At 49.7% G+C, this 275,000-nt stretch overlaps 80 protein-coding genes across 80 annotated transcripts; 37 read left to right on the top strand and 43 right to left on the bottom strand.

Moving 5' to 3' along the window:
• Positions 1–75,885: 75,885 nt before the first annotated feature.
• CLAFUR5_09436 (uncharacterized protein) lies at positions 75,886–76,678 on the top strand (the record flags this gene model as incomplete). Its single annotated transcript, XM_047908584.1, has 2 exons — positions 75,886–76,294; positions 76,347–76,678. The coding sequence occupies 2 exons, from the start codon at positions 75,886–75,888 to the stop codon at positions 76,676–76,678; spliced, it is 741 nt and encodes a 246-aa protein (XP_047765856.1).
• Positions 76,679–80,476: 3,798 nt separating this feature from the next.
• CLAFUR5_09435 (uncharacterized protein) lies at positions 80,477–81,895 on the bottom strand (the record flags this gene model as incomplete). The annotated part of the gene is made up of 1 exon (XM_047908583.1): positions 80,477–81,895. The coding sequence occupies one exon, from the start codon at positions 81,893–81,895 to the stop codon at positions 80,477–80,479; it is 1,419 nt and encodes a 472-aa protein (XP_047766228.1).
• A 566-nt stretch (positions 81,896–82,461) lies between these two features.
• CLAFUR5_09434 (Dicarboxylic amino acid permease) lies at positions 82,462–84,099 on the top strand (the record flags this gene model as incomplete). Its single annotated transcript, XM_047908582.1, has 1 exon — positions 82,462–84,099. One exon carries the CDS (start codon positions 82,462–82,464, stop codon positions 84,097–84,099), a length of 1,638 nt encoding a protein of 545 aa, XP_047766227.1.
• A 77-nt stretch (positions 84,100–84,176) lies between these two features.
• Positions 84,177–85,801, bottom strand: CLAFUR5_09433 (Pantothenate transporter liz1; the record flags this gene model as incomplete). The annotated part of the gene is made up of 2 exons (XM_047908581.1): positions 84,177–85,469; positions 85,517–85,801. The coding sequence occupies 2 exons, from the start codon at positions 85,799–85,801 to the stop codon at positions 84,177–84,179; spliced, it is 1,578 nt and encodes a 525-aa protein (XP_047766231.1).
• Positions 85,802–86,444: 643 nt separating this feature from the next.
• On the bottom strand, positions 86,445–86,717 carry CLAFUR5_09432 (uncharacterized protein; the record flags this gene model as incomplete). Its single annotated transcript, XM_047908580.1, has 1 exon — positions 86,445–86,717. One exon carries the CDS (start codon positions 86,715–86,717, stop codon positions 86,445–86,447), a length of 273 nt encoding a protein of 90 aa, XP_047766230.1.
• A 1,720-nt stretch (positions 86,718–88,437) lies between these two features.
• Positions 88,438–90,719, bottom strand: CLAFUR5_09431 (AP-1 complex subunit beta-1; the record flags this gene model as incomplete). The annotated part of the gene is made up of 2 exons (XM_047908579.1): positions 88,438–89,229; positions 89,280–90,719. 2 exons carry the CDS (start codon positions 90,717–90,719, stop codon positions 88,438–88,440), a joined length of 2,232 nt encoding a protein of 743 aa, XP_047766229.1.
• A 425-nt stretch (positions 90,720–91,144) lies between these two features.
• On the top strand, positions 91,145–91,430 carry CLAFUR5_09430 (uncharacterized protein; the record flags this gene model as incomplete). Its single annotated transcript, XM_047908578.1, has 3 exons — positions 91,145–91,147; positions 91,204–91,284; positions 91,344–91,430. 3 exons carry the CDS (start codon positions 91,145–91,147, stop codon positions 91,428–91,430), a joined length of 171 nt encoding a protein of 56 aa, XP_047765867.1.
• A 593-nt stretch (positions 91,431–92,023) lies between these two features.
• On the top strand, positions 92,024–93,546 carry CLAFUR5_09429 (MFS transporter cpaT; the record flags this gene model as incomplete). The annotated part of the gene is made up of 2 exons (XM_047908577.1): positions 92,024–92,208; positions 92,256–93,546. 2 exons carry the CDS (start codon positions 92,024–92,026, stop codon positions 93,544–93,546), a joined length of 1,476 nt encoding a protein of 491 aa, XP_047766451.1.
• Positions 93,547–95,743: 2,197 nt separating this feature from the next.
• On the top strand, positions 95,744–97,070 carry CLAFUR5_09428 (uncharacterized protein; the record flags this gene model as incomplete). Its single annotated transcript, XM_047908576.1, has 2 exons — positions 95,744–96,352; positions 96,732–97,070. 2 exons carry the CDS (start codon positions 95,744–95,746, stop codon positions 97,068–97,070), a joined length of 948 nt encoding a protein of 315 aa, XP_047766739.1.
• Positions 97,071–97,619: 549 nt separating this feature from the next.
• On the top strand, positions 97,620–98,241 carry CLAFUR5_09427 (uncharacterized protein; the record flags this gene model as incomplete). The annotated part of the gene is given in 3 exon segments (XM_047908575.1): positions 97,620–97,968; positions 98,077–98,113; positions 98,133–98,241. 3 exon segments carry the CDS (start codon positions 97,620–97,622, stop codon positions 98,239–98,241), a joined length of 495 nt encoding a protein of 164 aa, XP_047766419.1.
• Positions 98,242–98,516: 275 nt separating this feature from the next.
• Positions 98,517–99,008, top strand: CLAFUR5_09426 (uncharacterized protein; the record flags this gene model as incomplete). The annotated part of the gene is made up of 1 exon (XM_047908574.1): positions 98,517–99,008. One exon carries the CDS (start codon positions 98,517–98,519, stop codon positions 99,006–99,008), a length of 492 nt encoding a protein of 163 aa, XP_047766421.1.
• Positions 99,009–99,125: 117 nt separating this feature from the next.
• Positions 99,126–100,928, bottom strand: CLAFUR5_09425 (uncharacterized protein; the record flags this gene model as incomplete). Its single annotated transcript, XM_047908573.1, has 1 exon — positions 99,126–100,928. The coding sequence occupies one exon, from the start codon at positions 100,926–100,928 to the stop codon at positions 99,126–99,128; it is 1,803 nt and encodes a 600-aa protein (XP_047766745.1).
• Positions 100,929–101,256: 328 nt separating this feature from the next.
• Positions 101,257–103,635, bottom strand: CLAFUR5_09424 (uncharacterized protein; the record flags this gene model as incomplete). Its single annotated transcript, XM_047908572.1, has 1 exon — positions 101,257–103,635. One exon carries the CDS (start codon positions 103,633–103,635, stop codon positions 101,257–101,259), a length of 2,379 nt encoding a protein of 792 aa, XP_047766746.1.
• Positions 103,636–104,028: 393 nt separating this feature from the next.
• On the top strand, positions 104,029–104,574 carry CLAFUR5_09423 (AP-2 complex subunit sigma; the record flags this gene model as incomplete). Its single annotated transcript, XM_047908571.1, has 3 exons — positions 104,029–104,063; positions 104,114–104,414; positions 104,473–104,574. 3 exons carry the CDS (start codon positions 104,029–104,031, stop codon positions 104,572–104,574), a joined length of 438 nt encoding a protein of 145 aa, XP_047766474.1.
• Positions 104,575–105,150: 576 nt separating this feature from the next.
• On the bottom strand, positions 105,151–106,758 carry CLAFUR5_09422 (uncharacterized protein; the record flags this gene model as incomplete). The annotated part of the gene is made up of 1 exon (XM_047908570.1): positions 105,151–106,758. The coding sequence occupies one exon, from the start codon at positions 106,756–106,758 to the stop codon at positions 105,151–105,153; it is 1,608 nt and encodes a 535-aa protein (XP_047766744.1).
• Positions 106,759–107,288: 530 nt separating this feature from the next.
• Positions 107,289–107,788, top strand: CLAFUR5_09421 (uncharacterized protein; the record flags this gene model as incomplete). The annotated part of the gene is made up of 3 exons (XM_047908569.1): positions 107,289–107,382; positions 107,441–107,556; positions 107,606–107,788. The coding sequence occupies 3 exons, from the start codon at positions 107,289–107,291 to the stop codon at positions 107,786–107,788; spliced, it is 393 nt and encodes a 130-aa protein (XP_047766415.1).
• A 1,012-nt stretch (positions 107,789–108,800) lies between these two features.
• Positions 108,801–112,223, top strand: CLAFUR5_09420 (Pro-apoptotic serine protease; the record flags this gene model as incomplete). Its single annotated transcript, XM_047908568.1, has 1 exon — positions 108,801–112,223. One exon carries the CDS (start codon positions 108,801–108,803, stop codon positions 112,221–112,223), a length of 3,423 nt encoding a protein of 1,140 aa, XP_047766417.1.
• Positions 112,224–112,603: 380 nt separating this feature from the next.
• CLAFUR5_09419 (uncharacterized protein) lies at positions 112,604–113,131 on the bottom strand (the record flags this gene model as incomplete). The annotated part of the gene is made up of 1 exon (XM_047908567.1): positions 112,604–113,131. One exon carries the CDS (start codon positions 113,129–113,131, stop codon positions 112,604–112,606), a length of 528 nt encoding a protein of 175 aa, XP_047766269.1.
• A 523-nt stretch (positions 113,132–113,654) lies between these two features.
• Positions 113,655–114,200, bottom strand: CLAFUR5_09418 (uncharacterized protein; the record flags this gene model as incomplete). Its single annotated transcript, XM_047908566.1, has 1 exon — positions 113,655–114,200. One exon carries the CDS (start codon positions 114,198–114,200, stop codon positions 113,655–113,657), a length of 546 nt encoding a protein of 181 aa, XP_047766020.1.
• Positions 114,201–114,424: 224 nt separating this feature from the next.
• CLAFUR5_09417 (uncharacterized protein) lies at positions 114,425–115,397 on the bottom strand (the record flags this gene model as incomplete). The annotated part of the gene is made up of 5 exons (XM_047908565.1): positions 114,425–114,497; positions 114,585–114,792; positions 114,847–114,986; positions 115,039–115,259; positions 115,314–115,397. 5 exons carry the CDS (start codon positions 115,395–115,397, stop codon positions 114,425–114,427), a joined length of 726 nt encoding a protein of 241 aa, XP_047766271.1.
• A 221-nt stretch (positions 115,398–115,618) lies between these two features.
• CLAFUR5_09416 (uncharacterized protein) lies at positions 115,619–116,388 on the bottom strand (the record flags this gene model as incomplete). The annotated part of the gene is made up of 2 exons (XM_047908564.1): positions 115,619–116,323; positions 116,377–116,388. 2 exons carry the CDS (start codon positions 116,386–116,388, stop codon positions 115,619–115,621), a joined length of 717 nt encoding a protein of 238 aa, XP_047766270.1.
• A 42-nt stretch (positions 116,389–116,430) lies between these two features.
• On the bottom strand, positions 116,431–117,124 carry CLAFUR5_09415 (Fujikurins efflux protein; the record flags this gene model as incomplete). Its single annotated transcript, XM_047908563.1, has 2 exons — positions 116,431–116,799; positions 116,915–117,124. 2 exons carry the CDS (start codon positions 117,122–117,124, stop codon positions 116,431–116,433), a joined length of 579 nt encoding a protein of 192 aa, XP_047766042.1.
• Positions 117,125–119,063: 1,939 nt separating this feature from the next.
• CLAFUR5_09414 (Tyrosinase) lies at positions 119,064–121,166 on the top strand (the record flags this gene model as incomplete). Its single annotated transcript, XM_047908562.1, has 5 exons — positions 119,064–119,376; positions 119,431–119,840; positions 119,892–120,324; positions 120,374–120,957; positions 121,008–121,166. 5 exons carry the CDS (start codon positions 119,064–119,066, stop codon positions 121,164–121,166), a joined length of 1,899 nt encoding a protein of 632 aa, XP_047766272.1.
• A 929-nt stretch (positions 121,167–122,095) lies between these two features.
• Positions 122,096–122,815, top strand: CLAFUR5_14674 (Ecp55; the record flags this gene model as incomplete). The annotated part of the gene is made up of 1 exon (XM_047913822.1): positions 122,096–122,815. One exon carries the CDS (start codon positions 122,096–122,098, stop codon positions 122,813–122,815), a length of 720 nt encoding a protein of 239 aa, XP_047766044.1.
• Positions 122,816–123,279: 464 nt separating this feature from the next.
• CLAFUR5_09413 (uncharacterized protein) lies at positions 123,280–123,813 on the top strand (the record flags this gene model as incomplete). The annotated part of the gene is given in 2 exon segments (XM_047908561.1): positions 123,280–123,293; positions 123,312–123,813. The coding sequence occupies 2 exon segments, from the start codon at positions 123,280–123,282 to the stop codon at positions 123,811–123,813; spliced, it is 516 nt and encodes a 171-aa protein (XP_047766052.1).
• Positions 123,814–124,398: 585 nt separating this feature from the next.
• CLAFUR5_09412 (uncharacterized protein) lies at positions 124,399–124,935 on the top strand (the record flags this gene model as incomplete). Its single annotated transcript, XM_047908560.1, has 1 exon — positions 124,399–124,935. One exon carries the CDS (start codon positions 124,399–124,401, stop codon positions 124,933–124,935), a length of 537 nt encoding a protein of 178 aa, XP_047766047.1.
• A 206-nt stretch (positions 124,936–125,141) lies between these two features.
• CLAFUR5_09411 (uncharacterized protein) lies at positions 125,142–125,638 on the bottom strand (the record flags this gene model as incomplete). Its single annotated transcript, XM_047908559.1, has 2 exons — positions 125,142–125,156; positions 125,213–125,638. 2 exons carry the CDS (start codon positions 125,636–125,638, stop codon positions 125,142–125,144), a joined length of 441 nt encoding a protein of 146 aa, XP_047766283.1.
• Positions 125,639–125,884: 246 nt separating this feature from the next.
• CLAFUR5_09410 (uncharacterized protein) lies at positions 125,885–126,214 on the bottom strand (the record flags this gene model as incomplete). Its single annotated transcript, XM_047908558.1, has 1 exon — positions 125,885–126,214. The coding sequence occupies one exon, from the start codon at positions 126,212–126,214 to the stop codon at positions 125,885–125,887; it is 330 nt and encodes a 109-aa protein (XP_047766282.1).
• A 694-nt stretch (positions 126,215–126,908) lies between these two features.
• Positions 126,909–127,464, top strand: CLAFUR5_09409 (uncharacterized protein; the record flags this gene model as incomplete). Its single annotated transcript, XM_047908557.1, has 2 exons — positions 126,909–127,097; positions 127,147–127,464. 2 exons carry the CDS (start codon positions 126,909–126,911, stop codon positions 127,462–127,464), a joined length of 507 nt encoding a protein of 168 aa, XP_047765786.1.
• A 112-nt stretch (positions 127,465–127,576) lies between these two features.
• Positions 127,577–128,311, bottom strand: CLAFUR5_09408 (uncharacterized protein; the record flags this gene model as incomplete). The annotated part of the gene is made up of 1 exon (XM_047908556.1): positions 127,577–128,311. One exon carries the CDS (start codon positions 128,309–128,311, stop codon positions 127,577–127,579), a length of 735 nt encoding a protein of 244 aa, XP_047766783.1.
• Positions 128,312–128,708: 397 nt separating this feature from the next.
• Positions 128,709–130,343, top strand: CLAFUR5_09407 (putative 26S proteasome regulatory subunit rpn3; the record flags this gene model as incomplete). Its single annotated transcript, XM_047908555.1, has 3 exons — positions 128,709–128,796; positions 128,864–129,159; positions 129,210–130,343. The coding sequence occupies 3 exons, from the start codon at positions 128,709–128,711 to the stop codon at positions 130,341–130,343; spliced, it is 1,518 nt and encodes a 505-aa protein (XP_047766605.1).
• A 216-nt stretch (positions 130,344–130,559) lies between these two features.
• On the bottom strand, positions 130,560–131,458 carry CLAFUR5_09406 (uncharacterized protein; the record flags this gene model as incomplete). The annotated part of the gene is made up of 2 exons (XM_047908554.1): positions 130,560–131,104; positions 131,164–131,458. 2 exons carry the CDS (start codon positions 131,456–131,458, stop codon positions 130,560–130,562), a joined length of 840 nt encoding a protein of 279 aa, XP_047766786.1.
• A 939-nt stretch (positions 131,459–132,397) lies between these two features.
• On the bottom strand, positions 132,398–133,084 carry CLAFUR5_09405 (uncharacterized protein; the record flags this gene model as incomplete). Its single annotated transcript, XM_047908553.1, has 1 exon — positions 132,398–133,084. One exon carries the CDS (start codon positions 133,082–133,084, stop codon positions 132,398–132,400), a length of 687 nt encoding a protein of 228 aa, XP_047766784.1.
• Positions 133,085–133,909: 825 nt separating this feature from the next.
• CLAFUR5_09404 (uncharacterized protein) lies at positions 133,910–135,286 on the bottom strand (the record flags this gene model as incomplete). Its single annotated transcript, XM_047908552.1, has 1 exon — positions 133,910–135,286. One exon carries the CDS (start codon positions 135,284–135,286, stop codon positions 133,910–133,912), a length of 1,377 nt encoding a protein of 458 aa, XP_047766785.1.
• Positions 135,287–136,230: 944 nt separating this feature from the next.
• Positions 136,231–139,308, bottom strand: CLAFUR5_09403 (Vacuolar segregation protein 7; the record flags this gene model as incomplete). Its single annotated transcript, XM_047908551.1, has 2 exons — positions 136,231–137,786; positions 138,075–139,308. The coding sequence occupies 2 exons, from the start codon at positions 139,306–139,308 to the stop codon at positions 136,231–136,233; spliced, it is 2,790 nt and encodes a 929-aa protein (XP_047766789.1).
• A 2,352-nt stretch (positions 139,309–141,660) lies between these two features.
• CLAFUR5_09402 (Mitosis inhibitor protein kinase wee1) lies at positions 141,661–145,173 on the bottom strand (the record flags this gene model as incomplete). Its single annotated transcript, XM_047908550.1, has 2 exons — positions 141,661–143,051; positions 143,304–145,173. The coding sequence occupies 2 exons, from the start codon at positions 145,171–145,173 to the stop codon at positions 141,661–141,663; spliced, it is 3,261 nt and encodes a 1,086-aa protein (XP_047766625.1).
• A 1,556-nt stretch (positions 145,174–146,729) lies between these two features.
• On the top strand, positions 146,730–147,106 carry CLAFUR5_09401 (uncharacterized protein; the record flags this gene model as incomplete). The annotated part of the gene is made up of 2 exons (XM_047908549.1): positions 146,730–147,011; positions 147,068–147,106. 2 exons carry the CDS (start codon positions 146,730–146,732, stop codon positions 147,104–147,106), a joined length of 321 nt encoding a protein of 106 aa, XP_047766787.1.
• An 827-nt stretch (positions 147,107–147,933) lies between these two features.
• On the bottom strand, positions 147,934–148,803 carry CLAFUR5_09400 (uncharacterized protein; the record flags this gene model as incomplete). The annotated part of the gene is made up of 1 exon (XM_047908548.1): positions 147,934–148,803. The coding sequence occupies one exon, from the start codon at positions 148,801–148,803 to the stop codon at positions 147,934–147,936; it is 870 nt and encodes a 289-aa protein (XP_047766788.1).
• Positions 148,804–150,818: 2,015 nt separating this feature from the next.
• Positions 150,819–151,921, bottom strand: CLAFUR5_09399 (uncharacterized protein; the record flags this gene model as incomplete). The annotated part of the gene is made up of 2 exons (XM_047908547.1): positions 150,819–151,552; positions 151,759–151,921. 2 exons carry the CDS (start codon positions 151,919–151,921, stop codon positions 150,819–150,821), a joined length of 897 nt encoding a protein of 298 aa, XP_047765783.1.
• A 235-nt stretch (positions 151,922–152,156) lies between these two features.
• Positions 152,157–154,305, top strand: CLAFUR5_09398 (uncharacterized protein; the record flags this gene model as incomplete). The annotated part of the gene is made up of 3 exons (XM_047908546.1): positions 152,157–152,166; positions 152,228–152,440; positions 152,600–154,305. The coding sequence occupies 3 exons, from the start codon at positions 152,157–152,159 to the stop codon at positions 154,303–154,305; spliced, it is 1,929 nt and encodes a 642-aa protein (XP_047765784.1).
• A 1,225-nt stretch (positions 154,306–155,530) lies between these two features.
• CLAFUR5_09397 (uncharacterized protein) lies at positions 155,531–156,762 on the top strand (the record flags this gene model as incomplete). The annotated part of the gene is made up of 3 exons (XM_047908545.1): positions 155,531–155,791; positions 155,846–156,013; positions 156,109–156,762. The coding sequence occupies 3 exons, from the start codon at positions 155,531–155,533 to the stop codon at positions 156,760–156,762; spliced, it is 1,083 nt and encodes a 360-aa protein (XP_047765805.1).
• A 535-nt stretch (positions 156,763–157,297) lies between these two features.
• On the bottom strand, positions 157,298–158,873 carry CLAFUR5_09396 (uncharacterized protein; the record flags this gene model as incomplete). The annotated part of the gene is made up of 2 exons (XM_047908544.1): positions 157,298–158,668; positions 158,751–158,873. The coding sequence occupies 2 exons, from the start codon at positions 158,871–158,873 to the stop codon at positions 157,298–157,300; spliced, it is 1,494 nt and encodes a 497-aa protein (XP_047765806.1).
• A 587-nt stretch (positions 158,874–159,460) lies between these two features.
• CLAFUR5_09395 (uncharacterized protein) lies at positions 159,461–160,309 on the top strand (the record flags this gene model as incomplete). The annotated part of the gene is made up of 1 exon (XM_047908543.1): positions 159,461–160,309. One exon carries the CDS (start codon positions 159,461–159,463, stop codon positions 160,307–160,309), a length of 849 nt encoding a protein of 282 aa, XP_047766245.1.
• Positions 160,310–161,580: 1,271 nt separating this feature from the next.
• CLAFUR5_09394 (uncharacterized protein) lies at positions 161,581–163,169 on the bottom strand (the record flags this gene model as incomplete). The annotated part of the gene is made up of 10 exons (XM_047908542.1): positions 161,581–161,684; positions 161,769–161,835; positions 161,890–161,927; positions 162,057–162,111; positions 162,225–162,312; positions 162,370–162,455; positions 162,655–162,700; positions 162,766–162,785; positions 162,865–162,939; positions 163,044–163,169. The coding sequence occupies 10 exons, from the start codon at positions 163,167–163,169 to the stop codon at positions 161,581–161,583; spliced, it is 705 nt and encodes a 234-aa protein (XP_047765817.1).
• A 3,021-nt stretch (positions 163,170–166,190) lies between these two features.
• CLAFUR5_09393 (uncharacterized protein) lies at positions 166,191–166,830 on the top strand (the record flags this gene model as incomplete). Its single annotated transcript, XM_047908541.1, has 3 exons — positions 166,191–166,215; positions 166,266–166,505; positions 166,571–166,830. 3 exons carry the CDS (start codon positions 166,191–166,193, stop codon positions 166,828–166,830), a joined length of 525 nt encoding a protein of 174 aa, XP_047765802.1.
• A 1,109-nt stretch (positions 166,831–167,939) lies between these two features.
• Positions 167,940–170,711, bottom strand: CLAFUR5_09392 (DNA mismatch repair protein msh-2; the record flags this gene model as incomplete). Its single annotated transcript, XM_047908540.1, has 1 exon — positions 167,940–170,711. One exon carries the CDS (start codon positions 170,709–170,711, stop codon positions 167,940–167,942), a length of 2,772 nt encoding a protein of 923 aa, XP_047766244.1.
• Positions 170,712–171,304: 593 nt separating this feature from the next.
• CLAFUR5_09391 (uncharacterized protein) lies at positions 171,305–171,740 on the top strand (the record flags this gene model as incomplete). The annotated part of the gene is made up of 2 exons (XM_047908539.1): positions 171,305–171,526; positions 171,582–171,740. The coding sequence occupies 2 exons, from the start codon at positions 171,305–171,307 to the stop codon at positions 171,738–171,740; spliced, it is 381 nt and encodes a 126-aa protein (XP_047765796.1).
• Positions 171,741–172,185: 445 nt separating this feature from the next.
• CLAFUR5_09390 (uncharacterized protein) lies at positions 172,186–173,850 on the top strand (the record flags this gene model as incomplete). The annotated part of the gene is made up of 1 exon (XM_047908538.1): positions 172,186–173,850. The coding sequence occupies one exon, from the start codon at positions 172,186–172,188 to the stop codon at positions 173,848–173,850; it is 1,665 nt and encodes a 554-aa protein (XP_047765799.1).
• Positions 173,851–174,389: 539 nt separating this feature from the next.
• Positions 174,390–175,509, bottom strand: CLAFUR5_09389 (Pre-mRNA-splicing factor srp1; the record flags this gene model as incomplete). The annotated part of the gene is made up of 5 exons (XM_047908537.1): positions 174,390–174,454; positions 174,506–174,902; positions 174,958–175,057; positions 175,113–175,169; positions 175,424–175,509. The coding sequence occupies 5 exons, from the start codon at positions 175,507–175,509 to the stop codon at positions 174,390–174,392; spliced, it is 705 nt and encodes a 234-aa protein (XP_047765883.1).
• Positions 175,510–176,639: 1,130 nt separating this feature from the next.
• Positions 176,640–189,989, top strand: CLAFUR5_09388 (uncharacterized protein; the record flags this gene model as incomplete). The annotated part of the gene is made up of 12 exons (XM_047908536.1): positions 176,640–181,482; positions 181,535–182,151; positions 182,205–182,346; positions 182,397–182,792; positions 182,852–183,247; positions 183,303–183,581; positions 183,637–185,510; positions 185,560–185,682; positions 185,736–185,880; positions 185,956–188,722; positions 188,776–189,097; positions 189,150–189,989. 12 exons carry the CDS (start codon positions 176,640–176,642, stop codon positions 189,987–189,989), a joined length of 12,744 nt encoding a protein of 4,247 aa, XP_047765880.1.
• A 477-nt stretch (positions 189,990–190,466) lies between these two features.
• On the bottom strand, positions 190,467–191,813 carry CLAFUR5_09387 (uncharacterized protein; the record flags this gene model as incomplete). The annotated part of the gene is made up of 3 exons (XM_047908535.1): positions 190,467–190,768; positions 190,802–191,599; positions 191,654–191,813. The coding sequence occupies 3 exons, from the start codon at positions 191,811–191,813 to the stop codon at positions 190,467–190,469; spliced, it is 1,260 nt and encodes a 419-aa protein (XP_047766721.1).
• A 660-nt stretch (positions 191,814–192,473) lies between these two features.
• Positions 192,474–194,091, bottom strand: CLAFUR5_09386 (uncharacterized protein; the record flags this gene model as incomplete). Its single annotated transcript, XM_047908534.1, has 2 exons — positions 192,474–192,846; positions 192,896–194,091. 2 exons carry the CDS (start codon positions 194,089–194,091, stop codon positions 192,474–192,476), a joined length of 1,569 nt encoding a protein of 522 aa, XP_047765896.1.
• A 1,361-nt stretch (positions 194,092–195,452) lies between these two features.
• On the top strand, positions 195,453–196,415 carry CLAFUR5_09385 (Fasciclin-like arabinogalactan protein; the record flags this gene model as incomplete). The annotated part of the gene is made up of 2 exons (XM_047908533.1): positions 195,453–195,920; positions 195,984–196,415. The coding sequence occupies 2 exons, from the start codon at positions 195,453–195,455 to the stop codon at positions 196,413–196,415; spliced, it is 900 nt and encodes a 299-aa protein (XP_047765943.1).
• A 454-nt stretch (positions 196,416–196,869) lies between these two features.
• On the bottom strand, positions 196,870–197,202 carry CLAFUR5_20083 (uncharacterized protein; the record flags this gene model as incomplete). The annotated part of the gene is made up of 1 exon (XM_059462927.1): positions 196,870–197,202. The coding sequence occupies one exon, from the start codon at positions 197,200–197,202 to the stop codon at positions 196,870–196,872; it is 333 nt and encodes a 110-aa protein (XP_059319113.1).
• Positions 197,203–197,205: 3 nt separating this feature from the next.
• On the bottom strand, positions 197,206–203,889 carry CLAFUR5_09384 (Adenylate cyclase; the record flags this gene model as incomplete). Its single annotated transcript, XM_047908532.1, has 3 exons — positions 197,206–202,632; positions 202,726–203,455; positions 203,729–203,889. The coding sequence occupies 3 exons, from the start codon at positions 203,887–203,889 to the stop codon at positions 197,206–197,208; spliced, it is 6,318 nt and encodes a 2,105-aa protein (XP_047766722.1).
• A 1,621-nt stretch (positions 203,890–205,510) lies between these two features.
• CLAFUR5_09383 (uncharacterized protein) lies at positions 205,511–207,356 on the bottom strand (the record flags this gene model as incomplete). Its single annotated transcript, XM_047908531.1, has 5 exons — positions 205,511–206,584; positions 206,639–206,989; positions 207,041–207,121; positions 207,175–207,244; positions 207,307–207,356. The coding sequence occupies 5 exons, from the start codon at positions 207,354–207,356 to the stop codon at positions 205,511–205,513; spliced, it is 1,626 nt and encodes a 541-aa protein (XP_047765892.1).
• Positions 207,357–208,109: 753 nt separating this feature from the next.
• On the top strand, positions 208,110–209,434 carry CLAFUR5_09382 (putative sugar phosphate/phosphate translocator; the record flags this gene model as incomplete). The annotated part of the gene is made up of 3 exons (XM_047908530.1): positions 208,110–208,532; positions 208,585–208,992; positions 209,051–209,434. 3 exons carry the CDS (start codon positions 208,110–208,112, stop codon positions 209,432–209,434), a joined length of 1,215 nt encoding a protein of 404 aa, XP_047765890.1.
• A 1,142-nt stretch (positions 209,435–210,576) lies between these two features.
• On the top strand, positions 210,577–212,270 carry CLAFUR5_09381 (uncharacterized protein; the record flags this gene model as incomplete). The annotated part of the gene is made up of 6 exons (XM_047908529.1): positions 210,577–210,807; positions 210,862–210,904; positions 210,963–210,980; positions 211,032–211,143; positions 211,196–211,451; positions 211,509–212,270. The coding sequence occupies 6 exons, from the start codon at positions 210,577–210,579 to the stop codon at positions 212,268–212,270; spliced, it is 1,422 nt and encodes a 473-aa protein (XP_047765895.1).
• A 940-nt stretch (positions 212,271–213,210) lies between these two features.
• Positions 213,211–214,311, bottom strand: CLAFUR5_09380 (Inositol phosphoceramide mannosyltransferase 3; the record flags this gene model as incomplete). The annotated part of the gene is made up of 1 exon (XM_047908528.1): positions 213,211–214,311. The coding sequence occupies one exon, from the start codon at positions 214,309–214,311 to the stop codon at positions 213,211–213,213; it is 1,101 nt and encodes a 366-aa protein (XP_047765894.1).
• Positions 214,312–215,353: 1,042 nt separating this feature from the next.
• On the bottom strand, positions 215,354–219,110 carry CLAFUR5_09379 (Putative coatomer subunit alpha; the record flags this gene model as incomplete). Its single annotated transcript, XM_047908527.1, has 3 exons — positions 215,354–215,596; positions 215,646–218,659; positions 218,711–219,110. The coding sequence occupies 3 exons, from the start codon at positions 219,108–219,110 to the stop codon at positions 215,354–215,356; spliced, it is 3,657 nt and encodes a 1,218-aa protein (XP_047766749.1).
• A 1,076-nt stretch (positions 219,111–220,186) lies between these two features.
• Positions 220,187–220,921, top strand: CLAFUR5_09378 (uncharacterized protein; the record flags this gene model as incomplete). Its single annotated transcript, XM_047908526.1, has 1 exon — positions 220,187–220,921. One exon carries the CDS (start codon positions 220,187–220,189, stop codon positions 220,919–220,921), a length of 735 nt encoding a protein of 244 aa, XP_047766750.1.
• Positions 220,922–222,218: 1,297 nt separating this feature from the next.
• CLAFUR5_09377 (Spherulin-1A) lies at positions 222,219–223,188 on the top strand (the record flags this gene model as incomplete). The annotated part of the gene is made up of 2 exons (XM_047908525.1): positions 222,219–222,695; positions 222,781–223,188. The coding sequence occupies 2 exons, from the start codon at positions 222,219–222,221 to the stop codon at positions 223,186–223,188; spliced, it is 885 nt and encodes a 294-aa protein (XP_047766754.1).
• A 685-nt stretch (positions 223,189–223,873) lies between these two features.
• On the bottom strand, positions 223,874–224,769 carry CLAFUR5_09376 (uncharacterized protein; the record flags this gene model as incomplete). Its single annotated transcript, XM_047908524.1, has 2 exons — positions 223,874–224,299; positions 224,353–224,769. The coding sequence occupies 2 exons, from the start codon at positions 224,767–224,769 to the stop codon at positions 223,874–223,876; spliced, it is 843 nt and encodes a 280-aa protein (XP_047766756.1).
• Positions 224,770–225,011: 242 nt separating this feature from the next.
• On the bottom strand, positions 225,012–226,394 carry CLAFUR5_09375 (uncharacterized protein; the record flags this gene model as incomplete). The annotated part of the gene is made up of 1 exon (XM_047908523.1): positions 225,012–226,394. One exon carries the CDS (start codon positions 226,392–226,394, stop codon positions 225,012–225,014), a length of 1,383 nt encoding a protein of 460 aa, XP_047766757.1.
• A 955-nt stretch (positions 226,395–227,349) lies between these two features.
• On the top strand, positions 227,350–228,912 carry CLAFUR5_09374 (uncharacterized protein; the record flags this gene model as incomplete). Its single annotated transcript, XM_047908522.1, has 3 exons — positions 227,350–227,419; positions 227,802–228,101; positions 228,569–228,912. 3 exons carry the CDS (start codon positions 227,350–227,352, stop codon positions 228,910–228,912), a joined length of 714 nt encoding a protein of 237 aa, XP_047766758.1.
• Positions 228,913–229,152: 240 nt separating this feature from the next.
• Positions 229,153–229,604, top strand: CLAFUR5_09373 (uncharacterized protein; the record flags this gene model as incomplete). The annotated part of the gene is made up of 2 exons (XM_047908521.1): positions 229,153–229,222; positions 229,270–229,604. 2 exons carry the CDS (start codon positions 229,153–229,155, stop codon positions 229,602–229,604), a joined length of 405 nt encoding a protein of 134 aa, XP_047766751.1.
• Positions 229,605–229,786: 182 nt separating this feature from the next.
• Positions 229,787–231,721, bottom strand: CLAFUR5_09372 (Quinate permease; the record flags this gene model as incomplete). The annotated part of the gene is made up of 7 exons (XM_047908520.1): positions 229,787–230,012; positions 230,070–230,544; positions 230,604–230,845; positions 230,896–231,162; positions 231,220–231,450; positions 231,501–231,577; positions 231,629–231,721. The coding sequence occupies 7 exons, from the start codon at positions 231,719–231,721 to the stop codon at positions 229,787–229,789; spliced, it is 1,611 nt and encodes a 536-aa protein (XP_047766752.1).
• Positions 231,722–233,631: 1,910 nt separating this feature from the next.
• CLAFUR5_09371 (MFS-type transporter) lies at positions 233,632–235,071 on the top strand (the record flags this gene model as incomplete). Its single annotated transcript, XM_047908519.1, has 1 exon — positions 233,632–235,071. The coding sequence occupies one exon, from the start codon at positions 233,632–233,634 to the stop codon at positions 235,069–235,071; it is 1,440 nt and encodes a 479-aa protein (XP_047766753.1).
• Positions 235,072–236,783: 1,712 nt separating this feature from the next.
• On the bottom strand, positions 236,784–237,959 carry CLAFUR5_09370 (Aquaporin-3; the record flags this gene model as incomplete). The annotated part of the gene is made up of 5 exons (XM_047908518.1): positions 236,784–237,059; positions 237,114–237,155; positions 237,219–237,467; positions 237,523–237,873; positions 237,933–237,959. 5 exons carry the CDS (start codon positions 237,957–237,959, stop codon positions 236,784–236,786), a joined length of 945 nt encoding a protein of 314 aa, XP_047766296.1.
• A 1,053-nt stretch (positions 237,960–239,012) lies between these two features.
• CLAFUR5_09369 (Putative RNA polymerase II transcriptional coactivator) lies at positions 239,013–239,663 on the bottom strand (the record flags this gene model as incomplete). The annotated part of the gene is made up of 3 exons (XM_047908517.1): positions 239,013–239,294; positions 239,348–239,449; positions 239,505–239,663. The coding sequence occupies 3 exons, from the start codon at positions 239,661–239,663 to the stop codon at positions 239,013–239,015; spliced, it is 543 nt and encodes a 180-aa protein (XP_047765852.1).
• A 421-nt stretch (positions 239,664–240,084) lies between these two features.
• On the top strand, positions 240,085–241,987 carry CLAFUR5_09368 (Granaticin polyketide synthase putative ketoacyl reductase 2; the record flags this gene model as incomplete). Its single annotated transcript, XM_047908516.1, has 7 exons — positions 240,085–240,174; positions 240,234–240,818; positions 240,875–240,923; positions 241,011–241,310; positions 241,401–241,664; positions 241,717–241,807; positions 241,867–241,987. The coding sequence occupies 7 exons, from the start codon at positions 240,085–240,087 to the stop codon at positions 241,985–241,987; spliced, it is 1,500 nt and encodes a 499-aa protein (XP_047765851.1).
• A 203-nt stretch (positions 241,988–242,190) lies between these two features.
• CLAFUR5_09367 (uncharacterized protein) lies at positions 242,191–243,199 on the bottom strand (the record flags this gene model as incomplete). Its single annotated transcript, XM_047908515.1, has 2 exons — positions 242,191–243,098; positions 243,157–243,199. 2 exons carry the CDS (start codon positions 243,197–243,199, stop codon positions 242,191–242,193), a joined length of 951 nt encoding a protein of 316 aa, XP_047765846.1.
• Positions 243,200–244,470: 1,271 nt separating this feature from the next.
• CLAFUR5_09366 (uncharacterized protein) lies at positions 244,471–245,382 on the top strand (the record flags this gene model as incomplete). The annotated part of the gene is made up of 1 exon (XM_047908514.1): positions 244,471–245,382. The coding sequence occupies one exon, from the start codon at positions 244,471–244,473 to the stop codon at positions 245,380–245,382; it is 912 nt and encodes a 303-aa protein (XP_047765845.1).
• Positions 245,383–245,986: 604 nt separating this feature from the next.
• Positions 245,987–246,684, top strand: CLAFUR5_09365 (uncharacterized protein; the record flags this gene model as incomplete). Its single annotated transcript, XM_047908513.1, has 2 exons — positions 245,987–246,057; positions 246,123–246,684. The coding sequence occupies 2 exons, from the start codon at positions 245,987–245,989 to the stop codon at positions 246,682–246,684; spliced, it is 633 nt and encodes a 210-aa protein (XP_047765844.1).
• Positions 246,685–246,921: 237 nt separating this feature from the next.
• On the bottom strand, positions 246,922–248,068 carry CLAFUR5_09364 (Neutral protease 2; the record flags this gene model as incomplete). The annotated part of the gene is made up of 2 exons (XM_047908512.1): positions 246,922–247,786; positions 247,839–248,068. The coding sequence occupies 2 exons, from the start codon at positions 248,066–248,068 to the stop codon at positions 246,922–246,924; spliced, it is 1,095 nt and encodes a 364-aa protein (XP_047765843.1).
• A 1,501-nt stretch (positions 248,069–249,569) lies between these two features.
• CLAFUR5_09363 (uncharacterized protein) lies at positions 249,570–250,058 on the top strand (the record flags this gene model as incomplete). Its single annotated transcript, XM_047908511.1, has 1 exon — positions 249,570–250,058. The coding sequence occupies one exon, from the start codon at positions 249,570–249,572 to the stop codon at positions 250,056–250,058; it is 489 nt and encodes a 162-aa protein (XP_047765850.1).
• A 2,406-nt stretch (positions 250,059–252,464) lies between these two features.
• On the top strand, positions 252,465–253,350 carry CLAFUR5_09362 (uncharacterized protein; the record flags this gene model as incomplete). Its single annotated transcript, XM_047908510.1, has 2 exons — positions 252,465–253,082; positions 253,138–253,350. 2 exons carry the CDS (start codon positions 252,465–252,467, stop codon positions 253,348–253,350), a joined length of 831 nt encoding a protein of 276 aa, XP_047765849.1.
• A 239-nt stretch (positions 253,351–253,589) lies between these two features.
• Positions 253,590–255,335, bottom strand: CLAFUR5_09361 (Acyl-coenzyme A synthetase ACSM3, mitochondrial; the record flags this gene model as incomplete). The annotated part of the gene is made up of 2 exons (XM_047908509.1): positions 253,590–255,018; positions 255,070–255,335. 2 exons carry the CDS (start codon positions 255,333–255,335, stop codon positions 253,590–253,592), a joined length of 1,695 nt encoding a protein of 564 aa, XP_047765848.1.
• A 583-nt stretch (positions 255,336–255,918) lies between these two features.
• CLAFUR5_09360 (Alcohol dehydrogenase 5) lies at positions 255,919–257,118 on the bottom strand (the record flags this gene model as incomplete). Its single annotated transcript, XM_047908508.1, has 3 exons — positions 255,919–256,065; positions 256,119–256,858; positions 256,920–257,118. 3 exons carry the CDS (start codon positions 257,116–257,118, stop codon positions 255,919–255,921), a joined length of 1,086 nt encoding a protein of 361 aa, XP_047765847.1.
• A 449-nt stretch (positions 257,119–257,567) lies between these two features.
• Positions 257,568–258,980, bottom strand: CLAFUR5_09359 (DNA replication regulator SLD2; the record flags this gene model as incomplete). The annotated part of the gene is made up of 1 exon (XM_047908507.1): positions 257,568–258,980. One exon carries the CDS (start codon positions 258,978–258,980, stop codon positions 257,568–257,570), a length of 1,413 nt encoding a protein of 470 aa, XP_047766488.1.
• Positions 258,981–275,000: the final 16,020 nt, after the last annotated feature.

Genomic DNA, 275,000 nt, shown 5'->3' with positions numbered 1-275,000 from the left:
GAGCCTTTTTATATTGTATCGTTACGGGTAATACTATATAAGGGTGTATAGCTAGTTATTATACATCTAGTATATATACCGATATCTTAAGCTCCTTACTATAGTCCGTCTCTTATATTCTATATCTCTTAATCTTATACTCTTTCTGTCTTAGAAAGTTCGGTTACTAACCGCTATCTACTACGCTTAGGTAGCGGTCGTACTATTTCGCTATTGCTAAAGGTCGGTAGTAAGGGAGCTAAGGTTCGGGTTAGCGTTCGCGTTATTTCGTAGACGTAGAGGGCGGTAGTCGCCGTCGTAACTATATATCGGGTATTTAGGGTTCGTTAATACGTACGACCCTATACGGTAGCGGTAGTACTTACCCTACTTCTTAAGGTCCTTACGCTACTTACGGTTTAATAAAGGCAGGTTCTATAAGTAAACCGGTAGGTCCTCCTTCTTCTTCGTACCTACGTATTATAGTAGTCGCTAAACGATTATAGCGGTCGTACTAGTAGCTACGGCGCCTACGGTATTACTACCGCCCTATACGCCGTTATTGTTCGAATTAGGGTTGCTACGTAGGCGCTCCTTCTATAGATATAGTCGCTCGGTCTCGTAGAAGCTCTTATCTAATACCGTATATTCCTTAATAACATCCTATATATCGTATAAGCGTCTATCTACTTCCCTATCGCCGAAAGTCTTAATAAAGTACTTACGGTTTAGGCGGTTACGGAATAGTATTAGCTCAGTCTCGTCGGTCTACTCTATCTAAGTACGTAGCTTCGAGTAGCGAGCGTAGAAGGTAATAAAGGTCTCGTTCTACTCCTACTTATAGGTAGCGATGTTAACTATAGCCTTAGTTCCTTCGTTACGGGTACCGTACTAGCGCGTTATCTAATCTAGTAGTTCTTTACTAGTCTTAAACTCGTTAAATAATTGTTGTCTAGGTACGGGAATCCTCGGCTTAATACTTCTCTAAGGGTTACCCTATGTCTATCTATATACAAAACGTAGGCCGTCTACCTCGGATCGGAAAGTAGTTATAGTTAGCTTAAGAAGCACGCTACTATACTAACTATCGAAGTTAGGGTCGTTATTGTTCTTAAAGTGCTTCGGGTTAGGCACGCCCTTACTAACCTCGATACCGCGTATTAGAGTACGGTTAATAGTAAATAGGCGTTCTAAAAGTTCGGTTAGGGGAGTCTATATATAGGTATTACGCGCTCGAGAGTCGCGACCGTTATTATTATTAGGTCGTAGACGGTTTCTATTACGTCCTCGGTCGTTATTACTATTACCGTTATTATTATCGTTACTACTACCTCCGCCGCCGCCGCCTCTACTAGTAGCTTTACGATACTTACGTATTAGCTACTCGAGTAAAGTCTCGCGCGGAGGTGAGTAGGAGGGTCGGCGACTAGAGCGACCCCTACCTCTATTCTATATAGTGTCTTTAGTAGCTTAGAGTCGAGTCTTTAGATTGTTAACCTCCTTCTATAGAGCCTAGTTCTTAGCTTCGGTATCCTATATCTTCTTCTTCTCCTTTTCGTCAATCTTGCTAAATTGCTTATATAGGTTATTAGCCTCTCTATACTTCTTCTCCACCTCTTACAACTTTACTAGGTTTTAATCCTTCTTACTTTTTAGGTCTACGGCCATCTTCTATATTATAGCCTCCTCGCTTCGTAGTATCTTATAGATACGGTTATACTCGGTATATAGCGTAGTATACTAGGTGTTCTAGAGGTTATTAGCTCGCTCTATTATATCGAGTTGTCTACCTTTAGTAATCGCTATATTTACTACCTATAGTACGAAGTCGTAGGTAGTCTTCGGGTACTAGGATACGAGGGTCGTAAGTTTGTCTAGTATAACATTCTAGTATTCGGATACGAGAATGTGCTCTACCTCGTCGAGTAATAGGTACACCTCGTCTAGGTCCTCTTCGAGCTTAAATTCGAATAGTTCTATAAAGTCAATCTTACTACCTTCTTCTCGCTCGAAGGCTTTCTAGTAAGCTTTATTAATTTCCTATTATAGCGCGATACCGGTGTCTACTATAACCCGCCGGTTATTATCCTATGTCTAACTCTAAGGAAAAGAGGAGAGGTCAGGGAAAAGAGACGTACGCTACTTACCTTTACTCTTAGGCTTTAGTAGCGGTAGTATACCGCCGTTTGTCTATAAAGTTATGTTATCTAGGTTCGGAGGAGGCGTAGCGAGGCCTATTTCCTAACTGTCTACGAGCGCGCGACTACCTACTAATAATGTCGCCGCGTTACGTTCTCTAGGCATTTACGCGCTATACGCCTTACCGTGTTCTATATTCTAATACGACTCTACGCGTTCTTCGAGTTCTATAGTTCTGTCTATTCCTATTATTACGCATCCCTTACCTCGATCCGCGATCTAGATAGGGTAGTAGAACAAACTATAAGGGCGCGCGTACTATAGGGTCCGAATAAGAGAGTTATTATTCTACGAAGCTACGAAAGAGGAGCGCAAGGCGCGGCGAAGTTATAAAGTAAAGCTAAGCCGCGCTAACCCGATACGGAAGGTCCGCGGTTTACCCGGGCTAACGTAGCTATAGTAAGGGGTCGCGGGCTACCCGTGATATAAGGTTGCCTATTCTACTATAGAAGCTAAAGGTAAGTATTCCTCGTCCGAGTAGTTACTTAACTCTTATACTTCATTATATATAACTGACTAAGATTTACTATTTAGGACACTAAAGCCTCTTTAAAAGAGGAAGTAGATCAAGGTTAGGGGTGGCTATCTATAAGCTATATATATAGGAAGTATAGTAATAGGTAGTCCTTCTAGAAAGTAAATTGTCTTAGAAAATGTCCTGTTTGCTCCTAGCCTTAGAGTTAGTCTTGTTTTATAGAATTAGTTTTGCTAATAGTTTGCTATCTAACTACCTAGTTTTACCCTAAAATCCTTGTCTAGTAAACCCGTTGTCTAGACTAAACTTCGAGGAGGAGTACCGTTTATCTACTCGATCTCGGAAGCTCTTAAGCTATAGTATACTAGTATACTCTCTTAAGAACGTGACGGTACCGCTATAGCTAATACTAAGTCCGAAGATTAGTAGGAGCTATAGTATAGAAGATATGTACACCTTAGTAAGGGACTACTAAGAAACCTTTATAGAGTTACTAATAAGAAAGCTCCCATCCCTATTCCTTCTAAACACCTAAGTTATAAGGTATGCTCCCTTACTAATATAAGGAAGTTTAAGGGACCTACTATAGAGAGAAAAGGAGAAAGGCTAGCCCTTGTCTCTATTAACATCTATAGGCCTTTTTAGGGCGTAGTCTCTAGGCTAGGATATAAATACTAGCTTAGGATTATAGACAACTTCTCTAGGAAGAAGTGGGTAATCCCTTTAAAGGCTAGGAGCGACGCTCCTATAGCCCTACGGGATTAGAAGGTCTAGGTAGAACGGTAGTCAAGGTACTTTCTATCTACGATCCGTAGTAATAGTATAAAGGAAATTTTCGCCTTACTAAAAGAGTAGGAGAAGGAGTTTAGTACTTAGATAGACATAACTAATACCTATAACTCCCTTTAAAATAGACCTATAGAAAGGTCAATTCAAGCCTCTAAGAATATAGTCCGGGCTATACTTGAAGACTCTAGTATACTAGTTAAGTTCTAGCTAGAAGCTTTATAAGTATAGACTATAATTAGAAATAGACTACCTAATAGTCCGATTATTAATAACGTGCTTTACTACCGAGCGGGCTATACTACCGAGAGGGCTACTTTTACTAAGAACTGTATCACTTCTATAGATATAGCTATATAACTACTATTATAGCGTATATTATCTTCAAACGAGGCCAAACTGACCTTAGCTGTCTAGGCCACGAAACGCGACGCGACAATCACGAATTGACTTGCTATAAAGGTATACGACGCGTCTCGAACTATACTAGGGTATCGATTGAATAGACGACCTCCTCGGGGTGACTACGAGCCTAATTCGAAGAAGCTTATAGAGCTAGAAGAGAGGGTGATACTTACGTATATACTCGAGCTAGATCTTAGAGGTTTCCCGCTATTAAAGGCTAGTATACGAGTAATAGCCGATTCATTACTATAAGAGAAGGGTCTTAAGCCCGCTAGTCTCAATTAGACAGACAGGTTCATTAGGCGGTATCGTGAGCTAAAGGTTTATATAACACGTAGATACGATCGTTAGCGAGCCCTAATAGAAGATCTAGACGTTATCGAGAGGTAGTTCTTGCTTATACGTAATATAAAGGAGAAGTATAGCATCCTAAACTAGGACACCTACAACTTCGACGAGATAGGGTTTATAATAGGTATCATTACGTCTTAGAGCGTCGTTACGGGTTTAGAAAGCCGTAGTAGAAAGAGGAAGGTCGTTTAATAGAGTAATAGAGAATAGGTAATAGTGATTAAGACTATCTATATAGACGGAATAGCGCTCCTAACCTACGTTATCCTTATAGGCAAATAGTATATTAGTACCTAGTACTAAGACGGCAACTTGGGTCTAGACTAAACAATCGGGCTAATAGAGAACGGCTAGACTAATAATGAGTTCGGTATACGGTAGCTAGAGCATTTCTAGAAGTATACTATAGCTCGTACGACTAGGGTATAGAGACTACTTATTATCGACAGCTACGAGAGCTATAACTCGAAGGTATTCTAGAATCTATATAAGGAATATAAGATCTTGGCCCTATATATACTATCGCACGCCTCGTACTTACTCTAGCTATTAGATATAGGTTGCTATTCGCCTTTAAAGAAGGTATACGGTACTTAGCTCTCGGGCTTAGTACGCTAGCGTTTCACTTCTATCGATAAAGTAGAGTTTCTACGCGCCTTCCCGGTAGCCTATAACGCTATATTTAGACAGGAGAACATCCTATCGAGCTTTAGAGGCGCTGGTTTAGTTCTATTCAATCTATAGGTAGTAATAGACAAGCTTAATGTTAAGCTACGTACGCTAACCCCTTTAGCTCCGGACTCTACCCCTTAGGAGTCGAAGATACTACGAACTACAAAAGAATTCGACTCTTAATCGACACTAGTAACGAACAAAATGCGTGCCCGGGCAGGTTTATCGCTAAACTCGTTATAGGAAGGGGTATATCAGCTTATAAAAGGGAGTAGAGAGATAGCGTATTAGATAGCTCTTATACGAAGCGAGATTAGTAAGCTACGTAAGTCTAACGAGGCCCTTATATAGCAAAAAGCACGAAAGCGCAAGTATATTCAGTCTAGAGGGTCTCTAACATTCGATAAGGCGTCGTAATTAATACCTCTAGAGTGACCGTAAGGATACTAGGAGGTAGAAAGTGAGTAGAGAGTCGCTAGATAGTGTTCGGCTAGTACTAAGGCTATAACGCTATAAGCGATATAGCGAGTCGGGGTATAACGTACGTACCTATTAAGTAGACTTACTAGATAGCGAAGAATCTAAAGAGGAATTGTCCTCCTAGTAACGATTCTATAGGATGTCGTCGTATTAAGATACCGTCGTAATTAAAGTAGAAGTAGTATAGTTCTTAGTAAAAGTGGCCCGCTCGGTAGTATAGCCCGCTCGGTAGTAAAGTACGTTAGTATTACTCTTTTACTAGAAGAAGCCTTTACTAGCTAAGTACCGTTAGTCGACTATTTCCGCGTCTAGAGATATAAAGCTATAGCCTATATAGACCTAAGAGCCTAACCTTAAGGCTTAAGGAGAGACAAGTTAATAAACCGAGGGAAAGAAGCCGTGTTTATAGGCTACTTAGAAAACACTACAAAACAATAGCTATTCTAGGATCCCGACATAAAAGCTATAAAAGCGTATAGTCACGTCGACTAGTTTAAGAATAAGAAGGAGGGAGATATAGATCTTAGTATCACCTTTACTAACTAGCCGAGTCGAGCGCTATAGCGTAATCCTATTAGGAGGAAGCCCTTTAGGGCGAAATTTTCCGATAGGGGATTATTAGAGATACCGTTACGAAGGCTAGGAGAAAATATTAAGGCGGTTTTAATACTATCGAAGGCCGATAAGGGTGGATCTATATAGGACCTACCTAAGTCATTAATACTATAGTAACCGCTATTTATATAACTTTCCCCTCCCCTAAAGGATATTAGGGAATACTAGAAGTTTAGAGATTAGGGTACTCTAATAAAAGAAAAAGAAGATGTCGTTCAGTTCGACCTATCTGAACACCTAGCGCTACCTTAGGTTATAGGTAGTAAGAGGTTAAGGGGGGACGGAGATAATAACTCTAAAGAGTATAAGGCTAAATACTATAAGGCTCTTATCGCCTAGATGTTCTATCTAGACCCTATAATAAGCTAGGTAGAGGAGATTCTAAATGACGTAGAAAAATATATACTTACTACTATTAGGTAGGCTATAGCCTATTAGTAGGAAGTGCTAATCCTAAAGTCCTATAAGGTAGCCGAATTTAAGAACTAGAAGCTAAGGTATAGACTAAGGACGGCGATACGGAAGATGCTATAGTAGAAATCGAGAGCCTATAAGAGGATAATAACACTTAGCGTAGGTTAGTCGAGAGTCTAAACTAGCGTATCAAGGAGCTCGAAGCACTTTAGAAGTAATAGTAATACCCGGAGAGACTAACGACACTAGCTCGCTAGCCCTCTAAGCTACGCGCCCTCCTAGATTCACGAAAGAAGGACGTAGGAAACACTCTAGGTGTTCGCGTCAATACGTATATAGAGAAAGTCCTACTACGAGGGCTCGGAACTACGCTACTATAACGTATAGCTAGCGCGCTAGGCGGGCGTAGGTAAGAAGTCGAATTTATAGGTATTAATAACTTCGAGACCGCTTACGACGATAGTATCCGCAATATACGTACATCGACTCTATACTAGTTTATATTAGGGGGTCTCGGTAGGTTCGGCGACGCTAATAATACGCCTAATCTATACGCGCGTCCTTTCACCCCTACCCTAACTCTGGGTACGTAGTCTATAAAGTCTATTAATATATCTTAGAAGAACCCTATTAAGGTCCTACCTGTCTTCTACGCCGACCTAAAGGAAGACAAGGTCAGCTATATTAAGTAGCGTAAGAAGGTTAGCGAGTACCTACTTATATAACCTAATCGATCGTATACCGAATTATATATTATATTCTACGGCCTAGTAGGTACGAACGCTCTCGGCTATATTCGACCTTATAAGCCCACTATTAAGCATTAGAATAAGGCTCTCGAGATCCTCGACTTATCGTATAGCGACTACTTTAAGAAGCGTCGTCGCCGTAAGGCCTTTTACGAACTTAAATAGAAGTAGGGTAAGAAGTTTGACCTCTTCTATACGAAGTTTTCCGAGTATACGTACTACCTTAGGAAGTATACTACTAAGGACGGGCGCGAAGAACTAATAGAGAACCTTAAGGAGAGGATTCTTCTACGTCTACGCGCGAAGATCGCGGGTATACAGTTTAGGAGCCTAACCGAGATAGAAGATGCTCTCCGTAATATCGAGATCGACCTCGACGATATATCGCGCTAGTAGTAGCAACCACCCGGTAAGAAGCTAAGTAGAGGAGGCCAGACCGGTAGCTAAGGTAACGCGCGACTAGGTTCCTCCGGTAGTACTAGAGGCGGCGGCGGCGGTCGAGGACCTATAGGTAAGCCGCGTAGCGAGCGTATAGACGAGAAGGTATACTAATAGTACGATATAGTAGCCGCTAAGCGTACTAGCTTGACATATCGTAAGCTCACGAAGGATAAAGCGGCGTACTAGAAGGACAAGACGTTCTACTACGTATATAAGAGCCCGGACTATAACTAGTAGTACCGATCTTACGAATAGTTCTAGTTCCGTAAGGGTAATACTAGAGGTAACGTAGCTACTACGGTCGACTAGAACCTTATCGACTTCGAACCCTAATAATAGGGAAACGGGGCAACTCTAGACTAAGGCGTATAGTTTAGAGTATAGCTATTATTACTATAGCTAACATTACGCCTAGTAAGGATCCTCCTAAGAATATCTACGAGTACCTTACGTTAGAAGAATCGAGTATATATCCGTTAGGTAAAGGCCCGCTAAGGATGTTAGAACCTACGCTAATACCCTAGTAACGAAACAAAAAGGTCAACCTACTATAGCGGTAGACTTCGGAGGTAGATATACCTAAGGTTATAGATATCGAGACTATAAAGGTCGGAGTAATTAAAGTCGACATCCCGCTACGTAGTAATCGTCTTATTATATACGGTACCGTTAAAGGTAAGCCTACTAGATACCTAGTAGATCTAGGCGTATAGTCGATCTTTTATAGCACGAAGTTTATAAAGGATTATAATCGGACAAAGCTACCTACTCTATTTAGAATCGGTATAGTAGACCCGTCTAAGAAGAACGAAGCTACGGAGTACGTAAAAGCGACTCTAGACCTAAACGGTTACGTCGAAGAATTAGACTACTTTATTACCGGCATTAAGTATAACTTTATTCTTAGTATACCGTAGGTATAGAAACACCTACTAGACTTCGGGAACTAGACGAACACCGTTACGTTTACGTCTTACTACGGAGACTATTACGAAAGAATACTAACGACGGTACGCTATTAACTAGAAAAACAAGTACAAGCTCGGTAGTAATAGCGTGCCGATCGGACAGACGTAGCGGTCATTATAGGCATTGACATCTCGTCTATAAGTACTACGGAGGCCGTAGAATGTCTAGAAGATTGGCTTAAAGAGTACTAATAACTATAAGAAGGCTACCTAATTTAGGAGTAGAATGACGACCCGCTACCTATAACTAAGGAGGAGGCTATAGAAGAAGTTAGTATATAGCTTAGCGCTATAGTAGCGTCCGACTTCTAACAATATATAAAAGGCAAAGACGAAGTAGACCCAGATATATCGCTTCCGCGTAAATTCAAGTCGCGACGTAAGGCCTTCGTTCTACGTATAGGAGACGATACCTTACCTCCTTACCGTAAAGGAGACGACCTCGCTATCGACTTTGACCTAGGTACTAAGCTGCCTTTCGCTCGACTATATCTAATAAGCCTATAGGAGCTCGAAGTCGTAAAGAAGTATATTAACGACTTAAAGACGAAAGGCAAAATTAGAGAAAGTACCTCCCGTATTACATCGCTAGTCATTATTATTAGAAAGCTAGGTAGTAGACTACGCGTCTACGTAGACTATAGAGTAGTCAACGCTATTACGATCAAGAACCGATACCCTATCCCGTAGGTTCGAGAGACACTATAGCGACTAAGCGGGTACTAATACTTTACCGTACTCAATGTCGTTACTACCTTTAATAAACTACGTATCCGAGTAGGCGACGAATAGAAGACTATATTCACCTTACGGTATAGGACCTTTAAGTACCTAGTAGTGCCCTTCGGATTATATAACGCTCCTAGCGTCTTCTAGGCCTATATTAATAAAGCCCTAAGGCCTTACCTTAACGACTTCGTTACCGTATACCTTAATAATACGATCGTCTTTAGTAGTATAAGAGAGGAGTATATAGAACATGTGCTTAAGGTACTAGACTGCTTTATCGATACTAGACTACTATTAGACATCGCGAAGAGCAAGTTTTTCTAGAAGGAAGTCAAGTACCTTAGTCTAATTATTACTACCGAAGGTATTAAGATAGACCTAAAGAAGATCAAGACGATCCTCGAGTAGGAGACACCTAGAAGTATAAAGGACGTCCTTTCCTTCCTCGGCCTCGCGAACTTCTACCGAAGGTTTGTAGAAGGCTTCTCGAACATCGTACTACCTATAACTACTCTTACGAGGGGGGTCCGTAGTAAGGACAAGTCAAAGCGACCTACAAAATATACTTAGAACTAGACACTAGAGTGCTAGCAAGCTTTTAATAGGCTTAAGGCGGAGTTTATAAAGCAACTAGTACTATAGCACTTTGACCTAAGTAAGCCTTACGTTATTAAATACGACGCCTCTAATAGATATACCGGTAGCGTTCTTTTATAGATCGTAGAAGACGGACAGCTTTACCTAGTTATATACTATTCGTAGAAGATAGATCTAGCCGAGTGTAACTATAAGATCTACGACAAGGAGCTTATAGCTATCGTTCGAGCTTTTAAGGAATAGCGGCTAGAGCTAATAGGTAGTAAGACTAGGGTGTTATCTAATTACCGCGGTCTATAATACTTTATAACTACTAAGTAGCTAAATCGCCGACAAGTACGATAGAGTAAATTCTTGTCCGGGTTCGATTTCTAGATCGAATACTAACTAGGTAAGCTAGGCGGTAAGCCTAATACCCTAATACGCCGTACTTAGGACATAGACGTAATAGACGATATTAAGAATAGACAACAAACGGTCTTAAAGGAACGTAACCTCGCCCCTAAAGTATAGGAGTCTCTTAGAGTGTTAGTGATAATAACGTATACGAACGCTCGCGACTAATATTAGCTCGCGCTTACCGTGCTTAACGCGAACGAGGCGTCTATTAAGGAAGAGATCTAGAACGCCTACGATTAGGACGAGCTCGTAGTAGCAATTAAGAAAGGCCTATAAGCTAGTAATAGTCGGCTACCGTAGAAATTAAGTACGTATATCAATCTTAGCGAGTGCGAACTAGAGCACGACCTGATTTATATTCAAGGCCGCCTCTACGTGCCTAATAGTAGCAATATCCGCGAAGAACTTATAGCCGCTTATTATAATGCCCCTATAGCCGGCTACCCGGGGCGCGAGAAGATATACGAGCTAATAACTCGTACGTACTATTAGCCTAGTATATAGGCTAATATCGTACGATATATAAAGAACTGTTATATATATACTAGAACTAAGGCTTTCTATAATACGTACTAGGGCAACCTTAAGCAAATCCTAATACCTAACGGTATATTCGAGGAAGTAGCCCTAGACTATATTATAGCACTTCTAGACAGCTATAGCCCGGAGGACGTTAAGTATAACAATATCCTTACCTTGACATATCGTCTTATAAAGCGTAAGTACCTTATATTAGTCGTCGATATAGAGCCCGAGATAGCTATAGATATAATATAATCATCCGCTACGTTATTAAGGATTAAGGCCTATTCCGCTCTATCTACTTAGACCGCGGCTCGTAGTAGGTGAGTCGCTTCTAGAAGACGCTTTACGAACGCCTAGGCATTAAGTATAAGATGTCGACGGCATAGTACCCTTAGACCGATAGTCAGTCCGAACGTACGAACTAAGTTATAGAGTAGTACCTACGTATATATATCAATTACGCCTAAGACAACGAGTACGACTAGCTACTAATAGCGGAGTTTGCTTTAAACAATATAAAAAGTACTGCCGGCGTGTTACCGTTCTTCGTAACCTTAGGAAGAAACCTAAGAATAGAAGTTCTTAGTAGACCTACCCGTACGGACGTACTACTAGCTACGTAGAAAATTAGCTAGTAAGATATAGACGCTTTCGCAACTTATATAAGCCGTGTATATATAGATTATATCAACTAGCTTAAGTATATATAAGTATAGCTTAAAGCCGACTATTATAAATATAGCCGGAGACCTACGCGGTTATATAAGGTAGGAGATAAGGTTTAGCTCAATTTACATAATATTCGTACTAAACGACTAGCGAAGAAGCTTAATTATAAGAACGTAGGCCCCTTCACGATTATAAAGAAAGTAGCGACCGATATCTACGAACTCGACCTGCCTACGAGTATAAGAATATACTACGTGTTCTATACTAACCTACTATAACTATCCGCCGAAGACCCGTTCCCTTTATAGACGTACGAACCTACGCTTACCGAAGTCGATAGCGAAGTTAAGGAATAGTACGATGCCGTAGTAGTAGTAGACAGTCGCTAGACTAGAAAAGTAAAGAAGAGTATTAGCTATACTATTAAATAGGCAGATAGGTTATATACTAAAGAACCTTATATCAACTTAAAAGGCACTATAGACGAACTTATAGCAGACTACCATTATAAGAACCCTCGCGCTCCAGGACCTCTACGCGGATAGTAAGCACTAGAGCCTAATATAACCGAGCTAATAGACTCGGCGGATAGTACTAGCGATACTAATAACGACGCGACCGTTACCGCCGACGCTAAGTACTAGTCACGATATAACCTAAGGCGTACTAAGGCATAATAAACAGTCACTTCGTTTCTACGATCTACGCCTAGGACTCGCTACCGCTAGTAACGTCGCTTTACTCGTAGCTTAGGCTCGTCTATAGTCGTATCTTTTTATATACCGGAGTTTTAGATTATAGAGTTAGATAGATATACCCTATAGAGCATTACTTATTTTGAATTGATAGATACCGCCTCGTAGGCGCTTAAGGCGATTTGAGAAGGGGGGTAGTATTACGGTGTAGCCCTACGGCCTACGGCCTACGGGTCACGTGACTTCGTAAATATAATATAACGCCTCGGCTCGGCGAACGTCGCGCTTATCTTCGATACGCGCCTTAGCTAGAACTTCTCTTCTCCGTAGAACTTATTCGATTACTTAGCTACGACACCCTTTTACCTACCGAGAGCAGCCTAGACCCGTATTACCTATAGTACGCGCGCCCTTATAGTTTATTCTACTAGCCTACCTAGATTACGGATCTAGGTAAGGGACGCGTAATAATAGGAATAGACTTATAGAACTAAAGAACACGCGCCTACGAGCGGGTAGTAGAACACGGTAAGGCGCTAAGTACGTAGATACCTAGGGAAGTTAACGCCGCGAAGACCTTAGCGATAGCGATAGGTCGCGTTAATAACTATACTATAACGAGTTAGTAGGACTTATAGACCTAGAACGGTATACTACTACCGGCAAAGCCCTTAGGTAAGCGTATATCTCTTTTCCTAGATCTCTTATCTTTTCTATAGTCCTAGACTTAAGATAACGACCGGCGTATTACGATTAATACCGGCGTCGCTCTTTAGTAGGAGTTAGATATAGTATAGGAGAAGGTACTCGATAGGGAATAGAGAGGCGCTATTGACTTTATAGAACTCTACGAGCCAAAGGAGTACTAGGAGAAGGGTAGCGACGACATACTACCTATTTACTACTCCCTCGACGAAGCCGAACATATCGCCGCTAGCGATTTCTAGAACGTCGACGCGAACGACCTCGCCGAGTTAGTCCGAGACTATACTAAGACTTTATACGACTTTATCCTACGAGGATTTAATACCGCGTAGACCGCTACTAAGTAAGTCGACGTCTTATAACGTATAAACGCCCTCTAGAACGACTAGTACCGTAACCTCTACGCCGAATACGACCGTATCTATTAGATACTTAGAACCGAGAAGTCCGCCTTATAGAAGATAGTATAGGATCTTAAGAACGTACTAGAACTAGCTAAGATAAAGGAGGTCTAGGATAAGTATAAGTAAGCTAATAATCTATATAAGTAATTTTACGATCTTAGCGAAAAGGAGAAGAAGAAGGTATAAGAGGCTAAGAAGAAGGCACAAGATACTAAGAGTATAAACTAGGCGTTATAGAAGGAGATCGATAACTTAAAGACTCGACTCTAAGCTATAGAGGACAATACTACTAACGATAATAGGCGTCGAGGCCGTAGTCCGTTACGCTCGCGCTCTTACCCGCGAGAGACCTCCCTCGAGAAGCTTTAGTATATATATTATAAAGCCGCTACCGGGGGCGGTAGGGGTAGTAGTAGAGATAACGATAATAATGACGGCCTAGGCCGTAGCGACAAGGATAAGGATCGAGGCCGCGATAATCGCCGCCGTAACTAGCGCTAAGAGATAGTACGTACTAGAGGAGGACGTACTAATCGTATATAGATACCGCTAGTAGACCTCGCCGAGCGTCTTATTAACATCGACCGTACCTTAGAGCGTAGTATAGAGATCGGTAAGGGAGTGCTAGATCCTAAGAAGTTTAAGAACGATGCCGACCTATCTTTTAATAGTTAGTATACGAGTATCCTACTAAAGCTTATAGTAGCGACCTTCCGTACTAACTAGGATACCCTCCGCTTCCTATATAGATAGACTAATAGTAAAGTCTAGACTACTATTAAGCTACGCATCCCTATCCTAGGACATTAGTTATATAACGAGTTCAGTACCGGCGAGGAGCTACTTAACTAGATAACTCGTTAGTACGGTACCCGTAACGAAGCTATAAAGGCTATAGTCGATATTATAACCTATAAGTAGTAGTAGAAGGAATCCTTTATCGTATTCTTCGTACGTTACTCGAAGTTACGTACCTAGATAGACTAGGGGGATAATACCGAGCTAATACTTTTCCGTAACCGCCTAAACCGTAAGTACTTCGTTAAGACATTCGGCGACCGAGAGGTTAACCGTTACCTAAATAGTATATAGGATATTATTAAGGAGTATACCGAGTTAGACGAGACCTTCTACGAGACCGAGTAGCTATACCCTTAGTAGGATAATAACCGCCCTCGTAGTAGCGGCGGAGGAGGTAACTAGAACCTAGGCCCTACTAGTAACGTAATGACTACTATAGCTACCGTAGCTAACGCGACCGGCGCGATCGTATAGCGCCTACTATAGTACTTAGGTATTAAGAAGAAGGAAGAATTGCTAGTACACCTTTAGAATCTGCTACCGCTTAACCGCGAGGGTCGCGAAAATTTAAAGAAGTAGGGTAAGTACTTCCGTTACCGTACCGGACTATATATTACTAGTAACCCCGAGTACGAGATATACGGCTACGACGGCGACTACCGCCTACCTCGACTACGTAACGTAACTCCGAACTTAAGCGCCCTCGCTACCGAGTAGGGAAATGCCGGGGCTACTACCTAAGTATAGTAGATAGTAGTTAGAATAAGAATTAGAAAGAGTATAAGATCGAGAGGTATAGAATGTAATAGACGGACTATAGCGGAGAACTTAAGATATCGGCCTATATATTAGAACTATAGTTACCGGATATATACCCTTATATAGTACTGCCTATAATAATACAAAATGGAAAGGTACGAGGCCTACTAGATTCTACTTTAACCTCTCTCTTTCTCGATTAGAAATATATACGTAAACATAACATCCCTCTAATACCCCTAGTTTAGAGCAAGAACTTAATACTAGGCGATAGGAAGGCGAGTACTAGACGTATTATATACGTAGCCTTAGTCGACGTTGTTATCGGCGGTCATTATTACGAGCAAATAATATACTACGTAACCGACCTCGAATACGAGATCGTCCTCGGCCTACCTTAGTTAAGCTAGTACAACCCTAACATCTTCTAGGAAACCGGCGAAGTGGCCCTTAGATCAGACTACTACTTTAGTCACTGTCTTCGTAGGAAGACCTCGATAATAGTTTAGTCCCTAAACTACTAATACCGGTAACGTACGAAATACGGACTAGAGCCCTTTACCGGGGAGTCGCTAGGATTTACGGTAGGAGGGGCGGAGTTGAACGTCTCGTCCTTATATATAGACGACGATAAGAAAGTGGACTATTAAGGCGTTAGTCGTTACGCTTAGGAGATATATACGTACCGGCCTAGAGCCGAGTACTTCTATATTCTACCTACTAGTAACGAGTCTAGCGAAACGGATAGTAACGGCGAGTTAAAGCTAAGCGTAATGTTAGTTAACGACCTTGATCAGTTCCTAAATAAGCAATTTAACTACAACCCGAAGGAGAAGCTTCCGCCCGAGTACTATTATATTACGGACGCGTTCTTAGCTAAAGACTATAAAGGGCTCCCGCCTTATAGGCCGGGCATTAACTATAAAATCTATATTAAGCCCGACGGCCTATAAGAGCCTCCTTACCGCAAACCCTATAGGCTTGTACCGTAAGAGAATAAAGTAGTCAAGAAATAGGTTACTAAGTAGGAGAGCGAAGGGAAAGTCCGTAAGGCTAGTTAGAAGACAAGCTAGTCCCTAGCTCCTATTCTAGTAGTACGTAAGCTAGGAGGAGGACTCCGAGTATATATTAACTATCGAGGGCTAAATATAATAAATATTAAGAATAGGTACCCTATACCTTTGATCTAGGAAACCCTTAATAGGATATATAGTAAGAGGTACTTTACGAAGCTAGACATCGTCGTAGTCTTTAATAAGCTTCGTATTACCGAGGGGTATAAATGGCTAATAGCGTTCGCTACGTAGTACGGAGTATACGAATGTCTAGTCTTACCGTTTAGTCTATATAACGGCCCGGCATCGTTTTAGTTATACATCAATAGTATGTTATAGGAACACCTTAACGACTTCGTGTCGGTATACCTAGATAATGTACTAATTTTTAGCGACATACTCGAAGAGTATATCGAGTACGTAACGAAGGTTTTAATAAAACTACGTAATACCGGGTTAACCGTAGATATTAACAAATGCGAATTCTATTAGTAGAGAGTTAAATACCTAGGCCTAATTATTACGCTAGAAGGCATTGAAATAGACCCCGACAAGCTAGAATATATCTAAAGCTAGGAGGCTCTAACTAACCTAAAGGATATATAAGCGTTCCTAGGCTTCGCTAACTTCTATAGACGGTTTATCGAAGCGTTCTCGCGACTTATATCGCCGCTAACCAACTTGACCAAGTCCGATAGCCCTAGTAACTATAAGAATAGAAGAATCGATTAGATACTAGGGTGCTAGAAGGCGTTTGACGTATTAAAGGTAGTATTTAGCAAAGCGGGCATATTAGTATATTACGTACCGGGGAGGTAGATAGTCGTTAAGACGGACTCCTCGGATTTCGTTAATACCGGCGTCCTCTCCTAATATAACGAAGAAGGCGTCCTATACCCGGTAGCGTTCTACTCTAAGAAGTCAAGTCTATAAGAGTATAACTATAAGATCTACGATAAGGAGCTATTAGCTATTATAAAGGCGTTTAAAGGGTAGAGGCCTAAATTGGCCTACGAAGTAGATAATAATACTATCGAACCGGTCAAAGTGTTTATAGATTATAAGAACCTAGAGTACTTTATAACGACGAAGTAGCTTAATCGACGTTAGGCGAGGTAGGCTAAGTTCCTCTCTTAGTTCAACTTCCGTATCGTCTATAGGCCCGGTGTTTAAGGCATAAAGCTAGACAGTCTAACGAGACGTAGCTAGGACCTTCTATAGGGGGTAGACGATCCGCGTAATTAGTATTAGTACTAGACGTTACTACCGCCTAAGCGATTCCTTAAGCTCGACTCTATACGCATAACCGTAGAAGATGTTACTAAAGAGACGGAAACTCCGCTAAACCTAGAAGTAACAGAATTTATACTAGCCGAAGCCGCTATACCGGTAGAAGCTACTACCGTATCGAAGCCTACGATAGAGGCTAATTACGAGGCTAAACTCGAGTATCGAATAGTAATAGCGTACGCCGTGGACTAGGAGCTTAAGGTAGTAATTAAGATGCTATAGAAAGGTGACGCAATCCCGCTACTTCTTTAAAAGGCGAAGGTATACCTAGTATACTACGAGGTAGAAGGAGATATACTCTACGTCCGTAATTAGTACGGCGACTAGAGCTTATAGGTACCGGATAACTAGAAGCTACGGACTCGAATAGTAAAGATGAACTACGACGTACTAGTAGTAGGCTATCCTAGTAGAGCCCGTATATATAAGCTCGTAGTACGTGAGTTTTACTAGCCTAGCTTAGTAAGATTAGTACGTAGATATACCGTAAATTACCGAGTATACCGTACGACGAAATCTCTATATACCTAGCTACCTAGATTATTACATCTACTTTCTATACTAGAACGACCTTAGCGCTATATATTAGTCGACTTTATAGTAGACTTACTAGATAGCGAACTTGATAGTATAACTTATAATAATATTATGACCGTTACGAACCGCCTAACGAAAGAAGTAGAACTTATTCCTATTAGAGCTATAACGGCGAAGAATGTAGCGCGTCTATTCTTAAAGTACGTATTTAGTCGACGTAGGCTCCCGGACACGATCACCTCTAATAGAGAGAAACAGTTTATCGCAACTTTCTAGAAGTAGCTATATAGATAGATAGATTTGTCATTCCTATATTCTAGGATCCTATCCGGCCTATATAGGTATATATCTATTATTATATATAAAGGGAAACCCAAATAGGTGAAAACCCTTCCCGCCCCCGACTACTCCTTATCTAGTTTAGCTTTCCCTCTAAACGTACGTAGTCTATATTACTACCCCGTTAGCCCCCGCTCCTAGCCGGTCTCGTCGCGCTACGTCGTATCCTCTCTTCCTATACTACTCCTACTAGGCGGTACTATTCTAGCTAGCCCTTCTCTAGTATCTAGTTCGTAATGCGCCGTAGGTCCTTAGCGTTATTAAGAGGTGCCCTAATCGTCCGGTTCCTCGCCTTTACTATCTACTCCCCCCTTCCTAGCGACCACCTCGGATAGATAAGGAGTACGTGCCGTACGTTCTAGGAGCGATAGCCGTAGGGGCAGCTAGTATTCGTGTATCCTAGAACCTTCCTCTATAATAGGTACCCCTAGAGGCCGATATGTTCGCTTCGTAGTTAGGTTACTATACTACTCTATACCCTCGTAAGGCGGTAGTAGATAAGCTTCGGGGGGTACTTGACCGCGGATTTTGTAGCTAACTATTCCTTAGGTTGTCCCGCTAGCTAAGGGCGTCTACTATACCCTACAACCTAGTTGTTCTACCTCTCTTTCTATAGTTGCTCTATAAACGATTTCTTACCTTCCTATTATATTACTAGCTATTCGTCCCTTACCCGGTAGTTCGGCTCGTTTCCGGGTCGAATGCCCCTATACGCTAGTACTAATTCGCGGGCCCTTACGACTATACTAGCGATAACCTTCTATACTAGGTACTATGCCGACTTGCCTAAGTAGGAGGTCCGTAGTCCCTAGATATATAGGTCGATCGGCGGTATAGCGATCTCGTACTTAAGCATCCTCGTTAGTATCGACTTATATACCCCGGTGACCTTCCTTAGGCATTAGTTTTAGATCTTTGCTAGCGGCGCGACGAGTCCCTTCGATAGGTAGGCCCTCTTACCTAAGGACTACACTTGGCTACTATAGGTAAGGACTGGCCGTATAATAGCCGTATATAGAAGTCGTGACTCCCGGAAGTCCGCCCCCTATATAGACGTAGTGAGCCTCTAGTATAATGCTATATTCTGTTTAGCTTTCCGTAATATTGCCTATACGTACTTCTTCTACCGTAGCGCCGGGTCTACCTATAGTCTAAGGATCCTAAGCTAATTTACCGGGTTAGTCGTATGCCCCTTTATCTAGATAGAAGCTTGTATATTATAGAACCGTGGCCGGCGCGTAAAGTGTATCAGATTGTACTTTTCTAGGGCAAACCGAGCCCTATATCTCCTAGCCTAGTCCTCGTAGATCTTGTGCTTCTCTCCTAGTAGCCTATAGTTCTCCTTAGTCGAGGAAGACTACGCTAGGATGTTTATGTCGTCTACGAAGCCGCTCGTAGCGGTGTTCTAGGATTCTAGGGCTAGGAAAAGCGTCGCTATAAAGAAGAGGAATAGAATAGGTTCTAGCGTTAAGCCTTACGGGATTCTAGTATAGACTACTTAAACTAGGCTTCTATACTAGCCGACTAGGATCGACGTGCTACGGTTTTAGAGGTAGGACCGTACGAAGTTAATAAGCTACTTAGGGAGTCCTTTCGACCTTAGGATATAGAGTAGCCGCGGGTATAATACGTAGTCGAAGACTCCCGATATGTCTAGGCTAAGTAAGGATACTACCTTGTCCCTATTCTTATACTAGATAGCCTTTACCTAAGAGGTGATAAGTTCTATCGCGGATAGCGTCGATCGCTATAGGCGCGTACCTATCTAAGTGTCCGGGAGTAGGGAGTGTTCCTCTACCGCCTCGGAGAGTCTCGTTATAACTAGCTTCTTAAGCGCCTTCCTAAGAGTGTTAAGGAGCGCAATTAGGCGGTACGACTTCACCTACGTATAGTCTTCCTTCTACGGCTTACGTAGGACTACTGTCGTCGATTGTTTAAAAGCTATCGGGTAGTATCCGGTCTATAGGTAGGCGTTAAAGATCGCTATAACTACTAGGGCTAGTTGATCTCTACACTTCTTTAGTAGCTCGTTTAGGATCCTATCCGGCTTAGGGGCTTTCTTCGCCGGCAACTTCCTTAGTATAGCGGCAACTTCTCCCTCGGACACCTCCTATTAGACCGCGATACTAGGGGCTAGGGGAGTAGAGCTATTTATGTCGCTTAGATTAGCCTCGACTAGGGGCGGGAAGAACTTGCTAGCTAGTAGACGCGCCTTAGCCTCGGGGTCGCTAACCGGGCTACTAGGCGATTATAGCGCTAGGATAGAGAAGGAGGGGCCCTATATAGGGTCCTATCGGGCCTATTTCGCTAGCTTCTACATCCTCTCTAGCTTACCGGCGATTTCTTCTACTATAGCCCTCTAGCCGACTGCTTTCTCCCTTCGTATTATAGCTTTCTTCTATTAGTATACCTCTCTATATACATTCTAGGCCTCCTCGCTATAGCTGCTCGTCTATACCCGGCGGGCTCTCCTTGCTTCTCTTACTACCGTAGTGTACTCTAGCGTCTAGTATAGTTTAGACTATATCGTTAGTTAGGTAAGCGGAACGTAAAGTAAGGTCGCTTTTCTTATTTCGTCTATTAACCCCTAGACTACTTCGTCTATCTCGTCTTTACTATTGTATTACTACTACGTAATCTAGACTAGCCTCTTAGAGTTATCGAGGTACGCCTAGATATTAGCCTAGTAGGCCTTTCCCTAGTTTAGCTTAGGGGTTCTCGCTAGTATACGTTATATCTATATCGTAATAGAGGTCCTAACTAGTATATAGTCTAACGACGCCTCGAGTTTATGTTCGATCCTATAGTAGGTGACCGTATAGTAGTAGCTATCTAAGATCTAGGAGAGGTCAATCGTGCCTTAGAGTCCCCCTCTCTTCTAGGTGCCTAGGTCCTTCGGGGTATTAAGGGCAATTACGTTGCTCGCTATTAAGTCGAGTACTTCGTCGGCTATAGGGTACGGCTATATAAGGCTTTCCTAGGAAGGGTAGTATATGTTAAAGTCTCCTACTACGATGTGGCACCCTTGTCTCTTAAGCGCACTGTCTAGGTGTCTGTAGACCCCTAGGTCGCGGCTAGACCTCGAGGCTAGCGGTTATATATATAGGTTGTGTATCTAGGTACTACCTACGTAGAGGGAGGTAATATCGCCCCCGCCTTCTTCGTCTACGTAGTATACTACCTCCTAGTCGGATTCTAGTATGTCCTTACTAATATAGAAGCACGTACGGGGTCTACCGTCGCCTCGTAGGTATGTCGTATAGCCTAGTAACTTGTAGGTCGTTAGTCTCTTATAGTACGGGTTAATCTATAGCTCCTAGATTATAAGGACGTAGTAGACGCGCGGGTCCGCCTCGTATAGGAAATGGTTCTAGACTATATCCTTGCTATAGTTAACGTTATACTAGATGATACTAAGCGTGTCGAGGCTAGTTATCGGCATCGACAATCATTTCCTCTATATCGTCCTATGTCCTACTACCCTATACGTCCTAGTCTACGCCTATTAGCTATATACTAAAGGGGAGCCGGGCCTAGTTAGATTCCCTCGCCGTAGCTAGTAGAGTACGTGGCCTCCCGTACGCCCTAGGTTACGTATCCTTTATATCGTTCTCGGCCCTAGGGCGCTTATACCCGACCGCCGCTAGTTAGTTCCGGTATAGGCTAGCCTTACGGTCGCCGTAGAATCTTAGGGCGACGGTTCTGTTTGTGATTGCCTTGTTTTTCGCTAGTTTCCGCTATAGGTATTACGTACTATACGATAGGTAGTACTCCGGACAGTTCGCGTACCGTCTCGTAGTCGATATATAGTCCCTAGATATATAGTCTCCTATATAGTTCGAGTAGGCCTACTTGTTTATATACGTATAGGTTTGGTGTCTATACTATTGGCATTTGAAGTATTAGAGGACACGAAAGGATAAGGAGTACTTTTCTACTATCTTAAGGCTATATTACTAGACTAGGCCTTGTTCTATCGCTAGATCCGCCGCTTTCGCGTCTTATAGCTATACTATTAGCGCCGAGGCCTTCTTGCCTTCTAGCTATTTCCTATAGAGCCAAGTCGCCTTCTAGATTAGAGAGTTAAGAGTGACCGGGTTGTCCTCTTAGAGAGCGCGTAGGTAATCCTAGTTAGTTAGGTTAAACTCCTTAGGTATGTCGTAGACTAGGATCGTAAATTGTTTCGTTAAGACCTTCGCTAATACCGCAACCTTAGATGCCTACTATAGCTATGCCTCTAGGTGCCTCCTAGTAGTAGTAGAGCTAGTATAGATCTATAGAGTGCCGTTATACTATTAGTTCACTACGACTACCCCTAGTTAGTTAATTCGTTAGGCGAGCTCCTTATTCGATAGCTTCGTAACTTCGGCCTAGTCTTCCTTTACTATAATACGGATCGTAACTATATTGTACGTTAGGCGGGGGCCTAGTATCGATGCCGCGACCGATGCCTAGCTATAGGGGTGTCGATTCCGGGTGGCCTTACTAATCGCCTAGGACGTCGTCCTTATTTCTTATTACCCTCGGTAATACGGTAGTATAAGCGCCGTACGTAGCTAAGTGATTATTACCTATAGAGACCGGTAAGGGAGCTAATCGTTAGTTTCTATACTTTTTACGTCCTCTATAAGTTGCTACTAGTTGTCTTAGGGGGGCTTCGCCTATAGGGCCGTAGGCGCCGTTAGTACCGTAGCCTAGGCTACTATTGCCTAGGAGTTACCTAATATAGCTAGGCACCTCCGCGGCGTTTAGAGCTGAAGAAATAGGGTGAAGAGAGCTTTAAGCTATCTAGATTGAATAAGGTAGAACTCCCTTAGTCCTAGGGGCAGTGGCCTGCTTTATATATCGTTAGAATAGCCTTAATAAGAGCTTTCGAATATATCGTGTTTTGGCGTAGAGATCGATAGTCCGGATTAGTATAAAGATCACGTCTTGAAGTAGCTATATAAGATACTACGGATCTAACGTAAGCTAAGTTCATTATATTACCCCGAGACGGACGGTTAGTCTAAGCGTACTAATTAGAATATAGAATAGTACTTACGCGCCTACGTTAATAAGGTATAGAGCGACTAGGCTAAATAGCTATACCTAGCTTAGTTTGCTATTAATAACTAGGTATTAGAGACTACCGGTGTCTTACCTTTCTACGTAAACCTTAGATATAACCCCGAGTTTACGGAACGTATCGACTTATAGGTAGGCGGGGATCGCCGCTAGATAACGACTCTTTAGCGACTCGATAGCAAATCCGCCGAAGTATTCGCCCGACGCCTTTACGAGCTATATCAGTTCCTCTAAGAGAACATAAGAATGTCCTAAGCCTTATAAGCTAAGGCCGCTAACCGATATCGCCGTATCTCGCCCGACTATAAGGTAGGCGATTAGGTATTCCTTAGTACGAAGAACATCCGTACGACACGCCCTTCTAAGAAACTAGATCGACGATGAACTAGACTATACTAGATCGTAGAAGTCATGCCCTCGAAGCTCTCCTATAAGCTAAAGCTCTCCGATACGTTAGCTAGACTCGATAACTATTTCTATACGTCGCTATTATAGTGCGCCGACGATACTAACCTACCGCCGCTAGAGGGACAGCACCTTATACCGCCGCTATCCGTAGTTATAGTTCCTAATACGACGGAAGCTAATGCCGAGGCCGACATTATAGTAGTATCCGCGGCGATCGAGTCCGAGGTAGATAAGATCTTAGATATATATACGAGGAAGTATACTAGGAAGGTAAAGAAGGGATATAAGCGTAAGGTCGACATATAGTACAAGGTATAATAGGTCGGATATTAGGATATAGAGGATAGTAAAACTTAGTAACCTACTAAGGACCTATTTACGAGGGTAGCCGCCGCTATTATAGACTTTTACTATAGCCGGCCGGAGTTGTCTACGCCTATAAGTTTCGTAGCTCTATATAACTAGTCACCGCTAGACGCTAAGGTGCTCGGACTTAATACGATTAGGATTAATAGAGACACCGTTACGAATAAGTCGACTCGAGCCTTACCTCTAATAGAATCTACTCCGTATATATTCGATACTCGAGTAGAGCCTATAGAGCCTATAATAATACCTAACTTTAGTTATAAGGATTATACGCGAGTACTAGCCGGACTTAGGTCTAGGGTAAGTAGGCAATATGTTTCTCGAAGGAAGCCGGTCGAGGATAGTCTTAATAGAGCGGATACGATATTATCGGATAACGATAGGGTACTGAAGGATGATTAGGCGTTCGCGCGATTATAGAGCTCGATAGGTAAGTAGCCTTATAAGGTAGATAACGCTTAGAGGACTAAGGCGTGTTTTAGGAAGGGGGGTACTATTACGGGTAGCCCGCGACCCCCTACTATAGCTACGTCGGCCCGGCTGAGCCGCGGACCTTCCGTATCGGGTTAGCGCGGCTTAGCTTTGCTTTATAACTTCGCCGCGCCTCGCGCTCCTCTTTCGTAGCTTTGTAGAACAATAACTATCTCTCTCGGACTCTATAGTACGCGCGCCCTTATATAGACTCTATAATAAGCTAGGTAGAGGAGATTCTAAATGACGTAGAAGAATATATATTTACTACTATTAGGTAGGCTATAGCCTATTAGTAGGAAGTGCTAATCCTAAAGTCCTATAAGGTAGCCGTAGGAGACCCCGAATAGGGATATATATAGAGAGAGGCAATCGAGAACAAACTTATTACCTTAGTAAGTAATAACACCTAGGAAGTAGTTATACCGCTAAAGGGTACGAATCTAATTACTTCTAGGTAGGTCTTTGATATAAAAAGAATGATTAGTAGAGCTATTAAGAAGTTTAAGGCAAGACTAGTTATAAGAGGGTTTTTATAGAAATATAGGGTTGACTTCGAAGAGACCTTTATACCTACTATTAGACATAATACTCTCCGAGTATTTATAGTAGTAGTATATAAGAGAGATATCGAGATATACCTAGTAGATATAAATAATGCTTTTACCTAAAGTGGCCTTCTTAAAGACATCTATATAATCCTACCCCTAGGAGTTGAAGTACCTCTAAATATAGTATTTAAGGTCCTACGAAGCCTTTATAGGCTTAAGTAAGCAGCTAGAGACTAGAACAAGCTCTATGTTACGAAGCTAGAGAAGATTAGATTTACCTAGTCCTAGGTAGATCTATACCTACTTATCTATATAGATAGAGACCTTATAGTCCTTATCTATATAGATAACATACCTATTATAGCTCCGAAGCTATTAGATGTTTAGTAGTTTAAGGCTAAGCTTAGAAAAGTGTTTAAGATTAAAGATCTTAGTAAACCTATAAAGATCCTTAGAATAAGGATTATAAGAGATAGGTCCTAAGGCACTTTAAAGCTTAATTAAGGACACTATATCTACGCTAACTTAGCTAAGATAAATATAGCTAGAGAGAAGGCTACGCTAACCTACTTACCTATAGAGAGCTACGAGCAATTAGTACCTACGGCTCCTATAGATAAGAGGTATAACAAATAGGATTACTAGAGCTATAATAATACCTAGATAACGTACTTTACTACCGAGCGGGCTATACTACCGAGCGGGTCACTTTTACTAAGAACTATACTACTTCTATAGATATAGCTATATAACTACTATTATAGCGTATATTGTCTTTAAACGAGGCCAAACTGACCTTAGCTGTCCAGGCTACGAAACGCGACGCGACAATTACGAATCGACTTACTATAAAGGTATACGACGCGTCTCGGACTACGCTAGGGTATCGATTGAATAGACGACCTCCTCGGGGTGACTACGAGCCTAATTCGAAGAAGCTTATAGAGCTAGAAGAGAGGGTAATATTTGAGTATATACTCGAGCTAGATCTTCGAGGTTTCCCGCTATTAAAGGCTAGTATACGAGTAATAGCCGATTTATTACTATAAGAGAAGGGTCTTAAGCCCGCTAGTCTTAATTAGACAGACAGGTTTATTAGGCGGTATTATGAGCTAAAGGTTCGTATAATACGTAGATACGATCGTTAGCGAGCCCTAATAGAAGAACTAGACGTTATCGAGAAGTAGTTCTTACTTATACGTAATATAAAGGAGAAGTATAGTATCCTTAACTAGGACACCTATAACTTCGACGAGACAGGGTTTATAATAGGTGTTATTACGTCTTAGAGCGTCGTTACGGGTTCAGAAAGGCGTAGTAGAAAGAGGAAGGTCGTTTAATAGGGTAATAGAGAGGGATTAGAGAGATAGCGTATTAGATAGCTCTTATACGAAGCGAGATTAGTAAGCTACGTAAGTCTAACGAGGCCCTTCTATAGCGGAAAGTACGAAAGCGTAAGTATATTCAGTCTAGAGGGTCTTTAACCTTCGATAAGACGTCGTAATTAATACCTCTAGAGGATACTAGGAGGTAGGAAGTAAGTAGAGAGTCGCTAGATAGTGTTCGGCTAGTACTAAGGCTACGACGCTATAAGCGATATAGCGAGTCGGGGTATAACGTACGTACCTATTAAGTAGACTTACTAGATAGCGAAGAATCTAAAGAGGAATTGTCCTCCTAGTAACGATTCTATAGGATGTCGTCGTGTTAAGATACCGTCGCATTTAAAGTAGAAGTAGTATAGTTCTTAGTAAAAGTAGCCCGCTCGGTAGTATAGCCCGCTCAGTAGTATAGCCCGCTCGGTAGTAAAGCACGTTATAGCTAATAATAATAATAAGGCTAGACTTAGTATTCCCCCTTAGAAGAATTAGCCTATATATTGCTAATCCCTCGTAGTAGTATATAAAGGCTTTAAAGAAGCTCTCCCGATACCTACGGTTGTACCTAGACCTAGGTCTTATATATAGAAAGGGAGGGGGCAATCTCTAGGGATACTCGGACTCTAACTACGCTATAGACAAAGTGGATAGATTCTTAATTCTAGGATACGTATAGTTCCTTTATAGATTACCTATGTCCTAGATAAGTAGGAAGTAGAAGTCTATTATAACATTAATAATAGAAGCTAAGTTTATAGCTATAAACGTAGCCGTAAAGTAGATACAATTTCTTACTACTGTCCTTAGAGAAATAGGGTGCCTAGAACGAGTAGGAAAGAGCTCTTTCTAGCCGAGTATAAGGACAAGCAAGGGCACTATTAACGAGCTAAGGCTAGTTAAGCTTATAGGTAACAACTAAGCCGCTTTAATACTTATTTAAGATACCTATATATATAAAAGGTTAAAGTATATTAATGTTATATATAACTATATTAGACATCTCTAGTAGTAGAAGAAGATTATAGTAGACTACTACTATATAAAGGATATAGCTACTAATAGGTTAATAAAGCCCCCTAATAGCTAGTAGTTCTAAAACTTTCTAAGGTAGCTCTAGCTTACGTAAAGGGATTATAGGAGACTATATAGCCTAAGTAGGAGTATTAAGAACATATAGGCCGTAGGTCAAGTATATAGGTAAGGGTGTGTTATATAACTAGATCACGTAACTAGGGTTTACTAGCCTATAGGCTAGTAAAGATCCGGACACCTAGTATCTACCTATACTAATACTAGCGATACTATATATAGATATACGCTATCCTATTAGGTCCTTCTTTGTCTTTCGTATAATCCGCCGTCTTCTACTACTACGTAAGTCGTACCTATTTAATAGTATATGCCGATAATACTCTAGTAGATAATTAGTTTAGAATAAGATCTAGGCCTAGTAATACCTAATACTACTATTAGTTTCGTAGGTTATCTAGGTCTCTAGGCTTCGGCAAGTCCTATAAACGTCGGATTAAGCTGTCTAGCTTAGTACCTTAAACTCCTAGCCTATAGACGATCTTAAAGAAGAACTACGAGAGAAACTCGGCCTAGCGAGCTTGTCTACAATTCAATTACTTCGTACTTATAAACTATTCGAGGTTCTTATAATCGGAGTATATAAGCGTCGGCTTGTCCTTAGATTCCGGGTCTAGTAGATTCTTATAGTCGTCGGTACCGTATTCGTTAATAGTTAGCTCCGGTCGCTATTCCTCGAAAGCTTATATAATAGCTAGGAGCTCCTTATCGTAGATATCGTAGTTATATTACTAGGGATCTATCTTCTTAGATATATGAGTAATAGGATATAACGCTCCTCGCTCGTTACGTTATAAGAGTACTACTACTATTACGTAATCTAAGGTATCTATTTCTAGAATAGTCTCTCGCCCTAGGTAGAAGTGTTTTAAGGTAGGCGTATTAATAAATGCTTACTTCAATACCTCGAACGCCTATTTATATACTAGAGACTAGTCCTATAGGAAATTCTTCCTCGTAAGCTTCGTTATAGGTAAGTAGATCTTACTAAAATCCTTAATAAACCTACGGTAGAAGTTATTCAACCCTATAAACGACAAGATGTCAGTTATATTCGCGGGTATAGGCCAATTCTTAACGCATTTAATCTTAGCTAGGTCTATCTTAATGCCCTCATTTGTAATAATAACACCTAGATAAGTAGTCTCGTATCTAAAGAACTCGTATTTATTAATATCTTACTAGAGCCCGGCGGTATCTAGCTTTTATAGAACCTTTAGGACATATTAGACATACTCTTCTCTTGTCTTACTAAAGACAAGTACGTCATTAAGGTAATATAATACGAAGTTATCTAGAAACTCCCTTAGTATATCGTTTATAAATAACTAAAACGTTCCTAGTATATTATATAGTTCAAAGGGTATAACTACGTACTTAAACTACCTATATATTGAACAGGTATAGTATGTGTATATACGGAAGTTAGGACACGTAATAGGGAAGGAGGAAGGACTAATATAGTATACGAAGGTATATAGTAGAATAGTGTTTAGTACTAAAGGTGTCTCTACTATCGGTATAGAGACTACGTCTCTTATACCTATATAGAGAGATATTGCTCTAGTCCTAGTTCTGTTTCACTACGCCTTATCGGTTTTACCTATATCTTATCCTATAACGGCAGTTTCTCCGACAGTCTCGTACTAACTAGCTAAGCGACTTTAGGTCCTCTAAGTCGCTCCTACTATTCGTACGGTGTCTCGGTAGTATTACCGTACTATTATCTCGACTAGCTTAGTATATACTAAGTTAGTCTTAGTACTATACGACATACCTACTGACCTATATTCGTAATACTCCTACTTAGGTCGTAAGGTAAGGAACGATTGTTCCTACTATACTAGCTATAGCTATCGTACGAAGGTCTAGAACTAGAGACCGGCTAGCGGTTTGGTCAAACTATCTACTACTATCTCCTTAGTATAGTAGTACTCTACTTTAATCTTCCTCTACTACTAGAGGTGCCTAATATAGTTATAGGTAACATTAATATGCTTAGATCTTTCGTAGATATAGGCGTCCTTAACTAAGGTTAGAGCCGCCTAGTTATCCCCTATAAGGCGTACTAGTCTTAGTTCGTCGACGGTGCTCTTATCGGCTAGGACTATTAGTTAGAAAGAGTAGTCTCCTACTAGCCCCGGGCAGTTTATCTCTCGGAGGATAGCCGCTAGGACCTAAGATTGTTTCGCGGCGGCGTTTAGCGCTATAAACTCTACCTCTATAGTAGAGGTTACTATAGACTTTTGCTTCTTACTTATCTAGGATATTGTTATAGTCTTCCTATAGAGTGTATAGAAGGTAGGGACAGAAGAGCCTTAGAGTGCTTAGAAGTCGTTAAAAAGTGAAAGTCTAGCTTAGTATATAAGCGCTAAGGATTATATACCCCGTAATATTTACTACGGAACCTAGTCCTCTAAATTTACTACTCTACTAAACCTTAATAGATTCACTTCGGCTCGTAACTATATAACTAACGGCATTCCCGCGAGCACCCGCGACTACGCTAGACCCTAGAAGAAGTACGTAGAAGACTCGGAACGTAGGGTAGGTTAGAATAAGGTTTTAAGTAAAGCTACTAAGCGCGGCTTTATACGGGTTAGCCCTATTAATACGGGGACACGTACTCGCGAGGGTCGCGTATAAGTATCTAGCCTTCCCTAGGCCTCTCTTACTTTCTTCGTCTTTCGTTTTATGTAGCAATTATACTATACTCTTTATATCTACACTTCGTACCTATATTCTCGCTTTTACTCTTATATCTTATAGGCTAGGCTCCCGCCCTAATATTACGAAAGACTAACAAACCGTTAACTACTCGAGTCATCCTTATAGGTGACTACGCTACCGATAGAGGTGTTAACCTCGACAACTAAGACACTCTATTCCACTTTAGTAAGTAGGCTAATATCTCCTTCTCGAACGCCGCTACCTTCGGTACCTAGGTAAACGCTAACCCCGATACCGCCTACGCTCTTATTAACCGTACCGTCTCCTCTTTCCGCGAGACCGCCTAGTAGGTCGACTAAGCAAATAACTAAGTAATATACCTTTAAGGTATTATAAACACCTTCTAGAACCTCGTACCGTACGCCGACGATAACCGCCGCTAGTACTTCTCTAAGAAGATTAACGACCTAGACGAGTTCGACGGTAATAAGAGTAAGTTCGAGGTATTTAAGACATAGCTCACTATTAAGCTATTAGCTAATGCCGACCACTTTCCGTAAGAGAAGGACAAGTTTACGTACGTCTTCTCCCTCCTTCGCGGAGACGCCGCGGCTTAGGTATAATACTATATCGATAACGCTACGTAGACTATCGGCTACCCGGACGTCCTTACTTTAATATAGGACCTCCGTACTGCCTTTAGTAATCTAGACCGTAGAGCTACCGCCTAGAACGCTATCTATAACCTCCTCTAGAAGAATAAGAGCTTCGCCGAGTACCTCGCGGCCTTTAACCGCGATATCGGGTTTACCGGCTATAACGAAGAGACTAAGAAGAGTACTCTCCGCCGTAGCTTATTAGTAGAGCTTCTTCGAGCCCTCGAGGATAAGGACGTCGGTACTATAAGCTTCCGTAGGCTCGTCGAGACCTACTAGCGCCTCGACTTTAATATAAAACATACCGCCTCTCTCCTCGCTTCCCGTTCTTAAGGTCGTTAGCCTCGTAGTCCCGGAAGCCACTTCGCTACTCTACTAGGCGCCGCCGCTCCTACGGCTCTCCCTCCCGTCTCTATAGGTAATACTATAGATCTTAGCGCTAGTACCGCCGTCCCTCGAGTCTAGGGCCTTATTAACGGTAAGCTTACTCCCGAAGAGAAGCTTCGCCGTCGCTAGGCCGGACTCTATACCTACTACGGCGGTCTAGGCTATATCGTAGTTAACTATCCGTAGCTCGCTACCCGTAACGCCCGTAACCCGGTTCGCGGCGCTATCGGCGCTATCGAGCCTACTCCTACTACTCCCGCTAAGTAGGGAAAAGCCTAGGTCTTCCTTATCGACGCGGTAAAGACTAAGAATAACGTTTACCGAAAGTAAAGAGAGGAAAGAAGTTAAGGATCAATATAGTATAGCTAGACCTATACGACGAGACGGGTAAGGACTACGCTTATAAACCGTTCGTTACGAATATAAATATCGGCTTAAAGAAACTCTCTTCTTCTAATCTCACTCTTATAGATACTAGCGTACTAGGCGAGTCTTTTATAGACTATAAACTCGCGACCTCTCTTAACCTCGAACCCTAGGAACTAAAGTACCCTCGTACTCTTAAACTCTTTAACGGCACGGAGACTACTACTAGTAAGATTACTTATGTTATATATACGTTAATCACTCTCGGAGGCAAGCGTTTGTCGATTACTAGCTTCCTTACGTCCCTACCGTATTAGAAGTTTATCCTCGGCCTCCCCTAGTTTAGACGATACTAACCTATTATCGACTAGACTTCCCTTACTATTAGCTTCCCTCTAGAAGCTCCTCCGGTACCTCCGCCTTCTCCGCCGCCTTAGCGCGGTCCTAAGTATACTAAGATCTTCTAGGTAAACGCCGCTACCTTTACTACTACTACTACTAAGTAGCCTAAAGCTTAAGTCTTTACCGCCTCTCTCCGCGATATCGATATCGCCCTCGAGAAGCTCGATAAGAAGCGTATACCTACCGACCCTACTACGAAGGTCCCTCCTTAGGTATACTATATCCTCTACGTATTCGATACTAAAGCCGTAGACAAGCTACCTCCTTATCGCCCTTACGACTATAAGATTAAGCTAGAAGAAGGTATAGAGATACCGTTCGGACCGCTATATTCTATATCCCGAGAAGAGCTTATTATCCTTAAGAGATACCTCGAAGAGAACCTAAAGAAGGGGTTTATTCGAGCGAGCCGTTCTAGCGCTAGTAGTCCCGTTATATTCGTTAAGAAGCCCGGCGGTAGCCTACGCTTCTACGTAGACTACCGAGGCTTAAACGCTATTATAAAGAAGAACCGCTACCTAATACCGTTGATTTAGGAGACGCTCGAGCGCCTCTCTAAGGCCAAGTACTTCACTAAGCTCGATGTTATCGCTACGTTTAATAAGTTACGAATAGTAGAAGGATACGAGTATCTTATAGCCTTCCGTACTCGCTACGGGCTATTCGAGTCGCTCGTTATACCCTTCGGCGTTTATAACGGGCCTAGTACCTTCTAGAACTTTATTAACGACATTCTTTAGGAGTTCCTCGATTAGTTCTATACTACCTACATCGACGATATCCTAGTCTATAGCGAGACTAAGGAGGAGTACCGCGAGTACGTCTATAAGGTCCTTTAGAAGCTCGTAGACGCCGGCTTATAGCTCGACATCGACAAGTACGAGTTTAAGAAGACCGAAGTCAAGTTCCTTAGTTTAATTATTACCGTAGACGGTATTAAGATAGACTAAGAGAAGATCGACGCTATCGTCGAATAGGATGCTCCTACGAACGTTAAGGAGGTCTAGGGTTTCCTAGGCTTTACTAACTTCTACCGCCGCTTTATCTACGTATTTTCGGGCGTAGTACGCCCTTTAACGAAGCTTACGCGTAAGGGTAAGAAGTTCGCCCAGACCGACGAATACTAGGAGGCTTTTGACTTGCTTAAAGCGAAGTTTATTAAGAACCCGCTTCTATAGCACTTCGATTTCGAACTAGAGACCCGTATAGAGACTAACGTATCCGACGGCGTAGTAGATAGTGTCCTACTATAACGCCGCTCGCCTAAATCCCCCTAGTTACCTATCGCCTTCCTCTCTAAGAAGATGACCGCTACGGAGTATAACTACGAGATCTATAACAAGGAGCTTCTCGCTATCGTCAAAGCTTTCGAAGAGTAGCGCCCCGAGCTCGAAGGCTCTACTATACCCGTCTAAGTAAGCTCCGACTATAAGAACCTCGTCTACTTTATAAAGAGTAAGCTACTTAATTGTCGCTAGGCCCGCTAGAGCGAGGTCCTCTCCCGGTTTAACTTTATAATCTCGTATACGCCCGGTAAGGCTAACTCGATAGCCGACGCCCTTACCCGCCGCCCTAGTAACTCTCTAGTTGATCGAAGAGGGGGCTAGTAAATCGTAGAGTAACAAGTTATTAAAGAGTATAACCTCTCTTCCGAGCTTCGAGAGTACCTATCGAACGGCTAGCCTACGCTCGCCGCTTCCTTTACTACTCTCGTACTCGCTCCTACCTACCTTAACGAGAGTAATAATAAATCCGAGCCGAAAGAATACGCCTCGGACGCTAAGGACTTGAACGATAATAAAGAGGGCTTAGTAACGACCGGAGGCTTATCCGAATTAGACTTTAAGGGGTTTAATAATAAGGGGCAACCTAAAGGCATTATAGTACGAGTATAAATAGCGTACGATACCGACCTAGACGCCTAAGAGTTAGTTTAGGCCCTTGAATCTAGCGCGAGGACATTCCCGGGCTTCTCGCTATCTAAGTACGAGCTCTAGGAAGGTATCGTCTACTTCCGTAAGAAGCTTTACGTACCGTAGCCCGAAGGCTCTAATATCCGAGCTAAGATTCTTCAAATCGTCTACGACTCCGCCTCTAGGGGTTACCTAGGCGTAGCTAAGACCTATAAGCTCCTCGCTAGGTATTACTAGTAGCCGTATTCCTAGAAGGACGTCCGCCGCTACGTACTAAACTACGCTACTTACCGAAGAGCTAAAGCTAACCGCTACCGCCCCTACGGTCTCTTATACCCTCTCCCGGCTCCTAATCGTCCGTAGAAGTACATTACTATAGACTTTATTACCGATCTTCCTTACGGTAAGACCTTTAGTAGCGTAAAGGTAAAGGCCCGTCTAGTAATCGTAGACCGTTACTCTAAGGACCGGTATATAATCCCGTACTAGAGTATAACCGTAAAGGAGACTACTCGCTTATTCTACGAATTCGTCTAGCGCTTTTAAGGCCTCCCGGATAGCATCACCTCTAATAGAGGCTCCTAGTTTATCTCGTACTTCTAGAAGCGTCTATATACTATCCTAGGTATTAAGTATAACCTCTCGACTAGTTTTTAGCTATAGACCGACGGCTAGACCGAAATTATGAACGCTATCCTCGAGCAGGTCCTTCGTTACTTCGTCGACTAGTACTAGAAGGATTGGCCTTAGTATATCCCTACGGTATAGTTTGCTACTCGTAACTAGGACTCGGAGACTACTAGCTACTCTCCCTTCTATACTACGAGAGGTTACTACCCTCGTATAGGTATAGAACTAGAAGAGCCTCTCTCGCCTACTAAAAACGTAAACGAGTAATTAGTAGACGAGTTCGCTACTATACTCTTATAGATCTATAAAGAAGTCTACGACGAGATAGTATACGTATAAGTAATCTACGAGGATTAAGCTAATCGTCGTCGCTAGCTAGCTGCCGACTACTAAGTAGGCGATATAGTCTACCTTAACTCTAAGAATATTAAGACGGACCGCCCCTCTAAGAAGCTAAGCTAGAAGAACCTAGGTCCTTTTAAGATCACCGAGCGTATTAATTTATACGCCTACCGTCTAGCTCTTCCTACGAATATAAAGATCTACGACGTCTTCTATCCCGTACGCCTTCGGCCGTCGGCTAAGGACCTATTCCCGAACTAAAACTAAGACATACTAGGTCCTCCCGATAAAGTAGAAGTCGACGAGCCGGTTAACCTACCTTCTAACGACTATGCCGTCCGTAAGATCCGGGGAATCCGCGTAGAGCCTAACGACATTAAAGGGCTACCGCCGATTAAGTATAAAGTCGAATAGTAAGGTTACCCTAAGTAGGATACCTTATAGGAACTTATCTAATATATTATCTTTAATCGTCAAGTAATCGAAGAATACTACGCCCGCGTAGACGGCCTAGAGGTCAATATTAGTAGGCTTTTCGAATCTAAGCTCTTCGACGGGGCTTACTAATAGTATATCGACTATAATATTAGGCCTAGGCCTAGTACTAAAGCTAAATATCCTCGATATATAGAACTACTACGGCTTTGTAGGAACTTAGCTTTGTTCGGGGGGGCTACTATTATAGTCTCTCTATAGAGTATATAGAAGGTAGGGACAGAAGAGCCTTAGAGTGCTTAGAAGTCGTTAAGAAGTGAAAGTCTAGCTTAGTATATAAGCGCTAAGAATTATATACCCCGTAATATTTACTATAGGACCTAGCCCTCCAAATTTACTACTCTACTAAACCTTAATAGATTCACTTCGGCTCGTGACTATATAACTTACGGCACTCCCGCGAGTACCCGCGACTACGCTAGACCCTAGAAGAAGTACGTAGAAGACTTAGAACGTAGGGTAGGTTAGAATAAGGTTTTAAGTAAAGCTACTAAGCGCGGCTTCGTACGAGTTAGCCCTATTAATACGGGAACACCTACTTACGAGGGTCGCGTATAAGTATCTAGCCTTCCCTAGGCCTCTCTTACTTTCTTCGTCTTTCGTACTATATAGCAATTATACTATACCCTTTATATCTATACTTCGTACCTACATTCTCGCTTTTACTCTTATATCTTATAGGCTAGGCTCTCGCCCTAACAGATATAGGCGTACCGTACACTAGCTAGACATGTCCTAGAATTGAGACCCTATCTACTCGATCTATCGCGTAGTCGGAGTCTAAGTATCCGGTTAGGGTACCGCTACTACGTCTAAATATTAACCCTAGGTCGGGAAACGACCTTAGGTATCTCGAGACCTTCTTTAGTACTTTTATATACCGCTTTGTTAGATCCGCGACATATATACTAGTTCTCCCGAGTAGGAAGGCTAGGTCCGGTCTCGTTATAGTTATTAGCTATATCTAGGTCCTATTATTACTCTAGTAGTTATCCTTACTATATCTCTCGTCGTTCGGGGCTATAGGACGGAGATTATCGTAACTATCTATTAGCGAGAGTGTTAGGCTTGCCTTTTCTTTTACTATGTCTATTTTAGTAAGGGCCTTACGGATATAATAGCCCTAGTCGAGTTTTAGGGTACCGTTACGCCTATCGTAAGTAATCTTTAGTCCTAGTACTTTCTCCGGTTCTCCGAGATCCTTAATCTTAAAGTATTACGCGAACTACTTCTTAAACTATTAGATATCGGCTAACCTTAGTACTATAATAGATATATCGTCTATATAGATAAGTAGTATAATATCTCTCTTAGTATAAGTTAGGAGATATAGGTCTACCTTAGACTAGTAGAATCCTATTTTAACTAACGTAGCGATATTATTACGGCCCTAGGCCTAGCGAATGTCTAGCTAGTACGTGGGTCACGTGACCGCGCGCACTAGCGAAGTACCTCGGCTTATATATAGCCTCGGCGTAACTCGCGCTCCTCTTTCCTACGTACCTAGCTACTTTATATTAATACGACTATAAATCGTTATACTTAGCTAGGTCTCTATATCCGTAGAAGAGCTACGACGGGATCTATAAGAGCGTAGATCATTAATAATAACCGTAATAAGAGATTACGGCGTACGATAAAAAAACGCGCGACTCGGTATAAGAGACTACTATAGGCTAAGTAGTACCTAATATAGTAGGACCCTAAGGATAGCGAGGCTCGCTACTAGCTATACGACTAGTAGTGTAGCGCGAGTCTATATTTAATATATAGACTTAAGGACAAACGTAAGAGTAGTAGTAGACTACCGATAACGCTATATAGTAGAAACTCGAGAACTTATAGCGCCTAGTTACTAACCTATCTAGTAAGTTTAACTTATACGACCTTCTAAACGACGACGAGATCTAAGACGAGAACGGCGTTACTATAGCGGTAGTCGACTACGACGACGACGGCGCGACCGAGGAAGGTAAGGGCGAGGATATATAATAAGTTACGAAAACCCTCCGAATTCCCGCGAACGACCTCCTTTAACTCGATATCGACTAGCTCGTTAAGCTCCTAGTAGAGCCTAAGACCGCCGCGGCTATCTACTTTATCCTACGACGCGCCGAGTAAGAGTATAGGAACGTAATATAGATAGCGACTATCCTCTACGAGTAGTTAGGCAAAGTAGGGTAAGAGCTTAAGAGATAGAAGAGTTACGACTAATAGATACGTAATGAATACGACACTCTAGTTAAGGAACTCGATAACCTAAAGGCCCGACCTAAGGTATTATCGAATGTAGTAATGTCCGTAGAGATTAGTATACTTACCGCGAAGAACGATACCCTAAAGAAGTAAGCTAAGGAGGTACTTTAGTAGTTATCTAATAATAACTCGAAGATTAAGACCCTCGAATTCGATCTCGATACGTATAAGACAGAAGCTTAAACCTACTAGAACGACATTAAGTATCTTAATAAGTCGTAGTAGACTTAGGTAGATAATCTTAAGAAGTAACTCGAAGACCGCCGAGGCCGCTCTCGAGTACGATCCTTACTAGCTCGCGCTATATTATAGCGTCGTGCCCTATAGAACGGCCGAACCCTATCTAAGGACAATAACAAGGATAATAATAGAGCTAGTAATAAGGACGAGGAGGATAAGGCAGCTCGTCGTGCTACTAGAAAGAAGGCTAAGAAGTCTATACGTAAGGATAATAGTAACGACTCCGATCTATTATCTTAGGAGTTAGAGAAGGACTCGGAGTCGGATAGCGATACTCGTACTCATCGCCGCTCTTCTAAGAAGAAGAAGCTAGTCTACGACTTCGAGTCTCTAGTTAAGTACGATCTAGACCTTGGCCAGCCCTTTAAGACTTAGCGTAGTATAGATAAGCTAGAGAAGTTCGTAGGTACTATCGATAGTAAGCTATCTAGACCCTCCCTCGAGAAGTTCTTCTCCGAGTTAGAGACTATTATCGACTATACGGTCTTTCGCGATAAGAAGGTAGTACTTAAGTTCGTATACGACTTACTAGCCTCACTAGGTAATACTTAGGAACTAGTTAGACTAAAGATCCCTACTATCTCGGGTAGCCTAATTAGTAGTAACAAGACGTATAAGGGTATTAACGACCTTATCTAGGAACTCGCTAAGCGATACGGAGACCGTAACCTAATTAGTAGGGCTCGTAATCGCCTAACTAACCTTAAGATAGATAATAAGGACAGCTTCTAGACCTTCTTCCCTAAGTAGCGCTAGAATACTAATATCCTAGGCCTTAAGGGTAAAGATACGATAGACAACCTATAACGTAAGCTAACTATCCGCTATCTTAATAAGTATCTTAACTTCCGTCCCGAATCGTTATAAGAGATAATCGATAATCTCTATTAGGTAGATAAGGACTTTAGGATCCTCGACGCTCTCTACCTACGCTCCGAGAAGCTAAAGAACGATAAGAAGGACGGTAATAAGGACAATAAGGACGATAAGCTAGTAGGTTTAGGCTCTAACAAGCCGACCCGTAAGGCTTAGTCTACCCGACCTAAACTATTTAAGAGTAGCCTTAGTAAGACTATAGACGAAGCTAAGAACACTCGCTATATACGTAAGAGCCTCTATAAGAAGTGTCGTAAGCCCGGTCACCGCCTATAGTAGCGTACTTACGAGCTATTCGAGTACGAGATACTAGTACGTCTAGGTACTAACGCTAGCGATACTACCGTTATACTACTAGCGGAAAATGCCTAGTCTACTACTTAAGCGTAATAACTAGTAGACATAAAAAGGAGAATATAAGACATAACGAAGAGGCACTACTAGTAAAGCCACCCGAAGGGCTTAAGCTATTATTATATATTCTTAGAATAGTAGGAATAGAATATAACCCTATTATTGGCTTATACCTCGTAATACTAGGGATAGCTAATAGGCAAAATGCATTTACTTTCCTTAATAACGGTGCTAATTCTAAGTATGTCGACTTCTTCTATATGTAAAAACATAATCTACCCTTAATTAAGCTTGATAACCTACTATCCCTTAGGTTAGTAAACGGCTTAATAGCCGCGGAAATAATAGAATACCGTATAAGTCTAGAACTTATACTCGGTAATAGTCATAAGGAGACTAGAACCTTCTAGGTTATATATCTAGAGTATAATATCGTACTAGGCAGGCCCTAGTATAATAAATACTAGCTAGGTATCTACTTTATATTAGGTACTATAACCCTTAACTTAGAGCACTATAAGGAGTATTGCCTATAGGATAGCGAGCTAGTCTAGGTATAGAGTATTAATAATAAGTAGGAACCGGTAATTACTAAGTAGACCTTCGAACCTACCCTAAAGACCCGACTAGCGTATTAAGCTACTATCGAAGAAGACAACGATAGAGATTTTGTCTAGACTATAACCTCTAATATAATTATAAAGGAACGCCCGCGAACCGCTAAACTATTATTCGAAAAGAAACTAGCTACGCCAATACTACCGGATGTCGATATCTAGGAAGTTAGCGCGGAGGTAATTAAGAAGATAGTAAGGCGGAAAGGAGCAGAGGTATATATAATGTTTATCTTTAATAGGAACGAGCTATAGCAACCTAGCGATATACGTACTATAGACCCACTTACTACCTACGCTATAAGCGCCCGTAATATACGTAATGTAGCGATACACTCGCCTAATACCGGCTATAGGATTCTTTCTAATAACAAGACTATCGAGCGACTTAATATATATATAGCGGCGTTCGTACTAGTAGCGCAACGCGTTAGTCCGACTCTCTCTACCTATAAGATGTATATACAAGCCGATATAGACAAATTTATACGTAAGAAGGAGGAGACTATCGATCTAAAGGACCACCTTCTCCCTATATATTACGAATTCGTATATTGCTTCTCTAAATAAGATACGAAGGAGCTTCTACTATATAGGCCTAGTATTAACTACGAGATCAAGCTGAAGCTAGGAACTATACCGCCTTTTAGTAGGCCCTACCGGATGTTAAACTAGGAGGACGAAGTTATCGCGTACTAGGTCTAAGAGTAGTTAGCCTAGAAGGGTATTCGTAGATACGAAGGCAGAGTAGATACTTCATTACCCGTGCTTATTATTCAGAAACTAGGAGGTAGATTGAGAGTCTATATTAACTATAGACAAGTTAACGAACGTACGATCAAGTCTAGGTATCCTATACCCTTAAAACAAGACATACTCAATCGTATTACTAGTAAGAAGTACTTTACTAAGCTAGATGTTATTACCGCTTTCAATCGTATTAGAATAGTAGAGGGCTCCGAATAGCTAACCGTATTTATAATACGATATAGACAGTTTAAATGCCTAGTAATACTATTCGGGTTATGTAATACCCCTAGTACTTTCTAGTCTTATATTAACAACACACTACGAGAGTTCCTTAACGACTTTGCGTCGGCATACCTAGATAATATACTTATCTTTAGCGACACTCTTAAGGAGCATATAGAGTATATTAAGAAGGTACTTTGTAAATATAGTGAAGCCGGCCTACAACTCGACATTACTAATCGTGAGTTTTATACCTAATCTACTAAGTACCTAGGCCTTATTATCGACAAGGACGGAGTCTTAATAGACCTAGCTAAGGTATAAGCTATAAGGGAATAGGGAACACTAGTAAACGTAAAAGATGTCCTTACGTTCAATAGGTTCTCCGGGTTCTATCGGCGCTTTATTAAGGACTATAGTAAGATAGTATTACCTATAGTAAAGCTAACTAAGAAGGACTGCCCTTAGTAATAGATAGAGGAATGTTAGAAGGCATTCGACGGACTAAAGTAAGCTTTTACCGATACTAAAGGCACTATATTAGCGATGTTTGTCCTAGGACGTAGAACAGTACTTAAAACGGATATAAGTAACTTTATTACGGCTACGGTCCTATCGCAATACGATAAGGACAACATCCTAAGGCCAATCGTATACCTATCTAAGAAGATAAGCCCGTAGGAGTATAATTACGACATTTATAACAAGGAACTACTTGCTATTATTAAAGTATTTAAAGAGTAGAAGCCCGAACTTATAGCTAGCGATATCGACGAACTAGACTTTAAGAACTTTACTAACCTAAGCGGCCACCTAGTACTAGTATATAGCGACTATAAGAACCTCGAATACTTTATAACTTCTAAGTAACTAAATAGACGATAAGTAAGATAGGCCGAGTTCCTCTTACAATTCTTCTTTAAGATTATATATCGTCTAGGTGTTTAAGGAGCTAAACTAGATAGCCTTACTAGACGTTTATAGGACGCGATTCTATATAACAAATTAGATCCGCGGTACGTATAGTAGGATCGTATACTACTTAAACTAGAACACTTCTTATGTATTAGCGCTAGCTAAATCCTACGGCTAAGCGTATCCAAAGTCGAAGGAGTAGTAATAGACGAAGCGCTATTAGCCGACATTAGTAAGCTATACGAACAGGACGATATAATCGAAGCTACGACCTAGTTAGTAGTAGGCGAACCTATTAAACTACTACGAAAGAACAAGATTAACGATAAGTACGCGATACTAGTCGATAGGATAATCTATATTAAGAATAGACATAGCGGTTATAGTCTCTTTATCCTACCTACTAAAGATAAGGGAAACACTATACGTATACGTATCGTTAAAGCCTTCTACGATATACCTACTATAGGACACCCCGGTAAGATAACTACGAGCCGGTTAGTATTACGTTACTATATATAGCTACAAATAATACGGTTCATTAGATCTTTTGTACGAGTATACCGTATATACCGTAATAGCCGTAGTATTAACAAACCTTAATATAGACTACTTGCTCTACTACTAGTCCTATTTAATACGTAGGACGACGTTGCCTTAGACTTCGTTATCGAACTACTAAGGGCCAAGTATACGGTAGATAGTCAGTACTATAAGAACGTACTTATAGTTATAGACCGTTTAGGTAAGGAGCGGCATTATATTCTAGTATTAGAAATGATAGCGGAGTATATCGTATATATCTACGTTAAGTACATCTTCTCCCGATATAGTCTACTAAAGATAATCACGTCGGATCGTAGTCCTTAATAGGTATTAGCCTTCTAGGGACGCCTCTACGAGTTGCTATAAATTAAGCGTAAGATCTTAACCGGCTATTACCCTAAGACTAATAGTCAAAGCGAGAATACTAATAAGATAATAGAACAGTACCTATATACGTTTACTAGTTACGCTTAAGATAACTAGCTAGATCAGCTCCTACTTATCGAGTTTACTATAAACGACTACGTCTCCGAAACGACTAGCGTAAGTCCTTTTATAGTAAATATTAGTAAGAACCTACGTTATATAGATACTAAACTTAATCTTTCTATATAGCTACTTCCGTATAAATAGCGATTAGACGTAGAGTCTACAAATGTATTCGTATAACGTATAACAGACCTTAGGTATAAGCTACGAGACTCTATTATAATAGTATAAGTATCGTAAGCTAAATATACTAATAAGTATAGAGCGATTATACTACGGTACGAAGTCGGAGACCTAGTATACCTCAGTATACGTAACTAGCGTACTAAGCGCCTATTAAAGAAGCTTAATTATCGCTATACTAGACTATACGTAGTTACTAAGGTGCTACTACACGACACGTACCGTCTAGACCTCCCTTAATCTTTTAGTAACCTCTATAACGGCTTTTACGCTAACTTACTAATACCTATATACGTACTAGTACTAGGACAAGTATAGCTACCTCCGGCCCCGATCGAGGTAGAAGATAATAACGGAGACATAAGTACGTATTAGCTTCTAGATATAGTACTTGACGTAAAGAGTATATTGCCGCTAGGCCTAGCGCTACGCGGTAGGAGGAAGGAACGAAGGTATAAATACCTTATATAATAGGTAGGTTATAGTAAGCCTACCTAGGAGCCCGCTAAGGAGTTAATAGATACTACTACCGCCTCTATCGCGGACTTCTACTATAACTATCCTATAAAGGATAGGCTAGCTAGCTTTACGCCGCTACTAGGGTAGATTCCTAATAAGGATATACCCGAAGACGTTATAATCGGCGAAGTAATAAACGCTTTAGCCGTAAAGGCTTCGTTAATAGTTACGTCTAACCCGGTAACTATAGGTAGGCTACGTAAGTTATTTACGTAGGTACCTATAGCTCTTCCGGTAGTTACGTATTACGAACCTAATACTAGTATTTATAATAGCCCGTAGACGGCTACTTTAAGAAAGATGACCGTTAGTAGGTAAGTACCGGATATACGTTAATATAAGTAGTATACTTCCCTTAACTCGGTAACTACGGATATACCGCTAGCTTAAGCTAGTAATAGATACCGTAGCTCTTCCTCGACTTAAGTAATAGCTACTATAACGGACTCCTTCGCGGAGTTTGTGTATCGCTACAATAGAAACGAAATCACGACTCGTATAGGCTAGGTTAGCTACCGCGGAGGATACGATAATACTAAGATTAACGAATACGATACCGGACTAACGAAGATAGATACGATAGACGGTATAGAGGATAATATAGAGGATGACGCCGCGTTTATAGCGGCTATACTACGAGCTTAAGGGACTGAGCGCGATTTTAAAGGGGGGGTAGTGTCACGGCCCTAGGCCTAGCGAATGTCTAGCTAGTACGTAGGTCACGTGACCGCGCGTACTAGCGTAGCACCTCGGCTTATATATAGCCTCGGCGCACCTCGCGCTCCTCTTTCCTACGTACCTAGCTACTTTATATTAATACGACTATAAACCGTTATAGATATAGAGCTTATTCTAGTCTCTAGCTACCTACTTTAGGCCGTAGAGACTCCGGAGTACCTTAAGGACCGTATTCGGTAGGGTTTCGACTCCTAGTAGGGGTTTTATATAGATATCTTCGGCTAGGTAGCTTTAGGTAAACGTATTATTAACGTCGACCTAGTATATCTCGAGATCCCGCTCGTAGACTACTACTATAAAGACCCTTAGGGTGTTATAGCGTACTATAGGTACGAATGTCTCTTCGAAGTTAACGCCGAATTTCTATAAAAACCCTCTTACGACAAGTCTTGCCTTGAACTTTTCGATTACTCCGCTAATAAGTCTCTTTACGTTATAGACCTACTTAGAGGTAACTATATTCGCCCCCCTTAGAGCGACAGCCGTTTCCTAGGTATTATTACTTAATAACGAGAGTAGCTCGATAACAATAGCGTCCTTCTATAAGTAGCCCTATTTAGGATCCCCTACCGTAGCCTTATATATCTTCGGGATAGGTACTTCCTATTAGTAGGCGATACCGGGTCCGAATATAGTAAAGGCGTGTTCTTAGACTTCGTCGAACAGTTCCTCTACCGTAGCTATAAATATACGTTCGTCGGCATCGATAAGTCTATTATTTACCTATAGTAGTTCGTAGAACAAAGCTATTATAGCTTTATAGTGCTTAGCCTTATAGTCCTAGTCCTAGCCGTAGTTATTATTAGGATCCCTAGTCCTTTTCCTCCGGACGATTAGTTCCGGTAGCTCCGGGGTTTCCTCGATCTTCTTATAGTCCGCGATATTATCTAGTCTACCGGGAAGTTAGATATAGAGTAGTTTTAAGACAGTTAGTCCTTTGTCCTTAGTCGTAGCGGGTTCCGTCTCTACGTAGGGAGCGGGGATTAGCTAGGTCGGTTCTTCTATAGAGGACTCGGCTACTTTAGTAGTAGAAAGTTAGGGTATTATACTACCCGAGGATCGTAAGATAACTATCGGGGTATCCGCTAGTCGCTAAACTAGTAGTAGTCGCGAGACCGCTAGTAGTCGACCGACTAGCCTTCGTTCGGGTACCCTACTAGGTTAGTTCGTAAAGGAGATACCTAAGTCTAGATCTCCCCCCTTTTCGTTTTCGAACTAATCTACCTAGCTATACTATCTAATAGCTCGTATATCTAGCACCTAGAACAACTATTACTTAGTCGATTAACCGTATCTAACAAAAATAGCTTCCTTACCCCGTTTTATTAACTTATCCTATTATAGCCCTTTTAGATATAATTTCGGTTCTACGTAAACTACTACCCTATAACCCTATACTCTTAGGTGATCTACCGTCGGTACTTTGCTAGTAAATACTTCTTCCGGCGAAAGTTAGACACCGTTAAGTAACGGTCCGTTTGGTAGTAGGTTACGTATAACCGCCTATACCTCTAGCGCTTTAGGCTAGAATTCTACCGGTATCCCCGATTCCTCGAGTATCGCGCGGATCGCGTTCTCCGATACCTAGATTAACCTTTCTACTACTCAGTTTTGTATAGAGTTATAAGTATCCGTCGTATTATATTAAACCCCCGATTGTTTCTCCTATTCTTTTAGAACTATTAGTAGCTTAGGTACATTGTTACTCCGTACTACTCTTACGTAGCATTTCGATACTTTCTCTATAGTTAGCCGCTATTATCGTAGTACTTACGGTGCGTCGGATTTGTTCTTAAGCGGGATTACCTACTTCTTTCTTAAGAAGCTATCTACGATCTCTAGCTAGTATTTAAAACCTAGCCTAGATATTGTATTTTCGAAGGGTCCGTAGATATCGATAGATATAAGCGTAAGTCTTTCGTTCTTTCGTTCTACGATAGCGCCTTTAAACTTCCGTATATTCGCGATAGAGTATACCTTATAGTTATACTCGTCCGGGATAGGAATCGGGTCCTTCTTATTACTTACTCTATAGACGTTCCGGAGTGATCCTTTACCTAGGTATACGAATCTTCTATACTAAAGCTCCTACTAATCCTTAGTAGTTACTATAGCTAGAGCTTCCTCGTATAGTATCTCCGGGGGTCTATTATCTACCTAGTTTAGGGAGTTAGATATCGAAGATACTACCGGTACCCCCCCTCGTAGTACTATTCGTACGATAGGCTTTCCGCTCTTATACTTAAGTATAAAGTTTAGAGGTTCGATATCGAATTACTTACTAAACTGCCTCTATAAAACTAGATTAACTCCGAGATTAGGAATAAACAAGACTTTCTCTAGCGTAATTTGTTTCCCCGTTAGGCCTCCTATAGTTACTATTCCTTTATAGAATGTATCTAGGTACCCCCTACCGACTTTAATTACTTTCCTTCTCGCTAGTTTCCTAAGCGATCTAAATAGAGATCTAAATAGAGACTTATTATCAGTTATATATAAGGAGGTATAGAAGTCTAGTAACTATTCGGAGGCGGGAAACTTGCCTTTTACTTCGGTAGTAGAATAGGCGACTTCGTCGTCGTATATTTCCTCGGTATCGCTTTCTCGTAAGGTATAGGCTCGTATCGCCTTTGCCTTTATCTTATTATTAGATTGGCTTCTCCTATCCTTCTACTGTTTCCTAGACTTCTTAAGGGCGTTTTAGGCCTTCTCTAGATCCCGGACTAGCTCTTCGTAGGACTTCTTCTCCGGTTACTTCTAGGTGTTCTTCTTTTTAATAAACTCCTTTACGGAATCTAGTTCCGGGCACGATATAACTAGGTAGTTACTATCGTAGATAAAGTAACCGCTCTTACCCCCTTGCCTCTAGGAGTATAGAGCGGTCTCGCCCTTACTCTCTTAGATCCGTAATTCGTAGGATTTAAGTAAGGTTATAGCGGATTCCTAGCCTAGGATTAGCTAGGCTAGGATAGTGTCCCTAGTACTAGCGTAGGCGTCCGGGAGGCTACTTAGTAGGTGCTTAAACCTCCGGATAGGGTCCTTATAGTAGGTCTCTTTACTATCTATTTCGGTAATCTATATAGATAGATTACCTAGATATGTCTACTCTTATCTAATTGTCTAATCGTCCGGTAGCTTAAACGACACTAGCTGTTTTATAAGCGCTACTACGTATACCTTATAGACCTTACTATACTTTTTCTATAGAAGTTTCTAGATCTCTTTCGTATCTCGTATATCTAAGATTTCTTAGTTATCCTCCTCGGACAAATATACTAAGATAGTATATCTCGCTATACCGTTCGCCTTCGAAGTGATCTTAGGCGTAACGGATTCTAGGAGATTAGCCGACGAGTCGTCGATAACCTAGAATACCTCCCGGCTTTCGAGATAGTCTCGTAGTATAACGAACTAGCGCTTCTAGTTCTTACGAGTAAGGGTAGGGCCGACCTTCCGGGGGCCCTCGTAACTCGTTAAGTCTTTAATAGCAAAGGTAGCCTTAGATATATAGTAAGCTCTACTTGACTATAGTAGTTAGAATAAGCTTAGACTCCCCGAGTCTATTAGTAGCGTTCCGTATAGTAGACTCCCCGAGTCTATTAGTACGTTACCGTACGGATTCCGGGTATAGAGTATAGTACCCTACGTCGTACTTCCTTAGTATATCGATGTCCTATTAAGCAAACCCGGGCTTATAACCTATTAAATAAGTATAGTATATATATATACGGAAGTTAGGATACGTAATATAGAAGGAGGAAGGACTAATATAGTATACGAAGGTATATAGTAGAATAGTATTTAGTACTAAAGGTGTCTCTACTATCGGTATAGAGACTACGTCTCTTATACCTATATAGAGGGATATTGCTCTAGCGCTAGTTATGTTTTACTACGCCTTATCGGTTTTATCTATATCTTATCCTATAACGGCAGTTCCTCCGACAGTCTCGTACTAACTAGCTAAGCGACTTTAGGTCCTCTAAGTCGCTCCTACTATTCGTACGGTGTCTCCGTAGTATTGCCGTACTATTGTCTCGACTAGCTTAGTATATACTAAGTTAGTCTTAGTACTATACGACATGCCTACTAACCTATATTCGTAATACTATATCTAGTAGTAAAGGCCGTTTTCTACTCGTCTCCTACTATAATACGGATACGATTAAACGTAGCGATGACATCTAGCTTAGTAAACTATTACGCGCTAGTAATACGATCTAAGGTCTCTTAAAATAGTAGAATCAGGTAGCGACTCTTTGTCGTAAGCGCGTTTAGAGCTCTATAGTCTACGTATACTCGTAGCCCTCTACCCGGCTTTTTAACTATTAGAATAGGTACTACTACTAGTAACACGCTTCTCTAAATAAACCCTTTCTTAATTTAGTCGTCGAACTACTTCTTAATCACCTCGTTCTCTTGTATAGAGGAGGAGTATAGTCTTCGAAATGGCGGTATCTAACTATTCTTTAGCTTAATCTTATAGTCTACGCTAGGCCGTCTCGGTAGGACCTTATCTACTTCCTTACGGCTAAATAGCCTAGCTATTTCCCTAAACTCTACTAGTAATAAAGGGATAGGATCCTAGTCTTTGTCCTTAACGTTTATAAAACGTTAATAGTCGTTAGCTAATATAGTAGAGGCGTTAAGTTACCGCTAGGTATAGTTACCCTAGGGCTCCTCCTGTCTATCTATATTTTCTTAAGTATTAGTATCTACTAATATCGCCGCGCTACCTCCTAGTACTAGCTTCGCTCTTATACCGAAAGCCTTTAGTATATACGCGGATAGCGGGTCTCGCGCGACTTACTTATTAAGATTTTCTCACGGATTAAACATCTATATTATATATACTTTATAGCCCTTCCTCCGGCTTATACGCCGAAGTACTTCTATTTTAATAGGCTTAATATCGATCTCCGGCTTAGTCTCGACCTTTAGTTCTTTCTTCGTTCGACGCGCTAGGCGCTTAAGTGTTTTAACCCTATCGGCGGGTAGTAGCTAGCGGACGTAATAAGACGGTTCCGGTTTATCGTAGATGTCGACGGTATGTCGTATTACTACCTTTGTCGTATACGTCTCCTATACTACTATAGGTTCGTCTTTATCCTCTACGTAGGGTTTAACGTAATTAGATAGAGCCTAAGGTCGCGAACTCTCTAGTACTAGTATCTCGGTCTAAAGAACGCCTCTTAGTATAATACCCTTATCTTTAATAGACTATACGTATACTAGTTCAGTTCCGAGTATATAGTTCTATCGATAATATAGTAAGAATAGGGTTATAGTTTCTAACGTATAGTGAAACGTAGGTTAATACTTGTCGTACTAGGGACGGCCGAGGACTATATCATATTCTAGTAATATATAGTAACTAGACCTAGTCTCTACGTAGTTACCAATCTAAATCTATGCCGTTGTTCTATAAGTAATAAGGTTACTAGTAGGTCGGCTATCTACTAATATCAGCCCTAATAGATTAGGTAGCTATATTATATTAAGGTTGTTCTTATACGTAAAGTCGATATTGAAGTACGTAGAGTTAGTACTGTTATTATAAAGGGTTTAAGTAGGGATCTTTCTATTTACTATATATAGCATAACTAGATAAGAAGCTATTACCGGATTATATTTATCTATAGAGTAGTTTATAGCTAGTAGAGAGTATACCGATATACTTAAAACTATACCTCCCTTAGGAGGCCTATATTTATATTTATACTTTTTCTCGTTTTCTCGTAACTCTAACTCGTACTGTCTACTACGTATTACGCTTACGGAGTGGACTAGGCGTTTCCCGCGCCGCCGGTATTATTAGCGTTACTACTATTACTACCGTTACGGCGGTTATTACTTAGGTTATAGCCTAGCGTAAATGGGCGGCGAGCGACATCTCGAAGGGGGTACTAATTGGTATCGATACGGCGGTGACCTTCTTATTCGTATTTTAAGTACCGATTCTAATCGATATATTCCTAGGCGCGAGTAGTATCTAAAGGTTAGATATACTAAAATGCCTAAGGTCGATTAGCCTACTTAGTCTTAGCGTTCGGGTTAGTATTATTACCGCTACTACCCGAAGCTATATCCTTCTTATCGTCGTTACCCTTAGTAGTCTTCTTATTACCTTAGGTCTTATTACTATTACCGGTCTTACCGTACTTAAGGTCGAACGCCTTAAACTTGTCCTCGTAGTTATATAGCGTAGACACGACTTACTTAAGGGTCATGTTGACTATGTCGTCGTTTATAATACGGTTATCGTAGCGCGAGTTTAACTTATAGAGTAGGAAGTCCTTCTCGAGTTACTTTTCCTTCGCGCCGTTATTAAGGTTAACGATATCGGCGTTCTTACGGAAGGATAGGTAGAAGTCACTAAGCTTCTCCTTATTACCCTACTATAGACTATTAAGCTTAGTAATAGTATTAGTATAGGTATTACGGGTACCGTAGCGGCGGGCTATATCTTCTATTATCTTATCTATAGAAGCGTACTAAGTAGTCGTACCTTCCGTAGACTTAGTAAGACTAGGGATCTTTAAGTCGATATAGGTCTATACACTATTCTTCAACTAGCTCTAGACGTTCTAAAGGGAGTTATTTATAGTACGGTACTTCGAGGCTTAGAGCTTAGCTTCGGTAGTATGCTACTACTCTTAGAACTTAATATCGTCGCTCTTTAGATCGAACTTAGTAGGGGCCTTTAGCTCTTTAGAGGACTTGATACTAGTAGTTATGTCGGCGTCGTAAGTCGTATATACGGAGATAGGGTTACTATCTAAGTCGGTACTCGGGCGATTCTTCCTACCCTTATAACTACCGTCCTTACGGCTATTCTTACGGCCCTTATTACCGTCGTCCTCGTCGTCTAATAAGTCCGATAAATCCGGGTCCGACTTCTTCTTATTAGGCTTACCTCTATTTTACCGACGCATTAGTGACTCTTTAGACTCGGTTTACTAAGGTAGTAGGTCTTACTTTTCCTTAGACCGGCTACGGTCCTTCAGCCCGGGTTTATATAGATAGATAGATGATTCATTTACCCGTTGTGGTGCCCTCCGGCCCATGCGGGTTTATGTCTATATATGTTACTGCATAAGGTAGGAAACCTATTCCTAGGTAAAAACCTCCTCTCCTTCTCTAATAGCTTCCTTGCCATGAGTTCTCAGTTTTCCTTCCATTAGGGTGCACTAGTGTCATGGTGGTTAGCCTCTGACTACCTTGTCTGCAACCCTAGAGTTGTCCCCCTCTTCCTGCTCTCCTCCTCCTTCTTTCTCTCCTCAATCCATCTCTCTGTTTCCCTAGTAAGAGAGAACTGCTCCAAAAATCCTTGGTGGATGATCCACCTTGTAATTCTCTGGAGGTCTCCCTTATTGCTGATCATGGCTTGGAAGTTTCTGTTCCTTGCCCTTGCCCTCCATTCACCTCTCCCTGTACTCCATTCTTTGCAAACCAGAAGTCTATGTTCGACATTCTGGGACAGGTAGCCGCATGGGCAACTCTTGTCTTCGATACCTGGGACTTTTCTCTGATGCAGGTATGCCCTGACTCCGATGTGTTCAGAGCGGATTTGTATTGCTATGCTTGCTTCTGACCTGGTCAGGTCTGAGTACAGTAGGTAGTTGTGGCTACCAAACTGTTGGAGTGCCTTTGGGGTTCCTGGCCTCTGTGGGGTTCTTGTCCATTCAGTCTTCCAGAGGAGTCCTGCCATCCTTTCAGCTAGAGACTGTTGCTTCTTCCCTTGGCTGGCTGCTGATCCTCTCCCTTGAGCCCTTCTGTCCTGTTCCTGCTGGGCTAGGTGCAGCTGTTCTGTTAGTTCTTTGAACTTCTGCAGGTCCTGCTGCTTCTGTGGGGCTGGATTGGGTCTTGCTTGTCTGTGCCTTCTTGTGCACTGGCTCCTGATTTTGTTGACTGCCTTCTGGATTACTAGCTGGGCTGGGTATGCAGACGTCTTTCCTGCATACTGGTATCTCAACCCTTGAAGGTAGAGCTTGGCTGGTGGGGAGCCAGACTCCATTTCGACCACCCTTGTTGGAGTTGACTTGTATGCTCCAAGCACCTTTTTCAGACAGGAGGCTTGGGCTCTGCTGATGGGATCTGCAATTCTCTTTGGGATCTTGTCTTGGGCTGACCAGATCTGGGCTCCATATAGCATGGCTGGCTTCACAATGGCCTTGTACATAACCTTTGCTTTCGCAAATGTGGCTCCCCATGTGGAGGCTGTAAGCCTGTCAATTGATTGCCTGTTGTTGTCTGCTCTTGCCTGTGCTTTCTTGACCTGTGGTCCCCAGCTGAGCTTTGGATCCATCCATATTCCTAGCACCCTTAATTCACTTGAGGGTTCTGTTGTGTGTCCCTGAATAGTGATTGGGGCTTGCATATTGTGTCTGTTTCTGGCTCTACTGAAGTGGATGAGTTGATACTTCTCTGGGGCAAATCTGGCTCCATGTTTCCTGGCCCATTCCTCACATTCCTTGTGTTTCTTCTGCAAGATTCTGCAGTTCTCTTCTGTGCTGTCTGACTAGGCTAGGATGTTTGTGTCATCTACAAACCCTGAGGCTGATGTGTTTCTGGAGTTTAGCTTTGCTGGCAGGTCTGCCATAAAGAGGAGAAACAGGATTGGAGACATTGTTGATCCCTGTGGGATTCCTGTCTCTGTAGGCATGCTGTCAGATTTGTATCTGCCCAGTCTTAGTCTTGTGGTTCTGCCTCTGAGGAAGGACTGGATAAACTGGACTGTCCAGTTGGGGATAGCCTTCTGTTTCAGGATGTGGATCAGCCTCTGGTGTGAGACATTGTCAAAGGCTCCTGATATGTCTAGTGAGAGGAGTGTGGCTGCTTTGTTGTTCCCAAAGTGCCATAGGGTCTTGATCTGCTCTGTGATAAGTTCCACAGCTGTTAGTGTTGATCTTTGTTTCCTGCCTCCCATCTGTTCTTCAGGAAGGATTCCATGTTCTTCAGCTAGGTTTGTCAGCCTTTCTGCTATGATCTTTTCCAGGAGTTTGCCTAGTGTGTTGAGCAAGGCAATAGGTCTGTATGCCTTTAGCTTTGTGTAGTCCTCTTTCTGTGGTTTTCTCAAGACCACAGTCAGTGACTCCTTGAAGTGTTTAGGGCAGTGTCCTTGGGCCATGCACTGTGAAAAGATGTTTGACAGTGCAGGGGAGATCTGGTCCTTGCATGTCTTGATGAACAAGTTTGGAATCCCATCTGGTCCTGGGGCCTTGTTTCCTGAGAGTGTCTTAATGATGCTCTTGATCTCTCCCTCTCCCACTGTGCAGGATTGCTCTAGTGGTGTTGGATACACACTGCCCTCCAGATCCTGCAGGTCAGCTTCTACCTGTGTGCCAAAGAAATGTTTCCCCAATGCCTGTGCCTTTCCTGGGAGAGTGTGTTGGATTACTCCTTCCTGGTCTTCAATGTTTGGAAACTGGGGCAGCATGTTTCTGTCCTGTGTGGGTTGTCTTGCTCACTTTGCTAGTTTCCACATCTTCTCAGGACTCTGGGTAATGGATCCAACTGTTGACCTCCACTCCAGCATCTTGTCCCTCTTGATCTGGGCCTTCTTGTCTCTGGTTGCCTGGTTGTATCTGTCCCATGCTTCCTGGGAGTGACTCTGGGTAAGGGCTCTCCTGGCCTGCCTGGCTGCCTTAACCTTCTCTGAGCATTCCTTTGTCCAGAATGGCTTCTGGTACAGTGACTGTTTCTTTTCTCTGGTGTGGGCTGCCGCAGTTTCCTGCATTGTTCTAACCAGTTCTGCCACTGCTTGGTCTATGTCTAAGGCTGTTTCCAGTCTCCTGGTCTCTAGTCCAGCTAGCTTCTGTTCCAGGTCTTGTCTGATCTGTTCCCAGTTGGCTGCCTTCCAGGCCAGCTGAGGTTCTAGGTCTCCTTCCTGCTGTGTCTGTGTTTCAAACTCCACCTGAATTGGGAGGTGATCTGATGAGGACTCCAAATCCTGGTTAACCCAGCATCTGGTGACCTTCTGCTGCAGGTCATGTGATGCAAAGCACAGGTCAATGGTGCTTGAGCTTGCTCTCTGTGACCAGGTAGTTAGGCCCTTTGGGGTAACTAGGTGCATGTTGTTGCTTTGGGTAGTGGAGAGGAGTCTGTTAGCTAGGAAGTGATGGGCAGGTGCAAAGTCTGATCCCCATGTAGGATGGTGCAAGTTGAAGTCTCCCAGCACGATGTGTTGGGAGTCACTCTGCAGGATGTCTGGCAGCTGTTGTAGTGTGCCCAGCTGGGTGCTGCTTCTAGAGCTGGGGGTGGGTTGTATACACTGTGGATGTGGATACTGCCTTGGTTGGTGTTGAGTCTGACTGAGGTGATGTCTCCCCCTTCCTGTTGGATTTGTTCCCAGCTGTCTGTTGCCATCTCTTTGCTGATGTACATGCATGTTCTAGGGGTGCCTTGTTTGGCTAGGAGTGTGTGATACCTTGGGTCGTTAGCAGTAGATGGTCTGTTAGATTTGCTGTTAATCCAAGGTTCCTGGACTGCAATGACTAGGTGTTTCTTTGGGTCTAGTGCTTGGAGAAAGCTTCTCTGGACCTTGTGCTGGCTTTTGTTGACATTGTACTGGATAGTGGTAAGATTGGGTGTCTCAATCATGACTCATCCATGCTGGTCTCCTGCTGGTCTTCTCGTGCTTCCTGCTGCTGGCTGCTATTTGGGATTGTGGTAAGGTTGAGCCTGCTTTGTGACGGGTCTCTTCCTGCAACCACAATTGATTTTGGTCTACCCATAGCAGGGTGGCCTTGGGCCTGTGTGGTCTCTTCTGTTCTGCCTCTTTTCAGAGGGTTGTAGACAGTCCTTAGGGGTTCTTGGGTGATTGTCCCTGTCTGGAATCTGATAGGGGTGTTGATCCTGGCTTCTCTTGCCCTCCTCTTTGCCTCAATCCTAGCTGTGCAGTCTTGGGACCAGGAAGGGTGTTTCTTTCTACAGCATGCACATCTGGCTTCACTCTTTGGGGCTGTGCAATTCTGTACTTTGTGGCTACCAGCACAGTGGGAACAAGTGTCCTTTTGGCTTGGGCATCTAGTAGAGATATGACCATACTGTTGGCACTTGAAACATTGCAGTAGTCTATAGGTGCTTCTATAGATTTCTGTGTCCATTCTTTCACATTCCTAGAAGATGCCCTTGTCAAACACGGTGTTTGCCTGTTCTACAGTGCCTATCCAGAGCACTAGAGAAGACTCTCTCTTTGTGTCCTTTGTCTTTCTGTTGACCTATGCTGCTTTTGTGATCTGTAGCCCTGGGCATACAGCCTGGTTCTGGTCCTGCAGCCTCTTAAGGTCTGCTTCAATGTCAAACTCTGTGGTCATCCCATAGGCAATAACCATATTTTGGTGTGAGACCTTGGCCGTCTTGCCTAGTTTGACTGTCCACTCCTTCTGTGTCTCTAGCCTCTTCCTGTCTTGCTCCTGTGCTGTGAACAGCTTAAGGACACCTCCCTTCTCTTTCCTGGCTCCAATGATGCCTTGTATCCCAATCTTCTGTATGATCTCCTTGCCTGACAGGCCCTCAATCTCTTTCTGCTCTTGCTGGTCGGAAATGTAGACCTTGATAGCTGTTTTCTGGGGGGGGTTTTGGGATGCAACTGCTGCCCAGGTTGGTTGGCTTAGTTTCTGGCCTTCCTGTGTCCTCTTCTTTGCTGCTGCTGCTGCTACTGTCCTGTTAATGATCTGTCCTGTTAATGATCTGTCCTGTTAATGATCTGTCCTGTTAATGATCTGTCCTGTTTGGCTCCTTGGTGCCTTTAGCCCTCCAAGGAGCTCCAAAATCATCCCCTTAAGTGCTCTTTCTGGGTGCTCGCCATCTCCTGCCATTGCCATTGTTTCTGCCTTCCTGCAGACCTCCTTCCACTCGTTACTCTCCTGCTCCTGGTCGTTTCCTGCGATCGCTATCATCGTGTCTTCCTCGACTCTTTAGCAAACAATATAGTGAGAACAGAATTTTCCTAGGTGTTGTTAGTCTATAGAGCATCTAGTTCCTTTTGGATTGCTTCCTTCTAAAGATATCCCCATTTCTTATCATTTATAGCATCCTTATAAGATTTTGGAATTGGGACCTCTTACTTATATACAATAGCTTCTATAATTACTATAAAGGCTATTTCCTTACCTTCTTCTAGGAATTCGCTATCCTATAGTATTGAACTGTCTACTAATTGTATAGCTATAAAGAAAGCTTAGTAAAAAGCAGTAAGGTTCTCTAAGAGGTCTATTGCTTCTCCTACTTTAGTAGTTAGTTCGGGCTTAGGGACTATAGATTTTAGGGCTTTCTGTTTTATGTTATAGCCCTTAACATTATAGTCAGCCTTTCTCTTTCTAAGGGATGATTTAGGGACCGTCACTTATGACCTAGTAACGTCTATTTCCTAGGGATCTAGGGAGCTTCTATTGATTAGCTGATCGATTTTCTGAAATTCCCCTACGTTCTCCGGAGGTTAGGGAAGTTATATAAACAGCTTTCTCGGCTAAGCGATTTTAGGGCTCTCAATTAGCTGATCTATTTCGGGGGTGCTCTAATAGACGCCTAAATAGTAGGTATATTGTCCTAAGGATACGTTCTTTCTCGGCCTTCCTAAGGGCTTCCTAGCTAGTATACTGCTTAGTAGATTTAATGTTAGAACATTAAGACCTATATTACCTCTAGGCTAGTCCTTAAAGAAGTCTGTATATATGTGTTGTTTAACAGCTCTTATGTCTAGTTCCTAAAAGAGCTAGGCTTTAGCTATATTTTTAATATACCTAATAAACACTACTTCTTTACCCCTATTTATTAGCTTGTCACTTCTTGCCTATCAAGGTTAGAATCTTATGTCTATATAGATAATAGCTTTGTATCCCTAAACTTTCAAATGGTTGATAGTCGGTTTGATACTATCAAAAGCCTTATCTAGTGAAACCTTGAACCTATCGTAATCTAGGCTATTTGGCAGTTTGTTCCTCATATAAGTTTGGGCCTCTAGTGCTTCAGGCCAAAATTCAACCGGCATTTTAGCCTCTTCAAGCATTGCCCTTATAGAGTCCTCTAAGGTTTGTATTGACCTCTCAACTGGTCCATTCTATAGAGAGTTATATGCCTTAGTCGGCTCGAGCCTAATCCCTAAATCCTTCTCCTACTACTTCACTAATATAATAAGTTCTTTTGCATTATTAAGTCTTACTAATTTCAGCTACGCTAATGATTTCCTCTCTACTTTAATCTTCTAGTTCTAGAGAGTAACTAGAGCATCTTCTCTTTTCCTAAGAGAAAAGGTCTACTTCTTTCTAGAGAAGTTGTTAACAATCTTAAGCTAGTATTTAAATCCTAGTCTTGAGATTAGTAGTGGGCTATATATGTTAATAGATATAAGGGCAAGTCTTTTAGGTCTTCTCTCTATAACTTTGCCTTTGTACTTCTTCATCTTTGCTATTAAACATACTCTGTACTAGTGAAAGCTATCCTTAGGGATAGGAATAGGTTCTTTTAAGTCTATTACCTTATAAAGATTCTAGAGCAAATTCTTCCTAAAGTGTATAAATCTTCTATACTAAAGCTCCTACTGCTTTAGGTCGGTCTCTAATTAAGCAGTGATAAAGGTATTCTCTATTAGTAGTGTATATAATAAGTAATGTACCCGTTCTTATAGGAGAGGAGAAATCTTATTAATAAATAGAACCCCCCTAAGGAGCTTTGTCTAGACAACAGTCTCACTAGAGGGGGAAATAAGAGAAAATGATAGAGGTTATATACTAAACTGCTTGCTAAACTAGTTCTATAAAACTAGGTTTACTCCTAGCTTAGGTATAAGTAGGACATCTTCTAAAACAACTTTTCTACTAGCTCTCCTACTTATCTCTACATTCCTAATATAAGTGGCTAATAAAAACCCACCTCCTACTTTGATCGATTTCTTCCTTATTAAGGGAGTTATAGATCTAAAGAGGCAGCTTTAGTCAGTTATATAGGATGAAGTATAGGAGTTAAGTAACTACTCTAACAAGGGGAACTTGCCTTAGACTTCTATAGTTAAGTGAGCCACTTCATTATACTCATTATTATCAGACATTGTCTCTAGAGATGAGCTGCATAAGTCACGTGACTCTTAGGCGGAAAAACCTTTTCTAGTCTTCTTTACTTTAGAGGTATAAGACTAGGCCTAGTTCTTCTAGAGTAATAGTATATTAGAGCTGAGTTTCTTCACCATTTTCTTAAGTTCTTCTATAGAGGACTTCACTCTTAGTGTCCTCCTTAAAGTAGGTAGTAGAGTTCTCTTCTTCTTAATATATATTATATTCTAGGAAGATAGTGGTTAGGAATAAGATCTAAGGACCTTTCTTGCCTTAGGCAAACTAGGGCAGTCCTTGATTAGATAATCCTTCTTATAGAGAAGGTAGGAGAGTAGTCTTACTAGACCTAAGGGCTTGACCTAGGTGGCTACTATGCTATACTTAGCCTTAGAGGGATCCAACCTAGCTTCTTAAGCTTTAAGGATCTTTAAGGTCCTTTTATAATTCATCTTTAGCTAAGCTATAATAGTATCCCTAGCTATATAGTAGTCAGGTAGTAGTGAGCTTAAGAGCTAGGTCATCCTTATATTAGCTTTCCTGTAATACTAACCCTCTAGGTTAACATTAGCAATCCTTTTTCTAAGAGAAACTAGGTGTGTCTATACAGATCTATTAGTGAACTCTTCACTTATCTTAAAGGTCATAAATTGCTTTATAAGCTCATATATATAGGTTAGTAGCACCTAGCTATACTTGTTCTAGAGATACACCCACTTTTTAGTAGCTCTTCTAGATTTATATAAGCCCTTAAGCTCAAATTCATCCTCTTCTATAATCCTACTAAGGATACTAAAGTTGTATACTATATTGTGTCTTGTCTATATTAGCGTATTAAGGGTCTCTTTAGTTATAGCCTCTTCTTAGAGTTTTAGAGTCTTGCCCTTAATGTTGTTAAAAGACACTTCTATTAGGTCATTAATTATAAAGAATGCTAATTGGCTCTCTATCTTATATCTCTAAAGGTTGAACTATCTCTTCTAATTGTCCCTCCTAAGAATTAGGATTTTGCCTCCCTTCTCCTCTATCTTCTCTTAGTATAAATCTATAATAGATTAGATATCATAAAACAAGGTGTGTATGTTCTAAGGTAGTAGCTCAGATCCTACTAAGGCTTCTAGTATAGAATAGGAAAGTTCGTAGGTGTGGATACTAAGGCCTACTTAGTAAAGTAAAGAAGGAGCGGTATAAGGTCTCGGGGCTAGGATATAGGTCTGTCTCTCCTAGCAGAGCTTTAAATGACTTACTTAAAGTCCTTCTTAATAGTATCTCGATATAGTTCTACGTATAGAGTATCTTTAAGGTATTGGCTTTAAGTAAGCCGTATAGAGTCCTTATCTAGGTTACCTATTACTTAGTATCAAACTAAGCTCCTTAATAGGATAGACGGGGTAGACTTCTAATTCCTAGATATTTCCTACTACGATAGCAAGGGATATAAGTAACCTATACTAATATAGGTTGCTCTTATTCCTATATTAACCCGGGCTTATAACCTGTTAAATAGGTACGGGTAGATAGTAGCGGAGTGGAGTAAGAGATCAATCTTTAACTGACTAATAGTACGAGTATATAGCAATATATTAGGAACTAATGTGTTGATTGTGTTGAATGTCTATCTAAGCTAAAGGGGAGAGAAGGTTTCTCCCTATAAGCTAAGTTATTGTAGATGCCTTAGGCTACTAGATTACTTCCTAATTATTGACTCCCTTTAAGATACTATATCTTAATAGTATCCTTGACTAGTATACCTATAACTTCGACGAGATAGGGTTTATAATAGGTGTTATTACGTCTTAGAGCGTCGTTACGGGTTTAGAAAGGCGTAGTAGAAAGAGGAAGGTCGTTTAATAGGGTAATAGAGAAGGAGTAGAGAGATATCGTATTAGATAGCTCTTATACGAAGCGAGATTAGTAAGCTACGTAAGTCTAACAAGGCCCTTATATAGCGTAAAGCACGAAAGCGTAAGTATATTCAGTCTAGAGGGTCTCTAACCTTCGATAAGGCGTCGTAATTAATACCTCTAGAGGATACTAGGAGGTAGGAAGTAAGTAGAGAGTTGCTAGAGAGTGTTCGGCTAGTACTAAGGCTACGACGCTATAAGCGATATAGCGAGTCGGGGTATAACGTACGTACCTATTAAGTAGACTCGCTAGATAGCGAATAATCTAAAGAGGAATTGTCCTCCTAGTAACAATTCTATAGGATGTCGTTGTATTAAGATACCGTCGTAATTAAAGTAGAAGTAGTATAGTTCTTAGTAAAAGTAGTCCGCTCGGTAGTAAAGTACGTTACCTTTTTGTCGCGGAAGACTATATAGTCGATAATAGTCTCTAACTCGGAGAAGAACTTCTCGAGGGAGGGTCTAGATAGCTTACTATTAATAGTACCGACAAACTTCTTAGGCTTATCTACACTACGCTAAGTCTTAAAGGGCTAGCTAAGGTCCGGATCGTACTTAACTAGAGACTCGAAGTCGTAGACTAGCTCCTTCTTAGAAGAGCGGCGATAAGTACGAGCATCGCTATCCGACTCCGAGGCCTCCTCTAGCTTATTAGATAATAGATCGGAGTCGTCACTATTATCTAGCTTACGTATAGACTTCTTAGCTTTCTTTCTAGTAGTACGGCGAGCTACCTTATCCTCGTACTTATTACCGCGGTCCTTATTAATAGCTCTAGAAAAGTGGCCCTAAAACACGATATAGTCAAAAGCTCTTATTAAGGCCATTCTAACGATATATAAAGTAGGCCACTGCCCCTAGAATTAAGGGAGTTCTACCTCATTTAATCTAGACAGCTTAAAGTTCTCTTCACTCTATTTCTTTAGCTCTAAACGCCGCGGAGGTACCTAGCTACATTAGGCAACTCCTAGGTAATAGTAGCCTAGGCTACGGTACTAACGGCGCCTACGGCTCTATAGGCGAAGCTCCCCTAAGACAACTAGTAGTAACTTATAGAGGACGTAAAAAGTATAGAAAGTAATAATTAGCTCCTATAGCGGTCTCTATAGGTAATAATCACTTAGCTACGTACGGCGCTTATACTATCGTATTACCGAGGGCAATAAGAAATAAGGACGACGTCCTAGGCGATTAGTAAGGCTACCCGGAATCAACACCCCTATAACTAGGTATCGGTCGCGGTATCGATACTAGGCCCCCGCCTAACGTACGATATAGTTACGATCCGTATTGTAGCAAAGGAAGACTAGGCCGAAGTTACGAAGCTATCGAATAAGGAGCTCGCCTAACGAATTAACTAACTAGGGGTAGTCGTAGTGAACTAATAGTCTAACGGCACTCTATAGATCTATACTAGCTCTACTACTACTAGGAGGCACCTAGAGGCATAGCTATAGTAGGCATCTAAGGTTGCGGTATTAGCGAAGGTCTTAACGAAGTAATTTACGATCCTAGTCCACGATATGCCTAAGGAGTTCGACCTAACTAACTAAGGTTACCTACGTACTCTCTAAGAGGACAACCCGGTTACCCTAAACTCTCTAATCTAGAAGGCGACTTAGCTCTATAGGAAATGGCTAGAAGGTAAGAACTTCCTAGGAAAGCCTTATATAGCCGTACCCTATAGCCGACGAAGTACTCGACTTAATAGCGAGTAACGTAATTACCCTTAATACCCCGAAGGACCTAGGTACCTAGAAGAGAGGGGGACTCTAAGGCACGATCGACCTCTCCTAGATCTTAGATAGCTACTACTATATAGTAACCTACTATAGGATCGAATATAAACTAGAGGCGTCGTTAGACTATATACTAGTCAGGACCTCTATTACGATATAGATACAACGTATACTAGCGAGAACCCCTAAGCTAAACTAGGGAAAGGCCTACTAGGCTAATATCTAGGCGTACCTCGATAACTCTAAGAGGCTAGTCTAGATCGCGTAGTAGCAATACAATAGTAAAGACGAGATAGACGAAGTAGTCTAGGGGTTAATAGACGAAATAAGAAAAGCGACCTTACTTTACGTTCTGCTTACCTAACTAACGATATAGTCTAAACTATACTAGACGCCGGAGTGTACTACGGTAGTAAGAGAAGCAAGGAGAGCCCGCCGGGTGTAGACGAGTAGCTATAGCGAGGAGGCCTAGAACGTATATAGGGAGGTATACTAACAGAAGAAAGCTATAATACGAAGGGAGAAAGTAGTCGGCTAGAGGGCTATAGTAGAAGAAATCGCCGGCAAGCTAGAGAGGATATAGAAGCTAGCGAAATGGGCCCGATAGGACCCTATATAGGGCCCCTCCTTCTCTATCCTAGCGCTACACTCGCCTAGTGGCCCGGTTAGCGACCCCGAGGCCAAGGCGCGTCTACTAGCTAGCAAGTTCTTCCCGCCCCTAGTCGAGGCTAATCTAAGCGACATAAATAGCTCTACTCCCCTAGCCCCTAGTATCGCGGTCTAATAGGAGGTGTCCGAGGGAGAAGTTGCCGCTATACTAAGGAAGTTACCGGCGAAGAAAGCCCCGGGGCCGGATAGGATCCTAAACGAGCTACTAAAGAAGTATAGAGCACAACTAGCCCTAGTAGCTATAGCGATCTTTAACGCCTACCTATAGACCGGATACTACCCGATAGGATTTAAATAATCGACGATAGTAGTCTTACGTAAGCCGTAAAAGGAAGACTATACGTAGGTAAAGTCGTACCGCCTAAATACGCTCCTTAATACTGTTAGGAAGGCGCTTAAGAAGCTAGTTATAACGAGACTCTCCGAGGCGGTAGAGGAACACTCCCTACTCCCGGACACCTAGATAGGTACGCGCCTATAGCGATCGACGCTATCCTCGATAGAACTTATCACCTCTTAGGTAAAGGCTATCTAGTATAAGAATAGGGACAAGGTAGTATCCTTACTTAGTCTAGATATATCGGGAGCCTTCGACTACGTATTATACCCGCGGCTACTCTATATCCTAAGGTCGAAAGGACTCCCTAAGTAGCTTATTAACTTCGTACGGTCCTACCTCTAAAACTATAGCACGTCTATCCTAGTCGGCTAGTATAGAAGCCTATTTTAAGTAGTCTATACTAGAATCCCGTAAGGCTTAACGCTAGTACCTATCCTATTCCTCTTCTTTATAGCGACGCTACTCCTAGCCCTAGAATCCTAGAACACTACTACGAGCGGCTTCGTAGACGATACGAACATCCTAGCGTAGTCTTCCTCGACTAAGGAGAACTATAGGCTACTAGAAGAGAAGTATAAGATCTACGAGGACTAGGCTAGGAGGCACGGGGCTCGGTTTACCCTAGAAAAGTACAATCTAATACACTTTACGCGCCGGCTACGGTTCTATAATATATAAGCTTCTATCTAGATATAGGGGTATACGACTAACCCGGTAAGTTAGCTTAGGATCCTCGGACTATAGGTAGACCCGGCGCTACGGTAGAGGAAGTACGTATAGGCAATATTACGGAAAGCTAAACAGAATATAGCATTATACTAGAGGCTCACTACGTCTATATAGGGGGCGGACTTCCGGTAGTTACGACTTCTATATACGGCTATTGTACGGCCAGTCCTTACCTATAGTAGCTAAGTATAGTCCTTAGGCGAGAGGGCCTGCCTATCGAAGGGACTCGTCGCGCCGCTAGCGAAGATCTAAAACTAATGCCTAAGGAAGGTCACCGGGGTATATAAGTCGATACTAACGAGGAACGAGCCGAACTATCGGGTAAGGGACGAATAGCTAGTAATACGATAGGAAGGTAAGAAGTTGTTTATAGAGTAACTATAGAAAGAGAGGTGGAACAACTAGGGTGTAGGGTATAGTAGACCCCCTTAGCTAGCCGGATAACCTAAGGAATAGTTAGCTACGAAATCCGCGGTTAAGCACCCCCCGAAGCTTATCTACTACCGCCTTACGAGGATATAGAGTAGTATAGTAACCTAACTACGAAGCGAATATATCGGCCTCTAGGGGTACCTATTATAGAGGAAGGTTCTAGGATATACGAATACTAGCTACCCCTACGGCTATCGCTCCTAGAACGTACGGTACGTACTCCTCGTCTATCCGAGGTAGTCGCTAGGAAGGGGAGAGTAGATAGTAAAGGCGAGGAACCGGACGATTAGGGCACTTCTTAACAACGCTAAGGACCTACGGCGTATTACGAACTAGATACTAGAGAAGGGCTAGCTAGAACAGTACCGCCTAGTAGGAGCAGTATAGGAAGAGAGGACACGACGTAGCGCGACGAGACCGGCTAGGAGCGGGGGCTAACGGGGTAGTAACATAGACTACGTACGTTCAGAGGGAAAGCTAAACTAGATAAGGAGTAGTCGGGGGCGGCAAGGGTTCTTACCTATTCGGGTTTCCCTTTATATATAACAATAGATATATACCTATATAGGCCGGATAGGGTCCTAGAACAGGGGAATAACAAATCTATCTATCTATTAATAGCTCTACTAGCTCTACTATTATTATTTTTGTCCTTAGATAGGGTTCGGCCGTTTTATAGGGCACGGCGCTATAATATAGCGCGAGATAGTAAGGATTATACTCGAGAGCGGCCTCGGCGGTTATCGAGTTACTTCCTAAGGTTATCTACCTAAGTTTACTACGACTTGTTAAGCTACTCGATATCGCTCTAATAGATCTAGGCTTCTATCTTATATATATTAAGGTCAAATTCGAGGGCCTTAATCTTCGAGTCGTTATTAGATAACTACTAAAGTACCTCCTTCGCCTACTTCTTTAGGGTGTCGCTCTTTATAGTAAGCGAGCTAATCTCGGCGGTCATTACTATACTTAAGGATACTCTAGGTTAGGCCTTTAGGTTATCGAGTTCCTACTAGACCTAAGCAAGCTATTACTTAGCCTAATCTATTTCTCCTCGTACCGTACCTAGGTCCTTCTAGAAAGCGTCACGGTACTTAATAGTATCCTCCTTCTATATCTTCTATATATCGCGATCCTTAACTAGTATATCGTACTCGTTACGTATCTACTAATCGTAACTCTTCTATCTCCTAAGCTCTTACCCTACTTTACCTAATTACTTATAGAGTATAGTCGCTATTTATACCGTATTCCTATTATAGACGACCAACTACCCTAGTAAGTAAGGGCGTACCTAGTGACCTTAGAATAGCTTGCGCGTAGGTATATATATTTGCCGGTCCGCGGGCCGTAAAATATATACTAAGATCCTAAAAGATAATAAATCTGAAAATCTTAAATTCCCGTGTTTTTACCTTAAAGAGGTATTTTTTCGTAAATCCTAGCTTCCTACTAAGGTCGCCTCCTAACTATATATATCTTAGCAGTACCCCTATACACCCCTACTACGTAATTAACCGTTAAAGGTTAACGAGATTCGACGCGCAAATTTCTAGGGCCCTTAGCTCGTTAACATATCCTCCCCTATTACCAAACTGTCCCTAGTTTCACCTCCGCTACGCTAATATAGACTAAGAAACTATACCTACAAGTCATACGTAAAGAAGGCGGGTCCGGCGTCTAGTCAAGTAGTTAGTCTAGAGTTATTAAGGAGATCGTAAGTTTATTCTATAAGGGCTAAGGAGGCTAAGTCAAAGTCTAGTCTTTATAGTAAGCCTGCTCTTAAATCAAGGATATAGCCTAGAAATCGGTCAAGTACGCTAGAAACTAGGTACTGGAAGCCTAAGAAAAAGAAATAACGGAGTCCTATCCCTCCTTTAGCCTAAATCCTAGTAAATTTGGCTATCTCCTCCGCAATAAGGTTATAAGGCCGCACCTATAGTCTCTTCGGCTTAGATTCTAGTTCCGGAAGTATAGCGGCCCTATTAATGCCTATTAGAAGTATATTGTCATCCTCTTCGTCGTTAGATCCGGACGTAGTAGGTCTGTTCTTATTCGGAAGATTGCCCTTTTTAACATTCTCGATATCAACCCTATCCTCTAGCGCTATAATGTCTTTAGTATTAGGAAGATTATACTCCGGGTCCGGTCTTAACTATAGGATTAGTTTCAGGTTCTCTCGGGCTTATATACCCTTTAACCTCGTACTATTAAGCTCTTCGAGGACGTAGATACTAAACCCCGAGTACACCTTAGCTATACGATACGGCCTAAGCTAGCGGTACCTAATTTTTCTAGATAGGTTATCCTTATACGGCTTGTCGAACTTGACTACAAGATCTCCGACCTAGAACCCCTAGAAGTTAACACTACGTTTAGTATCGAAGTATTCCTTACTTAGGGTACAAAGCCTTACTCTTCGTAACTATAACTCCTAAAGACTTATGTCCCGCACCTATAACTAACGCGCCCGAATAGCTAATAGCTCCTCCGTTGATCTGATAGATCCCTATTTATAGTTCGCCTATATTAGGTATTCTACCTCGATTAGAAGAACAGTACGATAGCTATATAGAACCTCTACCGGCGTTATGCCCGTAATTCTAGATACCGTAGTTCTATTAGCCTAAAGTACCGTAGCAATCTATCGTTCCTAGGACTTATAGGTGTTCTTAGTAAGCTTAGCTAATATAGCTAGAACAGGTCGATATCCTACTTCTATAGTTATATTTAACTACGGATAGTAGGGTGAAATCCGGATATACTTAATGCCTATACTAATAAGCATCCTCTCTACCTCCCCTTCGTTAATACTAGCGTTATTAAGCACAATCTTATAGTAGTATCTATGTCGGCTAAATACTATCTCGTATAGGAACTTAGTAATCGCCCGCGAATTTAGAGGCTTCCGTACGACCTTCGCCTTAATCTACCTACTTAGAGCTTCTCGGGCGATAAGTAAGTACCCGTTTCTATATACGTAGACGGGATCGTAGTACTACCTTTCTCCTATAACCTACTAAGTCGATAAGTACATTTCTCCTACTCTCTAGTTGTCTTTACGAAAGTTGTAAGGAGTATAAGTCCTTACCTAATTCGATATATCGGAGAAGTAGCCCTCCTAGTAATACCGGCTAGTAATAAGATTATATACTAGCTCTACACTCCGGTGACTATACTTTTCGTAATAGTGTATTACGATCTCTTTCTAAGCATTATCATCGTCTACTACTAGCTATATCGGTGCACCCCTTCGCCGCTAATAAAATAAGAGCTTGTCTCTTAAGTAGTACCGAGGACTCTTCTTAACGAGGTTTCGATACTTAGCCCGGGTAACCCCTTCCGGTCGTGTTCGATATACTAGAATATAAGCTATAAGCTCGGAATTATCACTATACTAGGGTTCGAGGAGTCGTTTACGCTCTAGAATAACGGGGAAAGTATTAACTAGCTCGGTATAACGGAAGAATTTGTCGTTAATCATCTTATTAATATTATCGTTAGGTTCCGTAAGCTCCTTAGCTATAGGTAGTTTACGAGACAGTACATCCGGTCCGGAGTGCTTCTTCCTATCGACATGCCTTACTTCAAAGGTGAATAGCCGGATCTAAGTAACCTACCTTACTATTATAGAGTTTAGAATGTCGGATACTAGCCGATTTAACTACTATACTAGCGTTTTAGTATTAACTTCGAGGATAAAGTCTACTCCTACGAGGTAGCGCTATACCTTCTTAAGGCCCTTTAGTACTCCGAGGTACTCCCGCTTTCCTATATCGTACTTAGCCTCGTTTACGTTCTAGGTGCCGCTCTTATACCTTACCGGATGTCTTTATCGAGTGTTATCTAGTGATTCCTACGATATTATACAACCCTACCTAATGCTACTCGCATTAATAGAAACGAAGATCCTACTAGCTCCTAGGGCGTAGGAGATAGTCACTAACGCTAGTACTATTACTAAGAATCTTACTAGGTTCTCTTTCGAGAACTACTTATTCTTAGTCTAGACAAACTCGACGTCCTTCCTTAAAAGCTTATATATTAGCCGAGCGACGATTACGAACTAGGGGACCTAAATCCGGAAGTAAATATAGATCCTAATATAAACTCGAACGTCCTTTACGTACTTTAGGGTTAGCTAGTTCAAGATCTTAGCTACTACCTTAGGATCTAGATAGCGGCCGCTCGGGCTAGTAATGTAGCCTACGATCTTTAGGGTCTTATAAAGCCACTACGACTTCTCCCCTACAACTACTACTCCGGCCCTCTCTAGGTCCGTAAGAATAAGATTAAGGGACATAATATATTCTACGACCTATCGTTAAAGGCTAGGCTCTACCTTAGCGTTACTATAGTCCTTAGTAGGACCTTTCACGCCGATATCGTCAAGAAATAGTTTTGCTCGGTAAGAACTATAGTCTATTAACACCTTAGTTACTGCCCGTACGAACTAAGTAACTAAGTTCGTCGTACCCTATAGTAACGTTATATACCGTATAAGCCTAAGAGGCGTTATAAAGGCCGTTAAGTCTCGGCTGTTTTCGTTAAGCGTGATCTAGTCGTACCCCGAAAACAAGTCTACTAAAGAGGCCACTCTATATCTAGTAAAGTCTTCCGAGAACCCGTCCGTATCTAGAGGAATGTTCGTATCCCTTATCGTTACCTTGTTTAAGAGTATAGCGGAGTTAATCAACCTATATAGTATAGCTTTACTGTTTAGCTCGACCTTCTTTGCTACTAAGAACTAAGTATTCGTATAAGCACCTTGACTATACTTAAGAATTCTATTCTTAATTCGAGCGCGGATTATCTATTCTATAATCGCTCGTAAGCTTAAGTATAACCGAATGTTCCGCGCCTACTACGGTTTATACGTAATTGTTATGATCTTCTAAGGAGGTATAACATTATATCTAATCTACCGTATATAGCTAAAATCCTACGCTAGGACACCTTCTCGGTTAAAGAGCATTTCTTTAAACATTTGTCTTTCCTTAGCCGAGAGAGCGATACTAACCTTAATACTAGCGAGCCTTTTAGGTATAATCCTCGAGCCGCGCTCGATACTAGAGAACTTTTTAATAAGATACCTCCTATCGAACGGGCCTTGCCCTACTAGTATTAGAGATTCCTAGTAAAGGGCCTTCCGCTTCTAATCTATATCACTATCTACTTTCGACTAAGGCCTCTCGTAAACGCTCGCGTCAACCGGTCTTTTCTTATTCGCTTTACGCTTATATATAGTAAATATATACGGCATCCTAATACCGGGTCTATATAACCCTACGTCTCGTTTCTAAGCCTACCTATTAATCTGGCCCTGTTTTAGGATCTCCGTATACTAGTCGCCCTATACGGAGTATATATTTATAATAGCCTACTCTCCTAGAGCGTTAGTAGTCACCTTAGCGCTTAAGTATTAGCGGTTCCCTAGTAGTCCTAGTAATTTCTTCGAATACGGGCTAAGGTCGAGGACATCTTCTCTTTATTATAATACGGAACCGCGGTAATTCTTAAAGTAGTCGAAGACAGTCGTGTCTATAGGCTTAGGTTTTGGCTTCGTTATACCTTCTTATCGATATCGACGCGCCGTATTATTAGAACACTCCGCCCCTAATATATCTACTAAGGTCTCCCCGACTAGACTCGAAAAGCGGACTTGTTTCAAAACCGGACTTCTGATACTTATAGCGGGTTAACTACCGTAAATCAACCCGCGTTCGTATTTTTCGAGGACTATAGAAGTTCTTAAAGAGTTATGCACTTGTTAGTACCTATAATAGCCGTGAACATTATACTTTTACCTTTCCTACTAGCGATTATTCCCTCCTATAATCTATCGTCGTAGTTGCGGCCTATTAGTCGTACCTTCCTATACTAAGGGCGGCTAAGGATCGTAGGCGAATCTAGATTAGCGGAGACAAACATGTCGATCTAGTAGTATACACTAAACACCTAAGTGTTAAGCTTTGAAATTACCCCCTTGAACTTCGCTCTTCTACCTACTCCTCGAAAGGATAAGTAGGCGCTAGGTATGATAGGTAAGCTAAACTTATATACTATCCTCGGGCTAATAATATTAACTTCAGATCCCTCGTTAAGTAGGGCTCGAGTCTAACCTTTACTAGTCCTAAGCTCGGTAACTATCTAAGAGCTAGGTACTATTACAAAATCGTCTAGTATACTAGAGAGACCGATTTTTTCAATGTTTTTGTATAACTCGGCGGTAGGGATAGTATCCTTACTATATAATATCGTTAAAAACACACCTATAAAGCGAGCTTAACAATTATCCCGAAAGACTTCTTTATTAGCGCCTTCTTCCTCGTCTTTATAGGTAGCGACATGACTCGTACGGACTTTAGTCCCTTCTTAGCTAGCTAACTTACGGACGGTAGTAAGCTTAGACTACAGACTAGGGGTATTTACTACTCTCCTAAATAAGGCAGTTTCAAACTAGCGACTATACCGAAACTAGTCCCGGGCATTAATGTTTAGAAACGTAGTCTAAAGGATTTAATTAATCTAATAGGTCACTCCCTCCTCCTTAGTAACGGGCCTATCTCCTATACCGTACTATCGGACGTAGTTATTGATCCTTATCGTCTTTGTATTCTATAACCGTTTACGCTATACGAATAGGGTATTAATAGGCCCTACCGGCTGTTCCGAGAGCGTGGGCCTTAACTTAGCTCGAGGCTTAGGTGTCCTTCTAAGAGTCTCTCCTAACGCTACCGTTAACTAGCTTCTACTAGCCCTAGAACCGGCGTCTCTAATCATCTCTACCTCCTACTAACCGAGTTCTTCCTACCGGATCTCCTCTTCGAGTTCTTATTGTATAGCTTTAGCGGCCTCGGCTCGTACCCTTAATACCTATATACTAGACCTAGTTCGAGGGTTCGGGTTTTTTATAATTCCTACTAGAGCTTTGCCTCGAGATTTGTTACTCTAGATTAGGTAGGCCTTAACCTTAAACTCGTCGTAGTTTATGATCCTACACCCTTATAGAGCCGGTTCTTCTTCTTCCTTAAACTAGATCTAGTAACTACTAGCGGCCGTTAGTTACTGCCTAGATCTAACATCTTAAGGGCCGTATTCTATAAGGTGTCGGTTATTAGGTAGAGGTTTAGAGTAGTTAGGAAGCTTTACGCTTAAGACACTAGTATAATCTCGACCTATCTATTGTTTCCGAAGCGTAGGGATTTTTATGTCCTTATTAAATAGAATCGGGCTATAGTGTTCCTTAAGCTACGGAAGTATATAAAGGAGCTTAGGTTTGCTATAGTCCCGTCGGAAGTTAAAATTAGGGGGATTTAGATCGGTCTTCTTTCCTAGGTACTACTAGTTGTTCGTCGCTAAAAAGACATACCCTTATAAGACGAGGAATAGTATCGCGGGGCACCTATTAGCCTAATGTTCCGTACTACTACAGTTGTAATAGTACCTATTAAGTGCTTTAGACTGCTCGCGGTTCTATAACTACGGGCGCTATATTAAGTAAACCTATAGTTTAGGCACGCAATCGGGGCTTTCTAGTTATATAGACCTTTAATTTTCACTAGGGTTCAAGGATCTAACCTCCGCCGCGCGACCTCGTTAGTAAGCCCGAATACTCATTTCTACTATTTTCTAAATAAGATTATCGTCGATAGTAGCTGAAATAGCTAGTTTATTAAGTATATTAATCTTAGGGATCAAGCGCGGTATCTACTTTATAACTGACCGATAGAGCTACGGTAAAGTAAGTAGAAAGTCCGTATATACGGCCTTCTATCCTTCTTTACTATTAGCGATAATTGTCGTCTCGTCTAGTATCTTTTAAAAGCGCCGAAACTTCTTAGGCTACTTCGGATAGAGCCTATATTTCTTATAAACTGCCTTAGTAACTAACTCTAGGAGCCCCTAAAGTAGAAGACGGCTACGGGAGCTGTTATCGAGGTCTTCGTGATCAATTAGGTCACTAGAGGCTACGAAGAGACGGATAAACTCCTTTATATCCTATTCCTTAGGGCTTTTCCCTTACTCGGCCCGGACTATCTCTTCTAGATATTCTCGACTTCCTAACATCGAATGGGTATCGAATCTCGAAAATTTAGCTAAGAAGGACCTCCTAAAGGTGCTCCGCCTCACTTGCTACCCCTCTAACCTCATTACTAAACGTCGGATAGTAGTCTCGTAGTTACGCTCGAAACGACCCTAGAAGTTGTCTTTCTTAATTAATGGCCTTAGTAGATACTAGTCTACAAGATTATTAAACCTCTCCTAGAATTTAGTAGCGTTCCTACTATTAAAGAGGGAGTTTTCCGGACTCTCTAGAGTAGGGAAGCGAGGTCCTACATTTTCTATAGTAATAGTAAGACGGCTAAACAATGCTGCTATCGCATCCGGACTATAGGGCATTCCTAACGTTATAGTGCCCTTATTTAATTCATCCTCTTCTTAGTCATTTCGTCGTACTCTTTCCTCACCCTTATTAGACCCTAAAGCCTCCGGGGTGTTGTCTTCGTTACTATCCGAGTCTTCTATCCCTTCTAGGATTATAGCCTCCCTATAAGGCCTATAGGCCTTCGTTAGACTTTCTAGTAACTCTTAGCTAGCTCTAATACTAGTAAACGACTCGAACCTCGATAAAGACATAACTAAAACTTATGACCCTATTCGTAACCGTAGCCTTACTCGTGACGTTATACTTGCTTTATTTATTACTAAGAGCCTTGACCTTAGGTGCCTTAATACCTTAAAATTTCGACTTCGAGTCGACCTTGACCTTGATTTTGCTAAGATGTACTAATAATACTACCGGGTATATACTTAAAACCCCCCCTTATTGACTACTAAAATATAGACGACTAACTACCCTAGTAAGTAAGGGCGTACCTAGTGACCTTAGAATGGCTTGCGCGTAGGTGTATATATTTGCCGGTCCGCGGGCCGTAAAATATATACTAAGATCCTAAAAGATAATAAATCTAAAAATCTTAAATTCCCGTGTTTTTACCTTATAGAGGTATTTTTTCGTAAATCCTAGCTTCCTACTAAGGTCGCCTCCTAACTATATATATCTTAGCAGTACCCCTATATACCCCTACTACGTAATTAACCGTTAAAGGTTAACGAGATTCGACGCGTAAATTTTAGGGGCCCTTAGCTCGTTAATACTATACTCTTACTCGGTACGTCGTAGGATAAAGTAGATAGCCGCGGCCCTCTCGGGCTCCTATACGAGCTTAACGAGTTGATCGGTATCGAGTTATAGGAGGTCGTTAACGGGGATTCGGAGGGTCTTCGCGACTTATTATTATATCTTACCTTCCTCTCCTTCGCCTTCTTCGGTAGCGCCGTCGTCGTCGTAGTTAACTACCGCCGTAGCTATACTATCGACATTCTAGATCTCGTTATCGGAAAGAAGGTCGTATAGGTTAAACTTAGGCGGTAGGTCGGTAACTAATCGCTATAAGCTCTCGAGTTTATACTATAAGGCGTCGTCGGTAGTTTACTACTACTACTATATCTATCCTAGAGACTATATATTATATATAGACTCGCGCTATACTACTAGTTATATAGCTAGTAGTAAGCCTCGTTGTCCTTAAGGGCGTACTATATTAGGTACTACTTAGCCTAAGGTAGTAGTCTCTTATACCGAGTCGTACGTTTTTTCTAACGTACGCCGTAATGTCTTATTACGGTTATTAATAATCTGTACTCTTATAGATCCCGTCGTAGCTCTTCTACGGATATAGAGACCTAGCTAAGTATAGCGGTTTATAGTCGTATTAATATAGGGTAGCTAGGTACGTAGGAAAGAGGAGCGCGAGGTACGCCGAGGCTATATATAAGCCGAGGTATTACGCTAGTACGCGCGACCTACGTACTAGCTATCTATTTACTAGGCCTAGGGCCGTAATAGCCGCGGCCTCTACCGCGTCCTCTACCGCGCGCCGAGCTACCTAAGTCGCTCCGGAGAGCTATAAAGGCTTTAGTATCTCTATCTACGAACTTTTCGACGGCTAATATTATTACGGCTAGCTTCTAGTCTCTTCCGCGGCTAAGGTAGAGTCGCTAGTCGGCTATAATAGCCTACTAGAAGTAGACGCGGATATTTATATTAGTCGCTCGGAAGTTACGATTATCTAGTTTAGCTAGTATATCGGGCTTTAGGCCGGCTAAAAACTTACGTAGGTAGGTAAAGTTATCTAGTAGGGGAGTTATACGGCTCCTAGTTAGCCTAAGTAATCTAATAAAGGTCCTAATACTCCTAGTTTAACGAGTAGTCTTCTACTTACGCTAGATCTACTCCTAATAGTCTAGGTCGACTATAAAGTTAGAGATCTACGTGATTATATTGTCGAAATTACCGTGCCTAAGATAAGGGGGCTTTAGGCGCGTTTCTTTAATAGCTTTAAACTATAACTAGTTAAAGTCGCTACCGATAAAGCTACTAACGAGCTCTAGTTTCTCTAGGTCGGAAAGGCGTCGTTTAATAATATATTTTGTATTTAGGCTAATCTAGGCTCTAATAGACGATATCTAGTTAAGGCATTCGTCGTTCTAAGCGTTAGACTTTAGAATAGGGGGATCTCCTATCCTAGACGCCTTACCTCTACTAGCTAGCTCGTTATATAGGCCGAAGTTATCTTCGTCTAGGTAGTCCGCCCTATCTATCTCCGCGTCGCTATCGCGGTCAGGGCGGCGGTACGACCGAGTAGCTAGGGGTATAGCCTAAGTGGCCCTAAAGGTGTCGTTTAGGCTAGTAGGCTAAGCCGCGTAGTTATTACCTAGGGCGCGACTATAGGCTAGGCCCTCTCCGACTAGATAAGTAGCGAAACCTTACTAATCCGGTAGGTAATAACCGCCTTAATTAGGGTATTAATTAGTGTCCTCTATACTAAAGGTTTGAGTAGCCCGTCCTATTTGTAGGAGCTAAGATAAGGTTAGTAAGGTTACCTCGCTTAGCTTTAGTACTAAGGTCCGACTAAGGCGTAAGTTAGAGACTTATAGCTTAGGAGATTCACTTATAGGCTGATTCAACCTGATAGAAAGGCTGAAAGGAAGGGAAGCTACTAGATGTGAGAACCTTGGCGAGTGTGAATCTGAGATACAGAAAAGCTACCTGAGAAAACTCTAAATATGAAGCTGAGCGCCAAGCCGGCGTTGTGTTCGGGTAAGAACGTCACATATATCGAGCCCATGGAAGCGACCTGCATGCTGCGTTCGTGTGTATCCCTCTGGTCGATGCAGACAGAGTCAATCCAAAGTACCGTGTCGGCATTCTTGGATCTGAACCGATGTATCGCTGCGTGAGCATTGGCAGGAGCATAAAGCGCCTCGCCATCGACTTGGAGCAGAGCTGGCGGTAGATCGTTGCCCCAACAGTACGATACTGTCTCATACTGCCTCGCGTCGCCAATTGTCGCGTTATTGAGGGAGCATTGCAGCTCTGTGGGCTCCTCTCCTCTGTGTACTGTAAGCAGGCGGAAGTGGCGTCTCGCATCGCTTAAAGGCTGGTAAATCATCTTCAGATCGAATGTGCCTTAGCATAGATGAACGAATGCACTGAGACTCTCAGCGTAATCGTGCTGAGAGATATTCAGAATCTCCGCGCTGGGTAATGCTGTGCGCGCCGGTCATGTGGCGACATCTGTGCGGCGATAGGTAGCATTGTTGACAGATTGGGCGTTGGGTATTAGACTAGTTCGTGTACTGCAACACAGTGATCGAGGTTGGCTGGATGCAAGAATGATTGTCAGAGAATGCCTCAGGCCACAAACCTTGTCCAAGCCAAGCACGTGAACTATTCTGGGACCTGCGATGCCTTTTCACGAAACAACTTTCGGCGATGCAATAGATTACAGCCTTGTATGAGCAATGCTCATCAGTCATGACCTGGCCGATCGACGATAGCCCTACGATGCCTTGGCCGAGCCCGTCGACCCCTGCGGATGGCTGCCGAAGGTCGCCCGCGAAGGACTATACCACGATTGTCGACATTCCGGATGCCTTGTTGACATTCAGCAGGTCAATGGACCGAGGCCGCAGGCCAGTCGTAGCAGAGAAAGAGTCGTTCGTACAGCATTGGAACAGGAATGTCGAGCAAGAGCACCATGGCCAAGCACGTAGTCTTCGACATTGTCGGCACATTGGTATGCTTCGATGCATTCTACAACCGCATCAACGAGGTCATTGGAGAGAAGCTACGCAGTCATGGCATTCCGGCGCAGCTCTTTGGCTTTGCCTGGATGACACAGGCGGAGCTCGAGTTCACCTTCCTCAGCATCTCCTCGCGACACACCTCGTATAAGGACGTCATGAAGGCCATGTTCTATAGGACTTTGTGGATGTCTGGCATTCAAGAACCCCGACAATTCGCAACAGACGAAGAACGAGACAGGTGCCAAGCAGGATACTCGCTGCTTGGGCCAAGAGAGGGTGCAAAAGAATGCATTGAGACCTTGAGGAGTAATGGATTCAGCGTTTGGTGTCTGACAACAGCAGGTAAGGCAGGCAAGTGGTACAAACTCTCCATCTCTGGACTGACCATATCCAGACATTGCTCGGGTGCAAGGCTACTTCAAGCGTAGCGGCGTTGAGATGCCAGCCGAGAACTTCGTTAGCTGTGATTCGCAAGGCGTAGCAAAGCCAGCACTTGCAGCGTACAGACCTGTCTTTGAGAAGTTCGGCAAGGACGATCAGAAATGGTTCTTTGCTGCTCACATGTGGGATGTTTCAGCTGCGCGGCAAGTTGGCTTCAAAGGTGCATACACTTCGGCATATGAGAAAGAAGACTGTCTGGACATTTTCGGGGGAGACATGGAAGTCATGGCTCCCACGCTCGTCGAGACGGCGCAGAAGTTGGTCGAGGCAGCTGCAGCCGCTTGACAGAGTACTCGGCAAAGAATGCTCAACGCTCATGGTCAGACGACTTTGAATTTCAGATCTCGGTACACGTCCATCCGCTGAACCATCCCTACCACTGACCATACCCAAGGGCACTATTGTGCTGCAGCACTACTACGAACGATGCAATCACTAATAAGCTTACCCTTCACAGTCACACCAGCCACAAACATCAGGCTCATCGAGCTCTGCCGATGCTCTCGGATCCGACACTTTTGTACCAGTGGAGCATGTTGGAGTTCATCTTGAAACATCTGCCGATCAACGATTAAGAGCTCCCAGATGCTAGCGAGCACTTCGTCATTCTCATGCAGGAGCAATGGCGTCTTCACGCCAGCCGCCTTGCGGATCCTCATCCGGCGCCCCCGCGAATGCAAATAACTGCATTAGTTGGCGAGGAGGATATTATGATTCCGCAAGCCATCCCACACCTCACTTGTGATGCTCCTTCGGCTGGAACTCGCTCGGAGCGTATCACGATCTAGTCAGCACCTGGTCTGCGGCATCGCCACGCCCGCGCGCGGACGACAGTATGCAGCTTCACGGCGATGCCAACTTACCTGCGCTCTTGATTTACCTATCAGCTGAAGCCTCACACCGATGCTACATGTCACAGGCTCTACGACTGCACACCAGTGTGGCTTTCAAGAGGAGGCTCGGCGGCTATCTGTCATCGGTCCAGCCCGCGTGGTAACTGCAAGACATCCGTGCCGTGGTCAATGGTAGTCACTTGCTAGCGCGAGCGATATGTTACATCCACTTCCAAATACCTCCATGCTCGCATCTTCTGAGATGGAAAGGCTGGCAAGATCGCCAATTCCCTACTGCGCTCAAAACAGCTGGCAATGAAGAAATGCTCTCGTAGAGTGTTGCCACTGCCAGTACCTGGCTAGGGACATCGATCGACACACGTCGATCTGTCAGGACTGAGAAAGAGCAAGCCATCGCTTTATGCGTCTACGTTGAGGCCATCTTTATCGTACATGCCCACATTCGATTCCCTTACAACGCCAGAAGTGCCCCGGTGCAGCAAGATGTTCAAAGCACAATGATAGCATGCTAGTCGGTCATAAATGTGACACCTTCGGCCAAACCAGCACAGGTGTTCCAGTAACAGCGAAACGCCAGAACTCCGCGAGATTTTGTAAAGCCCAGGAACGCCAGTATCGCCGTCTCATGATACTGGGACCGGCTTGGATCGAGCTATGGATCCGTTGATACCCTGTATTGTGCGCTTCGTGATGCGATTCGAGGGAGGTTTGGGCATCAGACATACGCGTCTTCGCTTGGACAACGAGTTGGTATCACGGCAACAGCCTGTGGGTTGTATCAGCTTTCATGGCTGGCTTCTGGGCGACTCCACGCCTTACCACATCGTTCCATCGTGAGGTTCTCCCACCGTCGAATCTGTAAAGGACAGCATTTCTGTAGATCGGTGTACTTCGAGCCTGAGCGACTTGTAAGCGTTGTCCAACACTACCTGATTACTGCTTGAAGAGATATCTTACACCAACACAGCACGCAGTATCTTGTGTGCCCACATGAGTACCTCACTTTGACGTGTTGGCACATCGCATCTAGAACCGAATAGTCGACAATTGGGCAGCAAGCACGTGCGTCGTAGCACAGCATAAAGGCGAGGCAGTCTTTAAGTATCGACAATGTGGCGGCGAGCCCACGCCTTATGTTTGCAGATGCTTCGACTAGTCTGTGTTTGAGCCAGTGCCTTCAATGCTTCGGTAGGCGGTGGTTGTTGAGGCTTGGCGTCCAACAAGGTTGTGGACCGTGGTCAGCACCAGGCCCTTGGTTCACGAAAGTGACGTGAACAACAAGACCCTTCTGCGGAGTTTCGGCCCAGTACGATCTCTCGTGCAGCTTCGTACTTGATCGGCTCGTGGTTCGTTTCCGATGATGCGTCGGGTCTAGTAACGTGCCGGGGGCAGATGCACGCCAAGGGTTGCACAGTGTCGGATCTCGAATACACCAGCCGAGGGACTGGGGGAATGGCATATGCTTATAACAACAGGTGGAAGAACTCGCTTGCCACGAGCGATTTCATCTCCTGCTGCTACAGTATCGTTAGATATGCCTTCCGAGCCGCAGTCTCAAACGCACTGCCCGACCCTTGCAAAGCTGTGCTTGAGGAGGATCTCAACGGCAACAACAACAACAACCACGTCCAAGGAAGCGCAGTTCCTTCTTCACTGATCAGGAATGACAGCAAAGCGACGCATCCAATCGGTGGGTGATGTCTCAGCCTGTCGGCCAATAGCACTGCTAATGCTCATGGTCTACTTCCTAGTGGTAGATCAAGCTCCTGTTCTCGAAGTCCTGAAGAACACGGCATCTGCTTCCGGTGCCTTGCGGAGCCCTTTTCAAAGAGTACCGCATTTGTCGGATCGCAAGATCACAGCTCTTGTGTTTGAGGACTGCTGGCACCAGGAAAGACATTCGTGACGTTCAGAGTGCTGAGGGGTGTCCATGGGTCTGGTAACAGATCCCACTGCAAGAATCCACACACAAGAGGTTCGAATCGAAGGTACGCTAATGCGGGTGTGCATAACAAGAACCACATCGGTGGAAGCGATCACACTCCACTACGCCGCTGTCAACGTGTCATGGAGGCCCCGCTGCAGGTCGAACGCCGCAAGATCTTGAGCCAAGTTGTGACGCTCGAAGATGAAGACATCTCAATGCCGGAGAGTGCTGGTGAGCCAGCTGAAAATCGCAAGCAGACAACGCATTATTCGAGCCGATCCAAGGATAGTCTACTCCCTCCCGCGTCGTCGATCGCATGCGACTGGCACGTTGCCGGCGTCGCGTGCATCTGTACGCAAGAATCCCACGCCTTGCTCTCCAACCTCCACGCATCCTCACAGCTGCATCTCAGCTCTGGCGGTCAGTCACCAACATCGGCTGGAACTCTGATATATTGCTGTTGCATGCATCTCATCCCAACGATGGTGTCTCACATCAATCGCATCGCAAGACCCTCAAATGCCCTCCTGGTTGGAGCTTGGCCGAACGGCTGGAGCACTCGCCAGCAAATGCTGGCGCAGCTATGGCGCAGCTATGGCGCACACCTTGTATGGGCGGACATCATCCGCCCGTCGCTAACGAAGCTAACCTTCAAGCTTAAGAGTTCCACCAACCTTCTTCGACGCCTTCATCAACGATGAAGTCCTGAACAAGCATCACTACTCCGAGGATGACGATTCAACGTCAGTTCATATGCGCGGAAACGGATGCAAGTTCCACATTCGAAGCTGGTCCCTGGATCTAAGATCTCTCCTGCGCATCTTACGGCCGATACTAATCTCTGGTTCCCGGATTTAGTGTCGTTACGGCTGGGTCGTGAAACCGGTAAAACTGCAGAGTCAAGCACCTCTGTGCCGAAAAGTGAGGCGTCACAACCAAACCCTTGGCTCTGAGCCACCAGCGCCTCCTTTGTGCATCATCCTATAGTGGAGTGGCATGGAGCATCGCAACGCTCCAGCGAAAAGGACATCGAGCTTCTTCGTGTTCGGCAGAATTACAAGTTGTCACTTGCCGAGGGTCTCGACAGCACGTCGCAAAGCGCTAGCCAAGATGCAGGATAAGAGGACTGCATTCGACCACCTCCACCCAGTGTATGAGTCCCCAGGAGCCCATTTCAAATCGCTCGACAAGGCCGCAGCGACAGCTCGCTTAGAAGGAGCCTCTGGGTCTCTTCCACGAAGCGACATGGCTCCAAGCACCGCCTCCAACCGATCCTGCCACCGTAGAGGACATGTGGTTCGGCTACGGGCGTGCATTGCTCACCTTCTGCGACAGAGACCCATCACCCAGAATATCACCATACTCCTCCTTCCCATTCTGTGCCACCTCAAGCCTGGCTTTCGTCGTCTTGAACACTCTGGGCACCTTCGTCTCTTCAAATGGGACATCATCGTTCAACATCTTGGCCACTCCTTTCGCGCTCAGCCAGATCACTGGCATGCCATGACCATTGAAACCTGCAATGACAAGTTGCCTAGGCCTGTCAGGGACTTCTCCGATATGTGCATGGGAGTCGTACGAGTAACCCATAACACCGGTCCAGATCTGGTCGACCCTGGCTTCGGAGTCTTCCCAGCCTCGGAATGTCCTTTGCATGTAGCCGTCATAATAGTCCTTTGCTGAGTCGATCAGGACGCTGTCATCGACATTGTTGTACCATTGTTCGGTGTGAGGTTTAAATAGCGAGCTTGCGCCACCGACGATGATACTTCCATCGGTACGGGGAACAAGGTACGACAGTGTTCTGTTTGCATCCCTCTCGATGTAAGAGTTGGACAATAAAGGAGCCACTTTGCCCTCGGGTACTGTGATCCGACAGCATATGCCCTTGCAAGGAACAATACTCTTGGAGTATTCCGGCAGGAGACCTCCAACATACGCATTACTCGCATGCACTGCCTTCCTAGCGCGGATCGTTCCTCTAGCAGTCGTGATCGTAAACGTTCCGTCAGCATTCTGGACGACTTTCGTGACTGGACAGTGAGTCTGCAGATTCAAGTCGCCAGACGCGACGAGCGATTTCAAGATATGCCGGATGAACTTGTACGGCCACATCATGCCCGAGGTGTATGAAGCTGTTGCTTTCGCACCCTTGACGCCAGACAGTCCTTCGGCTTCCGGACCATATCTGAAGAACACGTCCCGCATGTAAGCGACACTATGGCCTTTCATTGTTTCATAAACCTTCGTCGCTTCATCTGCTGCTTCCTGGTTTGCCCAGGTATCAACAGTCCTTGCCAGCACAAAGTCGCAGTCGATATTCTCTTGTTCGACGAACTCCTTGATGGCCCAAATGTGAGCAATTTCGAACTCAGCCAGTTCAATGGCAGCATCAGGGCCATGGCGCTCAAGGTATGTGGGAGTATGTCCATACAAATCAGGCCGCAAGTGCCCACCATTCCTGCCTGTGGCACCGGAACATATCCCTCGCGCCTCAAGCACAGTCACAGACTGTCTTGGCTTTGACGGATCCCGATCCTTCGCAAGATGCCATGCCGTCGCGGCTCCAGCGTAACCAGCGCCAATAACTACGATATCGGAATACTCTGGCAGTTCAGGCGTTGTGCGATGATGATGAAATTCGTCCGCGTTGCTGCCCCAGAACGCGGGTTGTGGATTTGTTACAGGGAGGTAATTGTGTTGTCCGGCTGCAGAGCCCATGTCCTTTACAGCGTGTCGCGCGCAGATGGCGTGGGATGGACAAAGTATAGTTCTAGGTGCAGGATGTGTGGGATTCGTGCAGCTCGCTTGTTCGCCACAACGTCTGCAGCTTCTCGGTGATTTGGTCGGACCGCGTGAAAGCGTGGTTGAGCTTGATGTTGGACAAGCTTCGTTCTTGCAGTGCTTTCTGTTGTGAAGAGTTATCACACTGTACTCCAACATCCGCTTCGCCGCGAGGTATTCGTACGACAGGGCGCGGTCTACCAGGATGATGATTGCCGCAGCGAATCACACCACTGCCGAATTCGCATCTCCTCGCGGCCAAGTTCACGAAGACCGCCAGATAGGCACGAAGACCACTCTCGCCTATCATGCCCACGCTAGTATGCCGCTATCACCGTGGGCATATGCAAGGCAGTAGGTATTACCTATAGCCTCACGCTGAGGCGCGAGGTCTCAGTCGCCACTGCCAGCGCAGTCAAAGACTCTAAAGGGCCATTACGGTCAGCTCGACAGACCTGCAGCTTGCAGTTGGAAGACACCATACCTATTCTAGAGAGGACAAAATGGACAAAACAAGGTCGCCAGATATCGAAGCTGCGCCTGCAGAGTCGTTGCATGGAGTGGAAGATGGCAAGTCGACTGGTAGCATGTTTGCGCATTTCGAGGAGGTGAAGCATGTCAAGCAGGGACTGCATCAGAGGCACATTCAGATGATCGCTCTAGCGGGGACGATTGGAACTGGACTGTTTCTGGGCTCTGGTCGTGCAGTTGCGAATGCTGGTCCTCTTGGTGCATGGCTTGGGTACTCGATCATCGGGATCACGGTCTGCAGTGTCGTGATCGCAGTTGCTGAGATGGGAGCTCTGGTGCCGTTGTCCGGCTCTGTCGTCCGGTTTTCGGAGTTCTTTGTCGATCCGGCTCTGGCGTTTGCGAATGGGTGGAACATGATATACTCATATATCGTTTCCATACCATCGGAGATCGTCGCAACCGCCGTGCTCGTCCAATTCTGGGTCGAGGTCAACAATGCAATATGGATCACCGTGTTCGGCGCACTGATCATATTCAGCTCAAGCTTGTTCGTCAGAGTGTACGGCGAGCTTGAGTTTGGCTTCGGGATGTTGAAGATTTTCCTCGTGGTCTTCATCAACATCTTGGCTCTCATCATCACCTGCGGAGGTGGACCCAGCGGCGAGACGATCGGGTTCAGGTATTGGCGCAATCCTGGGCCTTTCGTTCAGTATCTTGACGTCCCTGGGACGACAGGGCGATTTATTGGATTTTGGTCCACGTTCAACAACGCTCTTTATGCGTATGGAGGAATCCATGCAATTGCAATCGCAGCTGCAGAAACCAAGAACCCAAGACAAGCCATTCCGCAGGCGGCGAAGCGCATCTTCTGGAGGGTCCTCATCTTCTATGTCATCACGATCTTCATGGCGGGCTTGGTCGTACCATCAAACGACCCAAATCTGCTGCACTCCACGGGCACAGCAGCGCAGTCGCCATTCGTCATCGCGGCGAATAATGCTCGCATCAAAGTGGTGCCGTCGATCATCAACGCGATTGTGTTGACCTCCGCGTGGTCCTCCGGCAACAGCAACATGCTGACTGGCAGTCGTGTGCTGTACGGCATGGCAAATGCAGATCAGGCGCCCAAGATGTTCCTGAAGATCAGTCGGATCGGCATTCCATACTACTGCGTGGGACTGCTTTCGATCTTCATCGCGCTCGGTTATATGTCTCTGCAAGACACGGCGTCCACTGTCTTCACCTGGCTGCAAGATCTTGTGGCGATTTCGACTCTCACTGATTGGATTATCGTGCTCATCACCTATTTGCGGTTCTACTATGGTTGCAAATCGCAAGGCATCGATCGGAAGAAGGAATTGCCTTGGTCAGCGCCGTTTCAACCATGGTTTTCGTGGTTCTCCCTGGTCCTCTTTTTGTTGCTCTTGCTCACGAGCGGCTATACTACTTTCATGCACCATCACTGGAATACCGAGACATTCGTCAGCAGTTACTTCAACATTCCTTTTACCCTGGCACTGTACTTTGGTCATAAGTTTTGGAAGAAGACCAAGATCATCCCGCTGCAAGACATACCGATCCGCGGGTTCATCGATGTTGCGAATGCAAATCCCGAGCCAAGGAGACCAAAGGCAACAGGATTGAGGAGGCTCAATGTACTCTGGTCGTAGACACTGTATCAGCTGTATTAAAGATATGATTCAAGCTTGAAAATTCCTGCTTCCGTGCTTGCATCTCTTCCGTGCCGTCATTGAGTGCTGACCGCGGCAATGCTGGATATCACTTGAGCTTGGCGAATAGCCAAAGCTTTAGGTATCCTGTCGTCCTCTGGATCAACCACCGTTGTGTCTGGATCGGGTTCGGCAGGTATCGATGCGTCTCGGCCAATCACTCCACTCTGTCTGCCTCTTCTTTCGAGTACTGCAATGACTATGATGACCGGTATAGTCAGACAGCCCGTGACCAGGCTCGCAATGTAGCCTTTTCGGTAGTTGGGCGCATCTGTGACAGGGTAGAAGACCAGCGGCCACCAAGTGACGAAAGCAAAGTCGAAGCTATTCATAAAACCCGTGGTGATGGCTCGTAATTGTAGATCATGTCCAGTGAGGTCGGCCATCCAGGAGTACCACAATGCCTGTGGCGCGTACGTGGTGCCCATCAGGTAGAAGGCAAAGAAGTACGCCGCATCGCTGCTCGGAGACGATACAAGAATCGCACTGCTGATAATGAATGTGAATCCGATTGCGAGCGAACACTGCCAGCGAGAGTTCAGCTTGTCGCTGACAAAGCAGTAGAAGAAGGTCGCTACTATTGCCGTCCCGTGAACAGCAGTGGGCCAAGTGTTCTGCTGCACAACGGTGTAGCCTCGAGACGCCATCCACAAGGGCATCACGTTGTTGCCAAGAGCTTGTACAACAAGTGAGTACAACATGAAGACAAAGGGTAAGAGGTAGAACTGCCAGCTGAGTAGCACTCGGCGAAGCACAGTCCAGTCCCAGGTCGTCTTGTCTGTCTTGCCTAGCCTGGTGGTGGCGATTTCTTTCTCTTCAGTAGACAGGAAACGTGCGGCTTTGTGTCTGGGAAGATCGGGAATCGCGAACCATCCGAACACTGCAAAAGGTATCGTCATGCATGAGACAACGATGAAGATCAGTCTCCAAGCTGGCAGAGAAGTGGAGCTACCCTTGAGAGCATTGATGAGACCAGCCTGTATCCAGCCGCCTGCCATGTTTCCGAGGTTGCCAAAGCCGCAGAAGATGGCAGCACGGGTTGCGAGCTCAGACTGTTTGTACCACGAGCCGTACACAAAATGAGCGCCAACGAATGCGATCGCCGAAAACGCGCCTTCGAAGGCATTCAAGATGAAGACCTGCCACACCTTGTCGACTCGATAGGTGACCAAGGTAAGTACACTCCAGACGGTATTGGCTGCCACAAAGACGTAGCGAGGTTTCGTGAGTATCAGCAGTGAGGTGGAAGGAATTTGGAAGATGGCGTAGGTGATCAGATAGATCGTGGACATGTAGTTGTAGTCTTTTCCCTGTAGTAAAGTGAGTGACTGCATAGCAATGCGTCCGAACCACATACCTGAAAGCCAAGGTCTTCTTTCATTCCTGAGATATAAGCAGTACTATAGCTCGACCGATTGATACCAAACAAGAACCAGATTATCGAGAAATATATCAGTATCGTGAAGTCCAGCTTGATCAAAAGTGAACGTTCGGTGCTAGGCGGTCCCCAAAGCCGCGTGATGGTGCTCATGATAGTCATCGCGGTCTTGGTAGGTGGCGAAGACTTCCTGGAAAGAAGGGTCTGCTCTTCTGAAGGCTGCTCTGCTGGCGTCGCAGGACGATGCGGATCGTGGGAAGCCATAGCTGGGAAGTGCAAAGTATTCGCAAGGTAGAGATGCTGTATTATGCTGCGTAGCTTGCGACATTGGTGTCAATCCACAATTTGCTCCTCTGTGCCCTATCATGAGATGTCTCGAATAGCGGCGGGCGGTCTAGGGCATCATGTCATCTGTCTGACTCTTTTTCACCACGGCCATATTCGCGAGCCCGTCTAAACAATTGATGAAAGAAGTTGTATGTGGATGTTGTGAACCAGATGAACTTCGAAGAGATATCTATCTGCATAGACCACGGCAAATCCTGCCGAATCTTGACGTGACATCCGTGCACTGCTCGGGTAAAGATTACCTTTCCTTCTTCCGATGCTCACTTTCGTTCTCTTGCATCACAACATGGCATGGCGGAGCGACGCAGACAGCTCAGAGAAGTCAGACATTGACAGGGGAGCGTTGCGAAAAGCAACAGAGCGATATTGAAGACAGAAGACTTTCGTTGAGCTATTTCGAAGAACCTTTCCTTACTCATTACAAAAGGGACCCGAAACTCCTCCAACACCCGCATCAACAAATGGGTATAGTCGCATCACATCGATCTCCATCAAACTCCTCGCCATCCAAATTCCTCCTCAAACCCCCATCTCCCGTACCCTTCACTGCCATGCTCATCTAGAAAGCATAATACCCCTTCGCCACAGCCCTGCTCACAACACTCGACGACCGGCTGGACTGCTGAGCCGTCACAGAGGCAGCTCTCGAGGATGCTGGTGTGTTGTCATTCGATGAGGCTGGGGTGTTCTTCTGTGGCGTGGTGCTCCTTGCGCTGCTGCGTGGTTCGGAATTCTTCTCGTGGAGGGATGCGAAGAATTTCCTGAGCTTGTCGCCGGTGGCTGCGCCGGGGAAGTCGTTGATTGAGGTGATTGGGAGGCTGCCTGGAAGCATTTTGATGGTTGATGTGGGGGTTGGTTTGGTTGTTGGTTGTTGGTTGTTGGGTGTTGTGGTGTTTGGTTGTGAGTTGTGTTTGGTGGTGAAGCTTCAAGTATTACTTGCTACTTTGATGTGATGATGTTGATGTTGATGAAAAGACTCTCCAACCCCGATGATACATGCATCCTATATACCACTCTCCTCCTTCAGCACAAGCCATACCATCACCACCTCATCCTCGGCACTTCAACAGCCCGACCGAAGGCAGAAAGATTCCGAGCAACGCCGTTGGGAGTCCCAACTCAAGCTTCATCCGCATTCGGCAAGCGCTACAAAAAAACGCATGCAGGCAACGAAATTCTTTCGGACAAAGAAGGGTTCAGGCAACACATTTCCGCAATCGTTCTCGTGGGCGCCACACGCCAGGGCAAGACCTCGCACTGGCTGGGTACTGATTAGAGTTGTGCTGGCTGCCGAAGGCATCCTTCCGTGAGCCACAGTGCCTCGGTTCGACAACTTCAACTTCACTTCACCTATCTCTCGGGGATGCTGATTCGTAATGGATAATGTCAGCTGTGGCGAAGGTCGTGCGAATTATTGCCGGTCTATTCTCGCAGTCCTTCCATTTTCAGCCTCATCGGCGGCTTGCGTGAGATCAACGACTTCTCGGCCCTGACCGCCACAAGCGACGCCGCAGTCAGGCACCCGAATAACTTTTCAGCCTTCGACATCACTTCAGCATACCCGAGGTCATCATACTGATGGGAAGTGAGAAGGTAGAGCGGTGGCCGTATACCGAGCCCCAACATTGGCATGCCGGTTATAGTGCGTTGGCGTTGTGCGCTGTGCTCAGTCTTCGACACTGCCACCTTCCTGACTGGGACTTTGCACTCAGTGTTGGGAGCAGACAATACGACAACTTAGGTTACATGCTTCCCCAAGTCGCCGGATCTGCAGTTCTCATTGTCGAGCGTCGAGGCCTGTTATGTACATGCATGCGGAAGAGACAGCATGGAGTGTTTCAGGAGGTCACACGTTCATTGCTCCATGGCCGCGAAGCCATCATTGCCTCGCAATCCAAGGCAGGACCACAAGATCGAGAAGGTAGGGCGACGGCTTTGTACCGAGCTTGATGTCGGCAGTGGTCGGGATGCCGGTTGTGATGCGTTCGCTCGGGGTGTTTGTACTTCACTTGACTCAAGAATTTGCCACTGCCCGCCTTTCGCGCAGGACGTTGCTCCACACGGCGCGAGGTGAGACTGACTGAGGAATTGGGTTGGAGTCGCACATCATACCATGTAGTGGTTTCTTCGACATATCACTATGCTATATCGACTCCTTCCTGGAGATCTCGTATCGGATTGATGCAGCGGTCCCTCGTTATCGTCCCTCTCCGGTCTCGAACATTCCTCGCTTCGCGGGCTTGCATGATGGGACGCAGAGATCTTGGTATCAGCTGCATAGTTGAATGCTTTCGAAGGACCGCAAGATGCTCACCGAAGATCAGTGCACCATCGGGCTATCGAAGTCAAGCCGGTAAGCTGCAGCATGGTCAATGACTTCTGCCGGTGGTACCACACGGCGGGACAGGCAGTGGTACGCGTTGGCCAGCTTCAGAATGCCCGAATGCGACCTGGAGAATTCTGCCCGGCGTACTCTCATGTGCAGTGTGTCTTGGCCTTTGTGTGGCGGGCCGTGTAGTGTGTAAGCATTATCAGCTAGTTCTGTGCATGTCTCAGAACAAGCCCAAAAGATCCTCGTTTGTCTTCTTGGAGCCGGCTCCACCGTTCAGTTGCGCCTGAGCTGGAGGTGGCTGGTCGTTCATGTCCATGCTTGCAAAGCCATTCATCAGATCCTGGCTACCACCACCATTATTCATCGTCGCTGGTCCAGCGTCTCCCAATCCCATCAGATCCTCAAGGCCGCCTCCAGGCGCTTGCCCTGCCGCTGGAGATGTGATCGATGGGCTGGCCACCCGCTGCGGTGTGCCAGCCAGACCCTCCAAACCAGATGAGCCCATCGCAGGGGCTTTCTGCATCGACGCAGGCGCAGCACCATCGAAGTCGATATCCAGGAGATTCTCGGCAGTATTTTGTATCGGCGCTGTCGTGCCAGCAACGGCCGCCGATACCGCTGACGCAGCGATGGGATTCTCGCGAGCGTTCTCTTTGGCTTCCGCGATGGCCTCTTCTTGGAGTGCGGAGCTCCTGCCCTGGCCGAGGAAAGCCGAGGGTGGTTTGTGATATACGGATGACAGTGTTGAGAGGTTCGGTAGCAGTTTGTCAAGGAGTGGTGCTGACAACACAGGTATCGTTGATATAATTGAGGGTCTTTGCGCGAGGACGACGTTCTTGGCGATCTGTGGGTCCGAGGATAGTAGTCTCCAGTATACGTATGCTCGATCTCGCACATCTGGGTTATCATTTTCTGCGGTGGCCGCTTGAAGGACTCTCTGCACCAGACCTTGCGACTCGTCTGGCTTCTTCAAGAAGAGCTTGACAACAGCAGTGAGTATCTGTAGTTGTGTCTACATGCTGTCAGCAATAGTCGGGATAGAATAGGCAAGGGCATGCATACCTGTGTGAACTCTTCGTTGAAGCCCTCCACAAACCCGGCCAGGATGTCTCCAGCATTCGAGATCTTCTCTGCGTACTCGCCAACAATCCAGATCAAGCTTCCTCTCGCATTCGGGTCGTCCAGATCGTCTATACATTGGCAGAGTGTCGGTATTATGCCCTCATAGCCGGGATACTTCCTGAAAATGTCCTTGATCACCACAATGACTTCCTGCACAACGTAGCCGACCTTGGAGTTGATCAGTTCTAAAAGCACGTTCACTGCTTTCTCCGCGCATTCTTCGATCTTGATCGCAACTTGTCCAATGGCACGGATAGCCTTTCGTACAAAGTCCATGTCAACCTCAAGGGCGTACTCTTTCAGCTCAGCGAGCAGTTGATCCACGTTGTGCGAGTTGGCTATCCGAACCATAATTTCAAGCTTCTGGAACTTGAGGTACGGCGGGTCGTTGTACTTGCAGAAGAACACACGCATCTCCTTGTCCAGAATTCCAGGCTGTTTCTGCAGGAGCAGATCGATGTTTCGTAGTGCTACGTACTGCACTTCTGGCTGACTTGATATCAGGGTCACCAAAGGAGGGGACATCTTCTTGAGGTATGTTGCATGCAGCGTTGGGTTCTCGATATGTTGCATGTGAAGGAAGACAGCCTTGACTGCAGCTAGCACGACCGCAGGGTTGACGTGCTGGAATTGTGGGCTGACTCTTTCACAGATGTGCTCGGACTCTTTGACATCCACTGCCTTGTAGTCCGCCAAGGTCGATAGTATTGTGATCCTTCCCCATTCTGTGCATTCGTTCAAGGCCAGAAGCATCTTCTTGAGTGTTTGGCTTGTGATGATTAAAGCGTTCGTCTCTGGTGCTGTGTCGTCGATCTCAGCAAGGGCCTGTACCGAGTTGGCTACAACCATCGGGTTGCTGTCGCCGATCATTTCCTGTAATGTTTCCAGGAAACCGTTCTCTATACACAGTGCTGGGTTCAGGTCGAAGAGCTTGGCCACACACAATGCTGCTGTTTTCCGCACGTACGGCGATTCGTCCTTCAGCGTTTTCCTCAACGGCTCTTCCATGTAGTCCACCATCTTGTCTACGCGGATACAGCCCATCGTACGTATCGCCAGTGCTCGGACGAGCGGATTAGGGTCTTCCGAGTCCTGGACGAAGGTGTTGACGGCTAGAATGCACAGGTCTGGATGCGATTTGGCGTAGTTCATGAGGTATAGGTACACTAGCTTCTTCTGGTCGAGATCCGGCGTTGCGATGTTCTTCAACACGTCTGGAAAGAGCGCTGAGACGTCCTTGCCCAACGTCATGGACATGATGGTCTTCTGTATCGACTCTTTCCTTTCCCAGGCATATTGTGACACGAGTCCAGCCCGCAGCTCATATGTCTCGCCCTTCCTCGCTGTGCCCAGCACGCTCTTCAGCCTGTTGACCGCCATGCCGGGTGTCTTGTGGTGTTCGCTTAAGAGGTGTCGTTATTCGTGGTCATGTACGTCGAAGGGTGGACCCGTGGTTATTGTGAGCTGTTTCAGTGTGTCCTTCGCTAATGCTGTAGGCCCGACGGAGGCAACGAGGTAAGGTGCAAGGACTGTGGGAAGATTTACGAGAACGCCTGACGTGAACTGTGGACAGCTGTGGTGGTGGTGGTGGTGGACAGCTGTGGTGGTGAGGGTGGTGGTGGTATGGCAGATGCCTGTCACCAAAAGTGTTGTCTGTTAGGTACCAAGGTACCTCTAGTTGCTTCGCTTGGGCCAGAAGCGGGATGCCAAGCTTTGTTATGATGCCCCTTGAGCCAGCTCTTGCCTTCAAACATCAACCTCACTCTGTTTCTCCCACCTGCACACGTGTGCCTGACCGTCGAAGCATGGTATGTGACTGTGACTGTCGTTGAATATGCATTCCTTTGCTGACGGTATTATACAGCCATCCAATCTACCAAATCTACGACGACTCTTCGTGGAGGCGCGTGCGGAAGTCGAGGAAAGCGCGTATTCGCGTAACGCCGTATGTTTCCGACTACATGTACTCTTCACCTTTTGATCATCCATCTCTGATTATGACAGTTTTACAACTTGGTACTATTCATGTCCTCGGTCGCCATCTTCAGCCTGGCGGCGCAGAGGATGAATGGTCAGCGATACATGCCCTAGTGGCATGGAGCCAGACCTGTCATCATCGCTCACGGATGGGCTTATTCTTGCTCCATCTCCTCTCAGCATCTCCGTTCTGCAACAGCGCTCTACGAGCATCTGCTAATACGACCCATGCTTGATATCTCATGCTGCTACATCTGGTCCCGGACCGCGACAGTGTTACAGCGCCAAAAGCTCCACGCGAGAGTCGCCAGATTCATCAGCTCAGCGCCGCTGTTAGCCGGTCCTCAACCCGCGAGCGAGCGAGCTCTTGATGTCTGCTCGCTGAACAAGACTGGATGGACAAAGCCGACATGTGGCTTTGTTCGACAGAAGTCTGCATCTACTTGCTCCAACTGCATCATTCGAGATGCGATCAACAATCTTCGAATCGTGGTTGCATTGTGAATGTTGCCATCGGTGTGCATATCTGGCTGCCGCTAGAGAAAGTCTGTTGGGTCCGCTTCTCCGCAAGGGTCTGCCGGCCTCTCACCTAAGCATTCTAGTGGCTCCACACCAGCACCACTTACGATGATAATTCTCGCGCTCGAGACTTCACCTCATCTACATTCGAGTTCGCAGAAGCTTCTCTGCATCATTGGTCTTCTCAAATGGCACATGCATCGGACGAGAGGCAGCCGTTGCTGCATAACGATACGACGGCACGAACGTACGATGACGCATCGAAAGATCTGGTCGATTTCGATCCCAATGGCGACGCCGAGGACCCATTGCAATGGCCCAATGCTTACAAGTGGAGTATCGTAGCGTTACTCGCTACTATGGCCTTTGTTGTGTAAGTAGGGATCGAGTTGTGGCAAGCAGTGTGCTGACTGCGTTCAGAACGTTCACTTGCATCAGTCTGGTTCCGGTTGCAAGCCACATCGTCACTGAACTCGACGGCACACCGAGCAAATCCGCGAGCGTTCTTCTCGTGACCATATGGGAGCTTGGAGAAGCTGCTGGACCTCTGTTCATCGCTCCACTGTCCGAGGTTTACGGTCGATGGCCTGTGCTAAACGCTGCAAATGCGTTATTCGTGGCTGCGACTGTGATGGCATCTCTCGCGCCCACCTCGCATGTTCTGATTGCCGCACGATTCTTGACTGGCCTGGCGGTAGCATCGAACGTACTGAACCCAGCCATCGTTGGCGACATGTTTATCTCGGAGCAACGAGGCACAGCAATGAGCTTGATCATGCTTGCGCCACTTATGGGAGGCGCCATTGGTCCGGCCATCAGTGGCTACATCGCTGAAAGCCTAGGCTGGCGTCCAGTCCTCTATGTGTCTGCCGGGCTTGCTTTGTTCCTTGAGTTTCTGTTCTTGGCCTGCTTCCGGGAAACGTTCAAAGTGCCGATTCTCAAGAAACGAGCTGCCAAGCTACGTGAAGAGACTGGGAACGCCAATCTAAGGTGTGCCTTTGAGACTGGCAAAGGGCAGAGTAGCCATCAGATCTGGGAATCTATGCTACGACCTTTCGTGGTCCTTGCAGGATCTGGAGTGCTGCAGGCGTTGAGCCTATTCGGCTCGGTCGTCTTCACCTACTTCTACATATTCTCAACCACACTTCCGGACATTCTCCAGGACATCTACGGACTCTCGCCATCGCAGACTGGATTTGCTTTCATATCCTTCAGTGCTGGGTCGATCATCAGCGTTACACTGTGTAACCAGCTGCTCGACAGAATCTACATTCGACTTCGTGATACAAGAAAAGGCGTCGGCCAGCCGGAGTACCGCCTACCGCTGGTCATCGTGGGCGCATTCTTCCTGCCTTTCATTGCGGCAATGTATGGCTGGGTTGCGCAGGCACGCGTTGGCATCGTTTGGTCTCTGGTGTCGGTCGCATTGCTCGGTGCCGGGATTATGCTTGGATTTCTACCCGTGATGGCCTATGTCGTGGATGCTTTTGGCTTGTACTCGGCTTCCGCACTCACTGCACTGATCGTAACGAGATGTCTAATGGGCACTTTCCTGCCACTAGCAACGGCTCCGCTGGTCGACCTCTGGGGCTATGGCTGGGCTTTTACGACACTTGGCGCGATCACAATGGCTTTGGCACCTACACCAGTCTTGATCATGAGATATGGAGCGAAGTGGAGACAGAAGTCCAAGTATACGAGAGAGGAATGATGAGACCATGACAACGACGAATGTAACGATGTTGCTAGGTAACGAAGGCGGCCTGTTGTGATAGCGTTGAGCGAGTGTGTGGCCTCGAACGGATTTCCTGAAGGCGACAACCAAAATGGATATGATAATACATGGTATAGTAAAGCTAGACTTACACCCACCGTTATTGATCTCCCTTACAGCACGTTCTAGACACCTTGGTCCTTTTCAGATCTCGACGATTGCCTATCCACGAGCGACTCAAGTGACTAAGCGCCGAGCCGACCACCGCGATAAAAACGCGATAGGTCCAATAAGCCGCTCGCGGCCAGCATTCCGAGCTGACTCGAAACGATCTTCATCTCGACTCAATGTGTCAAGCGGCGAAGCGGCTGTGCCACGGGAAGCGCAGAGCGCGCATGATGGATGCCATCTGAGGAAGAACCCTATGGCCGTCAGCATTATACTTGAGAAGAGGGCGAGCCGACTAACTCCGCAGCTTGCTCCACTTCCACACCAGTATGGCGACCAGTATGGCCATCAGACTAAGCACGACGCCAACAACGCCGAACACGAGTTGATAGAGGTCGCTGCGCTGCATTGTGCAGGTATAGTCCTCGAATCTGGCCGACGCGAGCCTTCAGTCACTTGTCGTGGTCGGGCAGCTAAGTGCAACGCGATTTTGTTGGTGGCGGGACCATGACCCCTGCGACGAAATGGACCAGGAGGAACATGACTGAGGCACGACGCAAGCATGGAGCAAGAACACGGCGTCTGTGAGCAGCGAAGTGACAAAATTGCTTCCGCGTCGATCATTCAACCTAGCCAAGACCAGGATTGCAACGAATCGGCGAGCAGAAATCTAGCGGCAGGGCAAATCGAGTTGTGACTCCGCTGTTCACAGACGATGTATTGTTGAAGCCACGTGCGACCCACGCCTGGTGTTTGCCATGTATGAAGAGATCGCCACGGCGTCGCGCCGCCTAATTCCTGCACTACACCTACAACCCGGTGTCCCCGGCACACAGGCAACGCTTCGGCATGGGACCGATGCAGATTTTCCGGTTAGGAATAGGTGTCCGAGGCTGCGCGAGCGGTTCAGTAAGGCGTTGCCTGCGCCCCCATGCTCTCGACTTATGCCTGCAGACAACGTGGGGGCTCGCTTGCAGCGAGCATCACTGGCATCAAGCTGGGGTCATGCATAATAGCTTAATCTATTTGATTCCAGGGCCACAATTGCGGTGAGCGCTCTCGATTTGGCGAAATGAGAGGTCATCCTCGATCGGTCTGCGACCAAGGCCTCATCGAGATTGTCCGCCAGCTCAGCAAAGTCGAAGCTCGCCATAATCCATGCTACTTGAGCCGCGTCCATGTGATGGCGAACAGTCTCAAAGGGCCTGAGCTTCCGCGAACCACTAATACTGCAATGACCGTCCGCTAGAAGGTCGCTAGAACATCGACCCTACACATGCAGAACGGAAGGCTGTGCGGGATCGACGCTTCCCTCCCCGTAGATCCGACCCTGACTGGAGAACAACCAGACCAGTTTATGCAATCTGCCAGGACCGCACATCTTCTTCCATGCCCGGGAACCTCCCGATGGGCTCGGACGCCGCAAGCACGTTGACCGCTAGCGTAAGGGCGTAGCTGAGTCTCAATGCCCATGTCAAGTGCCACAGCTATGATCAGCAGCTGGTTCCGGCAAGCCAAGGACACTACCTGATGACGACCATGCGAGGGTCTAGCATGTCGTTTCGATGAGTATCAGGGCCCCCTAGCGTAGCGAGCGTTGTGACAGACCGTGTTGAACAGCGGATGAAAATCACGAAGGATGAGCTGGTGCGAGCTTTGCCCAATGTCGCATTTAACAATATTTGGAAGTTGTGGAAATGACACATCCAGTAAATATGATATTTGCAGCGCCCTCTGAGCCGCGTCGACCTATTGCCAGGTTGAAGAAATTTTGCGTTGACTACGGCTGTGTGGCACCTCTCCAAAGGAGCTTCCAGACAGCCAACGGCAGTCACGAGTGCTCGTGAGCAGAGAATGTGACAGCTCTGATCAGCAGTGCTATGGACCGTTGCCCCAGAGACTTCCTTACGGGCGGCCGTGATGTATTACGTCAGCCGCAGCATGTGATCCGACCAACGGCCACCCATGCTTCTAACAAGTTTACCTTCCAATCACCTTTGATGCCATACACCACAACACGACTACTATGGCACACAAAGGTCTGCAGATTCTCTGTGTCATACTCGGCGCCTTGCTCGGCGCCTTGCTCGGCGCCGTAGTCGGAGCTATCATCTTCATATCTCGGCCCATGTGTGTTAGGCAACTCGAGCGATGCAGACGAACACTCGAACTGGCACTCGGGCGTCGTAAGCAAGCACTCGAGCTCCGAGACTTCCGTCGCCTCCAACCTCGAGTCCAAGCGCTGCCACAAGAACTGCAAGACATGGTCTTCGAGGAAGTCATCCGCCATGACTTCAACAGGATCCTCAACAAGATCATAGTCAAAGACGATTACAAGCCGCCAATTGCCCTTCAACTCCACCGCAAACTCCGAGCTTCCTTCGCCAACGAATACTATCGAACTGCGGTCGTCACCAGCCTGCCATGGTCTCGACTCAAAGCTTTCTTAAGGGCGTTACCACCTCATCATAGGGCCATGGTCAACAGCGTCCATATGAGATCTCCCGACTCCAAGACTCCAGTCTGGGACCGCCACAACATGCTAAGGGAGACTCGGGCGCTTATGCGAGGAAGTAAGAGGAAGGACACTTGCTTCAGAAGATCTATCGGACCTGGCACTTACGACTGGGAGATGGTATGGGCACGTGGGCGATGGATGATAAGGCCACCTGCAGGTGCTCGATGGGTGGCACGAACTCTGCACGACTTCCAAGGGAAAGGTCCTCTTCACATAGTGGAGATTCAGGTTCCGCAGGGAGAGTACGTCATTGCCAGGGGAGACTGTTGGGAGTTAGAGCCAGTCATGAGGCTGCTAGCGTAGACAGTATAGAGGTGATAAAGTGGATGGCTCGCGAAGGTCTGTACGGTAGGGACTTCTCGGGGAGAAAGCTTGGACCCTGCTGCGGTGAACGACTTGATTGTCTGTCACGGACCCCTTCACATGTCACGAATGTATGTTTAAGAACTTCTTCTTTCCCCAAACTTGATCCTACTTTTCTGCTAACATCACCAAGACCAGCAATTCCGCGATCATGGCGCCCAAGGACGCTACAGAGGCCAACAAGCTCACTACCTCGGAACGTGTCCAAGCGCTACCTCAAGATCTCCAAGACCTAATCTACGAGCATACCATCAGTCACGAGCCAACAAGGACCATCACTATCACTAAGGACTATCGCCCGCCATTGCAACTTCAACTTCACCACAAGCTGCGACAAGATTTTGCCACTCGATACTACAGCGGCGCCAACATTCGAGTGACCGGCTTCCAGTCAAAGATCATGCCAAAGTTCCTCGACTCTCTGCCACCTGGCCACTTGTCACTTCTTCGCGGCATCGAGTATGACCGTTAGGTAGCTGCGCAATCCGCCGGGATGTTTCCAGTGTGGGTGGTCATTCGACTCTGGCGGCAGCTTCAGAGATCTGTCATCGCTGAGATCCCAATGGGCAAGTGCAGGGTGAGCTATGTGGATGCCAGTGATGGAAACAAGATAAAGTGGATGGAGGGAGCGGCTATAGCCAGGTCAGTTGGTATAGCACCTTGGTAAGCTTGGTAAGAAGCCCCTAGAGAGTGTCCCCTCTATGTCACGCTGACTGCGACTCCTAGAGTTCAGAGCCTCGTCGACCAAGATGGTTGCGTAAGGAGCTTGAATACATTGGTGACGCAAATGGGTCGAGGCTACTAGCAATAGTAACCTAGAGATTTTCTCACGAAGCGGCTGATTGTAAAACGACACTAGGTAGCATGAGATACCAAATGAAATGAATGGTTGGGAAACCAGTAATGTCCGTGCGTCAAGGATGTGCTCCGAATCTAACTTGGGGGACTGTGACATTTCCTTCGCAACCTGCTTCACGACACCAAGCACCACCAATCCACCGGGAACGAACCACCGCACATCATGTCGAACAACAGCACAACCCGCAATCTCGACCTCGACAGCCGCATCCAAGCACTACCTCAGGAGCTTCAAGACATGATCCTCGACTACGCTGTCCGCGAGCCTACCACTACTTGCATCAACTTGACCACAGCATATCGTCCTCCTGTCGCTATCCAGATTAATCGCAAAATGCGGGACAAGTTTGTGTCAGTCTACTACCGCGCCACAACCTTCCGTGTCAGGTCCCAGACTTCTGGAAATATCAACATGCTGCCAGGCTTCCTGGCATCTCTTCCTGCTGCACACCTCCACATCATGCCAAGTATCGAGATTGATACAAGCGACGAATACGGGTCGTTTATCCCTGGTAAGGCGGCTCGAGACGCGGAGAATATGCGGGTCTCCCTCTAGGAAGACATCTAGGTCTGGGCGGGGCGCAGCATTGACTACACCAAGTTCAAGTACAGCTATGTAGATGCGCTCGACGGACGCAAGATCAAGTGGGCTGGACAGTGAGTGGATTCAATATAGAAACCAGGCCGAAGCGGCCTCGGCAGAGCATGTGAGCCAGATTCCATCAAAGGACAAGGAGGATTATGCCCTGAGGGAAAACACTGCTAGACACTATGGTGCGACATAGCACCGGGGTTCATTGCTGCATCGAAGTCAAGGTGCCGTCCAACAGTACTATTCATATTGTAAGGCTGCCAGTGAACAATGTTACTGCGGTGTTGAATCGGTATCGAAAGGGTGAACGCGCAAGTTCAGCTAAGTCCGTGCGCCAAACATGTGCTTCGGATCCGAGTTTCCAAATGTATCAGACCTTCCAAATACCTTTCACCACTATAAATACCCTCATAATACCACATCTCCCACTACATCACCTCCCCCACCGCACCACCGCACAGTAACACCATGTCGACCACACCACCATCGACGCCCACCCTCAACGACCGCATTCAGCAACTCCCTCAAGAACTCCAAGACATGATCCTCGACTTCACGATTTCCCGAGACCACCTAGACCCTATCCTTCTAAACCCACCCTACCACCCACCTCTCGCCCTCCACCTTAATCGCATGCACCGCGCCAAGTTCGCAGCACAGTACTACTCTACCACTACCTTCCGCATCGAACTTCAACAACGTGGAGCCATCATGGTCAGCACCATGATCAACTTTCTTTCATCTCTGCCGGTCGAACACCTCAAGATGCTGCGGAGGGTGGAGTACCCTGGCGCTGCGCTCGCTGAGCGTTGGACAGACGCACATTACATAGCTGTGCTCAGGCTAAGCAACTGTAAACTGCACTTGCCCGAGAGGGTCAGGGCGCATCTTGCTGCTCATGCGTTGGCGATGGGCTATGTAGATGTGGATGATGGTGGGAAGGTGAAGTGGGTAGACTGAGAGTTCCAGGGAGGGAGGCGAAGGGTAGGCAGGATGGCAAGAGTCAAGGAGTAGCTCCATACGAAAGATGCTATCAGAACAATGCACTGTATACGAGATGCTTCCAACGTGATTCCATCACATAACGAGGTAGCTGACTGCTAACCATCCAGAGAATCCACTCATACCAATAAGCAAGACCAGAACCCCAATCAAGATCCCCGTGCCAACTCTATGTCCAGCGTTTCGGAATCCAGCTGAAGCTCCGAACCACGAGAACGAAGAGCTCGTGCCTAAGAAGATCCAAAGTAAGGCCGCCGCTCCGCTCAGAAGAATGATCAACGATGCAAACAGCAGGATCCGCTTCACCGACCAGCTGACGACAAACTCAATACCCTCTGGCTGCTCTTGCCTCCTCACCAGCGACGAGTCACCACTCACAGGCCGCTCGTCGCCCATTGGTGTTTGTGCAGGCGTCGGCGCGGCAGCAAGTCGATGAGCCCAGTGTACGAAGGCATATCTCGACTTGCCGAGTACTGGTCTTCGATAGTGCTGCAAGATATTTTCCTCGCTGAAAGTGTCGGTCAGACCCTTGTATGCCAGGACTCGAGGGCTCCGAGGTTGATGTAACCATCCATATCCAGCATCTGCGGCTCGCGAAGCTTGACCGCTTACTACTATACGCTTTAGAGATCGCGCTGAGAAGAAGCGTCCAACCCCCGCGAGTCCTTTGTAAGCATCGCGAAGCTGCCAGAAGAGTTCTGCATCGTCGAAGGAGATAGATCTGAATTGCTTCTGTTTCTCGCCATTACCGGTCGTACGCACTGCTGTGTAGTCGTTTGCAACCGGAATCATTATGCTGGTGACACGAGGCGTGCTGTTCGGGTTGACTCTGCGGATACTGAGTGTGAGTATGCTTTCAGATGCGCCTGGGGGGTTATCCAGAGCAGATGGCGGCTCTTGATCGCGTCCGAAGTCCTTGCGATGGATGTGACCAGATGAGAGCGGATATGGCGTTCGTACAAGCCCTGCAGGCAATGATCTTCGTGTGTTGGTGTCGATCGGTGGTGGCAAGCAGTGGGCCTTCTTACCACTCCCTTGGACTTGATCATTCCCATCCAGACCCGCAGTGCCCGGTGTGGGAAGCTGGTCCCGAGGGCTTCGAGGGTCGAACAGTCTGAGCTGCTGGGGTATCATAGAGCTTGGAATTGCAGATGCTCTTGACACAATCGGCTGTATCGGCTGGTCTCCCTGCATCACTTCCTCATCTGCGTAAAGACCTCGCAACAGCATATCATACGCGAATGCGTGCATTCCCAGTCTTTGATCGAGGCCCCCGGGGTAAGGTGATATCCCTTGACTTGGATCCTGCTCATGATCCCAAGGAATGTCCGCGGTTCCCCTAGACGATATACGAGCAGGTTTCGGCATCTGAGGATGGCTGTGTTCTCGACCAGGAAGTAAGTCCAGCTCGTCTACAGATCCATTGAATGAAGTAGTCGTGCTCATCGTATCTGCTCTGGGGATCTGTTGATTGAGGTTCGAGTCAAGGCGTTGATAACCTCCACTTTGTGGCAGCTCTTCTTCTGGCGGCAAAGCCACTCGCTTCGGCTCACATCTAGACACTAGAGTATGTCCAGTCGAAAGTAGTCTTTTCCTCTTGCTGGGCGATGACGAGCGTGGGATTCTCGAGTCTTCGGAGGTGATTGCAGTGCCCGGCAGCGCAGTCTCATCTTCGGAATCCCCGGCATCGAAGAAATCTGTCGTGCGGTGTCCAAAGTCTGCTTGACTGTCGATGGACTCCATTTGTGCGCTCATGCCGGCATGCTCGGGGTGTATACTCCTGATGGGACTTGGTAGCGTTTGAGTAACCTGAGTCCAGCGTTGGGGAGAGTCGCGATGTCGCACCTCGCTCAATTCCGGACTATCCTCAGGATCCATGACTCGCTTGTTGATACTGCTGATGATGAGATATGTGAGGTCTTGGCTTGATGATCAGCGGAAGACGTGACACCCCTTGTGTCAACTGTTGGGCCCACTGGACGTCTTTGGTCACGAATGGTTCTGCTGAAGCTGTACATTGAAGACGACGACAATGACATCTACTCACGCAGACTGTGTGACCACCCTCAATAGCACAGAGGATGGCCATCGTGAGGTCACGTTCCGAGCTATCGTCAACACGGCGACCACTGGAATGTGGCCGCAAATTGGATGCCAAGGCCGAACAAAGTGATAGGTCACACAAACCGCCGCAATAGTCGACTGACTAGCTGAACTTGCCGCCACAATATATGCACACGTCGCATGCGTTGAAGAGTAGTTGCGCTAGTGTCATCTTCGGCCGTAGGTCCTTGTTATCCTGGTTGTGTGAGATCTCGACCCACGTGTCATCGGCCGGAATCTCTTCATCGCCTTCTGGAGCTGGCACGTCCGTCATCTCGATGTCTTCTGCTGCAGACGTGACATCGGCCACAGTGGAATCTTTTAAGATCTGCAGGTCGCAGATTCCGCATGATTTGGTTATTCCCGGCTCCTGTATGGACAGGAAAGACAACGCGCAGCGAGCGAATTCGTGTCCAGTGCTACATTTGGACCACCTCAAGCTTTCGAAGGGTATCGGCTGCTGGCATATCTGGCAATCCTCTGATATCACTGTATCGGTCGACGCTGTAGTGGCCGCCGTAGGCTGGGCCATCAGCTTGGCTCGGATTGTCGCATGAATGTTCATGATTCGACTACTGAGCGCATCCATCCGGACCAATTCCGTCGGAAGCTTTGCGACTTCTTCCACAACCTGTTGAACGACGGGGCGCGCCATGCTATGTCGTGATGTGTTCTTGCGTACCACAAAGTCCGCCAGTCGCGAAGCTCTCTGTTCGCGCATTCGAGGATGAGCGAATAGCATAATTCGAAGCAAGTGAGTGAGACCATCAAAAGACAACGCACTTCTGTCGTTCGCATCTGGATATCCTGCGATATTGGGAGCACGTGGCATATTGCGGAGTATATCTGCTACGATGACCTCGCGACTGTCATCGTCCGGCTCCTCTTCGCCCACAATTTTTCGATATTGGCTTTGCATGTCAAACAGCAAGGTTTCGACGGATACGGGGTCTAACAGCGCTGTGGCTCGGGGAGTTGCCATCAAAGCTCCTTCATCCAGCCGGCTTTCGTACGTAATCGACAGGGTACTCTTTTGGTTTGTGGCGATAACGTACTCCAAGCCGTCGGATGTGTGCAGCGTAAAGCAGGTGGCCACGTACTGGCCGAGAGGTGAAGCGGCGATGCCATAGGTGCGTTCTTGCACATTTCCTTGTAATTCGTGTTCAGTGCTGTAGACCTCGCGAGACTCATTCAGAATTTCTTGCCAAGCGGGCAACAGTGAAAGCACCTCAGAATGGTTTAGTGGCAGCTCGAACATTGGGGTATCGGCTGTCGAGCTGGTCAGGTTTGAGACGACGTGAAGGTGATTTCTGCCATCCCCTGCGTTCGTGATAGCAACGCCGGACACTTCGTCCCAGCGTCCATCGAGATGATGTAGAGAGACCGTATCGTCTCGATCCGCAGGGTCCAGATCCACATGAAACACAGTGTCGATGCCAAACAGGAGAAGGTGATCATACTCCCGGCCTGGTATGGTGCGCAGCGGTCCGGACAGATCCGCTCGTTCTGTAAGATAGTGTCGCGTTCTGGACTCAGCTCTGGTCTTGATCTCGGCCGTCCTGGAAATGTTCGAGGCTTGCAGACTGGCGGTGAAGAGCCTGCCAGCAGTGATGTATGCCAGCGCTGAGCATGCAATTCCACCACTCGTTGTTGCCGACTGCCATCTCCACGTTCCCCAAGACATGTGGTCAGCGATGATAGGAGCTTGCTCAGCATCCAGCGAGGCTTCTGCAGCAGAGTCTGAAACGCCGGCAGGACCTACTGCATCTTTGACACTGAATGTCAGTGCAACTTCAACTCGCCATTCAGGCTGTTCTCTATCCAGTCCCTCGTGTGGCGACTGGACTCGAAGTACGAAGATGTCGCCACCTTCCGTGGCTACGGCCAAGAAGTGCTGTCCCCAGTCAACGTATTCGCTGAGCTTGTCGGTATCCGTCTCCTTGCGCAGAGGCGGACTCCAACCAAAGGACCGAATTCGTTGTTGGATCTGTCGCTTTTCTGCCTTCTGTCGTGCGTCTTCATTTCGGGCATTGTCTTCTGCCTCGTGGCGCCTGTAGTAGTCGCGAATAGTGTCGTTAACGAGGACTTTTCGACTCCAGCTATCATTGGTATCGCTCTCCTTGTCTGCAGTCCAGATGGACAGAACGTGATTAGCAGTGAGCACCGCTAACGCGCATCTCCTGTGACGACCCAGGCCCGGGGCTGACCATTTCGCTGCGATAGCTTGTCGAGTGGAGAGGTCTTCTCCAATAGCCATGCCAGCATTGCTGAGTGGCTCCGTGAAGGGCAATTCGTGCAGGGTGAAGCCATGGACTCTGACAATGGCGGTATTCCACCATTCGCCTTTCGGCCCAGGTTCCTTCAATCGTGGCGTGACAATTGCGATGGTCTCGCCACCGACGACCACGATCTGGTTGTCCTTGGACCAGTCTAGGCAGTCCAGCGACTGCGGCCAGAAAGGGATCGTGATTGACGTGGCCATGGCTGTGGATTAGCAGCTGTCGAGGTCAGTTGGCAGCAAATTGAGTCTTTTGACGCGTGTTGAACGCGAACCTGTGGGCCGGCTTCACGAGAGAAGTCCCGGTGGGTTTTAGATCTCAACCAGAATTGAATCGCGTCCTTCGTGTGACACGCCACCTTCAGTGCACTGAGAGCATCTTCATGAACTGTGTGATGGGTCAAGCTGAAGTCGTGGTAAGGACGAAGAACGAAATAGGAAGATCAACACTGACTTGGCCGCGGAAACGCTCCGCGCTGCTCACCTCCAACATCACCACCAAGACTGAACTCCTATCTAGATCCTTGGACAGGTATCGTACAGATGCCACACACTCCCAAACCTCGCGTCGAACCACTCCAATAACTCCCGTCCACCATGGTCCTCTCCTTCATCCTCATCCAAAATCGCCAGTTCGTGCCCCCTCCGCAACCCTCCCACCCCCTCTAACACCTTATGTCAGAGGCAAGACCCGCCTAGCCAAATGGTACAGCGGCTACAACGACGACGAAAAGATCAAGCTCAAAGGCGAAGTCCACCGCCTCGTCGCACCCCGCGACCAGAAACACCAGTCCAACTTTGTCGAATTCCGCGGCTCCTCCAAAATCGTTTACCGACGCTATGCTGGACTCTTCTTCTGCGCGTGCGTCGATGCGAATGATAATGAGCTGGCGTATTTGGAGGCGATACATTTCTTTGTAGAGGTGTTGGATCAGTTCTTTGGTAATGTTTGTGAGTTGGATTTGGTGTTTAACTTTTACAAGGTGAGTCGAAGTGATACTTGGGGTAAGATCGGTGGGGCGATTGACGATGGGAAAACAGGTATATGCGATTCTGGATGAGGTGTTCCTCGCGGGGGAGATCCAGGAGACGAGTAAGCAGGTTGTGCTTACGAGGTTGGAGCATCTGGACAAGCTGGAGTGAGGAACGGGCGGTGACAGAAAGAGTTGGGAGAGAAGGAACATTGTGGCATACGGAACATTCGAGCGTCACAAGCGATATTCAGGCGAGATGCGCACTGTACGACGAATGACTCGGGCAAGAGAAAGCCGGCGCAGCCCTCGAACTGTCCTTGAGCCCTGTTAGCAGCCAACAACATCTGCGGGGTGCGGAGGCGAAGCAGGCCACTGGCTACGATGGACATGACGGTGTGGGTCCGAAGATGCTACAAGATGAGACAGGCGATACATGATACCCACTGAAGCCCTGTTGTATTGAATGGGCTCGGAAGAAGCGCGGGGACGTGCAGGAGAGTTGCTGCATAACACTTCGAGCACAGATAAAGAGGAAGAGAAGGATATCTATAATCGGCCGGTTTGCCTCGCAAGGAGAAGAAGTCCGCTACTGAAAGCGGTCCATATAGGAGCCGCAGGAAAGCTACTTGGCAGCTTCCACAAAGCTCATGAACGCAACCCATGATACCCAAACACCACAACAAGAAGCTACCCAAGTAGTAGTAGCAGCACCACTGCTGCCTCGCACCTTCTTTCAGTATTTTGCTTAATCATCATCCAAATCAATCTCAATAACCTCCAAAACAAGCCCCTCCACCAGACTCTTCGCCCTCCCCAGATCCGGATGTCCAGGCTGCAAGACCCGAAAAACACAAAGCCGATCCCCAAAGTAATCCAACTCCTCCATCCTATCGCCCATCTCCACCTGCTCATACCCCATCACCAGCACCCCACTCCTATCCGCAAGCGTCGTCTGTACGTACTTCTCCCACACCGTCCGCACCGTACTGAACCTGTTGCCCTTCATCCAGACGAAGTCTCTTTCGCTGTTGGCGTTCTTCGGCTTCTTCCCCTCGAGCAGGACGGCGATCCAGTACCGTCTGTTCCAATCGAGGTCCTCCCAGTGCGGCACTCGCGGGACGAGGTCGTAGACTTTTGAGTGGAAGCGGAAGTGTTTGCGGAGGTGGTCGGAGAGGTCACGGTCGTAGTCGGGGCCGATTTTGGTGCGGCCGTCGAAGGGTTGGCCGTAGACGTCCTTTTCAGGCGCTTCACGCTTCTTGCGGGCTGGTCTGGTCTCGGGTGTGGTGGACTTGGGAGTGGATTGGGTTGGGAGAGGTAGGGTGGGAATGCGGTTTCGGATGCAGCCGTTCGAGTGTTCGGACGGGTCGAAGGCGAAGCCCTTTGCTTTGAGGGCTGCGTCGAAGGCGGGAGCGTCGACGATCTCGATGTCGGAGTCGGCGTCTTCGTCTTTGGTTTGGGAGCCGAAGGTGGAGGCGAAGAGGTCGTCGTCGTCTTGGGGGGCGTTTGGCGAGGTGGCTCCCATGTCCTCGGTGTTCGGGTGGAGTATGCCCATGTTGCGGAGCTGGTCGTCGGAAGCGTAGTTGCCATCGTATTGGTGTTCCTGTTGCTGCTGAGGTTGTTCGTGCGGAAAATCGTTGCCGTTCATCTGGCCCTGCTGATGCTGTTGTGGTTGTCGGTCGAAAGAGAAGCCGCCCCTGGTCTGGTACGGCTGCTGGTCGAAAGAGAAGCCGCCCCTCGCTTGATGGTGTGAACTATCAGCTGTCTGCTGCGCTCCTTCGTGCTGATACTGGTTGAGATCGAAGCCAAGATCTCGGAAGTCTTCATCTGGTATGGCGACTTCGTCAAACTCGTGATGCCTCTGGTCGTATTCGAAGTTCGTGTCCTCTTGCTCTTCATCACCAGTAAGGTCCATCACATGCCCAGAACCATTGCTGTGCTGTGGCTGCTGCGGCGCAGCGTTCTGATAGGTGTGCGCGGTGTAGGTCTGTGGGAAACTGAAAGCTCCAACCTGGTGGTCTCGTGGCGGAGCGGCATTCTGCTGAGTGTTGGCGCCAAAGCCGTTGAAGAAGTCATAATCCGGGTCCTCTTGTGCGTCGTGGAAATCGTCGTCGCCACTGTCTTCGCCATCGAGGTTGTTTGCTGGCATCGTTATGAATGCCTGGCGCTGTTCTTCAGAGACCTCACTGCGTCGAACAGTTGGGACGAGCTGCTGACGCGGAAACATGCTGATCTGTGTGCTTGTGGTACTGTTCATAGGTTGGTCGCTGCTTGGCTCACCAGCTGCTGTTGTTGCAGGTGCGTGATTCAAGCCGTTGAGTGGCGGTATCGGCGCCGTTTGAAAGCGAAAGCTCATGTTGGCGTTGGCGTTGGTGTAAGAGGCTGGTTTTCACAATAGAAGTGGTCGAAGTGGTATTGTTGCTGCTCAAAAGAAGTTCATGTTTGTGGGAGCTTGCGACAACAAAACACGCGCTATTGTGCGGTCTTATGTAGCAAATGCAGCCAATTAGGGCCATCGAGTTGCTCGTGCCTGTCCAAGGCCCTAGTGAATGCGAAGTGAGCTCGAAATTTCGTCTTCCGCAGGAGTCACGCGGAGAATAGCAGGAGGACAATAGCGCTCGATCCTCACTTCCTCGCGCCGCTTTCTCAATATCCTTTTCGATCATCTTTCCTGCTTCCAACCTACTTCTACTCAATCGCAATCGACCAACAACTCTTCTCGCAAAGCGAGTCATCCACCACCAATCCTCCAAACCAACTCCTCGACCATTCACCACTATGTCTGACGAGCCAAAGACAGCCGCAAAGGCCTGGACCGACACCGAGAAGGCAAGTTCCAACCATCCTGATTTGAGTTACATCGCGGATGACACATAGTCCTCTGGCATGTCCACTAACACCCACCAGTGGGCTCTTCTCCTCCAGATCGTCGCCAGAATGGACAGGCCGATTCCCTGGGCTGAGATCGATGTCCCAGAAGGTACAACCAACCACTCTCCACACTCGGGCTTTCCTCAATACTAATACTCTACCGTCAGGCCGCACCCAGAAGGGCTGTGTCGTCATGCTCGACAAGGAAAAGAAGAAGATCCGCGAAGCTATGGCTGCCGAGGGCAAGGAGCTCGCACCATTCAAGGCCAAGTCGACTCCAAAGGTAACTTTCCTGCACATTTGTTGACGATGTTTGCTAACGTTCAATGTAGAAGCGTACCAAGGCCGCCGATGGCGAAGAGGGCGATGAGAAGGGTACTGGCAGCCCCAAGAAGAAGAAGCCAACTCCACGCAAGAAGAAGGCCACGAAGGACGATGAGAAGGTGGACGAGGCTGAAAAGACTGCGGTCAAGGAGGAGGCAGCTGCTGAGGATGGTGATGAAGAGTTGGTCTAAGAATCCAGCGCCGAGCCCCAGCTCTATACACCGAAGGGCGGCACTTCCAGCGCGGCCTCTTGTAGGCCCGCAACATGAATCGCTCCACCGCTGTCATCAGCAATCTTGACATCAGCTTAAGCGGCATTCACTGCTCGTATGCTACTCATACTTCACGAATGGGATCACGAGCCGTGCAAATACTTCTCCTACGAAGCTCTCGTGATCTTGTGGAGCGTGGCGGTCTCATATCGTGCCAGTGGACATAATCGTCTCGTGGGTAGTACTTTTCTTCTAGCAATCGTCTAGATGGAGCTTGACATTCCATTCTATCAAGTCGAGTGACACTACATATCCAAGGGGGTGAGGTGTGATGGAGGTGTGGTCAGGATCCCCTGGCTTGACTTTCACAAGACGTGGTTCATGCAGCGGGAGCGGCCCACTGCCAAGCCACAAGCTTCGCCGCACCCCAGCTCGGATTCTCGCGTTCCGACACATGGTGTTGCTGGCTTGTATCAATTGCCACACACGCTCAAAATACACGATATGTAGCTCAAATTGCTCAGAATAGCATCGCGAATACAGAATTTAAGAGCCTGTGGGCACTATAGTGGGCTCCATGGTGTGTTGTTGTATGTGGTGAGGTGGTGAGAAAGCAAGAAACGCGTGAATCTCGACACGGGCGCATGAAGCTTTGGTGGGGCTCTCACCAAAATCCCATGCCGCAGCGTCAACACCAACCTCTCGGCAACACAACTTGTTTTTACGCGATATGAGTATGCAGAATATGGAAACAGATAGCTGCAAACACATTGGGAAAAGAATCAAGTTGATATGAGCAATATTGGTGGTGTTGATGATAAAAAGTCACCGGGGTGCGGCGAAGCTTGTGGCCACTGCCAACTGGACTCAGCCCTTCCGGTTGCAGGGGATGACGGAAGCTTATCCCCGATCCTCACGTGCAAAACATCTTCGCGTTCACTTTGATGGATGTGTTGGCCATCGCAAAGAGGGGGAAGTGAATGATCTTTGGATGTCTCTTAGCACGTCTGCAGCGCTTGTGAGAACGACACTCAGCACACCATCTCGCTTGAACAGTCGTCTCCATCTCCGCAGCAGCAGCAGCGTCTTTCCCAACAGAGCGACCGCGACGCTCTTACATCACGTCCTGCGGCCTTTGCCTGCCTTGTCGAGACATACATCCTTGTGCTCTTGCACATCGCGCTACCATTCAGCGTCTGCATCGCGCCTTCCCTTCGCGTTCTTCAAAGCATCGTCGACAGCAAGAGCGGCGCCGTCTGCATTGACCACGGTTCATTCCACGTTTCAGCAACACGCTCACTTCACACGGACCGCCTATAAGAGCGACGCTATGGATCATGCTGCCACCAAACGCAAGCAACCGCCAACTTCCAGCGCATCGGATCGCCCGTCGAAGCAAGTCCGCAGACCTTCACCAGCACCAATGGAGAATGGCACAAAGGCTGTGGGAAACGGAGTGCCCGCATCCGCAGCAGACACACCAAACGGATATGGGTCGCCCAAGGCAGATGAAGAGGGAGGTCTGGTACATGCAGCCGCAGGTCCGGACACTGCAGAGTGGCAGGCGACGACGGAGAAGGTGGTCAGGAATGTCGTGAGCATTCACTTCTGCCAGACCTGCTCCTTCGACACGGACTCGGCCATTTCAAGCGAGGCGACTGGATTCGTGGTCGATGCGGAAAGGGGATACATTCTCACAAACCGACATGTCGTTGGCGCCGGGCCATTTTGGGGATACTGCATCTTCGACAACCATGAGGAGTGCGACGTCTACCCAGTCTACCGAGACCCTGTCCACGACTTTGGTATCCTGCGATTCGATCCCAAGGCTGTCAAGTACATGCAACTGAACTCGCTAGAGCTGCGACCAGATCTTGCCAAGGTCGGCACCGAGATTCGGGTTGTAGGTAACGATGCAGGAGAGAAGCTGAGCATCCTGTCTGGTGTCATTTCACGGCTGGACAGGAACGCGCCTGAGTACGGTGAGGGATATAGCGACTTCAACACCAATTACATTCAGGCAGCGGCTGCGGCATCCGGAGGCTCCTCAGGTTCGCCTGTTGTCAATATCGATGGTTTCGCGGTAGCGTTACAAGCAGGAGGCCGAGCAGATGGCGCGGCGACCGACTACTTCCTACCACTCGATCGACCTCTCCGCGCGTTGCAACGGATAAGAGAAGGGAAGCACGTGGACAGAGGGACGATACAGACCCAGTGGATACTGAAGCCATTCGATGAGTGTCGAAGACTTGGTCTCACCTCGAACTGGGAGGCAGAAGTACGAAAACAATTCCCGAAAGAGACTGGCATGCTCGTCGCGGAGGTCGTACTCCCGAAAGGACCAGGAGACAGCAAGCTCGAAGAAGGCGACGTGCTGGTCAAGGTCAACGGAGAGCTGTTGACGCAGTTCGTCCGGCTGGATGACATACTTGACAGCAGTGTCGATGGCAAGGTGAAACTCCTCATCCAGCGTGGTGGCGTGGACCAGGAGACTGAACTGAACGTCGAGGACCTTCACGCCATTACACCCGACAGGTTCGTCTCTGTAGCAGGCGCATCTTTCCACGAGCTGTCGTACCAGCAGGCCCGCCTATACGCCATTGCGCTCAAAGACCCTGGTGTCTACTGCTGCGAGGCATCTGGATCTTTCCGATTTGAGGGCTCAGAGTATGGCTGGCTCATTCAGTCCATCGACAACAAGCCTACACCAAACCTGACCACTTTCATCGAGGTTATGAAGAGCGTCGCGGATCGCAGTAGGGTAGTGGTGACGTATAAGCATCTTAGGGACATGCATACGCTCAACACTAGCATCATGCTTGTCGATCGTCACTGGAACAAAAGTATGCGGCTGGTGGTGCGTAACGACACGACTGGGCTGTGGGACTTCTCGGACTTGGCGGATCCTTTGCCTCCACAAGAGCCTGTTCCTAGGAAGGCCAACTTCATCAAGATGGAAGGTGCACAACATCCGGCTGCTGTGGAGGTGATTAGGTCCTTTGTTAGAGTCAGCACTATGCTGCCGCTGAAACTCGACGGATTCCCGAAGGCACGAAAGATCGGCTTCGGTCTAGTCATCGACGCTGAAAAGGGCCTGGTGGTTGTGTCTCGCGCAATCGTACCCTACGATATGTGTGACATCTCTATCACCATCGCTGACTCAATCATCGTGGATGGCAAAGTCGTATTCCTCCACCCTCTGCAGAACTACGCGATCATTCAGTACGATCCTTCGTTGGTTCAAGCCCCGGTGAGAACAGCCAAGCTTGCAGATAAGCCAATCAAGCAGGGAGAGAACACAATCTTCTTCGGTTTCAACCAAAATCTCCGGCCTGTGGTTGCAAAGACTGCTGTCACAGACATAACGACTGTTGCCATTCCAGCGAGCGCATCTACACCACGATACCGTGCTGTCAACCTTGACGCCATTACTGTCGACACCTCCTTGAGCGGTCAATGCAGTAGTGGCGTACTAGTCGCCGAGGATGGAACTGTCCAGGCACTGTGGCTGAACTACCTGGGAGAGCGGTCGGGACATAGCGGTAAGGACGTTGAGTACCATCTCGGTTTCGCCACGCCTGCGCTTCTGCCTGTGATCGACGAAGTCAAGAGTGGCAGGAAGCCAAACCTCCGCATCTTGAACCTCGAGACACAAACAGTACAAATGTCACAATGCCGAATCATGGGCGTAAGCGAGAAGTGGATCGAACGCGTCGAGCGTGATGACCCAGAACGCCATCAGCTCTTTATGGTCCGCAAGGTCGACGCCGGCAATGTCAATGGATTACAAGAAGGCGACATCATCCTCACGCTCAACGACAAGCTGGTCACCAGGGTTAGCGACCTGGACATCATGTATAACAACGAGACCCTGCGCGCCAAGATCGTCCGCAAACAAGAAGAGATGGAGCTCGATGTGCCAACAGTGCCTACGGAAGAGCTCGAGACCGACCAAATTCTTGTCTTCTGCGGTGCTGTGCTTCATCGACCTCACCACGCTGTGCGTCAGCAGATCTCAAAGGTGCACAGCGACATCTACGTCTCGGCTCGCTTCCGCGGATCGCCAGCGTATGCCTACGGCTTGGCGCCGACGAACTTCATCCTGGCTGTTAACGCTGTGCCTACGCCCGACGTCAAGTCGTTGATTGGGGAGGTCAACAAGATTCCAGACAACACATACTTCCGATTGAAGGTCATGACCTTTGACAATGTGCCTTGGGTGGCGACGATGAAGAAGAATGAGCACTACTTCCCAACTGTAGAGTTTGTCAAGGACTCCAGCCAACGCGAAGGATGGAAGCGCGTCATGTATGAAGGTGGGAAGAAAAAGGTTGGCGAGGGCGAGTTGATGCCTGAGGTTTTAGATGAGGGTGGCGCTAGCGTTGAGGTCGATGACGGTATGGGTAAAGAGTAGGAGATAGATCCTCGCTGATCAGGAACAGACAGACGTTCAGACCTCTGTACAATATGCATGGTTCGCATAGACCGGCTAAGAAGCTGGCGAGGAGTTCGAGGGCGTCAACATCGATACGCATCATAGATTGTAGATACCACAGGTACAGATGGACCGTGTCACACCGGTGGCGGAGACACTCGAACACTACCAGATATTCTTGAATGCCATCTTCTTCCAGGCCGATGGGCGCGAGTATGAGTAATGCTGATCTTCTTGGGTCCGTTGGTCCATCAAATCGTCGAGCAGTTCGGTCTCTTCTCCCAAGACTCATCGACGTCTTGCCTCACCCAGAGCTACCCCTTTCGCAGCAACGACCTTCACCTTCCTCCCCATCTCCACTAACCGCGGCACACCCACTTCACCTTCGCACCATCAACCACATCCGCATATACCACACGAAGCGCCCGTGACGCGATGTTGTCCTTCACGAAACGTGGAAGTTGGCCCCTCCAGTACAGTAGCTTTTCATAGGCAATCATACGGACGGCGTAGGAGTTGGGAAGAATGGCGATCATTGTGCTATTGTCTGAGGCCATAGGGGTGCAGTCTTCGTATTCGACCTTCGTGAGGTGTTGCATGTGGTGGGCGGGCAGAGAGGAGAGGAAGTTGTTTAGAGTGGGAAGCTGCGAGATGTGGCTGATTTGGGCACGGAAGGCGGTGGTGGAGTAGTAGGTTGAGGCGAACTTGTGTCGGATCTTGCGGTTGAGATGGAGGCCGAGGGGTGGGCGGTAAGATGGACTGAGAATGATGGCCGTATCTGGCTCGATGGCGATGGTTTGCTCGAGGATCTCATCTTGAAGTTCTTGTGGCAAGGCTTGGATGCGGTCCTCGAGACTGAACGTGGGTGTCGACGAGGTATTCGACATGGTGAAGTGTGCTGTTGTAGTGGTTTCCATGTGCGGCGAAGTGTGATGTTGTTGTAGTTTCAGTGTGCGGTGGTGTGGGCATGTGAGTGAGAGTCAAGTGGTTAAAGAAAAGTTCGGAATTTGTAGCCTCGAGCTCGAATCACATGCAAGCCGCAACAATCCTGATTCATCGCTTTCGTCCATGCCCAGTCGGCATTACTCCACGCTGAGCCCACGCGACTACCATAGCTCTGTAATGTGGCAGGGAACACAACATGCACTTTTCATTCCTCGCCGCGTTTACTAATATCGTAAGGCACACTAGCTTGAGCCCATTCGCGTCGAGCTTAGTCTACTTCCATGATCTGATGCTCCAGTCGGAGACATTTTCCACCTGAGCGTAGTGGCTTCGTCCTGGGTATACTCTTGTCCTCAAGCCATAACGGGCATTGTACGCATGACACTGACCCAATGTACTTCATGTACTTTCTCCCGGCCCGCATCGCCTTCCAGTCTCTCAGTCCGATCGTTCTTTTTGCCACCACTAGTTCTCGCCTCGGGGTTCGCCGCCCAGCCACTTCACCTTCCCTCCATCCGCCACATCAATATAGCTGAAAGCCACAATCTTCAGATCAAGATGAGCCTTCACGGACGTTGGAAGGGCGCTCTTCTGGGACGCCCGCCTGTTGGTGGCAGTCGCTCCTGGGTGTCTGGAGTCAATGGGTCTGAGATCCTCGTACTCCACACGTTGGAGAAGCCGAAGATGTTCGGTGGGGAGGGAAGATAAGAAGCAAGCCATGGTGTGAGGCGCGTCAGTTCTAGGCTCTTGTAGTCGGACGCGGAGTCGTGGGACGCTGTTTAGTTGGACGCGGAAGGTTGTGGTAGAGTAGTATGTGGACGCGAAGGCGGCGCGGGTCTTGCGATTGATTTGGAGCTCGCGCGGTGGCCGGTGGGCTGGTGTGAGCACGACGGTGCTAGGTGTAGTGGCGTGGGTGGTAAGTGTGCACTCGAAGATCATATCTTGCAGCTCCTGGGGCAGGGCCTGCATACGGTCGTCGAGAGACACCATAGCTGCTGTGGTTACATCCATTGCGTGTAGTTGGTGATCTTGGGGTGGTGGGTGCTGCGATGTAAACCTGAGAAAGCGTGCGAAAAGTTCTTGATTCTTGTGCACATGCTTAACGCACGGTCCTAGCCCGATCTTGCCTACTCACTTCGTTCAAGATGCCGCTTCGTGTGGACTCACATGCCACAGACCATCGCTACAGGGCAAGTCTTTCGGGTCACACACCAAGATAAGACATCGCCGCCCTCCTATGCATGCGACTTCTTATCATCCCACTCGATCTCATCGACAGGCGTGATCTTCCCCGTTCTACAATCATACCTAGAAGACCCAAAGTATCAGCACATAATCGGACATACTGCTAATCCTCAAATGTTCGCACAAGCGTCATCTGATCCATCCACTTACATCTCTGCCATCTTCAAACTCAACTCCTGTACCTGTCTCGCCTGTTCCTTCGTCCCTCCCTGCCTGACAATCCCACGCGTATGCCACTCTGCTTGTTGGGGTACGTTCGAGCAGGTCAAAGCTGCAGCGTAGATGAGCTCGGTCTCAATGAAGGAGAGGATACTGGGCTCGCTGGCGTAAAAGTAAAGATTGTGTTTGACTAGCAGGTCTGATTCGGTGTCAGTAGCAGGAATTTGGGGAGGGAAGGGAGGGTGGTGCGTACACAAGTGAGGCGAGTGCTTGAAGTTAAAGTCCAAGTTCTCCTTCGCCGCTTCCGGACTCCACAGTTTATCGAAAAAGAGTTTGCCGCGGGCTTCAGCTTCCGCGGTCTCATTGGGGTCGTTACGAAGGTGAGCCTCCCATCTGTAGCATCATTTAGCAACCCGCGTCAACCTGTCGTGGGCATGATACTAACCTAGCGCCAAAATGATCAGTCTCCTCCTCCTTCAAATCCTTGAACAACGGAAACAACGAAAGGATCGCCTTAGGACCGCCGTATAGCCAACTTGTCTTGAGGATGGTCTCCTTGATGCGGCGTTGAACGAGCTTTTGCGTCTCGAGGTCAACGTCTTTCGTCGCGAATCTGCAGAGCTTCACGACCTCGTGGCCGGCGGAGGCGGCGGCGAGAGCGGCGGCCTGGGTGTATTAGATGATGCGTTGATAGAAGAGCTATATATCAATGTGTCGTACGGCAATGTTGTACCAATTGGCTTTTGTGATATCAGTAGTTTGCTCCTTGTCGCGGAACTCTGCTAGAAGTTCTTCGAGAGCCATATTGGGTAGTTCAAAGCTTGTAATGTTGAGCTGTGAGCGGTCAATGGATAGAGGAAGGATGCTGTGTTGGAAGTAAAGTCGAGCTGCGGTAGATGTGTGGCTCGGTCAGCGAGCATGGCACGGCGGACATGGATGTCTGTGGACCTAGAGCTCAGCAATAGAACACCTTTCATCCTATGCCAATCAAACAGCTCCTATCGACTGAGTGCATCATATCATATTCACAGCACTTTCAACGGCTTCATGAAACACGCCGTGCCACCCATCAAAGCCGTCACACCCGCAAACACAATGATGGCCCCATACTGCCCACCATATGCGAACTTTCCACTTGTGTGCAGATTCAGCAGTTGCTCGCTGATAGGCCCACTGATCAAGCTCGCAACACCTTTGCTTACACAAAGCAAGCCTATGACAAGGCCGGTGTCGATGCTGGTATATTCATCGTGTCTGTGCTTCCGCAGTTCTTGTCCCATGGCCATCGCTTTACCACTCCAAGTAGCAGCATAGCCGCCTCCACTCACACCCCAGATGATTGAGAAGACGTACAGCATTGCCTGCGAAGTTGTGAAGCCCCACAGCATGAAGATCGAGGAGCTTGATGTTATGGTGGAGAGAAGCAGCACGGATGTGATGCTGAGGCGGTCGCACAGGTACCCATGACCGAGATAGCCTATCACAGCGGCAATGTTCAAGAAACAAAGTGCAAGAGCTCCAGCGAAAGAGAGTAAGCCCAATGATGCTGCGAATGATGGGATCCAAAGCTGCGGGAAGAAGTAGGCTAGTCCTTGCATGAAGTTACCAAATTGGAACACCCAGAATGGAACGCGCTTGGTGAATGACAAGTCCATGGGCGCAAAGCTGTTGGCTGGCGATGGTGGAATGCGATTCTTCATCACGAGAAAGGCTGGTGTAGAGAGCACGGTCTGTCAATGAACATCAGCTATGATCGCCGACAGTCTGTTGGGCCTTGACTTACCATGATAACCATCCAGACTCTCAAAGATGTGCGAAAGCCATAGTTGTCGAGTAGTCATTGCGCTAAGAATGGCACAGTAGCACCTGCAGCTCCCGTGCCTGACCAGACGACGCCGAAAGCGAGACCTTTGCGTGCGATGAACCACTCATCGACGACATACATGCACGGGAAGTACAAGGTCATGCCGCCCAGTCCATAGAGCACGCCTTGTGTGACGATCAAAGCTCCGGTGGTGTTGCTAAAGGAGGCCCCAAGCAGGGCAAGGATCATAACGCCCAGACCAATTACTCCCGATGGACGTCGAATATGTGGCCATCGCTTAAGCGCTATTGCCACGAGAGTAGAAGATAGATACATGATGCCGGACGCCGTGGTAGATATGGCCGCAATTCCAGTGGGTTCGTGACTGAATGGCTCATGCGTCTGCCACAAACGGGCGTCAGTCATGTTCAACTGACGAATCGCGTACCTCGGAATTCTGCGCGTGTAGTCTTAGGCACCTGTTGCTCCAATGCTGGTGTTGTCATCAAGCACTCACCCGAAAATATTCCTGGAATATACCGAATGCGAAGGGAAATCCCCAGACCACGTATTCTAATGTGAAAGCTCCTGCTAGAGCGAGCCATGCATGTCTGCCACCATCTGCTCGTGGGAGGGCGAACGTGAGGTCCTCGTTCGAGCGGTTGGCCTCGAAGTCGTGAAGCTGTATCTGAGAGTCGTTCGCGTGCGATTCGATTTGTAGCGCCATGTGAATCCGCTGAAGGAGTCAATGTTTCGAAGGGTCGATCTTGCTTCACGCGTCGAGTGAGGGCAACGGACCAAAGCTATAGCAAACTCTTGCAAACGCCGATACTAAAGGTTTTCGACATAGGGAATCAAACATCCCTCCGTTGTGGAATTTGCTGGCCCACTTCGGACTGCATCGCCGACAAGCACCTACTAATGATGACGAGAGCATGCGAATGGATTCAGTCGCTTTCTTCGTATCTGCAGTGTATGGCATAGCAGTTCCAGATCCGTGGTCGCGTTGAAAGATATGGGTGAACTCCGAACTGCGGTCTTTGCGGAAAACGAGGATTTGCTACCCCAGAGAGGCATCATTTTGCTGTACCCTGGGCGCTTCTGCGTAGCGACATATCAAAAGCAATGGCTCATTGAATGGACTTACGTTCCACTTCACGGAGTTCGGTGCTGCAGGAAACAATGCCGTATGATGAGCCAGCACATGGCACATACAGCGTGCCTACTATACCTGCAGGAATGATGTCAACAGAAGTTGCGATAGAAGCTTACCCACATGCACCTTCTGTTGTCCAGTTTCAAGCGTCAAGTGCTGGCCAGTACGGAATCCAGCCTTGGAATTCGCTCGTCCTTCGCAGTGCTGTGCCCGGCACAATCATGACCATCTTCGATACCAGCGGAATGGTCGTTGAGATGTCGTGGTTTTCGTGAAGCATCTTGAGAAACAAGAGTCTGCTACTTCGAGTGACCATGTCATACGCTCAAAGCACGCGTGACTGTTCCTCGATTTCACAAGGTGCGGAACGCTGGTCATGGCTGGTCATGGCTTGAGCAGACCATTTGTACGTTCTTACAAGGTCGGTGGTTCTCGACTGCGTGCTCTTCCTCGTTGCTTGCTCTCCCGTATTACCTTTTGGGCGGGGGTGTGTGCCAGAAGTCCTTAAACGGCACGAAAAGACATCGTCCGGTGCAAAGGTGATCGACGGTTCTCGTAGATCGGCGCGTGGTCTTCTCGCGTGGCTGCATGCATATGTTGTACGACGTCGTTGGCAAGCACGACACGAGTTGTGGCTCGCGCGTGGTGACAGAAGATGGTGATCGCTCGTATAGTGGACGTGGTTCTGGCCCGAATGTGGCCATGAAGACATTGGTCGAGCAGTGAGCCAGACCAGTGGAAGATTCGTAGGACATAATCACAAGCGGTAACGCGCTTTTGTTATGGAAGAAAGGAAGGCACAATCGTGTTCGAGGCCGCGGTGATCCCTGTCGGCGGCAGCCGAGGAGGTGGTTCCAAGTTCCAACCTCGCCCTTTCTTCCAATTCAATACACCGCCATACAATACCACAAACCTCCCGACTGGCGCTGTCTGGACACGAAGATAGGCTCCTTTGTGCTACGCCACGAGAAGTCCCTCGGCTTGGACGACGAAAGCCCTACATTGACAGCACACGACATCGTCTTGAACACGAACTCAGGTAGGACAGGAAGGCACAACATGGGACATTGAACACGCCGTGGCTGTCCCAAGTATAGCTGCTCCGCCTTCACCAAGCAATCTGTCACCTCACCGTGCCGTTCTTCCGCCACGGCCAAGCACACCTTGGACCACATTCACCACCCAGCCGTCAGAATTTATCCGCGACTTGCACCTTCTCCTTCGGTCTTTGCTTTCAGTTGTACGGGCAACTAGCTCGTGCTTGGGCTTCCAACTGCAGCGTCTCCTTGCGTGAGATCGCTTCTATGCATCTTGCCCGAACATCTCCACTCACATCGCGTGGCACGACTTCCTGCCTCGTACTTTACGATGCTATGATGAGGCAACAGTGTGGCATCTATAGACACTTAGTCTTGTTGGTAGCAAGCATGGATTTCTTCGTCTTCTCTCACCATTCCAGGACTTGTTCGGTAAGGAGACTTACCAACTCACGGGACTGCCTGCTTCAGATATGCACATACATTCGTTGACAGCTCATGCTGCCTTGCTCCTACAGCTTGGCTTGGCGATCGGTACGCCTTTATTGCAACATCAGGTCGAGGAGCTAAGCTCAACATCGGCATCGTCTTACTCACAGCACGAGCGGCGCCAATCCTCCAATGGCACGTTTGTTGTCACTGGCGTGGCAGGCGCAGGCGTGCATCCACGACTAGAGCTCAGAGCAATGCAGGATGATGCCGACCTATGGAACCTCTATATCCTTGGGCTTCGGCGCTTCTATGATACTGACCAGGATGATAAGCTATCTTTCTACCAGATCAGTGGTAAGAATCATGTACTCCAAGATGTGACCTGGATAGGATCTGACCATTCAATAGGCATCCATGGTCGACCTTACGGCGATTGGGATGGCGTTCCTCCCGCCGAGGACACTGATTCTCCCGGGTACTGTCTGCATGTTTCTAACCTCTTCCTGACGTGGCATCGACCTTACCTGGCCCTGTATGAGCAGCTCATCTACGAGCACGTGATCGATGCGGCCAACTCATTTCCAGCAGGCGCTGTCCGACGTCGATATCTAGCAGCGGCTGGACGGTTCAGAGTACCTTACTGGGATTGGGCTGCAGTACCTCCAAATGGGGAGAGCGTGTGGCCCACTGTTGTCACTACACCGACCATTGGGGTGACTCTACCCAATGGCACAGCGAATATCTCGAATCCACTCTATGCATACAACTTTCACCCGAACTTACTTGAGGATCAAGTAATCGACATGTTCTGGGATCCAGTAAGATTTTGCAGAACGAAGTCAGGGTGGGACGTACTGATCTGTTCGTAGTTCACCCAGTGGGATGAATCAAAGCGATATCCAACTCAGCCACTCACCACTTTATCTGAAAGCCAGAACAATCTCATTGGATCGGTTCTCGACAACCTCAGGAACAATCTTATGAACCGGCTGTACAATCAATTTACGTACTACGACAACTTCACGCTGTTCTCGACGTCGGCCTGGATAGAGAATGGTATCCAGAACGCAGATAGCGCGGAGTCGATCCATGACGTGATACACAACAATGTTGGCCAAGGTGGCAGTATGACCTACCTTGAATTCTCAGCTTATGATCCAATTTTCTGGCTACATCATACTATGATGGACAGAATACTTGCGTTGTGGCAAGAGCTCCATCCGGAAAGCTACGTGCAGCCTAGGGTCACTGGCATGGGTTCATACACAATTCCCGTTGGCATGACGGCTGATGCCAATACTCGTAAGTCAACTGCCAGACTACGACGGACGGTTGCTAACGCTTCGAGTAGCGCTTGCTCCGTTCCACAAAAGCAGCAACGGTGACATGTACACATCGAACGATGTCCGCTCGACAACGACTTTCGGCTATACGTATCCAGAGTTGGCCAACAATGCATCCACTGCTTCAGTCAGAGTTGCCATGAACACGCTCTACGGCAGTAATGCTGCGGCGGGAGGCCCAGTCCGGAGGGCACAACCCATCTCTAGCGCTGCTTCGAGAAAGCAAGTCGAGACAACTCCTGGTGAGGTCATTGATGGCCAGTATCGACATTACGTCGCCAATATCGTAAGCAGCAGATTTGCTGTCAACGGATCCTACTCCGTGTATGTATTCCTAGGCGATCCTGGTGAAGAAGAGCCTAGCAATTGGCAGCTATCGCACAATTTGGTTGGGTCGCACTCGGTGTTCGCAGCTTTGACGAAAGCAGGCGCTAGGATGAAGACCGCTGGCATGAACCCTATCAAGGTCACTGGAGCTATACCACTGACGGATAGTCTTCTCAACAAAGCGGCAGCGGGAGAGGTCAAGAGCATGGACTCAGAAACAGTCGAGCGATACCTGCGGAGGAGTCTGCAGTGGCGAGTGGCCAAGGTATGTCAATTGATCGTGTCCTCTGCACGAATGCCCACTGACTGACGCAGATGGACGGCACGATCCTCGATGCTGCAAACGTATCCGACCTTTCGATCACGATTGTCAGCGCCCGCGTGAACCCGGCTGTCAACGACGATGACTTTCCATCCTGGAGCGACTTCCGAGAACTGAAAGCCGTCACCGAAGGCAAGGTTGGAGGCCGCTGATGAGCACTTTGGTAACGACTTACGATCCATAACGACCTTCGCCAATACAGCTGCATAGAAACCATGCACAACGGAAGAACATCGCTACGAGCAGAGCAGAGCAGAGCATCCAGAATACCTTCTATGTATACCACTACCACCTAATGTCTATGCAGGCACCATCGTACAATAGTCTATGCACCTCCGGCTCCATATCCAATCTATATACCATGGTCGACATTTGCCTCTTTCAGCCAGCCAAGATGCTCGCATGGAAGCGAGGTCCACTTGACCCGGACCGTTAGGAACGTGCTTCGTCGCTCCGAACTCCACAACGGCGACAGACCGCCGCTGACACACAAACACAAACGAAGAACAGCCCAGGAAGAAACACCCCTCCCACCAACAAATTGTGCATGGCAAGCAGGCGAGAGAGTTCAAACGATGCTGGACGCGTGGTCGCCTGGCTCACAGAAACAGCGTCGTGAGTGGTCAATATCTCACGAACCGTACCTGCCGCGAGCTAATCAAACTATAACGGCCTGTTGGTGAGAGAATTGGGATGTGCCGAGGACCCTCCTTTGGGCTCGCTGACGGACGGTAGAGAGATCGTACCTATTTCCGTCCGTATCGATGGATGACCCAGGCGTGCCAGGTACCTTCTTGCGGCCGTGTTGCATGCTACCCAAGGAGCGGAGTGCACCCCTGGTGCAGGACTGCAGGTACTTCATGGATCGGACTGCCCTTCCTCGCAATGTCGACCTTGCTGCTCTGCTTTGTGAAGTGAATCCCTTTCTGGACGGGACATCTGGCTTCTGGAGAACGGTTGGAATGTAAAGGGCTGGGTTTGGGAGAGACGTCATTTGCTACATGTGCACGTCAGCTGGTCATTGAGAAATCTGGACTGTCGTTGAGCAGAAAGAAATTGCACGATTCAGGAATTTAGAACAATGGTGTTTCACGCCTCTCTCCTCGCGGCGGCGAGTGCCACACTGGTCACAGCTGCATACTCATCATCGTGCTCCTCTGGACCGGCAGCGGAGTTTCTGCTCCTATCGAATTACCAGCCGGCGCAGCAGTTCTGCGCGCAGAACTACCCTCCTCCAGCTCCGAAGACTGTCACTTTGTGCTCTGCCGCACTATCATACACAGGTTCGCGAAAACGCGACGATAGCGGCTCAAATGATGATACTAGCAATGGAATGCCTCCACCTGCAAGGACCATCTTCAAAGCACTCCTCCGCCAGGACGACCCCACTCAGAAGATCTTCTGCGCATGCATTACTCCGCCCGTGAAACCCATCACAGTAATAGCAAGTTGCGCCGCAGGCCAAACCTGCAGCCCCGACGGCGTTTGTCGACCTACCCGAGACTGCAGCAATCCAGCCTCCTGCGACGGACACTCCTTCTGTGGCAAAGGGCCTACTGGAAACAACCTCTTCTGTCATCAGGATACTGACAATGCCGAGATGGGGTATTGCATGAATGACGGTCCCGCCGATCAAGGATGTCCGGAGCCGTATGAGGATTGCCAGGCCAATTCTGATTGTGGTGGTTCCAGGGTGTGCATACATTCTTGCTGCAGGAGTGAGCCGTTCTGTGTGGATGTCATGGATTATAGGTCGGAGAATCACATGTCGCCTTCGAAAATGTTTAGAAGGAGTGCTTGAGTAGGGAATCGGCAGTATGGACACGTGAGCACCATTCGAGCAGGCCTCCTTCTGGATAAGACTGGGGACAGGTTTGGCGAAACGCAGTTCAGCCTCGTCATACTGGTTTGAAGCTGTGATCCATCCCGAAAGACATGGCATGGTCTCATCAATACAAGTCCATCGCTTCTGCGCCGGCCGCGAACTAGATAGTAGGCCACAACGGCCAAGAATCAGATGCTATGGAAGATCAGCTACCCAAAATGGACGCCGATTCCGCTCGAACGCGTGCCCGCGCTCGTTTCTATATCACATCACCCTTCGCGAACATCATCGAAGTCGCTTCGCCGCAGCTTGGTGCAGGATCTTTCAGGGTTCCACTTAAAACCACGACGCTGCGCTCGGCCCTAACGAAGGCTAGAACACTGCAACGGGCACCACCATCCGCCACACACCTCGAGCCGCCCCAGGCAGCAAGATCAGCAATGGCTCACACAATGTAAACGCTGCGCTGCAGACTCCTCGAGCTTCCGGCAGAGCTGCGCAACCACATCTATCGCGCCACTCTCTGCGGAGATCACCCCATCTACCTCCTTGGACCATGCCGCCAGCCTGCACTCCTGCGCACCTGTCGCCAGATCAGACGAGAGGCGGCTTCCATCTACTACAAAGAGAACGACTTTCGCGTCGCTGCGATTGGCTTCAACACATCGACGGCATTGGCCTTCGAACGACAAGCGCGCGCCGTTGTCGACTTTGCTGGATCAATTTATCGCGTCACCATCACCAGCCGCAAGTACAGCTGGGCCGGCCTGAAGCTGTGGCTCAAGGCGTATTATGATAGCGAGGCGGAGAACATGGTGCACACGGACGGCGACTCCTTGAGCGCGCCGTACTACATGGCTGTCAAGGCATTCGAGATGGTGGCGCTGTTGAGGGAGGATTCGGAGTGGGACAAGGTCGAGAAGGTGCTGGACAAGTACCAGGAGGCGACGATTGGGGTCATGAAGTGGAAGTAATCGCAGATGGGGGCAGAAAGTTCAGTGCGGAGGTGAAAGCAAACTTCAAGCTCGTGGCCAACGGCGCCAACACTGTGAGTGCTGCATCGTCGGCACTCGCTAAAGCGATGAAGGGCACCACGGTCAGAAGCTATTTGTTTGAGGAGAGAATACTGTCCTGCGGGTACTGAGGTGTACGGTTGTGTTCTACACCCTGATCTGTAAGCGTCCCTGCACGATAATGGATATGTCAGAATCACATCCTCGAAGAGAACTCCGTGCTGCCAAATCCACGAACGCACTATCAGCCCATAGCACGCCTCAACGCGCATACTTCAAGACGGCCGGAACCGCAACATGATTAAAGTGAGCTCCTGGGCAAGCGACGTATCGTTATACACGTACTGAGACTCCAACCGAGTCTGGGTGAATATAGCAGAAAGCTTATATTGGCAAAATTGCCGCATGTGATTCGCCGTTGCACCTGCCAACTCTTGTAAACCTTATTACACTTTCTCGTGGAAGGCGCAAGTTTGCCCACTTGGCTCCATTTCAACCTGACAAACAATTCGCCATTGATCATCAGCCACCACAGATTATCCCAATATGTCTCCACCAGTAACAACAACCACATGCAAGCTGCTCGAATTGCCGGCAGAACTTCGCAACAAGATCTACAGATACTCCATCTGCGAGAAGGATGGCATTGAGGTTCCACGGACCGGTCGCGAACAGCCAGGACTTACTCGCACTTGCAAGCAGATTCGAAAGGAAGCGACCGCCATCTACTATCTCGAGAACATCTTCCTGGTCGATGCGCCTGGCTTTGATCGCTACACTTGTGAGCGCATCGAGAGACAAGCTCGAGCACATGTGAACATCGGCAAGCTCGACTTTCTCATCGACACTGAGGCTTACAGCTACTCTTGGTCCGAGCTTGTCAAGTGGCTTAAGCTCTACCACGATGGAGAATCTGACATGTGGCGTCTCGATGGCGAGGATCTAGACGATCCATACTACATTGCTGCCAAGGCGGCGGAGATGGTCGAGAAGTTGAAAGGGAAGATGGGATGGGATGACATTGCGGACGTTTTGGGTTCGTATAAGGAGGGGACGATGCATCTTATGAAATGGGTCGAGTAAGGTGTGGGGTTAGAGCTATGACGGCAGGTCAGACCGATGATTTGGGTGAAATGGAGGACGAAGCAAGAGAGCTGGCGAGTAGCAGCGGCGAACAGCTTCACTTGCAAAGCAGGCGAGCATTTGTCAAGGCATCCCGCACGCAATTCTTGTACACATCACACCATCCCTAACTCCTCCTCTGAGCTCTCGTTTAATTGCCTCGCGACTCAATGCTTTGCTTGCTGTTCTTTCATCAGCATCATGCGGAACTAAGCAGCTAACCGGAGTGGATACATACCATTGCCGCTGCCATCCTGACCACCTTCAGTCTCGCCACCTCAAACTTCCATACATCCGCATTCCTATCCGCACCCAATCCCGTGAATACCGTGAAAGCGAAGAGCAAGCAGGTCATGATACTGCCATGATGGTGCCCTAGCCAGAACGCGTTGAAGGTGAGAAGAAGGATGCGCCGGCAAACGATGTTCTGGACCTCTTTGACGAAGGCAAGAGGCTCTTGGTCGAAGCGCGTCAGAGGTATCTGGATGAGGCGTATGAATGGAGTAAAGGCGATTTGGAGATTGAAAATGCTGTAGAGGATAGTCGTGCTGCAGATGATGGAGACGAGCTCGTATGAGGTTGATGGAAGCCAGGTGAGAGGCATTATGTTGAGGTCGGTAGGTTGGTGTCGGGTGCAGGATGTATAGCCGCGGGGAGAAGACATATAACTATCGCGAATACTCCAGAAATACTGTAGCGTTTGCTACAAACGCTGGAACAGGCTGGCGGGCTCATGGAACGTCTCATTTTGCTGCAGCTACCCGCTTGGGACACAGTCGTTTGCGCCCTTTGAGGAACCTGGCATCAAGAACGATGAGATCTTGCACCAACATCCACAATTTGACGAGACATGATGGTCGTTGTTTGACGCGCATAACCTACGCTGCTAAGACTCACGTATCACAAATCCCTACACTTCATCCATCCTAACCTTGAAGTGACGCATGATCGCTTTCATTTCGGCGTCCCATGCCATGAGAGCTGCAATCATGAAGATTATCCAGGCCAGAGTACTTCCTTTGAAGTGCGCCAGCCACATGGCGTTCGCCACGACGCATGGGAGCCGGCTCAACGTGATCTGTTTGGCTTCAAGTTGATCCCATTCACGAATGGGTCCATTCGTGAGATCTGTGAAGAGTTTCGAGCCCAAGTCGAGCCTGTGGACGCCCCATATGATGTACATGCTGCAGATGAAGGAGGGAACGTCCATTGGTGTGAGTTGGAGCCAGCCAGTAGACATGCTGTTGTGTTGAGTAAAGGTTCGAAGGGATGTCGTGATGATGCGTACGAAGGGGGCATTTCTTTTTACATCCTGGTATCTTTCTGTTTGAGTGTGCTTGCGCGCTACGGTCGCCCGCGACATCTCGAAGGCTCCTGAAAGTACTTCGTGGTCTTCATTTGTTCTGCTTCAACAGGCAAGCCGACTCCGGGCGAGTGTCAATTTGATAAGTCCAAATGGGAAGGGCCGTCGAAGCTGGCGATGGCCAGGCACATTTCTGCTAAGACTGCTTCGGCGTAAAATGTGCATGTGGTTTATAAGCTGGAAGCATCGTGAAGTTTGAACCCTCGTGACTGCTTCAACGAAGGCGAGTACAGATAAGAATAGTCAGAAATGAGCTCTCTTGCTTTGCGTGCGTGCGTGCTTGCACCTGCACGTGATGCGGCGGCCGGTCCATGCACTAGTCGGGAGGGCCGGGCGTGGTGCGTTGGCGGTCTGGTTGTTCACGTGATTCGCGGTTGCCGGGCGCTGATCCTGCCTTGCAGCTCCGCCATCACACTACCAGGAAGAATGCTTTCCTTCCTAGCAGCGAAGGGTGAGCAAGACATATAGAAGCCATGAACTCGATTGCAAAAGATCATGACGTTTGTTGTCAGCCCTCTCACACGATCTCCCGTTTCTTTTGCTTTTCTCCGACTTTTTCTGACCTCCCACGATGAGTTCCGGCAATGACGACTATTCACGTGATGCCTCACACACCAATAGAGATCATGAGGGTGAAGGGCCTGAGCATGGAGATACCAGGGACACTAAGTCCCCTGCTCGGACCGTCAATAAGGAATGGAACGATCTTCTCGATCACGACTGGGATTCTTTCTTCACTTGGGGTCCCGATGTCGGTTCTGTAAGCCATGACGCAGTGCTGGTGAGCCCAACGCTGACGCGTACCATAGCTCAGCGGTATCCAGTATGGCCCCAGTACAGGAGGGCTAGCAAGAGAGCCAGTGCAGACCAGGCAGTCCGCAACAGTCATTGAAGGACCGCCTGGCAATGTCGAATTGACAGCCAGACACAAGACTAATAAGATCTGTGCAGTCTGCTCCTGGACCTTGCGTTACCCCAAGGACCTCGTCCGGCACCAGAAGACGCACAGCAAAGCCAGACTATTCTACTGCCCACACGAAGGATGCGAGTATGCTTCGAAAGGCTTTCTACGGAAGGACTCACTCAATCGGCACATTCGCAAAGTCCACTCGAGCCAATCGGGATGAATTCACGAGAAAGTCGCGAGACCTCAACGGCCTTACATTCGACGCCTGAAGCCTTGGTTGAGGTCTTCATGAACAGACATTCGTAGATATCTCGTTCGTAGTCGTTATGCGATCATCGCATCAGTCCTCCAAGATCCCTCTCCATCCCACTAACGCGATCTTCGAGAGCTTTCTTCTTCCGCTCCAGCTCCTGGATCTCGGCTTCTTCCTTCTCCAGGTCCTCCTTGGTCATGGTCGCGATGCTGATCGTAGGCTCATCATCGCCGAGATCATCCTCATCCTCACTATACGTCGACCGGTTCATCCTCGACAGTTGCGCACTTTGCTTGTTGACATGGGCTTCATAGTGGCTGATGTTCGCAGCGAGTTGCTGATGTCGTCGTCGAAGTTGTGAGATCCTATCCGCCGCTCCAGAAACTGGGTACACAGCCAGCAGTCGTTCTGCACCTTCCAGCAATACCTCAACATCAACGTCGCCCTTTTGTCTCACGGCCGCGCCTTCCTTCCGCGTACGCTGATACAGGTCGCCACCCAGGACTGCTGCGACAGCTTTGTTTTTGGGTTGTCGATGGCCATATACTGTGGCTCTCCGTGGCGTCTTGGTGGGCGCTGGCTCGCTGACTGATGTGCCGACAAAGTCCTGGGCGGCAGATTTGCTAGGCAATGGAGGCGGCGCAAGATGAAAGAGTGCCCGCTCATGAGTCTCGGTGTCTCGAATGAGAGCAGTGATATCATGCTGGCCGAGCAGGGCGTTCGTGAATCTCTTAGGTCCAGGAAAGGGAAGCTCGGAGATGGAAGTGGCGCATAGAGAGATTTGCTCGAGGTGGGAGGAGAGGAGAGAGGCCATGCTGATATAGATGCCAGAGTGTCACATGCGGCAACCTGAGTCGACAATGCGTTGGGGTCCTGTTTTCCAGATGAAGTCTGTATACACGAGATCGGCTTGCTCGCCTTTGACTAGTATGAGTGTCAGTTTGACCCGGCTTTTGGCGCGTCTATGAGGTTCTCAGCGGTCGTTGTGAAGTGGTGTTGTGTTTGTTCATGCTGATGTTACTGTATGGAAGACGCGACTTGATGGTTTCGCTTGTGACGTGCCAGGTCCGAGCGTTGGCCGGAGCAGCAGTCGCAAGCCGCTGTTGGCTGGAGAGCTTCACTGGAACATCAAGCACGAGACAAGCAACACAACACCGCCCCATCTCCATACCTCCACACCAACACACTCCAACACACCAACACACTCCAACATGGCGGACAAGATGGACATAGATGCCGTCAACGCGGAGAAGCAGGAAGAGAGCGTCGGACCAGCACCAGACCTGCCTCCGGAGCGCAGTATGTTGCCATCGCCGCCTCACAAACATCGGCATGAACAGTGGTGCTAATGTGTTTGTGCTTCTAGTAATCATCAACAACCTCCACTTCATCAACCAGGCCGTGGACAACTTCGACTCGAGATTCACACTACGCGCGCTCCGGAGCATAGCAACATTACGGAAGTCGGACAAGTTCGCAGAGGCGCTGGTGGTGGGCATTCGGACAGCATATCCCAAAGCCTCCAACAAGGGCAGACAAATCCTGGAGGAGCTGCTGCCCGAGTCACATCAGGCGAACGGCACTGCGGCAGGCAAGGAAAAGGACACAGCAGAAGAGCAGACACATCCCGAGATCTGGGCCTACCTGGGTGTTTTGGTGCAGGTTGGTAGACACGAGTCGTTTTGATCTTCTGGCGATGCTAATGATCGTAGGTCTATCTCTACGACAACGGCGAGTTCGAGAAGGGCGCCGACTTCAGTGAGAACTTCATCGAGCGAATCCGAAGCTGGAACAGACGTACTCTCGACCAGATTGGCGCAAAGGCATACTTCTACTATGCCCTGTTCCACGAAGAGCTGGACCCAAAGCCACCGTCAAAGCAGTCACCCGTCATCGATACACGGCCGAAGCTGCTCGCAGCTCTGCGATCAGCAGTGCTTCGCAAGGATACTGACACCCAGGCCGCCGTAACCGTCCTCTTGCTGCGCAACTACATCAGCACCGCCGATATCACACAAGCCGATCTCCTCGTCGCGCAAACACAATTCCCAACATCCGCATCGAACAACCAGGTATGCCGGTACCTGTACTACATCGGCCGCATTCGTGCCATCCAGCTTGCCTACACCCAAGCGCACGACCACCTCGAATCCGCGACACGAAAGTCACCCACCAATGGTCCGGCAGTTGGCTTCTACCAGCAAGCCACTAAGCTGTTGATCGTGGTGGAGCTCCTGATGGGTGATATCCCCGAGCGATCGATCTTCCGACAACCTGCCCTCGAATCCGCCCTCTACCCATACCTCAAGCTTGTCCAAGCTGTGCGCGTTGGTGATCTACAGGCATTCCTCAAGTGTGTCAGTTTGAACGAGCAACAGTTCCGCAAGGACGGCACATACACGCTAGTCCTCCGCCTTCGTCAAAATGTTATCAAGACCGGTGTGCGCATGCTGTCGCTGTCATACTCGCGCATCTCCCTCCGAGACATTTGCACGCGCTTAGGTGTGGATTCAGAAGAGTCGGCTGAGTACATCACGGCAAAGGCCATTCGTGATGGTGTCATAGAGGCTTCGCTTGATCACCAGAATGGTCACATGGTCACAGTGCCACAGAAAGATGCCTACAGCACAACCGAGCCGTCGGATGCCTTCCATGCACGAATAAGTGCTCTCTTGGGCATGAGGGATGAGTGCGTAATGGCCATGCGATACCCGATGAACAAGAACCGCCAGGAGCTTGCAGAGGCAGCCAAGGCTCGTGACCGAGAACGCGAGTTGGCTAAGGAGATTGTTGAGGGAGAAGGCGACATCGATGATGGAGATGACGGTGGTTTCGAGGGTATGTAGTAATGCCTTCTGGACGACGGCTGTGGAAAGCCAACTGGCTTGCCCATATGGCAATCATCATCGCTCGAAGCAGGCGTGTAATATAGACATGAATAGACAGCGCTCCTGACTACGCGACTACGGAAAGCGTGTCAATGTCACAATTCAGGAACCATACCTGCACCCATGCTATCATTTCGCAGTCCTGTTCCAGCCTTTGGCCTACTTTCACATCAACTACCACCGATCATCACCATCATCATCCCCATACCTCCCCTCATCCCTACCCGCATCATACGCATCATCAACATTGTCCCCGAGCCGCTCGACATCACCCACCCGCTCACCCGCCCACCCCGCCATCCTCTCCGGCGCATCCTCCACATCGTCAACAGCATCGTCCCATCTCCTCTCCACTCTTTCAGGAAAATCTTCAACCTCACCGACCTTCCTCCCTGCCCAGCCGGCCACTTTTTCCGGGGCGTCTTCGATATCGTTCCCTAGGCGGTCGAAACGGTTGTCGATACGGTCATCTTCTCGGTCGAAGCGGTTGTCGATACGGTCTTCGAAGCGGTCGACGCGGTATTTGTCTTCTTCGTAGTGTTCTTTTGCTTCGTGCCCCTCGTGCATTAGGAAGGCGCCGCCGGCGAGACCGGCTGCTGCGCCGAGGGCTGCGCCCATCCAGCCGTGACCGCTGCCTCCTTTCTTTTGTTGTTCGTGGGAGGCTGGTGGGGGTTGTTGGGGTTGGTAGGATGGGGCTGGGGGGCCGTAGTTTGCGGGGCCTGGGACGGGGAGAGGTTAGTGGAAGGGGTGGGAAGGAAGGGTAGGGGATCACGCTTACCTGGACCACCGTATTGACCTCCGCCATAGCCTCCGTCGTAGCCCGCTGAGGTTCCGCCATAGGCGTTACCACCGCTTCGCTCGCTGGGGTGTTGGAAGGTTCTCTCGCCGGTCTGTTCGTTGATGAAGATGTAGCGGTTTTCGCGTTGGTCCCATTGTGCTATCCATGGACGGTGAACTTGAGGCGGTGGAGGTGCTCCACCGCCATATTGCTGACCGCCTCCATACTGTTGTTGGCCTCCTTCATACTGCTGACCACCACCGTACTGCTGTTGACCTCCTCCGTAGTGTGCCATCTCGATAGCTGTTTTGGGGAAGGAATTGGTGACGTTGAGAGAGGGGGAATGAAGGATACTTAACACTTTCCCCCACGTGTAGTCATGTCAGCTGCAGGGTGCATGCAGTCCATTGCAGTTTGTGGTATGACGCGAGCGTCTATACGAGCGTAGCCACAGAGCTATATTTGACGCCGGCGTGGAGTCTCGGTCGAGCATGGTTTGTGAGAGTGGCGGTGCACAAGGTTCGGCACGCTGTGAAGGCACAGCTTGCTCGAACACGTTGTACGAGAAGGCCTTACAAGATCATAGTAAGAATGTGTGAGAAGTGTTCATCGAGCAAGAGCATTTGGAAGTTCTCCAGTCTCAGTCAATGGCAGGGTTGTCAAAAGCCTATCCTACACAAGCTCTTTGCGCGTCTTGGTGGAGATTGCTTGGTCTCGAATCCTTGCTCGTTATCATCAGACCTCTGACGAGTAGAGATGCGGTTTCGTGGCAGCCACTCATACACAAGGCCGTGGCCACATTATGAAAACCTGGCTGAGTAACTAGCCACTATGGCCACAGTCGTCGCAGGGGTACTTCGTGCCTGAATGCCTTATGGAGTCCTCACAATAAGTCCTGCAGGCCTTACTAACGCTACCTTGACTTTGGCCACCCTGTGACCTATAGGTGGCTACACATGTGGCCACTGCGATGAGATGAATCCACATGTGGCCATGCATCTCTACTGATAAGTGGTCGACTCTGTTGATCATACCTACAGCTGCAATGGCACAAGCCATACTTGAAGGTCTACAGATCTCGCAAGTTCTGCCATTCCCCATCACTACATGCAGGTGCGCGGAAAAATGCTCACGATCTGCGACCGCAGACAATATCACTCAACCCTTCGGCCCCTTCAGCGAAAGTCCACTTCCATCCTCATCGATACCTCTCCCCCACCGTCTCGCTCGCAAGCTAGAATCGTCTTGGAAACCGATCCCTAGGGTTCGTCAACGGTGGGAATATAGTCTCCAACATATTCCTTCGAAACGAGAACCTGGTCGGATCGTCGAAGAAAGCCATCATATGCCTGTAAATGGCGCGTGCCATCGAAGTCATTTGTGCTACGGCATGATTTGGGATCTGATCATGTCCACCGTACTTTGTTATGGCATCAATGACTTCCATTCGAGCGTAAACCTCCTCGCGCCGTTTCATCGCATCGGACCAGAGAAGGAATGCGATCCAAGGTAGATCCAGGATGATATCTTCTGGAATCTCGTGGTAAGAGCCGTAATGCCGAGACATGGCCTTCAGCGCCGCCCACATGTCCTCCCATTCCCAGCGCGGATCCCAGACAACGGGTGAGGCTTGGCGAGGTGGAGCTTGCTGGGAATGATCAAGCCGGTTGACTCCATTCGCACGCCTCGGCACAGGGATCGAACGCGTCTGGCCCGGTATCCCGTTCACACGCATGTGGCCAGCGTCTCCATTCACACGCGTATGGCCAGTGTTTTCATTCACAAGCGTGTGGCTAGCGTCTCCATTCACAAGCGCCTGCCTCGGGACACCATTCGCGCGCGTGTGGCCAGCGTTTCCGTTCACAAGCGTCTGCCCGCTTGGTGACTCAGCATCATCCTTAACGTAAATTTCCCCACGCATAGGAAAGACAAACAAAGGCTCCTGGGGCCGATCGAAGAGAAAGTCCAACGCATGGTACTTCCGGCCTGGAAACGAGAAAGGCTACTCGCTCGGCGTCAAGCCCGGAGGTCGCTTTCTAGGCATGCCGCCAGTGTTGACCGTGAAGGAGGCGTCACTGTCACGCGTGGTGGAAAACTCTCCTGAGATGCCTTTGATGATCTCGTGCTCCAGACTCGACCCTCGTTTGTTGCAAAGAAGCTCCGGCGAGACCTCGGGTCGTGTTTCGTGATCCTCGTGAGGCTCGATGGTGTCCAGGACAGACGATGTGGGCAGCACTCCACTGGGCAGCCTCGCGTCATTGAACACGGCCGAGTCTCTCCTAGGCATCACAGCGTTAGGCAATGAGGGAGGGCCTGTGTTGTCCACATAGCGGCCGTTACTGCTCTGTTGAAAGCCAGGCAAGATTGATCCGATCTTGGCTCCAGCGGCAGAAATCGGAGCTGCTATTGTTGTTGTCATGTCTGTCGTACCACCTGGCTGATTCGTCTGTCTCTTAGGTACGACGGTGCTCTCCTCTCCAGCATCCCGAGTGGATAGAAGACGCCGAATCTTAGCCTTGCTGTCTCCATTGGCACTCCTTCCTTGCGTGCTTCTTCTGCGCTTGATGCCTTTGGCCGGTGCTTCTGGTAGCAACAAGTCACCATCTCTCTTAGTGCTCCTTCTCCGCTTTGTACCCTTCTTGGGTACTTCAGGTCCCAAGTAGTCATCCGGTGCTGCCACTTTGTCTAGCGCATGTCTATGTGTATGCTCTTGACCGTATTGTCCACGAATACCCTGTTCTGAATCCTACCCAGCAACAGCAAGCAGACAATCGTCCAAAGCGCCCATGACACCATCGTGTTCGGCCTTGCCAATACCCTGAAAGCCTGCGTATTCAGTGCCGTCGATGTCCATCGCGTCCGGATCAGCAATAGTGACTCCGTTCGTGATGGGCTTGTCGACGTGACCGAAGCCGTTGAGTTGAGGTTTGTTATCCATGATTGGGTACTGATTCAGCATAATATGCTCGTCCAAGAATCGATCTGATCGTAGAAATGGATCGTAAAGGTTGATGGAAAGTCGAAGATCTTGCCGGTCGAGAGGTTGGCGTTTGGCTTGCATCTCCATTTCAGCAGGTAGGAGCCCCGCGGCGTTGCGTTGAAGGATACCACGTTCCGCGTCGTCTTCCTCCTTTCGAAGCTGCCGCCGGAATTTGTTGGTCTGCACACCTTCTCCACCAGCACCGTTCGATCTTGCATGATGGAGCAAGCTACCGAGCATTTCCTTCAGCTGCACTTCCAATGCTTGCTCTATGATTTCTGCGCAGCCAGGAAGAGCTCCTTGTGATACTCCAGTCAGACCTTCCTCATAGCATATTGGCTCGATTCGGTTCTGGATATCACCTTGGCCAGGGAACTCTAGTGCCTCCGAGGCCAGTGTCTCCGCCCAGCGCCGCCGCGTCTCGATGTCGTAGCTACTTCTCGCCAGTGAAGATGTGGTCGGGCCGGTACCAGTGGCGCTCTGAGGCTCCGCGTCACTTCCCGTGGGCCTCACAGCCAGCTCGTTTGAATAACCCACAATCTCGGCATAGGCGTTGTTGACGGGCTTCGCGGCCTCTTTCAAGCCTTTGATCCTCTTCCTGTCGCGCGCATGCAGTGTCATGACCTCTCTTTTGAGCCTCTCGTCCGCCTTGTCATTCGCCCCCGATCCCGGCCCAGTGTTCTTAGCTGTAGCTGTCGGCTTGTCTGTTGCGACAACCCATGGTGCGACATCAGTAGGAGGATAGTCGCGTAATGTGTTCTCGTATATCGAAGCGAGGAAGGCATTGTGTAGCCGGAGCGTCGACAGTGGCGACTTGCTGGGATCAGCAGATGTGATTACTGAAGGGACGGGCGACAGATATGGCTGAAGGACCCATGCCAGCTCGGCTTGGTTGAGTTGTCCCGTCACGAATGCACTGATGGCAGCTTTGTAGTCGTTCCAGTTGTCGCCCAGCGCAGCCTTTAGCTGGGTATAGATTGGTTCCACATTCACGCGTGGAGCTGCGCTGCCCGTCAAAGTGCCTGATGCTATCGCTGCAGCACTTGCGCCGGGTAATGTCTTTCCTCCCACATTCGGGGTCACTCTCATCTGTGTCGGCGACATGTGTCCATTGCCGCCACCCAGCAGCTCCGCCGGATTCATCTTGTCCGCTCAACTCCTCCGCTTGCTCGTGCTCGTGGTCCCTATCGCATCCTCTCCATTCAATTCGTCCAGCGCATGTGACAGCCGGAGGTCTCGCCGATGTGACGGTGTCGGTCGCACTACGCAGTGAAGCGCAACGCGGTCAAGTCGGTCGTGAGTCTTCGAGTAGTGATACAAAATGCGCCGTGGAAGCCTCCAACAGTACAGTGACTGATGCTGTCGTTCTCAGTACGTGTTGCGCGTGTGCTTGCTCACGTCCATGCATGTTAGTGCGACCTGTAGATGCGGGACGAAGTCTGGAGAACGCGGCTCGCGTCCGAGGGCTAATATTTCATGACCAGCTCCGTGAAATATTCATGATCACCACGTGCCGCTGTCCTCACTCACATCTCAACTCACTTCCTCCATCTCCATCGTCTGTATCTTCGTCATCAACACCGGGTTTATGAGCATGCTGCGATAGAGTCTTAGACACAGCCAACGGGCAGCAGCGCATGTCAAAGCACACATAAGCTTGCGTTTCCACATCCAAGGCTATCTGGTTTTATGTTTACGACAGAACAATTCAGAGGACAGTATTGGACGACTTCGAGTCCATAGATAATGTAGAATACGTGTTGGTCTTTTCCGCGAGTACGCGAATCCAAGCAAACGAAACGAGTAAAGATACCGGCGTCGAGCCACTTCAAATCCAAAGCTCATCGACCGACCCATCATGAGCCTATCAAATGTCCTTCTCCTTTGCCTATCAGTGTAATTCTCCACCCTTGGTCGTAAGATGCCAGAAGGGCTTTGTCATATCCATCATCCTCCATATCAAAAGTGGTCGGATGCTTCGTAGTTGTAATCGCTTGAACGCTCAGATCAAAAGATGCCAATTGGACATGTGAAACCGATATGTAGCCCACTGCAACGTCTCAACCTTTGTTTATGGAAGTCCGCTTTCAGGCGATCTCCTCCACCTTATTCCCTTCTATCCTCTCATCGGGATCGTCGACTTCTGGGTCGTCCATCAGGTCAGGCCACTCGACCCACTGCCAGTGCTCGGAATGACTGATGGGCTCAAGTCGCATGTTACCCTTCTTGTCGATGCCTTCTTCCGGATGCACCATGACCGAGGCGCCCACTGCCACGCTCTGTAAGCGGGATGAGATAGGTAACTGGTACTTCAATACTCCTCGTACGACGAGCTCGAAGGGATACTGAATCACCTTCTCCCACCTCTCACTGCCGCCAGTCTCGGTCTTGTTGCCGGGCTTCATGAGGCGTAGCTGACCGGTGGAGTAATGCAGGTGACGGTTAATGGGGCTAGCAACAAAGTTCAGCGCCTGATCGAACTTGAAAATGCGCCCCAGTAGCATGGTTTGCGCATCCTTCTCGATATCTGAACCGTCGTCGTCGTCATCATCATCATCTCCTGGAGCGTGCCAGTGACCATCCGGATCCTGGATTGGGTTCGGGTTCTTATCCTTGGAGCCGTTCTTATCCGATGGCTCTAAGCTAATTCGCCTCCTCCGTTGACTCTTTCCAGAGACATCATTGTCCTTGTCCGGCTTATGAGTGCCAACATGCTTGCTCTTGGCGAAGACATTGACATCCATATCACCAACATTGATGCCCAGGGTGTTCGGGTTGATAGCACCGACTTTCAGATCCAGCATCAGCTCCTGTTCGCTTGCCAGTACATTCTTGATCTCACGGATCTCGACATCGTAAAGAGGTCTGTTCGACGCGAAAACAAAGAAGACGGCGGTCACAACAACGCCAATTGTCAGCAAGGTGGTCAGTAGACAAGCACCAGCCTTGCCGCTGCAGCATCGCCAGCGTGAATCAGGCTCTTCGTAGTCCTCGAATGAATGAGCCATGCTGCTTCCGGGTCGTCGAATGCTGCGGTAGCCATAACCTCGAGGCCCACGAACAGTACCCGTCCCGACAAGAGGCGTCCGCTCGTCGTCAGCGTTCTGTTCGAAGTCGTATGGCTGCTCTTGCTTTCTGTTACCGGCCAGGAAGCCACCTGGTCGAAGCTGCATACTCTGAGGACTCCTTGGTGAATTCGGTCGAGATCGCTGTACGTGATTTTGTCGCAGCTTCGATGCTTGTGTATAGGGTGGGTCGCCAAAAGTTTGTTGATCATAAGATGCCGAGTGGTGCCCGCCTCGCCCATACCTGCCAATGTGTCGCGGTGTATGTGATCTGATAGTCCCGTCCTTGCTGTCAGGACTATCAAAATCGTTATGAGTCCTGCTTGAGAACTTCATGCTTCGTTTGCCCTCGACTCGCCTATCGTCGAATGCATCTCCAAACCCTCTGATCGCGCTTCGCTGCTGATCAGCCATGCTGTGCGCCGAAGTCACGCTTGGAGTCCTCGAATGGTGTCGTTGTCGTCGTTGTGGCTCAACGGGATTCGACTCATAGACAAAGGTCTCGTCAGAGTCGGAGGTGTTGGCCTCGTCTACCGCGTCCGCCACTCTTCGTTCAAACAGGTCGGCCTTCGAGGTTGCTTTGCGCAGAAATCTGTCAGACAATGTTCTTGGTATCGCTGCAGAGAAAACACGCTGAAACCGGTCTGACATGGTGGATCGCTCAGACGGTGCCAAATTGGCGGCCTCCTCGTCGGAGCTCTCGTCGTCACAAGCACGCCGCAGCAGAGCAGCACGAACATAACGTCGCTTGGATGGCGATAAAGATTCATGCTTCGCACGCTGCGGCTGTGCATTCTGGCACAGAGCATCGTATGCTCTGGAAGGAACAAAGTTCTGGGATTGAGAATGTCTGATGCGATACGTACCTGTTCCCTGGTTGACACTGCGCTTCGTACGTGAATCCTTCTTACGCTCCTTCTTCGGTCGTATGGTTTCGGTACTAGGCTTGAGTCTGATGCTTCCGTTGTTATCGGTACGAAGGCGGTTCGCTGCTTCTCCAGCTGGCGCAAGACCTGATTGTGGAATGGATTGGACCGTCTCGGTCTCGACTGTCATGCCGCCAGTCTTGCCATCGCCTTGGCGCGATTTCGTAGTTGTTAGGGGGTAGCTGTTCTTCACGGGTGCATTCTTCGGTCGTGGTTGCGATTGACTGGTGGCATTGTGCGTCGCAGAATGCTGGCGATCCCTGCCTTGCACATTCGTATCGCTTTTGTTACCGGTACTTTCGCTACCACTTTCGGTTGGTCTCTGTTCATCTCCCTTGACGGGCGTTTCACGCTTTGGAGAACGATCGTCATTGCCAGTCACCTTCGTAAGTGGTGTGGGATCAACAGCTGCCTGAATAGCAGCAGGACTCGGTTCTTGAGAATCTCCACTATTCTCTTGTACTGTGGCCAGTGTCGACTTTCCGCTTGGGCCTCTAGCCGAAGCTTTGGGTGCAGGTGGTGGCTGAAGTTGTGGATCCGGTCTTCGATCTTCCGAGCTTGCTGTTCGACTCGAGGACTGCATTGTGATGTTGTTGTTCTGAGGAGTCGCACTAAGCACCTGTATACTTGGCGCGCTGCCTTGTTCGGACTTCTTTTGGGCAGCTGCAGAGCCTCTCCTTGAGCTTGGTCCAGAAGGTGGTGGCGACTTCAGCCGGGGTGAGATGGGCCATTGCGGTGTGGATTCACCCGAAGCTGTTGCGTGCACACGACCTGGCAATTTTGACACGGCTTCTGATATGCTGTTGCCTTGGTGCTGCTGCTGCTGGAGATGCGGCACGCTCGACGCCGAAAGAGCCCTCTGTATCGCTGCTGCTGACGGCTTCGTAGATAATGAATCTTTCTTCGCGGGTGGTTGGTCCTTCCTGATCGGAGACGTGTTTCGTGACGTTCGCGGACTTTGAGCAAGGGGTGACGACACCTGAGGAGCCAGATTCGTAAAAGATGACTTCCGCAGTGTTGGCGGCTGAGGTGTCCCCGCTTGCGATGTCTGTCTGTTCTGTGCACTCGCCGCCTTCCTCGCCGTCGCATTCGTCCCATTACTACCAGGCTCAGCAGCCTCCATCTGGCCGGTAAGCGAACGGAACTCGTTCTGACTGTCTTTGTTCGCCATCATGCCACTGATTCAGTATTCCAACTCTAAATGACCAGAACGGGGCTCCTCCCATGGTAATGCGCGGATATCGATAAGGCGTCACGCAGACTCCATGTCTGGCGGTGCTACGTGTATCCTTTCAACAAACAGCGACAGGCACGCAGATTCGATGTCAAAGCTAGCTGTGGCCAGGTGGAGCTCTTGCTGCGTGGTTCGGGCTATCGTCTCTGTGTCGGGTCGTTGCAGCGACGGCGGGACGGTGTCTGTTGAGAGCGCAAAGTCTCAGGAGCGTTGGTGGTTGTGTGGTTGCTCTAACCACATTGAACGTTTCAGAGCGTCGTTGCTTGTTGCGTCGGAGTGACGGAGGACGGGTCTGGGTCTGGCGCGATGAGCCTCGGGATGGCGCTTTGTCTGGGTGCGGCAGGTATCGAAGGCGCAGGCGAAGGCGGAGCGATGGGCAGAGCGATTGTGCGAAGAAGAGACTTGCCACGAATACAGTAGTGCGTGAAGAAGAAAGGAATGGGAGATTGCAAGAGAGAGTCAGAGCGCAGTCCGAGCAGAAGCAGATGCAAAGCGCGGCCGTTTGGGCTGCAGCCTGCAGTGTTGGCACATCCGGAACAGGCAAAGTGTCACCAACCCAGACCAAACGTCGGTGGCTCAGACTAAGCGTGGGCGTGGCTTGTGTTTTGCCAGCGGGCCCGGCATTGTCCCCGGCGTTAGTGGGAACCGCATGTCAGAGCGGTGAATGTTATGTAAATTGACAGCGTTCTCTTCACACTACGGAGGTACTTCTCGTCCTTCTCATCGTAGTTTTATCTCACTTGCAGCACTCGCTGTTTGACCCAACGGTAGCCGACAGCCACAGTCGTGCGGCATCTGTGATCGCTGCAAGCAAGTGGGCTGATGACTCTGCTGTGAGCGACTCCTCACTTGTAGTTCGACAGTGCATGTACCTCTTCCACATACCTATGCTGGGGCACATCAGCCAAACACTGCGAAATCCTCCCTCGCTCGCTCACGAAGCAAGGAGCCACCCACGCCTCACATCGTATCTGCTCCCACACAGCCACGCGGCTCCAAGCAGCAGCAGCAACAGAAGCAACATGAACATGGCGGTGATAGTAATAGTGACGTGGACCTAGCAACCTGCGAAACAGGACAACGCAAACGCCACACGACACCTAGCCTCACCCACGAGCCAGACAGCTCGGCACAGTTCACGCTAACAACCTACTTGCTTGCTTCCCCGATCTGCGCCGTCAAGCTTCCCTTCTGTCGGAGCGCGGGTAGAAGGACGGCCTACCACCACCCTCCCAGGTACATGTACCGTACGTACTCAGCCAATTCTTTTGCTGGAAACTGATAGGTACGCTCGCCTGCAGAATCGAGTAATGTCGCATGCGCCGGTAAAGTATGCACAAGTACATGTAGGAGGTACCGCTAGGCGGCTGCATTGACCACGGTCATGCCTCGCATGTGAAGAGATCATCCTCGTCACTAGCCACACACAGGTAAAACACCCACATCTCATGAACATCCCACTCGAGAAAGTGCTGTTCGTGCATCTCATCTCATATCATCCTGTCCCATACCAACCCTGTATTTGCGTCTTGAAAAATGGCTAACCCGTACAACCCAACCCAAGTCCTCGGAACAAATCTCACGCACGGCACATGCAGTACTCATCGGAAAGCAGCATGACACAACAGTGACCCGGAACACAACAGCATCACGAGACCATCACAAAGCAAGGCAACGCGATAATCACACCATCAAACGCAACACGTACACAACAAATGCACCACGAATGGTAACAACGAAGCGCGAACATGATCATGCGTAGAATGCCTTCAATATTAGGACTATCCGTATATGAGTCCTCCTTCGCTGTGATGCCATACAGTGGTCCTGATCATCCAATTCTCTCCACCACCAACATCAAAAACACCATCAACAATGCTGCTCAACCATCTGCCGTGAAAACCCATCCCATCCCGTGCTGATTCCGAAGCGAAACCCAAAACAATCCCCATCCCATCCCTGCGCAAAAAAACTCCTTCATCCCTCAGTTACTATGCCTTCGTTAATTCGTTACGCGAGCTTTTACAATCATGTGTTGCGTAGTAGTAAGTCGTCCGTCAACGGACGCGATGACAACCGAGATTCGCGGTCGCCGGTTGATCGTCGTCCTGCGCCGCGAGGCGCAAATGCAAAGTGTATCGATGTTTCCCGGTAGTGTGATATATTCCAAGCTGTCCAAACCGATCCAAGCAAGGGTGGAAGAAGCGGTGACCACCAACGACTGCGAATGAAATTGCGGCGATGATCCTCCCTGGCTGGAGAGAGAAACATAAGATAGAGCAATCATCCTCATCAGATGTCAGTCATTTCGACATCGTCTTGTTCTTGTCCGTGATTGAGCACATCGTTTGCGGGACCCCAGCTGCCTTCGTAGACAGTGGCACCAGCACGCCTACGCTGGCCGACCCACTGCACACCCCCGACTGCCAAGAGCTGGTCAACGGTTGGACGTCGCTCAGGATCCGGTGAGATCATCCAGTTCACAATCCGATCAAGAGACTCCGGGTCTGATGGGTCGACCATGAAATTGGGAGGTGTCACCAGATCGTGACCGCGAGCCATCTTGGGCATTTGTGGTCGCAAGAAGCTCAGGTCGTCGTCGCCCTGATGCGATGTACATAAGGACTCATTCGACTGGCCGTTCAAGAGTTCGATCGGGTCTCCAGAGTCGTCTCGAACGAGACTGCTGTCTGAGCTCCAAGTCAAGCTTGGCAAGTCGCTAAGGTCACCAGCTCGCAATCGTTGCCATGATGCTCCATTGTCAGGAAGGACGATGTTACCGGCAATCTCAAGCATGATCATACCGAGCGAGAAGATGTCGGCTGGCTTGTCGAAACGTCCGCAGAGCACCTCGGGTCCAATGTATTCGCGATCTCCTTCACCATCAATGCCAGCAGGCGCAGGCCATGAACTTGCCATGCCAAAGTCGCCAATCTTCAGCACCCCTTCCCAGTCTATGAACACGTTCGCAGGCTTCAAATCAAGGTGGATAAAGTCTGCATTGTGTATCGACTTGACGCCCCATGACAACTCGAGCAAGATTTTCCAGATGCGAAAGTCGTCAAGGCGTCCCTTGAAACCAGTAGACGTGAGGAAGTCCTTGAGGTTGCCTTCTTCGCAGTACTCGGTCTGGATGTACAGGTGGTTCTTAGACTCCCAGCTGTCGACCAATTCCACGACATGCTCGTTGCCGCAAAGTGCCTTGAGGATGTGCACTTCTTGCATCTTGCGTTGACGGTCCTTAAGTCCAGAGTATGGTCGTCGGGACTTCTTCACCGCCCATATTGCGCTACCGGGGCTCATGGCCTTTGCTGATACGGCGGCTGCTGATGTGCTGTCCGCCACCGGCTTTGCAACTTGGTAGACTTGCGAGAACTCTCCCATGCCAATCGACTTGACATCACCAAACCTTGAAGTCATGGAAGTGTCGACGTCGTTGGCGAAGTATCCGGACGAGGCGTTGCTTTGGAATTGGCTGTGTCCAAGTCCAATGCTGATCCCAAAGCTCTCGTTTCTGGGCCCAGTAGGCGTGGCAGGTGGAAAGCTATTGCTGTTGAACAGCCCTGAGCTACGATCCTCGACGGAGATCGATAAGCTGCTTGGGTCCGGGGGAGTAAAAGACTCGTGCGGTGTATGTGGAGAATGCCTCTCCGCGGTCTTGCGAATGGCCACCGGGCTTGGTGCTGGTAGAGAGTCAGATCGGGAACGCGAATTTTCGCACGCGTCCAACAAGGGATGAGATCGAACCGATCTCTTAGCAAGTGGTGAAGGAGAAGCCACTCGTTGCGTTTCGTGCGCCGATTGACTCCTAAACAAAGATGGTGAAGGAGTAGCGCAGCCTGTCAATGTGATGAAAGGCATAGGCGAATCATCAATTGCGCAGTCCGCATCTTTCTCCGCGCGAAAACAAGGCGTACTCGCATCGAAGTACTTACATTCGTCATCTGGCGTTGGCGAATGCTCACGGTCGGCAGGTGAGGCAAACGTGTCAGGTCCTAGCGATGTCCTCCTTCCAAACAGGCTGCTGCGAAGACTGTTACTCTTTCCTTTAGACTGTGGGCGGGAGGTCGTCGACATTGACTTGGTTGGTGTCGGTGGTAAGTCATCGTTGCTAGCCTGGCTCTCCAATTTATGGGTGGGCGAGTTGTTGACCTCGTCGTCGATACTGAGGAAGCTGCTCCTTCGAGTGAGCTGGGGTTGGCCAACTCGTGACCCGAAGATGTTGACACCTTCTCCAAACGACTCGGGAGAGATCTTGGACACTCGACCATTGAAGGGCGTGCTGGGGCTGCCAAATTCGTGCATGGGCTTGACCACTTTGCCCAATGCTGATGGTGCTGGACTGGCGCCAAAGTGAATATGAGTTGCTTTCTTCGACGGCGTATCTGGCATGTTGGTGCTCTGAAACAGGGCAGCTGGCGCGCCGTCAATGTGACGATGTCGCTTCGATATCAGGCCAGTCGACATGAAGGCTTGAGGCAGTGGCTTTGCCATCTTAAAAGCGGGCGTTGCCTGGGAACCTTGACTGGAGTCTTGCTTGGGTCGCATTGCGCCGATTGGAAGTGACCTCGAAAAGCCCGGCGGCGGCTTTGGGCCTTCTGGTTGGGCGTCCTTTGGGATGTCCTGAAAGTCCAAGGCGGGAGCAACAGCGGTGTCGTGGTCTTTGTGATCCTCTGCGGCGACGCTTGATGTCGATGAGGATGGTGTCAGAGCGTGAGACAGCGGGTGTGGCTTTGGTGCCGACTGGTAGAGTTTCTGCGACGGTGGCGGGAACAAGACTGGTGGGTCGCTGGCAGTGCTGCGACGCAGAGATGAGTCCATATCAGGACTTCGTAGCGGTAGCGCGCCGTCTAGCGAGATTCGGGATCGTACTCTGCTGAGAGATGGACTACTCGAGCCCTCCCGTAGCGCATCTGCGAAGAGGTTCTTCCGGCCAGATCCAGCGCGCTGTGATAATGTGGACTTGCGCAAACTGAATGGTCGTCGTTGTGGCGAGCTGGCTGCTGGCGCATTCCAAGAGAAGATAGGTTGGGCATCTTTTTCAGTTTCCTTCTCCTCAACACCATCTGCAGTCCCGTTTTGTGCAGTGTCAAATGCCTGATCAAATATATTGAACTCGGGTCCAAGTGAGGTGCCGTGCAGACTGCGACGCTTGCTACTTCGAGGGCTGCCCAAGCTTGCTGCTTCAAGGTTCATGACACCATCGCTGCGTTTCAGAGGGCTGGATTTCATTGGCGATGCGTGCTCTCGCAGCACAGGTTGCAGGAATCTGTCCGGCTTTACAAAGTCAAATTTGATGGCTTCACCAACTCGCGACTCAGGCGCAGTCTTCACTGCATCATCGCTGCAATCCATGTTCTCTTGATCTTGCTCGGTTGAAGTCCGGCGGGTCGCGTATCTCGGAGTCGCGCTGGGGTGGTTCGTGTTATCGCTGAGCGCGCGTCGAAGTGGGCTGTTGGTGGGAGATGTCCTGCGCGATCGCGTTCGAACCAGACCAGTGCGCGATGCAGACGAGATCTTCGTTCTCTGGTCGTGTGAGGATGAATCTACACTGAATGCGCGACTCAAACCTGAAGGCGATCGAGGCGCAGGTGCCATGGGCGCATTCGGCGAGGAGGGACCTTTCGTAGTGAGAAGCGCAAACCTCGATGGCTTCGATGGAGAGCGGGAGAGAGAGCGCCGAATCTGGCGAATGGTATTGAAGCCGTCCAGGTGTGGTGATCTCGAGTGCGGATGATGGTGGGTGGGAGACAGCATGTGCATGTTTCCACCGGGCGAGTGGTGTGGCGAGATGTCCAATTCCATTGCCTGTTGTTTGGGCGTTCAGCCAGAGTCCTGCAATCGCAACTGCGCCAGTCTGCGCTGCAGTGAAGCAATAAAAGCGAAGTCGACTCGTCCAGTGAATGCAAGAGGCGGGGTCGTCGGGTCGAATGCGCGTCGCTTATATCGGTTGTCGCTGGGTGATGACAGATGCGCAATGGCGATGCCTTGGTGGGCGCAAGGCAGCGATTTCTCGAGGTCGTGTGCGGGTGCGGGAAGTGGCGGGCGCGTGCTCGATCGGGGTGTCGATGGTGGTGACGCAAAAGCAGAGTCTGCGAGGAAGTTGGCGCGCGCAGTCGGCCAGCGATAAGGATACCTGGTTTGGGTCGATCGTGGGCTCTAGGTTGTTGCCGCCGTGGAATGCATGTGTGCAATAATCAAAACACGCGCGTCACATCCGGAGTGCGGTGACGGCGGGAGGGTGAGATGCCGCAGAGCCGAGTCGAACGCGGCGGGCGGACGAGTGGTGATATGTGTGTGTTGCTGTACGAGACAGTGTGTGTTGTGGTGAGGAGGGCGGCGTGGTGGTGGTGGAGAGTCGAACGCGTCGAGTACTTGGACGTTGCTTCCCTCTGTGCCTCTGTGGACCCTGGCCTGTTGTCGTCCGACAGGGGTTGAACACGGCGGCACGCGTGTCGTGCCTTCTGTGACCTGTCTCTGGACCCACCGGTTTCTACCACTCGCTATTTGCGTTCAGCGCCTGATCTTACATGCATATACGAGAATGTGTACAACGAGAGACACTCTGCGTACCAATTGCTGCTACATCTGCCGCACGTGCTCGCCGGCCACGGTCTCCGCGGTGCGCTGCTTTCGTGTTGTTTACAGTCATCGGTGGATGACGTCGGAATCGCCCGTACCTGAGCTGTCCCAGCTGTCCCTGTCAGGGCATCGCTGCCACTCAGGTACGTTTTTTCCTGCGCTTCTGCAGCGCGGCGGAGGTCACAGGCGATGTGCTGGCTGAGCCTGGCTCTGCTCCTGCTTCTAGTCTGGGACAGACGCTGGCTTGACCGCATCTCCAACTTTGGGGAAGAGCGCAATCTCGCGGCACGGCCTCACCTAATCTCAGACAAATCTCATCGATAGGACTTGCCTGCCAATCTTCCGCATCCCACCTGCCATTCACATGCACGCGCAGAAACTACATGTACCGTGGCGCGCTCTCTTTGTCGCACCCGGCTTGATCGGTAGCGGCAAGTCATCGTGTGATGGCGGGTGGGCGGCTAGGTGGCGTGAAGACAATGTGAGCCCCACAGCACTAACGAGAAGGTATTATTTCTTCATCACTACTACGTCACCTCATGCCTCACACAGCAGAATCTTGAACGAACAATCTACATGTACTACTGCCGAGCTTAAGCGGCGCAAGTATATACAGTAGACAATCCTTCCGCCATGGCCGTGTTGTTGTTCTGCACAACGAAACATCCTAAAAACAGCACCGAGCACATTCCACACATCGAGATCAGACCGGACTGAGACTCTTCCAACTTGGCCAACACATCGAGATCCCAACATCGATACCTGAAACGACTCTCGCAATGGGCGCCGCCACGACTCCTGCGGTCGAGAGACCGATGTTTCTCTCTGCCGACCAGCGAAAGATATCCTACCAAAGCAAGGGTGGCATCACCATCACCCTTGAATTCAAGAACTCCAAGGCAATTGAGAGCCTACGGACCTTTACCCAGCAGAACACTGCCGACAAGCCCGAGAACATGACAGTCACCGTCGATGGCGTAACCAAGCCCAGGGAGGAGAACCAAGGTCTTTGGATGGGCATCTACGACACGCTGAGTTTCTGGTGTATGGAAGCCATGGAGGTATGTGACTTTCCACATTCGTTTTATCTCGTACCCGTCTCACTGATCTCTACCAGGTGGCAGCCTTCGGCCCTTACGATGAGCCGCCAAAGTGAGGATCCTCGCAACCAAGCGATGATCGAGAACTTGTTGCTTGAGCGAGACGACCAATCTTGATCTGAAGGCACATTTGCTGCTGCGATCGAGCACGACCAGCAAAGGCAGCAGTCAACTTGGAATGAGTCGATCGACCTCCATCTGGACCGACCTGATCACGAACACTGTGCTGTCAACATCATTGAGCAGCCTGTAGAGCACGGCAATTCCCGCGCAGCGATGACACAAGGACTCGCCTTGCAAGCCACCTATCTGGACTGACATTGCGTGCGTCTCCCTTTGAGAATACGCCGGGCACCCCTCTGGTGTGGTCATTGACCAACCCAGCTGGGTCAATACGCACGCGATAGGATTCTTGCACCATACCTGTCGAAGGCATAAAATGTCCTCCCTTCAGTACCTCGCCAATCGAACATGGCAGCACCCACCACTAGGGCAAAATCCCCCAGTGGTCGAGGTTCAGGTCTCAGGCTGTGCATTCGTACAGCGCGAAAGAAACGATTTTGGAAATGCCAGACGCTTTGATGGCGGAATGAGAAAGTCGCACTGCATTGTGGTTAAAGCTCCAGGCTCCGATTTTAGGTAAACTCATGATGAAAACATATCAACCCTCTACATCGATTTTCCGCCCAAAGCAGTGCTTCACCTATCCTTTGAACGATGTTTCGCGGCTGTAAAGCAGATCTCACACCCCCATGATCTGCCAGCGACTAATCTCAAAGACAGCAGACAAGCTTGGAGCACGACTTCAACGCAACGCTGCAAGAACAAACCGAGCTGGAACAAGCCACGCACTCCCCTGACTCCCGCAGACCACACCATCGACTCAGAGGTCGCTAAGCACCATTGTGGAACTATACTCCATCAGCTGCCTCGCAATCTCAGGTTCGCGGTTCTCATCATCCACATCATCATCCTCCTCCTCCTCCTCCTCCTCATCGCTGTCCTCGTACAGAAGGACCCACGAGCACCATATCTTATCGCTAGCTCCAATCCGATTGAGAGCAGTCAGCCCGAGCACGCTCCACCACACCCTGTCTCCGCGCCCTGCCAAAACTTTCGGCATGGCATGCCCAATCTCTATCAAGCCGGCGACGCCTTGGGCTCGGTGATCGGTAGTTACTTTGTTGAGGCTTTCGGCGCTTGAGTTCAGGGTTTTCTGATAATATCTGCAATCGCTGAAGTTGTGTGTGTTCGTGTCGGGACAGTACTCCCTGTGGTGGAAGGACAACACTTCGTCCTCGCCGGGTAGTGGGAGCTTTATCATGAATGAGTGCAATGGTGTCTGGGAGAACAGTTTTGCGGTCGTTCTTGAACGGAACTCGATGGTTTGGAAGAATGCAATAGCGCTGGTGCGTTTAGTCCAGCTGAGGGTGCCTGGGTTGGTGGAACTGCGCAAGATCCCTCGGTTGCTCATAGTCCAGTTGAGGACGAAGGTGTTGTTCCATGTGAAGATCGGGAGCGCTTCGGCTTGAATTTGGCGGCAGGCTGTGGTCAGGGCGGGCTGTGGGAGGTTGTTAAGGTGGAGAGAAATGCTGTCAGTGGTGACCAGTACGAGCTTGTATATGTCATTCCGAATCTCTGCAGGCAGTTGAAGAAAGGCGCAAGATGGCTGGGTTTGATATTGAGTCGTGCTGCGTGGTTGGGGACGGCGTTTGCAGACATGTCGAAGCCTGGATTTGAAGTTGAGCTTCATTGTACTCTATATGAAGATGGTGCTTGTCCTGAATTTGGTTGCAGTAGGAGGAAGAGTGTTTAAGTGTGCAGTCGGCAAGTATTTTACACTATTCCGCGCCCATGAGCGGGTCCAAGTCGCGAATCATATGTCAAATGTCAGCGAGAAGCCGCTACCACATGCATCGAAGGCGTGAATAGGTACAAAGGCCTCGGGTAGTCAAGGATTTCTCCTACCTTTCATGTGTAGGATAGCGGCTTAGTGCGAGATGGAAGATCTCGAGGCTCACCCTGCAAGCCATGAGCTTTTGTTGTTATGACTAGCGAACGCAAGCCAGATATCTTTTCAATGTCGAGCTTTTTGTCCGCCCGGACCCGGTGGTATAAGGCAGAGAAAGGGTGTTGGCATCGAGAGAAGATTTATCGGACTGTCGAAGGCCACATAGCTGATTAAGATAGCCAATGCCTGCTTCGACATGCTTTATTCGTCCGCGTCCACTTTGGCGTAGTCACAGTCCTACTGCGTTGATCAGCAGTCGCGATACCAGAGTTGGCATAAGCGTAATCTGTAAGATACGATGGCTCTGTCAGGCGTTGATCTTCGATCACATGCCTTCTCAGCCTTATTGGCGAAGTAGCCAACGAGCCGATGAGGTCGAATCGGCCGAGTCGAGTCACAATACTGCCTTACGGAGTCTTCTCTTAGGTCTTGTCGGCAATGCGTGTGGTTGAGTGGATTGTTAAGGCAATGCTGATTGTTTTGACCTGCGTGCATCCTTCTGCTTCTGTTTGACTATCCAACGTAGTCACATGCCAGACTCATGAACCTATATACGACCCCGGGGATCTTCTCTCCTCGACGGTCAGCACAGTCTCTGTGGTCAAGTGGTTGAAGGCGTTCATGGCCACCACGACAAAATGTCGAGCCACTACTCACTCCGCCGTAGTCGGATTCTCGACTTTCGAGCGCGTTGAGGTATACAGTTCGAGCTCCATTGAGGCAATACCGATCATTTTGCAGTCTTCGTTCATATTACTTCTTGCTGTGAACGAGGCCTGAAAGTGTACATATAACCCCAGACATCTGCTACTTTCAACGGACAGCATTGCCTTGTTAGTTGAAAGTCATACATACTCTCAACATCAGCCCTTCCGCAGGGAATCATCATTGGCTCAAGGATACGGCGCCAGTCCGAAGGCCTTGCGAGCGTGGACTGGCCGAAAAGGAGACTCCGCGATTGGGCTGATATCACAATGGTGAAGGACATTGTGCTAACAGCGAGGCCATGGGGCAGCGGTTGGGCATATGGTGATTCTCTTTTGCTCACAGTCCACTTCGACCGTGACAAAGTCCTTAGCTCGAAGTTGGACGATGTTCTTCGTTGCCAAGTGGAAGTCCCCCAAGCGTCGAGAGCACATAGGGCACTTTACAGATGTCGTTATCAACGTCATTTCTCAATGTCGCAGCGGCCAGCTGGCTTGCCTGCGCCGTCCAACGGGTGGAGCTGCAGCGAGTCGCGGGTGATACGGCAGACCTTGCCAATCAGTGCAGCCGTATCAGATGCTTTGAGCTTCATTTGGCCGGACATAAGGAGATCGGCTGCCCGATATTGTTAGGCGGAGGTCCTTTATGGGCTCCGCAGCATTACTCCGATGATTGACGCAAGTGAAAGCGCTCGATCAGTATTTTGACATGGTTCTTAGGAGTCGCATCTTTCCGGCCTTCGTAGAGTTTGTCGGAACGAGTGCTGGGTGTGATTATCAATCCATGTAGCAAAGCAAAAGCAGTCCTCCCATTTGTGATTCCAAGCACAGTCTATGTCGAGAAGTGAGTTCGAAGAAGCTCGGGTATAGTACAGTAGCAGAGAGTAAAAGAGACGGTAACCACCAACCAGGCCAAGCTACTCCAAAAGCTACTCCGATACAATTGCCCAACCTCGAGTCTGATGTCCGAATATATGCATCATCATTAGACGCCGGTACTGTATGCAGTCGTAGTGCAGTCACTCGTAAGGGTCATGGTTATGGTCATGGTCATTATGCCTGCGCTTGAGCAGGAGCAGAATTCATGCCATTCGCAGCCATCGGATTCGGCCCATTGAGTCCTGGGGAGGATGCAGATTGCGATGGTTGCCAATCCAAGCCCTTCCAGCCAGGGAAAAGCTCTGTCAGCTGCGCGTACTTTGACTGCAACTGCGCCATGTGTGGTGGCGGCGTCATGTGCGCCGGGCCAGGAGGCGCTTTCGCGAGACCTGCAGGATCGTTTGATGCTCGCGGCATCAGCCAAGCAAGATTCGCCTGCACTCTGCGTAGACATTGTATGTACTCCTCCGAGGCCATCTTGTCTGGCTTGCCCTCGCTCCTCAGCTGCATGAGCTGCTGCGGGCTGATGGCGCCACCATGTCCCTCGGTCTGCAGCCTGTTGACCTCCTGCAGCAGCTCGACGTTGATCTCAAAGAGCAGCGCCACGCGCTCGTCTTCTCTGCTCTGGCTGCCGGGCGAGAGTGGGGATCGTGGGGAAGGCGCGGCGGTGCTTACGGCGCCCTGCTGGAGGCTGCCTGGTGTTTGCGGGAGGGGCGGGGCGGCCATTGGGTATTGGTTTGTCGGCGGCGGTGGTGTTGGGTGGCTGGCGGCATTCGGCGACTGAGTGTGTTGCGGAGAGCCGCTCTGTCTCACGTGGTGCTGCTGCTGGTAGGCAGAATAGGCCTGCGGTGGTAGCGCGGCCGGCGCTTGGATTGGCAGAGAGCTGCTCGTCGGCGCAGATGTGGTGACTGGAAACTGTCAGCATGCCTTGCTAGCAGCGCGAAAAGCTTGGCTGTGCATAGCTGCGGCCTAGTCGCTAAGGTGCGGTATGGCTGCGGTGTGCCTCCCACGTGCGTCCGTCCCTATAGTAGGAGTAGGCGTGACGATCGAGGAGCGCGCGTGCCAATGGAGTCTATGCAGATGTGCCAAAACACGAGTCATTCAGAGCACTCACCCGCTCCGTATGGCATTTGCATCTGCCCTGCCGCGCCATACTGTTGGTTTCCCCAAAAGGCTTGCCCCGTGCCACCACCCGAGGGGTTGCTGGTAGTGGTAGTGTTGTAGTAGCCTTGCTGCGCCAGCGGTGGTATCGGTGATTGGCTCATTACGCTCGCCATGACTGCCGCAGAACGATTGCAGATTCCAGTCGTCGCGTGATTGGCTTCTTCCACGCCTATTGCACTCTATCTCATGAACCCTGGCCAGCGTGGTGGTGTACTGCTGCTGAGAAGTTGCGGTACACGGCAAGTCGCTTTCTAGCGCGCCGCCATCCCTGCCTTCCGACAACGCTAATTTGCCCGAGCTCAAAGATCGCTGCTTCAATCCAATCAGTCTTCTCTTGCATCCACCGTCATGTCAGCAGGTAGGACCGATGCATGCATGTGTTGCCTGCCAGAAGCGCGTTGGCTGACCGATGTGTCCAGGACGAGGTCGCGGGGCATATTACAAGGAGCGCTACGGCGGCGGCCGTGGGCGTGGCAGAGGAGGGAGCCAGCGAGGTGGTAATGACGGCAGCCACTTCCAGCAGCAACAGAGCTCCGGGAACGAGTACCTGGAGCAGCCGAGAGCTGGCGGGCCTCCGAAGGACTGGGCACAGCTCGACGCGGATCTGAGGAGCATTGATCAGCAGCAGTACGGTTGGTTCTCGTCCCTTTCCTCTGTCGCGAAACCTTTCATCCATACTTGCTCAACCTCTCCAGTGGATGCCTTGGAGTGTGCTGCTTGAAGCATTATTACATCATGTCTCGCTGTGTCGACTTCATGAAAGGACATCCACATCATTGACAAGATCTCAGGTTCATACAAGCGACTAGTAGGCAAGTATCAACACGTGGAACCCCAATTCACGCTCTCTGTCGATCATGTCCAAGGCGATGCCTATGCAGCACCATCGCGGGTGCGAGCCATCATGCCATGGAAGGAGACTAGACTTCCAGATCACGTTTTGCAGTCGGACGTAAGCCGCATCGCGCTGTGTGATTTCGTCTCTCGCATTGCCGGAGCACTCATACAATCGAAGCACCTCGATCAGAGCATTGCGAAGACGGGAGGTGGATGGTCTGGTCCTAAAGGTGGCGCCTTCTCGATCAACGCACCAGGCCAGGAGATCATCCCACGCACGTCCGCGTTGATATCTGGGAATGATTCAATCGAACTACGCTTCACAGTATCACTACCAGCAGCTGGACGAACTGTTCTTGGGCAGCAGGCCTATCAAATCCTGGCCATCAATCTCGTCGAGGTCGTGAAGCAATCACTACTTCATGCGAACATCGATCACAAGCGACTAGGAGATCACATATCCTCTGCAGAAGCACAGAACTCATTGCGCTCGCAGCTAGAGGAGCATGGTCTGATCGCCTTCGTTGCCAATGGCTCGATACTGCCGCGAGCTTCTGGCGCATCACAAGCGCCTATGAGTGGTCCAGAGGTGGTTGCCTTCAAATCACCAAAAGAGCTTGAGATCTCCCTGACTACCAGCCACGGAGCCTCTTACACTGGTATGGGCATACCGAAAGGTGTGACAATGCTCACTGGAGGCGGCTTCCATGGCAAGTCCACGCTCCTAGAAGCATTGGAGCTTGGCGTCTACAGCCACATACCGGGTGATGGCAGAGAAGCTATCGTGACGGATCCTACGGCTTTCAAGATCAGAGCAGAAGACGGTCGCAGTGTCAACAAGACTGATGTGAGTCCGTTCATCTCGACATTGCCGGGCGGTAAAGATACCAAGTCGTTCTCAACATCTGACGCAAGTGGGTCCACTTCAATGGCTGCGAACATACAAGAGGCGCTCGAGGCAGGATGCAAGACACTGCTCATCGACGAAGACTCCTCAGCCACAAACCTTCTCGTGAGAGATGCCAGGATGCAGAAACTGATTCGTCACGAGCCAATCACGCCTCTGGTCAGTAAGGCTCGTGCATTGTACCAGCAGCATGGTGTGAGCACCGTAATCGTCATTGGCGGATTGGGCGATTGGCTTGCTGTGGCAGATAACGTTGTATCTATGGACTCATATGTGCCTCAGTGCAAAACAAAGGAGGCGCAAGAGGTTCTTCAGCAATTGCCCAGTACAATTGTGCAAGACAAGAAGTACGGTTCGCCACCACAGCGCATGTTTAGAGTGGGTCTTGAAGGCATCAGATCGCCGTTTGCCTCTAGGAACAAGTTCATCGCGATGAACTCACACACCAAAGACGCCGTGGACGATCCATCTCGAGCAGAGAGTGGTATCGATCTGGGGGCACTCGACCAGCTTGTGGAGATAGGTCAGTCACGCACTGCGGCAGTGCTCCTACAGCGAATCGCGAACATCACGAGCACAAGCGCATTGACATTGCGGGAGATAAAGTCTCAACTTCGGGATTGCATTGGTGTCGACAAGTGCTTACCTACATCGCTTGACGGAGGCGATCTGGTGGGTATACGCCCGCTTGAGGTCGCTGCAGCGCTTTCGCGATTGCGAGGACTTGCTCTCCGAGTCGACCGGGCTGGTTGAAGAGGGACTCAGGCACTCGCTCCCATAGCCGGTGGACTACTTGAAGACACACGCGATGCACGAGATCGCCACGTGCAACAGATGCAATTCAATTGCAAACGGCTTGAAGAGGTATTCGATGCGAGACTACAAGTGATGTGCACCATGCTTACCACAAGACCCGGGGGTGTGAATATGCCTCAGTACTGATGTAGCACAGAATAGCAGCAACGTTCCGCAGCGATAGCAGCGAGTGCGAGGCTGTGCCTTGCCTACATTCTCATGTGATGTCCACAAGACCTCAAGACACTGCTGCGCCCTCAAGACTCGGCGATCTCATGCCGAGTGTGAAGCGGTATCGAATTCTGAGGTTTCCACGTATCATCATGCATGATGTCGGCCGTTGTTCCGCGGCATCGGGCTGGGCACTAAGGAGCCGAATACGCGATGCCGTCCTTACCGTTTCTACAGATCCCAAGATGGACACGCGGCATCGAGAACGGTCATTGCGCGAACAGCTGATCAGCATATTTCGATGCATTGGCGAGCTTCCAGAACGTGTGTTGGTACAAGATATCGCTCACTGCACGGTACCTCCCAGGCGGCATTTTACCCGAGCCACGAATCGCATTCCTGCTGAAGTGCTGTAGAGCTACTTCAGCCGCAAGTCGAAAGTCAATTCGCCCGAACTATTGTCGCACGGCGTTGCCATGCCATCGCGAAGAATGCCAGCACGCCCGAATCCTTCGACCTCAGGCATGAAGTCAAGGTGCATCCCTCCACGGAGGTGTTCGACAGGGCTGCTGAACATGTGGTCGACTCCATTGCGAACACTTTGACTCCAACCATCTCCACCACAGCCGCAGTTCCGAGAAGCTTAGCAGTTTGGTAGCGTGAGCAGGTCGTCCTCAATTGGCTGTAGTGAGGACAAGAAGATCGAAATGAGCTAGCGACTTGCGCATCGCCACATCCTTCACGCCCAGGGTGCAGCTGCTGTGCAGTCACTTGACACTTTCTGTCTTTGTACTGACGTGCTACATATACTCCCGTGTCGCCTTCTCGAAGACCATCCCAACTATAACTATAATTGTCGTAAGCAAATATTTCGAGATTGCATTGACTAGCTTCGACATCTGTGGTATCTTTAAGATTCCACGATCGCATCCGATAGATCGAGCTTGCCCCGCACAACACCTTCGAGCTTCGCGCAGCGCCAACACCAACTACTACCACCATCGCCACCACAATGAACGGCACCAGCAGCGATGTCAATGGGAAGGCGCCACTTGGTAGTGACAGTGGCAGCTCGCACCCAGTCGCACCACTTGTCAAAGTGCAACCACCACGCCGCGAGGACCTCCAACCGAGCTATGCGAAAGCCATCGAGCCCGATACTGAAGATGCCGCCCAGCATGGATGGTATGGGAGCATGATTAACGCGCTTGGCTCCTGCGTCGGTACACTGGGCGCGATCCCATGTTGCATAATATGCCCCAACCCATACAAGGTGAGCCGCCATCTGCTGCAATCATTTTCATGAGCACAGCTAACATCCTCCCAGCCAGTCGCACAGGGTAACGTCGGCCTCGTCACCAAATTCGGACGCTTCGCACGCGCAGTCGACCCAGGTCTCGTTAAGATCAACCCTCTATCTGAGAACCTCATTCAAGTCGATGTAAAGATTCAGATCGTGGAGGTGCCAAAGCAAGTCTGTATGACAAAGGACAACGTGAGTAATATAAGGCACAGAAGCCCTGTCGAAGCACCTGAAATACACTCGGGACGGTCACATCGATTTTAGACACTTCATCTGACACATCACAGGTGAACCTCACTCTTACCAGTGTCATCTACTACCACATCATCAGCCCCCACAAAGCCGCCTTCGGAATCTCCAACATCCGCACCGCTCTCGTCGAGCGCACGCAAACCACCCTGCGCCACGTCATCGGTGCCCGTGTCCTCCAAGACGTTATCGAACGCCGCGAAGAGATCGCCCAATCAATCCGCGAGATCATCGATGAGACCGCCACAGGCTGGGGTGTAGCGGTCGAGAGCATGCTCGTCAAGGACATCATTTTCAGCCAAGAGCTTCAGGACAGTCTCTCAATGGCCGCACAGAGCAAGCGAACTGGTGAAGCCAAGGTCATAAGTGCTCGCGCCGAAGTCGAGAGCGCCAAATTGATGCGACAGGCCGCCGATATTTTGAGTTCAGCACCTGCCATGCAAATCCGATACCTTGAGGCGATGCAGAGCATGGCCAAGACAGCCAACAGCAAAGTAATTTTCCTTCCGGCTCAAAACCAAACGGTCCAGCAGCAGCTTGCGCAAGCTGAGGCTGTGGGCGAGGGACCCAGCAGCTACAGGGACTATGGTACTGCCAACCATATGACTGGGAATGAGAATCAGAGCGAATTCGCAGGCAACACGCACGGCTTCCAGAGCGCTGTAAACGCGCGTGTTGTCGAGAACATGTAAGCTCGACAGAGGGCCTCTGCATGGGAATGAGTTGCTTTTCACGACAGAATGATGATGGTCACGGAATGGTTTTGATACCCAGGTAGTCTTTGAGAGCTAGCTTCGATGTATTATGTTTGAATGATTGCCTTCTTCTCTGTACCCTGACCTATACCTGGAGCGTAAACATAGGTGTTGGCAGAGAGTGCGACGTTACTGAGGAGAAGCATTTGTAATGTCACGAGCTAGCAAATCAGTGAGTGAACGACATGGTCACATGACTGATGACTCAGCATACCGGTATCCGATTCACCTGACATGTAGATACCACAAGTAACCACGCCGTTTCTATATGGTAATTGCCCTGTTCGCAGTGCCCTGATGACATGTAACATAGATACGCCATATAGGCTCGATTTGTAGTAACAAGTACAGAACGCTACACATTTTCGGACGCATATGTCCAATGCAGACTCAACTTCGATTTGATGGATGTGGACCGCAGTAGAGCGCGTCGCAATTGGACTCTCTTCAGCTAGAACCAGAGTCACGCTTGTTATGCGGTAGTCTCAATGGTCTTCTCCTCCAGAGACGCCGCGCCAAGCTGCTGGGTTGCGTCTTCCACTGGCGCTTCGCCATTGACTGGCTTCTCACTCTTTGCAGCAGCGCCTGTGCCGTTGGTGCGACCACCAGCGTCAGCCTCGGCAGCCTCCTTCTCGAGACGCTCAATCTCTGCCTGCGCCTTCGCGATGTTTTCCTTTGTCTGCTTATCTTGGTCCTTCTTCCAGGTTTCGAGCTTGCCCTTCAGCTTCTCAACAACAGCAGGCACATCGGCCTGCGACATGGGTGGGTCGACGTTGATGCGTGCGAGAGCCTCAATGGTGCCGAGGTCGAGGTTGAACTTGCTGGATGCTTCTGGGGTAGGTGAGGCAGCACCGGTAGCCTTTGCGCCCCGGCCGCCCTTCTTCTTCTTACCACCACCGCCAATAAAGTATGCATCGTCGTCATCGTCCTTCTTGCTTTTAAGTGCAGTGCCCTTGATACCGGAAGAGTCCACAGTGCGGAAGTCGGTAGCAGCGAACTTGCCCGGACCGGAAGCCTCCTGCTTGGTCACAGATGATGGGTCGAGGCGGGCAATCAGGGACTGGGTAATGCGGATCTCATCCTGGAAGGCTGGGGCACTGGCCTCCTCGAGCTTCGACTTGGCAGCCTCTTGTCTCCGTCCACGGTGGTAGGCATCGTTCTCCGCCTTGCGCTTCTCCTCACGGATTCGTCGTGCTTCACGCTCGTAGTCTACAGCAGCGCGTCGTTGTTGGTAGTATGCGTCCTTGATCTCCTTGACGGCGGCGTACTTCTTTTGCTGGTCTTCGTGCACCTTGGTTCGTTCGTCTCGCAGCGCGTTCAAGTTCTTGAAAGCATCGTCTTGCTCGGCCCGTATCGAATCGAGCTCCGCCTGGATCTGGCTGTAGCGTTCGGACAGAGCCTTACTGGCTGGGTCGTCCATTGACTTCTTTAGCTCAGCGATTTCGGCCTTGGTGGCGTCAATGCCCTTCTGCGCATCGTCAAAGTTGGCGAAGCTCTTCTTCAGGCGGTTCAGCTGGGAGATGTCGTTCAGCGCCTTCTTCTCGTCGACAATCTTCAGCTTGCCGCTGTCAACCTGTGCCTGGAGCTTCTTGATCTCAGCCTCGACATCGTCCGCCGACTTGTACTGAACCTTCGATCGTTGTGCCTTTGACTCTGCGATGCGTGTCTTGAGCTGCTCATCAAGCTTCTTGATCTTGTCCATGACCTGGCCACGTCCTGACTTGCTGTTCTTCTGCTGGTCGCGGATTCCATTGAGTTCGGTCTTGAGTTCTTGCTGGCGTTTCGCAACTGGTGAGTCCTTGTTCTGTGGTTGGGCATTACCGATCTTGGCTTTGATCTGCTTCTATGGGGGCTGTTAGCATATAATCGTTCAGTCGTTTACTTCACAGCATAGACAATCCTATTTCCGCATGAGATCAACGCACCATGCGCTCTTCAGCAGCCTTCAGCTCCTTTTCGGCCGCAGCCAAGTTCTTCTTGTATGTATCCTCATCGGGACGTTCAGGCTTCGCAGGAGGTGCGGCCTTGGTTTCTGCGACTTCGGCCATGGTGACAGCGCGCGGTATGGCTCCGTACGCTGTGGCAACTGGCGTAGCGGAGGTGGCTTATGGGTAGGGCGGAGGGCGGTGGTCTCTAGGAAGCAACGATCGGGGTCGAGGGTGCTTCAGAAAGTCGAAGACCTACGCCGTTGCCAAGATTTCGATCTCGGCTACGTACATGCAAGCATCTCGTGCTCCACGTGTTCCTTGCGATTCAACAGCAACCTGGAACCCTTGCACAACATGAGCAACGGCGCACCCCTTCACAGACGACATGTGACGGTAAAAGGCTTGTGCATATATGAGTGAAGCTCCAGTGAGTATACGATCCCGCTCCACATGTCCAGACAAGAGGTGGGCCACACCCGCTCCAGAAAATGATCACACCGCAACGATAGTCTACCACTTCATAGGCATCGGGATAAAGCTCTTGCCATTGGAGAGCAGTTACATGCAGACTCCTGTCGGCTGAAAGATTCCATTCTCTGGGCTACCTCTCCTGTACTTCGCCTTTGTTTGTAGTCCCGTACAGCACGCAGGCCCTACTCCCAAGCAACCGGATCTTGAGAGCAAGCAATACTCCTTTGGTCGACACAATGGACAACCCACCCCTCGCCAACACCTTCGGAACTCTCGGCGCAGTCTGCTGGTCTATTCAACTCCTGCCCCAGATCTACCTCAACTGGTCCCGCCACAGTGCAATAGGCCTCCAGCCCACCATGATGATGTTCTGGGCCTGGGCGGGAGTTCCTTTAGGCGTCTACAATATCGTCTCCGACTTCAATATTGCGCTACAGATTCAACCTCAGATCCTGGCAGTGCTAAGCTTGCTCACCTGGAGCCAATGCTACTACTACGAGAAGAAGTGGAGCATTGTGAGGTCTCTGGCTGTTGTCGTGCCTGTCGCGGCTGTAATGCCGGCCATTGAGGTGGGACTGGTGTTCGCGCTGAGAGTCGGATTGACGAGAGGGACGGAGTGGCCGCTTACGCTGATGGCGGTTCTGGCCGCCTTGTTCTTGGCATTGGGGGTGCTGAGGCATTACTGGGATATCTACGTGCACCGCACTGTGCGCGGGATCTCATTCTTGTTCGTTGGAATTGACGCGCTTGGAGACCTGACATCAATCATCGCTGTGCTCTTCCAATCCAAGCTGGACGTTTTAGGCCTGGTAATCTATGGAGTAGAATTGGTGCTCTGGATCGGTGTCTTGGCTGCTGGAGGCTACTTTAATTTCATACCGTGGATCAAGAAGCACTTGACCAGCAGGAAATCCAGTGACAGGAGCCGGCCCGAACTTGCCCATGGAGAACAGGTGCAGAACGTTACCCTTCACGACATGCCATCTTCCGCGTCCGTCTTTCGTACACCGTCCTCAGACATGGAGCTCCGCGAACGATCCGTTGCAATGGGAACATTCCGACATGAAATTGGAGCCTCAGGCTAGACGAACAGCTGTGGATCCCGGCGCAATTTCTGATTGAAATACTGCTGCCGAGGGCTTGCTGCGCCCCGTGCTCGTGACTCACATCCGGCCTTCAGCTGAACAGTCATATACGAGAAAAGAATTCTCACTCGCACCAAACAAAACTCAGGCCCTTTAGTATAGTGGTAGAATACATCGTTTGGGACGATGTGGCGGGCGTTCTATTCGCCCCCAAGGGCCCACTTTTTTGCTCGTGTCTCAACATGGTGCTAGCAGTCCTTGACTCTATGACTGCTGCTCCGCCTCGGAAGTCAAGTGTCCTTTCCTTTTGCTGGAACTGAAAACAAATTGGAAGACGTCTCTATGGTGCACCTTCAACCCTTGTGAATGTTTTGAGGGAGAGTATGGCCTCGAAACATGTCTGTGAGGCTTACATATACATCCCAGGTCATATCCTTGGGCAACCCGTGCTCTGTCAAATGCTCAGTCATGGTAGAAGGACGTCTCAGGATATCTTTACGCGGACACGAGGCTGGGATGACTTCACTACAAGCCTTAGCAGAGAGAAGGCAGAGCGACAACCCAATGACCGCCTCGCGTTGTGGGAGTCGTCACGTGGGATGGCAGTCCTTAAAACCCTTCAAATTCATCGCCTGGGTTACGACGAAAAGATGTTAAGAAGACAGACCGTGCCGGTGTAAGCGCGTGGCTTCGCGATAGCGAGACTTCATGTCTTGGTGTACCTGCCCCTGTCCTCCAAAGAACTGGCGACGGTTAGGTCTAGTCTTGGTCCGAAAACCACCGCACGGCATCTATCTATCATCTCCAGTGAAAGCCTTACCCGACAATGCCAGATTCTCGTGGCCGTTATGAGAGGAGCAAAGGGACTCTGTTCTCTGACCAAGATAAAGACTTGAGGTCGTTGGAGCTTGGTCAAAGCTTAGGGTGGAGGTAGGTTGCAAGGAAAACCACTGGGACGCATTGACGACGATGAGCAGACCTCAAATAGAGGATCGGTTTCGCGCTAAGTGCGATATTCTTGGGAACGATGCGCATCACCATCACGCTGCAGCCAGCCTGTCTCGATGAGATTCGCGAAATGCTCAGTTACAATGACATCCCTTCGCAGAATTCGTTACATTGCGACGCAGCATCGGGGCTGGCTCAGCACTCGATATGATCTGGCCTCAGGCTATAGTACTCTCTGAGGATTGCGCTGTCGCCACAATCACTTCTCTTCCATTTCGATCCGCCTTGGAGTAGGCAACTCGTCTATGCACCTCGCTCTTCCCCTACAACTTGGCAACAATGTTTGCGTTCACGCATGCCTTCAGGTTTGCCTTAGTCTTCACGCCAACGGCAGCCTTGACAGCGGCAGAGACATCAATCTTAACACCTGGAGGGAAGGAGGTTAGCCAATATTCAAGCATGACGGCGTCCGTGCGCTGATCTCGGACAAATGAGGCATTGTGCCACTCACCGGCCTTGGTTGCGATGTCGATAATGGCGTTGACTGCGGCAACTACGTCAATCTGGACGTCCAGGTCCTGCGGCAGGGTTAGTCAATTCTGGCCTGGCGAAAGAACGCTCCATGTACTCACCACCTTCGCCTGGAGCTGCGCATCCACAGCGGCAGCAACTATGCAAACAGAAGGGCGTTAGCTATAATCGAACAGCACGGGGGAATGGTTCGGCAAGAGGTGCTGGACCGGGAGTGAGGCGCGGGCATGTCTTCGACAGACGATGCCTTCCACTTCTTCACACTTACGTTCCAGGGACGCTTGAATTGAGCTGCCAACCGAAAGATCGACCTGTGCGTCCACCTGTGAGGGAGATTTGTTAGTCTTCTTGTCCGAGAAAGAAGGGGCAGAAGCCATGGGCAGTCCCAGTACGACCCGGGGGTCGCTATATGGCCTCTGTATCGGATCTTACTCACATCGATTGAGACTCCCAGTGCTACGTTGATGACCGCGTTGATTGCTGCTTCGATATCGATTTTCGCATTGACTCCCAGAGCGGCCTCACTGGATTGAGTCAGCTTGGAGCTACTCGAGCGGTGAAAGACGAGCGTCATGACTTACACCTCCGCGGTAATGTCCACGAACGCATCGACCACACCAAGCTTCACAAGAGTATCAATGACGGCCTTGATTTCGATTTCCACATCCTGTAGGGAAGGGGGAGTCAGTGGACCTTCGCTGATATGGGTACAGGACTATGCCACTATGACCGAGCCAGCAGCGTCTCTCTTAGCGTAACCCTATAGGGCTCTGCTGATGTGTGGCAGTGTCACTGTCAGGACGGCTTGCCAGCTCGAGACATTGCCAGCTTAGCCACGATGGTATATGTCCCTCGAATATACTCACCAAATCGACCTCAGCTGCGACAGCTGCCTTGATGGATGCACCGACGCTGCAAGATGTAAAGTCAGCGATTGTTCGCAATCGATCTGTCTTCTTCTTCGGGACCCAACCTACTTGACCTTGGCATCGACATCCTGTTCAGACAACGATTAGTTCTATTCTCACTGTCTTGGATGGTCCCGGGAGAAAGGGACTCTATCCAGGGCAACATACCACATCAATATCTGCAGCGAGCTTGAGGATCGAGTTGGGCTGGAGAAGACCGACGGACAGGTTCAGGTCAACATCCTAAGATGCAATGTCAGTAGATGGCACAAAGTATGGACAGAAGCCATGAGCATTATTGGTGCCTCATGCAGCTCTTGACAGCTTCCACGCATGGTGAGTCTTACAGCATCAACGTCTGCTTGAGCCTTAACATTGGCATTGGCCTTTGCGCCGGCAGCGGCCTGCCTGGTGATAGGTGCGGCGAACGCAAAAGCGGCCAAAGAGGCGAGGGTAAGGAGCTGGAACTGCATCGTGAAGAGTCGTGTGTGTGTGGTATTATCGTCTAGACGTAGAGGTGATGTGGTGATCGTAGATCGTCGGTATTAGGTATATTAAAGACAGTGATGTAGTTGGTACCAAAAGAGTGACTTGACGACTTGCCAAAAAGATGGCAGACCGTCAGCCCTTAAAAAGAGAGCAGGTTCAGATCATCTTCGCGTGCTAGGCAGCATTGAACCACTGTGGTTCCCGGTGGACTGTAATCTGAAGTGCATCCTGGTCGCTTTGCGGTAGTGTTTGCATCCCTGTGTAGACCATCGTATGCAAGGCTCTGTGTTGTGGGGCCTCGTAGCTGTCGAATGACTTCTCGAAGCGCACTTATGTCAGAAGTTCCAAGATCAATGCTCACAAGCTGACAAGCCAGGCCGAGCTGTCGATGAGTACTTCGGCGTAAGAATTGCAAGCCATATGAATACAATACGTTGGAGTCAACATATCCTTCAAAGCGGTATTCGGAGCATCGAACCAGCAGTCGGCATTCGTTGCCCGTGAAGCGCGAATAGGATGTACAGGATACAGCGTCTTCGTGCAGCCGTGTTACATTTTAAATCCCGGCGGACCGATCATCCTAGCAAAATCTAGGTATAGAGCCAATAAGCCAACATCGATCTGGCGGCAGCTAAAAGCGCATTTTACTCGGCTACACGCATAGGTACGGTAAAGGGCAGTTGCACCTGGCCACCGATGTTGTTCCTCTCGAGCCACGTACGGAAATGGCTAGCCTTGTTGCCCTAAGCAATGGTTCGCACCGATCCAGCTTTCGCTATGGGCAGCAACTGTTTGTGCTGACAGACTCTGCTTCGTGTCCTCCATTCTTGGCCAGCACTAATGATTGTGCTCATCTCCCCTCGGAGCAGCACGCGTCCGCGAGACAAAGCCGTCATGAAGCAGTTGCGGAGATGTCTTAAAGGCGCGAAGTGCTCTCTGCAATGGTTTGAGCCACGTGCTGAGCATTGTGTAGAAGGTGCATTAGCCACAGCTTGACACAAAGTCAACTTTGCTTCCATGGTCCAAATGCTGCAGGAGCTGACTGTAAGTTGACATTCCCCGTTGCGCTGGGCATGATAAGCGACTAGCACGGTCAGCTGGTTAGGATGCACCCTGCGATGTTTGAGTTGCAAAGAGAGGAAACACGAAATAGGGAGCGAGTCGGAGGTTCTTGGCTCGCTTGTGTGCTATCAGGAAGAGCCAGGGTGTGCTTCTAAACGTGTTCCTCTAGTGGAAGAAATCCGGTGTAGATTTGGTCCCTTCGAGACTGCTGTAGCTGTTGTTCTACCGTCCTTCAACAACACCATGACTACACCACATTCGAGCAGTCAGCGCTAGCGAATGGTATGGGAAGGGTCTGGACCTTGAGGAACGTGGTGTCAAGCATGAAGACGAGGTGAGACCTGTAGACCACGTGCAGTCGTTAACTCGAAAGATCCGATGTTTGAGATAAGCTGGAGATGGCGGAGCGGCGAGCTCGAAGGTCTCATTGACTCAGAGCATGTCGTGATGCTGGAGATGAAGCTGCCTTGTCAGGAGAACGAGTGGTGCTCCAGCAACCTTCCAGATGTCGCTCGGCGAGTGTCCGAGCCCAAAGCGACCGCCGCGCATATTCATGATCTCGCTACAACGACCTGGTGGCTGAAAGAGAATGGGAATAGCGATACATTGGCTTGTAAGCGCTCACTGAGCAGGAGTTGGGGATAGGAAGTTTCGAAGTCGAAGGTTGTGGTTCCCTAACAAATGCAGAGCGGGAAGGAGCCGCAGCCAAGCGAACATGGTCCAGGCACCTCTGCAGATCAACATCTCCTCCTCTTTCCTGACATTGACGACAACACATGGATCTCAAACGCTCTCGCGAAGCCATCTACCCCGAGCCCCCATCGACGCGCTGGTCATGGCGGGATGCTCAAGAGCCGAGCGAGACGGATTTGGCGTCAGTGTATGAAGATCAAGCAGAGAGACCATCTGAATGCCCTGCAAAACAAGCCCAGCGATCGATGCACTGCGAAGGATCGGGCATGAGATGCTGTTCGAAGGCAATTGTGGGAACAGTACCTCTTGGACAATCAGGGCAGACGATTGCACCACTTCGCGGCGGTGGCCGCAGGGAGCAGGAGATCAGATTGGACAACGCTGGGACATGCCATTGAGCAAAGGCTTCTCACACACTCGCATCGGGCATACGTAATGCTTCGGTGCAGGAGTGACCAGCTGTATGAGTCCGGCAAGAAGTTATTAGTGCTGTAGGCAATACCTGTAAGCATGTGTGACCCACAGCTCTCTCTGCGATGGAGGAGCTCCCACCGCGAGCAACATTGGACCTCGCAAGCCATTGGTCATATGGCCGTGGGATGTGAAGTCACTCGCGCTGCCAGATATATCGTCCCCAGCATTGTGAGCTTGAGCACTGATCTGTACAGCGCGTGAGTGAATGCTGCCGTCACGATCAGGATATCGAAGGAGCCCTGTCCAGCGAGTTGCTCAGAAGAGGACACTCCCAACAGCCTATGCCATACCAAGGACGGCGACGTACATTGTAAGTACTCGTGTATCACAAGACAGACAGTCATCTGCACTACTGTTGCCTTATGCGCATCTCGCAGTTGATCGTGCCGAATTGCAACAGCCGGCCATCCCAAGCACTTCATTGCTCCAAGACAAACATCCCCTCACATGCGTCAATACCGACGCCCAGGACTTGGACACGCCCCGAAAGCTCACCTCGCAGTGACACAGGTGAAGCCTGAAGTGAAGCCGGCTTTGTTACCTCGCCTGCAAAATTTGGTAGTGCCTTCCCGATGTGATGGCTCAGAAGTAAGCGCTCGCGCATTCACTCTGTGACCCCTGTCACCCGCGTGACCACCTCACATCACATAGCATAAGTTCACGCACTCGATTGTCAAACGTAGCACAAACATCCTCGACCGCAGACTACTTTGCAACCACTTTCCAAGCATTGAACTACCACACACCACAGAACAAACATTGCAAACACCGGCAAGATGCTCAACCCAGTCTCCGGCAGCAGTAAATACCACCGCCTCGAGTTTATTGGCGCATACTGACCCACCATACAGCTTCTCCAACTAAGACCATCTTCAGTGCCGTCGAGACCAACATGACCTCAGTCATGGACGACGACAACCAGAGCGTCACCAGCAGCGTCCAATTGCCACGTGCCCCACCACCAACTGGACCCAACACCGTTGTTGGAGAGAAGCTCCCAACCGCCGACGAGATTGGCCAACACCTGCTCTACTCTTCACCCATTGGCATCACCCGCAGCACTCCAGCTACCTCGGTGGTTGGACCACAGGGTAAGGCGCACGATTTTTTTTTCATCTCTACAATTGCGGGCACTTGGGTAGTACTGACCGCTTAGACATTCCCACCATCACTTTCGGTGGCGTCAAGAGCGGCGGAGGCGGCGGCAGCAGCAGCAGAGAGCAGTACCCAGAGCAGAGCATTTGGTTGGAGGTCGCAGAAGAGAGACTCGTGGACGGATTGGGTCGTCTCGTGCAGTATGCCAAGGACATGAACACTCGTGACCCTACCAAGACCGTGGGCCACTACTACAGCGAGCGTCTCGCTAAGATGCTGAAGGAGGGAGCCGTTGAGTTCGACTTGAACTACATGAAGTAAGAATACGCGGTGGGAGCAGATGAGACGGGAAGCAACTACTCTACGATTGATGATACGCACGCTGGAATCGTGCTACTAGCAGGAATAAGCTAGTTGGAAAATTGTGACGCGCCGCGTCCTTCGAAGATTGCTTCTCGTTCCATGCTACTGATTGTCTCCCGTGCCCATCAGGAAACACTCGCGACGCGATATCCCATCATACCAGCCGTCCTCTCACATGCCGACCACCACACTCCCTCGACCTCGCACTGAAGCGGAAGCGATTACGCAATCAGCGCAGCATGCTCTCGCCGGAAGCACCATGAGCTCAGCGACTGACCGTCTCACACGCTCGCCAAACTATAGGTGCAGTTCCGTACCACGATGGACAAATTCACATGATGAGCCAAACACGCTCTCTCACCCGGCACATCGAGCCCAGCGACCGATCCGCTCACCGGCCCACCAGATCATATGCGCGATCCTGTATGGGACTAGGAGAGCTTACACGGTGAGCGAAGCATGCTCTCTCTGCTAGCTAGACGACCCCGGCTATCAATCGCTTCGCATGCCCATCAAAATATGCATGTACTTCTATATTGAAGGAGCAGCGTGAGCACCGCGAGACAGAAAGGTTCCTGAAGCAGCAGAGCACGCTCTCAAAACCAACGCGGTGGCCCGGCCACCGATTGTCCCACAGGCCCACCAAAACATGCTCGTACTTCTGTACTAAAGGAGCAGTGTATAAGAGCAGCGAACCAGGCTCTCTGAGCCAGCAGGCTGAGCCCGGCTACCAGTCCTTCCAAGTGCCCATTAAAGCATGCTCACGACCTCGTATCCGAAACGGAGACCAGAGCATGTTCTCTGAGCCGCGCCATGGTTCCAGCTCCCAGCTGCTTTGTGCCAACCGGCACATCCTCGCGATCTTCTATCGAAGCGATACAACGCGCAACATGGGGGAGGCACGCTCCAATCCCTATGCAAGATCGATTCATATTCCTCCGTGATTTTGAGAATGCAAGTCATTTGGCTATAAGCCGTCATAAAGTCTCCTGAGCGATCACCGCCAGTCTTTTCTACAGCTATGATACAAAGCACCTGCACAATCATTGGAGGTCCGCAATCCTCTCTTACAGCGCCTTCACGCTCTGAAAAAACGGATTCGCAAGCAACGCCTCATTCCCCTGCACCAGATCCTTCATGCGCTGGATCTGTTCCTCTTTGCCCAGATTCTCTGCCTCGACTTGATCTTTCCACTTCCGCAAGACCTCCTTCAGCATCATGCTACCCTGCTCCACTTCATCTTTGCTCGCCTGCGCCTTCAGCTCCTCACGCTTACCCGAGAAGTCCTCAAGCTCATCCGCTTTCCGCTTCGCCATATTCACGACCTTCTGAGGGAAGCGCACGAGCTCCGCAACGTGGATACCAAAGGACTGGTCGCTGATGCCAGGTACGACTTTGTACAGCAACGTGACCTCACGTCGTCGGCTGTTGGTGCTGTCACCGTTCATGACCGCGTCTTCGCCATCGCCGATATGCGCTACCACGTGCAAGTTCTGGACTTGAGGATATGTATCGACCAGCGAGGTCAACTCGTGGAAGTGGGTTGCAAACATCGAGTAGCAACCGATCTCTTTGATAATGTGCTCGCTGATCGCGTATGCCAAGCCGAAGCCGTCGTATGTGCTCGTCCCACGGCCGAGCTCATCGATGATGACAAGCGACTCTTTCGTGGCAGTCTTGAGGATGTTGCTAGTCTCCAGCATTTCTGCCATGAAGGTGCTGACACCTTTGAGCTGGCTGTCACTTGCTCCGACTCTTGCCAGAATGCAGTCGAAGAGTGTGAGTTCGGCTTCTGAGCATGGCACGAAGCAGCCTATTTGTGCCATGAGAGCAATGACGCCTATTTGTCGGATATATGTCGACTTGCCGCCCATGTTTGGTCCAGTGATGATGAGGAATTCGGACTCCTCCCGCACTAGCGACACATCGTTGGTGATGAACTGAACGTCGTCTTGCATCTCCATACACGGGTGACGCGCCTCCTTGAGTATTGTGCTGCCAGTGCCTCGAGGATGGATCTTCGGTCGTACATATGCTGTTGGCGCATGCACCGAGACGTGAGCGAAACTGACAATCACATCCAGATGTGCAAGGACTCCGGCAAGCTTCTCAATGACTGGACAGTACGAAGCGGCAACGTTGACGACCTCATTCACCAGACCATTTTGTGTGCGATTGTAGTTCTCGGATAGTTGATCAAACTCACGCCTCATCTCCGTAAGCTTAGTCGTCGTGAAGTACACGCCATTCTTCTGAGTCGAAATTTCTTGATACTTCTTCTTGTTCCGAATGACAGCTGCCTCGTTCCTGGTGAGACGCAGGCACCAGCCATGTACTTTGTGGTGCTCGAGTAGTAGCTTCTTCTCGGTGTCTTGATTTAGGTCGGCGCCGGCATCTTGATGCTCTCTATCGATCTCGTAGCGTAGTTTGTCGAGCTTCTTCCGTATCACGCGAAGTGTGTCATCGAACTCTGACTTGATGATGAACTCATGGTTGTCCATGGCATCTAGGTCTACTGTTGTCTCGACCATTTCTTGCAGCTTGCCGAGGCTGTTGGAGAACTCCTGAAGCTTGTTTGTGTACTCTTGGTCGAGGGCGTCTTTATATGTCTCGTCCATCACTCCTTCGAATGTGCCGATGAAATCAGGCAAGCGGATAGCAACCTGATATGCTCGAACGACATCTTCCAGCGTGGCTTTCTTTCGTTGGAACTTCTTGGCCAACCGATACAGATCAGGTATCGATCGAAGATGCTCCTCTTGTAAGGTCTGCCTCAATTCTGTGTCATTCACGAAGGCTTCCACCAACTGTTGCCGCCGCTCAATCTCCACTTGACTCATGAGAGGCTGCTTCAGCCACTGAGCGAGTAACCTGCTGCCGACTGGTGTCTTGCAAGAGTTGAGGAGACCGTAAAGATTCATTGTCTTCGCACCGTCCCGAGGTCCTGGCATCAGATTCAAGGCCTTCAATGCTGACGAGTCGAGCTTCATGTATTGGCTGAGATCGTGCTGATATAGCTGAAACTGACCGAATTTGCTGGGATCAGACATGATTCCAAGGTACTTGATCAGAGCCGCGGCTGATCCCATCGCAAGCTTCAGGTCGGTCTGTGGGAGAGTGCCACTAGCTTTCTCGTCTCGCAGCAGTCTTGTGAGATCTTGTTCGATGTCTTGCTTTCCAAAGTCGCCAGCGGGTCGTTCTGACACAGCACAGTTGCAATTATCCGCGATCGTGCGGAGCTTGTGAAGTTCTGCATCCTTCTTGGTGATATCAACCTGCACCAAACACTCCTTGACACCGAGCTGAATGATGAGTGATTCGAAATTGGAGTAGATGTCATTGTCCACAAACTCGCTGACTCCAAGCTCGCGCACACTAGCATCTGCAAAGCACACGCCGACATTGCGAGCTTCATTCGCCTTCGCAGACACCTTCACTGCTAATATGATGGGCGCAGACTCGACATGGCCACCTAGGTCATCTTCGATGTCCTGGAGATTGCCAGGTGAGGCTTGCTTGATCACTTTCCACTGATTTCGGCCGGTAGTTGCCAGAACTTCTATTCGCTTCCCCAATCGGAAGATGGCTTCTCTGAGAAATGTACGAAAAACAGTGACTGTCATGGTCACCGATTGAAGGTTCTTGCCCAATGTCTTGAGCACGGAGGTTGTCTTGTATTGTATTCGCGCAATGTATTCGGCATCGTCACCATGGGCAGATAAGAAGTCGCCGCGGTCGAAGATGCGTATGGTATCTGTCGGCTTTCCAATTTCCAGCTGGTGGAACGTCTTCACGAAACCCGCCTCATCCTCGACTTTGAGCTCTGGACGGGAGGCCATGGTGGCGAAGACTGGTAGTGTTGTCCCGTATCAGGACAGTGGGTTGTGATCGACTGTCTTCCGTGATGGATCTTGGCTGCACGAGGTGTAGTGATCTGTGTCAAAAACAGTATGTGATTCTTGTTGGATGGAAGACGCGTTCGAATACAGTCGCGTCAGTTTCGTGGGGAAAGTGCTTGGTCCAAGCTCAAGGCATGCATCGCGGCCCTGGTCAAACTCAGGGCGCTCTTTCCCTTCTTCACAGACGCATCGATGCTCATGTACACTTCTTGCCAGGTCGGTACTATTTACTGGATCACAAACTCTCATCAGATACGTTACAATATCGACGGATCACCTGCCGCCTTGTGATGCAGGGGCTGTGCCCGCACCTCAGCACCTGCAAGTAGCAACGAGCCGTGATATAGCAACAGCAATCACTACAAGATGGTGACAATGTCTACTCTACCTGTCTTCCTTGCGGTGTCAAGACTGGTGCCCTCACAGCGCGCGCACTTCGGCATTTCTATACCCAACGAAGCTGATGCCACAAAGATCCAAACAGCAAGAGCGAAGCCTGCAGAGGGACGATCGTACATGTTGTAGGCGCTCCCATGGCAGGCTTCGCTCATCAGTTCAAGCGTGACTTCCACCCAGCTGAGGCGGCCGACCTGCGAAAGCTGGTGCCGCTTGGCAGGATTAAGCAAGCACTTGTCTGGACTCCTACTTACGCCTACGCGGTGGAGGAAGACAACGCGAGAGGCGAGATTGACAGGCTTGCATTGAGGATAGATCCTCCTCGCGTGAGCGCGAACTTTCTGGCTCCGGTGGATGATGTGAGTCTAGACAAGTTGCGTTCTGCCATGTGGCTACTTGACTGATAAGCTATAGGTAAAGAACAGGCGTTGCCAAGAGTGGACAATGGACTTCCTGCGACTCCTGGTTGCGAGAGGTGTCATCGAGGCAGAGGCTGTAGAGACAGCGCAGCAGGAGAGACGCTCCAAGTTTTGGCATTGGGCTCAGATCAGTCGCGAACAGAGTAGCCGGTGACCGGTCCGCAGACCAAGGATAAATAGCGATGTCAATAGATCATGGCAACTCATGATGTGGCTCTCGTCTGCTTGCCTTTCCTTCATTGCAGCCTGACTAACCCTCTCGCAGCTGTGAGCGTGTCGCCTGTCTTGTTGGAGAGATGGGAAACGACAGGAGATAGAAGTGGTCTCAGCAGTGAGACGACCAGGATAAAATAAGGCCCCCGTGGAGCATCCGAAGCCGAGAGACCCTGCGTCCGACACGCTGTTGATCATTAGGAGAAACAACATCATGCGTTTGAATATGTAGCATAGCAGTCACCGCGGCCATACTGCTGAACGGACTTACACTGAGCCTGGCCATTTGTGCCACACTGTAGCAACCTCTCGATCGCACACAAACCCTCGTGGCATTGCGACACAACGATCGCATGTCAGCCCCACGATAGCACAACGACTCCATCATGGAGGACACAACATCTCCTCCAACGCACGCACGAAGGCGAAGCGGATCGTTGTTGTTTGAAGCAGCTGCAGGCAGTAACAGTGGCGGCCAGGGCTCAAGGAGTCAAACTGGCGAGGGAGGCAGGCACCCCGAAGATCGATCTGGATCGGAAGCATCAGCAGGAACGCTCAGCGACGATCTGGAAATGGACGATATGCGATCGTCGGAAGAAGAGCTAGACGATGATGAGGAGACCGGGCTCACACATACAGAACGCAAGAAGAGGCGGCGGCGGATACGGCAGAACACACAACTGGACGAACGAGTCGCATCTTCCTCCTTGGACAAGAAAGCAGAAGAAGGCATAGCAAAAGCAGCCATGCTACGACATATGAGCATCAACGCCCTCCTCATAACTCTCTGGTACACCTTCTCCATCTCCATCTCCGTCTACAACAAATGGATGTTCAGCTCCGAGAATCTCGACTTCCACTTTCCCCTCTTCACAACCTCTATCCACATGCTCGTTCAATTCTCAGCAGCGGCCGCAACGATCTGGTGGTTCCCCAAATTCCGGCCTTGGAACGCGAAAGATATTCAGGATCCGCATAGCTCGGGCTACTCCCGCGTTCAACACGACGAAGACGATAACGACACCATCACCTCAAGGACCAAAAGCCCTCTCATGACCAAATCCTTCTACCTCACCCGCATCGCTCCATGCGGCACCGCCACCGCCCTCGACATCGGCCTCGGGAATTTCAGCTTGCGCTTCATAACCCTAACATTCTTCACCATGTGCAAGTCCTCCGTGCTCGCCTTCGTTCTCCTTTTCGCCTTCATTTTCCGGCTCGAGTCACCGACCTGGAAGCTCTGCATGGTGATTCTCGCCATGACAGTCGGCGTCATAATGATGGTTTCTGGAGAAGCAGCCTTCAACGCCCTGGGATTCATTCTGGTCATGACGGCGTCTTTCTGTTCCGGCTTTAGGTGGAGTCTTACACAGATTCTGCTACTGAGGAATAAAGCTACGAGCAATCCCTTCAGCAGCATTTTCTTTCTGACGCCAGTCATGTTCCTGGTCCTGTTTCTTCTGGCATTACCGATTGAGGGGCCGAAGCAGGTGCTGGACGGGCTTGCAGTGTTGGGGGAGCAGAAGGGCTACTTCTTGGGGGCGATGATCATGCTCTTCCCCGGAGTATTGGCATTCATGATGGTGGCAGCAGAGTTTGCACTTCTACAGCGATCTTCGGTTGTTACACTATCGGTCTGCGGCATCTTCAAGGAAGTCCTTACAATCTCTGCGGCGAGCTTGACGTTTGGAGACGAGCTGTCACCGATCAACATTTCTGGCTTGGTTGTGACTATTGCTAGCATAGCGGCTTACAACTGGGTCAAGTATGATAAGATGAAGCGAGACGCGAAGCGGGAGACTCATCAGATGGTTGAAGATGATGGGTTGGGCGGACGCGTGCCGGCGGGCAAGACCAGGAGTTCACACGACGACGATGACGCTTTCGCAGTCGGCAGAGACAGTACGAGTACTAATGACGGCCTCATGAGGCACAGTCTAAGTCTGGCGACACATCATGTTGAGTCTGGCGGGCAGCATAGCCAAGCAAATGGGAATTTGGCGCATGGTAAGAGTCAAAGTCCAGTCAAGAGGCCGGAAGATCTTGAATAGTATCAAATCCTATTTACCACATTTGGGGATCAAGCCCAATGCCTACCACGTGCGCATCATATCTATCACGAGATCGGTCATGTACGAGAGTGAGAAGAGTAGGAAAGTTGTTCTGCTCACCTGTCAGTTCGTGAATTCGTGGCGGAAGCGGCGGCGGCGGCGGCGGCGAGGACGTGTCAATGGTGCTGTCAACTAGCGCGGGGGCATGGACGACGGGCAGGCGAAAGGACGACGTGGTGGGGAATGCGGCTCGCCGGGCGTTTGTCTTCGACTGTTGCTGGCTGCACGCGCGATGGGGACGACGACGGGGATGGGTTGGACGAGGTTGCGAATCCGTTCGCTTCGCTTCGTGGTAATCGATTCGGTCTTGCTTCTGAGCAGATCCGCGAAATGAAGTCCGTCCTTCGAACTAATACACTCAGTAGTTGACCCAACGCCTTGTTGTTGCAATTTTGTCTTTGAGGGCATGACTTCCCGCCATGTTTACCGAAGACATACTTCGAACATGTGTGCTGAGACCGACAGTTAGCAACAAACCTCTACTCGGCCGTGTCCAAATCCTCGTGGGCAGGGGGTGCCGCCGCTTCCTCGGGCTCGCGCTCTTCTTCACACAATCAGCACCAGACTTCATCCATCTCACCGGGGATATGCTTACCCTTACGCTCTTCGCCGTTGGTGCCGTTCTCACGCTCGTACTCACGCTCACGCTCTGGCTCTCGCTCTTCCTCTCGGTCGCGATCCTTCATGTCCCGATCACGGTCGCGGTCTTCTGGAGTGCGGGTGCGTTCGCGATCACGCCTAGTGTCTCGGTCACGATCCCGACGGTCGTAGTCTCTGTCGCGGGTTCCCTCATCCTCGTAGCGGGATCGGCGAGGTGGGCTGCCAGAACGGCCACGGCGGGGTGAGCGCTCGCGGCGATCGGATCGGCCTCCATCGCGTGCTCCGTCACGGCCACCACCACGTCCGCCGTCACGTCCGCCATCACGGCTGTCGCGGTTGCGCTCGCTGCCAGCATCGAAGCGCCAGCTGGCAGATGGTGGTGTGCGAGCCCACTATGCAGGTGTCAGTCCCGCCATGCATTGTCCGACAAGCACGTGCTCATCTTACCTCAATCTTCAGCACATCGTCGCGACCCATGCGCTTGTTGTGCATCTCATGATAGGCATCGTCAGCATCACGACGGCTCTCGTACTCCACGAAGGCGAAGCTGATAGATGTTTAGCACGTGGCATTGAAGTCTCGAGGTATCTGTGGTGACTTACAGTCTGCTAGACGCAGTGCGTGGGGCTGGAATATCGCAGCGGACAAGACGTCCATACCTTGAGAGATGTCAATGTAGTGTTCGTTTCGTCGGTGGCTGGAGTCGAGCACGGGGAGCGTTCGCGCCGGCTATCTAGGGTATATAGGGGATGGTGTGGTACGGTTCCTCGTGCCGTTTGATGGTAGGTGATATCGCCACGATGGTTTGCTCGCGCCGCTGTCACGCAATTGATGGCTTGTGATGGATAAAGGGACTCGAGGGAGGATCGCGTCGCCGACTCGATGGGGCATTCGCTATGCTCGTAGGACGTACCGCTCGAATTCGAAAGCCAGATCGCGCGCGCGCGTGCCATGGCCGAAGCCGGTCACGTAGAGTGTAGTTCCGCCGCCTCGAGACATCTTTACTGTGGTTGGGATGTGTGTCGAGCGTGTCGAAGGTGAAGATGAAGTTGTATCGTGGACGAAGCGTGACGAAGGACGAAGCTCGGGTTACGAATGAGGTTAGCGCGCCAAGGATAGGGATGCCTGACTTGCTGCCTCACATGGCCAGCTTCCTCCGACTTGCCCAAACTTGACACTCTTCACAGCAATGTACCAATCGATTGCTTTCAAGATCAGAACAGTTGCCATGCAAACTGCATGTAACTGACACTCTCAGCTTCACGATCAGTGTCCCAGGCCTTCGTGACAAGTGGGGTCACATGGGGCGTTGGATGGCTTCCGTGGCTTCACAACGCGCGAGGACGCGTCGAGGCGTCTCACGGCTTCTTGAAGAGCACACGCTACTAATTACATAGGTCGTGATATCCCCTGGCAGGACTCCCAAGCATACGCTTTCAAGGTCTGGGGCGCATGCTCATGCCCACCACGATCCATACGACCTCGTCGCACAGTGCCTGCAAGAACGCGATGAGTGGCAGGCCGAGATATTTGCATAGGGGGCACTCACAGAAAGATCAGCTTGAAAGACCTTCTGACGACATTGAGCGCTGATCTCACCTGGAAGATGTCCTGACCGCTGGTGCTCCAGACCCGACATTTAGATATCACAATGTCCGCCGCAAGGGATGAAGTACCTGCGGCATGATCGACCGCCTTAGCATTCTGCGGTGCCGCTATCACCGTACTGCTGGTATCGGCGACGGGCTCAAGTCCGCCCACAAGATGATTGTGCAGAAGACGAATGATATGCTGTTGGTAATGAGACATCACAATGGGCACTGAGAAGCTTATGGCCTCGTTGTGATGGATTTCGGGATCGTTTGATGTCGACACAACTCGGACATGACCATCGAGACCCCATCTAATCTTATCATGCAGGAATCTGGCCTCATAGATCCACTTCTTCCGTCGTCATGGTAAGGCTCCACCATACTAGTATTCGCCATTGCTAACAACTGTCCCCTGGTGGAATGCAAGGCCGCGCAGCATCGGGAGTGCCACATGTTACCGCTTCTTGGGGACTTTCAAGCTGTCACATCCATTGCACAGGATGAGCCGCAGCTTCCTCTGCGAAAGGCACCGTTTCCATGCGTTGGAGACTGGCAACATCTGTCTACCTTCTCCTAGCGGCAGTCTCCGACCTCGCCGCAAGTCCAGATGGCGCGAAGATCGTCACCGTGGTGGTCTACAAACACTGCGGTACACAAATCGGACCAGCGAACACGCTCTTCTGTGTCAATGCGACTTGCCCTGCGCCACCGTACACGGCACCTTCTACCACCCTCACGACATCGATACTGTCGGAACAGACAGAGGACGCGAACAGCGCCGACAGCAGTCTGCGAGGCCGGACCAGCAGTAAACTCACACCTGGAAGAACCACAACGAGCGAGGCTACAGATGGGCAAACTCATTCAACAGCACCGGAAGGAAGTGATAGCTATGTCACAAGTTATCAGTATTACACCGGCGCATCAAGTCTCACAGCACCGCGAACTCTGACTACGATCCCGCCTGGCAAAGGTCAGGCTGGTACATACATTGTCGAGCAGCCCATTGTTTATGTAACGAGCTACGAGATCTACACCGGCACCTCTGTCCTTTCATTAGCAACCACTCGAACGACTATCTCACCCAGTGCCGATCAGCCTGGCACTTACATCGTCCTCCAACCTTCGCCCGGCTATGTGACAAGCTACGAATACTACTCCGGATCCTCGACCTTACCAGGGCCACGAACTCTTACAACCGTACCGCCTCGGGGCGGTCAATCTGGCACCTACATCGTCCAACAACCCGTGAGCTATGTGACGAGCTACAAATATTATTCAGAATCTTCGAGTCTTGGAGGGCCACGGACTCTGACCACTGTACATCCACAGGGCGACCAGCCTGGAACGTACATTGTCCAACAGCCGGTGACCTACGTGACGAGCTATGAATATTACACCGGTCTCGCAAGCTTGTCCGCACCAAGGACTCTCTTCACCATACCTCCAGAAGGCGATCGACCAGGTACTTATGTGGTTCAGCAGCCTTTGGTCTATGTCACGAGCTACGAGTACTTTACTGGCCCTTCAAGCCTTACAGGACCTAGGACTATTACAACGGTGCCTCAGCAAGGCGATCAACCCGGTACATATATCGTTCAGCAACCTCCAGTTTACGTGACCAGCTTCCAGGTCTATACAGGAAACTCTGCCTTCACGACGCCACGAACCGTCACTACCATCCCACCGAACGGCGGGCAGGCTGGAACATACATTGTTCTGCTGCCTACGTCCTTCTACGTCACAAGTAACCAGCAATACACTGGGATGTCTAGCTTGTCCGCTGCAATCACCATAACCACAGTCTATCCAAGCGCCGATCAACCTGATACATACATCGTCGTTCATCCTCCTCAAAGTTACGAAACCAGCTATCTGGAATACTCTGGAACGGCAAGTCTGAGCGCTCCTCGCACGATCACAGTCGTACAGCCTAGCGCTAGCATCAGAGGGACTGTAATCATTGAGACTCCAGTAGCCGCTACATCGAATGCTGGGACAGCGTCACCTGCTCAAAGCGTGTCTGCCGGTCTTCCTACAAGCACCAGCGATGTAGGATCGCAATCATCAGATGCCCAATTCTATCTTACTACAACGAGAGAGTATACTGGGAGTGCGATACTTGCGGAGCCCACCACTTTTACGCAAGCTGACCCTAGCGCTGGATCTCCTGGTCTTGTCGTCATCGAGACTCCCGCTCCTCTTCCAATTCCAAGTGGCACAACCGGTCTCGAGATAGAGCCGGGTCAATCTCTACCAGCTCCTACATGGTTGCCTCCGCTGATCTCAGAGGAGGTTCCTTCAGCTACTTCGAGTATTGAAGCTAGCACCACATCGGCATGTGTAATCGCCTCGCCCATGTCAATAGTATGTCCGGCATCGAACAACACCCTATACACGACTCCAGGAGACTGCATTGGTGGTGAGAACTCGTACGCGATCCAGTGCGGATTGGACTATCCGGGAGATGTTTACGTTGCTATTGTCGGCATCAACACGATGCAGGGTTGTGTTGCAGTGTGCTCTGAGATTGAAGGCTGCGTTGCGGCTGCTTTCGATACCGACACCAATGTGTGCTATGAAAAGGGCATTGGCGCGATGTTGAACGGAACTGCCAATGTGGTGTCTCGACCTAGCTTCGTCTTTGGGTTTAGAGTTCGTGCAGTTCTCAGTGCTCAAGATGAGGCCGAAGCTAATCCATCGGCCACGTTCACAACAAACACCGCTACCGCCATTTCGACCAGTACGTACAGCAGCAGCAGCTCATTGCAGCCAGAGGCCACAGCGACATCGAGCTTACTGCTGGGCTACATCACATCCACATCTTATGGCGATTTCACGGCAACAATTACTCTATCCAGCGTGCCGCCTGATGCCTTACAGCAGGGTACGATAATCATTGGCGTACCACAGACGGCGACCTCAGCGTCTGATCAGACATCCTTGGCTACCCCGGAGTTGAGTACACCAGGCCCGTTGGTGGTGCCGCCAATATCGACTTCGATCTCCTCGCCGGATTCTGCAACCACGACCATGTCAGGGTCAAGCCTACAAGATTCAGAGTTGTCGACCTCTTCTTCGGCCTCTTCCCCAGATTCAACATCATCGATCGCCTCAGCTCCCAATGCAGACTCAACGCTGTCGACGTCGCCTTCAGCAGCCTCTTCTCTAGATCCTGCATTATCGATCACTTCGGCGTCCAACTCACAGGACACTGTGCTCTCCGCTTCAAGCACATCTAGCGACGTAAACTTTCCTCCAAGATCGTTGAGCAGCGTCGAACAGTACTATATCACGACTACACGAGCATACAGCGGCAGCTCGCAGATCACAGCAGCGATCACCGCGGAATCAAGCCCACCTTCAGGCACCAATCCTGGGCTGATCGTGATTGAGACCCCTGTGCCGGCCAGTCCCGCGCCATCGTACTATCTCACGACGACTCGTGGATATACTGGAGCTTCGCATTTGACGGGCGCGATCACAGCAGAATCGTATCCACCTTCAGCGGGAGGTCCTGGACTGATTGTCATCGAAACTCCGCCACTAGTGAGCAGTGCCACATACAGCAGTGCCACATACTACTCCACGATCACGCGTCCTTACACAGGTACATCAAGCCTGTCAACTGCCATAACTGCCGGTTCATACGCTCCCACGGGCGACACTCCTGGTTTGATCATCATCGAGACACCCGTGTCGGCAGCTCTTTCAGACGCCTATTCTACAACCACGCGGGCATATTCAGGGACGTCGTCTATCTCTGGCCCGATCACTGCCACATCGTTCCCTCCATCTGGCAGCAACCCTGGCCTAATAGTGATCGAAATGCCACCTCCACCTCCAGACACTCAGTACTACCAAACGACAACACGCGCCTATACTGGAGCTTCCTCGATCACGGCAGCTATCACAGCAGGGTCCTTTGCTCCTGCGGGCACCAATCCTGGCCTCATCATAATCGAGACTCCAGTGTCGGTCATTAGCGAGCAGTACTATCTGACTACCACTCGCGCCTATGGAGGGACGTCGCAGATTACAGCACCTGTTACTGCCGCTTCCTACCCGCCTATCAATGGCGAACCCGGCCTCATCATCATCGAGACGCCGGTCCCTTCTCCACCGCAGTCGTTTCTGACCACAACACAGCCCTGGACTGGAACCGAAGCGCTCACTGCTCCAACCACGATCACAACGTATAGCCCCTCGGGGACCTTGCCTGGTATTGTGGTGATCCAGACTCCAGCTTCACCAACTCCATCGTCGGAGCCATCTTCCACAGCCGAGGTCTACCTTACTACCACGCAGCCATACACTGGCTCAGAGAGCATATCGCAGGCGACCACAATTACGACGATCAGGCCATCGGGGACCTTGCCCGGGCTAGTCATAATTCAAACGCCTACTGCGGCCTTACCATCGAGCTCACTCCAAACGACGGACCTGGATGCCTACCTAACCACAACCCAGCCATACGAAGGTGTGAGTGCGATCACAGCTCCGATAACCTTTACCACCCGGAGCCCTTCAGGAAGCTTGCCTGGCTTGGTAATTATCCAGACACCTGGCCCGGCTCCTCAAGCCACATCAACCCCGTCGGCCTCGATATCTGAGCTCTACCTCACTACGACCCAGCCCTATGATGGGACGAGTGCGATCACCGCTCCCATCACAATCACGACGATCAGCCCGTCTGGCAGCTCACCGGGCTTGGTAATCATTCAAACACCTAGCCTGCCTTCCGAAGCTGCTTCAAGCTCTTCGCTCTTGATCTCCGAGCTCTACCTCACTACTACGCAACCTTACAGCGGCTCCGATGTACTTACGGGTCCAACGATTGTTACTACTATCCAGCCTTCCGGGAGCTCCCCTGGCTTGGTGATCATTCAAACGCCAGGCCTACCTTCACAAGTAGACTCAAGCTCTTCAGCTCCGACGTCCGAGCTCTACCTTACCACAACGCAGCCGTATGGTGGCTCGGAGATAATCACCGGCCCTACAACAGTTACTACTATCCCTCCATCTGGTACATCCCCTGGGCTGGTGATCATAGAGACGCCCGCTTCGCTATCTCAAGCCACTCCATCATCTGCGCCAGGGGTCTACCTCACTACAACACAGCCATATGATGGGTCGGCGCAAATCACTGGGCCCACAATCATTACTACTATAGAGCCATCCGGTTCTTCTCCAGGACTGGTGATAATTCAGACACCCGTCATCCCTTCACTAACATCCACGACAACAGCTGAGGTCGTACTGACGAGCATCACTACTGACATTTCAAGCGTTCCAGACACCTCGCTTCTTGTAGAGACTTCCGATTTTACTTTTACAGATGCCTTTGCGACGACTTCACTGCTGGTTGAGACATCTTCGGGTATGGATGGTGCTTCACGCCGTGACTTGAGCTTCGAGCTAATTATGCCCAGGCCAGAATGCCACACGAACCATCATCGGCACGGAGCTCGACACAGCTACTAGCACGGAAAGCTCGCTGTACACGAGTCCCTACGAAGAGACGTTCAGCCAAACGACTACTACTCTGAGTCTAGAGACATCCACGACCGACCAGATAGAGATTGTTCCTTTGACCGTCTCAACGGACGAGACAGCCTCCACTTTTGGAACCTCCCTTACGACTACAGCACCTACAGAGACCTCTAGCTTGCCCACAGCCACGACAACTGCTTCGGTGACACAAGACTTGGCATGCCCTACTGCCCAGGCTGCCTACGAGTACACAGAGCCCCAGACGGGGAGTCTATTTGCCATTCAATGCAACACGACTTATGCAGGCACTGTAAGCGAGGCCGAGAATGTGCCGAACATGGCTACTTGTCTTGAGTCTTGCAGCTTGGATCTCGAATGCGAGGCCGCGGGATTCGATGCATCAGCCAGTCAATGCGTCAAGTACTCCGCCCTGGCTTACGGTACCGGCACCTATTCGCCGAGGATACAGTTTGCTCAACTGCGTATGCGAGCAGTCGTCGTCGATGGAGTTACGAGCCTATATGCGGTCACAAGCGGAACACTGACATCGACCGCAGTGAGTAAAGCCTGAGCCGGGCATGTTGTTGCACAGATACTGACGTCCCAAAGACCTTGACAGAATCGGCGGTCCTTACCAGCACAACATCCGCGATCACTAGCATCGGCGTAACTAGCTCCCTTGTTCTGACAGAGGACGTGACCTCAACCACAAACGATCTCACCAGCGTCACCGAAGTCTCGTCGGTCTCAGGTAAGCATGACTCCATCTTCGTAGGGCATGTCGCTGATCTTGATTCGCAGGCAACACAATTTCCCAGACGTCAATTTCCAGCATTGAGAGCACCGAAATCAGCACGACAAGCTCGCTCGAGCTCAGCACATTCTTAGAAACGACGACTGCAGTATCTTCAGAGACGAGCACCGACATCTCAATCATAGATGGAACTACGACTCTGCTATCATCAAGTGTTTGGTCAGGCTTGGAGACCTTCACTGATGCGGCCAGCACCTCAACTGCGTCTCCCGTAACATCCACCTCAATCGACTCGTCGACTCTGCCATTTGAGCTTGTGAACATAACAAGCACAACTTCCGAATTATCTAGCTTTCCGTGGATGAGCACCCTGGTATCAACCGAGGACTCCACGGAACTAGCCAGCTATTTCACGACGTCAACGCAGATCCTTACTTCATCTGGTATGCTTGATACAATGTTACGAGTATGGTCCTTTCAAAATAGACTGACAATGATACAGGCCAGCTCATCACCAGCACCGACATATCCTCCATCACCTCGTCCGAGACATCTAGTCAAAGCTCTGTTTCATCCTCAATCGTCTCGATAACCAGCACAGCTCTGAATACGGAAACGAGCAGCATTACCAGTACCGTAGATGGAACAGCCACAGCTTCAACATCAGAGCTGACAACCGTTTCGGAGACCACCACAGGACCCACATCCTATAGTACCGACTTTGCAGAAACCTCATCGAGCTTCGAGACCACCACGCTCCCAGTAGAGACCGTGCTGCTGAACAGTACTTCGACCACTGTCTCGAGCTACCCGCTGACCAGTACTTTGCAATCAACAGTGGATCTGACCGACACCACAAGCACGTTGCTTCAAACCACGGAATCGAGCGTTGTTTCTGGTGCGGCATTCCTCATCTGGAAGCTGATGTGTAATTTTCGCTAACACTTCTAAAGGTCTTACAATCACTGAGAGCCAATATTCAACAGAAATCAGCACTATCACTAGCAGCTCGCTATCAACGTACGAAACTACCGCAGCCCAGACCTCAAGCTCAGTTAGCAGCATTTACTCGACGGTCGAAAGTACTCAATACAGCGAGGTCAGCACTGTACAGAGTTCGTTCGTCACGGACACGGCTACAGCCACTGGAGAACCGCAAACCACCACAGATCCCCAGGCTCAAACATCCACACTGCCCACATCAAGTACGACGTTGCCTTTTTCGATCGTTGGTGAGTAAACATGTAAATTGTTTGCGGCATCAAGTTAAAGCTAACACGCGAACAGTCTTGACAAGCACAGATACCACGACATCCAGTTTTCCAGCTACCTCAACGCTGGATCTAACCTCAGATTTAACGCTCTCAACCTCTTACCTGACTAGCGCAAACCTTATCCTGACTTCAGCTGGGGACAACATCACGCAAACAGAAATATCGACTGGCCAGAGTACAGTGACAAGCAGCTCGATTTCCCAATCCCTGACAGTTGCCTCCATCACCGAGACCACTGTCAGCACGCTCTCGTCAACTTTCACGAGTGAGGTGCAAGGCACGGAGACTTCCTCAACGGAAACCTATGTCACGGAAACTGCTACGACGGAGGAGCCAACCTCGACCGCTATAGGATCGCCTCCTCAAACCTCCACCCTTCCTGACTCGTCCACGACTTTGCCAGTCTCGATTGTCGTCATCAGTTCCACCTCAACAACAATTTCGAGCTTCCCGTTCAGCCTAACGGCCACCTCGGTCGAAGAAGTCACATCTTCCACAGGATACTTTACGACCATGCTTCTGACATTTACCTCTTCTGGCGAAGTCATAATTCAGACGTCAATCTCCAGCGTCGTCAGCACGGACACCTCCTCATCCAGTTCGCTATACACAACGGTCCTGCAAGCCACAAGTACTACAATTGGTGAATTCCTGTCCAGCATCACAAGCACACAAGACGTCACCTCCACAGCCACGGCTTCGGAATACACGACCCTGACCGCAACGAGCTTGAATCCCACCTCAACTGCAACGGGTTCCCCACCTCAAACGTTCACGCTCCCAGATTCGAGCACAACTCTTCCTTTTTCGGTTGTAGTCCTCTCAAGCACAAGCACAACAATTTCAAGCGTACCATCAACAACAACGGGCGTCTCGACTTTCCAAGTCACCCTATCGACGACCTACAGCACGACCGACACGCTAGTACTCACCTCTGCCGGCCAAGTCATAACCCAGACGAGTATTTCACCAATTTCGAGCGAAGTCATCTCTACATCAAACTCACTATACACAAGTCTATTCCTGGCTACCTCAACCTCAGTTGAAACCCCATCCTCAACCATTACAGACACCCAGGATGGTATTTCAACTGCAGTAGCTTCGACTTTCCCTACTACGACAGCTAGTCTTGTCAGACCAACCACGACTGCCTCTGCAGCCACCGAAACTTCAACTTTACCGGACTCCAGAACGACATTACCCGCGGAGACCATTGTGGTATCAAGCACAACTACGAGCCTGTCAAGCTATCCTTTTACGGAAATAAGTGTTACAGTTCTGGACGTCACGCTTTCCACCACGTGTTTGACCACAGCGGCACTCGAGCTGACTTCATCTGGACTTTTGGTCACGAGTACAACAATATCCACGGGTACCAGTACCTACATTTCTCGATCAACATTTGTATACGTAACGTCATTTTTGCCCACCACGACTTCGGTGCGTACCGACTATTCAACCATTGTCAACACATTCGACGTCATTGGAACAGCAATCTTGTCTGTCAATACCACAGAGACAGCTTCCCAGATTATCGAGCCTTCGACATCTACAGCCTTGGCTCGAACCTCAACGCTTCCAGACTCCAGCACTACATTACCGGCAAGTCTCATTGTCCTTAGCAGCACGTCGACCCTGGTCTCAAGCGTGCCTGTGACGAGCGCCTTGATCCAGACCCAAGAGATTACCTACTCCACCGGATATCTCTCCACAACTCTGTTGGTCGAGACTTCTTCTGGCAGCTTAATTACCCGCACGCTTGTATCGTCGGGAGTAACAACGCTGACTAGCACCTCTCTCTCAACATCATTGACGACTTCCAGTCAAACTTTGACCACCTGGAGTACGCTGTCCAGCAGTGTCACGAACACAATTGATGGCACGGAGGTAGGTCGTCTACTTCCGAAATCATCAGAGCAAACTGACTCCCCAATAGACTCTCAGCGCCACCACACAAGTGTCGCCGACGGCATCCATCACGCTCCCTACCTCGACAGCTTCAGCCCCCACGGCAACATCAACTCTTTCTACGTCCACAACCTATATCCCAACGACTACCGTATGTTGAAATTGATGGGTCTGAACAGTGGTTAAGAAGCTAACAATTTCCAGAGCACAAGCTCGATTCAAGTCGTACTCAGCAGCACGACTACTTTGTCTTCAAGCTTCCCTTACACGGACGTACTTTACTCAACATCTGATCTTACGATCACGAGCAGCACTGTGCAGACAATTATCCAGGTGCTGACATCTTCTGGTAAATCATCCCCACAAAGCGAGCTTGACCCCCGGGCCCATGTACTGTTGCGGGCTTTGTGCTAACTATTCTTAGGGCGCCTGATAACCCAAACGCTCATTTCTAGCGAAACGAGCACGATCACGAGCAGTCAAAGCTCCCTCTCTTTAACAGACCTGACTCAAACCTCAACAGTCCAAAACACACTGATCAGTACGGATACCAACACAATCCAAGGCACATCAACAGCTCAAGCTAGCACATATCAAACGGAGACCGCTACTGCCACAGCAGAAACTTCAACGACCACCGCCCCTACCGAAACCTCGTCATTGCCGACCTCCACCCGAACTCCGCTTTATGTCACAAGCACCATCTACGACCGGACTGCAAGTCCAACGACGTATATTACTGCCTCGTGGGCTGGCGGCGCAGTACCTGGCACGGTCATTGTACAAGCCTCAGCGCTTTACATTACAACGACCTCGTTCGTTTCCGCGGTGCCTACTCCATCGGCTTCCACTTTGTCAACTTACTCTGGAGGGGCCACCCCCGGGACCTATCTTGTTTACGCCCAATGGAGCTACGTCACGACGGTTTCCTACTACAGTGGCGGGACGACATCGATAGGCACGATTGCCTCCTATACGGGAGGGACTGCCCCTGGCACGGTGCTAGTAGCCGCTCCATGGTCATACATCACTACGACATCGTTCGTGTTTTCAGTTCCCGCGCCTTCGACATCGACGCTATCAACTTACAGTGGAGGCGAGTCGCCAGGAACTGTTCTGATCTACGTGTTATGGAGCTACGTGACCACAGTCAGCTATTATAGCGGCGGCACAACCTCGATTACGACTGCAGCTCCCTATACAGGAGGTACTGTTGCAGGCACGGTCCTGGTCGCTGCTCCATGGTGGTACGCCACTTCGACTACTTTCGTCTCTTCAGTGCCGACACCATCAACATCGACAATATCGATTTACAGCGGTGGGATCACGCCCGGGACTGTTCTCGTTTACGCAGCCTGGAGCTACGTCACAACGACAACTTTCGTGGCGACAGTGCCTACACCTCCAAGCTCGACAATAGCGACTTACACCGGTGGAGCTTCGCCGGGTACTGTTCTCCTTTACGCACCCTGGAGCTACGTTACTACGACCAGCTACACATCTCCCATCCCTACGCCATCAACCTCAACGCTTTCGACTTACACTGGCGGCAGCAATCCTGGAACCGTCCTTTCCTACGCGCCGTGGAGCTACGTAACCTCGACTGCCTACACATCGCCTTTGCCAACGCCATCAACTTCGATACTGTCGACTTACACAGGTGGTAGCAATCCGGGTACCGTGCTTGTGTATTCTTTTTGGCTCTACACGACCACGACAAGCTACACTTCTCCTCTTCCCACACCATCGACGTCAACATTGTCCACGTACTCAGGCGGCAGCGACCCAGGTACTGTGCTTGTTTACGCACCCTGGAATTATGCTACAACCACCAGCTATGTATCTTCTGTCCCTACGCCATCGACAAGTACCCTGGCAACTTTTACACGCGGCAGCACTCCAGGTACGCTGCTTGTCTATGCACCTTGGTCGTATGTCACGACTACGACTTTCGTGTCAGCAGTTCCAACGCCCTCAAATTCAACATTGTCAACATACACAGGGGCTGGTCCAGGTACTTTGCTCGTGTACGCACCTTGGTCGTATGTCACAACAACCACTTATGTCTCTGCGGTGCCCACTCCGTCTACCTCAACTTTGGCGACCTACACAGGTGGAAGCGCTGGAACGATTCTCCTCTACGCTCCTTGGTCGTATGTCACAACCACCAGTTTTGTTTCAGCAGTCCCCACGCCATCGACTTCTACACTATCGACCTACACAGGGGCCGAGGCAGGTACCTTGCTTGTCTACGCACCTTGGAGCTATGTCACAACTACGAGTTTCGTTTCCGCGGTTCCAACGCCGTCGACGTCAACACTGTCTACATATACAGGAGCCAATCCAGGTACTTTGCTTGTCTATGCGTCCTGGAGCTATGTCACTACAACGACTTTCTACGGCGGTGGTACCACTTCCCTTTCTACTGTTGCAAGTTACACCGGCGGAAATACTCCTGGAACTGTCCAAGTTGCAGCACCCTGGATCTACGCAACGACTACAAGCTATTATGGAGGTGTCACCTCTTCCTTTACGACGCTCGCCACGTACACTGGAGGTAGCGCTACTGGCACGGTCTTTGTAGCTGCTCCCTGGAGTTATACGACTGTGTCTAGCTACAACATGGACGGTAGTACGACAACTTTAACTCAAGCCACGTATACTGGTGGACCGGCGCCCGGGACTGTGATCGTTATTCAGCCTCTCCAATACACTACGATAACTCGACCATACAATCCTTCAGGCACAAACACTGGCGTTATGACATCGACATCCGTCACGGCCAATGGACCATCGACAGGTACGTTAGTTGTACTCCAGCCATTGCCCACTTTGCCCTGCGGACGGAATGGCTATCTTGTCTCGCAGACCGCGCTATACAATGTGGATTTGTCATCTGGCACGATTGTTGGAAGTGCCTTGATCTCGACCGGTGCAACTGAAATCAACTCACTCGGTTACAATGCTCTCGACGGATATTTGTACGGCAACACGAGGGGTGTCAGTCCTCAGCAGGTGCTGCGGATAGGCGCAGGAGGCCAGACTCAGGTTGTGCTAGACCTTCCAGAGCGAATTGATTACTACGCTGGTGATGTCGACAACAGGGGTCAGTACTGGTTAGCGGCGTCACAGTTTAGCGAGGGAATGTACTGGACGCGCGTGAATCTTAACACGGTGCTGCCAAGCTATGGGTAATTATCTCGTTCTCCACGAAAGGATTCATGGTGTGCTGACTTTGTGACAGCCAGATTACTGGGCAGTACACAGCCAGTAATCGACCTCCCGACGACGTGCAAGATTGGGCTTTTGTGCCGGGGCGAACTGGATTCCTTTGGGAGATCGGAATCGATCCCAATGGCAACACGTATCTTATGCGTTTCAGTACCTCAGACTACTCCTGGTCCACTGTCGCGAATTACGGCACGACAATCACTGGTCAAACGAATCCTGGCTTCTCTGCGCTGTACGGCGCCAATGACGGCTATCTATACGGCTCCGAAGGGTCTACTGGACAGATCTGGCGCTTCTCCTTGGGGCCGACCTACAACGCGACTCGAATGGGCTACGTAAGTTGTTCGGAGGCGTTTTTAAGATGCCAAGAGACTGACTGTAGTACAGGGACTTGGCTCCGTCAGCGGCGATGGCGCTCGGTGCGTCAGTAACACTGAGCCCATCATGACACCGCCGTCTGTGGCTTGCGGGCCTTACGGATACATTATCCAGGCCAACGGATTATACCAGGTCGATCTATGCGCAGGTACCTTTGGCGCGCCCATGCAGATTGGAGACGGATCGCTCCTTGTCAACGCAATCGGCTACAATTCCATCGACGGATACATGTACGGCTGTCTGTCCAGGATACCTGGAAGGAACCCACAGATTATTCGAATCGCCGGCAATGGGTCGTACGTCATGCTTGTAGGAAGCGACGCACCTAGCAATAACCTCTGGCTCTGTGGCGATGTGGACGACAAAGGCTACTATTGGGCTGCCACCACTGCTGGGCCACTCGGGAACGTACCTTACGTTCAGGTCGACGTCAATCCGAACCGCCCCGCTACCTACGGAACGATCATAAGCACAGGCACTGCTCGAGGGTGCACATACCCCTTCCTGGATTGGGCGTGGGTACCAGGTGGTGGCGACGCCCTCTACACGATCGGTACGACATATGGAACCCCCACAACTGGGCAAGCATGGCTGCAAATCTTCAACACGACGACTAGAAACTGTACGACACTTTACGGACATGGACCCATCTTCGCTGGACCGTCGGTCGTTGCCATCGGCGCAATGTACGCCACGCCAGATGGCTCTTTGTATGCCGAGGAGAACAACAGTGGCGCAATTTACAGATTCAGCACCAAGCCGCCGTACACCGCTCAGTACGTAAGTACGGGCCCTACGTCGTCTAATAACGATGGTGCGAGATGTGTGCAGGCACCTTTGTCGTGCTAGAGCTTTGTACATAACCGTATATGATGATATCGCAATCGAAGCATTTGACATTTTAGCCAAGGGATTCAGTCGATTTTCCTTGCATTGCAGAGGGGACATACTCTCTGATTGTCCCTCCTCCGAGAGCTCTTGACAAGAGTCATGGCCGCCGGGCTCTAAACGTGACACGGATTGTAGATTGCAAAGAGGGCTCTGAGCACCTTAGACACAGCAGGTGTTGTCGAAGCAATACGCGCGCTGCTCGAACGACTTTGCAAGCAGTCGCTAAGCCGCGACCTTGTTACAATATCAATCGAGGGGAGAGCCCTTGATCTTGACTCCAGAACCAAATGAGCAAGTATGATCGACAACATGAGCGCGAAGTACTGTCTCACCTGGGCATCAGGCACAAGGCACTCTGGCTCAGGTCTAGTGCATCGCATTCATACATAGAGCGCTTCTAAGCCAGCTCCAGTCATCACCATATCATCTCATTTCCTAATACATCGTCCCATTCCCCATCCCACTCCCACCAATCCCCGGCTTCGTCCCACCCTCCGGCAACTTAACCCTCCACAAACTAAACGGTTTCTGCCTCCTATCCATCCCCGGATGCTGCCCACTCCCAAAAACCAACTGATTCACAGTGAAATACAAATACCCATCAAAGCCCACCGAAAATGTATCAATCCAATTCAACCTCTTGTCTCTCACGAACAGCTGACTCGTCCCATTCTTCGGGTTGAAAAGCCCGATGGCGTTCTGCTCCATGTTTCCGTGGTAAATGTAGTCGTTTGTGTCTGTTCACGTTCCATCTGAAATGCCGCACTGGCCGAGAGTGTTGATGGCGTTCTGGGCTAGGATTTCGCTGTTTGCGCTGTTGTCGCGGAGGCGGGCGGTGGGGATTGAGTAGAGGTATCGGCCGCCTACGACTTTCCAGTAGAGGGTTTCTGAGTCTGCTGGGAGCGCTATTCCATCTGACCCGAAGGCGACGTAGGAGAATGGTTTGCCAGGGTTGAAACCGTAGAGAGGAACGCCCCATGTGAATGGCAAGTTCTGGTCTTCAGGCTTGACTTTGCTGCTGCCGTCGAGATGACGCCAGGACTCGCCAGTTGCCAAGTCCGCGATGATGATACCGTTGCGACCTTCGACGGAGCTGTCTGTGATGTACGCATACCCTCCTCCATGCACGAGATCGAAGCGGACATCGTTAAGGTACGAATCGGCATATGCGACAGTAGTGGGGAACACGATAGTCTGGAGGACATTGCCAGACGCAATATCAACGCCAATGAGTTTAGGGCCGCCGAAGGAAGCTGGGACGAGGGTACCGTTCGGTGTGAGGGCGCGGCCGGTGTCGAGGATCCAAGCGCGGTTCTGGGCATCGGTTACGATGGATTGGGAGCCGATGATGTATTGTTGATAGTTCGCGCCGGTTGGTGGTGTAGTTGTGTAGTTTATAGCTCCTCCTGGTGGGTTATTCATCTCCGCGCTCGGCCATGGGCGCTCGGTGTTGTTGCCGATAAGTTCGGCAATGGTGTATTTGCCATTGGAGCCGTTGTTTGTGTTATTGCCGTCGAGGCCTGGTGGGTAATTGGAGAACTTGCGTCCTTCGCGAGAGACTGCGATGCCTTCGCCGATCGCATCAGCATGGATCTTTCATGGAGACCTCTCGCGTTGCTCACCTGTCGGGAATTGATCGTAGTAGAGATGCTGAAGTTCCATCTCCGGTCCGTATTTCACAGTATCCTCCCAGATCTCTCCATTCTTGACCCAGTTAGGCTCGAATTGAGCAACAGCTATCGAGCTGAAGCCAGCGAGCGCGACCAACGAGCCAGATACCATATTGCAACTTCAGATCTGGTGAACATGCGAAAGCAAGAAACGATCGATGAACGGAGGCCTGTCCTACCTAAATCTTGACGTGCTTCATACTGCATCTGCACCATACGTCAGGTACAAGGCACCTTGCAGCAGACCTTGTCGACATTGCAGCTGGCCATTGGCTTGCAGGTCATCACGTTCCTGGTGTGCCGTCTTACCATGATGGAGACTTTGACACCAGATGACGATCGTTCATCTCGAGCTGCTTGGCGATGAGGTGGATAGTGGATCTGGAAGGCCTTGTGCGAGGAGCCGATTTGCGGGACATCTTGCGTTGTCAGAAAAGGTCATCCGCTCGTGCTGTCATGCTTGTCGATAAGTTCTTCGCCTGCGCTTAGCAGCCAGAAGAACGATAGCTTACCATGATGATGAGGATGAATGAGGCCCAGAAGAGCTACGAAGAAGGTTGCGGAGGTTGTGGGGAGGCGCGTCGTGACGGCACGATGCATGACGACAGCCGCGAAGGGAAGCTTAGGCGACAGAGGTCGATATTCTTGATGAAGGCAGGCATGTGAAAGTCTGGTGCATGTTGTGATTTCCGTCTCTCGGCTGTCTCATGTGATCTATCTATAAAACATTAAGCTCATCAAATCATCCCCATGAAGACCCGCTGCAAAAGCACTACAGCAGCTGCCAGAACAACATACTAACGAACGCGAAGAAGGTCATGCCAGTGTTCGCAGGCAGCGAGTAAGCCGCGCTACTCTTGTTACCCTCGCCGTTGGCACTTCCATTCACAGACGCATCGTTACCAATACCCAATGGCAGTCCTTGATATCCGAACGTCAAGTTCTGTGCAACCGATTGGTTGTAGCAAGATTCTCCGGCGATATTAATGTTGGCCAGATCGTCCGCGTTGACGATGAACATGTATCGCTCTTGAGGAATACCCTTGAAGCCATCGGTGTTGTATGGGAATTTGTCGGAATCGTCGGTCGCGGATGAGTTGCGGAGGAAGATGCACTGCACCTGGTTCGGGTAGTCGTGGTACATCCTACGAATGTATTAGCTCCGTCTTCAACTTCGGCTTGACCAGAACTCACTGTGGATAATCGCGCATGACATCGCTGTTCGAAGTGTCGGCCACGAGCACAAACTTTCGCTGCGGGAAAGTCTCGAAGATCTTAGTCAGGAGGTACTGCCTGATGCTCAACGTCGCGCTGACGTCGCTGAAGTTCAAAGGCCTTGTATCGAAGGAGCCAGCCGGATAAGTATCATAGATGAATTGCTCGTAGTTGCGAGTGACCTGCTCTGGTAGAGTGGTCAAGTAGTGGAAGTGAGCATTTGGCAATGCCTGAGACCAGTTCGCATAGATCTCAGGCATGTTCTCCCAGGCGACGAATGGCCGAGCGAACGAGTTGAGGAGGCCTTCCTGGGGGTCGTAGATTTTTGTAACGCGAAGGATGTCATCGATGTCGGAGACGATCGTAAGACCTTCGTTCGGCACGAGGTATGCTGTCGCGTTGCCGTTTGTGGTATTTGTCACCCATGTGTTCAGCTTTTGGAGCTGTTGAGTCTCGTTGCCGTTCATCAAGCCATTGCTTTGGATTGGCATGAATACGTCGAAGTCACCTTGTGCGGTCGTGTTGTATGGCAGGGTGATGTTCTGGCTACCACCGGTAGCAGCCTGGTCTCCATCGTAAGGCGCAACTTCGATGGTCGAGACCTCAACGTCGCCCTGTTGGACAACGAAGATGGCTGCCGTAACGTTTCGTGCCATGGCCTGCTGACTCTCTGGAAGGTCATGGAAGTCCGTTCCGTAAATGAACAAATCCCCTGCTAGCTTGTCCAGAGTCTCGTTCGAGGTAGGAGGCTGCTTGTAGATGTTGCCATGGAATCGCACGTTCCAGCCTTGGTCTGTAAAGTTCGCATATGGTGGTATGTTCAGAGCCTGTGTCGGAGCTGCCGCAAGCTGCTCATCGTCGACACCCAGAGAGCTGGCAACGGCATGACCTGTAGGAAAGCCTTGGAACCACGGAGCCACGCCGCTTGCGATATAAGACGGCACATTGCCTAGATCGCCGAGGATGCCGTCGACGTCCGACTTGATATCACCAATTATGTCCCTCCTGTTCTTGTACGTCTTGGTCACATCTCGTCGGACCAATGTAGGAGTCTCTCGTGGTAGCAGAGCGTTCGCATCGGGTGCTCGTCGTGCGGTCGGGGCTGGAGTGGCTGACACCAGTACGCTTAGTAGTGATGCTGGCAGTAGCAGGCTTCTCATCGTGAGGGCTGGCATGGTCGCTCTGAGCTGTTAGCAGAGTGCGAGGAAGCGACTGTCCTTCAAGGCTTAACAAGCGGAGAGAAGGGAAAACAAGCAAGACAAGCAACGGAAGAGAGGCTTAGCTCGTGGTCGCGTGAGGGTAGAAGGGGGAACTAGCGAGAGTTCATAGCGTGTCAACAGACCGCCACCGTACGCTGCACATGAAACTTGGAATTGGCTCGTGTAGATCTGAAGATGACGTCGGGCCTGCAGCGTGGCCAGATCCGTTTCCGGCGAGGCGGATGCTTCTTCAGTGTTCACTTCGAACAAGCCTTTGACACTTGCTTGGCCCGATGATCAGGTAGCTGAAGTTTGTCAGACGCAAGAGAAGGAAAGGAGCAAGATGTCACATCGTGCCAAATCTACATGTACCGAACGCGCGTCGATTGGAAGTAGAACTCACGACCGAGCGAGGGACGAGAGGAGGCGACTTGCATGCCAACACAAGCCTGCAGCAACAGACTTGGCACCGGACTGGCGAGGACGACAGCGAGATGGGTCAGTCCATGAATTGCTGGACCGCTCTCGGACAGATAGCCCGGGCGAGAAGTGTGGCACAGAGATGGCTGAGCCTTGGTGACGGACAGTCTACTCTTCGTCTGCCGACAACCCTCTCCGGTCAGCCTTTCTTGATCGTCCGCCCACGAACGATACCACTTCTACGACCATGTTCTTGGCGCAGCACTCTTTCGCGGTCTGTAAAGACGCCGCCCCGCGTGTCTCTAAATCGAGCCCGGGCTGGCGATCAAGTAGAACACGACAGGCGAGCTCAGTGATCTGGGAGCTCGAGGAACAGGGTAGGTGGTGTGGCAGCGGCGAGTCTGACAGCCTCTATACCGCTCGGCAATTGTCCTTGCAGGCTTGATTTTAGCCGTATCTTGGCGGCATCGAAATATGCCAGCGGTCGTCTACAAAGAATCACCGAACCGCGAGATCGCAACGCTTCCTTGTGCTGGGACTTATGCAGCTTTCTGACAGCCATGGCCTCCGATCTTCTCTACATGATGGAATCGATCAATCGGATACCTCCGCCAACACGTGCTGCAAGGGTAGCTCTTGTGACAACACTGTTCCCAGCACGAACGACCAAGGGTGAAGCAGGTACCATCTTCTCATACGCATCATTGACTGAGCAGATAGGGCATCAGAATCTCTTGGCCATTGAACACAATCGCGACTCTACAAGCGATGAGCATGCCCACCAACAATCATGATGTAGGCCCACAGGTTTCAATTCTCTGCGCGCTGGGTATAAAGACTGTCATCACGGCAGCTTCACGATGTCTCACGGAGTACTACATTGACTACACTACTGAACTAGCTCGTGTACTGTCAAGATGCTTTTGACTTCCCTTGCCAGCCTGGGCTTCGTAGCACTAACCGCCGCACAAGACCTCATCAGCGCTCTCCACGCACAGCCCGATCTCAGCACGCTGCTCGGCGCCTTACAGGACGTCCCAGAAATCGCCGTAGTCCTGGCTGCAGCGTCGAACATCACAATCTTAGCACCGACAAATGATGCCTTCGCACAAGTCCCTGCTCGTTCGCCACTGGGCACGGCTCTCGCCAACAAAGAAGCCGACGCAATCGCAGCTCTGCTAGCCTATCATGTGCTATCAGGGACTTTTATGTCGACCGACTTCATGGAGGATCCGCAATATGTGTCGACTTTGTTGGTGGCCTACGAAGTTGATGGTGTGTCTGTGACCAACGTGACGGGAGGTCAGAATGTCGGGCTTCAGCTCAATGGCTCGGATGCTACGATTCTCTCCGGAGAGAAGATGTCGTCGGTCGTGACAGAAGCGGTGAGTCAAGATTCATGGACTCTTACTTCGTAGTCTTAGCACTACAAGCTAACATCAGCCTAGGACATCCAAGTCGGCGAGATAATCGTCCACAAAATCGACTCCCTCCTCACACTCCCCGTCAAAGCATCCGCCCAAGCATCCGAGGCTGGTCTCACGGGCATAGTCGATGCCCTCACACAAGCAAGCCTAGTAGAGACCGTCGACACAACACCCGACCTAACAGTCTTCATCCCATCCAACGAAGCCTTCGCAGCACTCGGCACAGGCTACGAAGGCCTAGACACCGAAGCCCTCACCGACATTCTCACATACCACGTCATAGCCGGCAACGTCCTCTTCTCCCCAGAACTCTCCAACACCACCGTCCCAAGTCTCCAAGGCACAGACCTCACCGTCACGGTCCTCGGCGACGCAGTCTTCATCAACGAAGCTCAGGTCATAATTCCTAACATCATCATCGCCAATGGAGTGGCACATGTCATCAACCAGTAAGAACGAAACCCCATCCCACCCACACATCCATCCATCCTACCTCCATCCTAACACACACCTCCAGAGTCCTCAACCCCGACAACACCGACGTAGACGTCGACAATCTGTCAGTATCCAGCACAAACAACGCTACAGGAGGCAGTGGTGGTAACGGAATGACAGGCAACCCTGCCCTCCCGCCGATGATGGGCCCGGTGGGGGCGGGAAACGCTACGCCTACCGCAAACGAGACCGCTATGGGCATGCCAGGCATGTCCGGACCTAATGCGACTGCCACCTCGACGGCGCCGGCTGTATACACTGGTGCGGCAGCCGCCAAGTCAGCCACTGGCATCTGGCTGCAGAGCGGTGCTGTGATCGCTATCATGATGTTTACGATGTGATGACTCTACGAACAAGACTTTACAATCACGGACGTATTACCGGGATCTGAAGTGCTTTCAAGATGGCTTGCTTATGTGTACTCATATCCAAAGAGCCTACTTACTACTACTAAATCTCTCCCTCTTATCCCTCTCGGATAACCCTCAATCGCACACACAACGCACCAATCATAACCATCGTAACATCGTTCCCATTCCCCAAGCAGCTCGGTCCGCGAACTGGCGTCGCCATATGCCCGTCTTGCGCACTTCCCAAATATACTAGTACAAGTAACACAAACAAGGTCATGTTGTTGCTTCGCCACACTGACACACGCCCTCTCCAAGAACGCCATGCATGCATGAAACCCGCCCACTACGTTCGGCAGAAAGAGCAAAACCAACAATGCAAAGACCGGACCCATTGATTAGGAGGGCGCCATCTCAAATTCCTGCTCTTCCGCTTGACTTCTCAGACTCTTCAACTCTTCCAGCTTTGACCCGAGGTCACCGAGGATGTCCAGCATCGGGCAGGCCTGGTTCAGAATGCCGTTCTTGAACGGCTTGACCATGTTCCTCACTGCCAGCGTCGTAACACAAGTCTCAATTCTACTAATCTGATGCTCGACAAAGTTGACGAGGAAGCGATCTGTGATTTCTCCACCACCATTCTTGATCTTCTCCAACAGTGCCGTCTCCGGGTTCCGTAAGCTGCGCGCGCCTGTGTTCTCAAGAGTGCTGCAGAGCATTTCCAGGCGAAGACTGACATTCCAGAGATCCCAGACATTGTCCGTGTCAATGGTGAGCTGGCTGTTCTGCGTCTTCTTCGCTTGCGACTCTTGCTGCATTCGGCTCTCCGCCTCTGCTTTTTGCTGTTGCACGATCAAACGTGATGCGAGGGAGTGCGGGTACATCAAGTAGATGTACTCTGGGTTTTCAAGTCCCTTCAGTGTCCGCTGGCCTAGGTCCTTGACTTCGAAGCCTTGGCTGCTGAGGGAGCGGAGTTCGCGGCGGATCGTCTGGCTGAGCACATCGTCACTAAGGGTGTCCTCTGAGCCGGTTGAGCCAGTACGATCAGATTCGATGTGGCTCTCGAGCATTCGCTGTACTTCCTGGATGAAGTCGGAGGATACACAGATCTGACCTCCATCTGCCACACTCTCAATCCTTGCTGCTCGGTTGACCATGGGGCCAAAGTAGTCCATGCGCTTGGTGACTGGGTCGATCTCGCACACTGGTCGTCCCCAATGTATACCCATACGAACGCTTAAACCTCGGAAGATGGTGTTCCCGTCGGCGTCTTGCATCTCCTCGCCGTGTACGCTGTTGAGAATCTCTTGCGGCCACTGCACTTCAAGCAGCTGGCTTTGGATAGTGAAGCACCACAATAGAGCACTGGTGACAGTGGGGAAAGCGACCATGAAGGCATCGCCTTCGGTCTTCACTTCATATCCCCCAATGATTCTCAGATGTCGTCTCATGACCTCGTTGTGCATCTTGATTGCGGACTGCATGGCGATGGGATATGTCTCCCACAAGATCGTGCTGTTCTTGATGTCTGTGAAGACGAGTGTGACTTCGCCAGTAGGAGCGTCGACCTCCTGGTCGAGACGTGCAAGCTTTTGATCTCCAACGGCATCCCTTCCACGCTTGGCTTTGCGTACAGTCGTGAAGTAGTCATCAGGCGAACCTGAAGGACCCATGCTCATACTATGGGTCCTAAAGCGTGCCTTCTCTCTCTTTCGGAGGTCGCTGACCCCCACGATCATCACCATGATTTTGCCTGTCGCACCAAACGCAATGGCGAGGTCACGTAGCTTCTGCGCAGCGCGCATCAAGTCGCTCCGCTCTTGCCGAGCAACATCGACAGCGAAGTCAGGCGTCAGATAGTCCCATAGCTCTCGCGAAGCTAGCAGAATCATCTCGTCGGAGTCTTTGATGTCTATCCTGCTGACATGCGGCGCTGCGATCATGCAGGGAGTCAGTTGGACGAATCCAAAAGCTCTGGAGACATCAATCTGGTCGTTGAGTTTTCCTTGTCTTGACACGAAGCCACCAGCTTCTCGAATGCGTTGCCGTTCCGGTGCTTCAGCAGGATCGTGTTTGCGCGTAATGACTCTGTGACTACCTTCGGACTGTATGAGAAGGCACTGTGCGTCGCCTATGTTTGACATGTACAGCTCCATGCCGCGCAGGTACATGACGGTCGCAGTACTGCCAGAGTTCAGGTCATCGTCACCAAGCTCGGGTCCAGAGATGCTGCCGCGATGGACAAGGGCACTGCTCGCATGGTCTCGGGCGTCGATGCCTTGATTAGCGGCTGTAGCGAGCTCCTTGTTGAGGCCCAGGTACGTTCGGCGTAAAGCATCGAGAGGGGTCTCGTCCTGTGGCAACTTCTCGATCTCCTCGATGAAGTAATGCTTGAACTTCTCGTGCAGAAATTTGGCGATCTTGCTGCCTCCAGAAGACAGTGACTGCCCATCAAAAAGACCAATGAGTGCTTCATCCTCATGCCCACGGAAGCGCGGGACTACCATATCCAGAGTCGACAAGTGCTCGTTCCGCCCAAGAGTGTCCGCCATCCCATAAGGCATCGTGTTGCCGATGACAGAGCCAGCAAGCCGGACACGCCGGTCGGGTGCCTGATCTGGCACGGAGGGAATGGTCAATGTCACGTCCATCAAGCCCAGAATACGAAGGTTGATCAACGAGGAGAAATCAGTCAGGTCGCGCTGATCTCTACCATTGTTTGTTTGCGAGCTTGGCTTTATCTCTAGACGTTTGTTGCCGGACAAATTGAGATACCGCAGTTGTCGATTCCAGTTCCAGTTCCAGTCATACGGCCAATTTGAGACATTGTACTTCAGGAGATTGCTGCCGACATCTAGAATTGCCAGCCTTTGAACTTTGCCAAGCTCGGCAGGCAGTACCTGGAACTTGTTATTGTTGAGATGAAGCACTTTCAACGACGAGCTCTCTTCGAAGTCCTCGGACGGAATCGATGTCAGATCGTTTCCGGACAGATAGAGCTCGGTTAAGTAGGTCCATTTCCTGATGGTACGAGGTGGCACATCATACAGCTGATTGTATGACAGATTGAGAATACGCAACTCCGGAAGCAGTACAAGCTCATTGAAGACGTCATCCTCGAGTCGATTGTCGGCCAGGAAGAGGTGTCGGAGAGACGTCGAGAACGTTGCTGCGAGTCTACCGGACAGCGTTGAGTCTTTTCGCGATGCTCCTGTGGGTGTGATGGTGCCTGCACTGCTGGCCGTGCTGGTGCGTCCGACGCTCGGCGTCTTCGCCGAATTGTATGAGACCACTGACCCCTTCCGCGACGCCGTGCCTGACGGCGAGCCAGCACTACTAAGGCCGCTGGAAGCTTGGCTAGGTCGACGGAGTTGGAAGTCTTCGAGTCTACCGAGTTCCTCGAACTCCGGACTTGTGCTGGGTATCTGGCTGGGTGTCATGATAAAGTTTGTCTCTGGCAGAGGTGGGAGAGGAGCCCCAGGCTTGGGAAAGTCTGCCAGCACATTTGAAGATACATTGAGAGTCTCCAGACGTTTCGCGAACCAAATTTCGGGTGGCAGAAGGCCTAGGTTGTTTTCTCTGACGTCCAGGTATCGCAGCTCGGTCAAGCGACCGATCTCTGCAGGTAGCCGGCTGAGCTCGTTCTTCGCTATGCTGAGATACTCCAGCTTTGACAACAATCCAAAATGCGGAGACAACGACACAAAGTGGTTCTTACTGATGGTAAGCTTCGTGAGATTTTGAATCTTCATGAAAAGTGCATCCGGCAAACGAGACAACTTGGCCGACGCCAGGTTCAGGACGGACAAGGTCGGAACAGGCATGTTCAGATCGAAGTTCGTCACTGGGTTGTGATTAAGGAACAGAACCTTGAGACAGTGAAACGTGCCCTCAAACTGCGAAACAGAGTTGTGGCCAAGCATGAGGGCTTCCAGCCTCGGGAGCTGTGATATGACGTTGATGTCAGATATCGCGTTGAAGCGGGCATCGATCTCGCGCAGATTCTCAAGGGCGCAGAAGGATGGATCGAAGGGTCCTGACAGTCTGTTGTTCGTTGCCCATAGTCGTTCCAGATTCGTAAGCGTCGAGATGTCACCAAATGTAGCGATCGAGTTGAAGCTAACATCCAGGTCCACCAACGTAGTCAGCTCCCGAAGTGGCGCTGGAAACTCCACCAGAGAGTTGGAAGAAAGATTCAGACTTCGCAGTGCACGAAATGCACCAAAGGATGAAGGCACTGAGGTGAGCATGTTGTTCGATAGCTTCAGACTCAGCAGACCCTGCAGTTTGTTCAGCTCGGCGTGTTCGAGCTGTTCCAACCTGTTGTTCGAAACGTCTAAGGTGGTAAGCCTGTTGGCTAGTGACAGACTTGGTGGCAGCCTCCATGCTTCATTGCTCGTGAACTTGATCTCACGCAATTGCGAGCAGCTTTGGACGAAGTCCTTTGGTACGTCAAGTGTCAGGTTTCGTGATAGATTGAGAGTGATGATTTCGGTCGCCTTTTGGTACAGTGTGATGGGTATTGTGATCAGATTTCGTCCAGATAGATCGATATGATTGAACCGCTGCATCTTGTTGAATCCAGGATCCCGTTCCAGACTAGAGTATCCGGACATCTTGGATGGCAAGAAGGTGAATCGACAGAGATAGCCATGATCCTCTCGGCCTAGCTCATCGAGCTTGTCGTTCTGCTGATAGCCTACCATTTCCAGCAGGCGTTTCTGCATGACCAGCGGCCTCTCGCCAGGAGACAGTTGACGACTTGTATCCTGCTTGCGCATCACAATTTGATACTTGTCGAGCTCGTCTTGCAGGAACGTCTTCTTCGCCATCATCGAGATGAGTTCAGCGGCGGTGGTATTCAGACTCGCAGATATGACGGCAAAGGTGCTGTCAGCTCGAAAGATTCGCATAAAGAACATTGGACCTGGATCATCATCCCTTGGTACATCTCCAAGCTCATCGAGCTCAGTTAGCCTGCGCATATTCTCGTCGGCAATCTTGCTGACCGCCCAGCTCTCTGGTGCATCCCAAGCACCCTTCTCTTCGCTCTGGGCTTCCGGCTGAGGCTGTTCGGGCGGCCACCCAGTGTAGATTTCGTTAGATGGAGGGGTCATCGGTGGTTGTCTGTGATCAATAATGCCCTCCATATGTGACATGTCCGTATCGAGGTGCCATAATGCATCAGCGGCCGGATCGTGTGGTGCATTGGGGTCCTTGATTCTATTGAAGTCCGCCGCATTGTCGGTAGTCTTCTTACTCTTGAAAGGCAGCCGGCTATGCTCCTTCTTCTGTGTCGCAGCTGCTGCGCCATTGGCATTGTCTCCTTTGCTGCCTCTTGGCTTGGATGGCCCCACCGATTTACTGTCAGAGCGAGGTTTGGTGATTGCAGGCTGTAGTGTGGGTAACGATGTGACTGAATTGGATTGCAGCGTCTCTGGTCTGGCTCGATCGTTCTTGTGGCGACCAGTGACTCGATCGAAGATGGACCTCTTATGGCCGGCACCACTGGGCGACTGCTGATGCGTTTGCTGACTTTGGGTACTATGTGCGCTTGGGGCAGGACTTGTGGATCTTGTAGCTTTCAAATTCAGGGCTGATGACATCGCCGAGCGTTGATCACCATCTCCACGGCGCATGATATTGAATGACTGTTCGCGGCTGGTTGAAGGTCGCAGTGGGAAGCCAGTGCTGTGCTTTTCGTCAGTACTACGATTGTGCCTGTGTCCTGGCAAGTGCAGGCGCGATGCCGTCGAGTTCTTCGCCGTGCGGCCATTGGAAGACTGGTCAGGAAAGAACGAGTTGTTTGTGCCGGGAGGCGCATTCTACTACGTGTCAGCCATTGCTACATGTATTCACAAGCAGCCGGCATCCCGAATGTGGCCGCGCCAAGCAAGCCCGAGGACAAAGTCACCTACCTCTGCATCCTGATATATCCATGGCGTGACTTCACTGCTCGGCTGAGGTGCTGGCGTTCTGGGTCGTGACCCACTTGAAGGACTCGGAGGGCCACTGCGCATCATCGCTTCGTTCATGGAGTTGTTGCGGTTCCCGCCAGTTCCACCGCCAGGCGCAAAGGGCGGCAGTTGCCCATGAAGCATCGAGCTCGTTTCCGAGTTCTGCCTGCTGCCACTACTCGGCCCATCAGAAATAGCATCACGAGGATCCTCACCAAAGAAACCTTGCAGCTTCTTATGCATGCGCCCACTTATACTATTCTTCGCTGAACCTATCGACGAGACAGTCGTTGCACTAGCTATTGACGGCCTTCGATCTTCACTGTCACCTGGGAACCCCATTGCACCTCCTGGCGTAAATCGTGGCGATACCTGGCCCAGGTCTTCGGTGGAGTCGTTGTAGAAGCTGCCGCTGAAGACTGACTGCGGCATTTGCGGTGCTCGATCATTGTCGTTGTTGTTGTTGTTGTTGTTGTTGTCGTCGTTACTACCCCAGGGTGTCATCGTATGCGCAGCGGAGTTGGCAGTTGGTGGATGTCGACTGATCGAAGGAATGTTCTGGTGGGAGGTCGGCGTGGTGTCTTCCCAAGGTGTGATGTCGACGCGCGCATTGCTGGCGCGAGCATTCTGAGGCGCCGATCTAGGGACGATGGTGCTGGGCGAGACCTCTTGTGAATCTTGCCGTTCGAGTCTGAGAGGGGGGCTATAGTTAGCTATCATGTCTTGCATAGTCCAAGCCTGCACGGCCTGAAGATTGCGCGCCACGACCACGACCCGGCAAGCTGCATGTTTCCCTGATCGCCACGCAACGCTTGTACACATAACTCGTCCATCTTCCACATGTCGCCTCCACATGCCATCTCATACCCCGGCTCCGATCAACATGCAGCCCGCCGAGCTCTCCAGATCCGTCGCGCGCGCGCATCTCCGGCCTCAGCTCCATGACGCACGGGTGCTCACATACTTCTGTCGATTGATGTGCAGCTTCTGCGGTGCCAGTATCACCGAGCTAAAGCTGCCAAAGGGCCCTCTGATCGTGTCGTTGCTTCTCGTCGAGTCGGCACCAGTCGAGCCATGGCGCTGTCCGTCGGAGGAGCTGCTGTTGCTGCTGCCGCGAAGGGTCATCCTCCTTCTGGATCCAGTCTCCTACATCAGTCCATGGATGGTTGTGATTGTGTGCAGCTCAGCATCGCCAGCCGGAATCGTTCTGCGCCCAGTAGTCGTCACATTCGCGTCCTGGTGTTACCGTCTGGCAAGAAACAAGCACGGGCTGTCTCGATATGCGTCGATGCGGCGGGCAATGCACGGGCGACAGGCTAGGCGCGGCCCGTTGATGTTAGTGCAAGCAGTTCAAGCCTTCACAAGCGAAACCGCTGTTGGATCATATGTATGTACAAAGAACGCTGAACAAGCAGCGGAACGATGAACGACAAGGTGAAGTGCAGCAGTAAGCGGTCGCTGCAAACTTACCAACCTGCCCAGCACGATCGGTGTGTAGCAAATAAAAGCAAAGCTTCCACATCACAGCTGTCGCATCCGAGGCGAGGCGAGACAATCTCCTGCACCACTCCTTCACTCTCCAAGCCCTGCATTCAAGATCTGGACAAGCAGCTCAATGCCCTCTCAAATCGCTCGCAACTCCTCAGTACACGACGTTAGAACTATACCGTATATGTACCACTCCACGCCTACACCTCTATCCGATGCTTGCTGCGCTCACCATCGGCTCACTACTCCCGAAGCATTGACAACCTCCAGGTCCTCGACCCGATCCCGACATGCCGTTGAACGAACCGGCGGATTCCCTGTCCTAGCTCCACAAAACCCCCAGCTGCTCCATCCCCACCCGGGGCCACGCTCACGAGTCACGACAAAGAAAGCGAGCTGCACGAGCATCTGTGCGTTGGATGTCCTACATACTCGGACTACCAGCCCGTGCATCGCCTGCATTCCTTGGGACATTGAACAGCTCGCTCCTACGAGCTTGGCGAGACGCGCAATAGTGACCACTTTCAAGACATCAGGCAGCAAGCCACTCTTAGATCAGGTAATCAGGCTGGCTACACGCCCACGTCATGTGCAGGACTCTCTACTCCGAGCCTGTATTCCGGACTGCAAGAACAGGCTCGATACCAGGTATTCGTTCGCCTCAAGATGCCTCGACTCATCCACTGAATGCCGTGCCGCTTCTACTCACTTGGCTTCAGTACATCCCTAGTACCGATTATGTACCTTGAACGAACACTGGTTAGGACAATAACCAACATCTGAAGCAGTGCGTGTTCGTTGAGGGCATGCTGGCTCCAAGTTGAAATTTTTTTCTATTCATCTAACGGATTCATGCCATCCTCTAGCGATCTTGTTGTCTTCTAAGCCATAATGCGTCTAGAACACAACCGCTGTTGACAACTTTACAATGCCCATCACAACTCCTTTCGTGGTATATAATGCCGCGTTGAACCAAGCGTTCCCAGACCAAATCTAAGCCAGACATCTCTTTGTATCTTTCCGTCACTTCCGTTGCGTTCTGGCTGTCGATATACCGCCAGTGGCTTTTTGGTCGCCATACCCTAGAAGGTTGTCGCTCGATCAGGGCAGCATCGTCGGATCTCCCAAGTCGTCGGCCCGATGCTTGCGACTCTGGCGACGGCGGTTCGCTTCGTGGCACATCAAGGGTGCTTTCGGCGGTACTGAAAGAAAATCTTCGTTGATCGCTAGACGCACCTCCAGCCCATTTGGGTCCAGTCTATGGGTTCTGCGCTGGTGCTGGTCGGATGGGGATACCGTTCGCACTGCCGTTGGCGTTGTTGTTCAACTTATTCTTGCTGAACATCTGTGCACCGTCAACCAGTCTGCGCTCGGCGTTGGCTCGGCTGTTGACGAAGTCAGGGTAGTTGAGCGTGAGCTCCACGGCGCCGTTTACGATGTTGTCAGTAGCCTCCACACCCAGCATGAAGCTGTGGTCCTGGTTGCCAACTTCGTATCTCCAGCTACCGAAACGACCACGCGACCAGATGCCTTGGTCCTGGAGCTTAGGCAGAAGCTGCTTAAGCACGCCCTCACGCTCGAGCGATGGTGTGGGGTAACCGTGGTCGAAGCGGCGGTGGTAGGTCGAGACGATTTCGTCATCTGGCTTGATCATCTCGGTGTTGACAAGGCCCTGGATGCAGTCCTTGAGCAGGTTCTCCTGGTCGACTGGCTTCATGCTGGACTCGGAAACCTCCAACATGATGGACCAGTATGGACCCTCCTTTTCGGAGCTGTCGGATGGCTTGCTGCCGTCGGCAAGTTGCTGAGTCGCAAGCTTCCTCGATGCCTGTGGCTGGTTGTTTGGCGAGTAGTTGGAGAAGATGGTTGCCCGGTAGAATGGGCAGTTGTCCTCTGGGAAGTAAAGCCAGCACTTGTCGCCGATGCGCTCTGGACGGGCACCACGAAGACCAACACCGATGACGTGGGTTGTGCTGTAGAAAAGACCCTTGCTGAGCTTGGTGAGCTCCTCATCCTTCATGGCTTCGACAAGGTAGTCGACAGACATGGTCGAGATGAGCTTCTGGTAGTTGACAGTGGTGCCGTCCCCTAGCAGCACACGGTTGTTCTCCGCATCGACGAGCTGGACCTCACCGTGCTTGCCGAAACGAGTCCTCTCCTTGGGAAGGGTGTTTGCAAGGCTGATCCAGATGTTGCCAGTACCACCGTGTGCTGGGAAGCGGAAAGTGGCATTTGGACCCCAGTTGCCTGCAGCCTTGTTGAGCACAACGTTGGTGGTGACGCGCTTGAGATCTGGTGCTGCGACACGCTCCCCGAGCCATGCGCATTGCATCTATGTCCATCGTCAGCCACCCCGCCTGTGTCGTTCCTTCCCATTTCTGCTCACCTTTGTGGTTGGCACAGCCCAAACCTTGTAGTTGTATGGCCTCATGAATGCATCCGCGATACCCTGACCCATCTGTCTCATGATCCACTCGTCGAAGTTTTGTGGCTTGTCCTTGGCGACTCTTGCCTCGAGAGCGGCATCGATCATACCCTCCAAGCAAACGACCTGGTCCTCCTTCGGCAGCCTCGAAAGGTTGTTCTGGAATGGGTACTCGACCCATGTGTTCTTGTAGCGGACGTAGGAGATACGCTGGTGGGAGTACCAGTCAGAGTCGTTGGGGAGGGCCTCGTCAATGCAGTCGTCGAAGTATTTGTAGTGGGAGAAGATAACGTGGCCACCGACATCGTAGAGCTGGAAGAAGTCAGTATTCGCGCGGGTTTGCTATTGCTGTAGTAGAGATACAAAGCCTTCTGGGGTGACATCTGTAGAAGCGAGACCACCTGGGACCTCGTTCGAGTCGACTATGAGCCACTCTGGGCCATTCTGCCTCGAGTCAGTGCAATGCTTGCTGTAGATTCTGCCCGAGCATTGCTTACGATCTGGTTGAGACGCTTTGCAGCACCAAGACCGGTAGGACCGGCGCCAATGACAAGAACATCGACGTTGCTGTTGGCAATGCGTATCAGTACACGCGGCAAAAGCCAGCACGGAGGGGTGATTCGGCATACATTTCTTGACCATTGGCCTTGGAGATCTGACGCTTGTGACCGGATGCCATTGTGAGGGTAGAAGTAGTGATGGCAGGTAGCAGCGAGGGTGTGCAGCAAAGAGTGTGTAGCGAAGAGAAGAAATGTAGCGTGTGTAGATCTGAATGTTGACTGACCTGACCGCCACACACTTTTGGCGACGCTGCAGGGTCTCGAAGCACTGGCCCTCACGAAAGGTGAAACGCGTAGGCTGTAGCTGCTACTTTGAAGCACACCAATCACAGCACCGCTGCACGCCACTATCCAGGAGAAATGCATCGAGTCTGATAGCGCAGGAACACAGCATCGTATCGTCCGCCTGACAGTATGTTTCCATCCCAAGCTGAAATGGCATGTCCGATGATATGGAGCAAGCAATGCAGCAATCGTAGTGTAAACATGAACATCGTAGCCGTGTCACTTCGTCGTTAGCGCACTCAACCAGCCGCTCCATCAGAGTTCGGTGCCGCCGCTGCAAGAAAGCTTGCGTGGAGGCTGATGTAATCATGTAAGGAGTGCCGATAATAGCCCAAGTGCTCTATCGCTTCGCCAAATTATTGACACTCTTGCTCTCACGCGTTCTTCCATTCCATACACTCGACAGGTCTCACTGCGCGGCCAATCACTCCTTTCTTCGTTTGTATCTTTCTAATCACCCTTCGTGCAACACACCGGAAGCAAGTCCCTGCGTAGGCTCAGCTTGTGAACAGCTTCCAACGTTCCAACCCCTCCATCGCGATCACTCAGACCGCACACGAGCGACGACCACCATCACCACAGCCGCGATGAACGAGAAGGAGAGACAATCTGGCGAGCAGCCACGGGACACCCAAGAGCCTGTACTGCCTACAGTCAACCCGGAAACGAAGCAACCAGAGCCCGCGAAGGCAGGACTGCACCCGGCATTCTACATCGCAACATGGATCTCGCTCTCGTCCAGTGTCATCATCTTCAACAAGTGGATCCTAGACACGGCAGGCTTCAGATACCCAATCGTGCTTACAACATGGCATTTGGCATTTGCGACACTCATGACCCAGATCTTGGCACGAACGACGAAGACGCTGGATGGACGTAAGAAGGTCCCAATGACTGGCAAGATTTACCTGAGGGCGATCATGCCAATCGGTCTCATGTTCTCGCTGAGCTTGATCTGTGGTAACTTGACATACTTGTACCTGTCTGTCAGCTTCATTCAGATGTTGAAGGTACGTCCAGGAAACAAGTGTAAGCATTGGGTAATGAGCTGACCCTCCACAGGCTACCACACCAGTCGCTGTACTCATCGCATCCTGGATCTTCGGTGTTGCGCCTCCAAACTTGAAGACACTCGGCAACGTTTCCTTCATCGTGATCGGTGTCATCATTGCATCCTACGGCGAGATCAAGTTTGTCTTGACCGGATTTCTCTTCCAGGTTGGAGGTATCATCTTCGAGGCAACCCGTCTGGTCATGGTACAGCGATTACTTTCTAGCGCTGAGTTCAAGATGGACCCGCTTGTCTCGCTCTACTACTTCGCTCCGGCTTGTGCTATCATGAATGGCATTGTCGCGCTGCTCGTTGAAGTGCCAAAGATGAGCTTGGCAGATATCGAGAAGGTCGGCTACATTACTCTGCTTGTGAACGCCATGATTGCGTTCCTCTTGAACGTCTCGGTAGTGTTCCTGGTAAGTCTTAACACAGTCTGCGTGGTAATGAGCGGCGCTAATCATACCTCCACCTTAGATCGGCAAGACATCCTCCCTCGTCATGACTCTCTCGGGTGTTCTGAAGGATATTCTCCTCGTCGTGGCATCGATGGTCATCTTCCAAGACCCAGTCTCCGGCATCCAGGCATTCGGTTACTCGATCGCACTTGGGGGACTCGTCTACTACAAGCTCGGTGGTGAGAAGCTCAAGGAACACGCAGGACAAGCGCAGCGCGCCTGGGCAGACTACGGTGTCCGACATCCAGCACTCAGGAAGCTGCTTGTATTCGCTTTAATCCTCATCACTTTCTTCGCATTAGTGGGCGGCGCTAGCCAAAGTGGCTACGTGCCAGCAGCATACGACCCAAGCAAGCTCACAACCGATGCATACAAGCAATGGGCTGGCAAGACTGGGCAATAGATGATGAGGAGGCGTGACAGAGGTGGTTCGTGCGAGGTGGAGAAGAAATGGAAGAGCTCGGGCACAGCTATGAAGAGTGCGTTACGAAGAGGTTTTCCTTTGGTCATACGATAGATGGGGGCGCTATATACCATACTCTCTGGAGCGAAGCAAGCGATGGACTTGCTTGAGAAACTCTGCACGCTTGAGCGCTGTCAAAAGGCGTCAAAATAACGAAAGCTTTCGCACTCAAGCCCTGGGCACAATACTCCCGTGCCACAATCCTTGAATTTGGCTGCTGCCTTGGAAAACGTACTAATGGGAGCGACTGGTGATTGGAAGGCTGTTCTCAAGCGATGGCATGCTATCAAAGGAACATCGCTGCCACTATGCGTTGTTGAGCAATGCATTCTTGAAGCTTTTCGCAAAACACCTGCTACGTGTATATATGTAATATAATATGACTATCTATAACTATAACTTAGTTATAAGTTATACTAACTATAACTTTAGTTAACTATACAGTTTTATATATTCAGTTGCCAAAAGCGGACTAGCTTTGCTTCTGTTTCGCAGAGCATACAGTCCTGGGCATAGTTTTTACAATCCCTGTATTTACGCCAACCCCTTCCGGCTATCCATGTCCATCTCAGAAGGTGTTGCTACCTTCAATCTCACTATCAAGAATGGGCCAAGCTCACACCTGAGGACATACAACGTATATGCAAGAGTATGCGAGAACGCTGCGAGGCAGTAATAGCCAACAATGGAGGACACACCAGGTGGTGAGCTACGCCAAGCAGTGGATACATCCTTCCTAATGAGGAAAGGTGGAAGAACAGGGGTTGTAAAAACTATGCCCAGGACTGTAAAGTCACGCTCTTTCACACCCTTTGACTGCGTCCTGTCTAACACACTTCTCTTACTAAAGTAGTTTTCTTACTAAAGTAGTAAGGCGGTGTCTCGAAGTTTTCGCGTCTTGTCGCAAGTCGTGTCTCAATTCCTCTACAAGGCACTATATCAATTGATTGACGCCCAGACAACTTCAGCCGATCCCGAAACCTTCGTTTGTCGCGGCTGCCTCCGCAAAGTCGACATGGCACCTTCTCCCACGTCTAGAATACTACACGGATCACCTCACCTCGACACTGCCTGCCGCCGCTATGAACGGCAGCATCAGCACCTCATCCTACGCCTCGAGGCTTGAAGCTTTCCGAAAATCTGACGACGACCGCAACGCTCTAGTGGAAGAACTTATTAAAGCCTACGAGGACCTTAAGAAGAAACATGAACGTCTTAGCGACGACTACGAGAATGAGGTCTCCTCGAGACGTATGCATCAGAGCAAAGCCAAGGATCTGGAGATGAGCTTGGTTCAGCAGAAGCAGGCCATGGTGAGCTGCGCCGTTCACCATCTCGCTTCAGACTCGTACTGACACCAGTTGTAGGGATCTAACAATTTCGCTATGGTACTAATTGACGGCGATGGCGGTGAGTCAAGTCGCAGTCGTGTATCAAAGGACTCGAGCTGACATGTATCTTCTCACAGCCATCTTCCAAGACGCTCGTATGTGATCTCGGTGTACAGCTCTGCCAAGCATGGCTAACAAGTTTTCAGTATTGCAGAAAGGTAAAGACGGCGGCGCCGAAGCAGCGCATCTGCTCCACGCGCAGATTCAGAAGTACCTTAAGGAGATATACCCCGATGCGAATGTGTCCGACTGGAGCCTGTGAGTTCCTTATGCACGCACAACTCACCTGGGCATCACTAACACACCACAGCGTCGTCCATGTCGTATTAAATTTGCCAGACCTATCAACTGCTCTATCAGCGTCCGGAATCACCTCGACGATGGCTTATCTGGCAGAGTTTGGCCGCGGCTTTGGTGCCGCTCGACCACTCTTCAACTTCATTGATGTCGGTCGAGGCAAAGAACGGGCCGACCATAAGATTAGAGAGAGTCTTCGCCTTTACATGCCCCTTGCTCAGTGTAGACATGTCTTTTTCGGACCATGCCACGACAATGGCTACCTCAATGTGAGTATGACCCCAACGTCTAGCAACGTTGCCAGACGTGTCTAACATGTCTCACAGGACCTAGCACCTTACAGCGGTGACGCTGCAAATGCGGCTCGTTTAACTCTTATCGAGACCAGACCTGCTGAGCCAGGATTTTCGAGTCTTGGTTTGAAGCGCATGAAGGTCGAAAATGTCTTCAGAGAGCGCGATATCCCCAAGGCCGGCGCCCCCAGTATGACCTTGCCGATTCGCAAAGCGCCGACAATGCACTCCCCCGCTACATCATTCGCCCCCAGCTTTGCGAAGGAGCCAAGTCCAGTACGCTCCGAGGAAGACCGTTCGTCAACCGCTTCGCCGAACTCCTGGGCTGCCGTCGGCAAAAATGGTGTGGAGGACGGATTCGAGACCATCAGCATCGCGCCCAAGAAATCCAAGAAGATGAAGTACATCCTCTTGAATGCTGACGGCCAACGCATTGATGATCCTCTTGACAAGTTCGACGTTGAGTCGGTCAGAAGCTTCGACGAGAAGGTGCATGCAGCTGGAACCAATCTTTGCAACCAATATCACCTGAACGGAAACTGCCAGAACCCCTACTGCACCTTCAAGCACGGCTCCAAGCTGACTCAAGGCGAGCTTTTGATTCTGAAGCACAAGTCGCGTGGTCTCAAGTGTGCACAAGGTGTCCACTGCGAGAAGATTGACTGTTACCTTGGGCATCACTGCAAGTTCCAGACCGGCTGTACTGCACGAGGATGCAGATTTACGGATACGCATGGCATGGACCTGACGCCTGCAAGCAGATGGTATGAGGATGGGTCTGAGGAGTACATCTAGGCGAGATCCTCGTCATCATGTCGACTGCTGCTCTCAACAGTCGGACAGCTCGAAGGCCGAGTCTTGGGGAACGTAACGGGACGACCAGAATGCCAGCGTATGAATGAATTGGCTTTGACTGTCGCAAAGCTAACTTTGAATATAATATCTTAGTATCTTAACCAGAATCATTTGCGTTCACCGTCACTTCCCATTGATAGCAAGCTTCAGCCTCGATACGCGATAGTGATATACGACTATGTATAGCCACGGAGCAAAACATTCTTCGCTGGTACAACGGCACCGAGTGCGAACCATCACCTTACAGGATGCCCGATCGGGAGACATCAAACAGTGATGGATGCAGATACTCACATACGCCAAAGTAGCGCTGTACCGTTACACCAACGAGGACTGTCAAATGAACCGGTATTCTAAATGGGTATATTCCTTCACAAGCTGACATGCGCCCACGTTGCTCTGTCACATGCTCGTAGGTCGGTCACGCTATCAGACCAAGCTCACATGTTGACGCTCACATGTTGCTCCTGCATGCTCAGCTATATAATTGCACAGAATTTGCATGACCCCCGACAGTCGCCCTTGACACAATGGTGTAGTCCACCTGTGGAAGGAACGGACAGCCCGACTCTCGATGTGAAATTGCATCGGGCCTGGACCTCTTCCGCTCTTCATCATTCTGCCAAGGGTGATTGTTTTTTTTGTTTTTGCTTCACTAGTGCACCTCGACTAGGGAATCCTGACTCACTGTTAGAGATATCGCTGGTAGACGGGCGGGATATCACGAGATCTTCAACGATGTCCAGGAAGAGTCATTATCACATATCTTAGGTACCAAACCCTCCCCTCCAGACTCATCGAAACCAAGGGTATCACCAAAGCACCACACGCCTTGCCATCTAATCCCAAAGCCCGACAAGAAGAACACCCCCTCACCCCCTCAATCCCTCGACCGTCCATCCTCAAGCTCCACCAGCCCCGTCTTATCCATACTCGCCCTAAACAAAACTCTCGACCGTCTCCTCTTCCCAGACCCAGAACCTCTCACCAGCCTCCCCACAACCCACATCAAACCCACCCCAACCAAAACTCCACCCCACCCCACAACCGGCCAATCGACGAAAATGTACTTGAGCGAGAAGATGAGCCGCTTATCCCACCGATGCCAACTCGATTCTCCGCCGTGTTCGAGGAGAGGAGTTACGACTTTGCCTTTGAGCATGAAAGGTTCCAACCTGCCTTGTTGGTCTGCTAGGATGAAGGTTCTGTTTCCTTTCTCCGGTGCCTTGACTTTTTGGTATGACATCCACGCATCTGAGAAGAACTCACAGCCCGTGCTGAACATATTGTGCGCATACGGAATCGGCCACCAGAGATCTCTAGCTGGGGCGCGATCGAGGAGATGTTTGAGGAAAGAGTGTCCTTTCTGAGCGAGGATGAAGGCATTGTTGACCCCAGCCGGTGAGGCGCCTGGTGTAAGTAGTGGGAGATGCGTCAATGCCGAGTTTGGCGTGCTGGGGTCCAGAGGAGCGGCGAGAGAGCTTCGACAGGTGATGTCGAGATCGAAGAAGACGCCGCCGTAGTGGTGAAGCAAGGCGATGCGAAGGACATTAGCGCGCTGGATGTTCTGGTTGTAGGAGTTGTAGTGGGGTGCGAGATCTGGATAGTGTTCCGCGATGAAAGCGGTAGCGGGTTCGTCTGTCCATATTTTGTGGTTCCATTCCGGGTGGAAGTGTTTGCAGCTTTCGATTTGTGCTTCGTACTTGGTTAAATTGGCGATTGGGCGGCCGTTCGTCAGGTAGATTTGGTGGATGATCTTGGGAACTGGCTCTGGGAGGAAGGCGTCGTAGAGATCGGGACTGAGTGTCTGACCGGGCTCGTTTGGATAGCGGAAGAGCGTGTCTGGGTGGTTCTTGAGATATGTTGCGAACGTTGAGTACTGGTGTCCGAGCTCGTATAGGACGTGGAGATGATGTCGGGTGAAGAAGGTCACTGTTGCAACCAGCGTCGTGGTGGCGAAAGCGATGGTCTTGGGTCGCATGATCGTTCTCGCGCGCCTGTTGAAATCGCTCTTGCTTCGCCGCGCTAGGTCGCCAAGTGATGGATATTGCTATATCTTTGTGTGTGTCGTGGTGATCGCTCGGTTCGTCGATTGGTTTCGCGCGAATAGGTACTCTTGCGGCAGTCGCTCACTCTAGGCAGGAAACACCACGACCAAGGAAAGCATGAAGCAACAAGAAGCCCCAAGCAACGCGCGACCGCGACTGCTTAACATACCTACCTGCATGCCATCTAAGCAAGTCTGTTCCGCTGCACTGGCAAGAAGCTCGCGGATGTAGCGGTGCAGCAGTGGCTGTCGTTGCATCTTCCTGCCCACAATACCCGTTTCCAAGACGGCAGTCATGGATGTCCAACCACTGGAAGCACGTTGTCATCGAAGAAACATGACCGAATAGCAAGATACTTTGGCGAAGCACTGTCTAACGGTGGTAAGATGATGTCAGCAAGTGTGTAAAACATGAGGGATTCGCCCAGCGCAAATGGTCCGCGGAGGGCGGTCGCCGGGGCGTGGCATCCTTTTCAAGGAGCCTTCTAGCCTATCCGACTCTTCCACGACGCGCTGACGTGGTGTCGTGAGGTGCTGCGAAACTTGTAACCGTGGTTGATCAGCAGATGCATTGCAGATCTGTGTGTTCCAGGTTGGAGCTTGGTATCGCCGAGCCATGCGTGTGGAGCTGTAGAACTACTTCATCAGTGCCGCAGCGAGATCGAGCTAAATCGGCGGTCGGAATGGCTGTCATCTTGATGGCTGTGCAGACCGCCTTGCGCGTACACACAATGGCGAAGTAAGGTGCGTAGTCGGCTAGAGTGCAGGTTCAGGCTCGTGGCGGGCTCATCGATCGTTGTGCTCCTGCCTGGACGGCGGCTTCTTTCACTCTGATTCATTCAACTTGACAATGCTCGCTAACACACACTCTCGACGCCATCTCAATCGCTTTTGCTGTCTGCCGCGAACAAGCCACCGTATGCGCCGAAGGCATGTCTCTGATATCTATCCTGTGCCCCACCCATTGTCATGATACTCATACCGTCAACCTCAAGCCACTGCTGGGCGAACCGATCGCTGACACCTCACAGATCTTGCACACGGTTCCCTTGTACTTGGTGTGGTACTTCGTGCCGTCAAATGGACAGCTCGTGCTGGCCTCGCCGGCATATATGGGTGTGTAAGATGCACCGCAGATCTCGAACTCGCCGAATGTGTCGAACTCGATCTCCACGGCATCGGTGGGCGAGCGCTCGGCTACCGCTTTCATCTTGCGTGCCTGACACATGTTAGCTCGTGAAACAAATGCAAAGACGTCTGGAACTCACTGTGTCCTTGAACTTCTGGTTGGTGCCCTTCTCGATAAGTGAATTTGCGAAGTTCAGCACGCTGCCGAGCTGCTTGTTTTTGTTGGCAAAGTTCATGGCCGAGAACAAGGCTAGGGTTTGATGTTGAGGCTCAATGTCAGGCACTGTAAAGTAAGCTGAAAGCTCGAGTGCGCGCTTCTTCTGGTCATCTGAGAATGAGCTCAGGTCTGTCTGTGTGCCGACAATCTTTCGTCGCTCAAGCTCGATCGTCATCGCAAGCACATATTGTGCAGCTTGCTGCACGGCAGCTGTAGCCTCATGCACTTGTGCCTGTGACGAGACTGCGTTGACCATGAGGAGGTGCAATGCCTTCTTGAAAGCAACAACACCATCTTCCAGCTTGTTCGCCTTCATGGCGTTCTTGCCAGCAGCAATCTCGCTAGCTTGTACAGAATCGAGATCACGGGGTATGAGCGGCAGCACCTTCCTCGAGTCGGTCTCGTTCAATGTCCTGCGAACATAGTTGACAAGAGGTGGCATGCCAGGGTTGGCGGGTAGATATGTTCGTGTGGCCTGGAAGATCTCCATGAAGCGGTCCTCGAGCGGCTTGAAGTTGACAGCACCAACCTGCCTATTCAGCAGGTTCATGGCTGTATCGAAGCTGCCGGCTGCTGCATGGTCCGCTGCCAGTGGTGAGTTGCGTGCCCAGAGATCTGCTTCGCTGCTGCCTGCACCCGCTTCAGGGCCCTCGACATTGACGAAGTCGTCCTCAACCTCAGCAACAGCATCGTCACCCATGTCCCAGCCGGCGGCCGCGTGCTCCTCGTCTTGGTCGTCCATAGCTCCGGTAGGCGCAAGTTCGTCTTCAACCAGCAGGTCCTCTTCCGCATAGCCATTCGTGTCTGGTGCGACGGTTTCGTCACCCTCAGCAAGAAGTGCCTTTTCGAAAGAACTCGCACCAGTCGATCTTGTGGGCCAGTTTGTCTTGAAGGTGGGCGCGACAGCCTTGGGAGGTGCGGCTGGCTGCCCAAGTCCTGGAAGTGATACTTGGTCCTCCGTCAACCCGCTCGCCTCGAGAATGGCCTGGCATTCATCTTCGAGCCCATGCGTCTTGGCGGTCAGGTATGCGAGAGGATACTGGTCCACTTCCTTCAGCATCTCTATCCGGCTTTCAACATCTCCTAGGTACAGAGAGTTCTGGAACCGGCTGGTCTGGTCGCCCCTGTGTTCTGCGATCTTTGCCATGCGGTTGAGCTTCTCTTGGTCACCAGTAGCGAGGTATAGGAAGGACAGCTTGTCGAAGTTGCGCAGCTTCTGGTAGGTCATCTCGACAACTTGGTGGTTGCCGTGAGCTAACGCCTCGGTGCTGAGTCGCTGCCAGAGCTGGGGACGATCAAGCTGCTTGGCCATCTCGACTGCTACATCCAAGTTGCCACACTCGATCGCGAGCTCGAATCGGGTTTGTGGGTCCTGGACGAATTGCAGCGCGATCTCGGGGTAGCCCTTCTTCTGCAGATACGAGATGATGCTCTGGCCGACTAAGCTGGATGTCTTGATGATGTTCAGCATCTCATCATAATGGCGTTTGACGAGTGCAAGCTTGAAGCGATACTCGGTTGGGTCGATCGTAAGAACCTTTGGCTTCGCCGCGCGATCCAGACAGTACACAGTCTTGCCCTTGACGCGGACGAGGTAGATGACATGCTCGAGTGTCCGCACAATGCCGTTGTCGCCGTTCATGAGCGCATACTTGATGTGGTTGAGAGTGGAGTAGAGTAGAACGCCAGCATCATCCCATGCCGCGCTCTTGATCCTGATGGTCTCATGCAGCGTGCTGATCTGCTCAAGCGACTTGTTGACGATGGTGACATTGTGCTTGCTAAGCAGGGCAGCATGTAAGCCATCGGCGGACCATACAACGTACTTGACACCAGTGACTGCAAGCTCTGCAAGCTGCTTTTTCTGTTGAATGTCATACAAGTAGACGTGCGTGGGTGTAATCAGGAGCAGACAGCCGGTGCCACCGAAAACCATGTCGGTCGTTCCAGTCGGAGGCTTGATTGTCTTCGTGGTCTGGTTGCTGAGGTCCTTGACGTCGATCTGCTGGTTCTGAGAGTTGAAGACTGCGAAACGATTCCGTGCAACAAAGACAGCAGCCGAGCCAGGCCCGCTATGGGTGCTCGTGGGCTCAACAGCACCGGAGGCGTCTCGTGGCAGACTCATCATCTCATACTTGCCCTGATCGACGGGAGTGGTGACGAGGATCGATCGTTCAGCTGGGTTGTATGAGAGCGTTCGTGGTGGAACCCAAGCATTGCCAAGCTTCTTCAAGGACAGCATTGACGGGCTCTCCACGTTCTTCGTGAAGTCGTAGGATCGCACATGCTTCTCTTTGGTGATGTAGAAAACATTGTTCTGGTAAAGGGCGGATGCAGGTCGCTCACGCTCCAGCTTGAAGACCATGACTCCGTTGTCGTGACCAGCTGCGAAAAGGTTGATCTCTGGATGTGCGGCAATGACCCAGAATCGATCATTCTCCCGTTTGAAGGACTGCACTGACGTCCTACGATTGAGATCCCAAACTCGGATAGTCTTGTCCTCGCCAACAGACAATATCAGATCCTGATGCGGGTGGAACAGACAAGCGGACGCGTTCTGGAAATGGCCTCTGCAGGTGTCCACTTCCCAAGCTTTTGTTTCGCTCATTCTCCACAGCTTCACGAGTCGATCATCACCGGCAGATACAATGAGCGGCAGCGTTGGGTGAAATGCGACCCAATTAACGCCACGGTCATGGCCCTCCAGCACAAACTTGACCACCGCGTCCGTGTTCCCAAACATGTCGGCCTGATTTTGGTTTGCGCGTGCAATTTGGTCCTCGAACGACATTGAAGTTGGCGCCGAGTGTTTCTTTCGCAGACCCGAGATGTCCCAGACTCTTACTGACTGATCGAGTGAGGCCGAGACTACGAGGTCCTCCTTGGGGTGAAACTGTGCACACATGGTGTAGTGGTTGTGGCCGGTCATGGTGCAGACTGCGGCATTGTTAGCATGTCATCCTTTGAAGATGAGCTACCCGTACATACTCAGCGACCTGTTCTGCCAGTTCCAGATGCGGATGGTCTGGTCGTCGGAGCTTGAGATGATCCACGGCAGCTCGTGGTGGAAGAAGACAGTGCGGACATAGTCCAGATGGCCATTGAGCGTGAACAGACATCTCCTCGTCTGGTACGACCACACCTTGATCTTGTAGTCGTCGCCTCCCGACACGAACAGCGGTTGTGTTTTGTGGAAGTCAATGCCTCTTACTGGTCCATCGTGCTCCTCGAAGCGGTCTATGAGGGTTCCCATGCGGTAGTCCCACAGCTGGATGGTCGAGGAGTGCAGAGACACGAGAATCCATGGTCGCTTTGGGTGGAAGGCGATTCCCTTTGCGCGCGAGGACTTGCTCTCGAACTTGGTGAGCATTGAGGGAGTGGAGGCCATGCTGGGCTAGGGAGGGAGGAGCCTCAGCTCCGTGCAGATGTTGGCGCACCAGATGGCAGTCGCAATATGTCCAGCTGTGCGGTCGCAGTGGAGACAGTTGTGTTGAGTGCGAGGGACAGTTGGCGGGTGGCAGAGGGTGTGAGGGCGTTTCAATGGTGGTCAATATGAAGCTGCCACCTTGACTTTCCCAAGAGTGTTCAGGGTCGAATAGTTTTCAGGCATCTCAAGGCACCAAAGTTGGACTGCGCTAAGATTGATTGATCAAGCACAAGCACAAGCACAACATCATTGCTGCACCGTCCATCTCGCCGTTCATCATACAAACGCCTCGCTGCTGCAGCCACCAACATGCCACATGCCACCGCACCAGCTCTCGTCGGCTGTGCAGGCTGTGCAGGCTGTGCAGCTGCGCGTCGGCATTATTGTGCCCAAACTGGCCCCACCGACCAAGTCCGAGACAACAATAGTGGGATGAATTTGTCGTGTCCCTCACTGTCGCTCCCCTCCCCCCCTCTCTCTCTCTGCATCACTGCCCGCAGCTTGTGTGAGCATTTCCAGCGCATTCCACTCCTCCAGCACCCGATCGGTAGTTCTACCAGGCATCGACTGTAAGCGACACGCCAATCGCTACCACCCATTGCCACTGTGACAGCGAAACGCTGCCCAAGTCCAGATAACTGCTCTTCCCGCTGCAGGGAGCTCCCAGATCTACCAGCGCCCTCTCCCTTCGCATTGCGCCTGCTGTCTTGCTGTCAACGCGAATCGCAGCGTCAGCCATCACTGCTCACCCAAGCAAGTCACGCTGTCTGCAAACAGCGCCCGCCTCACTTCTGATCCGCGAACAACCCCCAAACGCCCTAGATAAGACGTCACGCTGCCAGACTGTCATCTGCTCATACTCGACGCTTCCGAAGATGCTCCTGCTTGCCTTCCGACGACAGAATTACATTGTGAAGAGGCATCATCGTCCCAACTTGGGCAGTAAAGACACACTGCTGGATGCACGCTGAAAGATATCGTGAGGTACGAGTCAATACATATAAGAAGACGTGACAACACATCAACCCACTACCGCCATGGCTGGCATGCTGGAGGCCCTGTACTCCACTTCCGGCTTTACCTCTGAGGCTAGTCTGTCAGGCCACCGTCTGCACACTCCGCCCTACACACCACATCGCGCAACAAAGCGCCGCCTCGAGCGTGCGGACTCGCCCGCGTCAACCGTGGGTTCCATTCATCCCGCAGACACACATAGCCCTGCAAAGAAGGCAGCGAAGAGATCGGTGCCGGACAACATCACAGTCGAAGAGCTAGCCGAAGGTGATGCCGGCTATAGCGCGGACATAGATGTCGTCTACCCAGAAGAGCTCGAGGAGAACGATAGCGATGACAGCGACGCTGAACGATTCAGTGACACGGACGAGGATGAGTCGGAAGACTTACCGGAGGTGCTATCCAACTTGCGCGTGGATGAAGAGAAGGCATTCTGGGAAGGTCGCAACCAGAAACGGTCCGAGAAGCGTGCCAGTCTGAGAAGCTACAAGCGATCGCACAGTCAAAGTGTGAAGAACGATACACCTGATCCAGCAGACAAAGATGCGAAGAACGATCAGGACAACAAGACTGGACTTCGGCGGCAGCGAAGGCGGGTCCGAGGCCCACGAGAAACTGGGTTGGCTCATGAGATTCCGCTGCCCAGCTCGCCAGAACCAGGTGGGTATCACAGTGCTGTGACTGACAGCCACGTGGAGGAGACTCATGTGGTGCCGTCTACGGAGACAGAGCCCATGGATGTTGATGATGCCAAGTGAGCTACTGCCGGTCATCGATACAAAGAGCTCAGTCGGTCGCGATGCGTTCCTGGTCGTCCTTCAAAAAGTCACTTTGACACAAAATGCCCAGACCATCGCCAATCTGGGGATCTTCATTTCGGCAGAGAGTGATGCCAGGGCCATTGACAAAAGAGGTGGCCGCTCCACTCTCAAAAGCAGAGCATCAACGAGCTACTCAGAGGGCACAAGTCAGCTGCGATGTACCAAAGACTGTTGAGAGGCGTGGTGCGCTTCGTGGAACGTGCCTACTTCATGAACACTCACTGCGCTTCGGCGTTACTGTCGCAGCCAGCAGGTTATGATTCTGCTGCTTGGCTAGCGGCCACCACCTGTATCAAGAGCATTCGATCCAACCCAGCCTCTCCGACGAAGGTACGCTGCTCGTCGCTGAGATGACCAGTGAGTCTGGATCACTTGGCTCTCACACCGACATGTCAGCAGCACTATTCCTGACTTGGCTTTGTCAGATGCCTTGGCAAAAGCGTCGGTCGCTCCTTCCAACAGCCGCGCACACCAGGTCACATCGGCAGCGACACGTTCATACAAGACTGCCATATTTCGGTTTATGGTTATTGATCCTTCCTCCTGTTCATCTCTCCACTGCCACGCTGTTTCGCGACGGTCCCCAGGCTTCGGCTCCTCAGCGTTATTCCTGCGTACACGGACGCTCCCGCTTACATTCAGGCCTGCCGCCGCAGTATGTCTGCAACATGCTCCAGTTAGCACCAACATGGCGCTGATTGGAGTGCGCAGACCAGCCATTCAATTTGCCGTGGAGCCACGTCAAGATGCCAGTCACGAGGCCCGAAGCAGCGTCGTCACGTGCGGGCGAACATTTCCTCCAGAAGTGCGGGAATAGGCCTGCGCGCTCACATGTTATGCTCCAGTTTAGAGGAACAGTGGTATGAACAGATGTCCAAGAGGCCCTTCTCAGTGGAAGCCATCCACCGCAGCTTGTCCTTCACCCGAGCACCAACATACTTCCCGCCAAGACATGCAGTGTTGTTGAGCCGCAGCAGATCTCGCTCGCGTCCTGCGTGTCTTATGGCCCTAAATGCAATGCAAGCCCACAGCCCAAGCATAGACCACTACTCAGCTAGGTATGGTACGTGCATTAAGCAGCCTTACCGGATGTCGTATAATACCATACTCCCAGCCAGTCCATTCCATTCCATCTCCACACACATATCACCACCCATCAAGAACAGCCTCCACACCGCTTTCGCAGCTGATCCCTTCGCTATCATTTCACTCCTACCACTTCCATACTATCAAGATGTCTATCGCAAAGTACATCATCGCCGGCCTCACCGCCATCGCCAGCGTCACCGCCGTGCCTCAAGGCCCTGGCGCCAACAATGGCCACCGCGGAACTCCCACAACCATGATCACCGCAACGTCCAGCGCCCTCGACATCCCAACGATTGTTCAACCCCCATCACCACCACCAGCTGATACCGCCGCCGCCTCCGCAGCGGCTGCCTCTGCCTCAGCGCTCGCTAGACTAGCCCTCCAGGACGTGACGAATGTCGCCCGCTTCAACACCCTATTGACTGTTAATGGTGAGGGTCAAGAGCTGCTTCCAGAGGATGAGCTCCGTGATCGCGTCGTGTTCGATTTCGGTGCTCGGGCTGCGCCGCTGGGAGAGGGAGGCCGCTTCGTCCTTGCGAATGCGAATAATTTTCCGATCCTGGTTGATCAGGGGATTGCTACAGCCGTGGGGTTCTTGGATGCGTGTGGTATGAAGAGTCCTGTAAGTACAGACCGCATTCGACATCCTGTGCACCGAACCTTCGGACACACGATGAAGGCATCAAGCTGACAACTTCCCCCTCCAGCATACTCACCCCCGCGCTACCGAATGGCTCACCGTAGTCCAAGGCAAGCTCCAAAGCGGCTTTATGCTCGAGAACGCTTTCCTGGCCAACCGCGAGACCGGCCAACTCACCACACAAGTTCCCTCGGAACTATCTGCGTTCCAGGGTACCGTCTTCCCACAGGGCAGTATCCACTTCCAATTCAACCCGACTTGTGAGCCTGCTACGTTTATTGCGACGTTGAACTCGGAGGATCCGGGAACGAGCCAGGTTGCGCAGAACTTCTTCTTCCTGGATGAGAAGATTGTCAACATTACATTGGGCGAGGTGCAGAGTATTGATGGGAGCAATATTGAAGAGTTTAGGGAGTTGTTGCCGGCGAATCTTGTGCAGGCTGTGGATAGTTGTTTGGCGGCTTGTGGTATGTAAGGTGAGTACGGGCTTGCGGGCGGTTATGGTAGGGGAAGGAGTTGGTGTAGAACAGGGTTCATGGGATGGAGGCGATGGTTGGCAGGTATGATCATCATTACCTGGGCGATATCTGCTGGCGTTATTGGGGGCGTAGACGTTGTGCACATCACTGAATTAACATTCCAATAACGCTGTGAATGTTGTCACCGGATCACAAGGGCAAGGACTCAGTTCACGACTTTCCATCGCCGGACACGATTGCATGGCCTGATATGTAACGAAATGCAGCGTCTGCCGCGACATGACCACGACGTAACCCAGGTCTCCTACATAACTGGCATAGAGCAGTCACCCTTGGCGCAATGTCAAGACGCCGACCTTGCGAAGGCCTCAGGATGGCTTTCATGGAGCACTGTACAAGTTCAAGTCCAGTCCTGTACTGTTTGTGATTACAAAGCAAGTTAGACTACACCATTGTGCCAAGGATGACTGTCGAGGTGAAGAAAGTCACAGCAATATATATGGCTGAGCTTCAACAACCGCATGTGACAGTGACCGGCTATGTTGACACTTGCAGATTTTTGTAGAGCTTCGCAGTATGCTCATGCTAGCATGACGGTCCATCCTGTGCGCTCTTTTTCTCTGTTCCCCAATGCTATACCTCTGCCCGTTCGACATCCAACACCGTCGCGCCCCAGTCTCGTTACTTCTTCAATCTAGCCTTCAACGCTTCCAGCTGCCGGGTATCTTCAAGCGGTTCCCACTCGAGCGACTTGTAATGTGCATTCTGCCTCATGAAGAACAATATTGCACCAGTACAGTAAGTGCGTGCACGCACGTCGTTTACCAATTGATCGTACACGTCCTGCATCCGGACCCCCTCGGGGTTGTGAATCAGCGATTGTACAAGTGGCTTGTACATCTTGCCTTCCGTCTCTGGCCGGTAGTAGTGCGAGAAAAGTTCGATGGAAGTGACGGCAGGCTGGGAGAGTAGCATCTTTCCGACGGAAGAATCGGGTGCTGTGATATTCTCTACGGTAGTCTCGCATTTGCGGTGACCAGAAGTATGGACGATCGGAAGAATCGGGTTGAAGAGCACACTGGGTTCGCTGCTCCCTGCCGATCCTGACTGAGAATGTGTTAGCACGACGATCTCGTTCTCGGGCGCCAGGAGCGACGAACCTGGGTGATATCTCCTTGAGATCTTGTGTCGATGCTGATCGGTCTCAGGAAGAGCGCATGCTGTATGCGGATCGAGTTGCTGATAGCAGCTTTCCATGTCCTAGAGACCGACTGTGCAAGGAGCAGGTCCTTGGTAGGCAGGCCGAGTAAGATCTCCTCGAGTAGCTCGGCGATGCCAAAGACTGTCGTAGCCGCTGCGACGTCGAGCTTGCGCCTGCCGGCACGCGTCAGCACAATGATTGCGATGTCGTGGTCGTGTTGGCAGACTGGCGGTGAGCGCGTAGAACGTGAGGGTTCAGAAGGGGGACTTCCTTGGAAGCCGGCTATTGGTGCAGCACGGGCCGCGTGTCGATGCATCACCTGACATGGGTCATCAGCCGTGGTCTTGGCATTACGCGAGGTGAATGGAGCCAACATCTGCTGCCGATGACCCCTCCTGCCTTGCAGATCCAGCTACCAGTTTCCAAGCCTGAGGATTCATGAATAATGTACCTGGGAATGACGAAACAGGTCTGCTTAGCACCTTTCGAAATTTCTGGCACGAGACATTGTGGTTGGCAGATGGAGAGGCGTGGGACGGATTAGTGCGGTATTTGTGATGAATGCCATACATCGGGCCTGGCCTTGTAGAAATGGCAAGATTTACTCTCTACATATCGCTAACACTGCTGAAATTGAGTGTTACTAGATGAATCAGGCTCGAAATGATATCGATGCAGATCATCCAAATCTGCGACTTCATTGCCCTTCCGGCGGACAAGCCCAGTGAACTGGACGTAATGAGTCTCAGGCACCCCGGCAAGATTGCTAGGATCCGTCACGATTCGTGTCTGCACCGGCCTGAGTTGCCAGCGTATGCCTCTCTCCCGCGCCGGCCACAGGGCAGCTTCACGTCCAAACGTCTTGACCTTGACGTCCCAGAAGCTGTCCTGGAACATCTGATGCCAGTGAAGGAAGTCGGTGTTCCATTGTATGGCATATGCCGGAAGGACCTCCAAGACAATCACTTCAGGTGGTATCTTCTCCCTGCCTTTGGCAGCGTACCAAACAGCAAAGGCTTCTGCGACCTCGTTTTTGTTTTGCTCTATCTCCTCTGCACTCATCTCCGATGTGTCAATCAAGTCTTCTACAGTGGTAACAGTGTAGGCTGGGAGCGTGTTGCAAGCATCTGGCCAATTCGTCAAGACTATCGGCCAGGTGACTTCGCTGTGTCGGCCATCGGGGTAGATGTAGCTGTTGCTGTATTCATAGGCACCTCTTCCAATGAGGATACCGCCAAAGAGCTTTGACTCTACCTCGAATCCTTCCTCGGAAGTTTTAGCAGTATGCCCTAGGAAGTAGTGAGGTTTTCTTTGATACTGATCACAGCGTAAATTAGTCGCTGCGTGTGCCAGTTCGTGTACCAGTGAGGAGGCCAGTTCTAGACAGTAGTAGTTGTACCTGACCATATCATTCTTTCGTTCGTAGTATGAATACGCGAGTCGTGTATAACAAGCATGGTTTATCTGGATGGTACTGCACATACCACGCCGCATGACACGAGACGGGAGGTCCTTGTCCGGGGCCTCACAACAAGTCGCCGAGACCGTGTTCGACGGATCCTGGGAGGTATCGAGTACGTAGTCTACACTACCGGCCAGAAGATGAAGTTGCTCCTGCACTGCGAAGTCCTGCTCTGCGGTCAGTTGTTTCGGAGGCTCAGCAAAGAGTTCTATCGGCTGCCCGTCTTTCCCCGTCTTCCGATGTCTCCTCCGCTGAGCGCAGAGGATTGTGTAGAATTCCGGCAGCAGAACTGCGAGGAAATGCGAAGCAAGTCGAAGGGCCTGGTCGAGATCCTGATATCTGATAGTGCTGGCGAATCTCGTCGCTTGAAAGCAAGGATGGATTGGGTTCGTCAAGTTAGCGTTCTGCAGATTGAATAACATCTCTTTCCTGCAGAATCCAATGTCTCGAGCGAAATCATTAAAGGTGCAGTCCTGGTTCAGCAACGGCGAGCCAGGAAGAACAGTTGACCTCGGAAGATCTGGGTTATAACCGGACATGATTGATCAATAGCGCTAGGTGTTGAAGATGAAGTATTTCCGTAACAGATCGTGACCTGCTGAAAGCGCTCGAGAAAGACAGAGAGAATGGGAGGCCGGCTCCTTGCTGTGGATTCAGATGTGTTGGACGTGCTGTAGATGCCGGCGCCATGAGGCTGCTGGTACATAGCAGCATATCATGTGCAGTCGTTAGCCTCAAAGCCATAACCAGACAAAGGAGGATATCGTTGTCATTGTCCAAAATGCTCGAGATTAGATTATGCAAATCTCAATTTCTTTGACGACATGGCCATTGTGGCTCGCTCCTTGGGCTCGAGTGGCCAGACGTGGCGCTATACCGGAGCCACGATCTACCTGCCCTTTTCTTTTACAAGACAAGATTGAAGTTCCCTAAAGTGGCTTTTGAGCTGGACTTTGATCATTGTGGCTGGGAAAGTTCGTCCTCGAGCCAGTGCATGTCCATGATCGATAGTGCTCTTCAGGGAAGTCGACGACCAGGCGTGGCAGTATGGCTGTCACAATTCGTGAAGGTTGTGGCGAGCAGGAACGAGGATTGCAATCATTGGGGAAAGAGAGGGACAAGGGGCAAGCAGATGCCGAGCGGATACCCCTGCAGGCGCTATACCGCATTGAGCTCATCGAAGGCTCAACCAACCTCGCGACATGGCATCGCACATGGCAAGCCACTTCTGCTACGCTGCCTGTCACTACTCACTCGATCCTCTGGCATGACTTGGGTATTGTTCTAACTTGCAATCGCGACGAAAGTCTCTACCACAGACCACCAGGCAGTCAACAGCACCCCGTCGCTCAGCAATGTGAGGATTAACGTGCTCCGCGCCAACTGCACTGCTCCGTGTTCACGTACCAATATCAACGACATAGTCGTGGACTTGTCGTCATCAACGGGTACCTGCAGTACGAGACCTTCAGGTTCGTGCAGTGGAATATAACGATGGAAAGATGCGGAGAGAGCCTACAAGCAGCCAGACAGATGAAGTATGACCAAGAGCTTTGGGACGATGGTGAGCTGGAAGAGGTTATGTAAAACACATTGCCATCGGACACGGCAGCGTACAGCTGTAGCAAGATATGTGGTACGGTACAGGTAATGTAGTATGCACTTCGCCAGCGAACGCGATGCGGTCAAACACTTTCACCAGCGGCGTGCACCACGCAGCGATGCAAACAGTGGCTGCATCACGTCCTCTTTCATACCTTTCTCTCCAGCACACATTTCTCTCTTTCCCACTCCTAGATCTCCAGAAACCCCATTGATACTCCAAGAAATCTTCCATCTCACAAAACCCAACTACCGCCCACAGACATGCATGGCCTTCGCGAGCAGATCATGGGCAAGTCACCCTCACAACAGCTTAGATCAAACATCTACTGACCCTCTCACAGCGAACGCCGCCTTCGTCTTCCCTCAGCACACAACCTCAGTTCAAGGCGCCACCAAGCCATCCGATGTCTTCGACATCGTCATCTTCGCGGGTCCCAACTCTTCCAGCGGCACCACTAGATACAGCGCCGTTCTCGTACGCGGCACCATGAGCAACCGCAAGACCATTATGGGTGGCGCTCTGGCACACAACCACGCTGGGGCACTGGAGAAACTGCTTGATCAGCTGTGTCAGCTTGCTGCCCGTGGTGATGGCTTGGCGCTGGAGGGTTCACCGGTGATGGTGGACGAGGTGGATGAGGGTAGTATTTGAGAAGCACAGGGTTGGTTGGTAGAGCATCAGTCTTGTGTGAAAGCTGGAGGCTGATGGTTGGAGGTGGCATACAAGCATTTTGACTGGAGTTGGGAAAGCCGAGTAGCTTGCATCTTGAAACAGGATTGGAGAGACATCGAGACCGTGGCAGAAGTGAATGGTTTCTGCACTGTCTGCCTGAAAGCAGACTGGTGATAACTCGGACACCCGCGAGCCAACGTGATGAAAACTTGGAAGCTTAAGCTCTGCCACCTTTCACCTCCTTCTCCCTTGTCCTCTCCTTTCCTTGCTGTACTACACACCATTACCCCGGACTCAACCATGGACCCACTACCCATGAGACAGACCAATACTATACCCTCTCAAGTCGGCGACCTCACCGGCCTCTCAGACCTCATCCTCTGCAAGTCCCACTAGACTCGAAGATGCCAATTATATGCTAACACCTCCACCTAGCGAACGCCCAACTCTGCTTTCCCCGCCACAAGCTCTTCGACATCACTACCTACGCCGTTAGCGACCCTCACGCGCACATTAGCGTTGTAGCCGAGGGTGTCGGACCAATCGACGTTGACATGGAGCAAGCGGGAATGTTCGAGTCGCCAAAGTTTCGTGCTGTCCTGGTGTATTTGAAAGATTGTGTTTTGGCCAGGGGACCTTTCTGTGCGGGTGTGAAGGAGGCGATGGAGAAGTTGTTGTTGAGTTTGGCGATGGTGGTGAAGACGGATGAGGGGTGCAAGGGGATGCAGGAGGCGATGGAGGTGGGTGGAGGTCAGGTGGACAAAAGCTTACTGCGATAGGTGGAGGTTGCCTTGTACGGCTGCACTTGATGAGGCAGGAGCGTATACTAGCTACCGAGCTTTGGAGTGGCAAGAGACAGAGGCGCAATGCGTGACCGGCTGCCGTTTCATGTGAGCTAGCGAATGACCAGGATGCAAAGCTCTGACCATCAGCATTTTCCCTCCGTTTGTTGCCAATAATTCTCCCGCCACAGCTCCCCACAGTACTTCCAACATCTCAACAACAACCAGAACGCAAAGATGTGGCCGCTGGGAAGCTCTACCACGTCCAAGACCCCAAACATCCTCGGACTCCGTGAGAAGATCCTAGGTAAGGCCACTTTGACAGTTGTTCTGCATGTTGCTAACAGTACGAAGCCAATGCTAGAGTCTGCTTCTCCAAAGATGCACTCAAGCGACATCCTCTCCAGAACGACAACGATCCGCACGAGAACATCCATTTGGTCATCAGCACACTTAAGACAGACAGAGCTCCCATGTATAACGCAATGCTGGTGTATCATGAGGATGTTCTCCTGGCCGAAGGAAACTGGGAACTGACAGTAGTCAAAGCACCCTCTCAGTTACTGCTGTCGATGGGAGTGATGATCCAGGAGCGCTTGGGCCTCCACTTCATGCTCGACGAACCTGGTAAAATCTTCCATGGCGGTGCCGAGGTCAACTTGAAGTATCTCAAGCAGCGCGATGCCTAGAAAGAAAGGACTTCACATAGCTGGCATAGCATCAGCTGGCAGCATACTGGAAAGTTTGGTGATGAGAAGGAAGAAGCAAAGTCCGACCGGAAAGTGATAGCGACGGGACCATGCTGCATACCGGCGGGACTAGATCTCCAGCTGGGTAGATGAAAATGCACCATAAAGACTGCTTGACACACCTAACTCTTCTCAACCTGACTAACGGTGATCTCACCACCCTTGTCAGATCCAATCGACCTTCCTCGCTCCGCCGAGCTGCGCTCCAAGTCCATTTCCTTTCCGCTTTGTGGCACAGCACCGAAAAGTTCATCCATTCTCTCGAGCGAGATACCCTTGGTCTCGGGAATCAGGAACCATGTGAAAACGAACATGCAAAAACAAAACGAACTGTAAATGAGATAAGCCCTGCAAAAGAGTCAGTGAAGTGATCAGTAGTAGTTGCGTGGTGCTTGTGAAGCATACCCATATCCACCTCGTCCAACAGTGGCAATCATGTTTGGCGTGGCTCGAGCGACCACGAAGTTAAATAACCATTGTGTAGCGGCACCGAGAGCGACGTTCATGGCTCGCAGCCTGGCGGTGGGGATCTCAGAGACATAGATCCAGCATACAGGTCCCCATCCGAATTGGAAGAACACAGCAAAGAGGTAGATGCAAACTACAGCCACATAGCCCGCTGGCGGAATCGCCACGCCCTCCTGCGGGGGTGAGATACGAATGTAGATGCCGATATAGAGCATGCACAGTGCCTGAGCGATCGAGGTCCACAGCAGACTCTTGCGGCGACCGAGAGAGTCAGCCGCGAGAGCCAGGAAGAGAGCACATCCGACCATCTTCAAAACGCCGTAGATTCCAGTTGCAAAGAGCGATGGCGCATTTCCAGTCAATCCGAGGTTCGTGAAGATTTGAGGGGCGTAGTAGTTGATTGCGTTTGTGCCTAGATAAAGGATGAGTTAGCTATACTCGGCGCATGCCTCGCACGATCCGGGTACATACCGGTCATCTGTTGGCATATCATAAGGCCGATAGTGATGAGAGCACGCTTGCGGTTGCCGGGGATAGTCCACATCTCCTTTAGAAGGTCCTTGGCTGACGAACCGCCTACGAGTCGTCGTTCGTACTCAAGCTGGTCAAACATCTCCTTAATCTCGGTCTGCACGTAGTCGTGGGTAGTTGGAAGGTTTCGCAGGCGAGATAGAACAGCGGTAGATTCTTCCCAGCGGTCTTGTCGTGCCAACCTGTTACATGTTAGGAGAGTTGTAAAGTGATTGTGTGTGCATCTGCATACCATCGAGGAGTCTCTGACGAGAAGAACATGCCGAAGAACAGGATGATTGCGGGAAGTCCTTGCAGAGCCAGTGGTACGACGTATTGAACGGTACCAGAGCTGTGTAGCAGCATGCCGTAGTTGATCCAGAAGGCAATGCACACTCCAGTAACGATGAAGAACTGATACATTCCAGTGAGAGCACCTCGGATGGCACGAGGCGCGTTCTCGGACGTGTAGAGAGGTGTGATCATAGAAGCGCATCCGACACCGACACCAGCGACGAATCTTGAACGTAGTGTTAGCGATAGCCATAATCCTCAATACCGCCCATGTCAACCCTACCTGCCGATGTACATTACTGCGAAATGTCCCGTGGCACCAGCCTGCATGGCTGCACCAACTGTCGCAAAGCAAGCAGCGATCATCAAACCGACTCGACGCCCGAGCTTATCAGCGAGGTAGGAGGCGACCAGGGCACCCAAGAAGCAACCAGCCTGAAGCGTGGACACGATGTTGGCTTCGAGGTTCGCTGAGAGCGTCGGGTTCTCCTTGGCTTTGGGAAGACCATACTTGCTGGGTATTGTCAGCTTTGTGACACTCTCGGCCAGCATGACAGCACTCACGCTCTGAAAGGGTCAAGCTTCAAGACACCACCGATGATGCCAGTGTCCATACCGAACAACATGCCTCCGAAGCAAGCCTGAGTCCGTCAGCCAAGCTGTCATATGCTTGCTTATGGAGGGACACTCACGCTGGCGCATAGTAGGAACACCCTGAAGTTGTAGATCTCTTTCGGGTCCTGCTTGACCGCATCGTTGCGGATGATCTTCTCAATAATACCCATGTTGGCTGTCGAAGTATCTGTCGTCGCTGGGTCGATGGATCAGCAGCCAGCCAGTAGTCGTGAAAAGACCAGGCGTCGAATACAACGATAAAGAAGACAGTCAGGCGGACGCCGTGTCTTTTGAAGACACAGAGGATCGCAAAGGCACAATGCAACTCATTGGCCGGATAATAACATGGATACTTGGCAGTAGCGCCTCCGGGTGAAAGTAGACCGTTGTACGTTCCTTGCCGAACACTATAGCACAAGCAGCCGCTGGGCCACGACGGGACAGTGTCATCTGGCCTTAGACCGCCAAGCGCTCCATCCGGTGGCGGTGGCCAGTTGTGCTGCAGTCGTTGCATCGAACCCCAGTGCTACCCCAGCTCGCACCCCAGATCAACACCCCTCCATGCATGATGGCCAAGACGGAGTGAGGCTTCCGGGTCGAGATGGCTGACCGAGAACGTGACATGCTGAGAGTTGCTGAGAGCTGATGGGTGGAAGCGACCCCCAACCTCGATTATTCCGTGAATGAGATAGGTGTTGAACCTGTGGCCAAGACATAAGGAAGACTCAAGAGCGCACAAGCTTTGCCCTCGGGTTGGCCATGGTATCGGTTAGATGTGGCGAGCACGCGACGAGGCTGGGCCCAGCAATGCTGCTAGCGACGGCGTCTAGATTGCTGTATAGACGCGCACAGGTGAGATCTGCTCATCTGTGGACCCGACTGGGAGGATGTCCTGCATCGCGAGAAACACTCTCCTGCAGCATGAAGTCCAGCACACGTGGCCAGCGGACCGTTGTCCGGAAGGCAGGCGCCCTTGTCGAGGAAGAGTATCCTGAGTCGCGTTGTAAGGACTAGAACTACTTCTCATACACGACGTTACCTCTTGTGCCTCACGATACTGTGTGTCGCCTCGACTTCGCTGTGTGCGTCGAGATGATCCCGGGCATTCGTGTCATCGCACAACCTCCTTGAACTCACTATGGACAATACCATCTCGATGCCGGGCACAGTTGAACGAGCATCTCCGTTGGCATACATGACCTATTCGATAGGCTGTCGTCCAGTCCGATCAAAGAGATGGCATGAAAGAGCAAGGTCGCGAGAGTTGATGAAGAAGAGAGGCATACAGACAATGTCTGCCCAGAACGAAGGGTTGTAGTGGTGCAAAGTCAACATGCCACGCGGGATGACTTGGTATTTGCGTAAAGTATACCGCGCGAATGGAATGTCGACAAAGCGTTGTATGCTGTTTGCCGATGATGGTCGATGCCAGGACTAGGGCTGCTGGCCACGTATCCACTACAGCCATATCGGCGTGGCCACTGTTATGGCTTTGCGGATATAGGCTCTGTCTGTTATGGTCATATCTCGACATCTGCAAAGTAAGCCGGCGACGTCGACGTAGTAGCGATATCGTGTCGAGACGCGTTGATCACGGGCAAGATGGACTTAGTACACGTAGTCCGCAAATTTGAGCGTATTCTGCAGAAATAAGACACACAATCATTGTGGCCTTAGGCATCCAAATTGCAGGGCTCGTGGGCTCCCATCAACAGGCAATCGTTCATTGAGTGATTAGTCATACAGCCACTAAAGCCATCCACGCCGTGGCCACAGCAAGGCCAGGCTGTTGCGTAATCCACCACGGCCGCGCAGCTCTAGCCAGGATGGCTAAAGTGGATGAGGAGTCCACCCCACCCGAAGGAGGAGTTTTCATTCGCCGAGGATGAACAGTTTGGTATGCAGCAACCTGCGCTACAAGCGGTCAAGATGGACAGCGGTCTCGCAGACATGGTAGGTGACAAAGTACCTGGTTGGTCATGTTTCCTTCCTTTCACTTTACATGCTGTCTGTCTGAAGCGCCGTCTCTGCAACATCGGCTGTACTTCTATTGACAGCATTCTAGCGCTTGGCAGCGAGAATGAATACATCTGAGTCTCATGAGAGCAAACATGATGCCGAGAAGCACCTTCATCACGATGGGGCGAATATGAATGCATGGCCGAACACACGAGACGATGACATCGAGCACACAATAGAAGAAGCAGAAGAAGACCACACCACTGCCAAGGCCGAAAAGCCTACGAACACTCTCACGACCACATTGTCGAGGACCATAAGTCGGCGATCCGCCGCATCATCATGGCAGGACCCAGGACCTCCACCCGAGGGAGGCATAACAGCATGGACTCAAGTCTTCTGCGCTCATCTAACCATCTTTACGACTTTCGGCTTCACGACGTCTTTCGGCGTGTATCAAACGTACTACGAAACGACTCTCGGCATAGCACCTAGCACAATCTCCTGGATAGGGTCTATGCAAATATTCCTTCTCTTCGGAATAGGAACCTTCACTGGTCGCGCGACAGATGCAGGTCTCTTCAAACATGTCTACATTGCCGGCGCAGTGTTCCAGATCGTCGGGATCTTCACCATGGCGGAGTCGACGAAATTGTGGCAGCTCTTCCTCTCGCAGGCAGTATGTCTAGGCATCGCGAATGGGCTGCAATTTTGTCCGGCGATGGCACTGGTCTCGACTTACTTCGTCAAGAAGCGTGCTTTCGTGATGGGTTTCACTGCCTTAGGATCATGTACAGGCGGCGTAGTCTTTCCCACCATCGTACAGCAATGCCTCCCCACCCTTGGCTTCCCCTGGACGATCCGGATTATAGGCTTCATCATGCTCGTCTTCAACATCATCACCATCTCCCTCTACCGTACTCGCCTCCCACCCCGAAAGAGTGGCGCGATCGTAGACTGGGAGTCTTTCAAGGAATTGCCTTATGCCCTCTACTGCATAGCTATGTTCTTCACATTCTGGGGTCTATACTTTGCATTTTTCTACGTAGGCTCCTACGGCCGCAATGTGTTGGGAGTCAGCTATCAACAATCCATCAACCTGCTCCTCACAATCGTCTGCACGGGATTCGTCTTTCGGCTCTTGCCAAATTGGATCGCGGATCGTTTCGGATCTCTTAATGTTATGATCCCCTTTGCTTTCCTTTGCGGCATCATGATGTTTGGTTGGATCGGGATTCACTCTACCGGGGCACTCTTTGCTTTCGCAGCTATCTACGGATCTGGAAGTGCGGTGGTTCAGGCGTTGTGGCCGGCGATCATTGGGAGTACGAGTCGGGACGGGAATCTGAAGAAAGCGGGCGTGAGGATGGGCATGGCGTTTACGATCGTGAGCTTTTCGAGCTTGACGGGGCCGCCGTTGGCTGGTGCGTTGATACAGCAACATGGAGGGAGCTATACTTATGCTAATGTGTGGGCGGGGACATCGTTCTTTGTTGGAGGGGCGCTGTTAATTGCGACGAGGTGGAGTCTTGCTGGGTGGGATCTGAAGGCGAGGATATAGAGCTCAAGTATGAAAGTGATAGATGTTCATCTGCTTCATGTATAGAGCGTAGGCTCTTCATGTCTGCATTTGCTAACGCCAAAATTGTCCTCGCCAGATCTGGCCTTCACATCACCCTGGCCATACCCCAGGGTAGCTCAAACCCATCGCCTCCCAGGTGCTGATCGGGGCATCATTATAGGAATCCTCGTGGAGAGCAGGACTACGACTCACGACCTGAAACAGCTCCGTTCGGCACAAAGGGCAGGTGTTATGCTTCTCCAGCCACTTCATCAAGCACTCGCGGCAGAAGACATGGTTACAAGGTGTTCGCACAGGCCTTCGGGCTGGTTGTTGATCGATAGCGCAATCTTCGTTGGCATTGCTGTTCCTGAGAGATGTGAGGCCGGCGCTCAAAAATGTGGTCTTGTTGGCGAACGGCATACGTGTGGTTCATATGATCTGCGTTCAAGTTTGCCCTTCCAGTGGCACCGGCCGCGACTTTTAGATTCCTGCTTTGTGTTGGCGGAAGTATCATTCTTGTAAGAGCCGTTTCACAGTTGGGAGTATGCTCAATGCTAGCGCAGCATGGTATGAAGTGTGTAGGCGTGGCGAATGTAAGGCGTTCTTTGCCTCCAACATATCGTCTTCCCTTCCATGTGACCCACCACCCTCCCGAATATCGGCCGTTGCGTTGTAGATCTTAATCTTCTGCCAAGTGGTTCTGGGCTATAATGAACAGGTAGTCCAAGTCCACTACCGTGGCAATATTCCACACCTCTTCAACAACGGTCTTCGACATAATGGACAGATAGTATGTTTCCGTAGTCAGTTTAGCAGACATTTCCGACAAGAGACGTGGCAGCACGGCTTTGGTACAGCCTTCGAGCTAGTTATTGGTCTACGGGACAATCCTCGTTGGGTCTGCTGGTGTCGGGAATTTGTAGACCAGAAACCAGGAATTTCTTCTTCAGGGTAAACCAGGACGGCCACCTTGGCCTCAAGCCAGGGCACCATGATGTCTCGCTGGTATGCTGATGTGGACTGCATTTTGACAACCACTGTCGAGAGCAATGGATGCTTTCCTGATGCCCGGTACTCTTTTGGGAAGGTGAATGGCTTTTGCGGAGCACTCAAGACTCTTTTCACCAGCGATTACCGTGCGAGACTGAATGATATGATGCCCTAAGCAGAGATCCCAATGTACGCATCCCACAGCCAAGTCCATGCTGACTTGGTACTTTCCGGGTCGTCGTACTGACCCCAGCCTGTGACAGTGTCCGACGTGCTGAAGAGCTCTCTCCGACAGAGGGGACAAGCGTTGCTCACTTCGAACCAGCGAAGCAAGCAGTCGGCGCAGTAGACGTGACCGCATGTTGTTCGCACTGGATCTCTAACTGCAATTCGATCGATCGGGCATTCGGCGTCATTTTCGCTGCTGGTAAGTGGTGCCAGGCCACTGGCAAGGAACATCAATTTGCTGGGAAGTGTCATGATGTCTAGCGTAGTCTGTAAGTTCTATATCAGCAACTGTCATCGATATATATGTGAAGATGATCAGTCATCCATAATCCCGCCAAGTTGTAGTATGAATGTTCACTAAACATGCTGACGACACCTTCACATCACCTCATACCTCCGCCAACTTTGCATTAATCGTAGCATTGGTCATTCCCCTCTCCATACCAATCCCGCTCTTCGTCAGATGCAGCGCCAGTCCCTCCTCTCCATCTTCATGCAGAGCCGCCCCCTTGCTTATCTTCTGAAGACTGTCCCTCATCAAGAACTCGTAGTAAACCGGTGGCGAAAAGCGTCGCTGGGATGTTCACTAGTATCGCAATCCAGGAGTAGTTGTGGTACGAGAAAGCTTCGCCGCCGTAAAAGATGGCCGCGACGATCCGGGTGCCTAGGTCACGGGCGAGATTGGTGCTGATGGTGATGTCTGCGAAGCCCCAGACCATGGTGGCGTAGGCGAGACCGATGACGAAGGGAGCGCCCGAGGGTGAGATCTGTGAGATCTGGTCAGTGTGCGTCAGATCTACGGTGGCCTGGGATGCACTTACGAAAGGGTTAGCAGGATCGAGAGTCGCCCAGATGATGATTCCCTAGCAAGTTCTCATATCAACCATTGCTCTCTCTACGCATCCTCAAGGTCCATGTTAACTTACAATATAACTATCCACGAAGAACTCAATCAAGAACAAATACCCCGGATTGTGCTGCGTCTCGGCTGGAAATGAGCATAGCACGGACGCGGGACCCCCATTAAAAACCATGCTCGTAACACCAGTCGCTCTCAAACCCTCAGCATAAGCTTCGAGCTGTTCATGATACAAGCCCATAAGCAGAAGTCCAGCCATGAACGCGCCGAAGATCTGGCTGAAGATGTAGCAGGGCACCTTCTTCCATGGAAACCCCTTCACTAACATCAGCATTCACTCATTCGATAGGACTCCATGCCCACCGACTCACCTGCCAGACCGCAAAACAAATCGTAACAGCCGGATTGAAATGCCCATCACTCGTCGATGCACACGTGATAATCGCAAACGCGATTCCTAACGCAAAGGCCCAGCCCACCTGGAACAAGAATCCAAATGCGGCGTCTTCCTTGTTGATCGTGAAAGCCGTCACTGCGGCAATGCCGGGGAAGACGTGAAAGAAGACGCCGGTGGCCTCAGCCATGCATTCGCGGAGCCATCGAGGACGGGAATGTTCGAAGTTGAGTTTGCGTTGGGAGACAGATTTAGTCGCAACGACGTGGCGGGCGAAGTGTTTTTGGATGGCTTCTGTTGCACCAATCTCGAGATCGTTTGTGTGGAGCTGGGATGGTTGATCAGCTGGCCGGACGTACAAGGATGGAAAGGGAGTGGTCTGCTTACGCGCTCCATGTGGGTGACGTCTCCCATGACGACAGATTTAAGAGGAGGTTCGAGGTAGTCTGAGAGGGTCAAGAGGGTATCGAAAGAAAGCGCAACGAGTGAATGGCTCTCGGCCACGTTATGAAAGACAGGACACGGCGGAAGATGAGCAAGTGCTGGAAGAACAATCAGAGCCGTGGCACCTACTAGATTCGAAGTGGCAGCCGTCCGTCAATACCCACTTCCACAGCTTAGCGATCACTGTAGCTACAACGTCGGATTGACCGGCACGCACATGCGCGGGAAGCATCCTTCTGGAGAACAAAGCTCGATGGGGTGACCAGACAAACCCATCGGCCGACAGTTGCGAGCACTGAGGAGCATTGAGGAGCGTCTCTTGGGCGGATGCTGTTCGCTGTTGGAACGATCGGGCTTCTTCAAGACTGCGCGAATGTGCACAAGATTGCTAAGCTTCGGTTCCTGGCAGTGGCATAGCGTCGCAGAGCTTGATCACGGCTCAGTTTTCAGGCTATTCAGCTCCGCGGATGGCGCTGCAGAAAGTAAGGAAGGAACGATGTGCAATCCGTAACGAAGGTCTCGCAAGCACGCGAGCGAACGGACAGCACCCCGCTTGGTGGCGTTCCAGGCCTACGACGTGTGCACAGCACGAGGAGCAGAACTTTGGTAGCGAGCACATGAGACCATCATCATGAGCGTACCTGCCACATCCAGCTAAGCGGTATAGGAGGACCTGCCCATATATGTGGGTCATCGTCATCCTTGAAGGAAGTCGTCTTTGTTTCCCCATGGGACTCCAGATTTTCAGCGGGGCCGGAGATAACGACAAGTCCGAGCGATTGGAACATTTCGATCCTTCGAAGCCGGTAAATCGGTACGGCATGCGTTCTCGCGAAGGAGGGAGCAGATCCAGTAAGCAATAATTGCATTCAAGTCGAGAGATTCCTTGATGCCTGCCATCGTTTGCTTGAATGCGGTTGGGCTTTATGTGTCCTCATGTATGGATATACTCAGCCATTTCCTCGCTCGATTGTCACACGCCTGGGAGTTTCGTCCAGACCGCGATGATGACATGTATGCTCCTTAACCATCATCCTCGTCACTCGTGGCTTCGTGATTCGGCTTCAGCTTGAACTTGTCAAGCTTACTCTTGGATGGCTTCACCGGCTCTTCCTCAGCCTCTTCCTCATCATTGACGTTCACTTTCGCCGCGTCGTCGTCCTCCACTTCGACAGATTTGGCACTCGAGTCCCCGCCATACTGAGGACGAGGGACCTCGATGCCCTTCGCACCTAGAGACGATTCGATTTGAGGTAGGAGCTCAACGAAGGCTTTGTATTGGTGGATGTTGAGCGAGACTCCTTGCTGAGGTACATGAGTAAGCGGTCAAAAGTTCAGGTCGCGTGAACATGACTTACCTTGCCTGGAAGTGCCTTGCCGTCCTTCTCGTAGTATTCGCGGATATTGATCATCGTGTTGCCTTTGAATTCGCTGACCACAAGACGGCGCTTGCCTGAGATCTGCCAATGTTTAGCATCAAAAGTCCGTCGTGCTTGCTCTTCGCATGACACGTACCTGCCAGTAGTCGTTGCCGTCATCGTCTTGCTGCTTTTCGAGGTTCACAACCTGCGATGTGGCCTTGCTCTTCTTGCTCTTTGGCGCGTCCTCGATGAAACCTCCGTCGCTCTCGTAGTCCTCTTCGGCGGCGCGCTTGCGAGACTTCTTGGGCGGCATGTTTTCGATGATGTTTTTAGTATCTGCCACGTCAATCGATTGTCGATAGAGGATCAATCAGTGTGCTAAGAAGACCCGGGGTGATCAGCGGACGTGACAAGGTAACACGAGAGTGACGCGTGACGTTGAGACATGGTGGTCTGAGCACTCATCGGCCATCTCTGCTGCTCCCGTCTTCATTCACTCATCAATGTCAATCACATGTGCTGATCGTGTCCAATGGCAGCGTTCCTCCTCATTGTGAAGAGGAAGACCGCTCCCTACCTACAGAGACTAACTGACTGACAGCGGAAGAAGCCCGGTGGTGGAATGCTCCATAGCGGGGCATTCCGTGATTAGAGGCCGGCCTCCATCTCGATACAGGTAGAGCCTCCACGTCTTGCCATCTCGCACCGACCTTCCCACTTCCTCATCATCGACCATGGCAGCTCAAAAGGTGGCACTAATCACTGCAGGCACCGCCGGCCTTGGAGCACAGATAGCGCGAGTGCTAGCACCTGACTTTCGACTGGTAAGCTGGCATACAGTATTCATCTACCATTGGCTAGCAGCTCAATGATAGCTGGACAGGCCATCAACTATGCCAACAACCAGGATCGAGCCAAGGCGCTGCTCGGTGAGCTGGAGCAGATCCCGAACACGACCAACTCGACAGAATTGCCACGATTTGAGACCTTCCAAGCAGATGTGGGCGATCGACCATCCCTGCAGAAGCTGGTAGAGCAGACAGTGGCCAAGTTCGGACGACTCGATGTGGTCGTATCAAATGCTGGCTGGACTCGTATCACCAACTTCGCCAACCTCGAGGAAGGCATGATCGAGGAAGACTGGGACAAATGCTTTCTCTACAATGTGAAGGCGCATCTCTGGTTGATGCATGCTGCGAAGCCTGAACTTGAGAAGACCGAGGGTGCATTCATTACCACCGCCAGCATTGCAGGCGTCAAGCCAAGCGGATCGTCACTGCCATATTCTGTCACCAAGGCTGCAGCTATCCACTTGACGAAAGGTCTAGCTGTCATCGCAGCTCCAAAGATCCGTGTCAATTCGGTATCGCCAGGCCTCATGTTGACCGAATGGGGTATGAAATTTCCGAAGGCCAAGATAGAAGCCGCGACGAATAACACGAAACTGAAGCGGCTTGCGACGGTAGAAGTATGTTGTGCACAATCCACTGGTATCTGTTTCAGGTTGCTAACACGAAGATCTAGGATGTCGCCAACTCACTTAGAGGTCTCGTGCTGAATCAATCAGTTACGGGTCAGAATCTTATATTAGACGGTGGACTTACTTTATAGCAGGAATACACTTCCACTGAGTCAAGTGCATCCCTCCCTTCCCATTTAGGCTCAAATTGCACATGCATCTCCAGCTTCTTGTGTCTTCATCCCTTCTGCAACACGTACATCACTTCTTTCTACTTCTTCGCCTTCAAACACTCCAGCCGAGCACGATCTAGCGGCGCTGAAGTACAGTGTTTCGACTTGGTAGCACTTGACACTGGACGCCACCTCGAGAACGCATTGGGGTTCACATCGAACACCGTCAACAAAAGGAAAAACGCGTTCCGTGTACTACTTCCTACATCTTTCACGAAGTTCGCGTTGACGCCACGCGGTCACCGAGGCACGCGAGGCATCGCATTGTGTACGTTGCACAACATCCTGTAACACCAGCTCGTTTAGCGCATGTACCTGCATACATTCCGCAAGGGGTCCTGAGAGTAACAAGAACGAGATAACTACAACGCAACTGCATCGCTGTCATCGTTCAACCACGATCAGTCCAGCACACCTCCAAACACGATGTACACCTTCACGCAATCCCTCGCCATTGCCACAGCGCTACTCAGCACCACAAATGCTCTCCCAAAGCAAGATACCCGCCTCCAACTCGCGGAACGAGCGGCCCTGGTGCCATCCACGATAGGCTTGTACGTCTGCGATGATGCAAACTGGAAAGGCAAATGCGAACACCTTCTTGAGAGCCCTGGAGTCTGCTGTAAGCGCCAGACCGTCGTGGTACATTCTCCATACAATGCTAATGTGTGCAGACACGCTGCCAGATGGATTACTCAAGAAGATCAGCTCGGTTGGACCTGACGACGGCATGGACCACGGAGCTTCTGGCTGCACTTTGTTCGAGTACGTTCTGTCTGGCACAATGCTATTACTGCACGAATCTTACTGATGACAAGCAACAGGACGAAGAATTGCAGCGGCGAATACCTCAAAGACATAGCGTTCCCGGGAGAAGGCGATCTCAGCAAGAAGCCCGCAGCAGGACGATACAACGATTTCTTCCAGAGTTACATCTGCTACTAGAGGCCCTGGATCAACCAAGGCAACAACCGCGCATCAGCAACGTGGCACGGCGATGAGAAGATGGTGAATACTAGCGAGCTTGTGCCACAAGCAGCGCAACCGATTGGCAGCAAGAGAGCGACAGAAACCTCAGTTGGCACTTGCAGACATCATACAGCGGAGCGCTTTTCGTAATGCTCACATAGAGGACATAATCATAATATTTAGTACTGCATGTCACTTCGCTTCAACCTTCTCTCCCACAACCACTGATATTGCGGCATAGCCCTCTCAACAGCCTCTCTCATAAGCTTTGCATCCTCCTCCTCAAAATCAGCCTCCCAGCTTTGTTCCTCTTTCTTGAGATCGACATTCCTCGCCGCCCTCCCCGCATCTGGCTTACTGCTCTCAATAAGTACGCTCTGCGACTTATAATACATCGGATGCAACCCTTCGTACTCCTCCTTGCTTAAATGCCCACTATTCAGCACATGATCGTATGGCGCTTCCCAACTTAACAACATCGCCTCCGGGTCCAAGTCAAGGCGTTCAGCCAACAGCCTCGTGAAAGCTTCGCCGCCTGCCATGATATCATCTCCATCGACTACGACGGGCTGAATCCCGTGTGATGTGAAGGAATTGTACAGCCATCGTGTCCAGAGCGTCGAAGTACTCACGAAGAAGTTTGGACGCCCGCTACCATGCGGCAGTCCGAACTCCCCCAGGACGCGGAAGGCAGAAGGGACAGCAAGGCGTGGATCCCGGATCGTTAAGATGGGAGTTGTTCCCTTCTTCAAGAGTATTTCCAGAAGCTGTGGTGCGAAGAGATCACTATTCCCCGGGTCAACTTTATCTTTAATCAACCCCAGGACGCGCTGTGATTCGGCTGCGCTGAAGGGGTGGTCATGGAGGAGGAGAATTTTGTTGTCGGCTTGGGCTTTCTGGAAAGCTTCATCGTAGACCTTCAGACTCTTTTCGATTTCCTCGTTGAAGGCGGTGAGGTCGGTGGGGGACATCCCTTCGGCCCAGGTGGAGCTCATGAGCCATTGGACTTGTTTGCCTCGGGAGTTGAGAGGGCTATAGAGGAGTTGGAGCTTGGCCTGTTTGCTGAGGATTCGGGAGAGGAGGTGGCCTGGAGCGTGTTAGAATTAGGGAAGTGCGAAGGTCAGAATCTAGTGCTTTTGACTGACTTGCGCTTCGAGACTGATCGAAGAGGAGAATCTGTGTCGTCATATTGTGAATGTAGTGCTGTTGAGCTGGAGCCTGTAGTGAGGATGTCTGGTTGCACCGTCTTTAAGTAGAACTATGTCAAGCCTCGTAAGCGAACGCTGAGCAACCCTTCTGCTTGCTAAGGCGTCCACTATGCCAAGCCTTTGACTTGCGTGGCAGCTTCGGCCTTTCGACGATATTTTGTGATGCGGAATACGCAACATGACTATCGTGGCACCAATGTTGATGTTCGACCGATACATGTCAAGTTCTTAGTTCGTATTCGTAAAGGATATTTAGCGTGAGACGCAATGGCTCAGCCTGTCCTCGCAGGCGCAACACAAGCATATGCTGTTTACGCATGCTGGCCCCGCCTCGAGATGCGGCACAATCGATGAAGACTGCGACATCCTAGATGATCACTAATGAGAGCAGTCTCGTTTGACGAATGCGGGCTTCGCTGACCATGAAAGAATGCCGGCAGGAGCGGTCCATATGTGTGTCCCGTTGCTTGGGGCGGAGATCATGGTGTCCACAGCAATGAATAGACCCGACGCTATGAAATCTCAAGTACAAAGAGGAAACGTGACGACGTTTGACGCAAAGCTCTGGAGAGCTTTGGACGAGTTTGCTATCATGCATGTCCTCCTGGAAGATGAGCAAAGGGTCAGCGTTCAGTTGAGGTGGCAGATCACGATCTATGTGACCCCCTTTGACTGAATCGATATATTAGCCAGGCAACTCTCAGAGGGTGGCACCTCGAGGTGAGTGAATGCTCCTGGGAAAACCTGGGCGGACGAGCGTCTTGCTAGGTTTTCAACCTTTGATGCCCAGCTGAAGGCTCGGTCTGGGCCTTGCTGTGTTTCGTGTCCCTGTGTCTTTTTCTGGCGAGCTCTCCGCAGATCTTGTAGTCTTTTGACACGAATGCTTCCTGCGCAGGGACACGCTTCACACTGGCTGGTGTCTTAACTTGTGAGAGTCCCTGAATCCTGCGTACGGCATGATGGCCGTCACGTGGACGTACGCAGGGAGTATGGCGAAAGATACCATAGTGCTGATGGATACAGTCGCGCTGCTATTGCTTTTCGATAGCATCTTGACGTTGTTGTGATCTTATGGGGTACAAGATGTCAGTGAAGAAGGCAACGACAGGGATGAAGTGGATCGTGCAGATCGCGGGGCCCGCGTGGCACTTCTGGACCTCAACCTAGCATAGGAAGATCAATCTCTACATTCACGCACTACACTCTCCAATCCCTGCCGACACTACAGCTGAAGACCACAGTACAGCAATCATGGCGCCTGCATCGTCGCTCGTTAACAAGCTCAAAGTGCAGCTCAAGCTCAGTATCGCGCGGCTACGTATGGTGCAGCAGAAAGATGCAGCAGTAGCAAAGCAACAACGACGAGAGATGGCGCAGCTGCTTGAACAAGGCAAGATAGAGAGCGCACGCATACGAGTCGAGAACATCATCCGATCCGATCTGAATACAGAACTCCTCGAAATCATCGAACTATACTGCGAGCTGCTCACAGCACGAGCCGGACTGCTGGAGGCAAAAGAATGCGACGAGGGGCTAGAAGAGGCTGTGAAGAGTATCATCTACTCTGCGCCGAAGATAGAGGGTGTGAAGGAGCTGAGCATAGTGCGGCAGCTTTTTGCAGAAAAATATGGGAAGGAGTTCACGTTGCAGGCTGTGGAGAACACTGATGGGAAAGTGCCGGAGAGAGTGACGAGCAGGCTTGCGGTGAAGCCGCCGAAGAAAGAGCTGGTAGAGGCATATCTTGAGACTATTGCGGATGCATACGGCGTGGACTACCCGCCGGGCATGAAAGCGAGGAGAGCGGCTGAGGCAGCTGCGGCGCAGGAAGAGGATGAAGAGGACGACGATGATGACAATCCCTCGGGTGGACAGAAAGTGCCAGCTTTGGAGGCGCCGTTGGAAGCAGACGAGTTGAGCAAAGCAACACCTCCGAGGGACATAGGACCGAAAAGTCCAGTCTCTGTTGTCCCACCTTCGCCGAGGACCGATAACGTGCGGCCGAAGGTGAACTTGCCAGGAACGCCAGATGGCACACTATCGAAGAAGGTAGCGGCTCCGAAGCCCAAAGATACAAATGGAGCGAAGAAGGCAGATAACGGTCCAGGCGGCAAGATTCCTGATGTCGATGAGCTCCAAAAGCGATTTGCCCAGCTCAAGCGATGATGCCCTACGATAATTAAAATGTCATACTACAAAGACCGTGCCTCAAATCTCGAGATGCGAGTTGACTGTCGCCTCCAATGAAGAATGATTTGACGAGATGAACGACGACGCGAGGCGTCAGATAGCACCGTGAGTGCGGTTCTTCATGCAGGACGAAGCTGATGAGGATGCGACTTCAGTCCAGGTAATATTGCCTCGATTGTAGAGACGAGGCGCTGTCACTGCCACCAGAGCCACAGCTTTGCTTAAAGCCGTTGGAAGCATATACTGAAGGTCCGGCGGTGGTCTACTCCGCTTGCGGGAGCCATGAAGTCCCCGGCGAGGCGCATGCGCTCATTAGACGCTACTGATGCCCGCTGGTGCTGTAGTCAATAGCGTTGGGTGTGGTGATGTGCAATACGCTGGAAGTGCAGTAAGATGGCTTTCACATGCAAGCGAAGTGAAAGCCGCGACCAGCACTCTCAACGGCTAGGATGAACCTGATTGGTCAAATTGTGCGCTTGCAAGGATGATGGAAACCGTGCTCCAAGCAGCAAGCACAAGTTAAGCCCTTCAACTTCACTTTCGCCTGGTGAGTTGTGACCAAGCCAATAGCCAACACGAGATGGACGCCTCTGACGGCCTCGCGCAATATAAGAACTCCTTCATTGGCGACGACAAGATCGAGTGCTGGGAGTACGTGTAGCGCACCTTCTGCTTGAGGCATACACCTTCCTCGCTAACCATTTTTTCTCTCACAGTCACCACCATACACAACCGTCACCGACACCACCACAAAGCTCCAAGATGGCCTCACCAATGTTCGCCATGCAGCTGTTGTATCACACCATAATGTACGCCAGACTCGTGAACGGCGGCTTGGAGAATTACATCACCCTTGACAACCTCCTGCGCGAGATGAGTGAGACGAACGCGAACACCGCCGGCCTGATGAATGAGTTGCACGGTTCTGTAGTCCCACTACTGCACAAGATGAGCCTCATGACCGCCGCTCGTGACGCCTTCCTCATCAAGCCAGACCAATACGACCTCAAGCAAGACCAGAGCTTCCAGAACCTCATGGCCGGTATCGACATGCTGGCGGCGATTGTGAAGAAGCTGCCGACCGATGGCATGATGTTGTCCAGGGAGAAGATCGTCGAGCTGACGGCGGACTTCATGAAAGTGGATCCGCTAAGGCATGGAAGTAAGGACGGAAAGGTTGTGAGCTGGCAGGACTGCTACATCTCAAGGGCGCACCTTGATCCCGCAAACATCAACCAGGGATGCTTGGCTGAGGAAGACGAGCAGAACTACGTCTAGGCGTGAGGTAAGCTACGTCAGGTAACCGAAAATTCGACCATTGCAGCTGACAGTCATCAGGAGGAATGCCACCGGCAGGGCTATGCCGCAGAACAGAGGCACAGAATGAACACGCCAGGCCAAAACGTCTAGCAGACAGAATAGGATTACCCTATCTACAGTACATACACATGTACAAGAATGGCAGAAGAACGACATCCAGTCCCACGCTACCTCTTCACCTTCATCTCCTCAATTCTAACATCCCACATACACTGCATTTGCAAACATAGCATAACTATCCGCGTTCAACACCGCCTCCTCCGCACTCAGCTGCTTCTGCGCACTGTACCCATACGCAAAGTCCTCCGTCCCTGGACTCATAACGCCCTCCGCATGCGTCTCCTCATGCAGCACAGTCGTAGCCTGGTCCTGATCATGACACTGCTCACTAACAGGCTCCAGGTACGAGTAAAAGATCGGACAGTAAGCGATATGATTATACCGGGGCAGTGTGTAAGCCAATACACCCTCTTCACAATAGCCGTAAGTGTCGCTGCACGAGGTTGTGGTGACACCACCAGAGGAAGAGGCGCAGTCTGCTGCAACGGCGAGAAAGCGTTGCGATACGGTTCGACGCGCTGATGCGCTGGTAGTCTTGAAGTACTCGCGGAACTTGGTGCTGGAGCCGTTAGTTGCGGCCTCTGCGGCGGCCGTGGCGAGAACAGCGCAGTTATGAAGTGCGGCGGCGATGGCGTTTGCGTTCGACTGGGAGCACCCAGTAGTGTCTAGATCGGTCCTTCTATCGAGAGTGAGGGTATGAGTATCGATGGCGTAGGGCGTAGCTTTCGCCACGTCACCATCGATGTCTAGCGTGAGGATGTTGGAAGAGAAAGCTACAGAGTCGCCGGTCAAGGTGGTGCTGTTGAGGTCTGCGTATGGCATGGCTCCGGTAGCACGAACGATGTAAGAGTCTGTTGTCTCAACATCATAGAGCTCGGCAATGTCGATTTTGGTCTCGATGGACTGCTGGGCTTCGATTGGGACGAAGTTGGTAGCTGAAAGCGTGCCTGTGGTGGCCATGCGGAGCAAGACACCGTTGAATGAGGCTCGCTGGGTTGAACTGGGAAGGATGTTAGATGAGATCCAGATGTCGCAAGGTTCGATGTACGTACCCTGACACGACGAACTTGTCGACTGGTGAGCTGCTGTCGAGGAAGGAACCTTTGTAGAATAGGTTGTAGCCACGTTCGGCCGTGTTCGTTACGGTCGCCTTGACTCGACTGTTGCTATCGCTGATGGGCGACAGCGTCACCTGCAGAGGCGTGTCTCGCTTGGTGAGGTCGATGGCAGACCCCGCAACACAAGCTGCCCAAGCAGCGACGGAGAAGATCGAAGAATGCATCGTTGTCAGAAACGAAGGTGGACGAGGAGACCAGCTACAACTCGTTGTGAAGGAGTGATGGGACGAAACGCAAATTGAAAGACAGACGAAGCAAGCGATGATAGAGCAGAGGTACGATATGCGTACCACCTACCTTTATACAGACGTCGAAAAGCTCTGGGCCTCAGACGACTTATCCAGTCGCCTCACGATAGATGGCTTGCCGAGCGTCTACTGTCAGAGAGACCGCGGGCAGTGATCACAGTTTGCTACTCGTGGTAAGGACTCCGTCGGAAGGCGCTCCAAACAATGGAAGATCTAGAAGTCGGCACGGTACAGAGAATACATCTGCGGCAGCGTGGTTCCTTGGCAACGGAACAAGCAATGCAAATTCTTTGTCTACCTTGGCAGGGCGGTAAGGGAGGTCGAAGTGTTCGAGATCTTGGTCAGGCAGTCTGTGGGCGAGCATCGTGGAGGATAGCGGTGCTCTTCGACCTGTATTTCAACATCACAGCATTCAGCGGCGGTGCCAGTCTCGTCAGTACCTAGAGTCATCATAGAGACAGTCCGGCTTTGTTGAAAGACCTTGAAACCATCTTTGGTGACAGCGGAAGTGTCTGTGTCGCTTGGGCAGTCTAGCAAACACCGTCTGGGGATGCGGCATGATCGTCTCTCTGTGGTACTGGATTCGTTTCACGTGAAGCGTCCAGGCCAAGTCGACCAACCGGAGACTTGAGGGCATGCTCTCGACATGTCATGACTTGCTACTGCTGCCAATAGTAGCCGCTGTACTTGAAGCATGTGGCTTGCCAGGTCGGAACGCTCTCCTGTCGGCAAAGGCGTAGTCGAGATCGGGTGTGGTCGAAAGCGCCAGCGACGTCTTTAATCTCAACATGCTTGAGCGTCATCGCAGTGTTCCATCCTCATGCTGAGGGCTAGTGACAGGAACAAATATTGTTCCTGAGTTACGATTGGTCAGATACTGAGTTTCAAGCTCATTAGGGTGACCACTTTTCAGCCTCCGCGGGTAAATGGATATCTGTGGTCTGCAGCCACGAGTATCGCATGTGGCAAGTAGAAGGGATGAAACGATGCGTTCGACCTCCCGATATGCATATCTTGTACCTTTCGCTGGCCAGGGCTTCTGCGGGTATGGCCGCTGTAAGGGTTTCAGGATGTCCGCCAAGGCTTGGAAGTTACAGCTACAGGCGAATGGCGTTGGCCGTGAAGCGCCCAGAGCTGGTAGCAAACACTGTCGCTTATTCTAGTGCAGACGTCTGCTACTGAGAGATTGACCAGGCCATCAGTAGGAGCATGAAGTAACAATCGCAAAGTCGCCTACAACTGCAGTGAGCATCCCTGGCGCCAGTCTGCGCCAGAGCGTCGCAGCAACATTACAAAGCAGATGTTGACGCATCGGACGTCTTTAGCCGTTGACATCTTCTTCGGAGTCGCGACCATCTATTACCTGCTTCCTGCTTGCATCGAATTACTGGGAAGAGAACGACCAGACCTTGCTGAGATGGCAACCCACCCGACAACCGACAATCTACGGGTACGGCTTGAACGAAGACCTGATGGGCAGTCAGGCGCCATCAGAGTCATCGTTGAAAATAATCATCCAAGCCAGGTTATGACGCTGCTGAGATGGGACACGCCATTGGACATATCTTGCTTCAGAACAGGGACTCTGAGGATGGTTGACGCTGCAAGCGGAAAGATAGTGCAGGGGCCTGGCATCAAGATTATTAGGAAGCTGCCTCCATCTCGTGAGGATATCATTGAGATTCGAGCCAAGGGAAATGTTGAGCAGGAATTCGAGCTCAATGAGTCTTGGATGCCGACTGACGGACGATCTGTCAGCATCAGTGCGCGGGGTAGCTGGAGAGCGGCATGGCCCAAGACGAAGGCTGAAGTGACCACCGAGGATTTGGAGGCGATGACAGGCGCGGGGGCGATGCAGGGCACTTTCGTCAGCGAGGCTGATGTAGAGCTGAAGTTGCATCGATAGCTGGGGCACGACGTGAGGACTGGACCGAGGCTGGACCGGCGGTCAAAAAACTAAGAGGGGTGCGCAGCTTGTCCCGTAAGATGATAGACCGCCTTGCTCATGAAGTCAGCTTCTTGCAGCGCACTCCCAGTTGTGTAGATAGCATTCCTTGATCACATGTGCAGTGCCGTATAACCATCGTCCTTGAACCTTGATATTCGCGAGAGTAGTTGCAAGCCTCGAGGCAACGCACGCCAAGCTCAAGAGTCCTGCCGTAGCTGTATTCCTGGGCCATGCATCCTGACAAGCCACGAAACGCCGCACGCCATGTCCTGCCCACAGCTGCGAACGTGCACAAAGCCTTCTTGCGAGAATCTTTGCTCCCAGAGAGGCGATGGTCGCGCAACGAATTTGTGTGCGCAACGAATTTGTGTGCGCATTGCCAGCTCATCATCGACCTTGAAAGCGAAGCTGGAGATCTTCATTGATCCGCACCGAAGCGAAACGATGGCCAGCGTCTGTTGCTGTTCGATACTAGACGAGGACTGGGCGCTCATTTCTTCATGCCGTCAGCCGACTTAGCAGCAACTCGCAAGTTCGTAACCTCTCGCAAGATCAAGTGAGGTCGCTGGCACGCGTTGTATGGACAAAGATCCATGCGCACGGCACAAGCCCTAGTCTATCGGGATTGCCGCAGCCACATAAGCATGTCTTACACACTGCCTACCAGGGTGGTCAGCAGAACATGCAGTTCTTAAGCCTCGATAGCCGCTCATAGGCTACCGATAGACCGTAAGCTGCACCGCAGCCGCGCTTTGGTTGTTTCCGCATAGGGCAGACTTCAGAGAAGGCTCTGGGCCATTGTCGTGGTGCCAAGGTGTCACTATTTGTATACAGCGGCTGGAAGCAGAAGCGAAATTTGGTGATACCTCGAGCAGACGGTAGTGGGCTCTTGGTATCAGCGTTCCGACATGCCAGGTAAGGAGAAGCAGGAGAGGAAGCCTTCACGATATCGCTCTTCGGGTCTCGAGACAATGGAATCTTGGTGGCGAGCTAGATGTGGTTTGTGTCGCCGTCACGGATCATGTCGCGACGTGAGACGCATCGGTGGTCGAGCGGGTGTAACGTTGCAGCCGTCTTGTATAGCATGAATTGTGTGGACTCACGACCGAGGACACAACCTTCCACCCCCAGAGCTACGACAGCCTCGCCAGATCTGCGCAGAACCTGTCATCTCCGACATGCAGCACTCAAGCAACGTGCGTTATGGGCAAAGCTCTTGGCTCGCAGCAGCCACATGACAACGGTTCTGCAGCAACGCAGAGAGGGATGCACATCGTCTGCGGTCTTAAGCGAAGCACATGTGCGCCACAAGACCCGCTGCTGTGCTTGCATCCATGCTGCTATCATCTGCTCGGCACCAGCAGCATGCTGGTCTCTGACGGCAAGCAGCATCGCGCCGAACTGAAAAGAGGTTGACAGTGGCCAGAACCGGTATCTACGCTGGAGCCGTACCTGTGGTTCGCAGCTGCTGTGCTCGTTTCACAACTACGTTATGCATTCCTGTCGGACGGCAGACCAGGTCACGACATCACATCTGACCGTTACTATGGGCACCATCCTCGACGCCAGCGAAGCCGCTCAAGGATGACTGTCGTACCGTTGAGACAGTTGGAGCGAAAGTGCAGTTGTGGCTGTTACGCCCATTGTCCAAATGTGGGCCCTATTATTGGGATATAGCTTGGCAGCTCACTGCCAAGGTCGCGGCGCATCCACCTCTGTCTCCTTAGAACGCTTCGCTGTCTTCGCTCCGCCTCCACGACCACGCCGGGCCGCAGAATTGGAGATCCGATCTTATTAGCAATCATCACGCGGGGCGCCTATGACACCAACATTCCGTCCTACTACGCATGTGCTGGCCATGCTCTGAGGTTCAGCAGCCACGCCTGGGATGGCAGCCATCCACCGGCTATAGGCAGGCCAAGAGCGACTAACATGGCTGAATGCAAGTCGTGCTCCCAGCTGCGACCTCATCCTTGCGTTCGTACTGCATGTCGGCTAGGATGTTTGCCCAGACGGCCCTTGTGGGCTTTGTGCATCGGAGAATTGTACCTGCTATTACGGGTCGCAGCATGACAGTATCCTCAGCAAGTCAGCTTCTTGGAATTCCTGCTTTTGGCCATCTATTTGCAGCAGGGGAGCAGTCGCGTGGAATGAGGTCGACAACAATACATTAATGGTGAGTTGTCCGGCCAGTATTTGCTTGGACCATCCACACAAGCACATCTGCAATAAGCAGCCGATTTCCTCTCAGTTTTTCCTACATTCGATCGTTACATTGCACGACAGTTCCTTCACTTGCCCTCGGAACCTCTTCAAGCAGTCAAACTTTGTCCATCCAATCACAACCTTCTCAATACCGACAGGATGCGCTTCGCCAGCGTTGCTCTCGCTTCTGCGACACTTGCCACCACGGCACTTGCGGCTCCTTGGGAGGGCAACAGCCACTGGCAGCCGAAGGGCAAGAACGTCTACAATGGCAAGTCGTATGGCGGCTGGGGCAAGGGCAAGCAGACTACACCACCAACAAACGGCGAGCTATCCACTCCAGAAGTCCCAGGCAACGAAACCTCACCAGTGCCTCCAACAATCCCAGACAACGGCACCTCTCCAGCGCCAGGTGACTGGACATGTCCTGTCGCCGAGGGCACTTGGTGCCTGAACGAGGAGCAGGCACAGCAAGCCTCTGACATCTTCCGCACTCTCATTCAGGAGTACTCTGACGAGTTCGCCCTCGAGGCTCTGACTGAGGACTTCGTCGACTGGACCTCGGCCGTCAACATCATCCGCAACAGGGGTAACGACTACCCATTCGTGGTCAATGAAGTCTCCTTCGGCAGCCGAGCAGAGTTCATGGCTGCTCAGGGCTCGCAACCACAGATTCCTTTCGACACTCTCAACGTCTGGGCTGGCTGCGACACCACCACTACCAGATGGCAGACACTGAACTCCGCCAACGGACAAGCATCGTGGTCCAACGACATTGTAAGTGTCACACATCTTCACTGCCACTTGACGCGATATACTGACATAAACCTAGCCCGTCGTCGGTCTCGCCGTGGTCAAGACCGTCCCAGACACCGAGAACTCCTACGGCTTCCGTGTCAAGGAACTCTACTCCGAGTTCAACGCCGCTGCATGGCTCGTCAACAACGGTGTCTTCACCCCATCAGCAGTCACCACCTCCAACCCACCAGTCGCCACACCGACCGGCGTCGTCAAGCGCGAAATTCCAAACGTCGGCATCATATAAGTCAACGTTGCGCATAATGTCTTCAATGCAAAGGAGAGCGAGCAAGCGGTCGCAGGGCGTTTGGGATGTCTATATTGATATGGTTGACAGGCTTTATAGGCTCGATATGCTCGACATGGAACGGGATGGCTGTTTTATCTTACCATTATATTGTTACATATCGACTTCGAACCTTGAGATATTTTCTCACTTCACATGTTTCGCATTCCATCATTACATGCATCTCTCTGTACGATTATCTACAGCTTCGCCTGCCCATCCTTCGACCACTCCATCTGCTTCAACTTCTTCCTCTGGATCTTCCCGCTAATTGTCTTCGGCAGGAACGTCGCATCCACAAACCGAATCTTCCTGGGATACTTGTATGGTGCTGCATGCTCTTTGCAAAAGTCCTGTAGTTCCTTCACTAGCTGGGTCTCATCCTTCTTGCGTCCAGCGTCTGTCAAGACGATGAAGGCTTTCACGACCTCGCCACGAGACTTGTCGGGAGATGAGACGACCGCGCTCTCCACCACAGTAGGATGCAGCTTTAAGGTCGACTCCACCTCGAAGGGCCCGATTCTGTATCCGGAGGAGTTGATCACATCATCAGAGCGACCAACGAACCAGAAGTAGCCGTCCTTGTCGCGCGTTGCTCGATCGCCGGTTAAGTACCATGCTTCGCCTTCTTGAGTCGAAGATTTCAGCTTACGGTCCAAATTACCCTCCGTGTCGAGGTAGCCATCAAAGAAACCGAAGAAGTTGCTCTTTTCGGTGAGATCGACGAGGAGAGCAATGTCGCCTTCGTCGTCATCTTTCGATTCTTTGCCATCTTCGTCGACGACGTGCAAAGGTACGCCTGGAGACGGCTTGCCCATCGACCCAGGCCTGATCTCGTTGCCCTTGAAGTTGCCACAGACGAGCATAGTCTCGCTCTGGCCGTAGCCATCACAGATCTCGAGACCGGTTGCCTCTTTCCACAAGCGAATCACCTCTGGGTTCAAAGGCTCTCCAGCTCCAGTGCAATGCTTCAGTGCTTTTGGAGGATTGTGGCTTATGTGCTTCCTCATGTCATCAAGTACCAGCTGTCTGTACGCAGTCGGCGGGGCACAGAATGTGGTGATTGGGTAGTCGTGCAGCATGTCTAGGGTGTTCCGCCCATTGAACGCCTGTCTATCATCGTGGATGAAGAGACCTGCACCACAGTTCCAGGTACCAAAAAACGCCCAGCCGGCCTTTGCCCAGCCCTGCTCTGTGAGGACCCAGTTGAGGTCGCCTGGCTGTAGGCGATGGAAGTGCTTCGAAGTTATGGTATGGGCCAGCGGATAGGATATCTGGTTATGGACGACCATTTTCGGCGGGCCTGTCGTACCTGACGTGAAGTATAACACCGATGGATCCTTGATGGCCGGCTGTGGTCCAGTGTACCTAGCATCAGCGGGAATCGCCTTCAACGCTTCACTCAACAACACCACTCCTTGCGGTGCCTGGCCATCGAGCTGAAAGATGTGCTTGATGGAGGGACATTTACTCTTCACCTTGAGTAGCTTCTGCACCGCCACCTTGTCGCCCAGGAAAACTGATGCTCCAGAGGCGTTTACTCGGTACTCGATGTCCTTGTCGACGAGGAGTGTTGTTGCAGGGCAGATGACGATACCAGCTCGAACACCTGCCGTAGCTATTTCCCACCTGGAGACACATCAGCATTGTATTGAGTAATCGCACTTTTGGGAGACTTGCCACTCTGGTAGCCGAGGCATAATGATCAGCATTTTCTCGCCTTTCTTCACGCCCAACTTCTCAGTGAAGAGCACGGCCAGTCTATGACTCTGGCGGCTGAAATGGTCAAATCCCAGCTTTCGTTCATGTTTGCGATCCTGCGAGATCCAGTGCATGGCTAGGGAAGCTCCTGTATCGTGCGGGGCCTTGGCCCAGTAGTCAACGACATGCGTTGCAAAGTTGAACGTTTCTGGTCTCTTGAGCTCTTCATCGTAGTAGTGTGCCATTTCGACGTCGGATCGACCACCTCAGTGATCATAAGCGTCTTGCTACTGACGACAATGAAGCTAAACCTGAAGAACGGGCAGGTATTGCTGACCAGGGCCGTCAGCGCGGTCAGTTGCGATACTTCTAACGTCGCGGCTCGGGCACGGTCTTCATCCTCGTAGATATTTCTGGGAGGCGCCTTGGGGATCCTGGGGATGGAGCGCGTGGAAGGAGGGTGTTTGGGGGAGGAAGATGAAGGTTTGCCTGAGCGGATAGACATGGTTGCGAGGGGAAGACGGAAAGGCTCGATTTATGCGGGAACGTAAGCGGAGAGATGGAACGCGAAAAGCACACCGAGAAGCGCTGTTTGCCTCTTCACGCGGGGTTGTGGGCTATGCGGATAACGTTAGACTGCCGTGATGAATAGAGTTTGGTCGGCGCAAAGGAGTTGATTTGACCAATATATCTCCCAGCCACGTGCACAGTGTGATATGACCGGGACAGATTCGAACACGAGCCTCCGAAGCGTTGTTATGCAAGAGAGTGCTGGATAACTGCGGTGCTGTCACATGCAAGAGTCATCAACCTTGATGGTGAAACACACTAAGCCGCTACTTTCAAGACTGCACGTCCTGGCAGCTTACCCTCTTTCATCAACCTACAGAACTTGTCGATATCGTCAAGAGAACCCTTCGTTAGTATTGGGTGTACCAGATCACGAGCACAAAAGTCAAGAGCCTCTTCGACGTCCTGCAGACGATGTTAGCTCGTGTACCACGGTGGACGGTCTACCGTGGACTTACCTTGAGCGTGCCAGTGACACTACCAACGATGTTCAACCTCTTCATTGCCAGCGCAACTGGCGGAGCTCCACAGATTACACTTGTATCCACTGGGAGACCGACTGCAACGACAGTGCCACCAGGACGAAGGAGTTCTGGAGCAACCTTGTAGCTTGCCGCAGCTGCAGCGAAGACAATGGCTCCATGAGCACCGTATGTCGTGAGCTTCAGGACTTCCGCTGGAATGTTTTCGACTTGAGTGAAGTCGATGTACTCCTCAGCTCCCAGGTCCTTGCATAGCTTGCCTTTCTCCTCGCCACCATCGACGGCAATGACTCTCATACCCATTGCCTTGCCGTACTGGACACCGAAGTGACCGAGCCCGCCACCGGCACCAAGGACAACGAGCCACTGCCCAGGCTTCACGGCACTGCGCTTGCAAGCAGTGTAGGCCGTGACGCCGCCACACATGATGGGTCCAGCTTCCTCGTCAAGCACACCTTGCGGGATCCTCGTGGCATAACGTCCATCAGTCAAGCAGTACTCCTGGAATGTGCCAGGTGTAGAGAATCCCGAATTGAGCTGTTTCGGACAGTGCAGCTCGTCTGTGCCGTTCGTGCAGAACTCACAGTTGCGGCAAATTGAGACCACCCATTTGACGCCAGCACGATCGCCGACTTTCCAGATGTCGGCAACGTCAGGTGCCACTGCCACGACTTCCCCAGCGCCTTCGTGGCCGGCGATGCCGTTGGTTTGTTCCACTGTAGAGCTGTCAGTGCAGTTCGGATTCGGATCTCAGAGTGGAATGTGGAGAGGACACACTCATCTTGATACCAAAGCTGGCCCACTCGTCATGAAGAAGGCTCTTGTCACTTGCACAAAGACCACTCCAATTGATCTTGACGAGAATCTGGCCTGGACCTGGCTCCTGCGGTACAGGAACGCTTTTCACGGGCGCAGTGGCATCGCCACCTTCGCCGTGCCGGACGGCTGCTCTCTGTTCTTGCGGTATGTTGCCCATGTCTGCAGTGATATCGAATTGTTATCAAGGAGGCAAGAAGATCGTGGTGAGAGCGAGCGAGGGTGGGTGTCTGTCTTAGGGTCAGCTTCTCGTTTTCCTTCACTTGACTACCGTGGTCCAGTTGCACCAAGGCATGACCCCGCAGCATCGTGTGGCACCGACGGCTATGTACTCGCATTGCTCCGCATTGCCGCGAGAGATCTCGTCTCCGCCGCGAGCGAGTAGGGCCACCCGTCTGTAGTAGGCGAGTAGGACAGCAAGAGGTAAGAGCCAAACACGCTAGAGCTGCATGGCCAGCGGGGTTCACGCTCCAGCTAGTTGTGAAGGAAGACAGGACTCAGACGGAGCGACACGTTGCGATCCTGTCGAAAACATGAATGTGTACGTTGTGAGTGATATGTTATACTGCTCGTCGGACATGCAGCAGTGAGCAATAGGGTGATCAATGTCTACCGTCGGCCGAACCTCCTTCCTCCACCCTTGCCCTTCGAGTTCTTACTCTTGATCTTCAGCGCTCGGTAATTCGCGTGTGCTTCTGGTTTGACCTTTCGTTTCGCTTTGCTGTCTGTTGCAGCCTCTGTCTTCTTTGATGCTTGCTTCTTCTTCGCTTTGGTCTTGCCTTCTCCTTCTGCTGAATCTGCATCACTGCCATCTTCGCCATCTCCTGGTGCATCTCGCAGCTGGGTTTCTGCAACGAGCTCACTCTCGCTTTCTGGATGTTCTGCGACCTCATCTGCCTTCTTTGCCTTGTGCAGAACAGGCTTCATGTTGGTGCGTCTCGTCTGTCTCTTGAGACCCTTCTTCTTCCATGGCTTTCGTGCCTTCGCTTCTTCATCCGGACCCGAAGACTCGTCGCTCGACTCAACGCCTTGATCTGGCCCAAGAGGCATGTCCACGCCCTGGCTCTCCGGCACCAGAACCTTTGGAGGCGCTTTCTTTGATTCGTCTCCTTCCTCTTCCTCCTCAATCTCTTGAAGTATATCCCAATCATCGTCCATGCGCTCCTCTTCCTGCTTCTTGAGGCCTTGAATGATACTGCTCAGACTCCGGACAAGTCCTCGCTTCTTGAAGGGCGGTTGCTTGGGAGCTTCCGCTGTCTCTTCGTCGATAGATGCCAATGGAAAGCTTCGTCGTAGGAACGACGGCGTCGCGAATTTGCGCTTCAGTGCGCTTGACGTGCCGGTCTCATCGTCTCGTTTACGCTTAAGAGGTGTGCCGGCAAATGCGTCCAGAAAGTGTCGCTTGCCCACAGACTGCGGCGTTCGGGAAACCGGGTGCTCTGTCGAGGAAGGTGCTGCTCTGCTCGGAGTGCCAGATATGATCGTGTCCAAACCCGATGTAGCATTCCCGGCATGCTTCACTGGCGTGTCTTCCTCGACAGTGTCAAATATGCCAAGGACTTGTCCATCTCTCTGTGGTGTAGGCCCCAGTGCTGCTCGAATGTATGCCGGCGTTGCTTCGATCTCCTGCACAGGTGATAGTACTGGAGGTCGTAGTTCGTTCGGCTTTGCCTTTGAAGGCGTCTTTCGTGGTGTCGCGACAGGCTTAGGTCTTTCGCTGAGGGTGCGATTCGTCTCCGGATGGCGTGTAGTCTTCCGGGGAGTAGTCTGAGGGGGTGGTAATGGTGCTGTGGGCTTCTCTTTCTTTCGGCCTGTCAGGACGTTGAACTGTTTGTACTTTGCCTCTATGATCGCGTCGCCTTTGATGTCTGCGCGTCCGGCCTTCCTGCCATGCGCGATCTTGAAGTCATTCTCCCACTTCTTGATCTCTGCTCGCAACACTGTGAGATCGACCACATTCTCCTTCTCCTCGACGGACATGATCCCGACAATTCGGACGGACAGAAGCACGCTGGCTGACATTCAGTTCGACACTTCGACTCGTAAAGATCGCGTGCTCCAAGAAGACGCGCCGGGAAATGTGGGGTGTGATCCGTGCTTGCAAACTTTAGTTCTAGAACGCTAGCATAAACACCTAGTGCACTCGGCTTCCTCGATCGTCGCGTTAAACCGCGGCGTTTTAAACAAAACAGTATATTAGGCAATGACAAAGCGCTTATTAAGCGTAACGACCGACGAGCGCTAGCCATCCACCGTAGCGACGTGTGAGCTTACGAACACTCGAGCGTAGGTAGTGGCGTCAGCGAGGAGGGAGTGGAGCTCTATTACCAGCCCTTAACTAGCCTTGGCGCCCGCTCTGATTGGTCAACTTTCAAGTCTTAGGGTCACGTGACCTACCGCACTGTGCCTTGTAAGAACCTTAGCGAGTATGAATCTAAGGGCAGCCCGCGACCCCTCACTGTAGCTACGTCGGCCCGGGTGAGCCGCGGACCGACCGCATCGGGTTAGCGCGGCTTGGCTTTGCTTTATAACTTCGCCGCGCCTCGCGCTCCTCTTTCGTAGCTTCGTAGAACAACAACTCTCTTATTCGGACTCTATAGTACGCGCGCCCTTATAGTTTATTCTACTACCCTACCTAGATCGCGGATCTAGGTAAGGGACGCGTAATAATAGGAATAGATAGAACTATAGAACTCGAAGGACGCGTAGAGTCGTATTAGAACATAGAATACGGTAAGGCGTATAGCGCGTAAATGCCTAGAGAACGTAACGCGGCGACATTATTAGTAGGTAGTCGCGCGCTAGTAGACAGTTAGGAAATAGGCATCGTTACGCCTCCCCCGAACCTAGATAATATAACTTTATAGACGAACGGCGGTATACTACCGCTACTAAAGCCTAAGAGTAAAGGTAAGTAGCGTATATCTCTTTTCCCCGACCTCTCCTCTTTTCCTTAGAGTTAGACATAGGACGACAACCGGCGGGTTATAGTAGACACCGGTATCGCGCTATAATAGGAAATTAATAAAGCTTACTAGAAAGCCTTCGAGCGAGAAGAAGGTAGTAAGATTAACTTTATAGAACTGTTCGAATTTAAGCTCGAAGAGGACTTAGACGAGGTGTACCTATTACTCGACGAGGTAGAGTATATTCTCGTATCCGAATACTAGAATATTATACTAGATAAACTTACGACCCTCGTATCCTAGTACCCGAAGACTACCTACGACTTTATACTATAGGTAGTAAATATAGCAATTACTAAAGGTAGACAACTCGATATAATAGAGCGAGCTAATAACCTCTAGAACACCTAGTATACTACGCTATATACCGAGTATAACTGTACCTATAAGATACTACGAAGCGAGGAGGCTATAATATAGAAGATAGCCGTAGACCTAAAGAGTAAGAAGGATTATAACCTAGTATTACGAATATAGGTTAGTAGGTATATCGTACGGTACTAAGACTAACTTAGTATATACTAAGCTAGTCGAGACAATAGTACGGCAATACTATTATAACACCGTACGAATCGTAGGATAAGATATAGGTGAAACCGATAAGGCGTAGTGAAATAGAACTAGGACTAGAGCAATATCCCTCTATATAGGTATAAGAGACGTAGTCTCTATACCGATAGTAGAGATACCTTTAGTACTAAACACTGTTCTACTATATACCTTCGTATACTATATTAGTCCTTCCTCCTTCCCTATTACGTGTCCTAACTTCCGTATATATATATATACTATACCTATTTAATAGGTTATAAGCCCGGGTTTACTTAATAGGACATCGATATACTAAGGAAGTCCGACGTAGGGTATTATACCCTATACCCGGAATCCGTACGGTAACGTACTAATAGACTCGGGGAGTCTACTATACGGAACGCTACTAATAGACTCGGGGAGTCTAAGCTTATTCTAACTACCGTAGTCAAGTAGAGCTTACTATATATCTAAGGCTACCTTCGCTATAGAAGACTTAACGAGTTACGAGGGCCCCCGGAAGGTCGGCCCTACGCTTACTCGTAAGAACTAGAAGCGCTAGTTCGTTATACTACGAGACTATCTCGAAAGCCGGGAGGTATTCTAGGTTATCGACGACTCGTCGGCTAATCTCCTAGAATCCGTTACGCCTAAGATTACTTCGAAGGTAAACGGTATAGCGAGATATACTATCTTAGTATATTTATCCGAGGAGGATAACTAAGAAATCTTAGATATACGAGATGCGAAAGAAATCTAGAAACTTCTATAGAAGAAGTATAGTAAGGTCTATAAGGTATACGTAGTAGCGCTTATAAAATAGCTAGTATCGTTTAAGCTACCGGACGATTAGACAATTAGATAAGGGTAGATATATCTAGGTAACCTATCTATATAGATTGCCGAAATAGATAGTAAAGAGACCTACTATAAGAACCCTATCCGGAGGTTTAAGCACCTACTAAGTAGCCTCCCGGACGCCTACGCTAGTACTAGGGATACTATCCTAGCCTAGCTAAACCTAGGCTAGGAATCCGCTATAACCTTACTTAGATCCTACAAATTACGGATCTAAGAGAGTAAGGGCGAGACCGCTCTATACTCCTAGAGGCAAGGGGGTAAGAGCGGCTACTTTATCTACGATAGTAACTACCTAGTTATATCGTGCCCGGAACTAGATTCCGTAAAGGAGTTTATTAAAAAGAAGAATACCTAGAAGTAACCGGAAAAGAAGTCCTATAAAGAGCTAGTCTAGGATCTAGAGAAGGCCTAAAACGCCCTTAAGAAGTCTAAGAAACAGTAGAAGGATAGGAGAAGCTAATCCGATAATAAGATAAAGGCAAAGGCGACGCGAGCCTATACCTTACGAGAAAGCAATACCGAGGAAATATACGACGACGAAGTTGCCTATTCTACTACCGAAGTAAAAGGCAAGTTTCCCGCCTCCAAATAGTTACTAGACTCCTATACCTCCTTATATATAACTGATAATAAGTCTCTATTCAGATCGCTTAGGAAACTAGCGAGAAGGAAAGTAATTAAAGTCGGTAGGGGGTACCTAGATATATTCTATAAAGGAATAGTAACTATAGGAGGCCTAATAGGGAAATAAATTACGCTAGAGAAAGTCTTGTTTATTCCTAATCTCGGAGTTAATCTGGTTTTATAGAGGCAGTTTAGTAAGCAATTCGATATCGAACCTCTAAACGTTATACTTAAGTATAAGAGCGGAAAGCCTATCGTACGAATAGTACTACGAGGGGGGGTACCGGTAGTATCTTCGATATCCGACTCCCTAAACTAGGTAGATAATAGACTACCGGAGGTGCTATACGAGGAAGCTCTAGCCGCGGTAACTACCGAGGATTAGTAGGAGCTTTAGTATAGAAGATTCGTATACCTAGGAAAAGGGTTACTCCGGAACGTCTATAGGGTAAGTAATAAGAAGGACCCGATTCCTATCTCGGACGAGTATAACTATAAGGTATACTCTATCGCGAATATACGGAAGTTTAAAGGCGCTATCGTAGAACGAAAGAACGAAAGACTTACGCTTATATCTATCGACATCTACGGACCCTTCGAAAATACGATATCTAGGCTAGGTTTGAAATACTAGCTAGAGATTATAGATAACTTCTTAATAAATCCGACGCACCGTAAGCACTACAATAATAGCGGCTAACTATAGAGAAAGTATCGAAATGCTACGTAAGAGTAGTACGGAGTAATAATGTACCTAAGCTACTAATAGTTCTAAAAGAATAGGAGAAAGAATCGGGGGTTTAATACGATATAACGGATGCTTACAACTCTATATAAAACGGAGTAGTAGAAAGGTCAATCTAGGTATCGGAGAACGCGATCCGCGTAATGCTCGAGGAATCGGAGATACCGGTAGAATTCTAGCCTAAAGCGCTAGAGGTATAGGCGGTTATACGTAACCTACTACCGAACGGACCGTTACTTAACGGTATCTAACTTTCGCCGGAAAAAGCATTTACTAGCAAAGTACCGACGGTAGATCACCTAAGAGTATAGGGTTGTAGGGTAGTAGTTTACGTAGAACCGAAATTATATCTAAAAGGGCTACGATAGGATAATTTAATAAACTAGGGTAAGGAAGCTATTTTTATTAGATACGGTTAATCAACTAAGTAATAGTTGTTCTAGGAGCTAGATATACAAGCTATTAGGCAGTATAGCCAAGTAGATTGGTTCGAAAACGAGAAGGGGGGAGATCTAGATTTAGGTGTCTCCTTTACGAACTAACCTAGTAAGGCACCCGAACGAAGGCTAGTCGGTCGACTACCGGTAGTCTTACGACTACTACTATAGCAACTAGCGGATACCCCGATAGTAATCTTACGATCCTCGGGTAGTATAATACCTAGGCCTAACGAGGGTCGACTACCGGCGGTCTTACGACTACTACTATAGCAACTAGCGGATACCCCGATAGTAATCTTACGATCCTCGGGTAGTATAATACCTAGGCCTAACGAGAGTGACTCCTCTATAGAAGAACCGACCTAGCTAATCCCCGCTCCCTACGTAGAGACCGAACCCGCTACGGCTAAGGACAAAGGACTAACTGTCTTAAGACCGCTCTATATCTAACTTCCCGGTAGACTAGATAATATCGCGGACTATAAGAAGATCGAGGAAACCCCGGAGCTACCGGAACTAATCGTCCGGAGGAAAAGGACTAGGGATCCTAACGATAACTACGGCTAGGACTAGGACTATAAGGCTAAGTACTACAAAGCTATAATAGCTTTGTTCTACTAACTACCCTAGGTAAATAATAGACTTACTAATACCGACGAACGTATATTTATAGCTACGGTAGAGAAACTATTCGACGAAGTCTAAGAACACGCCTTTACTATATTCGGACCCGGTATCGCCTACTAATAGGAAGTACCTATCCCGAAGATATATAAGGCTACGGTAGGGGATCCTAAATAGGGCCACTTATAGAAGGACGCTATCGATACCGAGCTACTCTCGTTATTAAGTAATAATACCTAGGAAACGGCTATCGCTCTAAGGGGGGCGAATATAGTCACCTCTAAGTAGGTCTTTAACGTAAAGAGACTTATTAGCGGAGTAATCGAAAAGTTTAAGGTAAGACTTGTCGTAAGAGGGTTTTTATAGAAATTCGGCGTTAACTTCGAAGAGACATTCGTACCTATAGTACGCTATAACACCCTAAGGGTCTTTATAGTAGTAGTTTACGAGCGGGATCTCGAGATACACTAGGTCGACGTCAACAATACGTTTACCTAAAGCTACCTAGCCGATGACATCTATATAAAACCCCTACTAGGAGTCGAAACCCTACCGAACACGGTCCTTAAGGTACTCCGGAGTCTCTACGGCCTAAAGTAGGTAGCTAGAGACTAGAACAAGCTCTATATCGCTACGTTAGTCAAAATAGGATTCTACTAGTCCGAGGTAGACCTATATCTCCTAACTTATACTAAGAGAGACATTATACTACTTATCTATATAGACGACATAGGTCGACGACGAGAATCACCTATACGTAGTGTCGGCTACGAACCTCTCGTCTAGCTACGAGAGAGCCAAGTATTCTCACGCTAGAGCGTCGTAGGCGCGACGGGCGCGTAACGTAGGCGAAGCCGCGGCGAACAGAGGACTACTAGCAAAACGGGTATGAAAACTATCCGACGAGCGTGTACTCGTGTCGGGAGCGAGTCCCTCTTCTTTCTACGTGTAAGAAGGGCGCGGAACCGTGGCCTATACGCTCGACAGGACACCTCTAGTATAAGTACAGAATTTTCACCTCCGGAGACCGTAAACCGAGCGGGCTAAGCGACGAACATTAGACGAGCGGACTACAGAATAACAACTAAGCGGACTATACAACGGCGTCGAGCGGACTACGAAACAATCTAGTGTTTGCTAGCGGGCAATGCGGTGGGTAGGTAGACACGCGACGAAGCCTATAAGGGCCTATTAAACACCCGGTATAGGAACGAGGGTTTTGCCTAAGGCACTGCCTGTCCCGCTACACAACGTACCTAGTCTGACATAGTAGATTACGACGAGGAAAAGACGATAGCCTGAGCAAGGAAAAGACGGCTATTAGGACGGGGAAAAGACGTATAATGCAAGTGGATTAGTTCTGTGATCGGGGAGGATCGAGGGCAGGGTGATAAGGAACTTCATATTAGTTAGTAGGTAGAAACGCAAGGAGTACGCTGCCCGGCGTGGTGTGTGCCCCGAGCAAACCTACGAGGCATGGACGGCCGCTTTCTAGAGATAGGCTGCGGTAACGCGAAGGGCGTCAAAACCTAGGGCGTGGTGTACACTGGCAGCGACGGCTGACACTGTCTATACAGCCCGAGAGGACGGATGCGCATGTCGGTCAATAGAGAGCACTAAAGGGCTTAGGCCTATGGAGGTGGATATTGGCTTAAGGAGCAAACAGGGAGGGAGGGCGTAGAGGGAAGCTTTTGCTCCGGGCTAACCTCTCGAAACGAGGCTACACGGTGGTGCTAGATGAGTGGGAAAGCGCGGTTAAGACTTGTCACCTTATCTCGTAGCTAGCTTGCTAAATACGATTCCTTCCTTGCCAGTCCTTCCTCAGAGGCAGAACCACAAGACTAAGACTGGGCAGATACAAATCTGACAGCATGCCTACAGAGACAGGAATCCCACAGGGATCAACAATGTCTCTAATCCTGTTTCTCCTCTTTATGGCAGACCTGCCAGCAAAGCTAAACTCCAGAAACACATCAGCCTCAGGGTTTGTAGATGACACAAACATCCTAGCCTGGTCAGACAGCACAGAAGAGAACTGCAGAATCTTGCAGAAGAAACACAAGGAATGTGAGGAATGGGCCAGGAAACATGGAGCCAGATTTGCCCCAGAGAAGTATCAACTCATCCACTTCAGTAGAGCCAGAAACAGACACAATATGCAAGCCCCAATCACTATTCAGGGACACACAACAGAACCCTCAAGTGAATTAAGGGTGCTAGGAATATGGATGGATCCAAAGCTCAGCTGGGGACCACAGGTCAAGAAAGCACAGGCAAGAGCAGACAACAACAGGCAATCAATTGACAGGCTTACAGCCTCCACATGGGGAGCCACATTTGCGAAAGCAAAGGTTATGTACAAGGCCATTGTGAAGCCAGCCATGCTATATGGAGCCCAGATCTGGTCAGCCCAAGACAAGATCCCAAAGAGAATTGCAGATCCCATCAGCAGAGCCCAAGCCTCCTGTCTGAAAAAGGTGCTTGGAGCATACAAGTCAACTCCAACAAGGGTGGTCGAAATGGAGTCTGGCTCCCCACCAGCCAAGCTCTACCTTCAAGGGTTGAGATACCAGTATGCAGGAAAGACGTCTGCATACCCAGCCCAGCTAGTAATCCAGAAGGCAGTCAACAAAATCAGGAGCCAGTGCACAAGAAGGCACAGACAAGCAAGACCCAATCCAGCCCCACAGAAGCAGCAGGACCTGCAGAAGTTCAAAGAACTAACAGAACAGCTGCACCTAGCCCAGCAGGAACAGGACAGAAGGGCTCAAGGGAGAGGATCAGCAGCCAGCCAAGGGAAGAAGCAACAGTCTCTAGCTGAAAGGATGGCAGGACTCCTCTGGAAGACTGAATGGACAAGAACCCCACAGAGGCCAGGAACCCCAAAGGCACTCCAACAGTTTGGTAGCCACAACTACCTACTGTACTCAGACCTGACCAGGTCAGAAGCAAGCATAGCAATACAAATCCGCTCTGAACACATCGGAGTCAGGGCATACCTGCATCAGAGAAAAGTCCCAGGCATCGAAGACAAGAGTTGCCTATGCGGCTACCTGTCCTAGAATGTCGAACATAGACTTCTGGTTTGCAAAGAATGGAGTACAGGGAGAGGTGAATGGAGGGCAAGGGTAAGGAACAGAAACTTCCAAGCCATGATCAGCAATAAGGGAGACCTCCAGAGAATTACAAGGTGGATCATCCACCAAGGATTTTTGAAGCAGTTCTCTCTTACTAGGGAAACAGAGAGATGGATTGAGGAGAGAAAGAAGGAGGAGGAGAGCAGGAAGAGGGGGACAACTCTAGGGTTGCAGACAAGGTAGTCAGAGGCTAACCACCATGACACTAGTGCACCCTAATGGAAGGAAAACTGAGAACTCATGGCAAGGAAGCTATTAGAGAAGGAGAGGAGGTTTTTACCTAGGAATAGGTTTCCTACCTTATACAGTAACATATATACACATAAACCCGCATGGGCCGGAGGGCACCATAACGGGTAAATGAATCATCTATCTATCTATATAGACGACATACCTATTATAGCACTAAGGTTAGCCGATATCTAATAGTTTAAGAAGCAGTTCGCGTAACACTTTAAGATTAAGGATCTCGGGGAACCGGAGAAACTACTAGGACTAAAGACTACTCGCGATAGGCGTAACGGTACCCTAAAACTCGACTAGGGCTATTATATCCGTAAGGCCCTTACTAAAATAGACATAGCAAAAGAAAAGGCAAGCCTAACACTCTCGCTAATAGATAGTTACGATAACCTCCGTCCTATAGCCCCGAACGACGAGAGATATAGTAAGGATAACTACTAGAGCAATAATAGGACCTAGATATAGCTAATAACTATAACGAGACCGGACCTAGCCTTCCTACTCGGGAGAACTAGTATATATGTCGCGGATCTAATAAAGCGGTATAAAAGCACTAAAGAAGGTCTCGAGATACCTAAGGTCGTTCCCCGACCTAGGGTTAATATTTAGACGTAGTAGCGGTACCCTAACCGGATACTTAGACTCCGACTACGCGATAGATCTAGTAGATAGGGTCTTACTTCTAGGACATGTCTAGCTAGTATACAGTACGCCTATATCCTAGATAAGTAAGAAGTAAAAGTCTATAGCAACCTCTACTATAGAGGTAGAGTTTATAGCGATAAACGCCGCCGCGAAACAATCCTAGTTCCTAGCGGCTATCTTCCGAGAGATGAACTACCCGGGGCTAGTAGGAGACTGCTCTTTCTAACTAATAGTCCTAGCCGACAAGAGCACCGCCGACGAACTAAGACTAGTACGCCTTATAGGGGATAACTAGGCGGCTCTGACCTTAGTTAAGGGCGCCTATATCTACGAAAGATCTAAGTGTATTAATGTTACCTATAACTATATTAGGTACCTCTAGTAGTAGAGGAAGATTAAAGTAGAGTACTACTATACTAAGGAGATAGTAGCAGATAGTTTAACTGAACCGCTAGCCGGTCCCTAGTTCTAGACCTTCGTACGATAGCTATAGCTAGTATAGTAGGAACAATCGTTCCTTACCTTACGACCTAAGTAGGAGTGTTACGAATATAGATTAGTAGGTATGTCGTACGGTACTAAGACTAACTGAGTATATACTAAGCTAGTCGAGACAATAGTACGGCAATACTATTATAATACCGTACGAATCGTAGGATAAGATATAGGTAAAACCGATAAGGCGTAGTAAAACAGAACTAGGACTAGAGCAATATCCCTCTATATAGGTATAAGAGACGTAGTCTCTATACCGATAGTAGAGATACCTTTAGTACTAAACACTGTTCTACTATATACCTTCGTATACTATATTAGTCCTTCCTCCTTCCCTATTACGTGTCCTGACTTCCGTGTACATATATACTATACCTATTTAATACCTAGCAAAGTTATAAGAGGTAAAGGAGGAGTATAGAGAGGCTAAAAACCTATATAAGCAATTTAGCGAGATTTATAAAAAGGAGAAGAAGAAGGTATAGGATGCCGAAGCTAAGAACTAGGCTCTATAGAAGGAGGTTGACGATCTAAAGACTCGACTCTAAGCTACTAAAGACACCCTATAGAATAGAGGTAGGGGCCGCTCTAGTCGCTGACCCTCCTACTTACCTCCGCGCGAGACTTTACTCGAGTAGCTAATACGTAAGTATCGTAAAGCTACTAGTAGAGGCGGCGGCGGCGGAGGTAGTAGTAACGATAATAATAACGGTAATAGTAATAACGACCGAGGACGTAATAGAAACCGTCTACGACCTAATAATAATAACGGTCGTAACTCTCGAGCGCGTAATACCCGTATATAGACCCCCCTAACCGAACTTTTAGAACGCCTATTTACTATTAACCGTACTCTAATACGCGGTATCGAGGTTAGTAAGGGCGTGCCTAACTCGAAGTACTTTAAGAACGATAACGACCCTAACTTCGATAGTTAGTATAGTAGCGTACTTCTTAAGCTAACTATAACTACTTTCCGCTCCGAGGTAGACGGCCTACGTTTTATATATAGATAGATATAGGGTGACCCCTAGAGAAGTATTAAGCCGAGGATCCCCGTGCCTAGACAACAATTATTTAACGAGTTTAAGACTAGTAAAGAACTACTAGATTAGATAACGCGCTAGTACGGCACCTATAACGAAGGAACTAAGGCTATAGTTAATATCGCTACCTATAAGTAGGAGTAGGGCGAGACCTTTATTACCTTCTACGCTCGCTACTCGAAGCTACGTACTTAGATAGAGTAGACCGACGAGACTAAGCTAATGCTAATTTGTAATCGCCTAGACCGTAAGTACTTTATTAAGACTTTCGACGATAGGGAAGTAGATAGACGCTTATACAATATATAGGATATTATTAGGGAATATACGGTATTAGATAAGAGCTTCTACGAGACTGACCGACTATATCTATAGAAGGAGCGCCTACGTAGCAACCCTAATTCGAATAATAACGGCGTATAGGGCGGTAGTAATACCGTAGGCGCCGTAGCTACTAGTACGACCGCTATTATTACGGGCTACCCGCGACCCTTTACTACCGAAGCGTCGGCCCGGCTATTCCGCGGACCTTCCGTATCGGGTTAGCGCGGCTTGGTATAACTATATAACTTCGCCGCGCCTCGCGCTCCTCTTTCGTAGCTTCGTAGAACAATAACTATCTCTCTCGGACCCTATAGTACGCGCGCCCTTATAGTTTATTCTACTAGCCTACCTAGATTACGGATCTAGGTAAGGGACGCGTAATAATAGGAATAGACTTATAGAACTAAAGAATACGCGACTACGAGCGTGTAGTAGAACACGGTAAGGCGCTAAGTATATAGATACCTAGGGAAGTTAACGCCGCGAAGACCTTAGCGATAGCGACAGGTCGCGTTAATACCTACACTATAACGAGTTAGTAGGACTTATAGACCTAGAACGGTATACTACTACCGGTAAAGTCCTTAGGTAAGCGTACATCTCTTTTCCTAGATCTCTTATCTTTTCTATAGTCCTAGACTTAAGATAACGACCGGCGTATTACGATTAATACCGGCGTCGCTCTTTAGTAGGAGTTAGATATAGTATAGGAGAAGGCACTCGATAGGGAATAGAGAGGCGCTATTGACTTTATAGAACACTACGAGCTAAAGGAGTACTAGGAGAAGGGTAGCGACGACATACTACCTATTTACTACTCCCTCGACGAAGCCGAATATATCGCCGCTAGCGATTTCTAGAACGTCGACGTAAACGACCTCGCCGAGTTAGTCCGAGACTATCCTAAGACTTTATACGACTTTATCCTACGAGGATTTAATACCGCTTAGACCGCTACCGAGTAAGTCGACGTCTTATAACGTATAAACGCCCTCTAGAACGACTAGTACCGTAACCTCTACGCCGAATACGACCGTATCTATTAGATACTTAGAACCGAGAAGTCCGCCTTATAGAAGATAGTATAGGATCTTAAGAACGTACTAGACCTAGCTAAGATAAAGGAGGTCTAGAATAAGTATAAGTAAGCTAATAATCTATATAAGCAATTTCACGATCTTAGCGAAAAGGAGAAGAAGAAGACATAAGATACTAAGAGTATAAACTAGGCGTTATAGAAGGAGATCGATAACTTAAAGACTCGACTCTAAGCTATAGAGGACAATACTACTAACGGTAATAGGCGTCGAGGCCGTAGTCCGTTACGCTCGCGCTCTTACCCGCGAGAGACCTCCCTCGAGAAGCTTTAGCGTATATATCGTAAAGTCGCTACCGGGGGCGGTAGGAGTAGTAGTAGAGATAACGATAATGATAACGGCCTAGGCCGTAGCGATAAGGACAAGGATCGAGGCCGCGATAATCGCCGCCGTAACGAGCGCTAAGAGACAGTACGTACTAGAGGAGGACGTACTAATCGTATATAGATACCGCTAGTAGACCTCGCCGAGCGTCTTATTAATATCGACCGTACCTTAGAGCGTAGTATAGAGATCGGTAAGGGAGTACTAGATCCTAAGAAGTTTAAGAACGATACCGACCTATCTTTCGATAGTTAGTATACGAGTATCCTACTAAAGCTTATAGTAGCGACCTTCCGTACCGAGTAGGATACCCTCCGCTTCCTATATAGATAGACTAATAGTAAAGTCTAGACTACTATTAAGCTACGCATCCCTATCCTAGGACATTAGTTATATAACGAGTTTAGTACCGGCGAGGAGCTACTAGACTAGATAACTAAATAGTACGGTACCCGGAGCGAAGCTATAAAGGCTATAGTCGATATTATAACCTATAAGTAGTAGTAGAAGGAATCCTTTATCGCATTCTTTATACGTTACTCGAAGTTACGTACCTAGATAGACTAGGGGGATGATACTGAGCTAATACTTTTCCGTAACCGCCTAGACCGTAAGTACTTCGTTAAGACATTCGGCGACCGAGAGGTTAACCGTCGCCTAAATAGTATATAGGATGTTATTAAGGAGTATACTAAGTTAGACGAGACCTTCTACGAGACCGAGTAGCTATACCCTTAGTAGGATAATAACCGCCCTCGTAGTAGCGGCGGAGGAGGTAACTAGAACCTAGGCCCTACTAGTAACGTAATAACTACTATAGCTACCGTAGCTAGCGCGACCGGCGCGATCGTATAGCGCCTACTATAGTACTTAGGCATCAAGAAGAAGGAAGACTTACTAGTACACCTTCAGAATCTACTACCGCTTAACCGGAAGGGTCGCGAAGATCTAAAGAAGTAGGGTAAGTACTTCCGTTACCGTACCGGACTATATATTACTAGTAACCCCGAGTACGAGATATACGGCTACGACGGCGACTACCGCCTACCTCGACTACGTAAAGCGACTCCGAACTTAAGCGCCCTCGCTACTAAGTAGGGAAATGCCGGGGCCACTGCCTAAGTATAGTGAATAGTAGTTACAATAAGAATTAGAAAGAGTATAAGATCGAGAGGCATAGAATATAAGAGACGGACTATAGCGGAGAACTTAAGATATCGGCCTATATATTAGAACTATAGTTACCGGATGTATACCCTTATATAGTACTGCCTATAATAATACAAAATAGAAAGGCACGAGGCCTACTAGATTCTACTTCAACCTCTCTCTTTCTCGATTAGAAATATATACGTAAACATAACATCCCTCTAATACCCCTAGTTTAGAGTAAGAACTTAATACTAGGCGATAGGAAGGCGAGTACTAGACGTATTATATACGTAGCCTTAGTCGACGTTATTATCGGCGGTTATTATTACGAGCAAATGATATACTACGTAACCGACCTCGAATATAAGATCGTCCTCGGCCTACCTTAGTTAAGCTAGTACAACCCTAATATCTTCTAGGAAACCGGCGAAGTGGCCCTTAGATCAGACTACTACTTTAGTCACTATCTTCGTAGGAAGACTTCGATAATAGTTTAGTCCCTAAACTACTAACACCGGTAACGTACGAAATACGGACTAGAGCCCTTTACCGGGGAGTCGCTAGGATTCACGGTAGGAGGGGCGGAGTTGAACGTCTCGTCCTTATATATAGACGACGATAAGAAAGTGGACTGTTAAGGCGTTAGTCGTTACGCTTAGGAGATATATACGTACCGGCCTAGGGCCGAGTACTTCTATATTCTGCCTACTAGTAACGAGTCTAGCGAAACGGATAGTAACGGCGAGTTGAAGCTAAGCGTAATGTTATCTAACGACCTTGATCAGTTCCTAAACAAGCAATTTAACTATAACCCGAAGGAGAAGCTTCCGCCCGAGTACTATTATATTACGGACGCGTTCTTAGCTAAAGACTATAAAGGGCTCCCGCCTTATAGGCCGGGCATTGACTATAAAATCTATATTAAGCCCGACGGCCTATAAGAGCCTCCTTACCGTAAACCCTATAGGCTTGTACCGTAAGAGAATAAAGTAGTCAAGAAATAGGTTACTAAGTAGGAGAGTAAAGGGAAAGTCCGTAAGGCTAGTTAGAAGACAAGCTAGTCCCTAGCTCCTATTCTAGTAGTACGTAAGCTAGGAGGAGGACTCCGAGTATATATTAACTATCGAGGGCTAAATATAATAACTATTAAGAATAGGTACCCTATACCTTTGATCTAGGAAACCCTTAATAGGATATATAGTAAGAGGTACTTCACGAAGCTAGACATCGTCGTAGCCTTTAATAAGCTTCGTATTACCGAGGTGCATAAATGGCTAATAGCGTTTGCTACGCGGTACGGAGTATACGAATGTCTAGTCTTACCGTTTAGTCTATATAACGGCCCGGCATCGTTTTAGTTATACATCAATAGTATGTTATAGGAACACCTTAACGACTTCGTGTCGGTATACCTAGATAATGTACTAATTTTTAGCAATATACTCGAAGAGTATATCGAGTACGTAACGAAGGTTTTGACAAAACTACGTAATACCGGGTTAACCGTAGATATTAACAAATACGAATTCTATTAGTAGAGAGTCAAATACCTAGGCCTAATTATTACGCTAGAAGGCATTGAAATAGACCCCGATAAGCTAGAATATATCTAAAGCTAGGAGGCTCTAACTAACCTAAAGGATATATAAGCGTTCCTAGGCTTCGCTAACTTCTATAGACGGTTTATCGAAGCGTTCTCGCGACTTATATCGCCGCTAACCAACTTGACCAAGTCCGATAGCCCTAGTAACTATAAGAACAGAAGAATCGATTAGACACTAGGGTGCTAGAAGGCGTTTGACGTATTAAAGGTAGTATTTAGTAAAGCGGGTATATTAGTATATTACGTACCGGGGAGGTAGACAGTCGTTAAGACGGACTCCTTGGATTTCGTTAATACTAGCGTCCTCTCCTAATATAACGAAGAAGGCGTCCTACACCCGGTAGCGTTTTACTCTAAGAAGTTAAGTCTATAAGAGTGTAACTATAAGATCTACGACAAGGAGCTATTAGCTATTATTAAGGCGTTTAAAGAGTAGAGGCCTAAATTGGCCTATAAAGTAGATAATAATACTATCGAACCGGTCAAAGTGTTTATAGATTATAAGAACCTAGAGTACTTTATAACGACGAAGTAGCTCAATCGACGTTAGGCGAGGTGGGCTAAGTTCCTCTCTTAGTTCAACTTCCGTATCATCTATAGGCCCGGTGTTCAAGGTATAAAGCTAGATAGTCTAACGAGACGTAGCTAGGACCTTCCGTAGGGGGTAGACGATCCGCGTAATTAGTATTAGTACTAGACGTTACTACCGCCTAAGCGATTCCTTAAGATCGACTCTATACGCGTAACCGTAGAAGATATTACTAAAGAGACGGAAACTCCGCTAAACCTAGAAGTAATAGAATTTATACTAGCCGAAGCCGCTATACCGGTAGAAGCTACTACCGTATCGAAGCCTACGATAGAGGCTAATTACGAGGCTAAACTCGAGTATCGAATAGTAATAGCGTACGCCGTAGACTAGGAGCTTAAGGTAGTAATTAAGATGCTATAGAAAGGTGACGTAATCCCGCTACTTCTTTAAAAGGCGAAGGTGCACCTAGTATACTATAAGGTAGAAGGAGATATACTCTACGTCCGTAATTAGTACGGCGACTAGAGCTTATAGGTACCGGATGACTAGAAGCTACGGACTCGAATAGTAAAGATAAACTACGACGTACTAGTAGTAGGCTATCCTAGTAGAGCCCGTATATATAAGCTTATAGCACGTGAATTCTACTAGCC

The sequence above is a fragment of the Fulvia fulva genome, chromosome 9 (assembly GCF_020509005.1).
Source record: "Fulvia fulva chromosome 9, complete sequence".
Taxonomy (NCBI): Eukaryota; Fungi; Ascomycota; class Dothideomycetes; order Mycosphaerellales; family Mycosphaerellaceae; genus Fulvia; species Fulvia fulva.
Note: the sequence above shows the minus strand (reverse complement) of the source record. Positions and strands in the feature narration are given on the sequence as shown.